Genomic DNA, 288,358 nt, shown 5'->3' with positions numbered 1-288,358 from the left:
CAGAAGAAGTCACATATTTTATGATGGCATGTTTTAGTAATCCAGTGCTGCTCTATGAAATATTAAAAGCAGAGGTATGTTGGTGTTGACTTTGATCAGTGTCGGCCTTGCCTGTCTTCTGCAGCTCTCCTCCTCTGTCAGGCTAGATCAAAGCACACAGCAACACGTGTTTCAGACCAGAGTTTTCCCCCAGAACTCACATTCGCCTTGTTCAGCTTACCTACAACAATGATGACTCCTTAAAATTCAGGGTGCTACGTGGACTTCATTAACTTATTTATCAGCCCGCCTCATGCTGCGTGTCACTCTGTAGAGGAACCACCAGTGCACTCATGTTGACACTGGGACACGAGCTCTGATTTGCAACACCAGTCAATGGACCAGCAGAGATGAGGGATTCCACGCACAGGCAAATTAAGCCATGCATTGTAAGGCAAGCTGTTCTCACAAAGCTGTTTTGTCAGACTGAGAGTCAGACAGGAGGATTTAAATGACACCAGCGCTGCAAAAATAACTCTTTGAACATAAAATAGCTTGCAGTTTTATATTTGCGGGAGAAAAGACTTTCAAACAGGTTTTTAGACATTTCTCTGCAGCACTGACAAAATGACAAAAAAGGCTTTCTCTTCTAAAACTTTATGTTTTGAAACCAGTAAAAATAGATTTACTGATGTTTGCATTGGGAATAAAGATAAACCCAGTAGATATATTGCAGTGTCATAAATTTAAACAGTGTTTCATGCTCATATTTGGAATGTGACAAATCATTATTGCCTGTGCAAAAGCACAACTGTGTTGCACAGGGCTGTAGCCAGGATTTTAGAAATACTCCGGTCATGACTTTGAATTCCCCCAGCAGAACCCACTGAGGAATTACTTTATGTATTTATTTATTTAGCTTGGTGCAAAATGTGACATGAAAAGATGGCATAAATTAGACAAACACAGACAAAAGAAAATGTACAGCACAAAGCCGACACAGTGATACTGAATAAGCACAGATGTAGAGTTACGTATTCAGAGTTATGTGGGCGAAATGTGTGCCATAAGTGTGTGTGTATATGTGAACATGGCCATGATTATGTGGTGGGAAGATATCTTTTACCAACAACCAACCCACCAGTCACTTTTGCTGTACTACTAAATACAAGTTATTTTGACTTAAATATAATTAATTTAGTTTTTAATAACTTATATCCAAATCTCTCAGGGTGCTTAAATTAAAGTTGAATGTCATAAATATTTTGCCTTACCCAGTGTGGAAATTTCTAACTAGCAAATTCTTCTGCTAGTTGGTAGATGATCATTGATTAGCCATTATTTCTGTGTTTGATTATGTTGATATAGAGAGGTACCAGTATACATGGTTGGGCTTGGAAATCTACGCTCCATACAAGTGTAATTAGTTACAAACATTTTAAAGGTATATGTACAAATAAGAAACTACATAGTTTGGGTAAATTGTGAGTTGCAGTTTTCTTTGTCCCCACTGGATATGTTTATTGTTAAGCACAGGTCTCCTTTGAAAAAGAAATGTTCTCAGTGAGACTTCCTGTTTAACTAAAGGATTTAAGAAAAAGCTGTGCATCTGGGGAAACATGGTGTCTTGCATTTAAATATTTACTCAGTGCGTGCGTCACATCTTAGCTGCAGTGAGGCCTTGGAGCAAGCTGATACAGAATAGGATATGGAAAACAGTTTTCTTTAACTTCAAAGGAACTTAAGAGAAAGTGTGAGGGTAACAATCAGATCAGGGTTCAGACTTGGTTGTTCTCTACTATTGATGCGGCAAAGACATGTAATGGCCGCAACCTCAGCCAAGTGGCTCGGCATGTCCGGAGTCTGGGAAGTGATTGAGAGGAACAAGGGTCCCGGGAGACGGAGCTCTAAGTAAGAGCGATTCTCTCCGCTCTCTCAAAGTACGGACCACCATCCCGCTGACCTTCTGCTAGCGTGCGGATGAAATTGGATGATTTCTTGCTGGGGCTGAAGAGGAGTGACAGGTGGCTGTGCTCCCAAGCCTGAAGGAGAGCCGGCCTGCTCAATCCAGTCCCCGACTCCTGCCATCCACTCGCGTGCCCCCTTCCTCTGCTATGATCAGGAAACATCTCACAACATCATCACTTATTTATGGCCGCATATGAAGAGCTATATTTCAATCTCACTGGACATTTGAGATGTTTCAATATATGCATGCGAGTGCTCTAATTTGCAAGCATGATTTAATAAAAATGCAATTATATGTGCCTTGCGAATTCAAGACAGTTCGTCATTTCAAATATAAGTGACACTGATGCTGCACTTCCGGGCATTTTGGTTATTTATGTGTTTATTTCTTTTTGGTAATTACATAGCATGTCTGTCCCGGTGGAGCCTCTGAAATTTGATCAGTTTTACTTGCTAATATTTGAAAGCTCATACAGGTTGTAATGTGGAAAGTCTTCCACAGCATAGTCATGAGCAAGTCTCCTCCAAAGCTAGAATACCAAAGAACTGAGACTCTAATCTGTGATGACATGCTGATATACAGCTTGGAGCTGCTTCATTGACCATGAATGGGAGACTGACTTTGTGTACTCATACAATGTTTGCCTGAAGTTTCACATCTAAGTGAGTTTTATATTGATAGTGCTATATAACTTTCAAAGCAGAAAATGTGCTCCGTTCCCAGGAAAATAATTCTGAAAACTGTCACGGACACGTTTTCCATCATTTGGAATTCATCTCTACGGAGCTGCACATCACTGAAACATCAGAGACACACTTGTGCGCGCATGAACGCAGGGGTGTGTGCATTAACTAACACTAACAGAGACAACCACACACATAAACATACACACAAGCTTTGACAGTGACTCTCATTTTTTCCAGCCAGCCAGACAAGAACAGGAGTCTGTATCCAGGTTGCTGTGGCTTCTCCCGTCTTTGGGGAGATCCAGCCACCTAGGAGGATAAAACACACTAACATGCAAAATGTTTCATCGCTATCATCCTCCCCACCAGGTCATCTGAGGCTGCTAACGCACATGTAACCGTTCTCCTTTTGAGAAAATCATTCTCTGTACAAATGAGTCCTTGAGCATTGTATTTCTTCAAAGGAACATGGTTGAGAGGAACAATGGATTCACCTCTTTCCTCTGTCATCTTTGTTCTTAATTTGCTCAGCATTGTGGGTGTAAACCAGCTCACACTGGTGTTCTATTCACAGACAAAATAAAGAGAAAAAAAATGCTGAAATAATTAATGAATAAAAACCCTCAGGGAGGGCTTTTAAATCTACATAATATCAAACCGTAGCTTTCTCTTTTTTTTAAATAACAAGGCGTATTGGGTTCTATGATGTATTTCTTGCATGCCTAATTACTGAGATATGAATTATCTCTCGTCCTTTGCAATTTAGTAAATAAATCCCAAGGGAGCTCATTTGAAGCAGGAAATAGGCCACATTTCTAAGTGGAGAAACCACCATGTGAACAAAGTTCCATAGGGGAAATATGTAACCAAATCAGTCATGTAATAGAGGAAATCAAAGCACCACGCAACCTTCCTTGTTTACTCAGAGGATGCTAGCTCGCAATTTTTGGTCCGACAGAGAGATAACCAGGCAACAGCCAGCCTCCCCCTTGTCTTCAAAACACATGTAACGCTGGTTGTTTGCAAAGTTAAAAGGGGAGATTAAGATCAATAAAATAACAACATACTCCCTGGTAGAGATCAGTCTAGGTAAGAGAAGGAAGAGTTAGGCTCGCATGTTTGGGTGAATGATGGAGAAGGAAGAAGTCAGAGTATCTGAGAGCAAGACAGTGAGCGCGAGAGAGATTTAAGAAGAGATGGGGGAGTCCAAACAGTGCAGACCTATAGCTCGGTTATTCTTGGTTCTTCTGAGCAGGCAATGGGCAGCCCTGCAGGTACTGCTCTCCCTGGGCTGAGACCACTCCAGACAGACTGCAGTAATTTACATTGACAAAGCTGTCAGAGGAGAGGTGGCCTCCCGCATGGTGATGGATGCTGACCTAGGAGGAAGAAGAGAAAGAGAAGGAGAGGAGAGGAGAGAGTTCAGGAAATGAGCAAAAACCAAAGGCAGACATCTGATTTTTGGTAGTGTAGTATTTGAATAATACTGAGCGCACACACACACACACAGTAATAAGACAGTGAGTAATACAATAAGAGGATTTTCATTTTCTACAAGAGATCAAAAGCACATCTCTACAAGTCCAGAACTTCTTTCCCCATGTATCTCCAAAGGCTATCGATGAAAGCTCCCTGGCACTTACACCCTTACAGCAAAATGCAATATGAGACACACTGGGTTGTATCAATATTTTATGCCTCTGTCTGTCTTTCACATGGGGGTTGGAGAAATAACAAACTAAAGTAACAGAACAGCGAGAGAGGAAGGAAGCGGATAACTTCTTACCCTCCCTACTTTTCCATTCCTACTTCCTGTGGAAAGATGTGCTGACGCTGCATCTCCCGGGGCAGGTGCTGTGCGGTGTCAGGGGGCTCCCGGTGAGCAGCTCCTCACTCCTGTCACCTCTACTAACACCGGCCCTCGTCAGCAGGGGCCGGCCCGAGCTCTGCAGCCTCCCACTCCTCCTGTCACCTGTCCTCACACAGGCCAAGGTGACTTTGTTCCCTCCTGATGGAAAAATGACAGCTACTGCAGCTACAACGTCTGAAAAAGTCAGGGGCCAACCAGTCGGCTTCTCTCTCTGTCCTTTTCTCTCTTTCTGAATGTCTCCTTTGCCCTCCTTCACTCCATCTCTGTTTCTCAATCTTTTTATTCCATACATTATGTCTCTACATTTTCTTTTTATTCAGCTGAAAAGCCAACTAAAATCAATTTTCCTTTCTTTTTTTTTGCACCACACTGATCTGTTTAAACTGTGCAGTGCTTCTCTTAAGGAAATAAGTCAGTAAACGGAGAAATGTATATTTAATATTATCTGTTTTGTTATGTTTTTTCATGGCAGTCAATGCAGTAACTGCATTAGCCAGACAGAAATTTCATTTTAAACCATATTTGCACAAGCAGCGATCTCACTGTTCTGTCATTGTCTGTCAGTGATAGTGATTAACAACCAGACACAGTCTTCAACACGACAGAAAGGTCATTTTTACCTTCAAAAACACATACATGACTTGTTCAGCAGCTTGAATTAATGAATGAGCTGCCAAAGAAAAAGTTATCACCAAGGACAAGTACATTGCTAGCATAGGTTTGCGAGCTAGATAGCTAGTATGCTAATTAGCGGCAGCGTATTAAATACCTTAAAAATATATCTGCCAAAATCAACATTGGATTGTAGAGAGGCTAAAGGGTGTGGTCTTTATTCTTCAATACCACTAAAAAATACTGTCTGTCTTTTAGCTTGTAAGCTAAGACTATCTCCAAGTTTGATTACACTGCCTCTCCATGCCCTTGCTGCCTCAGCTGTCAGTTAAATACAAAGCAAGCTACAGTGGCATTTCTGAAGTATCCCCAAACATCTTTTTATACATACTTTTTTCTCTTAACTTTTTAAAATAACAATACATCAACAATAGTGATTGACATGTAAATTAATAAGAGTAAACTTTTAAAAAACTCTCTTACTCTCTCTTTTCTTTCTGTCCAAATTAAATTTCAATCTCTTTTGTCCCAGCTCCCCTTACATTGCTGTGCTGTCACTATTAGTTGGGCTGATGCAGACCAATATAGATCTCCTTCAATAGGACTCAGCTCAGGGACACTGGGATTTATAGTCTTGCATAATTTGTATTCCAGTAACTTTCATGCAATGAATGACAATTACAGACCATTAGATACATTAATTTCTCCCAGCAACGTGCAATAACAATCCCGCTTCATATATTTACATTTTACTGCTTCTTTAAACTCTAGAATATGCCAGAGGGGATTTTCCACAAGCACTGCTGCCTGAATTATCTCACTTGATATGTTAGCTCTGAATTAGGCATGATACAGGCCTACTGGCTTATGAATCTTTGGAGTAAATATTGAGATTTTCATGTTTAGGGTGATAGTGTTGAAAATGTTTCATTTGAATTACAGATGGCTGTGGGAGCATTGTGGCATGACTGAAGTGAGAGTAATTGGTGAAATGCAGATGACACACAATGCTGCGCGCATTAGTGCTGCAACACATCCTGAAATTGGAGCTGCTTATTTCATTTCTGAATGCTCTTATGCTTGTTGTTTTCGTAGCAGACTGATTTGTCTGCTCTTCTCCTGTTGCACTGTAGATTGCGTCCCCAGCTTTTGAGCAGCTCGCATGAAAAATGTCTGCTGTCAACACAGTGTGTCTCCTGGACAATGGTAGCTGAAATCCTGTTTTGAGCTTCTTTTTTTTTTAATGGGTAGCAGGGACTAAAACCTGATGAAATGGAACAGTTGTGTTGAGTGTACACACACACACACACACACACAAAGGGAGGATAGAGAGAAAAAGAGACTGTGGTGAAAGACAGAAAAGATTTCCGTGTTTTCCATTCCCTTGAGCACTGGAAGGATGTTGTGCTGGGGACTCATGCTGTGATAAAAGGGGAGAAACGAGATATCAAACTATGCTGTCCACCTGCTGTCTTCCTTCGCATTCATCATTAGATGAACCTGTCATATAGGCCTTGCTTCGGTCAATTATCACCATCATCCATTTCCAGCATGAGACAATATATAGTGAGTGGCCATCTGCTGCAATGTAGCCAGAATTATGGGTCACACGTGTGGTTGCTGTCCTGCGGTACAGAAAGCCTCTTGGAAAAAGCCGTAGCTTGAGACAAACTTTGAAGTTTTCAACTCAGAAATAGGAAAGAAATGAATGCATCCGGAGCTCTTTGAATATCATTTAGCACAGGCTGTCACTTGCGCGACATTTATGTAAAATTTAACTCATGTCAGTCCAAACAGTGCTGTTCATTTCTGTCGGAGTGATGGAGAATTCATTTGGACAACATCACCACCCTCTCACACTCTCTACTTCTCACACACGCACACACATGCACGCACTCATGTGATGTACTGTTGTGTGAGCGATATCTCTAACAGTCTCATGTTGACTCATTTAGCATCTGGCGCTGCCACTAGACTACATGCAACCCAGCATGTATAGCCAGTACTGCAAGTTGTCCATATTTCACCTCATTTTCAAAATCATTCACACCATTGCTGATGATGGCAGGTGATGACATCATCATTCAAATATGTGAGGGGAGGCAAACATCTGGTAAAAACGCTCCTTTCCAACTCTTACCGAAAGTGCTGGAGACTTTCATTTACAGATAGCAATTCTGACTCGAAGATGTTATTCGGCAGATATCATTTTCTCGATTTCGAAGCTTTTCTTCTGGTCAGACCCATATCATTTTTCCTCCGGGGCAATAATATAACACTGCTGAAAGATAAACATTATGCTCAACTGTGTCATTTTCTATTTGAACGTGTACACAGCATTTTCAATCTCAGAGGAGTACACATTCAAACCACCAGCTGTGAGAGAGACATTGCTACCTTACCTCTGTTTTTACATCTCATTGTGTTGCTCTTCTGTGAATTCAGTGGCAACTTTTTTTTCCAAAGGATATTTTTCCAAAACAATAGCTTGAAATTAGTTGCATTTCTTATGATTGCTAAGCTGTCTCCAAGGACTTACTCTCTTTTAAAATGGGTGTTCCTTCACTATAACCTCTCTTCAAAAAAAAAATCTGGGAAAAAAATTAATTAGTTTTGGATAACAAACAGAGTTTTCTTTCTTTTTTGTTAATGATGTAAGAGCTGCTCAGACACTGCTATTCTGTGATTTTGAAACTGTAAATTAGAGCATAAGGCCTTTGAAGATTAAACACCAATTCATCTGCCTTGAATTGTTCATTTTCTTCGTAACATAATGGTTATTCTTATAGGTTGCTCTTCATCGCAGCTTTATCATTTATTATGTTCATTATTCCTCAGGATTGATAAGTGCATTTTCTTTCGCTTCTCCCTTTTCTGTCTCATCTGTGGGTTTAAAACCCAGAGCTGGAAATCAAGCTTTCCTTTGTTCGCTGTTCATTTGGAAGGCAGACTTTGCTGGCTTGTCCCTCTAAGCAGTGATATTGTGGAAGCAGCTCATGGCGAGCATCCTCAGAAAAGATATTCTGCTCCGCTTAGCAGGTTCATGAATACTGAGCGGCATTGTAAAGATCAAACAGAGTGAACGTGGTGTTCCGGCATGCGTGGTGGAGAGTGTGGTTGACACTTTGACACCTGCAATTGTGTCGTTATTACCACGCGGTGATGGTCGGGGTAAATGTTTATTGAAATGAAAATCTGCCATGAGCTATTTGCTGTAGTTAGACATTTTGTTATAGTTATGTTCACATTTACATTTTGATGTGAAAGAGAACTTCTTTATTTATCTGTCATCACTGCAAATGTGCTACTATTATAAAAGTCTGTCCAACTGTTCCTCTTGTTTTTTGGCATCCTCTGATATGATATTCTGGGCCTGACTCCTGAGTCACTCCATCTTGGTTTCCTCTGAGCTTTGAATAACTTCCAGATAGGAAGCAGATAAAACCTTATTCCATATTTTTACTCCCCTCTGGTGTGCTGGAGTCAGTAGTCAAAGCCTCCTTTAGAGGGAGCACTGTGGCTGTAATATTTCTTCTTCATAAAAATGGGCCGTTTGAAGCAACCAGCAACAAGAGATGTAAGGGCTCTTGCACCTGTCTGGTGCACTATCCTCGCCTTGCGAATGGCCGTCGCCTCTCGTCGGCCTTCATCTTTGTTTAGAAGCCTTGGGTCTGTTTTGGATAAATGAGGTTCACGACCCTGGCTTTCTGCATCGCCAGGCTCTCACATTGTTTCCTCATGGTCGAGGGGGAGAGGCTGGCACTCAGATGGAAAGCACTCTCAGCAGACGGTTTAGTAATTACACACTGGAAACCAATCAGCCTGAACAGTGCTTCTTAATTAGCAGAACAAAACAATAGTGCATGGATTGGAGGACCCCAGAAGTCACATGCTCCCCCTTCAGGTATCCCACCGAGGTGCACTTTACAGAGGCTTGATCCTCTTTGGCCACTCTTCACCTGCCCTATCAGACCGACAGGCTCCAAGTGATCACAGATGCGTCTCAGCAGGTAAAAAGAGTCGCTGTGTATAGCAGATGAAGGAGCCAGATCCCCACTGGAAGTGGCAGAGATGCACTTTAAAGGTGTGACTGTCTGATAGCTAGAATGGATGAGCATTTGGACCTCTGCTCATGGATGCAAGCAGAAGAGAGGTCACCTAATCCATCCTAATCAAGGCTACACCAGCAACACGCATGGTATTCATTAGTAAACAAGGGAAAGAGCTGCTCCACAACAAACAACCTGGCCATAATTAGCATGTAGAGGATCTTACGGGTGGACAAAGCCTCTGATAGGAGTCAGGACAAACAAACCCTCACTGTGGCAGTGGAATCAAAGCACTGTGTTTAATTCTTGCAATCGAATTTCTTCACATCAGATTACACCGGCTCTAAATCCATACGGTTTGATGAATGCTTCGACTATAAATGGACTGCATTTCTCTTGCACATTTGATATTTACAGGGATATTCATAATGTCTCGTAATGGACTATGTATGCTTGCAATAATTCATCCTGTAACACTACCCAGCCTAAATTACTACCAAGAGAAGACTGTTTCCAATTTCCTGCATGGAAAGATCTTAGATGTCCACAGACTCTTCATAAAGCTTCATAAAATGACAGTAAAAGCATTTTGGATAAAGAAAGAAAAAAGAGAAATATGTAGATAATAAGCTCAGGAGTGAGAGTGTAAGGGAAGGAATTGAGTTGCTGCAGTCTGACATGATGCCAGAGAGTTTTTCTATTCTCTGCTATTAACAGTTAGGCAGAGCAAGCTGGTAATAGTTTCTTCATGTCTATTAATGTCTCTCTCCAGAGCCAGCAGTTACATGCTGTGTCATTAAAGGTCAGAGCAAATTGGATCCTCAAATGAAGACAGTGTGAAGAAAAAGCAGTACTTCTTAATAGCTCGAGTAAGGATGCCAATAAATGCTCTGATTATTATTAATGATTTTTCTCTGTATCGATTTGGCCCTGTCTTGTTGTCGAGGTCTTGGGTGATCTCCCGCCGTCGAACTATAAATGTGAAGTATTCTGCAGAAGCCAAGAACTATTTTACATATGTTTCTTCATATTTTTTTTTTCCACATAAACCTGTAACACTACTGCATACAGTTGTGGCCAGCATTGTTTTTTTGGACTAGGAAAGAATGGAAAAACTAGGGTGAGTTATGTGCATAGTTATAGAATTTTAAAACTAGTACACTACAATTTGAATGACAGTAGGATGTTCCTCAATTCCTGGAGGGCAGTAAATACTTTATTTTCCACTTCTTAATATTAACCACATGCACACTCTGAGAAGATATGATGTGATCTACTTCTAGATTAATATTAATGATGTGAAATATGGATGTGTTTTTCTTCCGTATAAAGACAATACATTTTTAGTGCAGACAAGTGATTAGGAACTGTACAAAAATTACTGTCGTTGAAGTTTATAATCAAGTTTTTGAAAAAGCAAGCTCCTCCTCAGTTATTACTTTTTTGGACCCTCCTCATCCCTTGGGGAAAAACGCAAAAAATCTCTGTAGTCGGTACAATTTGTTTCACCATAAATAGTTAAAAGAGGCGTGACATTTCTGTTACAATTCACACTGTAGTGATGAGGAAACAGCTGCTGGTAAAGATAACATTAAGCACAACATCAGTGTGAATGAATGTATTTGTGTTTCCCACAGCTAACATATTGGTGCTATTAACACAAAGCTATTATCTACTGTTTGTCTGTGTATGTCACAAAAATATCTGTATTTCTATCTGTATCTAGATTATGCTGAAAGTGGTTGTAACAAAAATTCTCTAATTTGCTTACTTTTCTACATTCAGTTGTTCTCTACTGCCATTTATACTCCCTGTACTGCTGATGAAATAGTATTTTAACCATTTACCTGAATCGAATAAATACTAACACATAATTTCTATTTGACCACCACCTTCAAAAGGGACAAAAAAAAAAAACTAAGTTGAGTCGAAGTAAAAACTCTGTTACATAAAAACTGCTAATGGCGTAGGTGGAAATGAATAGAGGAAGCAGAATGAAAGATTAGCAGAGAGGTCTGAATAGATGTTTGGAGACCCAGATAAAGACAAACTTGGTCTGAAGTATCTATAATTTTTTTAAAAGAGAGAATTTTTTTGACAAAAATAGGTCATAATAGCTTATGGGGCTTTATTGCATAATTTACAAAAAAGACATTAGATTTGTTTTTAAATTGCTCTTCCTAAGTTAAAGCTTAAATAGAAATTTGGTGTAAGTGAAATAATAGACTCACTTGTTCTAACAAAAAAATGTAGACTGCCCTCTCTACAGCAAAACCCTCCTCCTTTTCTGACCTCCCCTGCCCCTGTAATAATTTTTCATACAGTCCCTTAATGCTTAAACTGTAGTACAACACGTGATCATCAGTTAATAGCTGTTACATTTCAAAGCAATATTACAGCACAACAAAGCAAGAGATTCGCCACTAAAAGCACTACAATGATTAGTTCAAGGGGCTCTATTTGCCTTTTTCCCAGCTGGTTTCCTGTCATCACTACACCAGCTGCCAGAGAGTCCAATACTTGGTAACGCTCACCGCACCTTTGAGAACAACAAGACAGAAGCACCTTCTCCCCCCCTCCCCATCATTTCTATGCCATATCGACTGCCAAGTTGATATTTCAGTTTCTGTTATGTGACATTTGGCTGACTGAACAGAGGTGTCGAGGACAGCCATCACCACGAGAGGAGGCAGAGTGGGTGGAGGGAGCTAGAAGGAGAAGGAGTAAAAAAAAAAAAAAAAAAAAAAACCACGGAGGAGGAGGAGTGGTGTTGAAAGAGACACAGAGAGAGAACTAACAGACAGTGAGTGAGCTGGAGGGATTGAGGCAAAAGCAGGAAAGGAAGGGAAGAGAGAAAGAACTGTCATATCCACCCTTATCACAGCAGTCTGCAGTTTTCCAAATGTCTCTTTTTAAGTGGTGGTGCTGGGGGGGTGCATATTAACTGTAATGGTGTGTCTTTGTCCAGGCTCCTGCTAGGCCATTCACATCCTGCACATTCTCTGCAGGCGGACACCACCACACACTCAACCAAGCCATGAAGTCACAGCACCAGCTCTACAAATAGACATCCCCTTGTTTCCAAAAGGATTTCTTTTTTAAATTCTTTCCGGAGAGTGGGCTGTGGGAAATTTCTTGCCATGATTTTTGAACAGCAAGCGAGAAGGATAACGAGTAAAGATGATGATGAATACTTTATGCAGCGCCACAGATCAGGCAGGAGTTCGATTTATTCATTTATTAGAGAGAAGGGTTTGGAGACTCCCTTGGCTGGTGTCATGTGTGATCCTTGTAAGTGCAAACCCTTTCGTTAGATAAACTGTCCAGATGTCCCTAGCCTACATTAAGTAGTTCATCTCAAAGCTGTTATACAATGATAACCTTGAAATCTAGCTCGCTGAGAGCTCAATCTGTGGATGCGGTACAAGAAACGTGAGGCACATAAAACCTTGCATCAGACAAATAAGCACAGCCATATACCCAAGTGAAATTCTAATGAAATCCTTAAACAAGATATGTGTTAGATTCTGTAGTGTGCCAGGCAGAAGCACTGACTCACGAGTGTTTGTATAATGTATGCTCGAGGGACGCGTGAATGCTCTTCATGTGTATTCAAGGATTTATATGATTAGTAAGAGCAGAACGTGATTAATACCAGTCTGGGAATGTGTTCTTATCAGAGACATATCACAAGACACACAGTTCTAAATACTAACAGGCCACAAACAAATCAAACTACACATATTGGAAATGCACAGTCAGCCATGTTTCTACAAATGTGATTTCACTGGAAATTATGTGAGGAAGAAATCAATTTCTGCATTGTACATTGTGAGCAGTGGTAACCTGTAGACCTGTCGTGATTCAAGATTATGTGCAGTAATTGAGCAAGTTGTCTAGAATGTTTTCCAGTCTGGCGTCACGCTTTTGGTTGATTTGAGCAAGAAAAATAATATACAAAACCAAAAGCATGTTGTCACTAGCATGAGAAGATCAGTTTCTTAAAGAGCTTGGATTGTGCTTTCTTCTAAATGCATCATGAGTTCTCTTTACAGCTCGGCTTCTTGTCATTGTTTGGAGAATTTTCTTTGAGAGACTGAGAACAGTGCTTGTTTTTGTCGTGGACTTTCATCAGCTTTTCAAAAAAAAAACACACACACACAAAAAAAAAACACTGTAGTTACTTGAAGGCAGCAGGGTTAAGAAGCTAGAGAGAAAACCAAAGTATTTTTACTCAAGTACAAAACCCGAATACAGCAGGGATTCAGTGGAACATTCTGAGCGTTTTAATCTTATCTGTGGTAGGGTATAGTTATTTTTTACTGTAAAAAAAAATGATGTCTGAGTTCACCGTGTGTAATCATTTCATTAAAACTCCAACTTTAACTCAAATTTAAAGTCAATGTTGAAAAAGAGACAGATTTTTTTCTCTTTTTTTTTTTACTTTTCAAATCAGAAAGTACAGTGTTTTGAAAACTGAACCAAACTAACAGAAGACTAATGAATTTTCATCTTTAATAGTTGAAAACATTTAACACATTTTTAAGACTAAAAGTTTCCTCATCAAACCTGTGTATGTTCCCTCTGGAAGATTGAGCACCAACCCTCCTCACATCAGGCTTACGTAAGATTAGGGCTGGATATCATTCAAAAATTTTTACAGGATCCTGAACAATACTTTTTTCAATTCAAATTTTTATCAAATCAATACTAACAAAGAAATTTACATTAAATATTAGGGTACAAATCTTGAGTTTTATTTTTCACTTTTCATTTTTCATTTTTCCACTCAAAGCAGTTTTCTAACATAAAAAATATACAACAAATAATTTTCAGTGAAAAGAACTGTGAGTGCAAAAGAACAAGTGGCGAGTCAGTGTCTAATGCTCACTGCTGCATATTAAGGACTTTTAAATCTTTGTGCAGTTGAACACGGAGCAACTTTCTGCTCTTAAATTGATTCTGTGCATGTTCAAATGCTTCATCAAATTGGTCGTGTTGCCTTAGCAACGATGTCCTTTTTGCAAATATTGCATTGTGCATTATTGGCATCAGTCTTGCTAAAATGGAGACACACTTTTGACCTTGGTCACATTTTATTAACCGCTTCGACACACACACACACACACACACACACGCACAGTGGACTTGACTGCTATGAGACTTTATTTGACACTAGATACAAGAACTGAAAGCTAAGACACTTCAATAAAATCTCAAGGTTTGACCTTATAAAATACAGAAGAAAAGTAAATATGATAGTGACAGGTTGTCCTTGCATATCCCTGCATATTTAATTATTAAGCCTACACTGCACTGAAGGGACCAGGTGTCAACTATCCAAAAACAATATGAACTCAGCACAGGCGACTTGTTGTTCTGACTTATGTTTACCAGGTAGCACTTCTTTCCAGACTGCATCAAAATTCAGCCTCTTTCACCAAGAGGCAGTGAAAAAACACTGAGTGAACTGAGCTGACTGGAAAAATTCACCAGTTTCCCAACACATTAAGTCAGTACAATTCCAATAACTTAAAATGTCAGAAGTTAATTTCACTTCTCCTTTGCGTGATTTAGTCGCCATTTTGAGTATCTTTGTTGCACTGCACAGCCATGCAGGCTTACAGAGAAGTTTGTTAGATAGGCGTCACAGCCAATCACAGCCACTATGTCTGAGCTTGTGCTTGTGTTCCTTTGTTACAGTGTTGTTCAGAGATCAACAAAACTCTATGGACTGAAGATCGAAATCATTAAAGTAGAAGCTGTGTAGAGGTGCAGTGTTAGAGACTTTTAGGAATGGTAGCATTAGTGATTAGCCGTACATGTTTTATGTGTAAAATGTTTTATAGTCCCTGATACATAATGCCCATTATTATAGCTGTATGGGTCTTTAAAAAAGAGCTACTTTGAGATTCTCTGTGAAGGTAGTCCTTGAAGACTACACAGAGAAATCATGTGAATTTGATCTGTCTATTCAACTTACAATTCCTACAAGGCAATACACTGTAGGCTACATGCATGATGTCTCTTATACTATAGTCTGTTGAGTTTTCCACAGATGATGGTAAACTACTGAGGCAATCTGCAGCATAAAAAAGGAATACCACAGTAGTCAGCTATATATTAGAGAGAGCCTTTACAGTGAAGAGAGCTGCACTGTAAAAATGTACATTTTCTATCCCATCCTATCCAACCAGGGAGTGACTAAAGGATGGACAAATGCTAAATGCCTCCTCGAATGTTTATTTCATGGCGGGAGCGAGCGCGATGGCATTAACTCATCTTACAGTAATGTCACGGGGCTAGCACACCACATTATTCACCTTGTTTGCAGAACAGTACACATGTTTAAAAAATTATGTATGTTTTGGTTCAGGAGTAATCTCTCTTTCTCTCAATCTATCCAGCCAACCCACACACAGATAAGCATTTTCCCATTTAAAGGAGACGCATGAGAGAGAAAAAGACAGAGAGAGTGGGTGAGAAAGTGAAACTCAATTTTGGCCATGTTTCAATGCGACAATATTTGTAAGTTTTGAAATTATCTTACATTTAGTGAAGAGCCTATCAAACAATCTCTGAACAATCTCAAACTTTGTTTAACATTGACAGTCTGCTTCAGCCACATTTCTGTTTTTTTTTTCATTTTTTTCCCTATTTGTCTAATTACACTTGTAGTACACTTCTAGTTACCCATTCATACCCACAAGCTGTGGCAGTTTGTGTGTGTGTGTGTTACTCAAACGTTTTGTATTTCAAAAGACATTTCCTCAGAAATTTTGATTCTTTTGTCCACTGTGAAAGCTTTTAAATATTAGATTACACTGTAACTAAATTAAAACCTTTGAACGCCTTTGAAGCCTACATGGGGTAAATACTGGGTGGAGTAACACTGTAGTGCTTTGCTGATACATCAAAGTGGCTATTTATTGATTGTACAAAGTCAAAACCCAGCTGAGCTCATGTCAAGTTATCTATGCAGATTTTTGCACTTAACGATGTTTGCACTGATTGTGATGTAAAATACTGATATACTAAAAAATTCTATTTATAGCAAAAGTGCATCGCCTAATTAACAAAGCCAGTCTGGCTGTAGCGCATAACCTGGTCCTGGAGGTGAGGACATTTCAGGAGTTTGTCTCCACGTCAAATCCTCTTACACTCCGCCACGGCAGAGGGATCCTCCGTGACCCTCTTTGTCATCACCTGACACCTGACTCCAGTAGCTACGCGTCTGTCTGTCGGTCCAGCAGGTACGGTGCGACAGATTAGCATGATCAAGGTCAGTCTGAGTGCGTCGACCTGAGTGAGTTGCAGCAAAGGTGACTGGATGCACCTGCTGGCCCCCCTGCAGATTGATTTAATTAAGGATATGGGTGCACATTTGTTCCTGTGGTATTTTAAAGCCCAAAGGGAGAAGAGAGAGAAGAGAAGAGAGGAGAAGAGAAGCCACACATAATCAAGAGGAGGGTGCAGGGGAATTGATGAATGAGTTTTTAATCTGCATAGAAATAGCTGGGTTACGAAATTGAGCTGTGGTCTTCTCGGCCCGGCCTGATGTATTAGGGCGCTGTGGGATCCTCGTGCAACACACACCTTCACTTTATTAGAATATGTTTGTCCTTCCAACATTGACCTTATTCCCGGCCTTAATTAAATGCTCCCTTAATGACTTCCCTGTCTAAGCATAGCTTTGCTGACTTGTTTGTGCGTGCACACACATGTGCATACATAAGGGTGAATCTGTGCCTCCGTGCCAGATTTTGGAGTAGTGTACATACTGTGTGTTTGTGTATGTGTGGGAGGTGGATAGATGTAGGTGCGTTACGTGTATTTACGGCATGATGATATTTGGCCGTGTGATTATGCGTGTGCCAATATGCGCATCGGTTTGTGTGTGAAAATCCCAGCCCGCACACACCTGCTTGTTCTACAGCCTTATTTCATTAACCTGCATGTGTGTAATTGCATTGCAGTTGAGTTAAGGCTGCAGAAGTCACTGTGGAGACTCTTTATATGAACAACCAAAACCATGTGATTAAAAGGTGGTGTGCAAACCCGGGAGTGCAGGGTGGAGGGAGGCTACTTAATGAGATTTTTAACCCACTAATTTAATAGTCAAAAGTAAACAGTAAAAAGCTGGGGAGAGAGAGAGAGAGAGAGAGAAAACGCTGGAGGCCAGGACGGGAACACGCGCACAATCACTCTTACATTAGCTATGTGCCATTATTCTGCACCACCACCAGACCAATTGAGGATTAGTGCGCCCATGTTTCATTTCTTTCTTTTCCTCGCTGGCCCCTCCCCTCCCTCCCACCTTGCTTTAATCCATCAACCTGAAGACTAATCCTTTTGAACATTCAAAGCAAGAGCCAGCAAGGCTGCAACATGATCAATTACCGACTTTCAGCTGCTGTCTCAGTCTACTATGTCATGCAAACATCGGTACAAACACATTCATTTTGTTGATGCTGCTTTGCTCATTTTTTTCCACCCTTGCTGTCTCTTTGCAATTCCTGCCCACCTCTTCTTTAGCATCTGAAGCATGTTATAATGCTGCGCAACTTTTGCATGAAAAACTTTAACCTGTTTAGCTTGCCAATGGCATACCTTGTGTTATTTTTCAAGGAAAAAAACAACTATGCAGATTCAAAGTTTACCTTGATTCTCCAGAAAACTAAGCCCAATCATTTTTACTTGCTTCCTCTAACAAGCCAAAGACAGTGTAATAATGGCTTGCAATGTGTTTGTCATGATGGTGTAGCTTTATAAAAGGTGCTGATACATTGATTTGGCACTTCTAGCCTTGCTCCCTAACAAACACTCTTGACTCTTTGCACATTCTCTCATTATCCTATCTGGTGAAGGCGCGGGTGTAAGGGGAGGGGATGCAGAGGGTTTGGGGCTCTAGAGTTAATTCCTCTGCTGTGTTACCACTGCCAGACTTTTTTTTCCCTTGCATTGTTTCTCTGTGGCCTACATAATGGCCAGTGTTCTGTTGAAAAGGATCCTGAGGGGGGACTCTAATAACCCAGATAGATAGTGCTGTTACATTTCTATCTCAAGGCACTCTGTCTTTGCCTGCCAGTGCCCAGGTGCCTTACTCATAGCATTCACAGTGCTTCCTCTGCCATGTAAATAGTATCTATCACCTGGAGAACAGGTTGAAGCGTGGAGCTGGGAAGGGGGGGGGCAGCTGAATGAGGGCGAGAGCCAGACTTTTGTCAGATTGCACATAAAGATTGCACTTTACATGTTTGTCAGATGTTAGCTGGTGTGATTATTCATGTTGTGCATTAAGCAGTATGAAAATGATTTTTTAAAGATGTGTCTGTGTGTGTGTGTGAGAGAAGAGAGAGTGGGGGGGGGGGGGGGTACCTTTGTGCGGGCTCAAATGTCACATTCATTGCAAAATATCACATTGATAAAATAAATAAATAAATAAATGGCTTGCTGTTGTCAATGGATGTACTCATGTGGGTGAAATGGACCATGGAATGCATTAAGCCTCTGTCACTCTCCACACTGGTCAGCCATTAAATCCTTTATTTTCTCAAGAAGGAAAGCAGTTTACTAGATACATCCAATTCTGCTGCCTCTTCAGTCATCTTGTCCGACCACAACTGCAACAAAAAAAAAAAAATTAAAAATCATTACTGGCAATATATCATTCATTTACTGGCATTTATGGGATTGATTTTTTTTTAACACAGATAAATCATCATAGAATTCTTCTCACTCAGAAAAAAAATCCACTCATGTAATCCTGTTTTTTAGCTTGTCTTCCTGCCAGTTGTACGCCCAAGTGGTTATATGTGAACACCTGAGTGTGTGTTGACAGTGCTAACCGCAGTGGCAGAGGAAGAACATCCATTGCATGCTGCTGTTTCGGCTTGTGTTTTTTCCCCTTCAGTTTTAAGGGATGGAGGCGTTGTTCTTGAACATTAAGTTGTAAAGTTAGGGCCATCTTCTGAACTCGGCGCTCCATCTGTTAAATCCCACTCTGCAATCAGTCCGACTCATCTGATTCAGGATGGAGCGCTGCACGCCTAATTAGGCTGCCTGGTGAACCATGTGGATAATTTACGTTTGCTGATTTTTGCACTCAGCTTTGTTCACCCAATCTAAAAAAAAAAACAAAAAACAAAAACACAAGAGAACTGTAAATTGCCATTTCAGCATGTAAAGTAATAGTAATAAACCACTGCAGGTGAAAAGTTGATCCAGTTATATTATGGCAATATGGCAAATTAAGGCTCACCTCTAAAACAGTTGAGTTTAGAGAAGACGTCTTTGTCTCAGCAGCCAAGGTATTCTTCAGCATGAGAAAGCACAGGGAATCAGCTGACATTTTTATCATGAGAGGGGAGCAGATTTTAGCTGGATTTTTGGGAAAAACAAGACAAGTTTGATGAGCTGCCACTTTTTCTGGTCCATCAAAGAATATAACACTGTACCACAACCTTGACTGTATGGCCAGAGCTGAGCTGGGTCTGAGCGACAATCTCAAGACGTCTCTGGTGTACAATTACGACAGGACCACAAGGCCTCTGCTGCCTTGGCAGATGATAGAAGGTGACCTGATTAACCTGCAAATTGACATGAAGCATCAAGAGTCTGCCTTGGCATGCCACCTAATATAATCCAGGGGTTAATTAAGCACTTAACACATGAAATTGAATGTAGAACGTGTGTAATAGGATGTTGACCAGGAGGAGAGGGAAGCAGCTCCACACAATAGATGATGGTTGCATCAAAATATTTAGGTGAGATTGATAATCAGAGCAGATCATACATCTAACTGGAGGTAAACCCCAAAAGACGAAATGTGTTCAATTTAGTAAATACATTTAAGCAGGCTTTCAAGGCACCCCACAGCCATTACTGAGCAGATGAAGGTTTCTTTTCTGTTTGGTGTGAGCAATAGTTGAAAATGATGAAACTCTGGGGGCTTTGTCTGGCCTGGCATGACGGATGACTCTGCCGTGAAAATAGGGCATTGTCCCCCACTATCATTTATTATGAGTGTTGGCCAGGTTTGATGGAGGGAGCCCAGGCAGTTGGGAGCGTAGATCATTCATCCAGAATGAGGGGCCGTACCGGGCAGAGATCTGCTCTTTCACCAACAGCAGAAGAGCTCCCTGCAAACCTGGGGCCTGAACATACATGGGGTGACGCTCATGTGGGTGGACTGTAGGAGAGAAAACAGAAGTCATGCTTGACTTCACTGCAGACAAAAATAAGTCCAATTCTCTCCAAAGAAATCAGCCAGCGAATTCTCAGTACAAAGAAAAACTCATGATGGGCTGCATATGTGTTGTATTTTGGTTTTTACTGTCAAAGAAATGTGTCTGCTAGTGTGGCAAAATGTCACACCTCCTCAGAACAGGCGACCCGAAGCTGCTACCACAAACTGTTGATTTTTAAATAGACGCTTGTGTGCTGTTAGCTTCAAATTGTGTGCAAATCTTCGAGCTTGAGCTTCGATTTATAGTTAAGCACACCGATCTGCCAAGGGGATGTGTTGGCTGACTGATTGAGTGAAATAGGGCAAGGTACTCTGTCTGGGATGTCACTCGAGGGTACATTCTGCTAATGTATCCAGCTGTCTATCTCTTAACATATCTCTGAGGAAGAATGGTACTCGGTTAGAGGAATTGCACTACCGATCATCAATCAGGTTTTTTGCACGGCCGACACTGGCCACATTTTCACAAATATTAACAAATAATCTCTTTCAGTTTCTCAACCACACAGAAAAACGAGAGAGAAAACCAACCACAAGGTACTTTTATAACTCATGCCACTGTTGAGGTAAACAGCAAGGATAGAAAAAAATCAGAATCTTTTTTTTTTTTCAGGTTCAGACAGTATGCCATTTGCGGCGCACCTTAATATTTTATTAGGCTGCATGTTTAATGCACAAATCTCGAAATCTGAGCGTTTCTGTCAGTAAAACAATAACCCAGCCATTTGTGATTACATGGAGCCACTCTGCTCCCCGAACAATGCTGAAACTTTCGAAAAGCCTTTTCAGATAACCTGCTGAGAGAGCACAATCCCCGGCAAGCTACAGTAACATCAGAAAGCTCTTTGAATCTGGTTACAAACAAATAACCGGTAATGATGGATCGACTGAGCGAGGCAGCCAATTAACTATAATTAACGCAATCAAAGTGCTCACAGAAAATAGCTATAATGATAACTGTGTGAGCTCTGCAAATTTACATGAAAGTGTATGATTGTGCACGTGCGCAGACATTTGTGTGTGTGCATTTTTTATGTGCAAGTGTGTGTGTGTATGAGGGAAGGGGCACTTAGAGTTCCCAAACACCTTTTCTAATAAATCCCTTTTCATGCACAGACTATCTATTGCCTCTCATTTACATGCATCTCCCAGCCAGACGCGCTTGTTTACTTTAATTCAACAATGGTGCAGTAAGCACTTTGTTACTGGGGAGTGGTGATGGATAGCCAGAGTGACGGACATTTATTAGCACGGCTTTTAGATAGGCCCACGAGTGCTGCTCTTGACAGAAATAATCCTTGTCAATAGGAGAGATTCTGCCCTCTTTGTGCCAACGCCGCCGTGCTGCACTCAAACATCTCACCCGACCTTAAAGTCTGAACCGAATAGTGACAGTTTGGCTCACGCACATCTACTCCAAGACAAAAACATAATGCCGCTGGACTGAATCATTTCATCGATGAGGCTGTCATCATCAGAGAACAACATGTCCATTATTTAAACCTGCATGAGGCAGAACTAGGATGGGAATAGAGTTGTCAGAACTGATATTGTTTAAACTCAAAAAGCCTTTTAAAATCAATTTCCAATCAAAATTAAATGTAGGTGGTTTTCCCAGACGCCCAACTTTGGACGACCTTGTTTTCACTGTTTTAATATCCACACTTATCAACTGTAATGGGATTCCTTATTATAATGAAAATTTAATATGTGATGTGTTTTATGTTCAGTCTATGTATGGCTAAAACATACAGTAGTTTTGTTAATAATTCAAAATGTTCAATAATACAGGAATTACATGCAAGCCTGTGCTATTTAAATCAAACTGCATCACAGTTCATCTTTATTATCTATAGCATTATTCTATTCATTTTTAATAACAATCAGAATCTTTCATCTGTTGAGCTCTATAGATCCCATTGAATTTTGGTGATAACCCTGGGCACAATCCATTAAGATTTTGTGAGACTAACAAATGCAGATAAAACCATGTTCATTGTTGTATTATCTCAAAGTTTTGTTCTCATGCAAAAAGGCAGCTTCAGTTGATTTTTCTGAATAAATTGAGTGGGCAAGTCAGATATTAAACCGCGGCTATCAGCTCAAAGGAAACATATATTTCATCAGATGATTCTATTTCACGTACAGAAAGTAAAAGTAACTTTCTCTTTCTCCCTCAATGTTCCTTGAATCTAAAAGAGGAAAAAAATAGAAGTGGCATGTGAGTGTTAAAGCCTGTGAGAAGCGACTCTCATTGTCAGATAACAGCTTTATTTCATGGCCTGGAATGGCAGATGTACTGTGGGTCACACAATATGCATTTTGATAGCTGTGAGCCATTCTAACTGAGTGACTAGTATGGTATCTGTTCATAAAAAGCTCATCAGTGCTTCATGTTACACTGATCTCAGCTGAAAACAGTAGATCAAGGCTGAAATCAAATCTGGTAATAAGAGGTTGGAGAACATAATATTCTAATTTCATTCTGTTAGACCTCTAATGTTTTTTTTTAAGATAAATATTGACAATGCATGGCAAATTCATCTAAAAATGGGTAAATATTTCTCCTAAACACTAAAATCCTCTTGGACCACCGGTGCCACTCATGGACTAATTAGTCTTCTTCCAGACCATCTTCAGGGTTTGGCGCATGAGAGCTCAGAGGAGAGGTAGCCAGAAACAGCCGGGCAAGACTGCCGCTGGGCATGTGGGGAGGCACACACTGAAAGCACATTGTTAAAAAGTAATTATCCTCTCATATAAACCCAAAGTATGGAAGTACGAGGAGATCCCAAATCGAGGAGAGTGCATAATAAAGGAAGCACATGCAAAAGAAAATCAGACTTCAAGGTAAAATCAGCCTGATAATTTACAACAAACTAAGATGTTGTGCTAGATTCATATAAGCAATAGGGACTTGGTGGGGGGTGGGGGGGCTGTGCAGCACTAAAGGTCAAAGTGCAATTAAAATTAATTTACCTTGACAAAAAGTAATTTAGACATTAGGTTGATAAATGAGTGCTGAATGATTAAGGTAATTAACTAGATATGTTAATTTTCAGTTATCTTTGGTTTGGTTTAAGGAATCAATGATTCCCCTGAGCGATGCTGCAGGCTGTGACTGTCAATCTCGATGTCCAGAGACCTTGTGTAACCACAGCACCGCTGCACACGCATTAGAATGGAAATGTGCTACATTAAATTACACATACCTTAGCCTTTTGCAACCCTGAGTATTGCCCGTGGATTTCAACAGACTGCTAACAACACCATTAAGAAAGAAGGGTTATCCTCGGGGCCTAATACACCAGATTATTAAGGCGCTTCTAAAACTGGGTAGTAACCATATTTTTTTCCCTTTCACATAACATTTTTAAGGGACCAATCAAACAATGCACGATAATGATCATCTCAGGTTGACAGGGCATTGTTTCACGCGTTGTGTATTCACTCCAGGACCTTATTTTTTAAATTTAGTGGGGTCTAAATGACTAAACCTGCGCTAGAGTTAATATTACATATTAACAAGAAGGATATTCTAACTGTTGATTACAGATGAGTACGATGTGTGCTGTATGTATTTCATCCAATAATATGTGCTATTTTAGAAGCTTTAACATGAGTAAAACTAGCTGGGAGAAAGGCTAATAAAGCAAGGGAACAGCCTGCAGGGCAGCTTCAGGAGCGATGGGAGTCCATTATAGAGCCTCCGCAGAGCTCTAACAGGTAACACTGCCAGCCATATGTCAGGTGCTAGTGAATCCACATTTTTGTCTGGATACCCTAATTATAAAATTTCTTCTGGCATAAGGGCCACATGCCATTGCCATGGTGTTGCTATAGAGGCAACACAATGGCAGTGGTATGCTTACCTGTCATAAAGGCTTGAAAAGCACAAGTCCGGGAGCTGCAATGTATGACTGACATTTCAGTATGATGCACAAAAGCCATATACTAAAGTCACAATAGCCAGTAGCCTGATAAAGAATCTGTGACACAAGCCTGGACACTGAGCTGCTGAAAGCCTAAAATCCCAATCTATTGGATTTTTTTATCTGCTGTGGATCAGCCACAACCCCATCATTTTGAAACTCCATCCTTCCTGCCTGCTCAGAATGTTTGAGGACTGTGATTGATCGAATTTGATGGAGTGAGCGCTAAAAGCAACCCTCTGCGTGCATAACCACTTGGGTTCTTTGAGGGACGTGATCCAAGGACAGTTAACTTCACAATCAAGCAGCAAGAAAAGAAATATAAACAAAGCGTCACTCCTTTATCACTCTATAGATTTCTGTCTCTTCTGGTGTAATCCAATCTACATGGATGTTCACCGAACTCTTCTTTCATCTGATTCAAAGACAACATACACTGGGAGACTTTTAAAGGGCAGTATAGAATGCCGAAAGAACCAAAGGGAACCGGCTGGCAAAATAGTGAATCCATGTTATGAATATCTATATGTATTTATACTGTATATACAATATAATGTGTGTGTGTGTGTGTGTGTGTGTGTGTGTGTGTATAGTTATAGACTTCTCTTGCTTTTAAAGGGGCTATTTGTAAATTTTCTTTGTCGTTGAATATGGTTAGAAGAAGTTAGAACGCGCCCTCTTAGCAGTCCTACTACTTCAGGACAGCCTGAATGAACTTTGATGCTGAACTCACAATGTTTCTTCTAGATTGTTGGTATTGCCATGTAGCAATACCAAAATATACAACTAGCCCCTTTAACCCTTTGTTTTAATGCCTATCAGATTGTAGAATCACTTTCCACTCAGCTTTTGACCTCATTCTTATTTGTTCTCCTCACCCTCAACAAGACTGTGACTCATCATGACTGACATTTATTCACCTGTTTAGAGGACTAAATGACAAGAAAGGAAACTGTCATTTATGTTTTAAATATGTTGTATAATGTGGGAGAGGGAGGAAGTTTTAATAACTGTATTTATCAAGGAAATTTAGTGCTCACAATCATGTCCATTCACAAATTATATAACCATATGCAGTGAGAAATGTAAATTCCTTACAATATTATTTAATTAATCTACCTCATGAACATACAGAGACTATGGGGAAAAAGAGAGCCTGGAGGCAAATGACAGAAAGAACTGGAATGTCGGTCGAGAGGCTGAGCTGCCACACAAACACACTCACACGAGCACACGCCTACACACACTTGCGTTACTACACAACATGTAGTACTAGGAGAAAACTTTTATGTTTCTCCCAAGTGCTGCCCTTCCAGAAGGCCTCTGTTTATGTATATGACAGATACCACAGTACATTAAAACTTTTTTTTTTTGGGAACAAAAATGTAATTAACCTTTTTAACAGCAGGGGAAACAGTACACGTGAGAAGAGGCATAGACTTCACAAAACACTCAAAAAATATATCCCTTCAAACAATTCTTTTCATGTCTTGCACAATAAAGTAGATGTAGTTAATTAACGATGTAGCTTATATTGCACCTCTGATAAATAATTTGTGGCAACTATGTTATTACACAGCTTCTCTTCACTACTTCACATCAAGCTTTGAAGCAGAGGCCCCCACAGAGCTTGTTTTAATCTTATTAATCTTATTTGGTATTTGAAATGAACAGATCGATGCAGCTGCCCTCATTGAGAGATAGTGTATCTCAACATGTTGGAGAGCATCCTTATCTCACCGTGCCTCTCAGGCATGAAAATCTTAGGTTCAAATGTTAACATGTACACCTACACAGGTCTTAAAAGTTCGACGCTTACAAATCCTGAAAGGGAAATAGAAATTATCTCAGTGCCCAGGGTGCACAGACAGACAGCGCAGTGGAACAAATGCACTGGTCTCCTGTGCTGTGTGCAGATAACAGAGCCCGGCCTATAGTATCTGCAATACACTGCTCTCTGATAAGATTTCAGTGTGATTACCTCCTATCAGTCACCGATGATCAGCTGTTTGGGCTGTCCAAGCAGACAAAACACATATAATAATCATTTCTGAACCCCGCTGGCTCCTCACAACGTCTTACCTTCAGCAGATCAACTTGCTGCTTTATGGGCGATGAAATTACTGCTGTTGCATCAGTTATGTTGACTTGCTTGGCTGGCAAAGACACTTGCAGGTTTCTAATACAGCACTTATTCAGCTGAGTAGATTAATTTACACATGGATTCCTGCGTAGAATTGCTGAATGGTAAAAAATAACAGATTTTATACAGCATGAGGTAGTTCCCTCACAAAGGTGCGGTTGCAACTTGGTTTCGATCGATTGCAATGTAAAATGGGTATTCAAACATTGATCAAAACAAGTACATTGTTAAACATAAATGAACACACATACACTGCATTTCTAGAAGGAGACTTATCCAGAAGCACATTATCATTTGACCCAATTGGAGTGTTTTTCTGACCTACTTATTGGGTTGATCCTCCAGGGTATGGCCTTTTTGCACTTGTTAAGTGTGTACAATGGCATACTCCTTTGATGTGCAAGTATCGATTGTACTGATACAAGACTCTGGGCTGACCTATAGCATATTGATTCGAGAAAGCTGTCTGCATTCAGCCTCGTCTCCAAGTTGATAAAAACTCATTTTGCAACGAGCTCACAGACTAAACCTGATGCTCAAAGATGCATATGGAAAATTATCTGTGGTAACATTAAACCTCTGCTATATGTCCAGACTCTTAATAGACTCTCATCTGTTATTTTCAGCATGGCATCACTGTTGATGTATTTTCTTTTGTTTTTTTCCCCCTCATTCTGAAGGCTGCCATTGCCATTCCTGACGGGGTTTACAGTGATATTCTGGATTCAAACCTGTCTGTTCATTCAAAGGTCATTAGGTCGTTTCACATCAGTGGGTTATGGAGTTGACAGGGTTCATCTGAGCTGTGTTCTTACAGCCTGAGGGGCCCTGAGTGAGTCCACATCATCTACGAGCAACCAGCAGCCAAAAAACATGCTCACAGCTCGGTGATTTGGTGATAAGTAGGCCGACCGCTGGGCGAAATTCAATTGTTTATGCACACAAGGAAGGAAGATACGGGTGCGGGCATTGCTGGTGCCAAAGTTCAGCATGTGCATCAGATTCCAAATCTGCTTCTACTGTCTGTGGGGAAAGCTAATGTGACAAAATAATTCGATTCAGATGGCAACATTTTGGCAAAGGCGTTGTAAGGCACTTCTAACCTGTTAGAACAAATGAAAAAAAAAAAAAGTGTGCAAACTGCATTAGGAATGAATGAGTAGAGCCTTATAATTTAAAAATTAACTCTCCTAAAAAAAAAAAAATCTGTTTCACTATTATCTGTAAAAATAAATTTGAAAAAAAAAAAAGAAAGACGATTTAAGCAGACTGCCTGCACTTTCAAGTGTATGAAGCACAGTGGGGAGTGGGCATACAGGGTTCAAATTAGAACCTGATGAGAGATTATAATGATGCTGCTCCATGGTTCAGTCCACATCCAGAGGGGCCAAATATCCAATTAAAACAGTCTATCTCTCTCTCTGTCTCTCTCTCTCTCTCTCTCTAGCTCAGTGAGGTAATTACTGGAAACCCTGCATGTAAATTCAATTCAAGATAATACTGCTGGAGAAATGGCTCACAACAGCCCACCAAATGCCAACTCTGCTCTGTGATTGTCATTTTAGTAGATGTAATCCATCACACTTGTGCATTTGATATCACAGATACCACCTTTAACTCTACAATATATGTGGTGATCCCATTCAGATAGTAGATGGTGTTTAATCACAGGTAATTCAAATTTTTGTTGTGCTCCATTAACCCAGCTCATGCAGAGGTTGTAATTTGATGCTAATTGCTACTATGTCCACCATTACCAAAAGTGTATATGTAATTCACGACATGAAAGGTATCAAAACAAGGCCAGACCCGTGGCTGACAGGCAGGGAAAGGGCAGCAGAGCTAAGCTGATTGGTGGTACAACAAGAGTGAGAGCTATGCTTTATTTCCTGACCTTTTGCGGCTTAGCTTTGACGCCCTCTCTCCTCCGTCAGTATCACTGATCAGGAGCACATAGCTGTGTACAGGACAGGTCTCGCAAGCTGGTCCAAATGATCTCAATGTGCTATCTGTCTCTATAATATCCCCAACCCTATGCCCTGCCTTTTCATCTTCACGCTAAGATAATGCATTGGATGTGGCGGAGCAGCCGAGCAGTGGACACTTCCTTTCATGAATATACTGTAGCTGTTACTGTATGTGCTGCAGCAGCAGAATAGGGAAGGGCAGCTTTGCACTTGCAGCGTTTTGTTTGCTGATGATCGTGTGCAGGTAAGTCACAGTGCAAAGAATCCCTGTTTCAATATTCATCTAAATTAATGTGGTCGCATTGCCTCTCATATTGTCTTATTTGTATGAAGCTTGAATGAGTAATTGGTTTCAACTGTTCTTTATGAGGCACATTCACATGTTATTTGCCCTCACATTAATCATTCTAACTCCTCAGGCTCACTCTGTCCAAACAGCATTTCTGTTTAACCAAATGACCTGAAATAACCATACTCATTGGCGGGGGTTAAGATCAGTTTAACCCATGTTTTACACACTATAATTATACTTGACATGGTTTTGTTTAATGATTAGTCTGCAGGGCTGTACCAAATATTGAAATTAAATTGCAAAAGCCTTCCGCTTTAATGATGCACTGAGCCTTCAAGTTGGATGAAACTATCTCCAAGCAGATTTACTTCTGAGGGGGAAGAAACCTAAAAAAAGAAGAAGAAGACCAGTTGAACCGACATCTGAAAGTCTGGCAGAGTTTTTTTTTTTTTTTTTTTTTTTTTTGGATCTGAAAATGGCACAAAACCACCTGCTGAAAGTCAATTAATATAACCCTGACATAGACCAACACAACACAGAGATACAAACAGCAAATTTAAATTCAGGGAACCTGCAGGCATTCAGATAAAGCTGGCGTCAGAAGCTGCACAATTTACCTGCAAATAGAAAAAGTATGGATAAAGACATCCATGTGAGACTTTTTTTTACTTTAGGTAAGGAAGAAGCTGATCTTTATTCAAAATAATTTGAAATCTGACTTCTAGCGAATAACTTCAGTAATACATTCCAGCAAAACTTTTTGGATACAGGATATTTTTTTATGTGGTAGGAACAAAACAGATATAAAAGGGTCTGGCGTTGATAAGGTCATTACATAAATATTCACTGCTAAATGTTTTAATGATGTCTGATAATAATCAATCTCTCATTTTCCCATCGACATCTTAACCTTGCAGTTTGAGCTATTCACTTTCTCACCTAAAGATTTAATGGGTGCCGTTGCCTGTTCATGCAGTGAAAGAGACCAGTCTCTTTGACTGTGTTGCACTTAAATGGCTAGCTGGACAGCAGCATAGGCTGCCTTTCAAGTCTTGATTGCACCCATACAACCCTCACTGTGTTTTCATTGTGTGAAGCCACCATTATAAGAGCAGAGTGCTTGTAATAGGGAGCTATTGTGTCCTTCAGAGGTCATTTCAGTTCCAGAGGAAATGGATTGTAGAGTTGGATCCCAGAAATAACTTTTTAAATTTGATTAAGAATTAGCATATTTGTGATTTTAGCCATCCTCCCTGTGTGCCAGGTAGAGAAACATGTCCGCAGTGTTTTATACTTTTGAGCAGCCTCTTTGAGCCGAAACTCGGCTTCAAAGACGTAACCCTGATGCTTTCAGAGCACTGCCTCTAGGACTTGCCGGATGATCTAACCACATCGGCTAATTGATTCCTACCATGTAAGAGGGAAGGAAAAATGCAGCTATACTCAAATGTCAAATAACATTAGCCTTTAGTGTAGCTGGCCAAATGTACTCAGGGCCTCTGCGGGTATTTATTCTCTTTAAAATGTGTGAATAGAAGATTGGGATTTAGACACCCCCGAGCTCTCTTGTCACAACAGCAAAAAATTTTACACTCTAAACAAATTAAGATGTTTTGCTATACAGTCCATTTGTAGTTTAAGGCAAAAGCTCACAATATGGTACATCTGGGCAGTGATGCTAATATCCTCCAGCTGGACTTCTGTTCAGCTAACAATGTGCGAAACTTTTCAGTCGCTGTAAAAAGGACCTATTTTCCTAAATGAGGCATGTTCCAGAAAGGTCACAGAATCACTGGAGCACAGTGTCGCAGGGCTGAGTTTTCTTACTATATCCACTTTGACAAGTGTTGCTGTCCCATGAGTAACACTTCATGGCATGATGAAGTAACTAAGCAGATTTGCTGTGTGTCTCACTGTCCTGTCCAGCAGACTATGTGAAAAGCCTGTATGCGACATGTGCTCCCTGCTGGGGCCGAGAGGAAAGGCTGTGGATTCACCATGAATTTATGTTGGTCACACATGATGCGCATCAGGGACGAAGCCGGGATCCTATAGATGCTACTGCTGCTTCCTTTGTTGTCAGAAAGCAGCCGATTGGTGATTTTTGATCCTGAAGATACTATAGGTTAGTTTGCAGACCCACATCACATCTAGATTATGATGACCTATGTGCCTGAAAACCCAAAACCAGCTTATACCAACCCTTTAAATGTTTAGTACTTCGATCCCCCCCACCCCCACCCACCCACCCCCGGACCAAACCTGAAGGGTAATGCTGATGTTATCCCTTTTTGGATGCGCTGTCCAGGAGAAAAAGAAAAAAAAAAGGAAGGTGACTACAACGGTGGAAGAGCAGCAGCAGCCACAACTGAGCGGGAGGAGGAAGAAGTGACCTGAACTTTAACAGGATGGAGCCAATTCCCCGAGGAGTAAACATTCAGTAAAAGCTGAGCAGCCCATATCTGTGGAGTAAATGGGCAGTAGAGTGGAGCATGTTCTTCCCTAACAGGGCCAAGGTAGACTGCCAGGGGATCTGAACTTGTAATTCCCTTTCGCTGTTGCTTGACTCATCAGCAAGTGCACTGGCAACTTTTTTTTTTGCCAGAAAATAAGGCCACAACTCAGGTAGGGATATCCATTATCAAGATTAGAGGTATGGCTGTAACACTGTATTAATATGAGAATATAGAAAGCACTTTAGCGCTGGCAACCACGTTCAGTGATATTACCAAGGAGTGCAAGTGAAATTGGACTGAAATAATGTCAGATCCACTTAATATCACTTAAGTGTTGCAGCTAGAGGCTATTTACTGGTAAGTCATACACTTTTATTCATTACCAACTTGGCATTATAGCATTTATAGTTTACCCTTCTTGATATGTTACAGATTTGCTCCACTGAAGCTAAAATAAACTTTTTATTGAGCCACTTGATTCAATATTAAACCACTTTCTTAGGTGTACACTGGGGAGCTTCCTCATTGTTGCTGTTATCTGACACATGTTTTGAGTTATTGCCCAGTGCTAATTCCTCTAAAGAGTGTGAATATAAAGCTGTACACCTCTTGATAATTGCAGTCCTCATAGGGAAGCTGAGGGCAGTCATCTGTGAATGGATGAAGAAATAATGGCATGGTTAAGAGCTGCTGGGGGGAACCAAACACATTTATTTGAGTGAAGTGCCGTGTTTTGAAAGGCCACAAATGATTCAGGGACTTTTCTTATGTATGCCTCTGTTTGACATTCTGGAGGCGAGGTGAGGCGGGTAAAATGTTTTGTTTAAAAATAGTCGTTCATCTGCTTCCGCGGGTTAAATAGAGCCAGTGAAACCAGCAGGATTTGATGTTCTCCACATGTGTAACGGTGGCGCAGAATGCGGGGGTGTCTCTCTGTTTCGGAGCAGGAGAATTTCCACCTGCCTTCTACGTGACACTCTGACAGCGCCAATCCCACCTTATCTGTCCTCTTTTCCTTTGCTTCTTCCCCCACACTCTCACCTTCTTTTTTTTCGCCCCTCACACACACCTTCCCCTTCAATCATCTCTGTCTGTGCCAGTTTCAAAAACCTGCAGTGATAAGCACACTGAATTAAAATGATTCCTTTTTAATTACTTTCCATATTAAGTGCAATGCAGCACATGCATTATATATGTATGTTTCACTCTGCTCTGTATGAGGATTAAACCGTTGTGGATAAACCTTGCCTGAGGGCGAAATACACAAATGCAATTAAATTGATTTTAATGGGAAAAAAAGACACAGTTTCTCACAGTAGACAGTTTTGGAGAAAGAACAAAAAAAAAAAAAAAAAAAAAGAGAAAACAATCCTGTCCTCTATATATGAGAATGTGAAGTTCATTATACTACAAATAATGAGTAAAAAAACAGTCTTCGCTTTAATTAGGGTGAAGCTTGTTTTGTACCTGTACTTACAAGTGTCCTGAAAGGGATAGAATCCAACTGAGAATAGCTATACACTGTGATTGCTCTACAGTTACAGCAGCAACATATGGAAACATTTGGCCATCTTGTTTCATATTTCATTTTATGACAAATTAGCATGCAGGTCATTTTCGCTGTTTCCTCTGAGGAATGAGCCAACTGAGGTACTTAACAAGAATCACCTGTACAGCTTACAGTGTTAACTGTGCATCGGGTTTATGCTGTGTGCTGAATTCTGTTGCTAAATTACGTGTCCTTTATATCCTTAAAGCACAGATCAATAATTTGTCTTTGGCTGTCAAGAGGCTGGCAGACAAATAGATAAGAAAGTAAATGGAACAGAGACCAATTACAGCTGGCAGATCTTATGTCTGTTGAGAGGTCAGTAAGCTCACCTACACACACCTGCCACTCCAGGCCCACGCTACTTCACCTCAGCCAGAGCCGCACATCAAAGGCGTGCTACTTGAACTTGAAACTTGAATTGCTCGTCCTCGATGCGAGAGATGTTTGTGTCTTTCAAAAACCTGAAGGGAAGAGAGTCAGTCCACACATGGGAACCTTAATGACCCACAAGGCATAACATGAGTTTACCCTGTCCTATCTGTCGCGCTCTGTTTAGAGTGCAAAGACACAAAGGGAACCTGATGTGTATAGATTTTCTTTTAATGGTAATAAGACTGTCAGGGGGGCTGTACAGCTTGTGTGAGGATTTGGAGCCACAGACAGCGGTAATTGAAACTGACAGCAGGTTGAGCACAATGACTCTGGATAACAACAATCATAACCCCCATAATCATCACAGCAGCGCTGCATGCACACAAAGTTCTAAGGTAAACAAAATTACCCAGCTGACACCAGCCATCTTATTTCCCCATCCTCGCTGATTGTCTGAGCTTTCCAGGCGCGGGGGCCCTTGAGCTGAGGTGTCATACAGAGGCAAAACCCAAAAGCTCCGTGCCAAGGGCGTAATGTTTTGGAGCCTTTTTGTTAAATCTCCAAACCTCTCACTGCCAGCAGTGCCACACAGGTATTCCTCTAATCTTACAAGTGGGTGTGGAGAGATGCATCATCTATGCTTCTAAGTACAGGGTTTGCTTAATGACAAAAGTTGCTAAATGAATTTGAGTAGACATCATGACTATTTGAAAAAAAAAAAGTTGTTTTTCAACTCAGTGAGACATGAAAGATAAACATAGCTCCTGTCTAAAGGCAGCGTCACACATCAGAATAGGTGACATAAATTGCCATTTATCACAGACATTTAAAAATAAGTGCAATCATATTTGCTATTTGATTTAATGGTGCACAGGATTAAAGGAATTCAGGGCAATACTCTCTTTGAATTTTTATGATCAAATATGCTACTTTATTATTTTTTACTTTTTTCCCCTTACAACAAATGGGGCATAGCCTTGCATAACCTTGGAATTATAAGGATCTATCTGTGATCAGATTGGTTCTGAGATCTTCTGAGATCCCATTTTTTAAAAGGACAGACAGAGCTTGGTAATTCTGAGAACTCATTTTCCACTTGAAATTGTAGAAAATTAAGTTTTTCCTAAGGTGTTATCTGCTGAGGCTTTGCAAAATGGTTTTCTTGGGGAAAAAAAGACACTAGTCTTTGTTATTTTGTTTTAATACACAAAGTTAATGTCTTAATTAACGAAGGGAGTTTTGATATAAAATAGTCAGGCACAAACAACGTTGCAATTATTTATTTAGACACAATACCATTTCGTCACATCAGAACAATACTAAACCCTTCTGTCTCCCCTTGTTGCAATTTCTTCTATTTGCTGTTGGCCCTGTGTCTGCTGTCCTCTTTCTCAGACTTCTCTAGTCCCTTTTCTTCTCCCACATGTACTTCTAATGTTGTTTTTGCCCAGACAAGCTGCATTATCAGCATCAGTCTTGGAGCTCTGAATGTTGTCACTATTTTCAGTGTGTCTCTGCAGTACACAGGTTGCAAGCTAATCACAACACAGTAGAGTTGGCGTCAGATCACAAAAGTGTTTGAGAATTGCAAACCAGGTCTGTGAGCCACATGAAGACAGAGCAGGGTCCCCATATATCCCAGAAACAGTAACACATCTCTGCCCAAGACTTAATGTAATGTTTATGTCAGGTATTAAAAAAAATCCCTAAAGCTAAGTATCCTCTCTTGTTGTTAGCTAGGTGTGAAAACTGTGCTACATTACTCAAATTATTCAACCTGGTTCATGTTACTTAAAGTGCATTTGATGTTAACCTGTTGGAGAAGCTAAGAATTGTGTTAAAACCATGTGAAAGAGATTGAAATATATCTATGGAATAAAACATAAAACATAAAACTTTGTAATGTTATTATTGTTAGTGATTGATTTTAGTAAATTATATGTGTGCGTAAATGCATAACGCTTACATGTATACACAATATATAAAAAGAGAAATGTATATATTTTCCAAGATCATTGTTATGCTACACATAAATATTTGCACTAAGCTGTAATCAGCAGTGGAAAGCAACACCAATATTAACTTGTGTTTTTCTTCTATTTCTGTCACTTCTTCTACTGAAATTAGGATGCTAAGCAGCTAGCCCTGGCCCTTCCCATCGTATAATACCACTTTGTGATAGTGAGTCACTGTAGTGTCCAGCCTGCCCTCAGTGCAACATAAGAGGATGAAGAAGTAGTGTGGCCTAGAGGACATCTAACCACTGAAGCTTTTGGTAAGTAAACAGTTGTTGATGCTAACGCTGGCTATGTAGCAATCAGCAAAACCCTACATATAGCACCTTTAATAGTACACATTGCTGTTTTTGTATTGCACCATATTTTTAAATGTAAATTCATAAAAGTAAAAATAAACCTACACAAACAGTATTAATTCATGATCAGATCTTTAATTGCATGTATAATATACAATGTCATCTGGTTGCACTAATGTTAGTAAATATAGCTGTTATATTTTGGTTCATTCAAAACAAATGCGGTACCATTTCTAAAGAGAAGTCTTTTTACACCAAATTAATTCATGTGAAAGATGTACTGTGTAAAGGAGTCAGTCATGCCTGCCTACCATTATGTCAAATACATACACAGTGCTTATAAGAAGAAAACAATCTTTTTTCCCCCATATTTCACTTTCAATTAATTTCTCGTTTTCATGAAGTCAAAACCTAATTGCATGTGAGCCAGAGCAAACATCTGTCCTCATCATTTTCAATAAGTGCAAGCTGTCAGGCATGTAATCAGAAAATCATGTGCTGTCAGTCATATTCCATCACAGTCAGTGCAGCTCAATTTTTGTCACGATGTGGGTTTTTGAACATTTGATGCTCATTTCCTTGTGTGAGCAGACAGAAAAACTTCCTGACTTCTGTCTCTGGTATCAACAGCTGTTAATGTCCTTGTGGCAATGATGAGAAAAAATGTCAGGGAATTTTATTTATTTATTTATTTATTTTACTGCTCAAGGTCTTTTTATTCAGCCATAATGAAATCTACAACATTTGTTTTTCTAGAGGTATAAAACCCAACAGAAACAACCATTTTGATTTGTGAAGTATTTGTGGATATTACTAGCAACCGTGTTCAGCAGGAAACAAAGTTAGCAGCCTCGCAGCTTGGTGCTGATAGATGAAAGAGGTGGTGAAGTGTTATTATGGCTGGAGTGTACTCAAAGGAATGCAATAGATGGCCACTCTGGGGTCAAGTCTGCTCACAACCATCCCACCCTCCACCCCCCGAAGGGAGAAATCTCCAGCTGAAGCATCACCTGCTTTGATATTGGGATGGTTGGAGAGCTTCAGCCTTTTGCCTCACGCATGCACACACACACACACCAAAGACATGGAGGACTGTGTGCACAGACACATGTAAACACTGCACAGCTTTGCACAAGCATTCATACAGTTATTATGTGTGTGTGCATCATGCAGGTCCTTTTTATTTATTTATTTAAGATAATATAGTCTTAAAATTAGTCTGCTTGTTTTACACAAATAAAATCGCACACATATATGTATGAATGCATACAAATACTAATATAGCAAACATTAATATTCAACACATCAGTGTGCTATGCATTTAATCCACATGATTACTGCAGTACATTATGCAGATGAAGTAAAATTCTGAAGATATGTGACAGTTTTCAAATTACCGGAGTTGGTGAAGTTGTCTGCAGGGCAAAAATCAAGCCAGTAAGTAATCCCAGGTTATTCTAGTTCCTTACCTCTGAGGTTGGTGACAGTCTTCCAGCCCCCAAACACACACCCCTCCCCACCCCCCCACCCAAGATCTGTCTGGCTCTCATTAGCCGGAGCAGGGGTGTAGACAAATGGTGAGAAATGAAATGGATATGCTTTAAAGTCTCTGTAATGGGTTCATGCAATGCCATGAACACAGCTAATTAAGGTCAGGGGAGTTCTCATCACAGGCAGTCTTGCGGTTGTGTATGTTTTTATCAAGGGCATTTATTATGCAGCACGGACGAGGGCTGGGCTGCCTCGCTTCACCAGAGTGAGGAAACGGGTATCACCCTCCCACCCCCACCCCCAGATGTCCAAAATAATTATCATCCACCTACAGTGTTACCAAATTTCTCTGAAAGTTGTTTCGGATTTCCAAGGATGGCTAAGCATCAATCTCTTTATTGTGAAGTTTATATTGCACTAAAACTTTGTCTAAGTAAATCAGAACCTGGACAAGGCTACAGCTTCCACTGAAAAGCAGCTATTGTCCCCAGATAACCTGTGAGCTCATCTGTAATGTGTGTTTGCACAGACAAAGACACTGGCTGTAATTAGTTTAACAAATGGCTCAATGGTCATTTAGGGAAAATGCTCCCTTAAAATGCTTAATAGTTCAGGTGACTAATCGCGCACACTAACAAACATTCAGCGGTACATCTATAATTTCTGATTGCCTGAATAACACGTAGATGAGGCTATAAGACCTGGGCAATTACTGCAGAGGCATTTACAGATTTGGACTCATCTCAACTTTGCTGTTATTAATAAATGTTCCAAAAGTTCACTGTGAAAACAAGAGAGGTTAATGTCATTGCTGTATATGCTGCAGTTATTTACATGACTTAAATAATTGAAAATAGGTTTGAAAAAATAGATACTTGCTGACAGTACAATAAAAATATTGAACTGTACCTCCTAAAAGTTGCAGTTAATGGTAGTGGTGTGTCCAAATGAAAAGCAGTGAGTTAAATCACTTGCGCATAATTTGCACATAAATTGTGATCATTTTACAATCAAGCTAAAGTTAAGATTAATACGCACTTGGCTGTAAGTTAGATGTACTAAATATTTTGACATCCAATTACAAATCTTCCCATCTGGGGTATGAACCTCAGTATACTGTAGCCTGTTACTGTAGCCTGGACAACAAGGATTTTTGGTGGGGTATGTTAATATTTCTTTCTTTCACGGCCACATTGTTGTGTTCCAGTTAGCGAGTTTTGTTTACCATTTACATAATTAAATCAACCCATATCTGGGCTGGTGGAAGACATAATGTGCACAGCTGGAGCTTTTACATCTGTTCAAGTGGAAAGGTGTGAGTTAATGGTTTCACTATGAATTTCTATGGCCCCTTTATGTTCGTACACAGACAAATAAACAGGCAACAGCAAAGCACATTGACCCTAAGTCTTAAAGGAGTAGTGGATGGTGAGAGGTAGATGAAAAGATCAATACCACTCTCATGTCTGTTGGGTAAATATGTAGCTGGAGCCAGGTGCTGCCAGGGGCATGTAATGCTACATAAAACGCAAATTGCTATTTAAAAAGCGAACTATTCCTTTAATGTAGCTTCTCTTTTGATTACATTATACGTGTTATGATATTTCTAGTCATTACACTGTTACTTTCCTTGACAGCAGAATACAGATGATAGCTGGGAAATCTGTACAATAAGAAAGTTACTAATCACATAAGGAAGTTTTCCTAATTATTTGATTGGACTGTTATATTAGAACAAATCCATCCATCTGTTATCTATACCGCTTATCCGTTAAGGGGAGGGCTGGAACCTATCCCAGCTGGCATTAGGTGAAAGGCAGGGTACACCCTGTACAGATCGCCAGTCCATAGCAGGGCCAACATATAGAGACAGACAACCATTCATGCTCACATTCACACCTACGGGCAGTTTAGAGTCGATTAACCTAACCTGTATGTCTTTGGACTGTGGGAAGAGTCCACGCAGGCACAGGGAGAAAATGCAAACTCCACACAGAAAAGCCCCATGCTCAAACCGGGGTTGCTTCTTGCTGAGAGGCAACAGTGCTATCCTCTGCACCACCGTGCCGCCCCACAAAAAAAAAAACATTAAAAGCAGATTTAAAAAACAACACATCATACCATCCTTCTAGATTTGATCAAAAACTTCACTGCTATTATTACACTTATCAGTTTAAAACTGTGATTATCACAGATATAACTCTGTGCTATCTTGTAGCTTTCAGTCTCCTGGTGATAAGTATCAGTGACTTATTTTCATGTTCACAATCAAGGATCGTGTTACTGTCTAATCTCCTGCTCTGAGAGGCAAAGCTAGATGAAGATCTGGGAGATTTTTACTTCCAGACTGTTTTCAAATCAACCATTAAGATCTCCGTCTTCAGTAATCCTTTGAATGTCATTCACTTCTGATTTGTAATACCAGTCTGCGCTCAGAGGTAGCGCAGCAGGAAGTGTTGAGCTCTGTCTGCGCATTAGTTCATTTCCAGTCAGTCATGTGCAGTTCTTAGAGGAGTTATAATGAGGGAAATACAGCATGCACTCATAAATCAGGCAGTATGGTACTGTAGCTGGTGTACAGTAGATTCACATATTATGAATAGCTTAGTGATTTTCCAACTGAACCAACTGAGTCAACACATGAATTAAATATTTTGCTTAGCAATTCTCTTGGTTACAGCAACACTCTGCTACCACAGCACTTTAAAACCTCTTTTTTGTTGAGAAGGTGAAGTTCTTAAAGTCAGCACAGATTCACTCACTCTAGGCACCTAGAAAGTACATTTGTTCTTGAAGGGGATTTGAATTAATCTGACAAGCATCCTGTAAGGGTATTTTTGCATCTTTTTTTTTTTTTTTTTTTTTTTTAACTAAAGCCATGATTAGCTCATAACAGCTGTTGCCATTAAAATGCTTGTAAACTTAAAAGTTCAGTAGATTATCCCATAGTATCTTCAGCAGCTCACCTTGGCAGTTCTCCAAAACAAACATGTATGCATGTGTGCACTCTTATTTATCATTGGAAAACCAACTGCAGATAAATGAACTCCTTATTGTTATTAGTATTGCATATTATTCATTCATGAATATCTTTACAGTCATCACTGTATCCTCAGTAGGGTGGACTCTGGGTTGTTTTAAGAAATGTTTCATTTCTGCTGTATTGGATTATTTCAAATAATTATAAAGAAAAGTTTAACTAGTCAAGTGATGGCTTTGGTTAAACCTGCAGTAACTGATGTTTAGCCACCAGCGGGTAAAGGAAACAAGCTGTGAACACAACACTGACATATTATCACATTTTGATATTAAGTTGATGTGGTGAACTTGTCAGCAAACAGTTGCTTATTTACATAGCCAGTAATTTTGGAGCAATGTTGACATTCAACCATTGGGGTCATGTTTCTGGCCACCTGGCAAATGTAATTCCAATATTCACTATCTTTTAGCTTTGCTTTTGGTCTCTACCAACTCCTGAGAAAAATCTCTCTTTAGCTGCTAAATGCTGCACTGTGTTCACCAGCTAGTTGCTAACTGTGCCTATCTGCTGTTTTGTGCTGAGTAGGTAATGCATGGTGGAGAAGACAACACAGAGTGAACTACCTTAAAGAACATAAGCAGAAATGCTCAGTGGATGGAGCAAAAACTGTCAGTTCTTAAGGTGTGGATACAAATTGTATGTAACCACAAATCAGTCGTCAGTTCAGTGTCAGTGAGGCAATGAAGCGACTCTAGGGCTTAATGATCAGTAATGTGGATAAGATCCTTGGGTCTGTGGGGTTCAGCTTTGCCAAACAGTGGTTCATGTTTGAAATATTAAATAATATAACGGGATTAATTCGAGTTCAGTTTGTGACTTGTGCTTTAACACAACAAACTGTGCTTTGAAGCCTTTGTGGCAATAAAAAGATGAACAGACAAGGTGTAATCAGTTCATGAAAATGCACCGGCACCCAGCAGTTCAAGATTAAATAGATGGAGGGCCGCCCACAGATAATGCCAAAATAAACTTTCCTCTAACAGTACATTGCAGAAAATAGCCAAGAGGAACAGACCAGGGCAGTAAACAAAAGATAAGGAATAAACAAAAATTATCACAATTTCCAACCTGGGGCATAAAAAACATCGGTGCATCAATTTGATGTTGTAGCTGGTAGCTTTGATTAGAAAAGATGGTGAGTTAATTAAAATCAAGCCAATATCAAACTGAACAAATTCAGATGTTTCTTTTCATTGGAATACTGGTATAGATGGCTTTAAAAAGTCACAGTTTTCATCCAAAAATGGTAACAACATTCAACATTAACACATGGTAGAGCAGGTGACTGGATTGTTTTCTGGCTTTTAGCTATGAATAAAGTCTATAACAGTCTAAATCAACTTTAATATATACAGTAGTTCACAATAGAGACTGAACTACATGAGAATATAGTGTAAATTCTACAGGGGTTTACCTTGGGGAAATAGTTTCACATGCAACAGGTGTGTGGCAACCACAGGAATCATGTGAACAAGATTCACAGCTCAGACTTGATTCTAATCAAAGTACTGGCTTGATCTGAAATGTGTTTTTAAATATTACACCAAACTCGTTGGTTGTCTTAACCAATTCATGTCTACCGCCCCAGATCACAACACTAATAATATTTCAAAATGACTACAGAACAGGATGGATTTGTGGTAATGATCCCCCCGTATGTAAATGACCCTTTTTATATCCTCGCATCTCTTTGTTTTTCCGCACACCCCGTGCTCATCAGCAGCAATGACCATGAGACTTCACACAGTGAGGAAAAATCTGGGCATGTTTAGGAACTCCACTGTCAGTGTTGAAAGGTATCTTACCAGGGGGTCTTTCTAATTAAACTGGTGCCCAAACCAAGGCTGTGGGAGACAGTGCATCTGCTATGCAAAGTGGCTAGAAATCCTCCAGCTGCCCATCTGCAAAACTTTTCATCTGTCCTCCATCGAGGGAGATGGTTTGGGAAAATGCCTTTATTTTTCATAATCCCCTCTCTCTCTCTCCTACCTTATCCATATTTCATGAAGAGCTCTGGAGGTATGAAATTGTCTGAAACTAATCCACTACTGGATATTTAGTCCCAGATTAAAATCACTCGCTTCACTGCCTCATAATTCTGTTCCTATTGATTGCCTGGGTCCAAATATAAGTCAAGGATGTACAGAACATTTTTCCCAGGACTCTCTGAAATTGTATCAGCGTGGCTCCTCTGCACTGTATCCATGCAAATGGTGCCATCCACAGTGAGCATGTGTCAGGATTTTTTTTGCACTCACTCAGCACTGTTCATGGTGCGCTTAATGTTTATGTCGCCAAGACATGCTGTAACCCATGATGGCACAAAAGACACATCTGCACACCAAAGCATAATTTAAATAGAACCCAAACAAACCAGAAAACTGTCCCCAGTGATGAAGATAGACAGCTGGAGTCTTTACTGTTATTTAAAGATGGCGAAGGGGATCGTGTGAGTATTATGACATGCTAGTGACACGTAGGGGCAGATCAATCCATTGCTGCCTGAGGTAAAAGTGCAGCACATAAACACAGTGTACATGTCAGTGACAGTGCTATATATATAGAAGCTCAAAATCTATCCATATGCATTTTCCCTGTTACTAATGCTTTGTGTCACTGCCTTCTGGTACAACTGTCACATCAGGAGGCAAATTCAATACAAGCTAACAACAGCGCCACAGCCTGATATCCACACAGACAGATGCATGATAAAAAAGAGAAAACAGGGTGGTGCTCACAAATAAATACAGAACAGCAGAAGTCACTTGCAATGGTTCCTTAAATGGATAAGGCTGTTGTTATTCTATATTTTTGTTATTGTTAAGAAAATAAACCCACTTAAATGTCAGTCTGTTGCTATACTTTTTGACTTCCCTGTCTTCCTTGTAGTACTCATAGCTGAGCTCTAAAAAACAGCTCACCAATGTATGGTGATTTCCTAAAACAGCAGGGAGTTGCAGTTTTTAGGAGATGTTACTCAAACAGGAGGAAATAGTATATTTGTTAGGAACTATTTTTAGCTGCAGAATAATACAAATTTGGTGTTCTAGGGAGTGTTTACAGCAGCAGGATTATTTTTGTGGGATTGAGTCAAAATAAACCACTGTAATGACAAAGCATGTCACACAGAGCCACAGTGTGGTCATTAATGTATTTTTAGTAGTTTTTTGAACATCAACAGAGTGCTGTGGCATAAGTTATATCTGGCACTGGCTAGACATGCAATACTTGTTACCGGGAGCAATTCCTCATTGGTTTGAGTCTTTTTATGGAATTTGTTGACAACATGAAAAAGACAGAATATTGTCAGCCTTATGCTAAGAGTTGACCATAGTCTTGTCGTGATCCAAAAACCTTTAGACACATACATTTATTTGCTGTGGGGGAAAAATGGCAAGGGGAAAAAAGTAGGTCAATATCATATCAAAAATAATCAAACAGCTCTCTAACAGCTTGAAATTGGCTCACTGGCAGTATTTTGTTAGTGGTCTGTTAAATCCAATTTAATTCTGTTGTGCAGTGGTGATAATTGATCATTCTAATTATCACACTCCTCCTGTTATGGTGTGAGAATGGCTGTGCATGATGTGATAACTAGAGGTATTGTTCTAACTCAAAGTACTATTCAAGTTATATTCCAAGCTATACTCCTTGTGAATGCCTGTGTTACTGAAATATCATTAAGAATTGTCTCCTCTTAAATCTGAATGTTTTCATGATGTTTGAGCTGAGCTGGTGGGAGGAAAGAACAGGAGAGTCCACTCAAGGCAAGATGCGGTGGTGGGGGCCCCTTCAGATTAGTGTTGGTGCTGTTTTCCTGCAGGGTGCTCTCCAGCACACTATCCATGAGACTCAGTCGTCACAAAGCTAAAGATGGAGATGTGTTGATGCATGCCTGCCAGAAAATCACAGCCCAACTGTTCAGTGCCAAAAGCCACCCAGGCATGGCAGGTGAGAAACTGAATGAAGCTCTGAGACTCGGCAGGAGAAAGAGGAGGAGGGTGAGGGAGTAATAAGCACCGGTCTGTCACTGAGCCACTGTTCGTTTTTCAAGATGATGTCTGAGGGATATTAAAAAAGATTCTCACAAGAAGTTTGAATTGAAAACATGCACAGCAGAGCAAGAGTTGAATGGAGTGTGATTTCTAAAAACTAGTCCAATATGTTATTTGATCATTCAGCAGACCTTGAAATAATCATTAAAAAAATAATAAAGTATAATAAATGCTGAGTAACATACAAGCTTAAATTGAATTTCTGCAACAACAACAACCAGCAGCTTATCTCTGTCTACATGGAAAAAGTGAAACACTTCAGTGTGCACTTGATTGATTATGGAAATAAGTGCTTGTTTTTCCTGACTCTTTGGTGCAATAATCTGGCTGCAGATTGATCTTCAGCAGGCACTAGCTGGAGTATCATGTCTGGTGTAATAAAAGCCCTCTTGTCTCCAAAGATTATTCCATCTATGAAGAGTCTGGCAAGTAAACAAAGGAACAGGTGGTTGGCTCCGAAAGAGGCAAAGGAATAATACCACATCCATGGTACATGCATCCATGTCTGTTTGTTGTTCTGAGCTACCGAGCTCTCTGACTGCGAGCATGGGCCTAATGACAGTGTTTAGTCATCTCCACAACTTCAAAAGCATCCGGAAGCTTTGACAATTGTGCTGTTACTGTGGTCATAAACTGCTTTTTTTCCTCAGGAAACAGTTGCATGGTCACTCAGCAGCGCCACGTCAATAAAACTTTTTTTGAAGAGTACAATACCCATCTAAAACGTGTAAAGGAATTACTCCACATCTTAGGAAATATACTCTGTGTTGTTGCAGAGTTAGATGAGAAGATCAATACCACTCTCATATGTTCATTGAATATGAAATTAGAGCCTGGAGCCTGTGCAAACACAGCTTGAAAAAAATTCAGTGTATAACCCTCCATAAAACCACAACTTATAGTTTTATAGTTCATTTTTGGGCAGATTAAGCAAGTGGGGTATAACATTTTAACTAGTGAGCTTTAGAGTTGTTGGTAGATGGACTTGTAGCCATGCTAGTGATTCTAGGGATGGTCTGTCAGTCACTCTGACTGCCAGTCAGTCCAGACTGAAATATCTCAACAACGATCATTTAAACTGCTGTGAAATTTCTGTTTGCCTGATAACTTAATTTATAACCAAAAACTGAACTAGAGACATTCACATCAGCCTCAGCTGTACATCGCATTTAGTACTGTTAAATGTTAGCATGCTAACACTAACAACTCACAAACTGAGATGGCATTATGGCTTCACAACAGCATGTTAGCATTGTCACTGTGGGCATGTTAACATGCTGACATCAGTAGTTCGCTTAAAGCAATGCTGCTGCTTAGTAAAATGTCTCAGAGGCACTACTGTAATTATTAGCTACATTTGGATAAAGCCAGGCAATATTCTTCTTTCTCCTGGTCTATTGTGCTAAGCTAAGTGTCTTGTGGCTCTAGGTTCATATTTACCAGACATACAAGAGTGAAGAAAGCAATAATTCCAATATTTCCCAACTATTCGTTTAAAAAAGATGTAAGAATACTATAAATTGCCTAATGTGGACATTTTAAACCCATAAATAAATGTATTGTTGATCGCCTCAGTAGTATTCTACCATACCACTACTGGACACAGTCACAAGACAAGCCAACAAGGAACCATATACTGTTGATATTGTGCTTAATCTGTGTCTAATGATGATATTTAAGCAACACAATCTGAGAAAGAAACATAACTTACTTCTCATATTGGGTCAAGTTTGTGGGTCAACCATTTATATAACTCATAGCAAAATACATCAGAGCCAAAACTCATCTTGTTTGCTGGCAAGCTACTTCACTTTATGCTTATTCATTGTGAAAAAATACTGCAGAGCAGACCTGATTAGACTAAGAGGCATTACAGAGTGTATTTCTTGGCTGTGCTGGTGAAGTCATCTAGTAATGACCAGGCCCAGCTGTAAAAACCCAAATATTCCAGAGGTCCCAAGCTGCTGCAGCACACACAGCACTGAATTCAGATTGGAGAGCAAATCCCAGGAGTTTGTATCCAGTAATATAACTTGGTGTGAAAATGCCTTTGCCATGTTGCAGTAAGCTAGCATATAGCTTGCTATATGTTCTTCCTGAGCCCCAGAAGAGGAATGTTTTTAAGGAGCCCCCCAGTGACGACAGGCTCAAGGCCCTGTGGGGGTCCTGGATTTTTTCTTCTTTTTTTTTTTTTTTTAGGCCAATCATTGTACCTTCATATTGCAAATTCCCCAGACATCTGTGACTCCTCCTGAACCCATACCTTGCAGAAAACATTACACTTCCCCTGCCACCAGATTTCAGGGGAGAGGGGGACTCATCTGAATTTGAAAAACTGTGTCTTGTGAGAACAGAATTCCCAGGTGTGGTGAGCTTGCCCTGGAATTCAAATTTATCAGGTTCCACTCTGAATACAACTTGTATCAAAGAGAGAGTGAGGATCATTTGACAAATGGTGAGAAGATGAGAGAATTCTGTGGAGTTGTAAAATGTCTTTAAAATGTTGTAAAGTCTTTAAAAAAAAATTAAAAAAGAGAAGAAAAGATTGAAACAAGGTCAAAAATCTCTTAGAAAGATTCCTCGACAGCCCCCACCCTCCTTGTTTTCTGCCAAAATTCAGTTTCATTCATACATTCAATACTCCAATAATGAAAGAGAGAAAACTACTCATTGGCCATGACTTTTGTTTCTTTTTGCACATTGTCAGCCTAAATTGACAGTAACGTTAAACACAAAGAAAAACACAAAACCACTAAGCCATAAAACCTCACTTACTTAGGAGCTCTGCAGTAAAAGGTGGCAGCTCTCTATATTGCATTACTACTCTTTCAAATTCCTTTGATAGAAATGTCTGTAGATGCACAAAATAATACATGCCCAGGGAAATTTACCAAGACAGGACTTATACAGAGATAAGTTAAAGGTATTGTCAAAGGACATTTTATGACATATTTTGCCTCAGGACTGTTTGACTTTGAGTTTCTGAAAGGATACTTCTGGTTATTTTCTACCTGTACTTAATGTTGCTATGTTTGTGTGTCATTATATAGGCTATTGTAATATCACTATTTACTCTGATCAAGGCTGATTTTAAACATATTCTAATGAGGTTGGCTATGGACATGAAATGTAAGGTGTTTCAAGCTATAGCAACAGAATCCTTTTCCTGTTTTGTCCGGTAACATGCAATGTGGAAGTTACTAAGTTGAAAAGACACATTTTCAGTGGTTTTAGTGTTCAGTTGTTGGTTGTGTTGGCACCTCTGGGTGTGTACTGGAGAACAGCTCTGCCAACAAACTGGAGGCAAACCTGGATTTTATGTATAACACCAAAAAAACACTATACCATTTGTATCCTAAGATCCATTTTGATTCTTGATGGTGTCATTTTCTTGTTTGCCAACTGGCCTGAATAACATGAGGGAGTGACTGGAAATGAAAACTGGCTCTGTACCGTGGTATCACACGCCAACCCTTCTAAATCAATCCTAATTTATTTATTTTATCAATATGTTGCAAGATGGAGAAGATAAAGAGAGATTACACGTAGCTGAGCACGAGCAGTTGAATTATGCTCTCAGCACAGTTTTTGATCATGACCGATGTGTTACTCCATCATGATCGCGCTGGGCATGAGGCTCACTCACCTGGGCCAGTTGTCGGAGCCACAGCCCACTGTCTCTGTTTGTCTGAATCTTGTGTCCGTCCAGATCGGCCAGGCGGTGGTACAGCGATATCGCAGAGTGTGCAGGAATCCTCCAGATTGTCCAGATGGCCACTCACACTCACTCTGGATGACATAATATCAGGCTGGAATATTTCTAGTGCAGATAGAGTGTATTTAAATTAAACTCTAGGTCATTTTTTTTAGGTCATACTTTTAATCTGATGTTTGAAAATAACGAAGAGATATGAATTTCTAAACTGATGGTTGCTAAAACCTCTGTTCGCCCAGGATTTTGGACTTCAAATCTTGGCCTCAGGCTTATTAAACCCAACTCTGTTGAATATAGTGTGAATCCTTAACCTTCAGTTGAATAAGTCTTGGGTTAAATCTGGGCTTTCTGGAGTCAAGGGTTCAGGTTGGCCCAGGGCTAAGAACTGCAAGAGTCAAAGGCCTTACACAGAGAAAACTCCAAGAGACATTTGAGCTTTCTGAGATTTTGCTACGGATTTGCTGGTTGTCTCTTGTACTTGAGGTAGGAGTCAGAGAATTGTGGTCTGTGGATGGAATCTAGCCCGCCACCAGAATGATGCAGAATGCAGAATGATGTTTGAAATTTTACCTTTTCATAGGCTAAATCAAAAAAGAATTTTACATAAATCTATTAGAAAGTAAAGTCCAATGAAAATGAAGTTAATATATCATCTTGTACTCGTAATCAATTCCTTCATTGGGGAGAGATTCGTGTGAAATGAGTCTGAGCTGCATTTTCCACCAGACTAACAGGTCACACTATGGACAGCTCCTGGTGCTGAAATGAGGTCTATTAAACCTGCCAGCTGAATACCACATGAATAATATAACCACTTCATTAAATAAAGCTATACCGGACCTCTTAACATCAAACACAGTTTTAATTTAACAGTCTTATTTCACCATAGAGAGAACTGTGACAAGATTATACTTATAATCAACAGTTGTGTTAAAAAGGAAATGCAGCAATATAGCTCTGTCCAGCAAGGATAAAACAAAGACATGCTCTTCTGTTCTTTGTCCTTTATAGCTCCTGTTTTCATTATCTACTTTTCAGAAGGACGTGGAATCTTATTTTTAGACGCTGCCTATGACTGAAGCTGAGCTTAACATTAGACCTGGTGATTCGATCACAGGGATCATGTCTGATCCCTCCACATCTGTCAGAACATTATTGTGATGGCTATACTGTACATCTAAGCTGGGCAGCTTCGCAGTGTGGGACTCAATATCAAGGAAAATCCAAAAATCAACTACCAGTCTTAAAAGTCACATTTATTTGAAAATTAAATCAGAGAATATTCAGTCAAACTAAAGACATATCTCCCCTACAGACATGAATGTATGTTGGCCCACCAGTAACAACACAGTCTGCAAATCCTGATTTATTCAGAGGAAACATAATATATATATCAGATCCCAGTTTCAAATTGTAGCATCAGTAGTCTTAGGATAATAATGGTACTATAAAGGAGGACTGCAATTAGTCTTAAAATATCGTTAGAATGGGTAATGAACTTTAGTTTTTTAAAGCCTTGTTACCAGGTTGGGTTTGTTTGTGAATATAAAAAGATACAATTAGAATTATTTAAAATAGAAATATGCACATACTCTCTGCTAATTGATGCAGTCTCTTCATCTGAAATTGCCTGTAATTTATCTAATTCATGTTATAATCAACAGGTTATGCTCAGTATAAATGCCACAGGTTATTTAAAAACTGAATATGAGCCACTTACACTAAAAAAATCAAAATGTCGTAGGCTAGGATATCAGTGGAAATGTCTTCAGTTTGGTTTGGTTACAAACACACACCAGCTTGAATCACATTTCATCCAATGTGCAGTAAACACCTTGCTATGGTAACAGACTAAAGGTTGTCTGTTGCTTTAGTTCAAACTAATTATTGTAGCTTTGTAACATAACTGTCAAAAGTGACACAGCCTGTCTAGATCAACGTTTGCAGTACAAGTTTGTAATAATTAGTGCTAATGTGTTGCCCTGGCAAAATTCCAAAATGTAAGATGATGACATGTAGTTGTACAATGAAAATAATGAAATGGTAACCAGCTGTACCCAAAGGTAAAGTGACACATGCTGTAAGTCACGCTCAAACTCTTTCAGTCAGCGCTGACTGAATATTTAAATTAGCTGCTGTCTGATGTTTGACAGGTGTTAAAACAGAACTATCCTATTATACACACACATACACGATCTTGCTATTCCTGGCTGCTTTGGGGTTAACAGGGTTAATGCAGGACGTGATGACTTGTGTCCTGAAGGGAAAATGAGTTCCTCTGGTGAAATATCACACAGAAAAGCTGAAATGATCAAACGATACTCACCTGACCGTGCGGCATTGCAGCCTGATTTCCAGTAACACGTTTCACATCTTAGCTTAATCAGGTTATTTATTGTAAAGTTGTCACAGCAGTGATGGACAAAACAAATCCTTTAATGTGAGGCATCATGTTGTGAATTCTAGAAAGCAGTTTACCTCTGGGAACTTTCAGTGAGGTGTGCATAACAACCGACTGATGGATGCCTGCCTTTACTGATGGCCTGAAAAAGCTAACCTGAGTTTGTCCTAATGGCACCACGGTCTGATGAATACATATCCAGTAATAGAATGTGTGTGTGTGTGTATGTGTGTGTGTGTACGTGAGATCACATGGCTCATGAGAAATCCTCCATAGGGATAGGTTCCAGCAGATTGGGCTGCCGTTAGGGAAAGCGCCGCCACATCCAAGAATTTAGTTCTGAGCCTCGATTTCCTCTCTGGGCTTGCAGTGGTGTTTGTTTTTCCTAAACATTGTTTACTTTCTGGGGTGTGTGTGTGTGCACATTTGTGTTTATATTAGTTTTTCACAGATCTGAAGCTAAAACTGGGTGCCTGGCAGTAATAAAAATTAAATCCCTGTCGGCTTCCGTTCCATGAAAAATAGATTATCCTTAGAGTGGCTAACTGACAAGGCTTGTGTCAGGTCTTTTTTTATTTCAGGTAGTGGTTGCAGTGACACAACTGTCAGTACCTGCTATAAACAGTATGAATACCATGACCACTGCATAATTCCCTAACTGTAATTAAAATATTTCAGCATCATACCGTTTTGTATGAGGTATTCAGTTGCATTGGAGGATGCTGGTCAATCAGTTAAAGCCAATTAGGTCAAGGTCAGAAGGCCATTTGAGGTTATTTATATATGTGGCTGACATGGAAGTCGTGCCAAGCTCTGTTTATTCACTTTTCCACTTATTTGTTTTTCAAAGGCTCGCCTCCTTCCCTGCACTTAATGCGACTTTCTTCTTTGGCCTCATCAGCAAATATGAAAAAATCAGCCCCGCTGGGTATGAAGTAGGTCAAACTGTTAGTAGTTAATTTGGGCTTGGCTCAGACGGGCTTGAAACAGCACTTATTTTTTCTGTTCACTTAACTCTCTCTCTCTGGATAATAGATGATGCTGTCCATAGCTCTTAATCTTATAGTTTGTGCAATATTCCAAACTTATATTTTTTTGAAAACCATAATTTCATGCTCTTGGTTAATGTGAAGAGCAATTACTTGTGTGTACTGTCTAGTATGATAAAAACACTTTATTCTCTGCATCATTAACTCTAGATGGTGTAATCTGGGATATGAAATGGTGTGTCAGACAGCGAGGGCTTGTTGTCACTGTCATTATGCATGCATTGTTGATGTTGTTTCCAACCAGCCCTGCTGTGTGCGCAGCACATGTCACTCACTTGTCATGGCATTTCAAACTCAATATCCGATCACCTCTACCGCAAGGATGCTTCAATCATGTCTTCTTCTCCGACACTCCACAGACTTCATTCAGTATCTGGAATTTAAAATGCATGATAAGGGAGAGTAAGACACTGGACTTGCACTATGCAAATGTTAAGGGACAGAGAGAACAAGTTAAATAGGTTTTTTAAAAGCTTACAACCACCCAGCCCACGCTTATGCTGACCTCTCTGGCCCCCTCACTGATAACACAGTGGCTTATAGGAGGACTTTACACTCCATCAGTTTGGCAGGTTGATATGGAAAAAGAAAGATAATTGCAATTTTCATGTGTCATGATATACTTGACAAAAACATAATATTGTGTTTGTCTTTCAAAGTGAGAATACATGGAATACAGTTCGTTTTTCATTGGGTGCACCTGCAGGAATGAATGCAAATTTTAACCGCATGAACATTTTTGTACAATCCCAGCCGTCCACCCAGTCCATCAAATAAAGTGACCTCTCTGCCTACACAACTGACATCCCACTGGTTTACATGTTTGAAAAGTCTCCCCACATTATGTCCTGCCCCAACATCATTCTTAAATAGAAAATGTTAAAGCAACATGCCCTGAAAATGTCCTATAGTTAAGGCTTTAAGGTACTAATTTGTGCCAAAACCCTGCAGGCTGCATACACATTTCTATTGCACCTGTAATAAGCTCTATTAGGTTATCTGTACCCAGCTGCAAATAGTTACAGTTAACAATAGTGCCACTTACTGTTTAGCTGGATGGGGCACATGACATGAAACGTCTGATCAACTTGGGTGACAATGTAACATTCAGTTACTGTTATTTATTTTTATTTTTTTCTTAATCAAGCACATAAAACTCCAATGCTATTTAGTAATGAACTCTAATTAAAACATGATATATTATTATAAAGGTAATTAGAGTCATTCAATACAGTTCACTAAAAATAATTTGACTGTGGAGCAAATATTACTTGCTAACTACAATCTTAATTGGACATTCATACATGATATGTAGAGGCCATCTAATCTATATTTCAGTCATCATTCAGTCAACTAATACAGTTAATGTTTTATAGTGTGGTGCACTGCAGATAGACTTAGCTTTTGATTAACAACACCTATTAAAATAATCATAACAATAAGATATTTTTTGTTCTCTAAAATGTATTTCTTGTAAAATATGAGAAAATGGAATCACTGTGAGTCTCTAGAATTAAAGGTCAGACAGGTGAGAGCCTTTGAGGTGATGAATGACCTCACTCAAAGATGATTCAGGAATAAAAAGGCTACAAACCGAGAAGAACCTGAGGCCAGATGAATACAAATAATTCTATTATGTCTTAAGACTGTGAATTAAGACCAAATAGTCTATTTCTCACAGTTTTCAATTCAATTCAATTCAATTCAATTTTATTTATATAGCGCCATATCACAACAAAAGTCATCTCAAGGCACTTTTCATATAGAGCAGGTCTAGACTATACTCTTTAAAATAGGTATTTACAGAGAGAGACCCAACAAATCCCATCTATTGTTAGTGTTTATGTAACACCATTTGGACAGTCTAACATAAATACTGTGCATTCAATCAGACATGTATAACCAAGCCTCACTGGTCAATATGATGGGTTTTTACTTATTATATAACCATATGGCTGAATGACTTAGTGCCCCCTGACATTTAGTGAACTTAAAATGATATTTTTTGGTAGTGTTAATACATTTTCAGTATTAGCTTCTCACAAAATGATTAATAAACATTATTTGGTAAACATTTCATTCAGCCATGTATAAAGGAAAAAAGAACAATAAACCATGATGAAATCAATTAATACAAATCCAGTAGAGTATCTTTTGACATAACATGCAGACAAACATGAACTGTTTTCACTGACACTTGATTGAATCATGGTGATATGCAGCCTACACAATAAAGACTGAATCAGCTCTAAAGTTTGTCAGTTACATTAAAGTCTTAACAGTATTGATGTGATTTATGAGATCCCAAGTTAATGCAGGCAACAAGAATACCACACAGATGGGCTGTAACTTAGACACTAAGTGGCATATATTGGTTTTAATAGACTGAGAATTGTCTCTAACAGTCGAATCCTTTGATTTAGAGCCTTTTACTGCTCCAGGTCTCAGGTGTTGCTTCGCTCACAGTCAACATTACTGGGGATGAATTAGACCTTTATTTCTTTTTTACTTTCACATCAAGGATGAGGCATGAAAAACAGTCACATCTATCTATCTTGTGAAGGTGAAGAGGTGAGGTGTTTCCTCTGACTGTTTTCTAATGTGGAACACTCTGCATTCATGACCATGCTCGTACCGTACCAGTCAAATTGTGAAGCTGCCAATGGTAAGAGCTGGTAACATAGCATGACGCTGTACTGTTGCTATGGTTACCTGTTCAATATTAGAGGCTTACTGATTTAGAGCAGTAAACTGTTGACCAGAAATATGTGTTATATTCCAATATACTGTTATATAGACACTTGGGCACTAATTACAAATAAGGTCTTAAAATACTGCTATTTATATACTGCTAAATGTTTGTTGCTTTTATAAATCCAGAGCAACAATCAGCAGTTATACATGTTAATGGGCAATTAATAAAGCATTCTTATAATAACCCATGTCTTCAACTGTAATGTTATTAAGTGAATTTTGGTCCAGATGCTCTTTACCAAAAGATCAGAGGTCAAACAACCATCTGGAGGAGTGTTCCTGATTACCTAAAGGGCTGAAAAGACAAATCAACTCTCCTGCTGTAAGTGGGATAAGTGCCATCCACAACCTGGCAACCTAAAATATGTTCTTTTCAACATCTTGTACCTGATATATTAAGTATTACTCAATTATTCATTGACCATTAATAAAGCAATTAGATACACATCCTTTACAAAGGTTGTCTTATTGGATAGTGGAACTGAAGCACCTTAGAATACAATGTATCCCAGTACAAAAACCAAGCTACAAGTTTTAATTAAAATCATAGGTTCAACATCAATTTCAAGTTTAATTTTCTCCATACTTTGAAATTAAACCCTTGAAATTCTTAATTTAAAAGAGTAATTGCAATATAATATGAAAAATGTAAAAATTCACTGACATTTGGTTTGGAAACAAATTCAGAGTTAAGATGGTACTATGTTACATAGCAACACACTGAATGCAGCTCTCTCAAAAAGAAGTTTTACAGAGGAAGATTTACTCAAGGACTGTTGTGCATTGTGTTACAGTGCACAGGGTTTTTTTCTTACACAGTCTATGTAGGTGTTTATACTCACAGTAGCCAACCACCTTTATTTGTCATTTGTGTTAATTAGCTTCACGTTGTGGCTGAATTTCCTCAGAACACTGCACTGAAGTGTGGACCTGACACACACCCACACAGACACACACACACACACACACACACACACACACACACAAGGTCTTTGTCTAGCCTGTGTTTGCTCATATGCAGGATAAAATACCACTGTAACTTTTGTCCTGATATGTCATCTCGTCTCATAAATTCCCCCCTGTCCTGTGAAGGGGGCGCAGAGCAGAGGCATGAGGGAGAAAAATGAACTCCATCAGGAAGCTGGATAAAATTTCTCTGACACACACAACCTTGGTCCAGTAAGAATATCTCTGTATCCTGCTGACATGTGATCTTCTGAATCTATTTGGGACAGCTTGTCTCACTGAACTCTAAACAAGTCCTTTCAAGCTGCATCATTCATCAATTTCAGCCCTGTTTGTGGGCTACAGATGATACCCCACGAGCTCGATAGCTGGCAGACATTTAACAATATGTCACACCGGCATTCTCAGACAACCCACACTTAAGGCTTTTACTAATCCAACGCCTCAGGTGTTGAAAACATGAAATGCTTATGGTGTCAAGCAAAGCTGACCACATACTATTGTTACCATGACAACACTTAATCAACATCTATCGCAGGTGAGCATTGCAGAATTGTAATTACCATTCCTGGCTAGTGAGCACGTAACTGCACCAGCAAAGACACACATTTTTATATATTTATTTATTTTTTAGGCTAAATCTGTCTTTGTTTGTGATGATGGTACAGTACTAGTGAAGCACTTTCTTGCTGATGGAGAGGTTCAGCAGATAAATGATGAAAGGGATTTTCTGAGAACCGCTGTTATGGCTCTTTGAACTATTTTTACTGCCTTATTTTCCATGATTGCTGGGAGGTCCGACTTTTCTAAGACAACCTCTCTGCACAGGCTTACAAAAATTGTGTGTCTTTTTTACTTTTGGATGTCGATGTAGTACAGCATGGTAATTGAAAGGCTGGATTTGTTGTCCTACAGTTTTCTGATTCTTTGCATGCTGAAGCTAATCTGATGAGGCCTCCACTTTTATAAACAAAATTGTTTTCATTGTAACAAGGACTAATGAGGGAGGTTATAAAAAAATGACTTGATTTGATGTGCTGTTGTGGATGTTTCCCTACATTTGGAATAAGCACAAAGTAAATTTATCACATTGTGAATCAGAAATTCATTTACATTCTAATTAAACAACGTAACATTTACCTTAATGCATCTATACAGTGACTAGATGGAGCTGGAAAATATTAAGTTTGTTCCAAATTAATGGTAAAAATGTCCCTGGCATTTTTAAAACATTAGTCCCTCTATTTCTGCAGACCTAATTTCTGTCTCTTTCATTATTTTATTTTTGAACTATTTCAGAACTATTTGAGATAAACAACCTAGTGCAACATAAATGAAATGGATTCTTCAGAGCCTGGAGCAAGTCTCTACTTGGCCATGTCATGTTATTTTAATAATATAATTTTGCATGTTTGGGGCTACTCCTCTACTGGTGCTGGATTCAGTGTTAAGTAAAAACAATGGTATATACTGTATATGACAATTTTCTGACACAGTAGCTATTTCAAAGAATTAACACTTGGGTTTTGTTGACATTGCCTTTACCTCCTTATTGTTTGCGGTCACTCTCCACTACTGTATGTGTACTTTTTTCAGATATGTATATATTTTTTTTTCTCCTTTAATTCTTTGACTTAATTAAGACCCAGTTTGTAGAAAAGTGTTGATTGTGACTCTTCACGTTGCTGCAAACTGGACTTGCAGACTTGCTGGCAGTGACAAATTACAGAAGCCATAAAGTATTGTTATTACATAAAATAAGAAAGTAAAATGTTATATGCATGAACACATATATATTCCTTTTGTTTGCTTAAACTTATACAAAGACGTGTACAGTGCTTTACCCAACATATACCAGAGTGGTCTAACGCCAATAACATCATCCAAATAGACTGATTGCATCCACAGAAAAGGGAAAGTATTGCCAAAACAGTCAAGGCACAGAAGTCTTTATTATAGTGGCAACATGACAAGATTAATTTGGCATTTTTTATAATGCACAACACCATATTTATTAAATGCTTTTTATTCTTAACCATCCACTAGAACCCTTGGAATTAAATTTACTAATGCCACACTCATCTTTTTTTCCTGTATAAAATGAGACCAATTTGTCATTGGGAGGAGTGATGTGTAAAAAATACCGTTGACACCAATCACACACATACGGAGTCTATGAAAATCCACAGTATTTAACCAGGTTTTACAATTAGGGTTTAAAAACAAAAGTAATGCATCATTTTCTGTTCTGAAACATGTCATCAGCACAAAACTATGTTTTGTTGTGTTTATCCATTTTCATAAAATTAGGAAAAGTCATGAATTAAGTGATGAGTATTGTTAATGGACACAAACAGAATATGAGGGATTATTCTGCTGGATTTTTTTGTTTATTTGTTTGTTTTCCATTCGCATTTACAAAATTTTCTACTTAGTGTCTTATTGACTTCTAAAAAACAACAAAAAAAAAAGCATCTTGATTTATTTCATTTCCAGTTTAAATTGAATTCGTCATTTAGACCACTTTGTCCTAATGCAGTAACATATGAGGGCATGTAAAAGAGCAGAAATATTATCCCTCATCTAACTCCAGAATTTGCCTTTGAAATGGTTTAATTGGTGAAGCTGCCATCTATTACAGTGACATAGCACAGGACTATGAGAGACTCGCCCCAAGAGAAGGCTCAAGTATTTCCTTTAATGAATGAGGCTGGTAACGTTGATGCCTGTTGACCTGGACCATGTGGTTAAGCTCTTGAGCCGGGGTCAGTGTTTCCAATTTCCATTAATATTCTAATATGAGGTATTTGGTTTGTAATAGGTTGGAGAAACTCATTATCTGAGTTAGAAAATCCACTAGTGTTGGTATTAAGTGGGATGTGAGGCATTTTTAACTTGTAGAATTTATGTGATCATCATCCTGTGATATCATTCAGCATAAATCAATTCATGTATGCACACACATCTGGGAGCTGTGAATACAAACTGTTTAAATAGCTTCTTCAAAATATAAGCTTAGAAAAGACAGGGACCACTATCTATAGGTGCTCTGATTGTGTATGTATGTGTAGATAAGGGAAGTCAGGTAAGCCATCCTTCACCACTATCCTGCATCAAATTCAGGGCTGCAGTGTTTAGAATTGGCTTGATTACTAACGCAGCCATCTGTCATTCTGGCAGGTACAGTGCAGGACTCATGAGTGCAGGCACTCAAAAAGGAATCTGCAGTTGCTTTCTGAAACACATCATCCGTACGCAGTTAATAGCACCTGTAAAACTTGCCACACGGGATAAAAATACTCACCCGGCCTTGAGAAAATCCTACAGTCTGGCTTTTGTTAAAACAGTGCGGCAGTGGCATGTGGTCTGTGTGAAAAAAGGAAGTGATAGAGATTGTTTTACTTAAGAGATCAAATGACTTTAATCTTCACCCCACAAAGAACTAAGCTAAGTAAAAGATAAAACATTTCATTCTTGACTGATACAAATGTAATGTTTATTTAAAGTTTATAAATGCCTCAGTTAAAAGCACAGCTCAAGTCATCTTGACTCAAGTGAAATCTCATCTATTATAGAACCCCTTTTCTATTTTCATTTGAGTGTTTCAATTACACTACATTTATCATATTATAGACAATATTTTGCCTCCCTCTGTGCAGACACTAGTTTTTCAAGTCAGAAACATGACTTCATATTTTCTCTGTGGCGTTTCTTTTAGCCGCTGAGGTTATTTGCTGTAAATGTCACCTGGGAACGCTGAGTGACAAAATAATGACAACCCTTTTTTTTTCTTTTTTTTTCTGAGGCAGAGCAATTTCCCAGAATTGAATGAGCAGGATGTGTGCAGAGTGAACAATATGTGCACTCGCCTTTTCCGATTGGTCTCTGTCAATACCCGTTCTGACGCCTCTCCAAGAATGTGTTCAGACAAATAGATTGGACGTCTCACCACAAACTGACCCTGAGAGGCAAAATAAAGATTTAAACACATACTGTACAGCCGTTGTCCAACCTTGGTCCTCTGTTTGTGTTCAGACTCCAGCTGGATGAAGGCAATCAGGGGCAGAGACGGATCACATTAGGGCAATGTCAAAATACGTTGAACCTGGTTTCTGAGAAAAGCTTTTTTTTTTTTTTCTTCTGGGGTGTAATTGCAGCATAAATTTAACCGAGAGCTTCCTCATACCTACACCTTTAGAAAAATATTAGTTAATTAAAGTGTCATTGAACAGGGAGGGTTGTATGGCAGAAAAATCCATTCATTCCATTAGCATAGTAACTGTATCTATTTGCATGTCAAATGTCAAAGAGAGTATTGAGTTGTAATCTGACAAATATACAAGTCTCTTTTATTCTTGTTATGTGACACTTTAACCAGAGTAGTTTGAATTCCTGTATGAACTCAGTTAATGAAGGTCACTACTCTTGAATTAGAAGCAAAATTCTACATATTTTCCAGTACATTTATGTTATTCTTAGACATGTTCTATCTATCATGTCTCCTATGAACGACATTCTCCCTGGAAATTTTTGGTGGGTTGAGCATGCGCTGGTGAGGGCAGTTGTGTTGTTACATCTCTGGTGTTAATTAAATGGTTTCTTGGATTTGAAAATGAATTTGGAAAGTCACACTCTGGATTTTTCAAAATGTGTAAAATGTTCCAAAATGATTACTGGTGTGAAAGGAGAACACATTACCAGATATCAATGAAGTTCTTAGCAATCTTAGGCTGTTTCTGTAATACTAACATAACTGCAACATACTGTAAAAGCATGTATGTAAACCTCAGGCACATACTGTATTTACCAATCTGCTCCATAGATGCTTATATAAATTTACATTGATTAAAACTTATGTGGTACAAGTTTAGCAATAGTCAGTGGTTACTTCAGTAGAAGTGAAAAAAAAAGGCTACATTATAAGTGATGTTTGAAATGTTACTTAAGTAAAAGTAGATAAGTATTATCAGTATCAAAAGCAAAAGTATTCCTTATGGAGGAAGAATGACCCCTGTCAATGTCATTATATTTTTATATATCAGTAGTTTATCCTCACTGATGCATCACACAGTGTTCAAACATTGTAGCTGGTTGAGAGGGAGCTAAATGTAACTACTTTATATATAGTTGGATTTATGTACATCATATCTGCAATAGATCTGAAATGATAAGCTGACTGACAAGCTGAAAAACTGAACTGAAAAGTGGTGGAAGGTAAATAAGTCAATTTTAATTGTACTACACTTAAATACAGTTTTAAGGTACTTGAGTATTTCCATTTCTGCTCCTCCATTCCTCTAACTGACTACAGTACAGAGGGAAATATTACTCTTTACTGCACTACATTTATTTCAGAATTTTAGTGACTTGTTATTGTGCAGGTTGAAAATACAAACTATGATCTACAAAGAAACTACGATGTATAGATTAGAATAAGACTTAATTGATCTCCCAACAGTATATATTGATATGAAATGTTCCATTCTGCCTAATGAGTACTTTTAGTGCCTTAGATATATTTTGATGCTAATACTTTTACTGAAGAAAAATATTGAATGCAGAATATCTAAGAGGGTTTGAATTACTTTCATCTTAGATGAAGAAGAGAGATGAAACATGTTCAAGTATCTAGTCAAGTCTTGTTGCCCTTGATTCAACCCCTGCTAGATAACCATGACCTGGGTGACTGAGAATCTCCATAGACACTTTTTAACACTGTGCTACTTTTACTAAATCAAATTGTAATGGAAATTCTCATATGATTCATGATAATTGTGATTTATTGATGATTTTGATCACTTGTATTGTGCTTCAGTTGTGAAGGTTTTTAGCACAGAATAAATATTCAGAAGTAAAACTCCTCTCATATTTTTTTTTCCCCAAGATTGATCCTGAGTAATACATTTCAGGTAACATTTTCCTGGGGTTGATACATGGCATTTTGAAACGAAGCTCCTCAAATGTTAAGTGCGGCTAGCCCATGTGTTCCTCCTACGCTGTCAGATCCTGCAGCGGTAGATGAGGTTCTCCTATCACAGTCTCAGAGCAGCACTGGGAAGGACTGACACAAAGGCAGGGAGTCATAAAACATTCAACATCATTCAAAGTCTCCTCTCCCATGCACGCTTAGACAATGTGACATTCAAAACAACAAGAGAATGTCGTCCAGGAAGAATATTTCAGGAAACTCTTTTTTTTTTTTTTTTTTTGAGAATAATGAAATGTAAAAGGGTAAAAAAAAAACTTGTGGGAAAAAATGGTTCGGCTTGACACATTTTTACTGTCACCCATTGTCTGGTGAAGAGGTATATCAAACACACTTACAGTGGCATATTCACATTTCCAAGCTGGTTCCAGTAAAGTCATAATATTATTCTTTGTCAGGCGTACAGGAGTTTGATTTAGTAGGATACTATTTTAAGAGGAAAGAATATTACTGAAACTTTACTGAGCACAGAATAACACCTTATATAGACATAATTACACTCCTAAAGTGTTTGTCTTTCTTAACATTTACAATCAAAATGGGAAACCGAATGCCTTCCTTATGCAAATGAATCTCTGTAGAATTAAAGTCAGCTTAAAATGTGTCATTCATTGAGTTCATTTTTCTTCTTTATTTTATTGTTTTATGAGGTCTTTAAAATGCAAGTGCTCCTTTTTCTTCCTCTCACCTATTAGAGCTCACAGCTGTGAGGCAATTCAGGAAAGAAAAAAAAAATCAGGTTACCATGTGTTGAACTGTTTAAGTGCTAAGCAGCAGGTTTGATGAATTACAAGTCAGTTGGTTCATTTTGCTGACAGAATGCAAATTTATTTATGATCCTGAAACTGGGAGAAAATGAAATCATCATATATTTCCAAACGCTCACACAGTGTTTTAGATTAGGGGAGTCTATTTGGGATGGAAACACATTCTATGAATAAATTGTTTGAATTCCTGTTCGAAACAACTCTCAAACACCGCCTGGGCTTCTTTCAACTATTGAGCTCTTGAACTTACAAAGAATCTGCATTAAAAGGAAATCTTATTTTAGAGGGCACGACAGGACACCCGCTCTTCCTCCAAGTCAGGAGAGTTGTACTTTGAATCAAAAACACAAAATCAACTTTAATTTTTTTTTTTTTTTTTTGGAGTGTCTGCTTTTGATTTATAGTCAAGGAATAAAATGTGGCCCATTTCATATGATTTGCTGGTTATCCCATTTTACATTTTCATCAAATCACATTCTCGGGCCATATCTGTAAAATTGAGAAATCATCAGAGCTGAAGTGGTGGGATATTGGAAGTTCAGCTTCATCAGCAGTCTGTGCTGCTGAAATGAGAGACCTTCAGTAGGATCCTTCACCCCCCTCCACCCTCCCATCTCCTCCCAACCTCCCCTTCACTTTCTTCCTCTCTCCCCATCTCTCGCTCTCATTCGGTTTTGCTCCTCACTCAACTGCACAAGATGTGGTGAGATCACACGGAGGCTATTTTATCTCCACTTGTGTGAAATAATTTAATTAAACAAAGTCACAGCTATGCATAGCATAGCCCAATCATAACATTTTTACTGGTGTATTGAGAGCTACAGTAGATACAGTCATCAGGAGCATAGTAAAAGTGTATGTATTTCCATCACTAAAGTACTGATGATGATGGCTTTTCTAGCACTTACAGATAACGTGTGCTTTAACATCTTATCTATATTCAGTGTCATTTCACAGAGAGTGGATGACTTGGGTCCCACATCCATTATAGTATATTATAGAGACTGAAGGACCCACTGGAGATGCTATGATGTTAAAGTAATACCTTCTGTTCCAACATTGCTGGGATTTGTTTAACTCCTAATTAATTTTCCTAACCCCATATCAATAATATTTAATTAAAATTGATACACTATTGATCATCATACAGTCATTTTTGCATGGTAATTAATAGCTAAAATGCTGTGGCATGCAAATCTGAACCTCAATTTCATTCTCATTGGACTGCATCCTCATAAGTGGTTTGCAATGTAATATGCAATCCGCTGATGGCTTATTAAGATCTTTACAGTCATTTAATCTGAGACTGTGGTCAATTATATCTCTCTGGAGTAGCATTGCAGTTTAATTTGATATAAACAAAACAAGAGGCTGTGAAGCTGTGGTCATGATGGAAGTTGATACACCCTCTCTCTCCACACGTCTGTGCTGGAATGCAGACAGTCAGGGAACAGCACTGCATCCTCCTCAGGGGACCTCCTGTGTTGTTTGTAAACAATAAATAATATTAATTTCATGCTGGACACCTCCGTCGGATCGATGCTCATCGACCAAGGGAATCAGTTGTCTTTATAGGTTGCATATGTTGAGAGTGTAATTGTGCAGTTTATGTAATGACCCGGGAACACACAAGACTGTAACAATCTGTAACATACAAATGAGCCTCATGTTTTCTTAATACTTACCGGTCACCGAGTCATGGTCTCTTTGGATCATAGCTGTTCTGAATAATTCAAGATGATACAAGAGAAATGGTGTTTCTGTCTTTTTTTTTCATGATTGATTGCAGGAGAACGAGCTGCTTCAAGTCTCAGGATATTGTAACTCAAGCCAATGACGGAGAGAAAATTAATTACAACACCGCAAATCGATGAACAACTGAATGTGTCAACTCCCCATAGAGCTGTGATTGTTCATTGTAGTCTGATTGGGGGAGCACAAAGGGGGAGGTTGGAGGGTGGCGGGGGCAGGTGGGGGCAGGATTGCAGGACCCAGAAGAATCAGTGGAAAAGAAAAAGGTCATGGAAGAGGTTGACTCAGCAAACACACATCACAGCAAGAAAACACACTCTAATCATTTCTTCAAAAAACAGCTGAAGCTAAACTCCCTCCCTGTAAGAGAATATTATTCATTTACATATATATATATATATATATATATATATATATATATATATATATCCTCAGATCCTCATTTAAAATGCATGTTGCTTTTTTTTTGGTCAGGAAGAAAAAAAAAAGGCCCATACTGTGAAACTGGAAAAGACACACTCCAGCTTGCTCTGCCTGATAGGACACAGAGCAGATTAGCAGAACGAGGGAGATCATTACGAGCAACCTCACAAGTGACCACGGCTGAGTCATTCTCTTCCATTTAGCTGCTGAGCGCCTGCCTTCCCTCTCCCCTCCTCGCATTCACAGCGGCCGTCAGCATTCGATGGTGAACTATACGGATGTGGAGGTTTTCTGCATGTATGCGTGAGCGTGCATGTGTCTGCGCTTTGTACTGTGTACTGTCATTCTGACTGTGACTTTGACCTTTAGCAATGCTGGATGGAGAGAAGGCTTAATGAGTTTGTATAATAGCTGAGCTCTATCTGAGGAACCATCCATCTACACGAGCCCCATAATTAGCTGGTATAAGACAGTGGTCCAGTTCTGTGCTTTCACTTATTATTCTGCTGACTAGTAGTGTGGGTGTGGAGGAATGGATAAACAAAGACACAAACCCCCCACCCACCCCCATCCCCTCTCTAAAGTGTATTAATAATCGCCTGTCGATTCTGGCAGGCTTGTAAAAGGCATGGCTGAACAGTCTGATAATGACTCCGCACTGACACCCCCAGAAAGTGAGGAAAAAGCTATGTGGAACATAAGTCACAATCCTGGTCTGAGTTTGCTGACAGGCGTGCACTCTCATGGGAGCGCTAATCCTCATGCTTCCTCATCTGTGATTTGCCCGTCACTGATGTACTGCAGGTGACACACACAAACACACACACAAACCTCAAGACAAAGCAGAGGCACATTTAACTGAAACTCAATGACATGCAGATGTGGTCCGTGTGAATCTGCATGCAAAGCACCGATCTGATTCCTATCACACAGGACTGGATGTCATATCCATCATTTTCATACAAGGCAGAAACATATGAAAATCACACTTGCAAGGAAACGGATGAAATAATACCCAGTCTATCGTGCATCGCCAATATGAGATAAATTATGCTTATTCAAAATATGTAAATGTTTGCCTAAGAAAAAGGGGATATAACAGTAGGGCGCGCTCAGGACGCTCCATTCCCAGCGAGCACGCAGAATCCGCTCCTGGTTTTCCTGCTCCGCTCATCGCAGTGTATACCTTCCCTGAGTCCCCAACACTCCAGCATTGCTGTGCAAGCAGATGTTCTTTCTCTGATGCCAATCCTTAACATTTTTTTCGCATTTGGAGAAGGTATACTTTCGCGAGAAGGCTGCAAAGTGACAAGAAACAACAAGAAACTGCCACACTCCTCCTCAGTGAGAGAGAGAGAGACAAGGAGACAGTTGTGAACGGACATCGGGGGCTTTTGGAAAAATACAGTACAGTGAAACCCGCGGCGGCGGCAGCAGCAGCAGCAGCAGCGGCGGCAGAGAGAGCGAGGCAGCACTTTATTTACCACACCTGTGATGCGTTGTTCTGAGCAACGAAGACGCAAGACCGGGATACTGATGGTCCACGCTACGGCAGGAGGATATGTGTTGAGGAAAAGACTTGGGCGTTGTAAAGAGAAAAAAAAAAACAGGCGTTTACTTGTTTCAGAGGACACTCTTTCGGACCTGAAAAAGCTCAGTGTGTCAGTGTTTCTTCTCTGCTCCTTGCCCTTTTTCCTTAAAACTTAGGTGATTAAAAAAACACACACACACACGAAGATGCCCTTACTTCTGGGCCCCTTTGTCCGCTGTAGGTTCAGCGCTACTCTCCTTGTGCTCTGGCTCGTCTTCGCTGGCTTCACCTGCACTGGTGAGTTACAGTGTTTCATTTTATGCTTTTGGTTAATTGTATTGTTGTATTTTTATGTGTCGGGAAAAAACACAGTAAGCATACGCTGAAAGGCTGCACGTGACAAGTTGTTTGCCAACTGGGGTTTTTTTTTTTTATGTTGGCGAAATGCAGCCGCGCGTGACAGAGCACGTTGTTGGCAGTCTGTATTGTTCAGTAATTTGCTAGCACTCATCAATTAGCCTGCACCTTCAAGGTTACACGGGAGAAAGTCTGTCGCTTCTAACATGTCTACCAAGGTTAAAACTTGAGCCGAACGTCAAGTAGCTTTCTCGTGTTCCGTATATATTAATTTGAAGCAGCGCCATGAAGTGTGTAGCATGTATTTTCTCCGTACTGTCGTGACTGTGAGGGAAGTTAGGGCTACACCTGCTTGAAAGGAGTAAGAGCCAACCTGCACTACAGGAGGTTTTTTAACTGACGGGCCCGTGAATAATAAAAGGTAGCGCTCAGTAACATTATCCTGCTTTTATACTGTCACATAAACAACCCTCACTTCATTTTATCCGAGTCTAATTCCAATACAAGCACGATATCACCTCACTAATCATTGTGTTATTAAATCTTTGAGCCGTGGAGCTACGAACAGGACTGGGCAAACCGTATATATTCCTAACCCGTATCCATCCATCTAAACCGGGGAGCTGTGCTGGCTGCAAACAGGATCATTCAACTCCACGTTTCTCTCCGGCCAGGACCCATTCTTGCTGCATTTGCAGTATGGTGACAGCTTTACGGAGTTGGTAGACGACCTACTCGCACTGATGAGTTACATTTTATGATGTAGCCTCTTGGCCAGACACTCCCGATTGCATGCAAATGTGCTTTGATGTACAAAACAATCACCAACAGTGGGGGTGAGCCGAAGTACTCAGACTAGAGATAAGTTCCCCCCCCCAGTAGCAGCAAATAAGCCATTTGTGAGATAGTCTGTAACGTATTTTAAGATTTCCTTTCTGCTCTGCTGTATTTTTAATTTGAAAAATCGAATATCCTCATAGTAATATTATTAATAACAATACTGGTGCAAATGATACCTCAGTTTTTATGACAGAGGTATTTATTGACCCTTAATATTCCAGGTTGTACCGTGCACACCCTGTCATCTAACATTGAAATCTGTGATCTGATTGATGCAAGCAATCGCCCTTTTGCCCGTAATGCACCATTTTAAAACTCAGCATTTAGGCTATTTTTTCTTTACTCATTCTCTCTGATGCCAAATATCATCCTCACAATGCTGCACAGCTGGAAGCTGCTGGTGAGTATCCAAAACAGGAGAATTTCACACATCATTTGCCTTGCGCTTGCTTTCCGAACTGTTAACCTTGCTTTGGACAGAAAGCAAACATGTTAAAGTTGGTGTAATTGTGTCTCTTGCTTCAGGACACTGATATGATGAATTAAGAGGGCTTTTCTCTTGCATTAATTAGTGTATAATTATGAATATATTAGGATTAAATAAACAGTCGTGCTCCAGGGACCTCATACATCAAGCTAAGTAAGTAGCAGTGCGGTGGTATTTACAAGTCATTTTATGATGCATATTGAAACTGATGTATTTTGATAGGGTTGCTGGGTTATATGGGTACCGTGGTGTTTCAGTGGTTGGGTGATGTTGCCTTGCAGCAAGAAGTTACTTGGTGTTTCAGCTCTATGTGGACGTTGTTGCATGTTCTTCCCCTGTGCGTCGGGTTGCCTCCCACAGTCCAAACACCTGCAGCTGTAGGTCGATTTTCAAGGCTCTAAATTCCCATAGGTGTGACACTGTTTGTGTGTTTCTTTGTTTGCACCGTGATAGACTGGCAATGTGGCCGGGATGTTTCCCTGCCTTTCACTCAGTGCATGCTGGGATATGCTCCCAGCCCTCCTGTGACCCTGAATAGTAATGATCCAGTTCAGAAAATAGATAAGTACAGGGTTATAGGTAATGTTTTTCATTCTTTTCTGTTCTCTGTATCACATGTCTGGGCAGACCCTTTCTCTATGTCTCAGTCTGTCACTGTCTATCATGTATTAGGTCAGTGTAAGCATCCTTGTAAGCTCCCATCACAGCTTACAGGCTACTTTTATAGGACAGAGTGAGTTCCAGAAATGGATTGGAAGGTAATTTGGTAGCCAATTCTTTCTACATCAGGGCTGGGACAGTCTCAGCCGAGATCAGTCGAGTTATCCTCTGTCGAGAGGCAAGGTGCTGACTCTGCATTCATCGGTATCAAAAGCCGACTTGTCTTTTTTGCAGGGAAACATAACTCAGTCAGTAATAAAGGTAGGCCTGTCAATCTAGATTTGAGCTAGCTGAGCACTTTCCCTTTCACTGCGTTGTGAGTGATCTGACGGATCGGACAGAGGGGGGTAGGTGTGCTTTCAGCCTCAGGAACAAAGAATTGTACTGCACTGTGTGCACACACAGGATAAAGCAGGACAAGAATTTGCATACATGCATTTCTGCTGCATGTGTTGGGTTTATGTCTGCAGATTTTTCCAGCTCCTGTTGCTTCTGCTGTTTCCCCTTTTATTTAAACTGTTGAATTGTTAAATATTGTAAATCCTTTGTTACTTCCTCAAGAAAAGATCATCAAACGCGCAGCTATCAATGCAGAGAGGATAAAAATCCTGGATTTTTCTTTGTTTTTCCCTGTGCCCAGTGAGAGTGTTGCCAAGCAATTGTTGTCTGGTTCAGCGAGGGACCATGGGATTTGGTATCAGGCACCTTTCTACTTGTGTGAACAGTCACCTCAGAGCAATTACCACGGGGTGTATACCTTGTGATGATGCAAGGAGATGGCCATTAAATGACAACAAGCAGAAATCTATTGCATAATACAGTAATGTGCGACTTCCCATTTCTTAGCCCAGTAATATAAGCAATTCTTTTGCCAGATGTCTCTCATCATTCTAATGTGAATCATCCCAGAGTTGTCTTTTCTCGCACCCAGTTTTGTCTCTCCTCATTGACTCACTAAAGAATGCGATAAGGAGAGCGAAAGCCGGAATTAACATAATTTATTGGGGGAAATTGCCTTCTGGTCAAAGGAATTTAAAACCACTTCGTTTCTGTCCCATAGCTAATGCATGGCAAATGATCACCATGTATTTGCAGGGATATGGTCTTTTACAGGCAAGTGATAATTTACTACCAGAAAGAGTTTTTCTTCCCTCTAGTCATGGGAGATGAATTCAAATGACACAGACAACGGGAAGAATGTTGTACACTGGTGGAGGGTAATTTTAAATAAAGTTATTTATTTTCTCAACTGCTGATACTCACCCAGTAAATTAGCATGATGTAAAAATGCAGAATATATCATGCAAGGAGGCAATTTAGAAAAAAATCAGGGTAAAAAATTGAAATGATATCACTCCTCATGAGTACAAATGCTTGTTATGAATTTAAGGCTGCTTACAGAATTTGAATTGGACAGTATCACAGTGAACAAGAGTTGGAATTGCTTATTTGCAGGACAGAGCTGATCAAACATATGTATTTTTAAAATTCTCTTTCCATCATGTTAATTTGTTTGAATACAGATGAATTAAATGAATCTTCTTCCTGTCCAAGTTTTGCCAAATGTAATTTCTTCAGTTAGAGTTACTGTGATTAATGGAGGCAGAGATAATAGTTCAGCATAAATGAATAAAAGGTAAACAGTGCATGTCAACACAGGTCAGCTTTAAACAACGGAGGCGCACGCTTCATTTCGTGACAAATGCCTGGGCGCCTTATCTTTCAGAAGGCTATGTCCCTATGCTTATCATTTGCAAATGGCAATCTTGAGGAGTAAAGGAAGGACACAGCCGTTACTGAGGACACATGGAGGATGAACCTCGCAGAGGGGAGGAGTTAGGTGTTATTTTCTGCAGTCTGTGCAGAGGCCCTGCAAAGGCACTACATCTCTGTCAAACTCTGCCCTTTTGTTTCAATTACCCTATTTCTATGATTCAGGTCTATGTGAGAGCGCTTAGGGGTTGAAGTTGGGCTGTTTCCCTCCTGAAGTACAGTGCAGCATAGTCACAATCAGTGCTTTTCTATCTAGAAAGCATAGAGCTGACCTTTCACCTCTGATGTGGGATGAGATTACCCTATGTCTCAATGGGAACCTGCACCATAATTCATGGAAGGGCACAGGATCTGACATTGTATCAGCAGTTGGGAGATTTCCCTCAGTCTCTGCTGTTGTGTGTCTGTAGCTACTAACCATCCCATGCCAGTGAAAAGCCTGATATATCCAAAGGCCACCAATGAGAAGTGGGGATGAGCTTGTCCCAAGTCTTTCCCTGATGGGTCTAATCAAATGGTCTTTTCCCTGGGTCATCTCTTTCTCACACACTCCCTCGGTGAGAAAGAACTTACAGTGCTGACCTTGAACCTTGGATGCTATTGTGTTCTCTTGCAGGGGAAAAAAAAACATTTTACCACAGAACATGGGTCATGTGACTGTTGAGGTTGATGTCTGGAAGTGATCATAATGCTGCCAAAAGATGCAGTTTTTTTCCCTCTGAATCTCATGGCCATGATTTTGCTAACTATTGCTGGGAAAACATGTTGGACAGTTGGTGTGTGCTATAGCCTTTGATGCAGTATTTGTGTGAAAATACTTTCTTGTGTTCTTTTATAGTACCAATGATGTGCTGTCTGGCTGCTGACTCTGTACAGTGAGAATTGTGGCATGTTAGGAGATGTTTCCAGGTCCTTCCTGTTCGCCAAGTGATCAATACTCTTCTCCAAATGGTTAATTGGCCATCAGTCACTGTCAGAGGAAGCGCTTAGAAACCCAGAGGTGTCTTGGTGCAGCTCATAATAAGAGAGTGTCCAGTCCTCTGGGCCCTCTCCTGGCCTTTACTTCAGACCAGGTGGTGGCTGGGGAAGGCGGATCTGAATGCAATATGGAGAGCCATAGATTAATAGTTCCTTAGTGAGGCCACCAGGGAGCGATGTGAAAGCCACTTCCACTTCATCATACAGTGGACTGGATGGAAAGTCTGCAGAGCACGTGGTGGGGAAGCAACTTTGAAATGGTGTGAAGGTCATTTCATGTGAGCTGGTATTTGGCATGTCAATTTAATGTCATTGTAAAATCCTTATTTTCTGTCCATTAAAATCTTTTGTGTGTTTTTGTGGCAGGTGAGTTAACTGTATACATCTGTCTGTATGTTGTTGTAATAATATTAAGGAGAGGTGAGCTCATTTCAGTTTTCACAAGGCTGTTTTTCAGTAGCTTGTAGAGTAAAGTTAAGAGATAATGGTACCTTTATCTGCTACTTCAACCTTGAAGAGAAAACACACCTCCAACTGAATGTATGGCTCATTGTTATGCTTACCCCTGTTTAGCGTGGCATGTAAAAGACATAATTAGAAATCACCTAAAGGTACCCAGACAGCCCTGCTGGCGCTTGATTGGCAAGGGTATCTGAGGGAGGTCTGGCTCAGCCTGAGCCAGAATTTGTCATCTTGAAGTGATTTTGTTGACAAGACAGGAGGCACAGTGACCTTTCCTAATTATGTGTATATGTCCAGGCACCGATGCCTTAGGCAAGCAATTCAACTGAGTCAACAGAGCGCTGACTCTGGGAGTACATTCAAGCCCAGACAGCATGTTGTGTGATGTAAGGTTAGAATATGCTGGGTTTAGCAGCAAGCTTGTTAATAATTCAGTATTGATACAACATTACTGATGTCATTTGTGTCACCTTTTGCCTTGTCTCTTTACTTATAGATATATGAAGAAACAAATAGAAAGATCTTTTTGTTGCCTCCATTTTCCACTTGTACATGAAATCATCTCCAAAAATCATTCTGATCATACACGTTGATTCCCACAAAACATAAACCATTTATCATCTACCCTAAATATGTAGCAGTGAGTGAACAGCCTCTCTGATCTATGTAGGTCCCTCTGTTATTGTTTTTCCCAAACAAACCATTTCCCGATGTGAAATGAGGTCTAAACATTACAGATTCAAAGCTTAAAGCTAAGCAGCAGATTTTCTTGGCAAGGCCATCAGGAACACTAGGCTCACGGAAAACACATTCAAGTCCTTACTCCAATAGAATTAATCATGACAAACACAGCTACTGTCGAGGCTAGATGCTTTTCCTTTACAGCATGCCTTGCACTTGATTATGGCTTCTATGGATTTTAATGTCCACTGACAATGCATTCATGTTGAATCAAAGTGCATTTTCATACCTACAGTCTCTTGTCACCAATGTATGAATTTCAAAAGGTGAATACAGCTCTGCTCTGGCATTGTTTTAGTTAATTATCCACTGATTTACAGTCCTGTGTTTCAGGCAGAATTCATATTGAACGTTAAGTGATGAGAGAAAATAGACTCTTACGATGTTACAGCAGGAATGAGGTAGATTTCAGGTTTAAACTGTTGTAGGGCCGACGCCACTTTGGTCTGCAACAACAAATCATAATTGTTCTGTTTAAATTGGTACAAGCACAGGTAGACATCATTGATTACAATAGTAAACATCAATAAGTTGTAATCATTTAATTGCCATACTGTCACAAACAGTACTCTCAAATTTTCTGTAGTCATACCAAGACTTGTACTGTCAAAAGATAACATGCAGAAAAATTAAGGGGTTGATAGAAGAGGGTCCACGTTTGATTACCTGGCTAATTTAAAGTAATCTAAAGCAGCTTTTCCCTGTTTGTTCCTGTTTAAAAATCTTAACACCAGTCAACCCTTGTAAACATACAAAGTTCTCCTCCTCCTCATGATTTCCAGCGGGCTACGTATTGGACTACAGTTAGCACTATTTACTGTATCATTAAATATCCATATTGGGTTTGCTCAGTTAAAAGTTGGCAGGCAACTAAATCCAATATGTACCATTGTCTTGGAGAGAACATCTCGCCATAATCCATTTTAAAAACTGACAGTGGTGAATGTTTGATCAAGCCTGTGGGAGAAACTAGTGAACCAACTGTTGAAATAAAAGATTTGTTGAAATTAAGTGCTGCTCTGTGAAGTGCTGGTACGCCCAGTTTCCCAGAGGCTACCTGTGGTTATATGCTGCTGTAGCAATGTGGCAACATTTTCTCATATATCAAAAGTTGATTTACTAATCAGCACAATTTGAGGGTCTAACTTAAAGATGATAAAAAAGACTCCCTGAAGAGAAAAGTGAATTGAAATTGGGTCTTTGCCAGCAGATAGAGTTTGCTCCATTGTGGAAATGCCTCAGTTGTGTTTAGGTGATCGGAGTATGGGAGTTTGGGAGTTTGGGTAGGCGGTAGGTGATTTTAACTCCTGTTTCAATTCAGTGTTGGTCTTTGGCTCAGGATATGAATGTGGAATAGTTTTGTGTGTGTAAATGTAACTGTCAGCATGCAGGAAGATCTTTCTGGTGACAGCTCATACAAAACATTGCTCATTAGGAAAGACATTCACATGTTGAGACATAGAGTGTCTGCACTTTGTGTCTCATTTATTTTTAATTAAAAAGCTCCGGGCTTGTACACAGTATGTTGATATACCTTTCATTAGTGCACAACAGGTCTTGGGTCTGCTGGGTGCAGTCAATTGACAGATATAAACTGACATCAGCATGAATTCTGGTGTGGGTGGATAGAAGAAGTATTGTAGTTCTTGTTAGTGTTCAAGCTGCCTCTGTCAAGAAGACAGTATGATGTCACCACACTGTAGTACTTCCACTTTGGCCTAACAGATGCTACTTTACCTTAATTGAACACTGAATAATGTGGACTTGATGGTATGCTGTTTATAGACTTGAAAGTGCTTTTACAGGTTATTGATTACAATTTTGCTGTTGCTGCTTTTGGATGTTGGCACTGTTCAACTCCTTCAGTAAAAACAACAAAGCTCAGGTCAGTTTGCTCATTTAATTAATTTGCCCAACATGCAGTTGGGGCGGGCAGACATCTGGTGACCAATAAACAAGAATCTGAGGAGTTATTTGTTCGATGCGGCTGTCATTTAATGAATGTGAGTTGGTGTCCAATTTCAGGCAGTGATTGAATGTTCGCTGGCCTCTGACCGAGCTCAGTTCATATGATATTGTTAACAGCTCCTCTAATGACTTCATCCATCCTTTATTTCTGAGTCACTGTAGCAAATTTTTACTCCCAGTTCAGAACATCCCATCATTCATAAGCTGAAGACACTATAGAGGATTATTCATCTCAATTATTCCAGCTTTGACAATCTAATTGGAGCTGAAAAGTCCATTGGGATACACCAGGTATGTAGCACAGTAAAACAGGCTCATCCATTAGGCTTTAAACACCCTGACAAACTCTTGGCTATAATTGCTTACATTTTGATGTTTGCTGCATGTCTAAACATCTGCACATGCCCTGAACAAGTCCTGTTGGGTGCGGGGTATCACAGAGTCATCCCAAAAGTGGTCACAAATGTTGCCAAATGTCCATCTTCACTTGATCTGACGGTGGTGTTTTTAATCGTGAACACAGAGCAGCATTGTAAGTCACTCTGGATAAGAGCGCCTGCCAAATGTTGTAAATGTAATTGTGATGACAATAGCCAATGGAGTTTACAGTGAGGTGGAGCACACTGAGTCGAGTCTATTTTCCTCTACAGCTGTTTTGATCGGTGTCAAGATGGAGCTCTGTGAAGTCTGCGCTCTTGATGTTAGTGACATGTTAAAAGTCAGCAGGATGCAGTAGTTTTTCCTTCTCATCACATGTGGACATTTTTTGAGTGACTGAGAGTTTGGCGTGTGGAGTTTCAGTTTCAAAGTTCCTCTACTGTGCCCCCAGCTCTACTGTAATCGAAAAATATCATCCTTACTCTGTACAGTCAGAGAGTCAGAGACCACAAGCTGGGAATACAAAAATCCTTCATCTTTACTGAAACCATCTAAACCCACTCTTACACAGTATGTCAGGTCTAAATAAGCACCAGATGTTGGTAATTATGAGCCTTTAGATTTAAATTAACTATGTGCTCCCTTCTGTTTATTTAATGTATTGTCTGCACCATTATCATTAATGTATTTTTAGTATTGCAGTACTTGTAATATCACCCCTGGACTCCCATCTCACAGGGATTTTGATGTGGCATGTTCCTCTGCTCCAGCCCTCATGGCACCAGGGGGCTCCACTGGGCCAGACTGATGTGGTGCAGTATGGGGAAGGAGGGAGGACCAGATCCCCTTAATCTCTACTAGACATGACAACTTCATAAAGGCACATTAATCCACAATGAACAGCCGCTCTCTGGAGGGTTTGGGGGCTTTTTCTTTCTGCTTTAAGAGTGGGAAGCAGTGTCTGACTTACATTGGGCAGCACCACCCTGAAGGTCTGAGGAAGGTGATCCCTCTTCCTCTGTCTTTATCAATGTCTAATGAGGAAACCGAAAGAGAGAAATGAATAAATAAGGCAACTAAAGAGAAAATTGTAGGTTCTGTTTTTCTCCTTTTTGTCTTTTGTTTTTTTTAGGTTGGTCTGAATAGGCCAACCTCGCTGCCTGTTCTAGCATTACTCCCTCCTTCTGCCTTTTAATTTATCACCAGCCTCACCTCTTTACCTCCTATTTTATTTTCGTGCATATCAACATATCAACACACACAGGCACATAAACAGAACACCTACTCTTACCTGTAATTATCAGGCCAGACATTACTGTATATCAGCCTGATTGTTAGACCAAACTGTACTCTTACTGCTTACATTAACATATTTAAACCACTGTAATAATTCTGTGCTTTTGATACCTCTGATATACAGTGTTATGAGTTGTTGTTTTTTTTTTTTTTTTTTAACTTCAAACCTAAATGAAATGAGTATTTGGTGTGACCACACTGCCTTTAAAACAGCACCAGCTCTCCTCTGGCGTTTTTCAAGGTACCTGGCAGGTAGGTTGTTCCAAGCAACTTGGGAGAACTTGCCACAGCTTTCCTGTGGATTTAGGCTTTCTCATGTGATCCCAGACTGACTCCATGATGTTGGGATCAGGGCTCTGTGGGGGCCAGACCGTCTGTTGTTGGACTCCTTGTTCTTCGTTATGCCTCTGGCTGTACATTTGGGCTCATTGTCATGCTGCGGAATGAATTTGTGACCAATCAGATGCTTCCCTGGTGGTACAGCATGATGCATAAGAATCTATATATATCTAGAGTGCATTTGTACATTGCAGGTACATCTGTATGCTTTATATTCCACTGATACAGTAAGAGTACACTGTGCCTTGCTGTGCTCATACTTGAGCAGTCGCCTTCATGCTTTTCACTTAAGAAAAATGTTACTATGTGTTAGACTGTCTGTGACTGAGTAACCTTTCCCATTGTTCCTGCAGTTCTCAGTTGAAATCTCAAGTGTTCTTATGAATCATCTTATTTTCCATCTTTCCCAAGCTGCCGGAACCAGACTCCAGACCATGTCCTTGAATCACCCTCGTAATGTGTGACGAGAAGTGTCACTGTGAGAACTGCGAGGTTTGACAGTCCATGCTTAGCTATTTAAAATCATACTTCTGGTTTTAAAAATTACCCGACTGAAAACTTGGACAGATTGGTTTCAGGCTGAATCATCACAAAGCCAAATGCAATTTGGCTTATTTTCTAATTTCTTGGTCTACAACATACACTGCATATGGCTTTGCTCTGCCATTTTCACTAAAGTAATGATTAAATAATAACTTTTCAGACAGGGACAGATTGTTGTTGAAAATGTCATTGTTAAACTTTTTTCATCCTCCTTTCCATTTTTTTTATCTGTTTTTCTGCAGAAATGTTACACTGTGAAATCCTAAGCTTTTACACACGAGCAGAGTAATCATTTTAAGAAGATCATTTGCTACACAAAAAAAGTCTTTTATCTTTGTGCACTCTGCTACAGAAGTCTTCAAGTCCCTGTCCAGATTTGTAAAAAAGGATTTGTCCCACTCGTGTTCAAAGGATCGAGATGAAATTGTGAAACAAACCAGTCCCATGTATAAAAAAGGACTTCCTAACTTGGATAACATTTCTAAGAACTCACAAAGGCGCTTTTCTCTTGCCTTGGCAGCCCTCAGCTTTCCTTTTATCAAACTTGTCTCACCTTTCAGATTCCATTATATTAATCAACGCCTTAGCTCTCTTCACTCATTAGAGGAGCCTGAGAAGCACACAGATCATTTGGAAATACAATTTTTGTCTACTCTTCTATGTCCGCTTTACCCCTTTACAGTTACAACTTGCCAGTAAAACACATCTCCTGCACTGAGATAAGTAGCTCTCTTTGGTTTAGATTCATGTGTCGACTTTTTTTCCCCCAACATAAACTTGGGCATTATCTGTGCCCATCGTGTGTAACAGGCTGCCATTTTGTGTTAAGCCAGCACTGATGCATAGAGCCTTTCCACAGCTTTGTGGAAACTGCCAGCGCCTAAAGCAAACAGTAGGGCTCAAGGTCCCACAAGTATGTAGCAGCCAAGTAAACCCATTAACTGCCTATAGAGTGGTTTGTGGTATTGTCTCCACGTGATGCCTTCCACAAATGAACCACGAGCTGATTTTACTCTTTGTTTGGCTATGTTGAATAACCAAGGACGAGTCAAGATGACACTTCACCCATTCTGTAACAAATGGCAGAGGAAATAAAATTTGCGATGAAGTAGTTGGAAAAACTTGGAGACTCTGCAGTTGTACTTAATTTACGGTGTAAAAAATAAGTTGTACATTATACAGTAATGCTGGTAAATCACAGCATAAGCATTTCACTTGGAAGATATAATTTGACAAGTCTGCAGCATTTCATTTTGGGGCACTGAGGCATGATACTTTCCTACTCTGAATTCTTCTATCCCTTCTCAACGTATGATGCCCAGCTGTACAAATTATTTGAATCGCCAGAAGGTGTTTGATTTATGCTGAGTCTGAGTTATCAGCTCCAAACAGGCCATGTAGCTTCTCCCTTATCATCCTACCCAGCCGCTTGCAGAATTTCTGCATGTTTTTGAGCTCAGCCCTAAATGTGATGACAATAGTCATGAACAGAACACAAAGACAAAAACTGCCACTTGCAGCAAAATGAGAGCCTCCCCCTCTTGCTTAATTTTTGTGTCGGATTTTCCTGCAGTATGTTTGACAAGAAGGGCTGGCAGCTTTACGCAGTGGCACAACTCAGGCTGTCGTGGGTGCTGCCCACCACGACCCCTGTCACACAATTAGCTCTCTCTGCTTTTCAGATAGCTAGAACAAAGGTGAACTCGGGAAGCTCAGGCTGTATTCAGTCAGAGTGGAGGGGTGTGTGAGACACTCTCATGACTCTAGGGCACTTTCTTGACCAGAGGAGTCGTTGGCTGTCATTAAACATCACTGTCTCCCTCCCCACTAATGGCATCTCCAGATTGTGCTATGAGGAACAAAGGCTGGTTGTATGAGATACTGAGGAAAAAATAGAGCGACCCCATTAGGGCTGCAGGCTGTGGTTTGTGACAGTGGCTGCAGACCTATAGAAGTGTCATGACAGATATGAACCAAGGAACAATTATAGGGTGATGTGCTTGAAGCTAAGCTGCCGGTTCCTTCACCAAAGAGGAGGAAAAAAAGTGTTGAATGAATAGCACGGCAAACACATGCTTGCACACACAGACACACAGACACACACACACACACTCCAGGCCTCTGAGTAATGTACACATACATTCATATGCATGTAACTGTGATAGGCTGTTAAAACTGTTAAAACAAACAATAAGGAGAAAAATCAAATGTTGGTGTTATTTTTCTCTTTCCTTTTTCCCTGTTGTTTTATTCATGAGGTTAAATCCAAAAGGTGAGCATGTTAACAAAACAAAACCGTATGCAGAATAACAACAAAATGAAATGTTATGAAGAATAATTTGTAATTTTCCTGTGGCTATGGAAATAAATAAATTCAATTGACTGAGCTGAATATTTTCCCTGATAATCACTTGCTTCAGAATTAATTTTTATTATATGCAAATTTGCATTATCCTGCCAGTAATCAATCTAAAATGGCACTTTTTTGGTATGACTGCCAACAGTAAAATATGAGTTAAACAGCAGGAGTGTATTGACTTGATCTTCATTCAATCTTGGTTGCTGTCACAGAGTCACTAGGAGGCAAACTAAATAGATAGCATATTTTTCTGGTGTGGGCACTGAAAGGCAGTGTTGAAGCATAGCAGCATTAAGTATGTTTTTAAACTACAGCTGCTAATTATGAATGCATAAACTAAAATGTAATCAAAAGCAGATTTTTGCTATCACAGTGGTCCCCTGTCTTTTTACAAGTAATCCTAATATACAGAATTGTCATTGGCTGTTGGATCCAAAACTAATTGGATTAAAAGACAAGCTCATTTGCCAAAATGTATTTATTACTGTTTATTCTCATTATTTTAAGCAGCACATATAGCCCCGGAGTAACAGCAGAAAAGTGACTGACAGTAAATCTCCATTTTAGCTGTCAGTCTCTGCAGGAAGTGGTTAAACTCAGCATCCTACTCCCTTTGGTAAAGTCTTGCTGTTTTTGTCCAAGGTTGACTCATAAAACATGATGCATTCTCCAGTGTAGTTCCTCTTAGAGAAATGCCATTTCTCAGTTCCTTTTTTATTTTGAGAGGAAATGTTCTTTTTCCACACTGTTAATTTGAGTGTTGGGGAATATTGTGTGCAAAGTCAGAATGTTGAATGTGCCATGTTTCTGCAAAGCATTGCAGGAGTACAAGGGTTGGCATCAGCGTTGTCACACTAAATCTCTGTCTCCATGACACTCGGAGTCAAAACATGAGCCTGGAAATGCAAGCCCTCCCAGTGTCAAGAAATCGTTCTTTCTCTGTGCTGGAGCTGCTAATGATTCTGGCAGAATTAAAAGTATTAAAGAAAGTTGTTAAATAATTTAATGATATCTCATTTAAAAAAGCACTGCAGATATTTAGAACCACAAGATTTGACCTGTTTTTTTTTTCTTCAAAGGCAGAGTGGTATTATCCCTTTACCCTCCCTATTTCCTAGGTCACAGCATGTATGCGGGTCCATGTGTCTAAGTTTCCCTACGGAAGCTGCAGAGTCCCACAGGTTTAGCTGTAATACCCTAGTTAATTCCCCTGCATGTCGGGTTATTGCCATCAAAGCTCCTGTGTCAGTTTATCCTCAGTTCTGGCTTATTCTTTCATTTTTACTGATGGCTTTATTACTCTGTGATACTATGAATGCCCCACCTGTCAATACACACACACACATATTCAGAGATACAAACACAAACATAGAGATGCCGTATGCTCACAGTGGTACTCTACATATTAGGATTTTAGCATCTCATCTGCTCTGTTTTTGCTACTATCCATTTTAGTTGCTATTCTGTGGCTCAGTCTTTCAGTAAAGATTCAAATGCCTCCAAGACAAAAAGTTTTAACTTGTCAGCTCAAACTTGTGTTCATGATATGTTTATAGACAAAATTGTTCACACCGTCCACACCCACATATTTCCCTGTTCTCCATGAACAGTTGGTAGCGCAGCGGTAGAAACTGAGGTTTCTGAGTAAAGATTTTCACCCCAGTTGGCAGAGTTCGTCATAAAGTTTGTGGGTTTAAATAGCAACTGATGCTCAGTTAACCATCTCATTTATAATTTACACAATGTGAGAACAGAAATTCCAATTAAACCAAAGTACTGCACACTCAAGGAATGTAGGATGGGGCTAAATGTTTCTCTAATAGCTTTTGAATTTGAATTAAAAAGTTAAAACACATATTCAGTTTATACAATATGTGTCTACTTCTACATGATACATGTCATGTGGTCTTTATTTGCTTTATTTGATCTTCATTAGTGGGAAAAAAAACAGTTAAATTGGCATTTATAACAGTGCAGTGGTTATTTACATGAACTTCACAACCGCCCCTTTATATAAACACCACCCACCGATAACCGAAAGGAGCAGGCATCACTGATATGACTTCATTAAATAAACCCTTGACCCCTGAGATGCTGGGTTGATCTATTTCCTCTAAGTCCCTTTACTTCACCAGAGAACGGAGATCCCACGCAGAGATTGTGGATGTGCTATCTTCCTATCTTTAATTTAGAAATTCAGGAGGACTGTGCACGGGTAAGATGGTTATCTGCACCCAGTGTCTGTCTTGTCACTTCATGCATGTTAGCTCTGCAAAAGCCTCCTTTGGGACCACATAACTGGCTGCCTTGCCATACTTTAAAATAGCTTTCTTTGTCTGTCCTTTCCCTAATGACCACTGATCGGGGTGATGATGTCGGAGATAATTTCTGAAAATTTCAATCATCATGCTTCCGAGGCCTCCAAGACCAGACATTGGAGAACTAACTAACCAAATAAACGGCTTCAAGGATGGTGAAAAGAATTCAGTGCACTGACATGAGCAGAGCTGTTTTGGAATGAGCTCTTTTTTTTTGCTCTTTCCTCAGAGAGCTGCATGTTTGCATTGCAGCAAAGGGGTGAACACACAGGGGCAGCCAGGAGCAGCTCCCCTGTAGCTGTGTCTTGATCAAGGACACTTCTGCAGGGGTGTTGGTAGATTAAAGCAGAGGCGGTGTCTCTAACCATGAGGCCTCCTCTGCCTCCAGAATTATGTAGGTGGATTAAGGCCTGCATAAATCTGGCCTTGATCAGAATTATGTAGAATGACGTGCTTCTCATTCTCAGCAACTGTGAACTTGAACAGAATGAACTCCTGTCAGTTTACAGAAAAAAAGATGTTTCATAACACAACATGTTTGGATCTGCTGGAAATCCCTTTTTAATGGAATGTCACACACTGTACCCATTATCTTATCAGACCTTGAAAATTACAGCAATTTTTTCGTAATCTGAGTCAGTTATATGCTGCATTATAAACTTGATTGGCCAATTTACTCATTGAATACGGTAATTTATTAGCCTTTTCACAATGCTGATTAATGTCTTTTAAAAAACCCTGGTGTTTTCTGTGCTGTAGAAGACTGTCTGTGGCTACAGTTGATACAAGGTCTGCCTGTCATGATGGAGCATTGACGATGATGTCTCCAGGGCTTTCATCTTTGCTCTTTACATTTGCTTTCCAAGCAATTGAAAGGCAGAGAAAACAGTGCAATTTGTCTAAAAGGAAGCGACTCCGATCGATAGGATTTTCATTACAGTTATGTTTTCATACTGCAGTAGAGGCAGGGTGCGGAGCTCAGATGAATGATGCATTAACGTTTCCATCCCTGCTCCCTCCCGCGTCAGTCCTCTGCTCTTGAGGCCTGTCACTGCGATGATGCGGGAGTGCCGGGATGAGTTTGTGCACAGGGACCCGATTCTCCTCAATGCCACGTCCCCAGTCAACAGCTGTCCGTTTTGTCATTGTAGATTTCAGGCGGTGTCTGGCCTTTGCAGAGGGGGGAATACCAGAAGGCATGATCTTTCTGAGAGCTGCATATTATTGAATTATCCCTCACTCTCTAGTCCCACTTCGAGAAGTGGAGTTAAGCAGCTTACCTGTAGCCCTGGAAAATACATGACAGTAGTGTTCATAGTCCAGCGAGAAGAGAAGTAGCACCCCCAAGAATAAGAGTATTCACATTCAATTCATATTCATTATGCACTTTGTAAGCATCAGGTACTATATGGCCAAAAGAATGTGGACGCTCCTTTTCACATAATAATGTGTATTTTTTTTTATCTGGAGCTGTTTCTGAGTTTTGACCAAGGCCAGAGGTTCCAATTAAATTATAACACTAGAGTATGCTTTAGACCACTGGTCCCTAACCAGAGTTTTCCCTCCCATTGTAAGACCACATCCTAAGCTGAATAGAAAAAAAAACTATACTTTCGAGTATGCTACTCCTCTAGAAAGAAAGTTTGTTGAAATTAGGTTTGAAAAAGTGGGATTCATCTTATATTTGAGAAGCTACCAACGTCTATATTGCAGAAATGTGCCCACAGTGTGAAAGATTACTTCATAGTGCTTACCTCATCAGTTAGCATTTGTTTCACCTTTTCATTTTTCATCTTGCTGTTTTGAGTGTACTGTGGGAAAATGGAAACCTGTGTTTTATAAATATTGTCATGATAATGGTCCAAAATGATGTAAAAAAAAAAAAAAAACATTAGTGAATTTAGTGAAATTTTTCTTTGGAACGCATCCTCACCTGCAGGACCAAATGAATCCAGAAACCTAGGGAAGATCCTGCCAACATTTTTGTCTTGTGACCCCTTAAAGTAAAGCAGTGTGTACTTGTGACCACTTGTCGTTGGTGTTATGTACTGTAGATGGGTTATGAGTTGGCTGAACCAATTTAAATCATTTTTGTAGGCAAAAAGGGTTAAAATTATCCTGTAGTTCACAAGCAAAAGAAAGCAAAAATTTGAATGTCTAAAAACAAATATAATTTTGTTAATGATCTTGTGACCCAAGACATTTATGTTTGTCACAACCCTTTTTTAAGTCCTGACCCCCAGTGTAAAGCCCAGACCTTAACCACTCAGTACACCTTTGGGATGAACTGGAACACTGACTGCTAGTCAGACCTTACTGCCCAACATCAATGACCAAACTCAATTATGCTTTTGTGGCTGAATTGGAGCAAATCCCTGCAGCCAGGTTCCAAAATCTTGTCAAAAATCTCCCCATGAGCTGGAATAGCAGCACATTAATGTCCATGATTTTGGAAGGAAACATTCAACAGCAACATTAAGGTGTAATATTTGGGTGTCCACATACTTTTGGCTATACAGTGTATGTACTACATGGTCTCTCTGTATTTTAATATTATCTTGATAGCCCCAGTTTATTCTTCTTTGTCCCCCACTCATCTCCTGTTTTCATGTCTTAACTTCCACATCATCACATTGCCATTAGCATGTACTGTCACAGCAGGCAGTTTTAAAATAAGACACCGGAGAGGACACTGTGGTAACTCATACACCACACAGGAAATGCTGATCAGCACCCATGATGGCAGAAGGTGTAGGTGTAAACCGCGAGAGCCCGGTCTCTAAATCCAATAAACCTCCCTGTGATACAGCTGTGACAGGTCAGCCAGATAATGCAACACAAAGGGCAAAACAAATCGGGCTTACACAGGGTGCCTATTGCTCATTATGCCCTTGGCAATCACAAAACAAATGACCACAGGCCTACAGATATAACTGATTCAGTCTCTTTGCATATAGTAATTTACATTATCATCATTTATCATGAGGTGTGGCACCTAATATATTGGTTAGTATTTGGTTTGGGTGTTATGCAGGCACATATGAAAACAAGGGGAAATTGCACTCACTCACATCTCAGTTTATGGACCACCACACTGCCTTTGTTGCTGTCAATGCTAGCAAGCAGCAGCTGTGAAAAATTGTCTGGCTTAGAGAGTTTTCTATTTCCTCGTCCTGCTCTTTGCTGCTGTGCATCTGTGCACCAATGGTGTTTTGGGTTTAATTGTATTTTATTATTATTTTTCTCCAGCTGTATGTGTTTAACTATCTAGCCAGTGATTAACAATCAAGCTTTCATCTTGTACTCCTCTGACTTGTGCACATAAAAACTGAAGTGGACTAATTAGGTTGTATTTTCACAGAAAACTGTAGGCTGTAGACTTGAAAGACCATTGAAGCACTTATAAAAATGTATTAATGTCTGTTTTGCTGATCAGTCATAGAAGTGGAATTAGTGTCCGCTTGCTTTACCAAAACTAATGGTTGAGTTGATCATGTTTAGTGACTATAATGACAATAGAGAAATGAATCTCCACATTAAACTGTGTGCAAAAGTGCTGGGGATGTGATGAAGTGGAGGAGGAAACTAAGTAGGGTTCAGTATTGAGAACTTGTTATAAAAACATTGATTTTTGAAAGCAAAGTTTGGACCCACAGAGCTTCTCTCTAAATTACTGGTTATACAGTCATCAACAATCAATGAGTGAAATCGGCATCTGAATTGATTAAACCTAAAGGACACCAAACCCTAACAACAAGCCCAGTGGAAAAAAATCCATCAACAAATATTTTAGGGAAAGAACAGTTGCAGTATTTCCATTAATAGTGGCAAATACTCTGTAGTTCTTGCATGTCACAACCAGACAAATGCAAACATAAAAACGTTCTAATGACACATTTGCAAGGTCAAATAAAAGAACCTTGAGAGTTTTTGAGGCAGGAGTTTGAGTCAGCTGCTCAGCATCATCTCACTATTTCCATTTAGAAGACTTAAATTTAGATTAGTCACGACCGGGGTGGAGCTGAGGTAGCAGCAACAATTACGGGCAAGTGTGGTCACCTGAGAGAACTGCCAAACAGGCAAACGCACCCCAGAATACAGACAGGCTTCCCAGCAGCATCCATGCCCATTCATGCTCTTGTACCTGAGGACTAAATCATTAACCCTTGCAAGAACCCACTTATGATGTAATCTGTGTTAGCATTGTCATGCTGTTAGCTGCAATTTATCTCTTGAGTTCTTGTGTCATGATAGCTAGAGCCATCAATCATCTATCAACTTGTCCAATGCTGAAGATCTTCAGAGATGAGCCATCATGACTCAAGCTGCAATTTTGGGTCAATACGTCAGTCAGTTGATCAGCTAATTGTAAACACTCTGTAGTTCTTGCTTCTCAGTTGTGTGGATTTGATTAATGTCCTTGTCTTATGTTATAGTGAGTACAATGAGTGTTAATCCTGTTTTCTTACAGTGAAAAGGTAATCAACAGTAATTAAAATAATTGTAGCTGCAGCCCTAATCATGATAACAGCAGTGTTTTGTATGTATCCTTGATGACTATTGTTGGACTGTGAGGCTGTCTAATTGTTTGAAAGCATTTAAAACGCACAGTTGACGACTTGAGTGGATAGCTAAAGAAGTAGGGCATTTTCCTATAGCATACATTTTTTGCATTGTACTTCACAGCTGAAAGTGGTTCCTCAGAGGCAATCACTTACCCCTTCCACCTCATATTTTCCCATGTCAATAACTCAAGCAGCTCTCGTCTTCAGTGATTGATCAAAAAGGAGAAACTGCGCTGTGAAAGTGTTGTGATCCACCATTGTCTTCTGAATGGCATCCTCCTCTAATGGGTTGTAGTTCATCAGTGATAGACAGTTCTGTTGCAGTAATCTTTCATCTCTTCCTTCATCTGAAGACAGGTGAAGCGGTAAGCTGATGGAAACACACTTTTTTTTTTTTTTTTTTTTCCCCATTACTGCCTCACGTTGCAGTTTCTCTGCCGCGGCTCATTGCTGGTAGGACATGAACCCAACTTCTATAAGATCCGAGCCGTTTAGTTTATAGGCTCTCGGCTGTTTTTGTCCTTTTCTTGACATCATTTGTCAAATGCTTTGATGAATCTCAACTTTTGTAATTTGTTTTTTCAGTCCTTACCTCTAATATACTGCACCGGTATACTGCAAGTGAAGCCTTTTTGAACAAGTTTCCCTCTCCCTAACACTACAAACACACTCGCAGTGTTCCCGATAAATACTGAAAGCCTGCTGTGGAAGAGATTACACCAAAGTACAGTATGCTAACATTTAATCTGTGATGATTTATGATTCATGTTTATTATTTCCATTGAAGTCCAGTTTTCTTATCATCGTTGTTCTAGAGCAGAAATTTGGCTGTTATTTTTTTCTGATAAGCCTAACTTCTGCATTTCCTTTATATTGCCCTCATCAGTTATTTATTTACTTTTATTGTGGTGACTCATGTCCTCACTGGAGGTAAATGGCAATAAGGGGCATAACCACATTTACAAGGATCCACAGCATAACTCATTTTCAGAGGGGTTACAGGGTTTATTTTGCTTTTCCAGCACGATCTTATCACCGACCGTGTGACTGTTTTCTCTTTTGACCTTATTTGAATTCTGAGATAAGCATCCCTCCAGCAAAAATTGGACCAAATTAGTCTTTTATCTGGTGTGTTTTAAGGGAATGCTTTGTCACCATGCCTGCCTGCTGAATGCACGCTCCTGCAATGTAGATGTGCCCAGCTGCTGGCTTGTCTGATTCGCCCAAATTCCTTTTAGTGACTGTCAATGCTTATTCAGGTCACACAAGTGAACTGACCTCAGTCTGAATGCCGTTAATGCTTTATCAGATCTAACAGAGAAACACCAACAAATCTGTTTTGGTTGAAAGAGATTCCAACACATTACACTGTGAAAACAAACAGTAGGATTTGTTGAAAGAGTGTAAAAGCTTAGTACAGTCCAGCATTACATTATCTCATTTATCCAAATCTGTAAGGAATTTGATTTTTCCTTGGCTGCATGAAATATTCAGAAGCCTGAAATGTATTGAGATTATGAGCTGATGCTCAGTAGGAATGACTTACAGTACATATAATTTAAATTCTCTTAGATGCACAAATAGGGAGTTTCATAGCAATTACGCACATAATCAGAATATATTTTGACATCGCCATGTCTCATTATCAGGGTTGTGAGCAGTATACTTCAGTTTAAATTAGTTCATGAGGTGCATTTCCCTTAATTTAACAACTGTAAATCTTTTGACACAGAAATGTCTGTGCAGTCTTTCATAGAATTATGTCAGAAGTTAATGTGCCAAGAGAAGTGTCAGTTTAAATGTTCGACTTGTTGAATGAAATCAGCTAATTAGTCGACTGACAAAAAAAAGAAAATAACAACTATTTCAATAAATCATTCAATTAAGTCATTTTTTCTAGAAAAGCCAGATACTCGCTGATTTAACTTCTCTTTTATTAGAATCTGCTGTTTTTCTTTATTTTATGTGATAATTAAGTGAATCTCTTTCTCGTTTTAGACTGATAGTTGAAAGAAAGCAATCTGACAATGTCACCTTGGGTTTCATTTTAATCATCACTTTTCATGATTTTATGACATTTTACTGACCAAATGATTAATTGATGAACTGAAAAAATAATGGTGGAGTATTTGATAATGAAAATAATTAGTTAATTAGTTTCAGCCCCAGTTTCCACCCATTATCAGTCATTAGAAGTTTGAATCCAATGTGACATCGTTCCTCTGTCAACAGGCCTGCGACGCTGATGTGAGATGAGCGCGAGGCGAGCCGCCACCTTGTGCCAAGCACTTTCCGAGTTATCTGGTGCTGAGGCATGGAATGAGCAGATAAAACAATTCTAAAGGGGAAATGATTCTGTCCGTAATCAGATTTATTTACGCAGCCCACTGAGGAAGATTGATGTCTTATCTGTAGCTGTGGATTTCAATTCTCTATGCTACGATGCAGATAAACAATCAGTCTGCTGTCTCCAGAGCTTCTTTAATTGTCTGTGTGTGCGTGTTTGTGTGTGTGTGGGTGTGCGCATGCGCATGTGCCTATTAGCGTGTTTTGTCTATCAGCATGTTTTTGACAACTGAGACAGTGATGTTTCAGAATAAAGTCACCATCTCTCCCACCTCGCTCTCCCCCCAGTTTCTTCCATGACTATTTTTCATGGCTGTTAAATGCCAGACATATGCTCTTACATCTTTGTGACTAGCAATTGAAAAGTAGAGCTCAAGCAGAGATCAAACCACTGCTGTTGCTCCTGTCTAGCTGGGAGACATGTTTTTTTCTGGAGAGTGTGAAAGGGAGCGAGCCACCATTTTGGCTGAGGAGACTGTTGGATGTCGAAATCCATGTTGTACTTTTCTTAGAGTTACTTTCGTTCACCATCTTGAGCTTGTGTGCATCTTTGGTTAGAGCTAAATATTAAAATACATCCAATACAGTGACTAAATGATCTGCTAACACAGTTTGTCAGTGAACAGCAGTGGAACCCAGTATATCTGTTCACTAAGGAATGAAGAACTCATTACTTGTATGTAGGCCTATTATTCATGTGGCACATTATGTTAATGACTTTGTGTGCCAGGGAAACAGACTATTTTAGTGTTTTTTACTATCATGTACTTATGTGGGATATAGACACTGAGGTTCAGGGTAGTTTCCATGGTAGCCACTATATTTGATGGCAGTGGCTGCAGTCTGTCGCATTGGGATTTACTATGTTGTATTGGGAATTAGTAGGGGAAAGCTCTCCACATCTTAAAATAGGCCAGTCAAGGAAGGTGTGAAAGCTGAAACTTGGTATTACCTGCACAGACTGTTGCTCAGAGGCAAACAAATTGCGACTCTTTCTTTCTCTCACTCAAAGCCAAAATGTTGATAGACAGCTCTTACATTTTTCTGGAAATAAAAGATTTTGTTACTTGTTATCAAGTTGAATTCTCATTCCTGAGGAATAAATGACAACAGAGCGGTAAGCAAGATCTGAGAAAAGATCACCCCCTCCCTACTTAGACAGCTCGTCTTATTATCTTCCTGAAATGGCAAGGTTACAGTACCTACAGGTGCAGAGGAAGGTGAGTGTGTTAGCTTTTTATCTTTAAACCAGTCAGCCTTAACAGAGAAGCACAGCCACTGAAGTCTCATCAGACTCGGCGAGGAATAAACATTCTCTTATGTACAAGTTTTGCAATTCAGCTGAGCTACTTAGATGGGGAAATGGGAGGAAGTTGAAATATATTAGGTGTGTTTAATGGACCTGGAGAAATACTGGGAAAAACAACCTTGGTTACCTCTGGCATTAATATAAAATTTATGAGAAGGATTTAGGCCGATCTCCTGCAGAGCCTTGAGAAGACGTTGCTTTTGTCAGTCAGCACACGTTTAGCATAAATCTCTCACTTCTCCTTTTTCTGCAACCACCTTGAATCTCCCAGCATTCACTCATTCCTGCTTATGTACTACAGTTGGATTGTCTCCATTTTCTCTTCTGTTGAGGACTCAGAAGTGTTTGGTCAGATAAAAGAAGAACATGTCTGTCTGTTTGACTGACTTTTGAAAAATAACATTTTTATGTAGATGGTCATAGGTCTACTCAGGAGAAGAGAGGAAGAGGAAATGATTTATTTTTACTTGACCTTCTTTGACTTGTGTTTTCTTAATTCATTGCAGCTAGTGATTATTTTTGCCTTGTGTAGATGTTGATAACAGAGCTAATTGCATGAGCCTTTATGTTGTCATTTTGTTTGACATCCTCTCCACATTATGAAAAAGTGCCAGTGTTAGAATACTGCCTTCCCCCCAAAAATCGCCCATTTCATAGAGATTCATTCATTTACATCCTTAATAATTGCTGGCATTATATTAATGTTGGTGTTACTTTTTCCTTTGGCCACTTATTATTAATGACATGTCAGAAATTGGACTTATTGATTGTGACTCATTTGCATTCATATGAAGGCAGTAATAAATTGAGCCATTTTCCTTAGTACAATAGTGAGGCTATCTGCCTGTTAATAGGAGGAACCTTTTTACAGGTGAGGCAACTGTCGTCTGTCTTACTGTGATTCATGAATTTTGTGAATGGACCCTAATGAGCAGCATATTTCAATCAGCTTAAGGATCAGCAGCGGGGGCCCTCTCCTTCTGCTGCTGCTTTTGATGGTAATGGAAATTATCAAGCAAATGGTGTGGTACATTTCCTTTTCTAAAAGTTCACAAAGCCACTTTTTTAGCTATCAAAGAAGAGGTTTTTTTTCAGTGCGATTATCTTTAATGGCCTCTATAAATTAGAGTTAGAGGAAAGCCTTCACATGTGCCCCTGGCTTTTATAGCCATATTTCACTTTGTCAGAAATGTAAAATTTCTGTTATAACACATTGAGCACAGATGAGCATATGTACATCGGCACAATTGATGTTTTGAATTGACACAAAGTGCAATTAAATCAGGAGAATAACACCTCATATACTAAAGAAATGTATTGATTTATTGATGCATCTTTACAGAGCTGTGTCTCCTCTGAATGTGAAAGGACAAGGACAAATCAGATAATATTTAACAGAAATGTGCTGTTTTTTAATGTACTCTGAGCTCAGTGTAGACAACACTTTCACTCCTCAGTGGCCATATATTGCTCATCCCACTCGCTTTATCACCACTAGGTCATTTTATCTAGAGCACAAAATGGCTGCTGTCTGAGGCTTTGTTTGCATACTTCCTGTGCTGTATGCAGTCGTGCTCAATAGGTAGTAAATCCAGCCTCATAAATCAGCGAACCTTCCACGGTTATGAATGTGATCTAACTCAGCCTCTGTGCACAAACATTTACCCAGGTCTTGTGGACCATGATGCTCCTGTCCCAGAGAGACAAACCGGGGCTCGGGACCCTCAGTGGGGTTGCTCTGAGCTGCTGGAACTGGTTCAAGGGTTTGAGTTTAATGCTATTATTAGGACGAGTTATGCTCTACAGACTTCATTTACATGGGCTCTCAAATCTCACACCCGCTAATCCCAGTGTTGAGCTAAAATGTTTTTTATCACCAGGCAGGCTGATATTAATGGGAGGAAATGTAAACATAAATGTTTTTTGTAAAATCTTTCATGAATTCTGAATAAATAGATTCTTCTTCTATCTTGTATTTTTAAAGCCGCCAACTACAGCTACTTCACTTTCAGTATGTTTATCGTATAGCCTCTCTTTAATCAAAATTCATGTATCGCGTACACTAATTTTTAATGTTTACCATCTCCTATAATGCTTTTTTTAATTAGACAAATTGCTTTCAGTCAGTCAGAGAAAGCAAATGGCATAAAACAGAAGTAAAGTTAATTGCTTCAGAATAAAGCCAAGTCTTTTAATTAACCTTTTAATGAAGTCAGTCACATTGAAGTTGAAGGAGATGCATGTCAAGAGCAAATCATCAGGTTGAGAACAAAAAAGAAAAAAAAAAAACAATTTCACGGGCCTCTCAGTATTAAAAGCATTCAGCCACTTCTGTGTAATGCTGTTATTCATTCTGAGCATCGAGCGAACATCGGATAGATGCAGCCATGATTAATTTACATCTGTTAGAGATGGAAAGAACCAACAAACACCAAGGAGGAGCCCTTCTTTTGCACTGAGGAATGGTTTCCTAATGCTTTTTAATGCACATAGGTCAACTGTGTAAAAGAAAATATCATAAATCAGAATTGCCCCCATATATCTTATATTCAGGCCCTCAGGTAAATGCCGTGCATCATAATCTTTTCATGGCTGCACTTTTCGCCTGAGGGATGTTGCCTCCAGAAGTCATATCACCCTGTTTGTAGAATTCACTTCAGGATTTACAGCTCGCAATAACGGTTCACTTCCCTGGTTTGCAAGAAGTGACATTTATATTCAAGACAGTCGTTGATGTAATACGTACAAGGGTACACACAATGACATGAAAAAAGTACAAATACTCAATTATAAGTGTTACCTCATAATATAATACAATAGATTAGTAAGCTGTAGGGCTGCAATTATGAATATTTTCATTATTAATTAGTCTGATTAGTTTCTTGACTTATCAATTAATCATTTGGTCTGTGAAATGTCAGAAAATACTGAAAAATAAGCATCACAGTTAAACTCAAGTTAAACTCAAGATGACTTGTTAATTACTTGTCTGGACCAACACTTTTAAACCTTAAATTACATCACACACAAAGAAAAACAGTTCAGCAATTTCTCAGAACTGAAAAGCTTAAATTAGGAAATGCATTTCTTACATTATTAATTAATCTGACAATTAATTCACTAAAATTCACAAATATACTCAGTTTATTGTACAGTGTTGTTAAACAAACACAGCTGATTGTCACATTGGCTTTATTACTTGAAATTTGACTTTAATAATTACTCACATAGTTACTGATTATTTGTGTGTCAATTCTCATATTGATCAGAGTCTCAACATTTATCTACAGATGTCCCATGTTGTCCTGCATTGACCCTACTGACTGATAGACTGGATGAATGAAAGACTAATGACATGGACAAGCCTGAAACTATAATAACGTCCTTTGATCTTATGTAAAGTGATAATATTAAGTGACTTCAAAGTCAGCAGGTGAATATTCTATATGCTGCCCTGGTCTCTCTGTGGAACCTCCTGAATTCCCAAGAGAAAGAGCAACTGCGTTCTTCAAAAGGTTAAACTTGGTTGCATGGCTCCAACCTTCTGAGTATCTTATCAAATAGTGCATGAACATAATAAATTGAGTCTGGCCCAGGAGGAAAAAGCACACGGGACCTTTCTGTATTATTAAAAAAGTAATTTCTATAATTCACGGGTTAAAGTTTCTAGAGGTTAAAGCGAGTGAAATGAGATTGACTCCACTTTTTCTGCAGATTTCATGGAAGAGCAGTCAGAAGAGACAAAGCCATTGTCAGCCCACGAAATAACCATCTGCTCAATCCAATGGCTGTTTTAGTTGGAATTCAGGGGATGGGAAAACGACACGAAAGCAGAGAGATCCTCTAAGACGTTCAGTTGTGACGCGCTCAGCGTACACCTGTTTCCAGAGGATTGAAGAGAAAATTGTTTCTGGTTTGATATGCTTTGAGATGGTTTTGTCACAATGTTCCTCCAGTGAATTATAGTGTTGTTCAGCAAGATGTTCATTACAAATATTTACTGTTTACTGTAGTTGCATTTTGAGTGATAGGAGTTTATGGAAGGAGGAATTTTACAGTCTTGTGTTGCCAAGTCAAACTTGCCTGATTGGGTCTCCCTGTTTTTTCTTGTCGCCCTTTTCTTTTTTTCCTCCACTGCCTCATCTCAGGAAAAATCCAAGTCTAGCAAAGATATTGTAACATGTGGCCTTCTGGTCAGGATGGTGTATGACTAATTAATTTTAAGGTTAGGCGACAGGTGACATTTTGTCTTAGAAACGAGAAAAGGGCTTGTCAAAATGTGCTACTGTCAGATGATCCAGTTTATGTAATCCACAACACTGTCCCCATCATATAATTTCATGATTCGGTTTTGGTTCCCCAGATACAAGCATCAGTTTCTTTTAATCATCTCTAACAAAATACAGTGTTTAGGCTCAACCAGAAAGCTCCTCATACTGAGGTCAGCTTCAAAAGTTAAAAAGAAAGCAAACTTTTAAGATGCTATTTATGAACTGTGTTCCTCCCTCATGAATATCCCGCAGAGTTCTGTCACAGGCAGATTAAAGACATTGATTCACAATGGAGGAGAAGGGTAAAAATAAATGCATCGCACAATATTAAGTCAGGGGTGGCGCAAGATTCACTGAGCAAGAGCATATTTGCTTTGCTCATCACATCTAGCCTCACTCAATGCCCCCCCCCGTCCCCGTCCCCCAGCCCCCCACAGATGGCTTGATCAGAGGTTTGTCTGGGTGAATGGGTGCACGGGGCAGGTGGATTCAATCAAGCCGTCTAATGGAATGTAAATCTAAAAGGCACCAGGACCCAGGGATCACATCCTGCATTTAGTCATGCCCCTCGCATGGTGGCTAAGTGCAGGTGCACATCAGATGACACCCCAGTGACACGAGGGGGAAGGAAGCGATCATCTGCATGCAGAATTGAACAATTGAGCCAGAGAAACTGGAAGGATGTGAGATCATAGTCAGGGTCATTCAAAGCTGGTGCATGAAAAAAATAGTGTAAAACCTGTGCTACTTCAGTGCACTACTGCCCTCCAAACGGTGGGTTCTTCGTTATTGTACTTGAGGTGAAATGTAATTATCCTCCCTTTGGCATGGAGGCTTCCAGTGATCCAGAGGTGGAAGAAAGCCAGCTCGATGTGGATCAGCCACACAAGCCCCAAGGAAGCCTTTGCCGACTTCAGCCTTTATGTGCTACTGAATATTCCTGCCCACTTCAATACCCCAGGGCTGTATCTGTTTATCTTGCAACACTGATAGCACAGCATTGGAGCGAGTGAGTGCAAGACAGAAAGGATGCCTCTGTGATGTTGAAATGTCTCCTCTGAAATGTCTACATTTAAGGTGGTGTATCTGTGGCACAGAGCACCTAACGTGGCATGGATGGAGTGCTTAGCTGCATAGCTAAGCACACATATCAAATGGGGTAAAAGGCAGAAGCTGAGCCTGCAAGACATTTACAAGATAAATATTACATTCTAGACAAGAACTCTGCATTCCTAAGACGTAGGCGGCACAAAATGTTTTCGTAGTGGCATTTCTGTCAGAAGAATGCCGGAGTCGTTATGCATCTCCACCAGCATGCTGACACGAGTTGTCCTGTTTCTAGAAGAGGAAGATTCGCTATATGGGAGATCTTTAGTTTGACTAAATCTCAGCCACAAAGAAGCGATGGAGAGACATTGTTATCCAGCAACATGTGTCTGTGGATTGTTCCCATTGGACTGTGCTACAAGCTGCTATACTGTGTGTACATCCTCACTTACACTACTGCATTACAAAGCTCAGCTGTTGTTGACATTGACCAGTCACGATGTTGAAACTGAACCTACATAACAAACAAGAAATCAAATGTAATGGTATCTCCACCTGGCCATTTGACTGAGGCCTAATATTTAGAAATGAAAATGAAGTTTGGTATGCTTATCCCACAAAACCAGCCGCTTTGACTTGGTTTGAATATGTAATTTTCTGTCTATCTGCATAAGTGACAAGGATTCAACAAATGCAAACCAAAAAACAGTCTGAACAAATGCCTCCACACACACACACACACACACACACACAACCACACAACCACACACACACTCCTTGAATTCTGTTATGTGGATAATCTATAATTAGCAGGCGCTGATTGCTGAGAAGAGACACCTGTTATCATGTGTGACAGTTCTCTCTCTCTCTCTTGCTATATTATTCAAACAAAACCTCTTTCAAAAATAACATGCCCGTCAAATGCCTTTTCTTCTGTGTACATAAGATTTCACACACTTGAAGTTATAATTGATATATAATTGATAATGATTCTTGTCCAAAGCTTCCATAGAAAGAATCCAAGAACTAATGCATCTTTTTTAGCCCTATGAGTGAGAGTTTTCGACTCTGAGGATATAAGTGTTAATTGCTCACTTCCTTGCTCAGTCAGCTTATATCAAACTTGGTTTGGTGTAGAGTCCTCCAGAGGCTGTTAATGGGGTTGAGACTTTTTAAAATGAGATTCTGAACATTCTCTGGTATAATCTCTTTTCAACTGTATGTACTTGTTAATATTGTAACTGTTACTCTAAAGTGCCTCCACTGGTCAAAAACAACACAGTATACCTTTAAAGGTAATTCGGGAATATTAAGCATACAATATACATAGCAGAAAGACTTTGTCGTTGTCAAGGCTTTGATGAAAGCTGTAGTGTTTTAGTGTTTTAGACTGAACGCTGTCCCTCTTAAGCTCGTTCATTTGTTTTAAGTTAAGTGTGCTGTCTCTCTCTTCTATATGTCAATTAACTGGAGTGTCCACAAATGACCTTGGCCAGCATCCAGCTCCTTAGCTGTCCAGTCAGAGCTGGAACCACGCCAGCCTACTGTGCTTGTTGTTAGACCAGAACCAGGCACAGCGTCAGGTAGGCCGGTCCCAGCACACAGTCTGAGAGCCAGCAGGCTGCCGACAGCCTATGCTAATGTCCATATGTTCACGATTGCACTGGGCTCTGGTCTCCCCTGGACACAGAGCTGCTATTCAGTCATATGTCATTCAGTAGCCATCAAAACTTAGCAGGGCCAACTGGGACTGTGGCAACACCCTGCAGGATATACACGCCCGTCCTTAAAAGGTTTTGAGACTTGTGTTCAGTCTTGAAACTTGAAAGTGTGTATTAAATCAACTAATTTAAGTATGTGATAGTACATGTAGTACTGATCACTGTCCTTTCCTAAGTTATGTATTTTTTTGTTTCACTCATAGTCTCCATTTTCTCCTCTTGTATTTTACTCACTGTGCCAGGCCCACCAACCCCTCAGTTTTCACTCACAGAAGCTAATTTTAGAAAAGTTAATTGCATGTGTGTAGTAGTCTATGTAAAATGCATTCCGAAGACTAAGAAAAGATAATGAGGACCAATGAAAATGTGGTGTGTAACTGGCAGTTTATTCACTGTGCCATGAAAAAGCATGGAGTGTCTGGTCCCACAGCTGCCTCATCCACTTTGTCATTTACTCTCCATGAATTTCTGATGTTGTATGTTTCTTACATTATCGGCAAATGCTCTTAAAGTACGATTCTGCTCTTCATTTATTGAACCATATTTTTATTTTTTTAAGAAAAAAAAAAAGACTATTTCTCAAGCGTCCTGCTTTGATGTCTCTGTAGCTACTTTGTCACAGCAGCCAGACAAATAGAGTTATATTGGAGCTAAATTGATTGCTCTTTGGCTGATTGCTGAGCTATTATGATTTGATACATTTGAGTGTTTCATGTTCCAAGTTATTTAACTGAATGCCTCCTCTTGGTCTTTGTACAACTTTGATACAGATGCAATTTATGATTTGCCAGTTTCTGGCGCAATGATTTTGGAGAGGTAACAAACCTGGATGTGCTTTGAAATGCAAAGAAGTAGTGTGTTTTGTGATGAAGTATTGTGTGTAATTACTCATAAAAGCTACTCAGTTACCGTAATGGTTGTAAATGTGTTTCCTCCACTTCTACTTGTGTGTGAGTGTGTGGGTGTGGGTATATGCACAAATAAGATCACATATGTGCAGCCTGCCACAGGTTGGGTATTAGTGAATAGCCCTCAGGGGAAAAGATTTCATTTCTTGGGGAACGAGCCACATTCCTCTGTTCACATATGGCTTCTCTGTACCTATTACTCCCAGTGGCCCAATCAAACTAGGTTTGCACATTCAGACCAGCAACTTCACAATGTTCGTAGCCTGGCTTGATCTCAGAATCACACACTGATATTCTGTTATTTTTTTTCCATCAGATCAAGCTTATTCCCTCTATACCTCACTCAGTCATGAACCTGTGTCCATAAAGATCACAAACACACCCACACAGTGCCCATCCTCAGGTGATAAATGCCTATCATTGATCTCCATCACAGTGTAACTCAGTGTCCATTGGAGCTGATCCCTCACTGTTATTCTTACGGCAGCAGCCATATGGTTAGCACTTAGTGCCACCTGCCTCTGGTGCTAAGCAGGGGAGATGGGGAATATGATGCCGGGGGGGAGAAAAAGGAATTGGCAGGTTTGGCTGCCATGAGAGCAGGAAATTACAAAGTCTCCAAACTGACTTAATGGACTTCCTCTGGTTTGGCTGTGTAAGGATAGATACGGTACCATGTGAGGGCTTTGGCTGGAACAGAGGCCTTTCAGCAGTGGAATTCAGGTCTGCAGCAACATTAGCAGGGTTGTGTTATTCTCTGTGCCTCTGTGTAACACTGCTGCACGCTACTATTATTTAGTGTACCTTTGGCTCTCATTTATTCCGTCTTTGCCCCTAGCCCTATGAAAAGCAAACAATTATAATACCCTTAAAGTACTGTATAAACACAGAGCACTTAAAAATGAATCATACTTATTTGCACTTCAGCTTTTTAGCATACAATTATTGCTACCAAAGTGCCATCTGGTATAAGAGTCATCACCTATCTTGGAATATTAAATCTCCAGCAGGTGTATTTTTGTTTCTTGTTCAAAAAAAAAAAAAAAAAACATCACAACTGGATTTTTATCTCAAAGCATCAGTCAGCAGAAGATGTGTTGAAAATGCTTTTATTATGTAATCAGATAAGCTCCAGTATAGAAGCATACATTTCCATATCTGTATCCTACCTCCATTTTTTTGTCCCTGTTTTAATGAAGATAAATCTTGCTGTCTGTGTGCACTGAGACTTTTGCTGCAGAATAGGAATATTTATTCTTATGTTTATTTAAGTCTCCTCTCTCTTAACTTCATTCTGTACACTTTCATTGTCAGACTCAGTTATCATTACAGTAACGGTCTGTCTCTGGCTTCCTGACTGTATTAGAACTGGATTTTTTGACCCCCCCCCGTCCCGAAATGTGAGTTAAATCAATACTGGAGGCAGCGAGCTGTCAGTCAAAAGACAATATCACTTCCGATGCATTAGTGTGTGTCAACTCCTTCATTGGTTATCAGCATCATATTGACAAATCACATCTGAAAAGACAATACTGAATGTCAAATCAAAGAAGCTTTCTATTCACAAACAGCTTCCTGGCGGATTCACGGTGAGGGTTCCTCATCAAACGCTGACGTTACTGCAGTAACACTGTGTCATTAAAGCTGCGAATTGCAGGACAATCTCTCTTTTATTCAAATTGAATGATATAAACCAACATCTAATAGGCATCTCTGGAATCTCATGGCCACAGATGTGTGTTACACAGGACAACGCTCAATAGTGTGCAGCAGTAATGAGCAGAGACTCCTGGCCCTCCTAATTGCTTGCCAGGCCTCTGCATGGCTCATCAGAGAGCGACTTAATTGGCCATCACTACCCAGGCAAGCATGAGGCTAAGGCTAGCCCTGTTCCTGCCTGCTCACTTTCACTAAGATGCTTGCAGAATAAGTAAGCAGCTCCATTCATTCTGCATTGCTGCCACTAATGAACACAGTTTAGCCCGGAGGTCTTGATCATTGTGTCGCACTCTATCTTGGTCTTACTGTGTTTGGTGTGTTTGTAAGCGCGGTTTGCTGGTGTTGTTCCAGTGTTTGGTCTTTTTTTGTACTGTTAAGCATCAATGTAATGAAGTGCTTCCTGGTTTTGGTATTGGGGTCTCTAGTGCAAAGCTGACTCGCTGGGAGATAAGTGTCTTCAGCTGCTGGCAATCAATTTATTTGCCCTCTAATGTTGAATACGTGTGTGGAATGAATACTGAAAGACGTGGAATGATAGAAGAGGGAAGAGGAGTTGAAATTGCCGTCTATGTACATTCCTGCTCACACTGAGAAATGATCCTTACAGTGGGACTACACAACTCTTCATGGACCATTACACTGTCCTGAAATATACAATCACACATGAACGCAGAGGAGAGTGAGGAGCCTATTTCAATAGACGGCCAGTTAATGTTAAAACATCAACAACAAAAAAAGGATGCAATTTTTTTTTTTTTTTAATTTTCACATTTGAGCAGTTATACATTGTTACTTTTCCTGATAAGCCAGTGTGAGTTACTGATTACATAAAGATATTGTCTATTGTCTATTGTGTGTTTCATTTCATACAAGTACACCTCAGTGTGGTTTTAGAGGTGAAAGACATTCCTCAACCTGTCCTTGGAAAAGTTGCCCCAACCCTGAAAGAAAAAAGACACCCACACATAATGCAGTATTGATTGGTGCTTAAATCAGTTTGATAACAGCTTTGTCAAATCAGCTCTTTTAACAATCAGATTAGAGCTTTTAGTACAATCGATCGGGGAGGGATTTCAAATCTACAAGATGACAGTTACAGAGGAGCACACAGCTAAAGCCTGGCCACCCATGAAAAGGATCTAGGCTTGCATCCACTGTTCACAATTACTTTTCTTATACAGAGCTGCTACAATACAGAAAGACAATCTGAGAGCAATTGTTTGGAACAGAGAGAATACTGTGAGGAATGATAACCAGCCTCGTGACCTGAGCCGCTGCTGGAGTAACAAACTCCAAAGATATATATATACATATATATATGTGTGTGTGTGTCTGTGTTTTTTTTACTGTAAATCTGCACATCTCTGAACATAACAGTAACATTATTCCACTCTATGTGCTCCCAGACAATAGAGGATGTGCAACAGAGATCACCTTCATCACCTTCGTCAGTTCCCTGTGTGTGTTCCAGAACAAAAACGTGACATCGATTCTCGCTGCTGAATCTGAATTAATGTCATGCAGGCTGACATCCAGATGAAACAAATGCCACCTGAAATGCCACGTACAGTAAACAAGCAGAACCCCACGGCGGTCAAATGATTATAAAATAAAACACACTCCGTGGAGATTAGCACCATTTATACTTAAAACACAAGGTGTTGGTCTGTTGCATCCATTATTTTTGGTGTGCTGGGTTAGCATGCATCTGGGATAAATTAAAAGTGGTTTTATGAGTCACCACATCAGTTGATGAAATGGTGCCAAAGAATGGAGGTATTCTCTGGTAATTGCTGGTATTCTCTATATCCGATGTTGAAAGGTACTCTCTTGAGCTATAATTCTGGTTGCCAAGTCAACGAGAGGCGACTGTGAGACTGCACTAGCTTCTCTCTTGGGTTTCTTAATTGGCTTTGTTATTGCAGACCTGTGCAGGGTGAAGGCAGCGAGAGAGAATCTGGGCTTTGGTATATAAGATACAGAGCTTTCGACTGTGACCCTCCTCCCAGGGGCAGAGTGTTCACAGCTGCTCTCTCTGGAGAAGGTGACCTGGCTTTGGATCCCTCTGTGCTTCTCCCAGAGGACCACTCCACCCTCCCTTCCTCCCCCACCCTCCCTACCTCCCACTGCCACCACCCATCCTCTCCCGCCCCACTCGTTCGCTCTACTCCCCTCAGAGGTCATTTTCTACACCATTGCAGAGTTTTCTCCTCCCATCGCTTTTTCTCCGCACCCATCCGCTTGGCCCAGTGGGGAGTCGCTAATTCTCTCCGCTCTGTAAATTTCCACACTTTTCCGGCGTGGGATGCCAACACCTCTTCAGAGCCTCACTCTGGCATCATCAGCCCCTTCCCACCAACACACACACACGCACATATAAGATAAAATTCTCCACACCACCTCAACCCCACACTCCCTGGGCTTTTAGCGGTGAGAAAACAGGGGTGGCATACGTGACAGTTATAACAGAATAGGCCTGTATTATTTTGGGCCCTGCCACCGAGGCATTTGACATATTTACTAACAGTGATGTTCACTGAGCAATTCTTCTGCTGACCACTCTTTTCAAAAGCTTAACAATAAATGACTCTCTGGCACTAGCAGCGAGCTCTCAGTGAATGATGAAGGAGCATTTATCTGTGTGTGTGTGTGTGTGTGTGGTGTTTGAGTGTAAAAGCGACCAGAAGCACAAAGCGGGTGGTTTACTATGTTAGGGCAACTTAATAACATGTGCAATCAACTCCCTATTGTAAGTTCTTGACCCATTTTTCTCCTACAGCTCATTATCATTAGCAGCCATGAAGCTTCCTTTTCACTGTGTGTATCAATGTGCCTCCTTGTGTATGACACATACATTATATGTAGGCATGAAAAAACAAACCACATAAGATACATTTTTAATACAACTTTGCAACGACATGGACTTCTAAAGAGCTTTCAAGTAGATATTAGTGTACATGTGGCTTGATTATGCAGCATTAGTCTATTTATTACTAGGAAACTGCTTTTGAGCTGTCACAGCTAAGGCTGTCTTGCTCCTTGTAAACACAGCTTTGGAGTCCATTTACGGAATTAAAGTTGCAAATGAGCGCTCTAAGAACAGACCAAGAGAGGGGTGTCAGAAGCAAGATAATCATTTCACCCTATATTAATGCTTCTCGTCGGTTGTATTAAGTGATCCTGATGTCTTGTTCAGAGTTTAAGCTACTCTGCATAATATATAGTTACATTTCAAAGGACAAGTAGTACCAAATTATTCTCCACAGAGGAATGACTTCGTTTATGAAGGATATGTTTAACAAATAATGCAAAATGCGTATGAGAATGAAAACCCCCTAAAGCCACAAATTGTACACAAACACAAATACAAATTTTAAAATTCTCTATGTATTTATATAGAATGTATTAGCCTTAGAGACGCTGCTAGGCAGATTTTTGAAATTTGACAGAACCAGGCTAGCTGTCTCCCTCTGTTTTGACTCTTTATGCTAAGCTAAGCTAATCGCTTGTCTGGCTACATCTACAGACATGACACACAAGCATGAGAGCGGTACCGATCTTTTCACCAACTCTTTACAGGAAAACCAAGAAGTGCATTTCCCAAAATGTCAAACTATTCCTTTAAATACTGCAGCAACAGATTAGAATTCAAATTTAGAGATGATTTTGGTTCAGCTCCAACCCCACATAACTCACCAAAAAGAAAATCTCCATAAAAACTGAAGAAAAGGCTCAGATCACAAAAGTCACAAGTGGTATAAGCTATAATTACTGTACATGCTGATGACAATAAGCTCAGAATGATGGGCACTGGGAGTATGGCTGCAAATGGATGTCAGCACTGATATCCTGCCTCCAGTGAATACTACTGATGTGCATCAACAGTCACATCTGCAGAGCCTGAATACAGCTAGATTTTGGCTGAAAGGCGATGCAGAATTCAGCTGCTTAAGGCTCTTGTTGCAGACTGGTGAAGAATCAGGGCCCATTTTACAAGGTCTTGGTTGTTGACTTGGTGGAGTTTTGGTACAAGCCGACGTGGTTACAAAATATGAAACCTTGTTAAATAGGCAGTAAAGACATTTACATGCTCAAGTGTTTCTAGGTTTTGGTTATTCCTACTTGGTTTACTAAATATCACAAATTTCAGAGTATTCAGTATTTCTTTTTTCCATGTCCTGTATTTTTTCTGTATAATATGGAAAAAATCCTTTTCCTATCAGGTTCCAGCTAGAATTCTCTTTTGTTCTCTATTTCCTCTACTTCCACAGTGGCTTCCTCCTGCCACACCAGTGAAACCAACCACAGAGGTGAAAGCAATCATCTGAAAAGCACTCAGTGAGGCCAGAAACTTGATCATGTTTCAGCTAGGGCACATTCATTACAAATGCAGCATAAGTCTTCATTAATGAGCTGGAAAATGGCAAGTAATCAAATCCCTGCAACGTATGGAAAGAGGAGCTAAGGTAGGACTGATTAGCTGAGTATAGGACAAGAGGAGGGAAGTGGGAAAGGGGGTGTTCTAGGTTTGAGGCCTTGAAGCTTCTGTGTTGAGCTAATCATGACCTCACATTAGCACATTGTAATTCCCTTTTCACAGCTTCTCCAGCACAAGAGAAGCTCTTCCATTAGATGTGCAAACCACTGGATAAGCAACAATAGGCCTGTTGAATAGCTTTCAGAGTGGCACCAAAAATTCCTTCAAATTTCTCGAGCAGTGCTTCACGCAGTTATTTAATGCAACGCTCTTATCCAGAGAATAGCCTTTGTGCCTAGTCCATTGTACGAGGCCGATATTTAGAGCAGGCCAGCCTAAAAATCAATACCCACTGTCACCAGAAGAATGACATGTCTTCACTGAATATGCCAAATAGAACAGGGCTAGATAACAGTTTGAGCCCAATTGTTCCATTAAGAGGGCCAATCGATGTGATTGGTGTAAAGGTTTTGTATTTTACTTCTTAACGTGGAGGCAATGAGTTATGTATAGCTGAAAATATAAGTGAGGTGGTGATTTTCTACATGATTTGTAATATATTAAAAAAAAACAGGGATTGAGATATGTTAATGCAACACCTTTGGTGACTAAAAATGTTGTCAAAAATATAATAATTTCCAGATTTTTCCATGTTGTTGGTCCAATGTTTGACCTAATTAATTTGTTGCATTTAAAGTTGATCCAAAATGTCAAAATCTGCAGTTGTTTCCTTAAAATTTTCATCTTGCACTTTGTTTAAAGTCGATCTTGTTTAAAGTTAATTACAGTTGCTTCATCCTAAATAAAGAGCAATTAGCGAGAGATCAAGTCAAATTTTAAGTGCACTTGAGGCAAAAGTGATTGAACCTTGTTTTGCAACTGTACTAGTCGTACACAGCACTATCATCATGAATAATCAAGGGAATTTTTTACATGGGGTCTGGTAATCTACTCAAATGAGAAATTAAATATTCCATTTGCTTTGAGAGAATCTCCTGCATATATTTGATGTGCAGAAAGTAAATTGGTGCACGCATGCAGCTCCCAGCTGTGTTGTTGTCCATGTCTGCTCAGGGAAATCACAGCAGGAGATCCCATCAACATCACGGTACTAATTTGATTTATGGCATGGTGTATGCTAATGCATTGTTTGAGGGGGGTTCTCAACAAAAAGACAAGAGTGAATATACTTTGTATTTTGAAACAACTCAGGATGGTTAATGCATTTTTAACAGAAATGTGTTCAACAAATGCTACACTCACTTCATCAGCTCATCAGACAGCATCAAAACACTTAATGCATTCCTAATGCTGCAGACTAGCAGGTACGACCGTTCCAGCCTGCAGTAATCACATCTGCAGGGAAGAAGGTTAGTATGCAGAACATGTGAAGACTGATTGCATTCTTATGCAGTGAAGCACATTAGCCAACCTTTGGCTTCCCCTCAGAAACTATTCATATCCCTGTTTTGATTGTCAAATTCATGTCAGGGTTTGTTTTTTTTTTTAAAGCTGAGGCCATTTACTCTCAGTAAGATTCACCTCTTCCTTTTGCCAGAGGCCGCATGGAAAACTGTGAACCCTCAAGGTACTGCTGCCGCCTCCTACATCACACGCTTGTGGGCGTATCCATTGTTTTGTCAATCTAAATACAGATATGCAGTCTTGTTTTCACTGCTGCTGCTGTTGCCTAACACTTACACCTTTTGCAGTTGTTTATCTTTAGAGATACTACTGTGCAACATGTTTCGAGTGACCAAATTTTCCACAAAAGTTAGAGGGTTGGTGCACATGCTGAGATTTACTCCAGCAGTAAAATAATCAATAATATGTCAGCTAAAGTGCACTCTTGGAGTTTAATAATGGTGTTTTTTGCATTAAATTCTTGTTTTTCTGTGGTATTCTCCCATAAATGTCAAGATCAAAGTTCTGGGCTGTGTGTTTTTAATGATACATGGTTTTAATGCACAGTCAAAAGTGGAGCAGGGGAATGAGTCTTTTGAACTTTTAAAGAACTAATTATCTTTTTCTCTGACACTGCACAGTCATTGTTCTTAATAAGCTGTAGTGTGCAGAGGAGATTATTGGCTCTTATATTGTGGCTAAAACAAACATTATCAAATAATTTGTAGCTTCTGTATGGATCATTAGTGAGTAGAAAGTATTACGTGATGTAAAGTACACATATAAAGTAGGTGCAACTGAATCAGTCAGAAACTCATCTCACTCACACAATGACCTTTTTTATAGGTTACCCAAAAAAGGAAAGGAATTACTTTTGTCCCACTTTTAGTTAATCTCATAATTCTTATTTGAACACGTCTATAAATACAGTAGAAGTACACTGAAGTGGATTAGTTATATTTAAACAAAAGATTTAAATTGAACCAAGATCACAACCTTTTATTATTTTGTACATAGTTTGGACATATTTAAAACAAAGTAATGGTGCTGGGCTTTCACTTAACACTTTCACTGAATCAGGCCTGCAGGTTTCATGCTTGGTGAGAAAGTGGAACATATGGAGGTTGGAGGTGAATTTCATTGATATATTAAACATTAACCGTCACCATGCTGCTGTTTTTCACAACCTTCGCATGTTCACCCAAGCGCTTCCCACACCGTCTTTCTCCACGCCATTCGCAATCCCATCATTTCTTGTGCAAGAGTTCACAGCTCCTCACTGAAACTGAAATGGCAAGGGGGCAATGTCACATACTGCACTGAGAGGAAAGCACATCCGGCAAAGCACTGCCACTTTGACTAAACACTGTGGTCACTTGACTTGCTTTTTATCAAACCAGTGCAACATTTAAATGATGCACACATCACAGGAGGTGGTTCGTGTGAAATATGGTGAAGCCAAGTTGTTGCACATTTTATTCGGGGCATTGACTTTGCAGCGGGTAAAGATTGCAACATGAAAGCACGGTCCCTCTGAGTGATCGCACCAATACAAAGGCGCTCTTAGTTCTGTCCTGTCGATAGCGTTGTGCTCGGCAGAGAGATAAGTTCCTTCATGATGGAGCTGCATGCTCTGTGCTGCTCAGGCTCGCTGGGCGGCGGGGATGTTTCAGGACAGAGTCAGTGAGTAATACCGCATGCTGGCTCTCATTGCAGCCGATTACTTATCTATTGATTGAAGCCAGCGTTGTGCAGATGGATGCCTTTGGAGTGTGACAAGTGCTTTAACAACCCCGGAACCTAATGCTCCTTAACGTCACTCTGGGTCCATGTTAAATAATGTCCCATCTCTAAGTCACCAGGAATTCACTCACGGTCAATCCCAGCAACGGAAAAGGAATCCATCTTGATTGGTTGTCTTCAGGCCAAAAGATCTATGGCCGCAATTACATGTAGCCACTCCTCGCTGCAGCTGGTGAGATGTAATAAATAGCATTAAGGACTGTGAAAATCCTTTAAATACACTTTCCTCCTTCTCTTCCTGCTTGACAGTTAGAAAGAGCAATGAATTCCCAGTGATCATTGGAAGCAGCCTGTGAGAAGCAGAACGCTGTTTCTACTGCTTATCACTTTCACTTAAGCTGCTCGGAAGATTCAGTCACACATGCGCTCAGATGTGTACACACACCCACACACACCCCATAACACAGTGCCAAGCTTTTTATTGTTCATACCAGGCAGGGGATAAACCACAGAGCAGTGCAGCACCGGGCTCTTTGTCCTGCTGATGGCTTCTTTCACATAAAAATATACCTCAAGATACCAAGTGTTTTACTCACCGATGTACTCTCACTTCTGGACTTTGGAACTAAATGTTTTCTGTGCTTCTTCCTGTCAGGTTCTGGCACAGGTCCATCACAGCTTCCTAACAAGTAGCTTTAGGCCAGCCAAGTCAATCAGTTGTGTAATCTTGAAATGTTAAAGGCTGACACAGCCGGATGAATGTTTAAGATGAGTCACGTCTCATCTGAAACTTCAGGCTTAATATGTTTTTATACCAAGCTGTAAAGCAGCCTGAAATGGACTGGCAGTCCTAACATTTTATTTGTTAACTTGAGCCATTACCGCCGCTTTGTACCAACAGAGCTTTTATCGAGTTTATTTTTAAGATATCAGCTGAATTTCAGACAAAATCTGGAGAATCCTGCTGCCTGCAGTTTTCATGTTTTGTCTAAGCAAACAAATTATATGTTTTTCTATATTACAGCTCTGGGTTGACCTTTTTCCCTCAGTACGCTGTACACAGATAAATGAAAAGAAGACCCAGTGACAAAGCAAAAGGCGCCATTCACAGGACAAAGTGGCCTAACACTGGTTATCACCGTGGATGTTTTAGCTGCAAAAAAACATTTCCATACCAAGGGTATCCACACCCCAGAACAAGGAGGTTTTTCCACCTTAATCTTTATCTCTCCCTGTCAGCAGCACCACAGCCAGACACCTTACTCTCCAGTCTGCAGCTTCTGTCATTGCTTAATGTGTTTGTCCTTCCTAATGTTTATAATTTGATATCTGACAAAGAAATGTTTTGATTAATTGGAGTCTCTGACAGAAAATAATTTTTGCAATTTCCCATTATTATTATCCCATGTAACATTAGACCAGGCATGTGTTGTAAGTAAAATCATGTTTTCACTTGACCAAGCTGCACCTGACAAAATGTCATTGTATATGAATAATTGTTGTGGATGATTGTTGTGGATGATGTTGTTTTTCATAATGGCTGTTTTCTTTAATGATGAAGATGTCAAATCTGTTGCTCTGTACAAAGTTGTACATTTTTACTGAACTGGCTTTGAGCTGTTAGCCCTTTATTAAATCTTCTAATTCAAGCGTTATTAATTTTCAAACAGTTCTTACAGGGATTCAAAGAAGGAGGATATTTTTTTAATCAAACATCAAAGCGGCTCATTTTCATAGAGCAACCCTTTGGCGTAGAACCCACAATAGGATTTCTGTGTTGGTTCAGGATGTTATTGCTTTCTTGTCTCGTTTTTATTTCTGGCAAGATTACAATTTCTTTCAAACTCTCTCTCACACAATTTTTCCTTGTTGGAGGGTGCTTTCCATTTGCACTTTACCAAAGCGCAGGAACAAACTCCCTCTGAGAGCAACTGATCTTCACTTAACCACAAGCTTGAAAATAGCTGGACACCATGGCCTGTCTATAAAAGAATACAGTGATAACTGAATATCCTGCTGAACTAGACCATTTGCCATCTCCACTCTCTCATTTACCATAGATTCGCCTTGATGATTTCCTGCTGAAAATCAATGATTCACTCACTTTCAGAATAGCAGCTCCTCTGAGGGTGTTGGCTAGGTTCTCCCGGTGGCAATGATTTCAATCAAGAGGCGTGTGAATTCTCAGGCCTTTTGCAACAGAATGGAGCACTCTGTAATAAATTGGACAAATAAGTAATTTCTGTGTAGTAGATGGATTTAAATTGATTCATGTTGCGACCTCTCTGTGCACATGCATTCACGTACTGCACACACACATATGCACAAACACCGTACGGGCACACACGCACATGTACTCTCCAGCAGCTCTGCAGATGCAATTGCTGGCAACATTTTTCCTTTAGTCCAGAATAGTATAAAGCTGAGCCTCTCTGCAGCAGAGTCAGGTGGTGTAATACTAAAGGCTATTCTCACATACATGCAGGCACTTAACGATGTTGACCTTTATCAACTGCAGGCCTCCATTTGCAATACTTGCAGCTCATAGCATCAGAGGGAGAGGAATGAAAGGGAGGAGAGCAACAGAGAGAAAACCAGCAACCTTCAGAGACTGTATGAGAAGGTGGGCTGTGTAAAAGCTGCTGTAAATCTGCCAAAGATGTTGGAGTAGTTTTCTGCAATAGTGCATTGTTTTGCTTGAAATTAATCATCCTAGTAGTGAAGTAAACCCATTATTGTTCACCAAATGTTCTGATTTTTGACATTACATCATATCACATAACTTGATTATAATGAAGTTGCAGCAGTTGTTATCAAAAGGCACTGGCAAAAGTTCAGAATTTAAAGTTTTACTTGTGTTGCCATATTAATCCGCTCATTAGGATTTGACTTTTATTTCTCCTGACTGAACACTGTCATGAGCCTATGTCAGAAAGTATTGGTATTGTTTTTAAGTCAGTGATCTGACATGTTTGTCTAAAGGGCAAGTTTGTATAATTAATTTGACAGCTAAAGGATTGCATGTAATGGTGCTTTAATCCTGCAAAACCACTGCAAAGCGCTGGCTGTTTTAATCCCATATTACTATTCAAATAAGAATGTGTTATCCTGTAGGACTAATCTTCAGTCATAACCAACAACATGTCCTGCATATGTGTCTACTAGCTAAAGCCTGGATGTGTCTTGATTTGGACTGTTGCTTTCATTCCCCGCTGAGATGTCAGAAATCTTACATTATGACAAGCAAATACGTGAATGTGAAGAAGCATTAGCAGTGCACACAGCCTTAACTCTTGAATAGGCTTACTATAAGAATCTAAGGGAGCTCTATATTATGCGGTGTTATAGGTGAAATGAGAGCTGTCCGCGACTCCAGTTTTCACCAATTAGGTCATGCAGTCTTAACAGTGGATCTACTGTAAGCCTGTAGTCCTTGGCCGTGCAGAAATCTTGTTGCAGGCTTGTTTTTTTTTTTCTTTTTTTTTATTAATGGAGGACTTGCTGCTCCTAGCCAGGTGGAAGCGGAGCAGTAATAAATGTGGTCCAATATATCATCCGCAGCACATTACAGGGGAGCTGGGGGTGATTATTCATGCCGGCAGGGGCATGAACAGACCTTTCAGGGGTTCATGGGCTCAAACTTTGAAAAGGGCGTCTCCCTTATCTTTCTCAACAGGGTAGGTAGAGCGTCCTGATGTCTCTGATGTTGTTGGCTCAACTTATCTGGTGGTGAATGCAGAGAAATCCACAAGATCAGACTTTGATAATGTTTTGTTTTTTTTCAGCTGATTACTTGATGAGTCTGGATTGGTTTTTACATGTATCTATCAATGTCCTTTGTTTGTTTTCATGCACTTACTGTAATCATCATTGAATTCTTTAACCTTAATCATCAGTGTCAAACATGGCAGCGTGCAATTTGTAGTGTTTACGTTGTATTGTTAACTCTTCGGACTGTGACCACACAGACTATTCTATTAAGCCTCGCTGAATCTTAAATCCTAGAATTAGCTTCTCAGACGGGTGTAATCAAGACTGCAATTACCGTACTTGCAGTGAATCAACTTTTTTCCCCCCATCAGCCACATTCTCGGACTCAATTAAAGCCAGCACTTCCACAGCCATGCAGTCAGTGGCCAGGGAGATGATGGTATTGTGAGCAGCGGGACGCAGGTTGAAGGTAGATGGGGCGTTATGTTTGGAGCAGCCTGTGTTTACTGTCTGTTTGCGGCCATCAGGGCACACACAGAGACAGATGAGGCACAACAGCTGGCCCTAATGCGTGTTGGGTAGGATCAGCCCGGCCCAGTCACAGCACATCAATAGACCCATACGTTAGCTGACAGGGAGAGCACTAAAATGTGCTCGTCTAGCAGGTGTCATGGGCCCAGCCCCAGCACAGGTGATAGGAAAATAGGCAATCTGTCTTTCCACTGGAGGTGGGGGGTGTCAGGTTGCCACCGGACATCAGAACTCTGATCCTTCACAACAAAGAACAAAAGGGCTGTTTTACACAATGACAAACATTCATAACCTCGACCAGCAACACTTTCCCTCAAATGACTGCAAGGACCAGCCAGGTGGTTCGCTGGGCTGATGTTCAGCCTCAGTGTCGGGCTGGATGTGTCACTTATGATCAGTCCTCATAGTACAGATATTTTGTTTGTGCTGTATGTAGCAATTGGAAATATTTTGGTTTCATTGCTCAATCTCCATATAGCATCAAAGCACCCACCTTTCTTTACCTGGTGTATAATTACGTTCAGTGACAAGCTATAATTTAATCAAAATGGAACAAATAGGAATTTTGTTTTGCACATTGTTGCTAATGTGGGTGTTTTGAAAGTTATAGTGGAAATTAGTCTCACTAAATTAATAAATAAATAAATAAAACCTGTTAACTAGTAGGGGGGAAAAAAGAATCATTGGATCTTTTGAGGTTGTTATTTTTTTAACTACAAATTACCAATATCTTCAAAATTAGTTAAAAAAATAATGATAATAATAATTATTATAATAGCAATAGTCTCCATACTTGCTTGTACTGTTTTACTGGTGCAGCAGCAGATTTAACGCCTTGCGCCATTTACCCTGAAAACTAAATTTATGCAGCTCAGACAGGATAATAACCATAGTACATTTATTACAAATGTGGATTTAATTACAAATCTAGAGCAGCAAAGCACTGAATAGATAATACTGTAGTATTTTTTTTTATCAATGTGGTTTCATCATTAAATTTTAGGTGGAAAAAAAAACGGCTCCTGATAATAAATCTGAGAATGGTGGATACAATCAGCTTTTATCTCCTGAAACATGGTGACAAGTGCTTTAACAATTCAGTCATTTGTCCAGAGGATCTTAGAAACAGTGAAAATAACATGACAGTGCTGTCCGTGAAACATAATTCTGTCTGAAATATCTTTATTTTGCACTTTGTTGTTTCCCTACTCCTCTTTCCTTTGTATTAAACAGCTGCGGTGGCTCATAATTATCCATAGAATCGGCCATTGTTTAAGACAGATGAGTTCAGTGTAGAGCATATCAGGATCAAAATCATTTTATTCAGTATGCACTGTAAAAGCAGGAATTTGTCACGATCACATTAGTCTGCTTCATGGGTAAAAGTAATTACGGGTAAATGAATTGTGTTGGCACAATACATATCACTCCATATCAAACATACAGTATATCTTCCAGTCGGCTATGATAAGACATCATATCATATCAGGGTTATCTGGCTGTACTCATCGCTGAATATCAGAATCTATGGTGTACTGAGTCTCTGTTTTTTGACATTGAGATTTTTTTTTTTTCAAGCAGTGTCTGGCCTTAGCTGCATTAATCACACAATGAGGATGAAAATTTGACAAAACAAATATTCACTGTGATCAATGATTTGTCAAAAATAAGTGATCAAACTTTTGCGAGTTGACTTTTATGTCATAACATTAATAACAATAACAACTGTACATTGGAAATGATATGGAAGATGATTAGTGATTTCAGGGAAAAAAAAACCCCCACCACACATGAGTTTGAGCTGCTCCTGTTAGAGCACAGTTAAAGACTCCTCAGCACCAGGTGTAATAGATTCAAACATTTCTTTTTAGTGTGTACAATAAAATCAATTCATTTGCACTCACTGTAGCTTGCAGCAGCATCTAACCCTGGGGTACAGTCCCTGCTCTCTGTTGTTTCAGTTGTTGCTGTTTTTTTTCCTTGAGTAGTTTTTATCTGGTGCTGTTACTTGCTGATACTTGTTTTAACTTATTGTTACACTTTATTGATTTGTTGCTGGTTCTTAATCCGTTCCTCGTCTGATAAGTCTGTTTTTTAAATGTATTTTTGCCATGTTGCAAACTAGATTTCCATATGGGATCAATGTCATCTCTAGCTTTGTAGCAAATAAGATACAGGTAACTAGATGGTGCAGGAGTTGGTGGAAGGCGTGTGTGTGTGTGTGTGTGTGTGTGTGTGTGTGTGTGTATTTCCCCCTACTCCCAGTCCTGAGTTAGGCTGAGCTGAAGATACTATATCTTAAATGTTTCTAACTAGATACATTATGAGAAACATGATGCAGACGTGATTTTTTTTTTTTAATTAACAAATTCATGGACTGGTCCTTTAAGATGCTTAAAATGCATTCAAACATTTTGTCTGTTTTGGAGACTAAACCTCTTTTACTTAAATTACACAATTTAGATTTCACTGCTACAGTGATACATATGTATATATATTTTCACCTGTCTTCACTCCCTCTCCCTTTAGAGGGACAGGCAGAGGTCCTCCCACATTTTGTCTAATGTGTAGGTAGGCGGTTACCTGGAAGTCAAACTATGTCCTGTTCAACAGGAAGAAGTGTCTCATCATTTAGACAGAAAGTATCTTAAAGTGAAATAAGGTCTGTCTTGCTAAATTTACTATGACTAACATTTCCCCTTTTCAAACCCTGAAACATCATTAGAAGCAAATTCACCAGGTGGTTCCTTCATACACGTCCTGTCAGGGTCGTCACCTGCCTTGCATTTCAAAGCAGTTCCTTAAAAAAACCTTGAATACCACTCCATTATCCAAATGACATTCAAATGCTCTCAGAGTGAGCCTGTAGTTTGAGACTCCCAATTTCCTGGTACTTTTACAGTCAAACAAGAAAAGCCCTAATTGCAGTTTGTCACTAGGACTTCTCTTTTCTATACCCCATATAAGAAAGAACAAGGTGACGCGCTGACTCAGTTTATAAAAAGTGTTCTTATTAATTTAGATAATGATCTCTCTTGCTGTTAAAGCACTTCCCTCTATTTCTCACACTTTTATACGTTGGTCGACAGCTCTGAAAAGATGTCTCCTGCAGACTCATAGCTCGAACTCTATTGGTATATTTTCCTCGAGCAAAGTGCCTCTTTTCAGATATTTATTGCCAGTCACCTAATGCTTTGCTATTGTTCATGCACATTATTGGGTTGGATGTGGAAGCCATTTCTGTCTCTGTAATGTAGACCATGGCCATCAAGGCTCTTTATGGATTTGGGAAAGCAGGGAAGAGAAACCCAGAACAGCTATTGTTGCCATTGTTAAGGGAACTCAGGAAAAAGGTCCTGCCATGCTCAACACGTACGCTATAATAACAAAGTAAACATACTGAATTTGTCCGCATAGTGTTTTTCAGTATTCACAATAGACAGATGACAGATTGAAAGGCACAAGTCTCAATGGGATGATCTCAAGGGCAGCTTGAAGAATTTGTGTATTGCGCATGAGGCTGTAACCTCTCTGCAGATGTGAGCGAAGGGAAAAAAGAAGGTGACCATTGTGTTGATAAATTCAGTTTCCCTCCGCGTCAGTTGAGCCTGCTCCAGCCATTGTGTTAAAGCTCCACTGAAGACTTTACTGTATTGCCAGTGACTTGAAAGCAGTACATTTACTACCGACATAAGAGTACTGAACTGCTGTTCTTCCAGAAAAAGACACGTTTATGGTGATTTTTCAGGTAGATTTTATAGACTGTAGCAGCCAGTAAAACTGATATAACTGTGGGTGGCATCACAGTGCTGCTCTACACCGGTGTACTTACAGTTTGTCTATTTCTAGTTAACTAAATTTTGGAGATGTCATTACATCCTGCCGTTTTTTAAGCATGCTGAACAAAATGATTTTCAGTTTCAGTATGTAGAAAAACAGTCACTGCACAAGTTCAGCACAATACATTTTTTAAATGTCATTTTAGATAACTATACCACTGAAAAATTGAGTTTTAAACATCTTCAGTAAGGTCGCAAGTGGTAGACGTGTATAAAGAGTGCTCTTTTTGTAGACCTAACTTGCCATTTTTACTATGTCTACTGCTCACACGTCACGTTATACACGTTTCAAAAGAGGATTCTTAAAATTATCAAATAAAATTAGATATGAATACAGAGTAGGAAATAAGAAGCAGACTAAAATTACCAGCACCTTCTGTACAATGAGAGCAGTTCCCTCCTTATCAGACGGTGCATGTCTTCAGCCCTTATTTGTGGTGAGGTGTTATTAGCAGCGTAGCGGCGCTGTCCCACCTCATCACATCATCTGTCAGAAGATCATCAGCTGCCGTAACGGCCCAGGAGGAAGATCCCTGTGTGCTGCTTATCTGGTTCAGACACACACAACCTCTTTTCCTCGGGAGAGGGGGAAAGTAAATGAGTACATTTACTCAAGTACTAGTATTGTTTTGATGCACTGGAACTTTGCTGAGTATCTTTATTGCTTGAGAATTTACGGTTTTATTCCATTATCTTTCAAAGAGAATTTTATTCTTGCTCTATTACAACTGTAGTCATTGGTTACTGCACATAATAACATCTTACATGAAACACATATGTTAAAAAAAAAAAACAGATGCTTTGCTAGAGTTGAAGTCATTTAGCAGCATATGTTAGTGATAACAACACCTGCAGCAGCTACCACATTAAAATGCTGCTTACATGTTAAAGTGTAAATAATTTAACATTATGAGGAGGTCCATTGTTCTGAATAAGTACTTTAATTAAATTAATTTATTTTTAATGTAAATGTTTAATGGACTGTGATACTGCTAATTTCACTCAAGTAAAGGTCTTAATGTTTAAGTCTGGTGATATCCTATAATTTTCTTATTGTCAATAAATTCCATGAAAAGCCAACAAAAAACTGATCCTACTAGTATTGTTTTTACGCTGTAGCTTATTCCTCTGTGCCCTGCAGCTCCACTGTTGTCCAAAAACTATTAAAAACACATCAGTGAGCTACAGTGTTACACAGGGTGACATGTTCTTTCATTGGCATGAACATGTTGTTTGTTATGAGTCAATCCCACAAACAACGTTCTAGAACACCAAATGTGTATTAATCCACAGCTGAAAATAGTCCCAAACAATTACGCAGTTTTATTCCTGTTATCCTAACACTGCAGTGCCCAGCTGTTTTAGAAAATGAGAACATCTGCTGGTGACCTGTTTATAAAGATTTACATCTTCACTACAGCTAAGAAAATGTACATCAGAAAGTAATGAGGGATGGACCAACACATTTTTAGCTTTGGGATCTGTTGACAATAACCAAATAATAAAATACTATCAGCCTCACCCCTTAAATACTGTGCTTCCACCACTGGGAAATAAACAGTATATCTGTGACTGTCCAAATTTAATTGCTTCTCCTGCTAATCATAATTGTCTTCAATTTCCATCCAGATTTTCTGCTTTAAACCCACTGACATCCTAGTCATCCTTAAACACTGCCTTTGGTATCTCTTTAGAGAAAATTGATGAGGCAAAATAATACATTTGTTTTCTTAAAACAAAGTGTTAGTAGTTGTGTGTCACAGGTATAGGGAATTACATTGTATAGGCATCAGCAGTAAGTGCCTAAAGTAGCTTAAAGCCCATAACATTACGTGTGATCTGCAGGGATAAGGCAGAACAAGCACCATGCTCAAGTGTGGTACCATCCCCTCCCTTTCCCACCTTTTTATACCAGCTTCAGTGTTGTTAAAGCAAAAAGAAATTAGACAGTCTGGGAGAAAAACCAACAGAAACATCAGCTCCATTTTAAGAAGAGGTTATTTTATTTCATCATTATTGTTATTATTCACCATCCGTTTATAGGGTTGCATGTACCAACGTTGATATTTCATTTCATATCGCTCTTAATGTACATGACTAGGTGAGGAGTCATGCACAGATTACAGGAGTGATTACCAATGCACAGATAAAGGCCAAGTAACATGACTCATGCTCAAAGAGGAGAATATTCATTAAAGTGAGGAGGCTAAGCTGTTGAACCAGCTGCCATCACCGGGATGTTGACGGGACATTATCCGGATCAGTGTTGTTTTTTTTGTTGTTTTTTTGTTTTTTTTTTTGCATTAGCTGGTGTGAATGTTTCATCTGGCTGCTGTCACAAACTCAGGACTTAATTTTATTCACCAAAGTTAGGGCTTTATAAGTCATTTTTGCTTTCATAAATTGGCTATGAAAACTCAAATTCATTTTTTGAGGTAGATAAACCTGAAATGGAGGAGGTGTGTTTTGAGTAATGAAAGCAGTGCTTCTTCCAAAACCGATTTGTATTCATGCATTGCTAAATCACAGACACCAGTGTGTCTTTGCGTTTGGTTGTGATGTCAGGAGGACTGGAGGGAGCTGTGGGGAAAAAATAAATAAATAAAAATGGAGAGAATAATCAGAAAGCTGTTCGGGTTGAAATGAGTTTCCCCCTCTGCTCGCTGCTTCTGCTTCCGACTGATACCCTAAACACACGTAGAGTTCAGATGTGCTTTGCTTTGCTGTGGAGGGAAAGTCATATCAGATAACCAGCCCTGTCTTTCATTTCTAGACAGGTTCACACTTATCTACATAATTCCCAGTTATATTTCTTTTTCAGGTCTGGAACCTCTGGATCTGAGTCTCTGCCACTTGTGAACATGTGACATTGTGGTAAAAGCATTTGTCTTTTGATAATGCTGCTGCCACATGTCTGCATTTCTTACTGTTGCAATATTCATTATTCTCGTCATGTTCATGGATTATAGAGGCTGGAGTTGCCATTTGATGCAACTCTCTGCAATATGGAAGACTACACACATGTTTTCATGGTTCATTAAGTGAGCAAAAACAATCTTTAGTCATGCTAACAGCATGGCTCTAGGAAAGGCAACATGAGAGCGTTGGTCACTCCACCACTTTGGTGAATACTGAAGTATCTCAGTAAATATTGGATGGATTGTCATGAAATTACAGATGTTGCACTGAGATTGAATTCTGATGCCCAAGGACTTTTGGTCAGTTCAAAAATTTGACCAAATACCTGCAGACGTACTAGCAGGTGAACTAAAATAGTCAATATGGTGAACTATTGACTCAGGGGCCCTATTTACAGCTGGTATTGACATGAGATCTGCATCTGTATAAATTATCAGAATAGTGACATCCAATCCAAAGACCTTTTGTTCATGCCGAAAATTAATGGTGGTCAGATGTCAATATGTAAATTAACAGGTAGAACTTGTGAATAACTATGGTGTGTCTCAGGTCAGGGAAAGGAACTGGCTTCAGTTATTTTTAGCTACTTTTGCAAGAGAAGAAGTTGGCGTGCTTGCTTTAGCTAGCAGAAAGAGTGAAGTGTCCTTTCACCTTCAAGATTTGAAGGTTTTGTTGTGTGGAGAATGTGGAGATTGCATTTACACCTCCCTGAGATCTGATCACAATTCAGACCATCACACTCAGCTCACAATGTATTCTGTGTGCATTTACCAGGCAATTAACATGTGTTTTTCCTTTATGCAGATATAGAATATCTTGACACAGATTACACGTTAATGCCAGCTTGGGTTGTTAAAAAAGAATAAAAAAGGCACCTCAATCAGTGAGATTCCCCCTCAGTGTATTTCGCCTATCTTTACAGTGTACTGTAAGTGAGCTCAGTGGCATAGTGTGTCACTGCTGCTGTAAGTGCTGGTGGCTTGTTAAATTGGAAAGTTGGAGCTGGCATTGTGGTACAGTAATTAGAGTTGAACAGGTGATGCTTTATCTCCGCCTTGTTATGGATCATATCTTCATGTTGTGTTCTAATTCTCTGTCTGATGCTGAGGAGCCTCCATGCTCTGTCACACTAATTAGATGGCACGAGTCATCCCCCATTTCTGTCTAAACGGATCGTTACTGGGAGGAGGGTAAATTATGAGACGAGGGAGAGAAAGGAATAGACAGGCTGGGGTGGTTGACAAGTGTCGCAGGGGGCCTCACGTTTACACCGGTTTGTGTCAAAAGCCTTTGGAACAGACTGAATAAGTTTAGGGAGCTTCTGCCGACATCAGCAGTTATATCCTCTCCCTTTGCCGGTTTGTTATTTTGCCAAATTGAGCCTGTTTTGTTGGACGGTAGTGGGGCATGTGCTGTGAGGCTGGTTGAAACAGAACATGGTTTATCTAATTGTGAAGCTCTCAAAGTAACAATGTTTGTAATGTGAGGAATGGGATACGGAGCAAGTTTCATTTCAGCTCTGAATTGCTATTTGTAGTGTTTTGTTCAATTTTTCCAGCATCATAAACAATACAGATCAGTAATAGTGACATTCCATTATTTTAAGGTTTATGGCTCTTGATCATTATGGCAGTCTGCCTCACTTTCTGCAATTGGAATTGCTCCATAGTTGTAAAATGCAGTGTGTGAAACCTCTCATTTTAGCTGTAGGCATATCCTGGTAATTAAAGGATTAACTTGGTAATCTAAATTGTCTCTTGTCTTTTCCTTCCTCCTTCCTCCCATTATTTCCTAACATCCATTTCACATATTTAAGAATGCCTCCTTTTCCTTTCCGTCTGCGCTTCTGCTCTTTCCCATGCCCGCGCTGCCGAGCTCTGTAATCAACTTGCGTCTGGATAACCTCATTTCCGGCTAAGCATAAGGGGACGACAAATCCACGAGCATGTGCGTGCCTTGGATGGCAAAAGACTGGGACTGCGTCTGCCCCTCCTGACAGCTCAGGAGATCTTCAGTTCCTTTGAGGATTGCGTGTAGTTATTAAGTCAAAATGTGTTTAAATCTCTGTGGCTCTTTTGAAAAACATCATGCACTGAACCGCCAAACAGGTGCAGCTTTGAAGAATCTGAGGCATTTACATCCCCAGATTTGCCACAGCAAGGCATTTTGAATCTTCCTCTGAAATGAGCTAAATCTATCATGTGTTTCTCATGTGTGTGCAGGCTTTGCAAAGCTAAATTTTTTTCCTTTACTGAGCTTTGTGAATTTCTCAAAATATTCCGTAACCTCTAGAGATGAGTTTATTTTTAAGAACTTCTGCAGAGGGATGTTTGTAGTTTTTGTGTGAGATTTGTGTGTATTTAGCTGATTTATTTGGCTTAGTCAAAGTGACCTTATACAATAAGAGACTACCAAGCATAAAAAATTCAACTTTGAAAGCTAAGCTTTACAAAGCACAGATGTTATGTGACTTCCTGAATGGTTTTACTTCTGCCTAATATGCTGTTATGAAGGCCAGAAATATGTTTTTGACACAACCACTCAAAGAGGAGCACATTTCAAACTAATAATGCAACTTGATCTTTGCATCCTCTGAGTTTGAATGATATATTTTCAGTTGAAACTAAGCTCTTCATCTCTTGAGGAGATTCTATTTAATATGAGGCCACAATCAAGAGTCAGTTTTTTTATTTTTCACAAAGCAGCAAAATCATTGCATGCTAAACTGTGATGCCCTGCAGTTTGTGATTAAAGGGGGCAGCATATATGTAACTTGAGTAAAATACCCACAGATTTATACATTGAATTATTCATTGCAAGAAACAGAATTTATTGGAGTCACAACCAGTGATTAAACTGTCGATATAGAAAACTGATTGTTTGCGAGGCTGGTTCAGATATGGAACTGGATTATCTGTAGAAACATCTGGAAGTGAATGGGGACAAAGCATCAGCTGTGGCACTTGAGTGATGAATATGGCTATTTTCTCTGAATCTGAAGAGTCTGTCCACACAGTCTTAATGACGCCTGTAAGAACAGGAGCGCAGTTTCTGATCACAGGTCTAATATAACGTAACTGTTTAAATCGGAAAAATAAATTTGTCCCTCGTTCGCTCCCTTGCTGTTATGTACACAAATTTTGACTCCCAGCTGTTGATCTTGTTAAACATCAGTTTGAGCCATTTATTCACACACATTTGCACAAACATGCACATTTGCACAGACAAATATACTCACACACACGCAGCCTGCCTCCCTCCTCTCCCGTCCCTCGCTCGCAGCCCTCAAAATGTCAGCTCTTTTACGTTGACGGGAACTTAAAATGGTCTCATAGGTTTCAAGGCAACTGCGCCTTTCAAGGCGATGCTGTCTTGAAAGGCGAGCTGAAGCGAAGGTGTCGGGGAGTGTCAGCGCTGGTGGCAAAGGTAGACGGCATAAAGTTGCCTCCCTGCATGGACCCCCCTGCTGAGGTGTTGCTTCAAATAGATGACAGGAAAAATTAATAAATAAAAATCAACAAACCGGAATAAGCAGATTGTAAGTTCCTGTTCAAAGGTGTAAGGCTCATTAATGGTGTTGCTGTGCATCACATTTACACAACTAACAGCTCCAACTATTCTTTTGTTGACAAACTGTTTAATGACATAACAAAAAAAAAAATAACTGCACTTAATCATTCAAAATGCTCCCTGTTTGAGTCAAGATGATTTATGTCGCCAGATTTTGATGGCAACTCTCAAAGTTGACAATGTGACCTGAGCCTCGGGAGCACATCTATCAAGGAAATATTCCTCATCAGTGAACGCCGTAGGCAGCGTGTTATTAGTATCCTGAATTAATATATGCACACAGATGTACAGCCCTGCATCAATGTACATGCTTAGTAGCCAATTTTCTATTCATTTAAATGGGAGAAGATTGTAATAACATCACATGTGGCATGTGTGAGAATAATTTACATATTCACCCCCGTCCTCCCAGTCCCCTCCTCTCCTTCTGTCCTTCTCTCCATGATTCTTTTTTTCTTTCCTTTAAGCCTCACTGTATCCTTCCACCACTGATTGAAACGTGTTGTGATGAAGTTTGGGTTGCTATGGGTGCCATCTCTCCTACATGTTTGTTTAATGCATCAGAGCCTTTTTCTATACAAGTGTATTTTCAGTGCAAGTGATTGATTGTTCCCCAGACCAGTCTTAATGGCCAGGGATATTGCATGGAATCTGAGTTTGTTGGTGTTTGAGCATTTTCTGTGTTAACCTGCATTTTTTTGTTCGCATGCATAATTCTGTGTCTCTCATTGATTGAGAGAAAGACAAAACTGCCTATGTGCAGCTTTTCTTTTTTGCATGCTTGCGGGATGTATTTTGTGTACGTGTGCATGTTTAGTTGTTTCAGCTCCATAAATGTGTATGTGTGTGTGTGTATGGAACAGGAGTGTGCATGTGTTTGACAGAGAATGAGTGTGTGTGTTTGTGTGTGTGTGTGGTTGAAGGAGAGCTTATTGGAGCACGGTTGTCTCATAGAAAAATGTATTCTGAATTGCAGACATGTGGAGGAGTAAATATTTGTCATCTGGCGACAAACATACATCACTCAGCCATGCTCCACATTATATATGATGGTAGATGGAGCTTTTTTTCCTTTGTACACATCCCATTTCTACTTCTTTCCCTGTGTTTAATCAGTCCCAGTGCTAATATTGTCAGATGCCTTGTAGAAGATATTCCTAACCATACATGCTCCCACAACCCTAAAGTACATACATATATTTAGAGTGATTACTAAATAAAGACACTCAGCCAGTTTAAAAGCATCAAGAAAACCACTTGAGCAAACCCGAGCACTCTGAAGGAAAACATCAACCAACAAAGTGGCTGTGACAAATTTGATCTGTGCTTTGTTGTTAATGGCAGCTAAAGATGAAATGGTTTAATATTCTGGATAGTAATTTTAATTGAATTAATTTCAGGACAAGGCGCTGATGGTGTCATAAAACACTTGTTATAGCTGCTGTTCATCACTGTGATGTAAATTATGCCCAGTGATTGCTCAATGATGCTTTCCTTTGGGGACATGACGTTGTTTTAAAAAAAAAAAAAAAAAAAAAAAAAAAAAAAATTGTAATTGGCTCCAAAGGGCACACAACGTGTTGGTGCCATGAGGGAGAAACACAAAAGAGGGATATTTTCTCTCCAGCTATGGCTTTTCTCCCCGCTGACATCCTCATACTGTGGAGCATTCAGCGGTTCTGTTCTCCGAGCAGATAATAAGGAGTGAAATTAAAAAATAAATACTTATTTCACAAATGGTGATAACGAAAGTCGACAGTACGTGGCACACTGACACTAGCGGTGGAGAAATGATGAATCATGTGAGGAATTTCATTTCAAAATAAGACCTGGGATTTGTGTGTATACAAAAAAAGATTCCTACTCCTGGAAAGTGACAGAGTAAGTGACATTAAAGTAAAAATCTTTATGAAATATTGAAGATAGATGGTAACAAAAGACATTTACAAAGCTGCAACACTTGTGAAAATCTACTCCTTCGTGGTTTTTAAAATGCAGTGATGAGGACAGATATAGTTACAGTGGTTACAGGAATTGAACTTTTTTTGTAAAAAAAAAAATAAATAAATAAATACAAATAAATAAATATATATAGATTTTTTTTTTTTTTTTTGTCAAGTGTGTTTGACTGCATCCTAACCACTTCATCATCATCTCCTCCCTCATGTGGATGCACTCGGTCCCTGATTTGGGAGTTGATGTGGTCAGCTGGACAGATGAGACATGAGGGTCTGTTTGCAGCAGGAATTCTGCTCTGGACATCATGGCTCAGCACACTGACAGCTGGTGCACCCTTGTTGTATTTGTGTAAGTGTGTGTGTGAGTGTGTGTGCGCGTGCGCATGTGTTTTAGGTCAGTTGAAATGTCTCTCGAGAGAATAGCAGCTGCAGACAAATATCAGGTCGCAACCTGATGCTTTTCTTTTGAAAAGCACAAGAATCAAAAATATTTTCCTCGATTCTTTTTATGGAAACTGAGCAAGAAGCCACACAGTTATATAGTGGTTATTGGGCCCTAGTAACACATCCAGCATGTTGTATCAATTAAATCTTCTTCATTGGCCGAACGATCAACAGGGGAGACATTTAGCGTCCAGTGTTTGTAGTTTGTGTGTGTACAAAATGATCTGGCAGTGGGCTCAGATGCACTTAACAATTAATGGCAGCTTTAGCCAATCACATTCAGTGGAATCTAATGCAGTGCCCATAGTGCTGCTGTATGTCTATTTGATTTGTGCATTGACCCGCAAGAAGTCTGTTAAGTGGCTGATACTCCCCGTGTGTGCGTGGATGTGTGTGTGTGTGTGTGCACGTTGACTTTGAAGTACATTGTGTCGTGACAATAATCTGAGCCAATTTACTACGCATCAGTCCTCCATTATGGGTTTGATATAAAGCAGTGCGTGACTAGAATGCCCTCCCATAAAATGACAATTTATTTCTCTAAAGAAATTACGTGTTTAACCTCATTAACCTAAAGCGCATGTACTAAAATGGAAGACTAACCCCCACCCCTCTTGACACACACAAGAACACGCACACACACAAACACAAATTGGAAACATCATCAAAAGTTGAGAGATCACGTTGAATGTGACCCCTGCAAATGAGAAGCCAGTGGCAAGTTAACAGCATCAGGAGTTCATCAAGCCGTTCTCGCAACTCGTCAGGTGTCTCAGGTGGCTTTGGTTTGGCTCTCTGTTTCAACATCATCTGTCCTCTATGAGATGATTAACCTGGCAGGTGTGAGGTGAGTCTCACCCACTGTTTTAGTGAGCTGTCGTCTTCACTCTGCGGGGAGTACAGAGGGTCAGCCCGGCTGGCTAATAGCTGTGGTCACAAAGCTGGAAGCCGGCCCATTAGAAGAAGCCGCCGTCATTAGGGCCAACACACTTTGAAACACCCTGACCTGCTGGTCCCACACTGTTTATTAGCAAAGTTTTGGCTCTCCGTTAGCGCAATTATACTCACTATTCATGATGAACTCTGGCCTTTTCCCCGACACCATGAGATGAGATACACACACTCACATACATAGTAAATAAATAATGTCAGGCGGGTTGTGTTGTCCTGAATAGAGAGCTGCCATATTAATGACATTTTCCGCTCAGCAAATGTGTTGCAATAATAAAGTGTGCTCGGAAAATGAGGAAAAAGGCAAAGTGTCAGCAAGTGATGTATGTTGCTCATTGGACACAGAACATTTAGTTTTCATTAAGAGTTAAACATGTACACAAAACATTAATGGGGTTCAGCGGCAGCAGCAGTGGCGTGCTTCACTGTATCTCATCCTGATAAATTAGCAACTCAGCACACGGGTAAAAAAAAAAAATGTAGAAGAAAGAGAGACATTAATATAATGTGTAGTGGGGGACGAACTGACAGATAATGTCTTTATCCAAAGATCGGTGTTTATGACGCAACCTAATATTATCCCTGACCCGGGCATCAACGAGTTGCAAGGATGAACAAAAGCTGGGTGAGGGAGGAGAGGAAGCGAGGAGAGAAAGGTCAGTGTGAGTGTTGCCGTTTCATTATGAGCGATGTGGACTCTCGTCCTCTCCCGCTGCACAGGGAGTGATGGAGAAGGTTGTTAATGCCTGGTCTGTCAGCCATATTGGATTCAGGGCAGTAAATTAATATTACACTCCTTTTAAAGGGGTTTTATTTTGGGATTTACTGGTCTCCCCTGAGTGCCGCTGGTGTAAAGAGGTTATTTCCTTGTTTCTACCCCGTTCTCTGTCCTCTTGCTATCTCTCGCACAAGGCTAATATGTTTAGAGAGAGAGAAACTGTGTTCACAGAGGACGGATGCATGTGCTGTAGGCTCTATTGTGTCATTCAGTGTTTGTGTAGAACATTTTTCAACAAGCGTAAAAAGTTTGCTATAAATCAGAAAACTGTCCTCCTGAAGGACAGCTCCTGTATTTCCACACACTAGTTTTGTGTCTTCCCTCTTGTTTCTTCACATCTCCTATACGTCATAAAAGATTGTGGAGGAATAAAAACTGCATCTACTGTATATGTGATGTGATTTTAAGCTAACTGGCTGTCTAGCTGTCAGTCATGTCTAACCTCCCTGACTCTCTCCCTTTCTTGCTTAATGCGGGTAGAGTTAGAGTCCTGGTTGAAGAGCCATATAACACAGTGTGGAGTGGCCTCGTCTCTGAGATGGGATTTATGGCTGCCGGTCCATCAGTAGTGATGTTAAAGGGCTGTGATTAAGAGCTGGAGTAAAGACATGGACTCCACTACCCCTCCGACCCAGCCAAGAGCACACAGGGCCGAGCTCTGTCACTGCCAAGTCTCCTCCATACTGCCCCGTCTCTCTTTTGCACTGTCTGTCCATCTGTCTCTGTCTTCTTCAGCCTTCTTTCATGTGCATACGTATGAGCTGCAATCCACCAAGGACACTGAATCTCTGCATTAGATATTTGGTGTCTGCAGCATTTTCACTCACTCGTCAAACAGTCACAACAGCGAAGCACGAAAGGTTCAGCTCCTGCCTCATGTCAAGTTGAAACCTTGAAAGCTTTTTTTATTTTTTTCATTTTTTTCTATATTTTGGCACCCTCTAAAATCTCTGCTTCTTTTGTTTTTTTTTTATTCTCTGAAGGTTCCGAGCACACCGCCACAGCAACACTCCCCGCCGCCTTCTCGGACCTGTTACCTCACTTCCAGGTGGAGCCGGTGGACGAGTACATTGTGAAGAACAAGCCGGTGACACTGACCTGCCGCTCCACCCCGGCCACGCAGATCTACTTCAAGTGCAATGGCGAGTGGGTTCACCAGGACGACCACTTGATTGAGCGGACGGTCGACCCAGCCACAGGTACACAAAACAAACAGCGTTTCTCATGTAAATAATCAATTACCATTTTATTCTGGCACAAGTTTGGCTCCTTCTGGGCCTTTTTTGAGCTGCGATGAGCCGTATTTTCACCTGTTTTTAGGCTGTTTGCTGCAGATGTGCGCGGCTCCATAGATACATTATGTAAAGTGTTTGCGTGCTGAAACTAAGGTTTGCAATTTGCCAGTGATTACTGTGCTCCATCAGGCTCTTGGCTCATCCTCCAGCCTATTTAGCCTGCCAGTCTCATAATAAGCACATTGGTTTCAGTCTCAGAAATCTTCTCAATCACCTTGGAGACCTGTTTGTTTTTCTCTCTGTTGTGCTGCAATCCCCCGCCTCCGCCATCAGTGTCATAAACATGTATGACACTGATGTGGTGTGATTCAGCAGCGATCTGCAAATTCAAACCACCCATTCACAGCCTGACAGCTGATTGGGAAGGAGAAACGTGGGAATGACAGGTTTTTCTGTGGGAACACACGCACACACACACACACACACACACACATGCAAATGCTCACTCAGATTTGTAGCTATACATAACAACAATAACAACAAAAAAAGCTACCGGACACAACAACTGAGCACAACCCAAAAGACAGACACACCCATCAGCTCCTGCACACATACATGCACAGACACAAAGGGAAGGTGTTCAAAGCAGAAAAATCTGAAGGCTAATTTAAGCAGGATTGTATCAATTCATATGCACACTTTGTCTCTTTGTGTTCAGATAAAGAGCTCACAGTGCTAACGTTTTATCAATCTGGTCCACATGGTTTGGCATTAACATTCAGCAGCACAGCAAATAGAAAAAAAAATGTCTAAAAAATGTCATGGGGTAACTAAGCGCAGATTCCACCTGACACTTCTGTAGGTGAGGGTTTCTGATCTAGTTTAAGAGTGAACACAAATGCTCTCCCATACGGAGGCTTTGATTGGTGTGCATGCTGACTTGTCCTCTCCCACTACTGTTTTTTGTTCTACAAAAAAACAAAAAACAGAATTTTTTTTAAAAAGATTCTCTGCTGCGAGTTACTTTGAGTGATTTAAGCTTCAGTTCTCTGCAGAACAGGAGCTGTTGCCTTGTACTGCAAGAGTTAGAAGAGACTAAAATGTGGCTGTATTTGCGTAGAGTTGAGTTTGTTTCACTGTTCTTTGAACATATTGACTGCCAGCGGAAGAAGAAGAATCGAATACACCCTGCGTCTCGTCTAGAGCTCTTTGTGTCATTTCACAACCTTGCTGTCATTCACATACTGTCTTCAGTTGTTTGACTTGTTTTGACCTTGTGTATTAGGATGCTAGAGTCATCTTGGAGTCAGGCTCTTGTGAATAACGGCAATAAAAAAGTATGAAAAGTTAATTGTAGTTCCTGTTTGGAGAATAGAAAGAAAACACTCAGGGGAGTGCTTGTGGATTTGGATCATTAAGAAGAAATTGTCAGCAAGTCAACACTGATAAAATTTGATCAATTCCCAAAACTATCTTCCTTCTTGTGTTGTTTCATTAACAGTTCTACTCTCACGGTTTCTCACAGTTGTCGAGGGGATGGATGCAAATTAAAAGTGTTACCAATATCAAAAATCCTCTGAGGGGAAAGAAGATTTTTTTGGTTACTGGAATTTTTTTTCGTCACAAATAAATTCAAAGCCTTGATGAACCATGACACATAAGTACATAATTATTACATATATTACTGTCAGTGTATTAACTTGCCCTGAAGTAACTGGTTTACTTTTTCCAGTAAACTGCTTTCTTAAATGCCATGTAAACAAGAAACCTGGTTTCCCCAGGTAGATTAACACTAGTTTCTCTGCCAGAGTAAGACTCTGAAAGAATAATCGTCTTTTTACAAGTACACATGTGCATGAAGATAGACTTTAGATAGGGAAAGCAACAAAGTGACAGGATGAAAGGAGAGAATTACACGCTGTGATTTTTCAACAAATTCCTTCCAAAGTGTGACTGAATTGAATTTAACAGAAAGTAGTCCCCAGAAGTTTAAATAAGTCTGTTTCCACCACTGAGCGTTTGACCATTTTAAAATTTCAGACACATTTGCACTGTGAGGGAAAGCTTCATTCCCTCTACCTGTCACTGCACAGCGTCTTCTCACTAACACATTTTAAATAAGTGAGCCATGCTTCCAGAATAAGGTTAGAGGAAAGTCTGATAACTGCTGTAGAACCAGATTACTCCAGTGCATGTACAAATGCTTAACCTGGTTTCTCTGAGTAACTTGCTTATTGAAGTGCATGTAAGCCTGCTGATTGTGTGACATGTTATTTGCGGCTCTGTATTTTATGCAGCTCACAAACTGGTGACATTGTGGAGTCGACTGCTTAACTTTGGTACAATGAATATGAATTGCGTTTTGTCAATAGCAAGTTTTGTCAAGAACACGATGTGCCCCATAAACCGCAGAGTTTATGGGAACATCACATTACCAATGCAACGTTGCTCTGCCAACATTTAATGATGATGGACCATTTGCCATGTGGTTATGAGCCGTTATAGTCAGCATTTATTTGTCTATGAAATCTGCCGTGCCGGGTGCCATCGAACCCCTGCAGCAGCAAGGGGCTCCGTCTTTACAAACCCTGTGAAGTTCCAAGGCCTCCTCGCAGCTCTCCACATCACTCTGAGGTCCTGCTGCCTTTGATGATGAATGTGTCGTATGTGGGGCTGTGCAGTTGTGAAGGACACGTGGTTGTCCAGAGGTATGGCTGCTCCAAGGTACCCACATCGATCTCTCAAACACTTGTGCTGTTTAATGTCAGTGCTGCCCTGAGGAGTTTACTGATGGCTCCTTCTAATCCCCCTTCCTGCAAGAAACATGTGAGGCGCACACATCCAACTGTGGTGAAGCTGAATGTGTGTGTGTGTGTGCGCGCGCGGTACAGGCTTGTCAGGCTGTCCTCTCACCCTGGTCGTCACAGTCACACTGGACTCTAAACTCATACCTGTTGCCAAGCAACAAGGACTGGTGTCACACCTCAAGCTGCCCGATATCAACACGATGCCTTAAGGAGGGAGGAATGAGGAGTTGGGAGACATGCCCGACTTGACAAAAATTGATTGACAATTTATACTCAGTGTAACAGTGAAAAATCACCCTCTCAAAATAGCCCATAGAAACTTTTAGAGATTTTCTACCTGACTGAGTGATTGTTTCTGCCCATGGTTGGCAGAATCCATGCTAGTTTTCTCCATCAGCAAAAAACAGAGATGTGTTATACACCAATGAGACTAGGCAGCAACAGTCAAAAAGCTTCTGAGATATCAGCCTCAGTTTGACTGCCTGGTTTGTTTAAACTGACTGGGATTCTCATCAAGGATCCTTGTTCCTTTGTTATGTAAATCAAGAGTCAAGCTTTGGATGTCGTTAACGCTCCTAATGCCTCCAATAGTAAAATAATGGAAATGGGATGTAGACACATCACAGTCAAGAGTCACTGCTGGAGATGATGCACACGTTTGTTCTGCTTTCCTTTGTTCAACATGATAATCCTTCAGTCTTTTGATCGATTAATGACCCATCAACAATAAAGCAAACTTACAGAAAGAATGAAATGAGCAGTCCTACAGAAATATAAACATTCTGTAGAAATAGGCTGCTGGTTTGCCACAACATGTGTGAGAGTACTCATGAAAGATAAAAATGGGAAAATGGTGTTGCTGAGCTCCACAAGCATTTCTGAGTTTGTCTAATTACCTCTGCCAAGGACGTGATGTTTTCACCCATGTCTGTCTGTTTGTATGTTTGTTTGTTAGGGAGATTATGCAAAAAGCACCAAACCTATTTGCACCAAACTTGGTGGAGGGATGGAGAATGGGCCAAGGAAGAAGCCATTCAATTTTGGTTAAAGGGGTGCATCCCAGAATTTTTTTTTTTTTTTTTTTTTTTTTTTACAATTTTCCTTAACATTGTGAGAATGAGAGCATTTTTCAACATTTTCATCAGTTCCTCTGGGAATAATGTATAGATATGCATACATATTCATGTTGTCGAGATCTATGAGTTTGTGCAATAGTCAGACATGTAGACCTTGGCTAAAATGCCCCATAACATTAGCAGCCAAGAGAGAGTGCCCAGTTCCTGCAGCAATGATTTGAAATCATATAGAGAAACAAATTTTTGCAGTTTTTGATACAACTACAGAAGGTTACAGGCAGATGGAGCCGAATACATAAAAGCTCTTTTACCGACTTCAGGATGCTTACAGTATCAAAGATGAGGCTGAGTCACAGCCCTAAAATGGAGAAGAATTAAATTTGACCAAGGTGAAAAAAAAAAAAAAACAATTAGTGTTACAGCTCAAAATCTACAGAGCAGATTAGCAATGTTCATTTATTCAGATAGAGCTGAACTAATTACAATATACTGAATATCATCAGATATTTTTTAGGTTGTGTTTTTTTTTTTAACATACTGTTTATATCAAGGTAGATCTCTCTATAATGTCTCTGGATGCAATAAGCTTTTGTGGGTAATGTTACAAATGTTCTTATGGGACTGCTTCAGACTTTTATATGAATTTTGCTTCAATATAAAGAGGCCCCTTAATTTGTTAGGTATTCAGTTCACTGGATTAACTATCAACATATGTAGTTGTTGTAGCACAAAATACTGGCTCGGCAATGTAGAATATAATTTGTTGTCAGTTGTGTCCATGTTGCCCATTCCTTGCTAGAAATGCCAATACAGTTAAGATAAGAATAACGCACGTGATTTTTTCTTACCAAGTAACAGTAATGAATTTCATTATCTGAATGATTCTAAAATGCTACATCTCATAAATTCCTGTGTGTTAGAGAAGCAGTGAGAAACAGATTTTTAGACCTCTGTTCAAAGTCGAACTAGACTGCCTGTCTCCAGATGTTCGCCTGATGACCAATGCACTTCACACTGAGAATGTCAAGGGATTCCCATAGTCCCAGTGACTTCTGTGCATGTTTTCATTACTAAAGGATATCAAATGAGAAAACAAACTGATCTAAGAGAGCAGAGGCTGTAATCAATAATCCCTTCACCTTCATGCGGAAGAACCGAGTTGAAGTAATATCAGAAATGTGGCCATTTCTGATATAAATTGGTCTGGCCCTGCACAGCAGAGGCAATATTCAGCAAACTCCATCCATGTTCACTCCCAGCAGGCTCGGGCAAACGTCAAAGTAACTTGAAGGGTTTAAATTAATAACTGACCCAGGTCTGAAGTGCAGACATGCTTCAGTCGGACTGCTCAGTATTCGGAGCTCAACCAATAGAGAACATGACGTGAGGATAACCATCTCCAGCAGATGTGACCTCTGCCCCCATCAGACAGGTCTGTTTATTGAAACTGATTCTGCACGGCAAAGACAAAAGAGCTGCTCCAGCTGTGTGTACCGCACAGTTACAGTTAGACTCACTGACACCCTTTTGTGTTGTGTGAACACTATGGACTCCCTCCCACACACACACACACAGACACAGACACAGACAGACAGGGCCACTTGTCTCAAAAGCTCCTCTGAACATGGAAAAGGAAAGAGATGTCCCAATTTGTCCTTCCTCTCCTGGTATCAATGTCCGATATCGATCCACCCTAGAGTCTATCGGTTCTCATTACCTGTCCTCAGTAACTTTTCTCAATTGTTATGGCTGTGACTGCTTCCAAAGCCCCAGCCAGCTCTGTGTCTTTCCCAGGTCATCCCTTATAGAACAGGAGAAACGGAGACGTCTGGCGAGTTCCTAATAAAGACATATCCCCTCCGAACAAATCAATGCTGACAGTGTGTTTGCATAGATTAGGAGATTCTCACACACTATGATTTCTCATCAGACACATGATGAGGAGAAGGGAGATTGGCATTTGAGTGGAGGATTGTTGTATGGGCCAGACTGATTTGATTTTGTTTGCATTTCATCTGCCAGAATTGATGGAAACGATTTTGATCCACGCGTCGCATTGTCACCCCTGCAGCAAAACCTCTCAGGTGGAAAATACATGCATTTCACATTCCTATTTCAATAAACCTCCGCAACTACCTCATAAAGATAGGGGGAGATTATATTTTCTTTGTTGATTGAACCGGATGTCGACAAGGCTTCAACAATGAAAACAGAAGATGATGGAAGAAATAATCGAATGCTACACGTGTGCCTTGTACTTAATGAAAGTAGATTTACAGTGGAATTACATACACAATATTAGTAAACTCTTGAATATTCCTTTTTACACAACCCCACATATTATTTCAAACTGCTATAAGGGAATATAACCTCTTGCTTCTACTTTGCTTTTATCAGCATCAGCTCCTGTCCTCTGTCCATCCTTTGAAGTCTAAATACCACATATGACGTAGTCCGTAAATCTTTTAAAACCATCTATCGCTTTCTGAATAGAACTAATAATGTGTTATGGCACCACGGGGCCAACCCCCTACGTCTGCAAGCCAGCTGGGATTCATTTGTATAAAATATGTATTTTCTGATTGACTAGATCCTGGATTGTAATGTGATGACATATTTAATTTCTGATCTAAGGGGGAGATAAGCTAGGCTTAGCTGAAATGATCTGTAACCTTTATTTTAATACCTCAGTACTTATCCATGGTATTATTGCAGCCAATCACCTCTCACACCAGCTTCTGCCCACTCTCCCCTCTCTCTGTCACTGTATTATAATTTTTTATCCTCTCTTTTTTTGGCCTTGTATAGGTCAACATGTACGTAGATAAACACCTTTACCTTCATAGGAGACTTTCAGGAGGTACCATTACATGAATGACATTTAGTAAAATGTGAAAGCAGAGGCAAGCTCACTGTCATATACTTCTTGTCAAAATTCAGGTTAATTCAGGACGGTCTTCCTAATAGCACTGGGGCCACACAAGAGTGATTAAACATGATCTTTAATGGAATATTGAAGAACAGTCCTGCTGCAATTTAAGCAAAACCTGATAGGTCTGCCAGCCAGGATCTAATGAACAGAAGGAAATAAGAGAATCAGGGGGAAGAGGACAATATAGCCCTAAATGAACGAAATGGCCTTGTACCACCTGCTAAGCATCGATCAGTAGCCAAGGGGACTAATTGATAATGCATTATTAGCTGCTACCCCATAATGGGACTTGTATTTCATCCTGTCCTTGATTGCAGGACGGAGGGGGAAGGATTTGGCCATGAAGCACCGAAAAACAGATGGCAAGGTGAATTGTTCCCGTGACACATCTGCCAACGTGTTCTATTAGGCTGCGCAGGCAGGTCAGCCCGGTGCCTGCGTCCGTGAATGTGTGTGTGTGTGTGTGTGTGTGTGGAGTCAGACCTTTCTCAAAGCAAAGCCACGGGTGAGAAGGGAGTCAAAGTGGATTTAATTGAAGCCCGTGTTTGTCTGGCCTTGAGACAACTGCAAGTGTGTTTGGAGCCGCGAGACAAAAGTGATGCAGGCAGAATTAAACACCAACCAGCTGTGCTGATTGATCTCCTCCAATAGACTCATACAAAGGCCGCATCTCTCGGTGTCTCTGACTTTGTGTAAGGCGTATTTTTATTTGGGAAATTTGGAGTACATAGGGTCTGTTCTTTTGAAGGTGGTCTTGACATGTAGGAATAATGAATTTCAAAATTAACTGCAATTAGTGGAACAAAAGTGGGTAAAAAAAATGATAATTACCATTTGTCAAACAACAACGCTGGCGTTCCAATCTCCCACACGCACAGCCTTTGTCCTCCCACCAAAACATATCCAGCGTCAGCCTCGCGCTTTTTTCTTTTCTCTAAAGTAATTTTGCATTTGTCAGTCTCACAAAAGCTGTGCCCTTGCTGGAAGTTGGAATACATTTAGCACTCTTAGTGGTTCTTCTCTCTCACAACAGTTCAAGTTATTTATTTACCACATCTGGTAAAGACAGACATGTTATCAATATAGTCCTTCAGGGCTGCATTTGTAGTTTGTGTGTGGGGTGCATTCAGTGATGCAGCAAAAGCATGTCAAAATCTGTGTGATCATGAATTCATCATATTGAAATAATAATAGATTGCTGGGTCTTTCTGTTACATAGTCTGCAGCATTTTAACTTAGCAGCAGGAATGATAACAGTTTCTAAAGCCTCAAGTGAAGTGCATTTTAAAGTACATTTCCAAAGGCACACAGTGGTCTGTGTACCTTTCTGGAAAGCGGCTTGGTCCTCAGAGCTACATGGAAATATTTGCTCAGATCCGTCTAACCGTAGTTCTAAGCTTTCTGCGCCCTAACCGAGACATCTGAATAAAATGTGGTCTCTGTGCTGCAATGAAATGCAGCACATGCGTTACCCAGGCCACTTGTACTGCCCTTGTGCTGAGCAAATAGAGGCCAAAGTTGCAAATGTGCTTGGATTCCACAATGCACCTCAAAATGTGCTGTTTTAACACGGTGGGATTGAGAGTGGAGCGGAGAGGAGCCGGTAAACTTCCTCCCCGCCTTGTTATTTCAGATTATTTTTCTCATTTTACATTTTTTACTGTAATGTAATTTTATCTTTCAACTTACCTCCACATCCTTCGGAAATGAAAGATGCGAGTGTTATGCTGACAGAGGGAGACAGAGTGGGAGTTTGTGGTGTCAATCAACACCTGCTCTGCTCAAATTCGTTTAAAAATAGTGGAGCTGGGAGGTGTCGTGAGGGAGCTGACAGCTAAATAGTCCATGGAGATTTTTGATAGGCAGAGCAACTCAGTGGCTGACAGTTAATGCTTTGTGTGTTTGGCCCCAAGGAGACTTTCAGTATAGGTATTTTACACACTCCTCCAACAAACATCAGCTCACCGTTCTCCTACTTTTAAACTAGAAGCTGCAGGGTGTCCTGGGTATGGGATAGTGGTGGCACAGTGAAAGGACTATTTTATGCAGTGAGGGAAGAAAAATAGCTTCAATCTTCTCATGAAGTGCTGTGTAAAATATGAAAAGGGGCACAGAAAATTTTCTGTGGAAGTGTCACAAATAAGATGTTAGACGCAGGTAAGATGCAGGCTCCGTAACTAAAGGCACCTAAACCTGTGCAGTCTATACTGTACTTTCAGAATTTGCTGGACGGACTCTGTATATGCAGGCTGCCACACTTCTGGGTCAGGTGGGTGACAGAGTGAAAAACAGCCAGGCAAATCTGTTCCGCCTCATGTTCCAAGGAATAAAAGCCCAAGTCAATCATCAGCATGCCCCTGCCCACATACAACACCCCTGGAATCAGCGTTGTGTGGTCAGCATGTGTCGACCACAAACACACAAAGAAGAAAATGCAGAGACGACGCAGCACGGGTTTGAGGAAACCTTTTCGTGGGAGCAGGGTGTTCAATGAGGCGTGCTGGAAACAACAAGAACAGCAGCTCCTGGTCTGGGAGCCATCAGGAGACTACCTTGAGGATTTTATGCGATTCAAATAAATAATTCATTCGCATTGTTTTTAGACGATGTGTTTGTTTTCTAAAGATGTTTGTTATTTTTTCTTTCTTCTGTCTTTCAAGAGATCTCAGTACAACATGTATTTAAAGGGCAGTCACGGGGCACAGGGAGATTTTCAGTTTTCAATCATTTTAAATTCCAGGACATTTCCAAATATATATTTGATGCATTTAGTGTTAGTTGTGCACTCTCCTCTTGTTACAGTCAGCTCTCCTCTGAGGTAGTTGTGTTAGAAATTTAATGGAGTCACTCTGAGGAAAAAAGACACATATTCATTGTTTACAGCTTCTCAAATGCAATGATTTGCAGCTTTTCTGTGTCTTATATGACACTAAACTGTTTCAGATGCAGTGTAAATTTGTCACCTTGGGCTCCAGGGCATATTTCACAATTTCCTCACATTTTATAGATTGAATCATTAATTGCTTTATCAAGAAAAGAGTCTTCGATGAAAAATGGAAAAATTAGTTGCAGCCCATTTCAAATCTTTGGGATATCACATCTCTGGGCTTTAAATCATCACTTATATTTGCTTTTCCTCTTTTAAGGAATGTCATCATCTCTGCTGCGTCTTTGCATATTATTCCAACACCACCTCTCAACACCTGCTACCTGTGATAGCAAACCAAGATCAGGGGTTCGCTCCGTACTTTCACTCCATTCTCTCAATTTTCAGCGTCAGGTTATTTATAAAGTCCACAATTCTCTGTCTTGCATCTAAACTGTTAATAATTGATACAGTCACATTTCAACAAAGAAATTAATATTTAAAGGCCCAATCCGTGTTCGGTCTACAGCACTTCATCCCCTCATGCACCACATTATAGTTGATTCTGGACTCAACAACATGGTCCAGGTTGGAATGAAGACCATGTTAACTCAACATCATGTGACCACTGGGGCAAGTTTAAAGACTGATGTTGTGAACATTTTATAGGCGTTATCCCTTTAAGCTGTAGCTTCCATTTATTACACTACAGCATATGCTACATATAGATTCTTTTATGGCAGGAAAAAAACATGGGTTTTATTTATATTCTTCATCTTCTACACCGTAGAACTTTTTCATCGTAAAATATAGTTTTATTTTCACCGTTATGTGAGGATACATAGTATGTCCCACCTCAGCTGCTGCTGCTTTCTGCTGGAGAGCCTCTTGTGTGTCATGGTGCGAGGGTGGTAGGTAAGACTTGAGGGTATTACTTTGTCCCACACATCTTCATGAGAGATTGATTTAGAGACACTCAACCGTTCTGTATCTACATCACAGCACAATGTTGACACAGACTATCCAGAGGTTTCTCACGATGCTGCAAGTCTTTTTTTCATGCCAGCCCAACCATGACATTAGAGACTGCTAACATTCATATCATTTCTTAACAAGGTAAAGCAGCTCATGACTTGTAAGGCAGGCAGGCTGCACAGTGTTAAACTAGGTGAATTTTTTAGCAAGGGGAAGAAGTCGAGTTTGAAGTGTAACTGATAGGTACTTGCTAAAATATTCACTCATTCTGAAAGACTGATACTTATTGTGTGCTGTAACCCTTTTTCTATAAATTAATGTGTTTTCACTTAATCACTGAAGGACTGCAAGAAAATATTATCATTTGATATGTAACAGGGGATTTTCCCTACCTGGTACAAGGTGTTTAGACTGATACTATATATATATATATATGTACACACACACACACACACACACACACACACTGTCATCAGGGAGCAATTATGTTTATGTTTATTTTATTTAATAAAGGACAATGTGCATTAATTAACACAAGCACTTTGGTCAATCATGTAAATGTGCCATATGTAGTCACAGAGGCTAATTTGAATCTGCAGTCCTTGGCAGGTTGATAGCATAAAAAACATTAAAAGAAAATATACAAAGGCACATAAGCACAGACAATTAGTAAAGCAATAACTCAACCATATGGCATATAAAATTCATTAAAGAAAACACACATAAGCACACAAGCATAGACAATTAGTATTATTGACTGGATCAGTAATAAATATAAAGAGATGTAAAATGGACAGTTGCTAATGTTGTTAAAGATCGATGCCATTTTAGTGTACCATTTTATTAGAAATAGTGAGTAAACTGGTGCAAATAAAAAAATTGAATTTACCTACAAACTTTATTTAGTATGTTACAATATTAGATACTGCATGTTATTATAAGAGCAAATATAAATTTTAGTATGTCAAAGTGCTTCAGAAATGTGGAAAAATTTTGTTGAGTTTTGTAGAAAGACTTTCGTAGCCTGTGTGTTCCCCCAGGCTGTTTACTGAATGCTGTTTGTTGTTGTGCTGAATATTTACATTCGCCCACACACCTTCATTGGATTACCAAAAAACCTCTGCTTTCTGACTCTGACAACACTGCCGGCCAAAGGCCCAAAAGGGACCAACTGATCATGAGGAGGGAGGGGAAAACCCTAATGCAATTTGTATGGCGCAGAGCACTCTGCAACCAGATGAGAGCCAGGCTGACTTACCTGAAGCAGCTTTCCTTATTTACTTCAGCGCCCAAGGCCATGTCAGACAAGGGGGATAGAAACATGTTAGCCTGAGCAAATTATCACGGCTTTCATGTGGGTAACGTTCTATCAGATCCTCCCACTCTGCAGAATGTAATGGAAGCAGAAGCAAAGTGCTCAAGGCCTTCACCTCCAATGTGTTCTCATTCGAGGTAGGACAAGGTGTGTGTGGGAGATAAAGGAGCTGGGTCCCAGTCACTCCCAGCCTGAAGACTGTGGCATCTAGAACATTCTGCTCTTGCCAATCATCGGGGTCAGGATATTGGATGGAGAGTAATTACAACAAGGGCACTTTGGTAAGGGCACTGTGGTAAATCAGAGCACAGCCTCTGTGTGTGTGTGTGTATATGTATGTGTGTGTCCGTATGCTATTAAGGAAAGGTTAGGCAAACTAATTATGGAGGGACAGTGTAAATAGAAAAATCCATTGCTTTGAATTAATGTCCGTTTGATGCAATCACTGGTGGCTTTTGTATGGTGGCCAGTGAACAGATAGAAATGGCAAATACATAAACAGAAACGCAATTTCGATGTCTGGCATGTGATGTCTGCGCTCGGTGACACAGATAAGCTATTCTGAAGTTTTGTGCATCAATTCATTATCGCGTTCCAAACCTGTGAACACCTGTGCAACTAAAAACACAATTTGAAGCGTCATTTATGTATACTGCACAGTGCATTGTTGTGACATCCTGTGTGCCCTTACCGAGGTGTTGTGTCACTGACAAATATGGCAGTGAAATTTCTTGCAGAGTGAAGATGTCACTCTACTGGAGCATGCAGAGTGTTTGCATCATTATTCTTTATTACCACTGAATCCAAACGATTTTCATTCAAAATCCCATCCCCTCGCACATTTCTGTGCAGATCCGAGGTCTGGAAGGGATCTGCACTTCCCATTAGTAACAGAATTGGAATTTTAAAACAGGCGTGTTTGCTCCATGACTTTCATTAGCGTTTCTTCTGTCCGGCGCCATTTACACTTCTCATCCCCCGCTGTCGAGACGCCACCTAACTCTCCTTGGAGTGGCATTGGGCTGAACCTAGCCGGATTGATTGGAGCGCTACCTGCTCGCCTGTTTGTCAGCCATGAATAATCTGTAACGACATTCAGAGCATCAGCAGGGGCCTTGCAGCGTGCATTCATTGTGGAAAATGGACAGCTCAATCAAAAGAAGCTCTTGAAAAGCTGGCCATAACCAGAGGCAGAGCCTTGACCCAGAATGCCGTCCCACTGACTTGAGTCGCAACCTCACCCAGCATTGCTGAATGGGAGGCCCTACTGCTGCATTCCATGTGAACTCAAGGCTTGTTTTTCCTCCCTCTGCCCCCTCCTGTTCCCGTCGCATTTGCTGTTTAATAGAGCCATGCTTCACCCAGAAGGCCACCTTATCCTTGTTAGGAGACACTTGCCATTCTTAGCTCTCCACGTCAGGTAGCATGGGCCACCCATCACCGCTCTACTTTACATGGTAATGGAAGTCTGAAGACTTGTTGATAAAGCAGGTATGCCCTTGGTTTTGTGACCTGGGGTTAATTTTCTGTTACTTTAAAATGGAAATACTGTGTAAGTTGTTATGAACCTCTTTTAAAACTGACTTCAGGAAGCTGTTTAGTTCCAAAGTTGGGTTTTTTTTTTGGTTGTTTTTTTTTTTTCTTTTGACAACCTGGCTCGGTGTCAGGAGCTCTTTCACGGAGGAGAGGTAAAGTAATTGGTCTGAGGAAGAGCAGATTGTTGGTCTCTTGAAAAGAAGCTCTGGACACTGGTGGTGCTGATGATGACACTGATGCCACCCAGTACAAAGAAGAACCACAGGAGGAAATGAAACACTTAGAACCTGCTTTTGACTGGTTGCCAGGATGTGCAGACAGTGCATTCTTAAAAGCGTTCATCTGTGATGTCTCCCCTCAACCATTGTGAACTCTCTCCCTTGAAATGGTGCATTCCCCTGATGTAGAGTCACCCAACCCTAATCCTCCTATATCCACTGATGAATCCCAGCCACACACACAGTAGGGATGCTGCCTAATTGAATTTCCTTGGTCACAATGAACACACACTCAGGACCTGCAAGTTCCAGTCCTTGCCTTTGATAAGCAAATGACCCCAATGGAATTGAGGTCACAGCCTGCGAAAACAAGAGCGAGGGAGAGAAAAATAAAGTCCCGCACTCAGACAAGCCCAATATCGACTCACCCGGGATTGAGTCCAATGATGTTTACCCTGTGTGTGTTGAGCCCCTCTTGGCTCAGGGGAAGATTCATCCCACACCCACACACACACACATACGCACTCGAGCAGAGAGGGACGTCTGTGCTCTTGTCTCTTGTCACAGAGCGACTTCCTTCCTATTGTTAAGTGTCACTGTTTGAGTGGAGTGCATGTGTAAATAATCTTGCTTTGCCACAGATTAGAATAAAACACAATACAGTAAGTGTTGGTGCGTCCTTTGTGTGTGTGTGTGTTTGTGTGTTTGTGCCAGCGGATCGCAGCTTGTATTGTATTCCATTGCCTGGAGACTTTGCAACAAGCTCCATCATAGAATAGTAAGGTCAGTTAATTCATGAACCCAGCCACTCTGCATCTCCTCCAGTCTTTTTTTATTCCTTCCATTTCATTTGTTAAAACTCAGGAAGTCTTGAGGCAGAACAGTGTGTTTGCTTTAGCATCTCTAAGCGCGAGTCCCAGAGACCACAGATTGGATGCTTTTATAGATTCTCCTTTTTAGATACAGGCTCTGAATGCACGTCTGCCTTGAACAGATTTTTGATCAACAGAACTGTCACAGGACATCATGACAGGGGAATGAGGAGTACATGTCACTCTCACATTTCAAAGTGTCCATATACCTCCCAATTCACTTCTCACAGTTTAAATTCAATTCAATTTCAGTTTACTTACATTAACAGTCAAAAGATCATTAAAATATATTGTGAAGTGATATAGCCGTGTTTGACAGCCCAACCTCATTTACAATAGAAAGAAATGTTTTTCAATCCATGTAAGTCTATGGCTCAGTGGGACAGGAAGTGGTCCAAAGCATCAGAATCAGACTTTATTGCCAAGTAAGCTTGCACATACAAGGAATTTGTCTTGGTATATTGGTGCTAAAGGACAGTTATAGTAAAAGAAAAGAACTATATTTACAAAGAACATAAATATATAGACAGGGAGCATAAATATACATAATTAAAATGTAAAGTGTAGAGTGCAAATTTTTGAAGGTGGCAGTGATTGTCCAGATGTGCGTTAATGTAACGCATAGATGTATGCAGTAGCATGCAGCATGCAGTAGGTGTGGACTATTTATATAGAGTCAATGATCTGCAATGATCCGCTCTTCCTCAGTAAACTGAAAATGAATTCAAGAACTGAATTTGAATTGTGAGAACTGAATGTGAAAGTATACAGGGAGTTGAATTTTCAGTGAGGATCAAATTTTCAGAGCAAATGAATTCAGTTTCATAATATTACATTCAGTTTCAAGTTGGAATTCAGCTCCAAACTAATACATTCAGTTTCAAATTTTGTTATTCACACAAGCAATTCAAATTTGAATATAAATGATTCAAATTCCAGGGACACATATTTGTGGTCATAGGAAGATGGCATGTTGAACAGAAAACAAAGCTGATTTAAGAAGTGAAGGGCACTGATAATGCAACAGGTAACGTAGCATAACCTCATTTACTTTGCATAAAAGCAGCAGTTTACTGTACATAACTTTAGTTGTTGTTGTTTTTTTTTAATTGTTTCAAGGACATTATTGTGTCGATCCCACAGCTGGAAGCAAACCAGCTAATGTAGTAACACAGGAGAAATCTGTTTTCCATCAGTCCGACTCGGTTGGTGGGGTCCATCCAAATCTAGATTCACAACAATATTTTTGTAGTTTCTATATTCTATGTACGTGTAAGATTTTTATGTTATCTCTATAGAAATGCAGACCTGGGTTTTATGTGTAGAGCAACAGCATAAAATGAACTTGTAACAGCAGTTTGGTATGACTGTGTCAATAAAGTGTAGGGCATTTTTAGTTTGTGTGTAAAGCAGTGCTAACTACCAAAAGGACCTGACCACAGTAATTGACATTGGTATGGCTGTGTGTAAATGGTATGCATGTAATGTAAAATGTGCAAGCATGCCTATGTTAGTCTTTATTGTTGTTTGTTAGTCCTTAATTATTCCCATGCAAATGTTACGAGGCTTGAGTATGTGTTCTTTCTAAATATTATGGGTAAGTACAGCTGAGTAAGTTGCCCCATTGCCATCCAATAAAAATAAACACACCAGGGTTCCAGCTGTAAGCTCGGGATTCATACGGTGTAAATCACATAATCGCCCTTTAAAATTTTCACTGTAATTTCACTGAGGCTTGGGATATGAGCTCATTTATGAATGGGTTACAGATCAAACCGAAGGCTGAGGGAGTCGCGTCATGTTTTAATTATCCTTTAACAGGAATGTTAAGTGCACCCTCAGTATCTTGCGGGAAAGGAAGAGTAAATTTCATTTTTAGCTCCTCACACCTTGGAGGCAGTTGAGCATACTATTAGAAATCGATATTGATATAATTGAGTCATAAGTGTCTCAGTGCTCCTTTTTCAGAGAGACACAGCTTTCAGTGAATCGATGGTGTACTTGTCGTATCAGTCATGTTTGAGTGATGTGCATGAAGTTTTGTTTTACTTACAGCCGTCCCCGTGGAATAGACTTTGGAAAACCACAGTAAACAGCAGCCTGTCCAATTATTATTAACTGCTATAAAATTACAGTCCTATTTTGTTCACAAAGTGATGAGATTATTTTGTCCTACTTATTAATTGGAGTGAAATTGGACAGAGTGACTCACAGCAGTGTTACTGGAAGGTGTCAGACACAGAAAGCAGGTAATTATGGAGACAGGAAGAGATAAGGAAACAGAGTGCAATTACCCTGGCAAGCAGAGCTTCAAATTGCTCTTCTTACGATTTCTCACCTCAGGTTGCTATTGTTCATGCTTTGCATCTCCATACTGATCTTTATTCCCTTTACCCTCCAGCTTAAAGAAGGAGGAAGGTTTGCATTAATCAAATGAATTTCTACTGTAAGTAGAGCCATGCAAACTACACTGAATGCGGCTTTTTGCTGAATTTCAAATGTATATATTCAAAAATATTTTTCCAAATGATTTGCATTCAAAAACTGTTATGAGCTCAGTCTAAATCAGGGCCATCAGATGTTTCCATTGTTCTTCACATCCAAGGCTGCCAGGATTTCTCAGAATTTAGTTTCACTTAACTTTCAGGTTTGAGGGCACGCTTCAGACTGATTTTACTCGTTATTCACCATGCACACTGCAACTGTGCTATTATTGGTGCAGTCATGGAGCTTTATATAGAATATATTTCCTTCCCTTTTTTATTAATAACTAACACATAATAAGAAACACACACACATGCAAATATAAGAAATCCCTTGCTAGTGTACAGGATATAAATTGCACACTGCTGCACTGTAAATAAAAGTGTATGTTTAACCAAGAAAAACTCTCCTGCTGCATTAGACTTAATTTCATTATTTTCTCTCGATGCTGTGGCTGACTTCTCGTTAAGATTGTACAAAATGTAACTGCAAGAACAGTTGTAACAATGTGCTTTTGATTGCACAGGTAGGGAATATGAGTGTTGTTCCTGTTGTATAAGGTACATGTTCATGTTTTTACTTCATGTTTCATGGGGAAAGCCAAATGTTGCCACGCTACTGATTTGAAGGAAGACGGAGAGTTTCTTCTGCTCCATTTGTTCATTCTCTGTAGTGCCCATTTTGTTACTTTAGCCATTTGTTTTAGCTTTTAGGTGCTCTCTCAGCCTTTGCCATACACTCTCTGCAGACACACACATACACACACAAAATAATAGAAGAGGTGGACTTCAGAGAGAGAAAGAAAGAGACTAAATGAGGGTGAGTTCTACAAGAATCCAGTCTTGTATTTCAAAAACAATCAAACTTTCTTTTCAGTTTTTGGCAGAATTATAAAAATCTATATAAACATACAAATATCACCTTGTCCTCTTTTTGACTTAGCTCTGAGTGAAGCACATATGAGAGCATGGTTGGTGAAATCTCACAGCACAGGGTGTTGTTGACGCTCTGAGTGGCGCTTCAGGGCTGGATTCACTGCACATGTACTCACATTTACCGTGATCACATATAGCGAAATCTACCGCATTTAGACGCTAATACATGGGGGGAGGGGTGTCTGTTAGTGACCCTCAGAGGTACTTATCGCCGCATGGCTGCTGGCAATGGAGCCTCTTCACTTTCCTCCCTGACAGCTCATGTCACTGCTAGGCCAGCTTGCTCGCACACAGACCCCTGCAAATCCATATGCAGTTTACCCTAAATTGTTTACAGAAAATTCCCCATTTTTGGTTTGATGAATACTCTGTATTAGCGCAAGTGCTTTATGTAATTGCTGTATAGGTTTGATGGCCTGATAGGTACCCCTAGTCAAGTTCAGTCAGCTTCGGTCTGTGGCTGGAAATGATCACTGCAGACAGATCAAGTGTGTGAGGGGAGTGTAAGAGTGTCACAAAGTGCTTTTATGTAAATTGCAGTTGAAGAGCAGCTCTTCATTGAGACTTAAATATATAGCAGTGTATATGCTACTCTGTCAGTCTTGGGGATCTGTCCTCTGTGACTGCAAAATACTCTGAGTACATATGAAAGGTTCTCTCCAAAAAGACCCCAGAGAGAAAAGATTAGACGGTGAGAGAGAGAGAGCTGGATGGAAAACATGGCAATCTCTTCATCAGAGTGAAGAGAAAGTAGGACACATGGTAGGGATCAAGGTCGAGGTTATATATATATAAATATATATATATGAGAGAAAGAGAGAGAGAGAGAGCAAAAATTAATATATAGACCAAAAATTTAAAACCCTGTGGTTGTAATGTTGTGGCTGTAGGTTTTAATGTTGCCCCATATATACATTTACAGGGCAAAGGAAAATGAAATGAAAGATATTCTCTCAAATATCAAAAAAGACAAGACTCTGACAACATTATATTGTGTGGATGGTTTAGCAGAATGGATTTCATCCCAATTTTGTGTGGAGAAGGGTTGTCTTTGCTTTCATCTTGAAAAGCAATAAAGCTATTTTTGCCCTGCGTTCCGGCAGCGTCACTTATATCAACACTGTTGTGGAAAAGCTCTGTATTGTGAACTCTTCCCCCCACCTGAATTTAATAATAGGGAAGCAGGTCGCCTTGAGTATTTTTATTTGTAGAGGGTTTGCTTAGCGCTTCCTTGTTTCTTCCCAACTGTTGCTGTTTTAACGCCTTCCAAATTACACCAAGGATAGCTGTGAGGCTCTCTTCTCATTTTCCTCAGTTAACAAGCACTCTGTTTATATATGATTATTGTTCTCTGCTTGTTTATTCTGCCTGGCTTTTTTAAATTACTTTGCTGTTTTAGTTCAAGGTACAAAACACACTAAAGGATTCAGCTGGGCTCATTTGTTTCCCTTTCCGTTGAGAAATATTTACGGTCATTTCATTTTTTGCTGCCGTCAAGTGAGCTGATGGGGATAAACCTGTGCTCATTCAGCTCCCCCTCATTCACCATTTTGACGGTTATTCCTGTGTTTGCTTTGCAGCGCTGCCAGTCATGCAGGTGACAATTGACATTACTAGACAGCAGGTGGAGAAGATCTTCGGTCTGGATGAGTACTGGTGTCAATGTGTCGCCTGGAGCACCACTGGAACCCAGAAGAGCCAAAAAGCATACATCAGAATTGCTTGTAAGTGCACTTTTAAAATGATCACTGTGTCATTACAAAGGCAAACACTGCCTAACAAGGTGATTACATATGGCATGTCAGTATGTAATAAGAAGATATTAGCAGGGTGATTTTTTTTTTCTTCTTTTTTTCACTTTGGGTGGTTGGGGAGGAACTAAGTTTCATTTAACAATTAGCCCAGAGGCCATAATGATCTGATGCACCACAGTGTATTAATGTGATTACAATGTAGTTAAATCTTCCTCCTATGATTGTACTTAGAAACAGAAAATATCAGACCCCAGCAGGGAGAAACGGAGAGCAATGCATCTGCTTGAAGGCAGTCTGAACACTAAATTTGAGTATTCATGAGCATATTTTTCACTGGATACAGTATATCAGCAATGATCCCTATGAAAGTAACTGGAATAAAAACAGTTTTGAAATTTATTGCTGTGCAGCAATCATAAATCTGTCTGGGGAACACAGACACATCCCTCGCTGCGGCCTCAAAAGCTTTATTAGAGGAAGCCATTTTAGTATTTTAAAGCATTCTGTCTATTAATTCCCACATAAATATGCATTATTCTAGACAGAGCCGAACACAGCACTGTCTCCAAATCTCCAGATGTTTTGAAAACACACATTCATTATCCAACCTTGTTTGAGAGCTGAACAAAGTCAGTTAGATGTAAGATGAGAACACACACGGGCTTCAATAACGATGCACTCGCACCGGTTCACATTCACGACATTCATGTGCACACACAAACACGTTCACATAGATGTTAGCCTTCCAGGACTGTTATATCTCAAGTCTCCTCCAGTCCCATTGTATCCACTTTAATTAAATTGAATGTCGTGAAACTCTCTGCATGTCTTAACGTTTCTCTCTGTATGACTGGTCAGGACAGGCTCAACATCTGTTTAAAGGAATTCACCAGCGGCTCACATCCGCACCCTCATCCCTTTGCGACACAGTAACATGTTGTCAAAACCCGAGGTGAACACATCAAATTTGCGCCAACCCACTACCTATTAGCAGCCTGTCTAGCTCGTCAGATACAAACTGACCTGCATTTATGTTCCCCACAAGAAATAAGCATCGTCAGGTTTACCTGTGTAATTTACAGCCTGGGCTTACAGACAAAAATATAGCAGGACCTGGGACAACAGTAAGAGTATTCAATGAGACGTAATGTGAAGCCCCATACAGTCAGCCAGGCTTGCAGGAGCTCTTGTCCAGGCGCCTCAGGGCTTTGTTTTCATGTGGCTGCTCCAAGCCCTCATACAGATGGAAGCTGGAGGCTGGTGGATGCTGGAGAGAGGAGGATGGGCGGGAGGGGAGGAGTGAGGGGTAATGCAATTGCTTTTGCTTGATGCCGGGCCCCTCTGGCAGCAGACAAGCATCTCTGAACCAGCCAGGCAGCCTGTAATAAGCAACATGGTTGGTGCCACCGATCCCCGTGTGGCTTAGGGGGCCAACTGGAGTGCGACATGCTCAGCGAAGCCATGGGTGGACGTTTCAAGAGCGGAAAATTTTAGAAACATCGCCACGGCCAAGTTTTGTGGATAGAAGTATCTCATTCGTGCCTCGCGAGCTCTTACAAATATCCTAATTGGCTGTGTTTCTTCCACTAGACCTGAGAAAGAACTTTGAGGAGGAGCCACAGGGCAAAGAGGTGGCATTGGACCAGGAGGTGTTACTGCGCTGCCATCCCCCCGAGGGAGTGCCACAAGCTGAGGTGAGACACGGATACAGAAGATATTTATAGGCCCCCCAACTAGCATCCATTTACCCTTTCCTCACCAGGAGGAGGACAAAGAGCAAAAAGTGGTTTAGGATCATCTCCCCAGTGTCTCATCCTGCTCCACCCGGGAACAGACAACCCTGAACGGATAAATTACACCTCTAATTATTCCCTATTATTGATTTATTATCTCTCTTACATCTCTGAGAAGCCATATATCACATCATCTAGTCACATCACTCAGGATAGGGTTGGAGGCTTCACTCCCCGTTTGGCATCTCTAAAGGCCTATCCATAATTAATGGGTCTATTTGCCTCACTCACTCTCTATCTTATTCTCTATCTCTTTGCCATGTCTCCGTGTACTATATCTCTCATACACTCTTGTTCTACTCAAGTCTGTCTGTCTTTCCCTCTCTCCACATCTCTCTGTAGTGTGTGTCTGTGTTTAGAGGACCAGACTGGGGCCAGCTGTTTCACCTCGTCTGCAGCGTCCTCCCAGTCCCTGATAGGCACTAACTGCTCTAATAACAACACAAGAGGAGGTTAGGCCAGCCACTCAGACAGCCCAGAGACCAGGAGCAGCAGACTAGCCAATCACAGCCATACAGTGCAGGGACAGTTTGCGGAGAAATGTGAAGGAAGGTGCCAGCCACAGTTCAGTAGAAAAGAACATCAGAGCAGAAGTCACCACGGGAGAAAACAGGGATAGAGCACAAGAGGAAGAAAGCCCAATTATATGCGGCATCGCAACTGGCAGTAATACCAACAACAATACTGCCGTACCGTAGCTACTCTTGAGACGGTGCAAGGTCAAGTGAGAGCAAGAAAACAAGCAAGCCAATCTGAGAGTACACCAAAAAAAGAATAACATCAGTTTTGGCTTCTGTGAGAGGGCACAGAAACTACACAAAGCATGATCGGTTTTGCTCAAAGACCACCAAGAGCTACACAGATATGCAGCGGCTACAAAATAAAAGTTACAATTCCTCCATAAAAAGAGAATAAATATTCAAGTTAGTTAGCTTCTGTGTATAAATAGATTAATTCCAGTATCAGTATCATACCAAGCTACATTTGTTGTTCTTTTTTCTATACCTCTCTGCTTTTTTGTCCATATAAAAATCTCTCATCCACAGCATGTCCGGTTACTGTAGAACTGCACAGGAGGCGGTAACAGTTTCTATTTAGATGCAGTGAATTTTTCACCACTGAAACATATTTTCAGGTGGAGTGGCAGAGAAACGAGGATGTGATTGACCCAGCGAGTGACCCCAATTTTTTCATCACGACCGACCACAATCTCGTCATCAAAAAAGCCCGGCTGGCGGACACGGGCAACTACACGTGTGTGGCCAAAAACATCGTTGCTCGCCGCAAAAGCACCTCTGCCACGGTCCTAGTCTATGGTAGGTGACAACTTCTTTCAGCAGGTGTCAAAGCTCCGTACACAGAGGCTAATGAGAGGTCTTGGCTCAACGGTTCAGAATACACAAACACAAAAGCAACTCAAATGAATTGTTTTGTTTGCATGTTGTTTCTGTTATCCCATATTTCCACATTAACCTGTTCTCTTGCATGGAAGATACATGGGAGCACTTTTTGTATCAGGAAGTCGTACAGCTGTAATAATGATCTGCAGTGTTACGCATATGTGACATATGGTGACAGCTTGCATAAGTTATAGTTTTCATTCAGCAATGAATTACATCATCATGAATGATAACATAAAGAGATGGTGGTGTATCCACACACACATTAGCACAACTTAAATATTACTGGCAGCCATTCTGCTAAAGCTGGCAGTCTCCGATCTTGGGGCTGCCATCTTCCTCCTCCTCTGTAGTGAATCCAATATGAGAAGAAAAATTGAATTAACAGCAAACTGTAAATAATGACTTGGCTTGATAAGCACACTGACCTTTATTAAAATGCAGAGAGACAGCATATTTTCTATCACAGAGGGTTCCTCTGGTACTGGCACTACTAAAGTTTTGCATATATTATAGCCCAGCTTAATTCTCAACTACATGCAAACAGGAGATGAAAATCACATGGGAACGCGTCATGAAAGCAACTTTGTGCATATAAGAAATCTGGCACAATGTCTGACACTCGGTCTGTTTCTGTTGAGGCTGCCAGAAAAAGAAGATATGATGATGTGCTGTAAAGTCAAACAGCAATTCTTGTTTATTGTCAGCTGAGAAAATACACCATATGCCACAAATATACAGCATTATGTAAACATCTGCATACCTCATCAGCTTTTACACACTTGTTCTGCTATAAAAATGTTTAAATTAAATTTTTTAAAGGTTTTTGTTGAGAATTGTACAGTTTATGCAGTTTTATTACATTCAATTTAATACATGTGAAATACATGTGACAGGGTATGCACTGTATCTATTTCCATCCCTTGTCCGATCAGTGTGTCAGTGGGAATTATTTGCTCAAAATTCAATATCTTATGCATTGCTCATATTGAGGTTGTAGCTACTTGAATATTAATTACCACTTGAGATTGCAGTTACGCTTCCTTTTCAGCCAACAAAAGCTTTCAGTAGAATCTCAGCGGATTTCAGGGTGTAAGATGAATTCAGAATCAGAAAACATGAGCAAGTGTGGAACGTGAGGGGTCATGTATGGAGGGTTTCTGGATCAGCGTATTAAAGAAAACATTATTCTGTTTCCCTTAGTATAAGCAAAAATATGTGTGGGTGAACTTGAGATCTTTTACACCGAACACAACAGATTAGTTTGTATAGTAAATTCAGTAAAAGTACTTCACAAATGCTCAACAATAAAAATCTAACAGAAAGTAAAAAAGATAATTGTATTTTAGATCCTTTTCCTTTTAAGCTTCATTTGTATTTCAGCAAACTGTGCAAACCCTGAAGGGGGTCGAAACGTTTAAAATAGCACTGTATGGCTGTAAATGTAGTTGAAAATTGAGGCATGTGCACTTTCATGGTGAATGGTTTCAAATGAAACGTGTTAATTTGCAGCATGCAGTCAAAACACACATTATCATACACTCCTCCAAGCCTCCAGCATAAAAAAAAAGCGCAATCATTCTTAGTGTTGATTATAATTGATTAGCTTGTTGTTGAAAGACTTGCTCTGCAGATGAAGAAATCTAGAGTTGAAACGACTGTGGAGGCAGGAGCATTTACACTCCTATTGTTTGCTTTTTTTTTGTATTGTCAAACATTCATTTTCACTCTTAGACCCAAGAAATTCTGAACAAATAGCTGGGGTGCTTGCATGTGCAGTTTTATTTTTTGCTGTCACGCTTTGTGCATGACAAAATGACAAATGTATTACTATTGCAGGATTAATTTAGGTTCAACCATAATAGAAGAGGTCTGGTTAAAAAGGAGACCTGTTGCTGCTGTTCGCTTGTGTTTCTCTATAGCTGAAAAGAAAAATTCAGTTAGCTGAGAGCAGCACAGTCCAGTATGCTAGCTGATCTAGCTAGCTGTAGCAAGTCATAATAAGTGCTACTTTTCAAAGGGGGTTCAACAGGGGGCCAGAGATGCATTTTAACAAGGCCTGGCTGGTGTGACTGCACTCGGTGCTAAGAGGTAATCAGGGGCCGAGTTGCCTGGCAATTTACCTCGCCGTGGCGGGCAATCAATCGCATAGAGAGGGCAAGGAAATGATTCAGCCACGACAAGCACAGGAGAGCGTTGGGGGGAAATTAGGAAGGGAGTATGTACAGAGAAGGAACGACAGTGCTGTTCAAGTCAATAAATCAGGAATCTTGCTATCTTGTAAGCTGAGGCAAACACAGTAGATACAGGAAGAAGCTGGTTAGAACTGAATCAGTGTGATTTGATGCAATCACCTGCTGTGATCCAGCTATATCGCACCAATTATGTTCCAATAGATGGTTAAAATTTAGAACATAGGCACTGGCTCTGCAAATTATAGATATTCAGCATGCAGACTTTTTGAACTGCCTGAACTTCTGGTCTCAGATATAAAGTCATTAAATTATACAGTGTTGTTCTCTACAATTCAAAGAATACTTGAGTTTGAAGAATGACATGTAATGGTGTGAAATCAGTGGGGTGTGTGTGAAGGACACAATCTGAATTAATGGAACAACCGTGATATATTATTTTGTAGAGGTGGGTTGGCATTTCCCAAGGAGTAGGTGTTGCTTTTTGTGCATTTCTGACTATGAGCTCTGAGATCTAAATGGCATTTCTTTACAGTGATTACATTCTGACTATATTATGAGTGTACTGTATAAAACATGGTGAAATTTGGAGGGATATTTACAATGTCCACTTTGCAGCAGCTCTGTCATCATCAGAGATGACATCAAAGATGCCAAGCTAGCATGTTATTTTCTGCTCCCTGTTGAAACCATTTTGTTTCCACTGCAGTTGGCTGTAATTCCAACTTGGACACAGGAAGCAGCCCCCCCCCTCCTTTTTTTGCTCTTGCTCTTCCATTAGTTCACCTTGCAGTGCTTGAACCAAACAGAGTAACAGAAGTCACAATTATTCTAGCGCAACACACCTCTTGTCCTTAGTGCATGTCGGGTAATCCTGGCTGCTCTGTCCCTTCATCCATCCGTCCCTCCCTCCCTCCCTCCAACCTCCTTCCGTCCCTCACCCCTCCATCCTCCCCCCACCCCCTTCCCCCTCGTTGCTGGTCTAACAGTCAACGGCGGCTGGTCCACGTGGACCACCTGGTCGTCCTGCAGTGCTGTGTGTGGGCGTGGCTGGCAGAAGAGGAGTCGGAGCTGCACCAATCCCACGCCACTGAATGGAGGCACATCCTGTGAGGGGCAGAACATCCAGAAAAGTGCCTGTGTGGCCACCTGTCCAGGTAACTCCCAGGCAACCCCGTTTGTCCTGTGGCGCTTGGCTTCCTGTGGCTTCCTTTTTGCATTTTTTTGCATCTAGAAGTCATCAATTCATCTTTATGTTGGCTGCCCTTTTGTACCAGCACCTCCAGGTCTTTACTTAGATGTCAGTGCTTCTGTTGTTTCCTGCAATTAGACCGCTTACACAGCAATGTCAGAGCCTATTAGTCCTCATTCTCAAAGTGATTTATTGTTATCACGCTTTGTTCACATATCTCTTTATCTTCTGCGCTGTACGCAGACCCTGCTTTTTATTTGGGAGACCTGTCTGCTTTAAGAGACATGGTCCCAGCCATGGCACTGTGTGAGACCAGCTAGTACATTTGTTATTGTTTGCTGCTCAAGCTATGTAGTAAATATGGGCTATAAAAACCTGAATTATGGCAGCCTGTGTGCCATGTTTACGCGTGAGGAGTTGAGGGCATTTGCCTGGCCGTTCTCCCCTGTGAGAGCGTCAGAGAGGCAGAGTGCCCTGCCTGATACTGAGAAACAAATATCGATCCCTGGTAGCCTGAGATGGAAGTCGAGCTGCTTCATTTGCAGTCCCACATTAGCCCCCTGACAGAGGGAGAGATACCGAGAGAGAGGGAGCAGGATAGGAAAAAGGAGGTGTAAGGTGGAAGCAGGGACGGAGACAGATGGAATCAGATACAGTGTAAGGAAGGCAGGAACAAAGCCCAGAGTGAGAGAGAGAGAGGAGGAAAACTGAGAAAGAAGCAGAGAAAGTGTGTACAGGAGCTGGCTGTTGGCTGCCAGCGGATCAGTCTGTGGACATAAAGCTGGGGCACTGCAGCCATGCTGACCGCAGGAGAAATCTCCCACACTCGGTAAATAGCAGAAAGGGAAATCGAACACCTCTGCCAGTGGCAGCTTCTCCGTGTCTAAAACAGAGGTTATCTTCCTCAGTGAATCACAGTGTTGTGTTACACATCTCCCATGTAAAGACATCACTAGATGTCAAGCGTGAGTGTAAGTAACATGGCCCGCTGGAATACAGCAGGAGGAGGAAGACAAAGGAAACACAGAAATGCATGACACTCTGTCAGGACGCTATCTGGATGGATTTGGAATTATTAACGCTGAAGCAACGAGTAATGGAATTAGAGGGGTGTCCAGGGATGCTTGACATTCCCCCATAGCAAAGCAGGATGCTGACCTCCATGAGCTTAAAGAGATTAATGTCAGTCCAAGCTGCTATTGTTAGACCAAACCCCACCCTCCTCTATCTTTTTCTTGCCCCGCAAGGAGAAAGTGTGTAATTTCAACCCTTAGGGTGCTGTGACAGAAATTGTATTGTGCCCTGTGAACACAGTTTGCAGAGACTTTGAGAGAGAAAGAACTCCTCTTTTTTTTCTCTTGATGAGAGACGCTACAGTCGACGTGACCCCGCTCACACCTCTATCAGTCCTGTTGTTTGGCAACAGAGGGTAGTCTCTGCCTCCTTCTCTCACTCGTTACCTGTCTCAGACAGAACATCAGTGGCACAGACAGCCCCAGCTGTCGGCACCCAGAGAGGGTTCCCCTCAAGGCCAAAGTCCACCACGCCAGAGCCTGGGGATGATGGGCTGTTGTTTCCAATCACAAGTGGCACTGCGGTTCTGTTGTGTACTCACAGACATGCCTCTGAAGTCCCCCAAGATAAACTGACTCCTCCCATCATTTGTCACCCAGCACACACACAGCCTGGCAACGACAACCCCCAAATACATCTGAATCTGCACTTTGATTCATCAAATACATGATTAACACATGTATGAATCATCGGCCTGAATAGAAGCTCTCATATAAGAGTCACGCGCGGTCAGCGAGGGGGAACAGATGAGACCAGCCTAACAGAGATATACTGGAGACATAGTGGATAACAGCGTTAATTATCGCTGTGCATATAGCCTTCACAGGTCTAATCCACTGGATGCACAGTAGATGGTGATTTCAGCCCTTTTTCAGAGGAAAGACACTTGAGAGGAATGAATTACATGGGGAGCAGTTATGCTGCAGATAGACATCATGTTATTTATTTAGACACGGCTGACATTTGGATTCAGAAGTAGTGTTCTTTATTTTTTAAGTCAGCCTTGAGAGGCATTTTTCCTCTACAGTGCCTTTGTTTTTGAGCTGCTTTTTAAAAATTGCATAATTTAATGCTGGTCTTGTTTCAAGAGTTCATTAATTATCCAGACTAAAATTCTTTGTTGATTATTAGCTCTCTAGTGCATTTAACTCACAGCATTAGGTCTCTGAAATGGGTTACAGAAAAATACAACACACACACACACACACACACATATATATATATATATATGTATATATATATATGTTGCTTATTCTGTGTAATTTGCAGTTGCAGTCTGTTTCTTTTTTGTCTAAAACACACTGATGGATTTGCTGTACTCCTCCTTTGGGGGGAAAAAATATGCTGTCAACTGAATGAATATTTGCTGGAAACAAATCAGTTTAAATTTGGAACCGGCAGCATTCAAAGGCTATAATTTCTCTCTGCATTGCCCAGCTAAGTCTATATATATTTCTTGGTGAATGCCGATGGCCATGTGTTGTTCCAAATTTAAAAAGTAGCACGATTCCTTCAGAGTAGTGCTTAGCCATAGCTACAGAGGCATGTTTTCATACTTACTTCATACGAGCTTCCACAGACTGACAGCATCCACACCGGCCTGTTCAGCAACAGAACTCTCCGCATGTCTGTTCATGATGACTCTTGTATCTAAATGTGAGCTCCCACCTCTCATCAGGAAAGTGTGAAGCTAGAGAGTCTCATCTGTATTTTTGTCTAAGTCTCCAAAGTGTTTAATGAGAGTTGGCAGAGACCTGTGCGGCAGATCAGATGGGCTCCATGCTGGGAGAGACACAGGGAGCTGTGGAGGAGGAGGAGGAGGCTGAGGCTAAAGCCTGAGGCTCAGAGCAGAGCAGATCAACGTTTGAGACAGCAAGTAGCCAAGCTATGCAAGAGCTTATCTTCATTTCTCTCTCCTCTCTCTGCCTTCTCCTTTTCCTTTGTCTCCCATCCCATCATATCCCTCGCTCAAGTATCCCACATAATTCTGCAGTCCATCCCTCACCTTTCCATCGACTCTGCCCCGGCGCTGACTTGTGGTCAGAGCCAACAGTCATGGCAAAATGTCAAGTCACGCCAACATTTCTAACAAAGACACACTACCTGGGCCAACAGCAAATAGTTAGTCCCCAGTTTTGGAAGCGACACGATGACACCTGCCCCACACAAATGAATTGAACTGTTGCCTGATGTGTTAGAGAAAAGCAAACAACCTGAGGAGATTTCTAACTCATGTGAATTATTTAAATATTGTACTGATCCCTCAGGCTTGCCAGGGGAGTCATGAGAATTCTACTAGATGGAAAATAAACAGACTCGAGGCTGGTGTATTTGTGCATGTGTACTTGTACGTTGTGTGTTTGTGCATGTACGTGTTGTACACATGCAAGTTAGCACCCATATGTCTGCTGTCTTCACTGCAGGCAAATGTCTAATTCTACTGTGGAAGTAAGCATTTTTGTGGCTCTGGATGTTATCAGAGATTGTTCTGGAGACTACATATTTTATCCATGGAATAAATAAAGGCTGTGGCTAATAAATGTGACAGAAAAACACATTAATTCACTGCGAAAAGACGGTGGCCATCTGGTGACAGCCTTGCATCAGCACTGTTTTTAATCATTTGGTGCCATTTGTTTTGGCTCACCCTCTTCATATCTCATTCTGTCTCATTTTGGTTTGTTCTAGTGGTTTAGTTGACATAAGGGAGTAGACTGTGCTTTATTCAGTTATCAATTACATACTATAGCAAAACCAGAAGGGAAAAAACAGATTTATAACATATAAAATCACAGAAAAAGATTTGGTGATTAATCTCTGTTGCATCATCCCCTTCTGTGGCTAAGCCATCAGCCCCCTCCATGGGTCTGTAGCTGTCTGTGGCTTTTTTTTTTTTTTTTTTCATCTGCCTTTGAACACCAGGATTACAGGTGGTTACTGTGCACACATGTGTGTTGACAGGACAGTGGGAGCACAGGGGTGGCCTGCTGGTCTCAGTGGTACTTGTCTACCTCCTCATGCACCCCTCAAGGACACAGAAACCATGGGTGTCCAATGATCTCGGACTGTGTCCATCAGCAGCCATTGTCGTTTTGAACAGCAGAGCATCAAACAGACCCTCCTACAGACCTGTAAAGAATGGTCGGGTTCCTTTTGCTTCTCCCCTTGACGACATGTCCAAATGGGGGCTTGCCACTGGGCTATTGTATTACCGTCCCTCCTCAGAGACCTGCCTGACCTAAAACCTGTGGTGCTGCATGATTGAAAATCAGCTGTGGTACCTTTTGCAGCAGCACTAACAATCTCTCTCTGGGGATTTGATAAGGAAAACTGTGGCTGTGGATAACAATTTTCTTAGGTGGATTCTGAAAAAGTAAAAGGATGACGTTTGTTTCTGATTTCAGCCTTAAAGTTGAAGAAAAAAAGGAAATCAAGGAAAGTGTCAATTTTCTTGCTTCACTGCATTTATTGTAACTACTTACTATCGCTCCACTTTCTTTTATGCTCTCCAAACATTTCTTTGGTGTCTGCTCCTGTGAAAAGCCTCTTCTGTTTCTGAAATAGTTACAACATATGTGTAGAGCCAGACAGGCCGTCAAGGACTGTTTATGCATCTTCATCTTTCTTTGATTTTCCTCAGCCTCGGGTCGTAGTGCTTGTGTCTCATCCACATTCTTGCGAGCAGCACCCCGTTACCACTCCAATCTCCTTGTTTGAAAATGTTATTTGCATGGCTATTAGTCTTGCTTTGTGGTGCAAAAGAGAAGTAGAATTTCATCACCTCATCAGGGCAGATGTTGATCTCATCTCTTTATTTCACAGTGGTGTGGATAAACTGAGGGGCGACATAATATATTCATTAGGATGTAATTCGCTATTCAATCATTCTCATTCCCAGCCTGGATAATCAGCCCACTGGCCCAGGGATGGGTCCACTCAATGCCAAACAAGGACAATTATCTGATTGGTTCTGCTCTCTCTGCCAAATGGATCTGACTGCAAAGAGGCCCGAGCTGTGTCAGCATCCCACCACACACACACACCACACACACACAGAACCCTCTCACATTCACTAGCAATCATTTTAGGACACACATGGACAAACATGTAGACTTGTGTGGGAGCAGGGTCTAATTCACACACCTGTGCCTCTGGTCTAATAGCCTCACAGTGGCTTTTAGCTGGTTTTCCAATTGGGGACTCGCTCTAAAACCAAATGAAATCATTACTTTGTACAGTTATATAATAATACAGTAGGTGTCCCACCCTTATGTTTTATTAACCAAAGCCTCAGACCTGCAGCAGGTCAGACCTGCTCTCTAGAGGTCATGCCCCCTGCACTCTTTATTGCTAGGATTAATGAGCACTAAGGTTTCCTTGGCCTTAGGTCAGTCAGGAGGAGGGTTGCTGCTGTCATGGAGGTGTGCATGTGTGTGAGAGAGAGAGAGAGAGAGAGAGAGAGAGAGAGAGAGAGAAAAGAGAAAGAAGGAGAGAGAAGCTCTGGTGATACTCATCTGGTCCCGTTCACCCTTACATTTGGGAGAGAGAAAGAGCGAGACAGTGGCGTTTTTCCCCCATGAGAGCTCATTACTGCTCTTTTTCCCCTTAGCTCTATGGCAACCTTCGCCAGGCCTGGCACTGTGTCAGTCTCAATAACACTCCACCCCCCCACCCCCCACCCCCCCAAACCCCGGCCACAATGCCAAATTACCCCCACCTTTGCAAAATGGCCTCCCTTTCTCTGCGTGTGGTAAAGCTGCAGATATTTCTTGCAGCAGGGTGCACTCACAACTATTACCGGCCCATTTCCATTTGTTTCATTTTGCCCATGCTGATGGTGGTATGTTTGAAGTTGCGGTGGAGCTGCAGGTGCAAATGTACATTCATCTCTGCTCAGAGTAATACCACCTGTATTGTGTCTTGCATCCAAATACACTGCAGGTAATGCTTATGTTGCTGCAGTGACGGCTTGTTTGACAAAGAAATCAAACCAAGGCAGATTTGTTTCTTCTAACAAATGTTCACTTTTTGGGGGAGATATTTGTGTGTGCTTGCATGTTTAACAGTCGACTAGAGGGCCAATTTCCCAGGGGTCACGTTCTTCTCCCTGTACAGATTTAGTTTGTTGACAGCTGGGTCTACCAGGCCACAGCACCTTCCACAGCACCCTTGTACCAGTGGGGTTTAGCTTAGTTGCATCTGATTTCCATGTTGAAAATAAACAAAGAAATCAGAATAGAGACAATATGGCTCTCCTCAGCAGTTTTACACGCTTTGGTTTCGCTGTGCATCTGCTGGATTTGAGTGTGTGCAAGTGGATTTGCATGTCTTTATAATGCTTTCCCGACCACGTTTCCATTTTAGAGCGAGTGAATTTGCACAGGATGGCAACAGAGTATTGTACCAGTTGTTCTCATCTCACACGCAAATACACCACTGCTTTTACACCACCGTTGCATCTGAACTTCGCTGTGTCAAGTCTTAACACTTCACGCTGTTTGTAAAAAGAAGTTATAGCTTGTTTTATTGAAACTGTTCAGCATGGTTTCCGATCAATAGTTTTTTTCCCTGTGAACTAAAATACAAGTGTTTGAAGTAAATCTGTTTGAGTTTTTTGCTGCTGTGTGTGTGTGTGTGTTTGTGCTCGCTCACGTTTTTATACTATGTGTCTTTGCAGTGGATGGAGGCTGGAGCGAGTGGAGCAAATGGTCGGCGTGCGGTGCTGACTGTTCGATGTGGAGGAGCAGGGAGTGCACCCAGCCCTCACCTGGCACCGGGGGCAAAGACTGCCAGGGGCTCGACCTCCAATCTCTCAACTGTACCAGCGAGCAGTGCCCACAGAGTGAGTGCACTACCACCCACATACTGTAAACCGTACTCTCACTCTTCAACTCTTCAACAATAGAAAAGATACACTAATACATTTGACCACTTTTCTGCAATGGCATCGGTAGGATGCAGTTAAGTTATATATTTGCTTCCTATAACTGAGCTGATGAGTGGCAAAGGAACATCCTGAAATCAATAGATGTGCTCAAAACAACATTTGAGTGCTGTAGCTAGAAAATACACCAATGAACTATTAAAAAAAAAAGAAGCACTCTCAAGGCCAAAGTGAAAAATTTATTCTGGAATAAAAAACATGATGGTTCAGTCCTGCAGCCTTCATCGGATACAAAAACAAGTAGATCACAAACAGTACATGCAGAATAGGTTTACAAGATTGACATCGATTAGCCCCTGAACTCAGGCAGGAAGGAAAAGAAAAGGCTTCTCCCTTCGTATTTTTGATTATATTTTCCACTTTGGCAAGAGGAGCAAGAGTGTCCTCCTGCTCCTTTTATCAGATCAAATAAATGTTTTATATCTCCTTATGGTGTCAGCTTCCTGTGATAGATGTTCAGCACATTTTACAAAAGGTTCATAAAGGAATGATGTCCATCTCATAAGACACTTGTACCGACAGGAGAATTGTCTGCGGACCACTGCTGGCTCATCCCCGCCTGCGTGACCTTTTTAGACAATCAGTTCTAATTAACACTGGTATGGCACTTGCTGCTAAGATAATATACAATCTTTTCACCTGTGTCTGCACCGTGATGTTCTCTGACCTATTAATAGAGCTGAGAATTAAACCATCTCTCTTCTGATTAAAACACAACCTGCCACATGAAGTGCCTCGGGTCAGATCAGCCGTGAAAACATGGCTGATCATGTGTCGTGATTGGTGTGCGTATATAGGTAGCTGCATAGGCAGTATGCATTCCTTTTTTGTGTAAATCAGCCAGTGCTGTGTTTGCTGCTCCCCATGTGTCATTAATAGGGCATGTGCGTACTGTCAGGATTAGAAACGGCAAAGCTCGTACAGCCCAAGCCGGCAGCTGAGTGGAAAGTGGCACCACAGGGTCCGCTGCCGACCAGATGGACATGAAGGGAGAGCTCTGTCGCTCCCCATAGATATCAAAGACAGAGAGATATTGCAGCTTCCCATCCAGAGATGATGAGTCTCCGGGTGGCGTCTCCTAGAGAAAATATTATAAATAGTGCGCTCTTTGGCTGATCTGCATGGTAAACACAGAGTTTTAATGGGGATTCGGTTGACATGGGCCAGTGAATTAATAAACTGAATTATGCATTTTGCGTTGATTGATGTGATCAGATAGACCGATGCATGGAGAGCGGGGGGCTGAGAGCTACTGTATGTGACTGTCGCATCGTGTATATGTGTTAACACCACATGCGAGTGTGTGTGTCTGCATGTGCGCGTGTCAACCGATAGCCGAGTTTGGCTGGTGCAGTGAACCGGGGAGCTCAGTCAGCCCATCATCAAAGGTCAGCAGCTCCTCCCCAGAGAGGCAAGATATATACACAAAGATGCCAGTCATTGTTCCTCACATGCACACACACACACACACACACACACAGTTAAACACACACACAGAGTCACTCAGTATTTACACTGACAGCGCAGAGCGGAGCGCTGGCCTCTGAAGAATGCCTGTCCCAATCTGTTCCCAGCAGATGTGTTTCCATAGACAATTGCTGTGTGAAGTATTATAATAAGCAAAATAGCAAGATGGTTTTGGCTTGTCAGCAACTGCCATACTTCAACCATGTCTGCAGGCTATTAGCTGAGATGGAAAACTTCCCCCTGAAACAAAAGGCACCCTTCTCTTCTAGTGTAATCGAACAATGCAACTGCAGAGTAAGCCGTAGTTACTCTGCAACAAAACGTCCTCTGTCTGAGGACCTCACAAACATCTCTAATCTCCTCTCATTAGGACAAAAATGGCATACGTCAGATGAGGTTATTGTTTTGGGTATTGTATCCATGAGAATCAAAGTGCAGCAGCAGGCTTTGTGTTGCAGCTCTAAAATAAACAGATCTGACCCGGGCAGGATCATTTTCATAAAGCAAAGCCAAAGATGAAGCAACGCAAAATCTGTGCAGGGAAATAATAAATATGCTGGCAGCACGCCAGAGCCAAAATGGCAGACAGGTGTTAGAGGGCACAAAAAGGATAGTGGGAAAAATAATAGTGCTCGTATTCTCAGGCACAGGAAATTAGGACAACATAAAAACAATTATTTGGCTTAATGTGTGTAATGAAGGTAATGAACTTAATTTGCAGCAGCACCCCGTTTTGAGAGTGTCACAAATGATTGCGCAAAGCCATAAAACTATTAATCTGTCTTTAGTCTGTTTTTGAATTTGGTGGCTAATTTGGTGGCGATGCAGCTGATGTTTTCGTCATGGGTTTGTTTGTCAGAGTGGGGTCACAGGCTGCGTGAAAAATGGCTGAACATTTATTTTGGGCCATATTTCACCCGGCACTCACTGAGGGATGGGACGACTGTATTGTGGAGATAGTAATGGTCACGTTCACTTTGAGAGTTTTAGTAGCCATATTTCCCTGACCTTAAGAACTCCACTGTTATTCATCTTCAGGCGAGTGACTAGGATTGGCCATGGGATGAAATATATTCTCAGGTCTCTTGATAAATGCCCAGGGAAGAGGCGCAGCAGGCTGCAAAGCTTTTATTTATCAATGCGGGAGAGAGAAAGGAGCAGGTAGAGTGAGTTGAGGACTATCAGGTGCAGACATTGTGCTGACTGCCAATGCAGCAAGAGTCCAAACTTCAACGGGAGCCAGGTACATCGCCTCAGAGGAGATGAATTATAAGTCCACACCGGCCCATCTCAAGTCAGAAACTGATCCCTAACCAGCCAGCCCTGGAGCGAGTCTGAGGAGCAGAACTGAAAGCTTAGGGAGAGGGGAACAAACAGAGATTGGCCTGGGGGTCAACTCTGACATCCACAGATTATCCGCAGGCGGGTGTCAATCATGCAGAGGGGTCATGCACAAAGAGAATCAAAAGTTCTTAGCCAGCAATTACGCCAAGTGGAAATGAACGATGGAGTGATGGCTGACAGAGGGGAAGAGAGGGAAATTGGTAGTGTGTGTGAAAAAAGAGGGAGAGAGTGAGAGGGAAGGGCGAGTTAGATGGGGACTAAAGTAAAGCCCATCCAATTATAAAACCTGATTAGCTATGTCAATTAAAGTGTGATGGATGTCCTTTCAATTATTGGCTGGCATCATGAAAATCAATGAGCGGGGTCCAGGAGGAGCTGAGAACAGTTGCTGGTCAGGGTTGCAGCGAGCATGGGGATCGTTTCACTGTGACACCTGGTGGGTCAGATAAAACTTCACTCAGCGATGCTCAGATAAGCCACCAGAGATTACAGGCAGAATAGAGGGAGAGAGGGATGCAGAGGGAGAGGAAGAAAGAGAGAGAGAGGGAGAGTTGTCTGACTGACTGACTTTATTGTCTGGGTGCACGAATGGTGTGTGCTGAGGAAACGGAAGAGTCAAGATACTGGATCTTTGCATCCGAGGTTAGCTTAGGTGCCTTTGGTTTGCCCTTAGAAGTAAACAGCAACTGGCCAATCTAAGGCTATGTTTATCCAATCAGCAGAATCCAGTTGGCCTGTCTTCTCACTGATGGGTGTTGTTTTGTCTTTAGTCAGACTGCACATCTCTCAGTAGACCGCAGCGCTAGAAGTCGAAATATCACAGCCTCGTCTGGCCTTTGACTCACCAAGACAATTGGATTTGGGAACTTTAATGAGAGGTTCAGCCGTAGTCTCTCCCCCTTTTTTGGAGCTCATTGTAGAAGGTGTAAGGTTTAGCCAGGCTGCTTACTGTTAAGCACCTCTATGCTTCCCTGAGGAGGGGGAGACAGAGAAGGAGAGTCAGAGGAGAGCGGCACTGGCTGGTTAATGGGAAAGTTGAGAGGTGGAGGACCAGCGTATGTATCTCTTAAGGCTTTTCCTGTATGTTCTGCGCGGACATGCTATGAAATGTCAGGAGCAAAACAGGCGATCTTGCGTTTATCTTCAACCAGTCATTCACAATTGATTACATGTCAAGATATCCCTGGCATTACTAAGGGCCGCCATAGAGCTTGGCTGCGTATAATCCCGCTACTTAAGGTATCAGATTGTACTGAGATAATCACCCATGAAATAGATTCTGGCATTTCTCTTAAAGACTTGGGTATGTCAGGCGGCTTTGTCCAGAGAAATTGATTTTTCAAGGCAAAAGGAGAAAGCGAGGACAAATGGATGAAAAGAGATGAATAGAGATGAGAATGAGACACAGAGGGAAAGAAAGAAAGAAAGAAAGAAAGAAAGAAAGAACACTTTTATGACCATTTTCTCTTTTCTTCACATTTGACTGTTAGCACTCTGCTAATTTAATTGTGCCATTCCCATGTCACAGATTTACTAACACCAATTAAAACTTGTCAAATCTGTGTTTCCAAGGTTGAGTATGGTTCCCGTCTAGCGGTAGGATTACACAGTGGTAGAAGAACACCGTGACAGTCTGAAGATATTCATCAAAATATGTCGTGTCTAATGATAATCAGGTCGATTTTGACACAAACCTTTTGGACGTGTTATTGCTGCTCATTGCTGAAATGCAAATCATGCATGCTGTCAGCCATAGGCACATGCTGTCTCCCCGTCTCCTGTCTTTCTTTAATTCTAATTTTCGTTCTTGTACGTTTGCTCTTCTCTTCCCGCTTCTGTGCTCCTCCTTTTGTTGTCAGCTCACCACACGCCAGCCCGCAGCACTTTAACCTTTGCTGTTGTTCTCCATCCCTCAAAGCTGCGCCGTTCGATGCGTCCCCTCCTTGACTGTGTTCATCTGACAGCGCTACGCCCCCGTGGCTCCCCGGCACAATGGCCCTCCACAAAGGCCCCAGGAGCATCTTCCACCTCCGCCACCAAATTCCCCCAGCCCGGGGAGACAGCCATAGCAAATCCCATTCTCCTGCAAAACACACACACACACACACACAATACATACAGTACACACAAATGCACATACACATTGATGTTTGTCTGGGCTTAGCTGTCATCTTCATACTGTACTTTTGGGAGAAAGATGCTCCTATGCTTTTGAGAGAGAGAGAGAGACATTCAATAAGAGGTGCTAGAATTTCATAAGCAAATCCTTCATTTTTCCACTGTCTCTCTTGGGGGTGTTGTGTGCTTAGAGAAAGAGAGAAAAAGACGGAGAGAGAGAGAGAGAGAGCGAGAACCTGCTGGCATAAGATATATTTATCCAGTGCAGAAATGAAGTATGGTAACGTTAAAAAAAAGAGCCACAGAAACCAGTTCTTTCTCCTCTTTGACTGTCCACAGGTTGATATTGAAGTTTGACACTTTTAAAGATCAAGACACTTATCTATTATTGCTGATGTTGGCTCTCTTAACTCTACATCCACCACTCAGGGACAAATTCAAGAAATATTTGGTAGGAAGCAAGGAATGTTAACTGACTCTATTAAACAGATCCTCAAGTGAAACTTCTGTGCGAAAGATAAAAGACGCTACAGCGCTTAACATTTAACATCACCATTCAACGCTTAACGGAAGTTTTCAGTCATGATTAATAATTTCTCCTCTGTTATTCTGTTCTCTGTCTTCCCCTCGCAGCTGTGAGTGGGGCCGAGGACGTGGCGCTCTACGTGGGCATGGTGGCGGTGGCCCTGTGCCTGACTCTGCTGCTCATCGTGGTGGTCCTGGTCTACCGGCGCAAGAAGGAGGGCCTGGATGCCGACGTGGCGGACTCCTCCATCCTCACCACTGGCTTCCAGCCCATGGGCATCAAGCCCAGCAAGCCAGGTGTGTGGGCACCGCGGCCACGCAGGCCTCCCCCCCACAGCAGTAGGACACTGTTCTTTGTTCTACCCCTCCTCTGTGCGTCCGTCGGTCTGTCCGTCTGCCCACCATGACCGTGCAGCACTCATCTACATGTACCACTGATCCTTTGTTTGTTTGAGGTTTTGGAGGTGGTGTGAATGTGTTTACAGTGGTTTGTAGTCTAAGCAAGATGTATTATGTTGTGTGTGTGTCTGTGTGTGTTTGTGTGTGCGTCTGCGGGGTGCATGTGCTGTTTATTTGCCTGCCTGACACATTATGTTTCGCCACCACCTCATTGTCAGGAAATGTACCCACTCTGTTTACTGCCTGTGTGGAGCCTCTGAGGTTTACCAGCGAGTAATAGAAATACAACTGTCTGAGTTGGATGGAGATGGGGAACTGGGTTGCAGTGCCTGTGATTTACCGTGAAAAAAAAAAAAAAAGCTTTTATACATTCTGGGTGCTAAGCTGTATCTGAGTTCTGTTTGGAATTGATTGTGTGGTTGCTAAAGAGACAGACAGAGATAGAGAGAGAGCGAGGGGAGGGGAATTGACTGGCTTTGGGTGGAATTTGTGTTTGTGTATTGTCAAGAGTCTGTGTGTGTGAGTGTTCTGTTCTCTGCACCATGTGTCTTTTCCTGTGTTTGTTTCAGTTTTCAGAGTGTGTTGCGACAGCTTTGGAGAGAGTGAGGTCTGTCTCTGTGATGTATGAACCTCCCCCCTCACCCCCACCCTTCCGCATGCCACTCATGGAGATTCACACATTTGCCTTTGTCTGTTTTCCTATTTTTTTTTTTTTATTATTTTAAACAGAGAATTCCCATTTGCTCACCATCCAGCCCGATCTAACCACCACCACCACAAGTTACCAAGGCACCCTGCGCTCTCGCCACGACACCACCGGGAAGTTTTCTATGACTAACGGGCCCCTGCTGGACCCGCTCCCTAACGGCTCGCACACTCTGCACAATGGCAAGCTTAACTCAGACCCCGCTGAGTTTGTGAGCAGGCTGTCCACTCAGAGCTACTTCAAAACGCTGCCCCGCGATGTGGCTAACACCTCCTATGGGACCTTCAACTTTCTGGGAGGGAGGCTGACAATTCCCAACACAGGTGGGTTCCTCATTTAGGTTCATTTAGGTTCATTTCTTTCACACCTGTGGTTCAGTTAAATTGGTTTGGACCAAGAACAAAAAGATATAATGCTGCCTTGAGCCATGAGCTGTAAACATGGACGGACAAGTCATTTATTCATTAGACAATTTTGGCAGGTATCAAAATGGATGTGGGGAAATCAAATGACAGAAGGACATGCAGCACATTGCTGATGTGCAACTTATGTATTGTATGTGAGCTCTTTCCTTCTCTGGTGGTCACCAAGAGATCACCAAGAAAAAATAGACAAATATTGTCAAATGTACAAAAGCTGGACATAAACTGTATAGTTGCTACATTTCACTTATTTTTAATGGGGAACAGCAGTATAGGACCTAAGTCAACACACCTGTTTTAGCTTCTTTTCACTCTGACATATCAGGGGAAATCACCACACACATTATGACAACCAAATGATCTTGCATAAATATCGACTATATATTGATTTTGTACAGATTGTTTGTCTAACAGATGGTTATAGCTTATAGCCTATAATTATGCTAAAATCACATATCCACAATCAGAAAATGCTGTGGTCTCTCTGCTCTGCTTTCACACATGACATCACTTCAAACTTACAGCTCCTGATTCATTTGTGAACAGGCAGTGTGAGCATGAGCCAAAAGGCACCAATGCATCTTGTTTTCTGGGTCCACACCAAATGAACCAAACAAGAAGGTATGAAAGCATACGAGGAGTTCCTGGTCCGTCCTCTACCTGCGCTTCGTTTGTACAGTTCAAAAAAAACATTGAAACAAACATTAAGTCAATTTGCTGACCATCACAATTGGAAGAAATCTGTACAAGCAACATTTGTATTTTTGCAAGATCATCTGGTAACCATGGTAACATGTATGACCATCAGCACATTAGGAAGGCTACACAGTAATAACCCCCACAACAACAGTACAAGACTCTTTTGCCCAGTATTTTATGACATATGAGGTCTACTTGCAATTTCAAATAATAATGCTCACACTCTTTTTGACACCAGAGAAGCCAAAAATAAATAAATGAGGAAAAAGCACATAAAGTGCAGTAAAGTAAAGTGCAGCCTGGACTGGTGTCAGTCCATGTAGCACTAATGATGTTGGTGGATGACAGTCCCCAAAACTGTCCAATCGATGAGTGACCTGCCAGTCCATGATTCTCTCTGTTTACAGCTCTTGGTTCATTTGTGATAAAGAAACAGGAGACAGACCAGAACTAAAAGGCAACAACATGTAATTTTCTCCAGGTCCAGACCAGTTTACTGCTTCCTAATGCAATCTGTAACATACAACAGTTTTATTCAGGTATTATTTCAGTAGATGGCGCATTAGTTAGCAGAAGTCTGTGTTGCGTAAAGACAAGGAGATTTCAGTAATCCTCTGTAAGATGTTCAGTTTGCTGCTATATTTAAAACAAACAAGAAAAGTTCCATTTAAACAGTTTAACATCTGGAGAAATACTGTGGGAACACGTCAGTTTTATTTGTATTGAACATTACATACATTGTCATTGGACCTACATAAAAAAAAGACATTTACTGAAACTTTATTGCACCTGCTTTAATGCCCCTGACTGGACATTAACAAGGAGAATTTATCAGTAACAGCTGAGTCCCATAAACGTCTCACTGTCTTGTTGAAGCTGACCCAGACCATTCAGCCTTTAAATCTGGTGCATGTGGGTTTCTTAATAGGTTTGCACCAGGATAAGACATAAAAGATCGTAAAAGTGTTTCAGTGCTTCATACAAAACAGCTTAGTGCACAGGCTGTATTCCTGTCTGTGATACAAATTAGTTTATTACTGTTGTAAGGAACAAGTTGAGACACCAAAAATGTGCACAGGGCTTGTGATTAAAGTGGATTGTGTGTGAAAGCACTTGTTTATCTCAAAAATTAAATTGGACAAAAAAGCAAGTATCTAAAATGCATGTTTGAGTAAAATGTTTTGTCAATAACCCACATCTGCTTTGCACAGAATGAAGAGTAAAAATAAAAACTACTAACTATAAAATGAAGAGTGTGTGCCAAATATGTCCTACTCTGAAAGATTCCTGGAATAAAACCTAACACAAATTATCCCAATTAGGCCTCTCGCTGAGGACAGAGCTGGTTGAATTTGTAGTTGATGTCCACAAGTGTCAGTTGTGTGCTAAGAGCATAGACAGAGGAATAGAGATGGTCCATTAAAGATTAGTTTTATAAAAGATAAAAGATGTCCACCGTCATTAGTCCCCCTGTTTTGCCTCCCCTTTTCACATTAGCTGAGTACAGAGTTTATATAATTATACTGGAGGACAGTGTTTTCACTTGGCTCGTTGTAGGCTGTCCAGATTAGCTGATGACAGTGCCAGTACGCCAGTATCTTGTGGAAGAAAAGGTCTTTTCTCTTCTCTCTGTGTTTTCCTTGCCATCACTCGCTCTCTCTCCCTCGCTCTCTCTCTTTCTCTTTTCTTTGTCTCTCTTCTGCTCTCTCACTATATTTTATGCACAGATTAACTCAGAGCCATGTAGACTATACCACGCACTGGCACCCATCTTCACATGGGGACACGGAATAAAAAAAAAATAAATCAGCACTTGCATGCATCCATTCAGAGGAGACATACTGTCATTTAGCACAATTTCAGAGCGGGCACATGGAAGACATGCTTTATAGACTCAGACAAGGCTGTGAGCGTTCAGGCACCTTCGCCTTATTCAAACAGATGTTTTTATGGTGAGCAGACCCAGTTTACAATCCACAGACTGTTAAGATTGTGTCACATAGTCACTGTTTGTTCTACATTTTAAATAGGATTCTAAGTGGCTGATTTGGCATGAGAATCACAACACAAATGCCACAACACTCAAACTACCTCAATAGCTCTCTCTATTCTCCAAGGTACATTCCTACACTCTCAAGGAAGTGCAATTTTCCTTGGAGTTGTCTGTTCCATGGTCTCAATTATCTACTTGGTGGCAGACGGAGGACATTTAAACCGTGATGCAGTGTGCGCTTTTGTCTCAGCTAATTGTTGACCGTGGGGACGTGTGCCGCCTCGGCTGCCGGTGCAGAGATTTGCATCTACTGCACCTGACGGAGGCTGCCTCTGACCTTCAGAATGGATTTGTTTTTTGTTTTTGCAGCCATACAGTTTTGTTGAGTGGGCCGGCTTCCTTTGAGAGATGACAAAAGCGTTGTTCAGTCAGAACAAATGAGCCTGTCCCCCCCACCACCCCCCACCCCCCCCCCCCCACCCCCCGACTTCCTGCTTACCCCCCCTCTCTCCCTTTGTTGTTATTTGCATTAGGAATCAGTTTGCTCATTCCTCCGGAGGCCATCCCCAGAGGAAAGATCTATGAGATTTATCTCACTGTTCAGAGGAAGGAAGATTTAAGGTGGGTCTCTTTAACACAGCCTAACTGGCAGTCTTCCCTAGATGCCACTAGGCTGTTTGTTTTGATGCTCTACTGTTCCATTAGGAAAGGCTTAAGAGTCTGTGCCAGTAGGAGGGATGTAAATAAATAACGTAGCCTTTTACCAGGATGTGCACTATTTAAGTTAAATGAATTGTTTGGAAAACACTGTTTATCTGGCTTGCTGCATTCAGTCTCTAAAGGCACAGTCATTGTAGTATGCTATGATTGTGTTGTCTCATTAGTCAGTCATCACAACTTGGTCCAGCCAGTCATTGAGTCCAGCAGTCTTCCATTATTCTCTGTTATAGCTGCTAGATAATTTGCAGAGGTGACAGTGTCATATCCTGCTTACAAGAGACCAGTAAATTCTCACTAATAACACAATGAGTAAAAGCTTTTCATCTCTATTCATTCTCCTCCCTCTCCCCTCTCTCCCTGGTGTAGGTTACCCCTGGCTGGCTGCCAGACCCTGCTCAGCCCCGTTGTGAGTTGTGGCCCTCCGGGGGTGGTCCTGAGCCGGCCGGTTATCCTCAGCATGGACCACTGCTCTGACGCATGCCTCGATAACTGGGCCGTCCGCCTCAAGAAACAGAACTATGAGGGCGCTTGGGAGGTGAGACAGCACTTTAAGTCCACCACAAATCCTCTGTAGGAAGACAAAGTTGCCACCCAGTGAATTTGTAAAGTCTTACTGAACTCAGAGCTCTCTTTGAAAAAGTACAAACCTGCTCAGCACAGACTTGAAACTTACACTGTAAAGCACTCAATTCTGTATAGCTGCATAGTTCTGGCCCAGCACTCATCCACTCCATAGGGTTTAAATTATATTGACCATCAGGTGTTTCCTCATTGGGCTGTAACAAAAGCCTCTCTCCAGCTCAAGAGTTGCTAGGCAACATGTTTCTCAAAACAGAAATTCTCTAAGCAAATTACTGATCCTCAAAGTACTCCTCTGAGTGCTCCTTGACCAGTTTTGACCACTGTTTCCAATTACACAGATCCCTCCCCATTTTTCTGTCCATGAAATTTGAAAGTAACCAGAACTGCCAGACTCCAATAGGATAGAGTTGGAAAGAACCTCTGGTGTCTGCACACACACATAGACACACCCACGCAAACAAACGTGGTTTGAGGCGGTATACCCATCTCAACAATCCAGAGAGATTGGAAAGGGTGCTGGTGGGCTTTGGAGTGTTAGTAGGTCTTCTTTCATGTTCGATATTGTGCATAAATTATTCAGCCTCCCCGTGTGTAGCGGCGGTGGGGTGTCTGTGGGATGGATTGGCCTGTCTGAGGCAGAGGTTAGACCAGCACTTTTAATCATCGGCCGGACCAAATATAGCCCAACAGCCTGACTGCGTGGCCACCAAAGGAAAAAAAAAAAGTGCCAGGTGGACGAGAGAATGAGAGTGGAAGCAAACGCAGAGAGTGTGAAGAGAGGGGAAATTAAAGAAACGAGACAAAGAGGGGGAAAGGCAAAGTGGACAAGCAGGTAATGCAGATGTAGAGGAAAGATTAGAAAGAGTGGGAGATGTGGCTCAGGAGAGAAGAGAAAGACATAAAGAGGCGGTGAAAATGTACATGCAGAAGCAGGAGGAGTAAGAGAAATGAATTGCTCGCAGAGTGAGCACTCAGTGGTGTAACTGAGCCACCTCACTCTCTGCTCCACTTCGAAGACATATTAAGATGATGAAAAAGTGAGACTCCATTGTGGTTGCATAGCAGATGAATTGTGTCAATACTAATTCTATTGATGTAGATGGTGTCTGGTTGAATCGATGCTGGGCATTTGGCAGGCAGAATGCTCTCTTCAGCTTGATTGGCTAATGGGAAGAGTCAGTCAACTGGCATGATGGGATTTTAGAGAAAATGTTGTCACCTTGGGTCCAATTTGTCCCCATCAAATTAACCCAGAGAGCGGTGGAATTATCTCATAAAACTATCCCGCACTGTGATGGGATGGGATATTTTTGCGAGTCTGTCATCTTTATTAGAGATGCAGTTGTGATACAGCACTTCAGCTCTGTAACAAAGCAAGAAAAACATGAGATGTCACTTCTCTGACACGTTTAAATCTGTCTTTTCTTTATCTTTGGCAAATTACAATACCAATTAATTCTTGGTACTGCCTGTTGGCATGTTTTTTTTTCCCTTTTTTAACACTTCACCATCAGACAAGAATGTTGTTTTGCAGATAAATTGGCAAGTTGTTTTCACCTTTCTTAACAAATCTCAAAGGCTGAAGGAAATTCCGGAAATCCCAATAATCCAATATTTACTGCACCTCCACAGTCTTTCCGTTCTCCACAACCATCTATTCCTGCCAGGAATCTATTTGAGTCTCCTTTCATGTCAATTGAGTACCTCGTTCATGCATTATTAAGTAAATTGATGATGTTCTATAGGATGTGTGTCTTTGTATAAGGGAATGCGTGTCTGTATGTCAGTATGAAGTGAGCATACTGCGGTGAAAAGGGAATTTGAAGCAAGAACAAAGTATTCCCTTTTTTTTCCTGATCTAAACGGTTACACAGACACTTATGTAACATTACCTTCAAGACCTTTAGCTTAGATGTTACTTTGTCACACAGCAGGAAGAATAGAGTTTGGGGCCTTGCTGCTGCACCAAAATGCTTCCCTAACAACCCTTTTACGAACACACATACACACATCAGGTACCCAGGCAAACACATTACCCTTACCTCCTACATAAATTGGGTGCTTGACCTTCCATCCACACCTTGTTTTTTTTCCCCTCTCTCTCTCTCTCTCTCTCTCTCTCTCTCTCTCTCTCACTCCCTCTCTCTGTCTCTCTGCCTCACCTCCTCCAGGACGTCCTGCTGATGGGGGAGGAGCTGGTGTCAGAGCCCTATTACTGCCAGCTTGAGGCCGAGACATGCCGGCTGTTCTCCGAGCAGCTGGGCACCTTCGCCCTGGTGGGAGAGTCCCTGCACATGGGCGCTGCCAAGCGCCTGAGGCTGGTGCTCTTCTCCGACGCGTACTGCTCCACACTGGAGTACAACATCAGGGTGTACTGCATGGACGACACGCAGGACGTCTTCAAGGTAAATTGTGACAAATGTAGCGCTGCCTCTTATCCTGTTTGGCTGGCAGTTTCTCAGGCCTGAGATTGCACGGATCGGGTGCTTTCGCATCAGCTGAGTGATAGGTAGACTATTATGTGTAATAGCATTGTCTGTCACATTGGAAGGTTAGCAGGAATCAGTGCAGACATGTAGGAGTTAGGCATAGCCATGGTAAATTGAACAATAGTTCAGGCTTGATTACACCATGTGCAGTTCAAGAATATGTGATTTGTGAAGCTGATGTTCGCCCCCGAGTCTACTGAAACAATGCATATGTCCAGGTTAATCATGGTATGCTGTACAGTCTCTGTGTGTTTTCATGTGCATGCCTACAAAGATGTTTCATTCCTCTCAGTCTGTCAGTGGTTCCGCTTGGCTGCCGTGGGCCAAGAAGTTTCCCATCACTTTGTTCAACAGCATATTTTGCTTCTCTTTTTTTGCTCTCCACATGGACAGAGTATAATCAAGCACTAATGCCTTCCTCCCTCCCCCGAGGACTGCCTCTGAGTAGCCTGTTAAGATTTCATTTGCATGGTTAATTAGTAAATTAAAAGGAGAGCCCGTCCCAATCTTTTCCCAGCAACCCCCGTGCTCTCTCCATCTCTTTCTCTCCCCACCTCTCTCTCCCTCTCCAAGCTGTTCCTCTTCGTCTGACACCACCCACAGCCACAAGTGCCACTTCCCACTCGAGTCCACTTTCGCCGGCTGTAATGGCTGACCCGCTCGCGCTGAGGTTCGCCACCGGCACAATCTATGGATGGCTACGGGACATAAACAATGGAAGGCAGTGGGGGGGCTCGGGCTGAAATTAGCACTCTCACATTCAGGGAGCTGAAGATGAGATGAGAACTGTGCACAGGCTCTAGCTGTAGGGTGGGAATTACTGAAACCTCCGAGCTTACATCTGTCTTTTTGTGGCTCAGTTCTGCCCCTGCTGCTCTCTTTCTCCATTTCTGACAGCTATTGCATGATAGCAGGAGTGCTCAGGGAAATTGCTGGCTGACATTCAACTGTGTTCTAATGTAGGAATGAATGCACAATGTAACATACATGAGGAAAAAACTGTACAGCTGACGTTTGTCCTTTTTTTCTTGTTTACTTGCTATCAAAACAGCTCTAATGATAGGGCTCTCTTTGTATATTCAGATGACCCAGTGATGTTTTGCTGCAGTGTGATTGTTGAAATGACCTTGCGTGTCCTGCGTTAGATGCAGGAAGGCGCTGCTAGTGCACAAAAAACTCTTTCTCTGACTCTGTCTCTCCCTCTAGCTAGCTCTTGTTCTGCTATTCTCCCGCTCTCTTAGCCAGGAAAAGGACATCTGAGCTTGTTGACTCCAGCACTTGTGCTGCCATACTCTGCAGCTCCCTCGACGCCCTTGAGTGCATTAGCTCCCCGTCTCTCACACAACCTGGTCCTGTGGTAAGCCACGGCATCTCCAGGGTTTTGTAGTTTTTAGTGAGTGATTTAGAACGTGGCCCACACTGTTTAGTAATCTCGACTTCACGCTGCTCTTGGTGCTATTATGGAGGGAGCAGTTCATTTAGCAAGTACATTAACCACTTTGAGTGGAGATTAAACTTCCCTGGAGAGGTTCAGACTAATCACTAATCACTATCTTTAAAATGCACCATTTATGATTAGACTTTCACTATGGCCACCGTTAAGTTAATTGTAGTGGTGAAAGAACAGTAGGTGGTACAGTGGAGTAGCATAGCAGCATTTTTTTTCTGTTTGTGCAGATGTACAGTACATCTTCAGCACATGTGAATTTTATGACAGCACTTTCAGCCTGCTAAGGCACTGTGCCTCTTTTTGCAGACGAGAAGTCAACTTTCCATTGCATTAAACAGTCTGTATTTTTGATGGGAGATGAAAAAAACAAAACAGAAAAGGCATTTCTGTCTCTTCTCTGTTGGCTGTTCAGTGGCAGGGAGAACTGGAGGTTTTCTCTGCAGTCCCATCGCTGGCTGTCAGTCTGCTCTGACAAGCCTCCATCAGTGAGACTGACAGATACACACACCCACAAACACAGGCACACATGCATATGCACGCGGTACCATGCAATCTCTTATCTCCCAATTACAGCAGATTAGAACCAATGTTATTGTCTTTGATCCTAAGTGTGCGGGGGCTCTGGGGAAACAGTGACATTTCTGTCTGATGCTTGCCGTATGTTAGCAGGGCTCTGCCGGGACCAATTAAGTTAATATTTAATGTGTGTCCCACTCTTGATGGGCCCAGCCAAGGCTGGCACAGCAGTAGAGGAGACATGATCGGCGTTTGGTAGCGCCCTCACTGTGCTCTCGGTTGTTCCCAGCTAGACCTGTGGGAGAGCATCACTGATGTTCTGCCATCCCACAACTGATTGAAACACCTGCAGTGAACCAGGCCTCCAACTCAGTACAGAGATAGACCTAACACCAACATCTAATTAAACTGGAAGGGTGCCGACAAAGGTGTCTTTTTAGGATAGAAATATGGTGCAGATCCTTTTTTTATATATTTAGCTGTGATATTCAGAATCTGTCAGCTTTTGGGATGAAGGATAAAATACTCGATGTTTTCCACTGAGCATAATCCAACGTTGGAATAGTGAAACAATAACAAAATATTTTGCTGTGTATTGATAGTCCAACTAAATGTTCTTCCTTAACACCCACATGTCTGTTTTGTTAGTGTAGTGTTGTTGCACTGTTGAAAAAAGAATGATTTATAAACCACCCACTTTCTGTCAGATTTATTTTTTACAGATGGTTGAAGTAGTCAGTTTTTCAGTATTGAGGGCTAGATTTTTAGTAATTCTAGATATTGTAATAGAAATCAGTGTGGGAATTGTTTGCCACATTTACAGTATGGCATCAGTCTGTTGATTGGTCCACCACTTTGGTCCCGACTGAATTCTCTCCCCTGACTACTGGATAGGTTGCTATGAATTTTTAGATATCCACGATTCCCAGCAGAGGACTTGTAATAACTTTGGTGATCCTCTAATTTCCTCTCTAGTGCCATCATCAGGTCACAATTTCAATGTGTCCAATAGTTTGATTTATGAACAAATACCTGCAAAACTAGTGACAGTGCCATTAACTTCAGCTACTTTGTTTTTAGTGCTAAGTAGCAAATGTTTGCATGCTTACAGTTAACTGAACATGGTAAACATTATACTAGTGTGCTATTAGAATGTTAGCTTCCAGACAGTAGCATTTAGCCCAGGGTAGTGCTATAGGTATAAAGTATAGCCTGTGACATTTAATGGCCATGAAATTTCCCAAATCCTCAACGTGGGTTCAAATGGTGACAACACGTTTGAGCTAACTCCCTAAGCATTGTATTTCAGACCACAGAATTTACACTTTCATCAATGTTCATGTAACAAGGCCAATACATTTAGCTTTTTTTCTCTTGATTGTAAAAATGTATGTTCCAGTGTTAAATGGCTGTTTAATTGATGTCTCACTGGTTAAATAGTGGATCCTGGATTCTTTTGTACAGCGTTTGACCTCAAGCTATTATTCTTATTTGCATTTAAAAGGACTCGTAAACTCTTTATGTGCTCCCAGGATGACGTTTGCTCACTAGCTCCTGAGCACCAAACTACATTTGAGCAGAAACTTTTTGCTTTGACGTATCAGGGGAGGCCAGCATGTACATAGTGTAATAAAACAAACAGCTTTTGTGATCCCTCCATCAGAATAGTTACTGGCAACGAATTCCAGGAAAAAAAAACAAACAAAAAAAAAAAACAACAGAAGAGCATAGCCCAGTAATTGCTGGCATTAAGTTAAACGAGACAGTCAGCTTTATCACTGTGCCCAGCTGAGAAATTGTTTCCATATTATATTTCTGTGTTCCTGTGTGCTGTTTTCTCCTGTACTGCTCTGTGATTTATCAGGCAGAATGTGCATCTTTTCCCTAGCAAACACAGTCCCCATTTATAACTGAGCAGACAAGTCCCTTCTATTTGTAGTTATTAATCAGAGTTGACTGTAGCGGGCACGGCCACTGGAGCTCAGACTGATAGACTCTCAGTCAGAGAGGAAAAGCCTGTCACATCCTGCTGACAAATACACAGATTTATGGAGCCCACATAGCCTGGCTACTCTCTATAAACAAATGCATTTGCCTGAAAAGAGCAGCTCTGAAAATGGATCTTTCTAAATACATGAGGACACAACATTGCTGTAGAGTGTAGGGGTGAGGATGCGTTTATGAGAATATTAAAGCCAGTATATCGCTCTGTGTTTCAGATGACGTGTAGCTTGACTAATTAACTGATCAAACGCTAGTTATAATCCCTGTCAGAGCCAGTTAAATTAATCAGTTTATTACACACTACACCAGAACAATAGAGGACCACATGTAAGAGCGTGACCTTGCTGTTAGGAGAGAAGAATATTTTAATCTGTAGCTTTGAACCAGTCCAGTTTAGTGTGTGAGTGTGTGTGTGTGTGTGTGTGTGTGTGTATATATATATATATGTATATATATATATAAATGCAGGCCTCTGCTACTACTTTGATTTGTTTAGAGCATGTTTCTCTCCGGTATCCGATGGCTGGCTGTTTTTGTTTGGTGCAGCCACTAACCTCTTTCTGTCAGCACCAGCCCGGAGAGATTAGCTGTGTGAGTGTCTCTTGTTTCCCGGTGGAGCCCGTCCCCAGTCCATCACAGTCCCAGCTGTGGTCCAAGCCGAGAGGATGAGGGGATGGGTGAAGAGAGAGGTGGGGTGGGGGGAGACAGCGAGAGGGAGTGGGAGTTGGGAAGGGGGTTGAAGTCATAGAAAACTGTGGCCATGATTGCAGTAATCCTGTTATCTCTCCTGCTAAAGCTGGCCACTCTAGTGACCTGGAGACACAAATGTTAAGCTGCCTCTGTCTCTCTCTTCTCTCTTGCTCCTGCTCCTGCTCTTTTCACTCCTCCCTGCTCTATCTCACTCTCTTTAGCCAGCCTCATTGAATGTCAGGGGGTGGTCTTGGCTCTGCCCGACTCTAAATTCACAGTCTTCACACACACCACAGGCTATCTCGAATTCCGTCAGAACAAAAGGGGTTTTTCTCCTGCAGTACTTGAACTTCTCGCCCATCTCATGCATCTTAATGCTTCCACAGTTGTTACAGGGTCAGAGTGTCTAAGAGAAACTGCTCTTCTTATCTTCACTGAATGGAAACACAATTTTAGCGGTTCATGATTAATATGTGATTTGATAAACTAATTCAAAACCATGCATTGTTTTCCCTCAGAAAGAGTAAATAATATGGTCAAATTTAGCTTCTCATCTATTAGCCGGCTCACACTGTCATTTGTTAACAGGATAATGGGGCGTAAAGAGGGCCATTATTCTCTCAGTTCGGAACATATGCTGAAATCCTGCGCAAAAACACTCTGACACACACTCTCACAGGCACTCGGGCGCACACAAACAATATACGAGGGAGACAGTGTCATTTGAAAGTGAGGACATGTGCGCACTTTAAAGGGGCGAGTGTATCATCCCATGTTGTGCATTTTCCCCTCAGTAAGCTCAGTGTCCCTGTCAAGCAGCAGGAGTGCAATGTCCTAGACCCTGTTTGATTGTAATCCTGCTGTGTCAGCCTTGAACCTGACAAACTGCTAGACAGGCGAGTTAGTATTCATTCTAGTAGCTAGATGCTGATAATAAGATAATTGGCATTCTGCACTCTTTCTCTTGCTAGCAGGCCTATAGATCTGATGCTATAGGTCAAAGAGCCGATCAAAGTCCACCAGCCCCAATTTGCAATGCTAATAGCCCCTAACAAATAATTGTGCTTAAGAACTGTGTTAAATGAACCTCTCTGGAAGCCCTCATAATGTGTCTTTTGTCTGCGTAAGAGACATAATAGCAGAGGGCTTTTAATTCTGTGGAGAATGCACTGCCCCCTGTTATTAACTCATTAGACCCCGACGCTTTGATTCAGAGCCATTGTCTGACCTCCTCTCTGTGAGCAAGTGGGTTGGGTAACATCACAAGGCTCTGGCATGGCAGTGCCGCAGCTACTCACAAGCAGTCAAATCTCTTTTTTAAATGTTTTGCAGCATTTGGGGTGAGAAAGAATAAACCAATGTAAATGCAGGAATGGAGATGGATAATCACAGGGGGCATAATATTCATGTTAACAAGAAGATAAGCACTAAGCAAACATGTAAATTAGCAATTCGCCAAGCAAACACGGAAATTCAATTCTCAGGCTGAACTCGAAAAGTGCTCATTCAGTGAAGGAGCACATCAAATAACAAAAGCAGGTAGAGATTCCAAACGGATAATTAACAGCTTCCTTTCCATTATAATTGGAATCAGTGCTAGCCCATTCCTGGGAAAGAGGGCAGAAAATTGAATCAGTGTTGTGTGGATAGAAATTACTGCCATTCTCCACCTTAATTAGATGTCTTTGCTGAAATCATACCATGGGCAACCATGCTGGCATGCGGCGTTCAACATATGGCCGCTATCTATACACACATCTCCCTCTTGGAGCCCGTTGTCTTTGAGATATGTCTCCTAGACTCCAAGGCATATTCTGGCTGCCTGTTTTCCCTCTGCTGCCATCTTGTTTCCCTCCTCAGACAGATTAAAAGAACATATCTCATTTCTGAGGTCTTTTCACACCACTAATTTCAGAGGTCTGTTTTTCTCTGCCGTAATATGCTTCACTGTTTGGATTGTGAGGTAGCACATGTGAAAACCATCCAAAGTACCGGGTACTTTAGAACTCATTCTGGACAAAGCATCAGGCTCAAAACGAATTGATAGATCAGAGGAAAGTGCGGCGGATATTATCATCCCATTCCAGATGGTCATTTGGATGGCAACAAATGGTCCACTGAGCAAGTCCCACAGAGATTAAAATATTAAGCATGCATTTACAAATCTCTACTGGCACAAAAACAAAAATGAAATTAAGGAGATTCGCCATGCGAGAACAATGAGCAGTTGACTAATGGCTCGTTCACCGACTTCATCACAACCCAGGTAGCTAGTAGGCCAGAATGGCTGCAGTATTTGCATGCTAATGCAGCTGCTGAAAGCTGGGCATACACACACACACTCTGAAGCAGGGGATCAACCTTGTGGTGACATTAAAGCAATGTGATGACGAGTCGGTCCAGCCCGCCGCGGCCGCATGCAGGGACACTATCTTCCTGTCCGAAGATGTATTGTACCCCTGCCTCATGCTCATGCTGTGTGTGTGTGTGTGTGTGTGTGTATGTGTGAGCAAGCAAGGTTGCGTCAAACGGTTCAAGGTTTGAGGCAGATTTTTTTATAAGTCCCCACCACAGTCCACTTCTTGATGTGTATTCTTTTTATTTCTTCTTGTGTGTGTGTGCAGGCAAATTGTTGTCTCACACCATACAGTTTTGTGTGTGAGTGCTGCACCATAAAAAATGTAAACAGAAAACCTACACAGTTATGGATTGTTTTGCACATTTTCACTTACCCCTGTGCCTGTGATGGTAAATGTGTTTTCTCAGAGCCCTGACGCCTCTCCTCTCCCCTCCCTGCCTCTGTCTCTCTTTCATCAGGAGGTGATGCAGATGGAACGGCAGCTCGGGGGTCGGCTGATTGACGAGCCTCACGTCCTGCTTTTCAAAGACAGCTACCACAACCTGCGCCTGTCCATCCATGACATGCCCCTGGCGCACTGGAGGAGCAAGCTGCTAGCCGGCTACCAGGTGTGTTGGGCAGCCGCGGGGAGGCCTGCAGGGGCAGGGCGTCATTCCAGATCAGAGAAGGAGGCACAGAGATGTAATACAAGTGCCTGGCTGAATCTGTCAAATTTGTGTATCAGCAGTTATAGGGCTGTCTGATGTGTTTGTTTGTAAGCCCAATTTAAAATCCAAGTTGTCTGGACTTATTTTAAATTGGCCGTCCAGAGGAATTAAAGAAGAATATAGTACGTGTTGGCAAAAGCGATGTTACTGAGTAATCAAAAGTTCTTCAGGAGCAACTTTTATTGTTAATGAGTGTTCATGGTCTTGTTGTCTTCTTCGAAAGTTGTTTTAATTTTACTTGGTTCAGAGTTTTAATTAAGTATGTTTTGCTTTGGCTTCAGTTGATCACTTTAAAGATTCACACAAAGGAGTGTTTTTCCGTCTGTTACTGCAGGACTCCTCTGTCCAATAATCTTTCCGTTTTTGGCACTGTGCGCAACTTTAAGTCATTTGTTGGAGTCGAGGGTACCTTTTGGGGGTGTGTGTTTGTGTGTGTGTGCGCACACGCACCCCTGTGGATAGAGTATGTACGTTTCTGTCCAGTCCAGCCTGTGCACAAGGTGTATACGTGTGCATAATGGAGCCTGGGTGTGTGCACCAACCCAGAGCTGCGAGCTGATTGATTATCCTGCTGCCTGCTCCCTCAAAGGGAGCACAGATGAAATATAGAGCAGTATGTAAATATCTGGAACTTCACAACCTGAATCTTGGAACCTCTCCACCTCTACTGCACTGCCCGCACCTGCATGGCCCACTGCACTGCAGCCCAGCGACGGAGACACAAGGGCTGTTCAAAGAGGACTAGAAAATGTTCTGGCTGTAACTATGTAAGCACCAGGCACCAGGGTCCCCAAAGAGAACACACAGGCTCGCGCCAAGCAAGCAGCGGCAGCAACAATGCACCCAGAACAGAGGCTTATTCCTCTGGACTGTGCCTGTTCATTTGGAAGTGTTATTCCCCTCTCAGCAGTGCGGTCAAAAAAGGCCTTTGGTATCCCTGGGGCCCCGTGAAGACTTTTGTGCATTTCACCCAGTTCCCCTCCTGCCGCAAGTCTGCCTGGGTAACAGTGCCCCCGTTTGGTTAGCAGCATGTCCTGCAGCCCCACTTCACTCTCAAACTGAGTTCTTGTCAGCTGTTGAACCAAGGGTGAAGTGAGGAGTTAGTGTGCTCTGGTTTTTAATTTTTTTTTTTTTTTTTTTTCCCTTTTTCAGAGCTGCTTCTCCTGGGATATGCAAATAAGACATGAATATAGAGCAACAGAGAGAAAGATGTGGAAACTGTCACCCTTAAATAAATTCTACCAAACACTTATGGTAGCCATTTGCTAAACAGAAGCTAGTGCTTTACAGTGGTAGTGCTCAAACCTATTATGCATGCATGCATCTCTATGTCATGTGATGTGTTTTAGATTCAAAGTAGCCCTGCCCAGAAATGCACAAACTTAACATAGTGAATCAACTGTATTATTAATATAAGTAACGAATAGAAAATATTTCCCATGCCAGAAATATACTGTGGAGTTTGTCCAGATTTGTTTTACAGGAACAGTTTGTCAACAACAGCACATTATTTCCCTTGAACTTTCCTAAGTCTTGTCAGTCTGCTGCCTCAGATATATTTAGCCAATTTCACTTAATGATGACAGCATATGTCAGCGTAATTAATGATGATTTCAGTATTTCTAGGCAGGTGGTCCTGTTAAGGTGTGTTTCAGACATGCCGTTCTGACTGCGCCGCTGCATTGCCACACGTTTGTGTGTGCTGCGTGTCTCTTCTGCAGGAGATCCCGTTCTACCACATCTGGAACGGTTCCCAGCGGTACCTGCACTGCACGTTCACTCTGGAGCGGCTCAGCCTCAGCACCTGTGAACTCACCTGCCAGCTGTGCGTGTGGCAGGTGGAGGGGGAGGGACAGAGCTTTAGCCTCGACTTTAACATCGCCAAGGTAACGCTGAGCATAACTGCTCGCTCAGAAGCTGCAGCTGATTATGCAGCCACCGTTATTCAGCGTTTTTATATCTTGATGAAGGAAATGTTTATATGCTGGCCAGTTTTCTGAAAGCTGTGCACTCACTCACTCACTCACTCTCTCTCTCTCTTTTTCTGGCTGTCGTTCCATTCCAGGACACCCGAGCCGTGGACTCTGAGTTTCTGTTAATGGACAGTAACGCCACAGCTCTGGCAGGACCCAGCGCCTTTCAGATCCCGTACCTCATCCGGCAGAAGATCTGCAGCAGCTTGGATGCCCCCTGTCCCAACGGAGCCGACTGGAGAATGCTAGCACAAAGACTTAAACTTGAGAGGTAAATACCAACTGTACAATACCAGTACCACCTTATCTGATCACTGATTGTTGGATCACACCGGAACAGGCAGCTTTCACAAAAGCTCTCAAGCAACGCAGCAGAGCCTGATTTATTCAAACCCTCTTGAGAGAAGAGGTTGCACAGTAGTACTGTATATTCACAATACTTACCTACATAGCTTGCTTACAATAATGAATGTGTATTCACATTGATTGTGAAGGGCTATACTATGTATAGGTTAATTTGTAACTATGAAATTCCAGCTATGTTTTTTTTACAAGCAGTGTACAGTGCATCACCACAGTCGGGTGTTTTTCCTAAAGTTCAGGTAAACAAGGTTCTGCCTTGGCAAACTAATCCTTTGACACAGCTAACATTACAGGATTAATGTGGACTTGATGGATACAGCTATCATTTCTGTAAGAAAACATGACCCCCCTCCTTCCTTTTTTTGCCTCAGGAACAGGTAAGCAGCTTAAAGTCTGTAGCTAAACTTGTCCCTGCTACATTCTGCTTAACAGTTGTAATTGGAAAGGTGGCGAGCTAGCTGCCCATCAGCAACAGGAGAAAAAAAAAAAAAAAAAAGATGGAATAGGTTTGGATCTGTGCCGACCCCAGACCAATTCGTTCTCACAGTAACTGTACTTTATCATTGGAGTACCTGTAACAGAGCGGAGCCAGGCATTGATCCCTTATCCTCCAATTTAATTTCTACTTTGTAATGAAATCAAATAGGTACACTTAATTTGTCCAATCAACTTTATTTACCCCAATTAATCACAAATTGAATTGATGCACTACAGGTTTAATTAGCAATGTTTTGCTCAACATAATCAATTCTCATTTAGGACTCAGGAAGGAACAACTGCTCTGCTGTTTGATCTGTCCTTAACAACATGTTTTCCTGAAAAGGCAGCAGCTCCTTGGCACTCTGTCATGCTGTATTTCTGTGTTTGTTTCTGAGTGGGTAAAGTGTTCAGACCGAGCGGAACGGGACCAATCAATAAAACTTAAAAATGCCAAGAACCTTTTATTTGATCTTTTTCTTCCCAAGACCGTGCAAACGGCTGTGTCTGAGCCTTACAAGATAAGCTCGTGTTTCACACAGCGAGGTGAATAAGCGGGGTTGACACGTCGGACGCTAAGCTCTGTCTTTTTTTATCTGAATAATAACACAGAGGTTCATTCCCAGACTTGTTTTTTTTTTTTTTTTTTTTTTGACCAACTCCTCTCTTTGTTGTGCTCTCCTGACGCAGAGGAGAAAGCTGTGGTGCGCTATAAAATCCAATTGACTGAAAATAGCAGAGTGACACTGTGTTCCCTGTTTGTGTGCTGTCAAAGCAGTCACATGTTTATAACCATCACAGAATGCTTCACTAGGCAAACAGAAAACACAAGGAAGTGCTGGACTCTTTCTGACCTTTCCTCAAGGTGAAAAGGACTTCCTGTCTCACCTCCCCCTCCTCCCCACCTGGCAAAAAAAAACACTCACACAGCACAATCTCCCTTTGTGCCACGAGTTTACGCTGTTCTCTCTCTTTTTTTTTTAATGTCATGTGTGCTCTACATAACAGTTAAAGCCCCAGACATTTGGGGAACAGAAAAAGGCCATTAAATCAAACACGCATCTTCGGGTACAGCGGAGATCAGGTCCCACTCAACATCAAATATACAGCTGGCCGGGGCTTCTGCTTTGTTGTCATTGATTGGGTTTGATCGTAAAGGTTCTGCTCCTAAAATGGAAAAGGTCACTTCCGACTTAACTGTGAAAAGTCCATATAGGATTTACTATATGGGATTTAGGGCCAATTTCAAGATCAAATAAAGAGGAATGAGGCTTATGATGTTAAGCTTCAAATGAAAATTGCCAGAGATTGTGTGTTTGATGGCAGTTTGAAGAGCTAGACTGTGTTCTTATACCTTTTATCATTTTTTTACTTAGTGCTCCAACACGGCATATCAGGATGTAGCAATATAACACAATAAAACTTGACATTGACAGAGTTACAAGAAGCAGCAGCACAATAAAATACCGGCTGAAAAGGTTTTCCTAAGACTCTGCCGGTGGAGAGAAAATGAGAGATTGTCCTCTCTGATGTGTGCACATCACTTGATTTAATAAAAATGTCTCATTGTTTCCTCACTGTTATTTTTGTGCTCTCCTCCTCTCTTCTCCTCTCCTCTCCTCTCTTCTCCTCCTCCTCCTCCTCTCCGCAGACACATGAGTTTCTTTGCATCCAAAGCGAGCCCAACCTCTGTGATCCTGGACCTGTGGGAAGCACAGCATTTCCACAGCGGCAACATCAACCAGCTGGCCACGGTCATGGCTGACATTGGCAAACAGGAAGCCATGATTTTCCTGGTCTCTGATGGAGAGTGCTAACCCAGAAAAGGGGGAGAGACTGTGCGTAGAGGAAAAAGTACACAACAACAACAACACACACACACACACACACACACAAAGAAATCGACAATAACCGCAGCAATGGAAAAGCAAAGCTGCCCCAATGCCCCTCTTCTTCACTTTAGAAGGTAGCAGAGGGTTTGTGTAGGATTGAGTCCCTATTTCCCTTCGAACACAATAAAAATCTTTTAATGACAGACCAAATGAGGGAAGAGATAAGAGTTTAGGTGTGTGGGGGAAATGTATTCATGAACTCAGTAAAGAAAATACCCTTTATTTTCCGTCAAAGATTGAAGTTAAATTAGTCCACACCCTGGTTCTACATTAAAGATCACATTAAATTAACTTCATGCCTTTTATATAAATAAGCCATTTGTGGCTAATGAGGAGCAATATGCAAACATAATTACCAACATCCAATATTGCGAATTCAAGGAATAATTTTTTAAGTTATGTATTAAATATGAAGTAAAAGGGATGTGACAAAAGGTGAAAGGTCATTTCAGGTTCAGGCGACATATGCAATTGGCAGGTTCGTTCTCTGACATCATCTCACACCGAACGCATTTTCAACAAGGTCATCAAGGTCTGTGAGCGTCCCTCTCCCCTCCCTCCTATGTGTCGTTATCTGTTTCTTAAAACACTCACACATTCACACAGGCGGCTTGTAGCACATCCTGAATTTGCAGGTTTAAGACAGATTGTATGTCAGAGCCCCAAAAACCTGTCTCATCTTGTTTGTGTGTGTGTGTGTGTTTTTTTTTTTTTTTTGTTTTTTTTTTAAGTCCAGCCGGTATCACTACTGTGAATGTAACATCTTGACATCTTGATTCAGCGAGACGCTTCGCAGCTTTCCTGCTTCTAAATCGATATATGTGGGGTTTGGGTTCTTTGAACTTTTTTTTTTTTAAGGGAGGAGTGAGTAATATCTTCACTAAAGTCATATTTCAGAAGCCATTTCTATTTAAAGCCTGAGAGTTTGATCCTTCCAGTATTTTTCAATCTTCACCCGCTCATTGCTGCTTTTCAAATTCCACAGCTAATGAAGGAGCCATAGGGCCGAAAGGCGTTCCAGCTGCACACGTGTGGATGCTGAATGTCTCATTTCAAACTCAAACTCATTTCTGACGTGACATTTTCCCCTTGATTACATTAATTCGGTTGCAGAGAACATAAAAACATGGCCAAAAGGGTTATTATCCCACATGAATAATGCAGAGCACTTTCCTACAGAAATTCTGACAACAAATTCTTCAAAATCTTCACCAGATTCCTCATGGGGAAAGAGTCATTGTGCAGCTTTGTTTTTATAATTCATAAAGCAATGTTGGAGGGAATTCTATATTTGCTGTGTGGCAAAATAGTATTTCCACATCAGAGAAATGCCTGTCTCTCAGAGAAAGTTTCGAGTGGCTTATTCATACTGTCACGCCTCTACTCACAAAAGATGCTATGAGAGGGTTTTTTTTTCTGTTTTTATTATTTCTAACCAACAAGGCAAAAATAATCCAGCACATTCATGCAACAAACCATAAACTGCAACGACACATTTGCTTATTTTTATATTTTGCTGCTTTGCTTTGTTTTTTTTAAATTATTAATGGATCTGTCAATTCAGGCAGCATAAACATAGAGTATCTTTAAAGTCCACTGATTCAGTAATTATACTAAGATATCAGCCATCCCAAATTAGCCATAGTTCTCTCTCCGTCTGCCTCAGGGTTGCATGTGAAGTTTGTCTGTTAAAAGTTGTAAAGAGAGCCCTTCTCATTAACCCCCTCTTACTCAATCAGCTAGCACAGCCCATCCCACCAGCTCCTGTGGCTTCAACCTTTAACACTGACTGGAGCCTCATTTATGATTGTCTGATATTTGGAATGTACATTTTTTGTTTCTGTGTAGTGGGGGGGGGTCTGTCTTTCTTTCTTTTGTTTTTATATGGCATCTCAGCAACCTGTCAACTCCTTCAGCTTCTCTTTCATCACAATGAACACGCCTCCTCTTGACCAACAACACTTTTTACTGTATTATTTGACGTAGATGCCATGAAATGAAATTTAACCCTTTTTTTAATTAATATTACCAAACCCTTGAATCAAGCCCCTTTCAGATAAAATGGTAATACCACCTTAAATGAATCTTTTCATGTTGAAATGGATCATCGTCACATGTAATATGTAAATAGTTTTTCTATACCAGCCGTGTGCTGTCACTTTGCATACTGTATATCAGCAGAATTGGTAACCAAAGTTTTATGAATATCATTTGAGGCCACTACATCCTCATATTGTATCCATTCAAATATTGTTTGAGCGTTGTTTTACTTGCAGCTAGTGTAGAATAAGTCAGAGTTGCTGTCTCTTCTTAACTGCGGACTTCAAGTCCAAATCATTACTTTAATCTCATTTCTTCGCTTTTGTCTTTGAGGCAAATTAATGCTGTTTGTTCAAGCAGTAATATGTGTCAGTTTATTTTATCACTTTGTAAAGAAATGTAAATTATATTTTACTATAAAGCCAAAAAAAAAAGACACTTAACTGGCGCAGCATTTGTCAAGTCTAAACCGTGACGTGTTTGCCTATATACTGTTCTTTGGCGATCTAGCAGTGAAGACTTTTTGCAGTGTTAAGGGTTTAGAGACTGTTTTACAGGAGTTTCTATACATATTTTGTTCGTCCTTACATTGCATTCGTCTGATAATTTCTCTAATTGTAAGCATTTAAATACAAGGCGGAAACGGTCACTAATGCTTAGTGAATCACTACACTGGGACTGTGCGGAGGCTAATGGGAGAAAGAGGACATCAGTTTTTCTCGGACACTGACAAGCCAGTGTTGACGCAGCATGTTCAGATGAGCCATGGCAGTTGTACAGTCAGACTGTGTGTGAAATTTTATCACCCCTGTCATTGTCTTGGATGTGTTGTCTAAGCATATTTCAGTAAAGTAATTCACCAGCTGCCACGATGTTCAGCATCTATCTTCACATCTAACTTGTCCAACAAATCTTAACAAATCTGCAATTACTGTGTGTGTGATGAATACAGTTCCCTTCATGATGATGAAGTCTAGGCCTGATCGTTCTGTGTAAGACTCGTGTCAGTAACATACATGCTCTGTTCAAGGGTTTATAATTTCACCCTTGCGTTAAGGGGGGTGGGGGGTACAACTGTACTTTTTGTGTCACTCATTACTATTCAGTGTCAAGGACGTGTGCGTGTTTGTGAGTGTGTATGTGTGTGAGAGTGAAAGACTGGGTGTGTGCATACCTCCCTGTCACTCTGACTGAACTGTTTTTTTTTTCTTTTTTGAACTAAGAACAATAGACTTCTGTACTTGTGAATGGTTTTTCTATTTAGTTCCTTGATTCAATGTTCCTTGCCTTTCTGCAAGTCAAAAATGCTGTATTTATTACATGCCACAGCGCTTATGCAATTGTATAATCCTTTTTTTTTTTCGTTTGTTTGTTTGTTTGTTTTTTAACCTTTTGTGTTCCTTATCGTCAATGTAAATTGTTGTCAAAACTTTTGTGGCAATGGAAAAACTTCTGCTAAGGGAGATTTTCTGTACTTTTTGGACAATGATATGGATTTGTGGGTAGAATTTTGGAAATTCGTTTCTAAGTGCTTTCAAGTATTTACTTGGCCTTATGTATATATATCTATCTATGACATTTCAGAAAGGTATGTATAGTAATTCAACCTGAAATTGTTGTAAATAAATTATATATTGTTAAATCAAGGACTGGATCTTTTGCTTGAAAGATTAAATTTACTTTTTTTTTTTAGAGTAGTAGTACTAAATGTTAAGAAATACCATCAAGCTTCAAATGCTCAACATCACTCTGAATAGTTCGACATCTTGGGAAATGTACTTGTTCACTATTTGGCTAAGAGCTAGATGAAAATATCGATGCCACTCCTTTAACAGCCTGAGCTTGCTCAGTAGTTCATCTGACCTGAATAGGGACATGTGGTTGTGGTACTGTACGTGGTCACAAGACCGCTTTATCACATGGCCAACATATAGAGACAAACAACCATTCACCTACAGGCAACTAACCCACTCTGCATGTCTTTGGGAGGAAGCCGTGGGGAATCCACAGAGGCAAACTCCACGCAGAAAAGCCCCGGGGTGAACCAGGGTTTGAACCCTCTTGTTGTGAGGCAACAGTGCTAACCACTGTGCCCCTGTGCCACGCTGAGTTCACAATATTTTAATCAAAAATATGTCCTTCCAAGGTAAAGAAAGAACCTCCATGCTCAAAAAAATGATTTTAATTGTATAGTGTCAATGGACTGAGGTAAAACTATTTCCTGTTTCTCAATCAGATGGCATAAATTAGATTATTTTGTTCAGATTTTTTAATCCTATGATCCCTTGGGGGTTCCCAGTCCCCAGGCTGGGAACCACTGAGCTCAAGCCAGAAGGCTGTTAGCCAAGTTTCCCCATAAAGAACAGAAACAGGGAGGATCCTTTTGGCCCTCTCCAAAGGTTGAAAATTCACCCACCAGCACCACTAAAGCTCACTAACAAACACATTACATCATGCTGCTTGTTTTAAAAAAAATTCTGTTCAACAGTCACAGACTGTTGCTTCAGTGCAGGGTCTCCACTGGTTGCATGTACAAGATTCTCAGTAATTCCATTAAGTACAATCCTAATCCTCTGTTTGTTAAAAGATCAAATAAATGACATAGCCTGTGTTGGTGAGCTTTACAAGTCTCTGTAAATGTATTTTAATATTTTGGACAGACGTAGGCTAGTTGTTTCCCCCTGCTTCCAGCTTTTATGCTAACAGCCTCCTGAGCCACTACATCCCATCTAGCCAGAGATCATATATCAGACTACTGTAGTGATTGAATAGTGACTAATGTAAACATGTCTACAAGTTAAGTGAATTATTTCTTCCTACATCTGTGTAAAGCTTGATTTTTAATAAGGCACTTATTGTACTCACAACACTGAGCCAAAAAAAGTAAATTGTCCTGTTGTTGGGGAGCAGGTGTTACTAAGAGCAAAGACGACCAAAACATCAGTCGACAGAAAATCTTACAGATGGGTTCACCTCCAAAAAACACTTCAACCCAGGATGTTCAGTCACAGCACATGGCATTACTAAATTATTTTATTTGAAACGTCCAGCAACTATAAAAACATCACTTACAGGCCCATTCTGAAGCAATATAAATACATAATAAACGATGGCTTGAAAGTACTCTAAGGAATAATCACAATATCATAGTAAGAAGAGGGACACAAACACCGTAAGATTTTTTTTCCCCTTACATTAAAATGTCCAATAAATGATGATCATTTCAACGCCGTGTGAAACATTAAAAAACATTAAAAGCCCCTTTCTCCATCACCCACATGTGCGACCTTTAAAATTGGATCAATTCGTGGATTACTGCATAACTCAAAAATTACAGTTATTACCTGCAGTGTGAGCTCTGATTCGCCAGAGCTTAAGTGATAAGTTAAGCAGTTGGTGCTTCTGTGGAGAGGTCCAGTCAAGCAGAAATGGGACACCTCACCCCCACCTCCCCTCTCTCTGCTCAACTAGACCCCCATTATGTTAATAGGCACTGCGGCGAGAGAGGGTGAGTGGGCCAGGGTCCTGAATGGGGCCACCACTTCTCCACACTTAGCGCGGGAGTAGTGATGGATCATTACTGCAATATGTGACATCGTTAGAGGCTCAATGACTCCTCCAACTTGAAAGATACTGACTTGATCTTACTTCAGACTGAACAAGGACAAGATTAGTGGAGTCATGAGGATTTTTCACTAACTACAATCAAAGCTAGATCTTTTAACGTCCAATCTATCAACAACTTAAAAGTCAACAAGTTAGTGACATGATATGAAATAATTCCTTGACTACTTCCAGTTACACAACTCAGCATTCAGTATTACAGGCAGTAACATTTGAACTGTCCTAACAGCACGGTGTAGTAACAGTACGCGAAGGTAGCGTTAAGCCTCAAACGCAGGAGCAAAGTCGGCAGGATAGAAAAATTGACCGAGTTTAACTAGGTGTGTGGTTTGCAAAGAGGAGATGTAGAATGTGTACAAGGGTGCCCGGAGGGTGGAGAGGGTGGAGAGGGGGTAAGGAGGAGGGAGAGACAGAGACAGCAAGAGAGAGAGAGAGAGAGAGAGAGAGAGAGAGAGAGAGAGAGACAAGTGTTCCTTCCTCTGAAGATGAAGCTCGATCTCTCACACTGGAGCAAAAGCGTGGCCTTTGCACAGGGGCTTATCCTTCTTCGAGTAGAACGTCTTCCCCTCCAGGTTGATTTGGCAGAGCTTTAAAGATGAAAGGAGACAGACAGACAGAGACAGACAGATTTGGAAACCAGGGCAGAGTAGATATCAGACCTCAACGTTTCCGGGGTTGAATTTACAGAGCTTTTTTTTTACTGGCCAGAACAGGCGCATATTATTTACTTGACAGCATTTACTTTCAGTTTTCTTCAGAAAATGAGAGCGAGATGGAGGAGGCGATAGGCTGCAGGTGACAGGTTACAGGAAAGAGACAGAAGCGGGGTGGGGTGGGATAAAGAAGCTAAGGGGTCCAGAGATGGAAGGCAGATTGTTCAGGTGGCATTGTGCTGGGACAGCCAGAAAAGATGGGGGCAAGGAGAGCCCCACAGGGAGCCGTATCAATCAAAATGACTTACAGCACAGACGAAGCACGTATCGTGCCAGCTGTAGCCCAAGGCCTCCAGGAACCGATCCCCGGCATCAATCTTAAAGTCACAGCCGTGGCATTTGGTGCCAAACATCTTCTCATAGTCTGTGAGAGAGAGAGAGAGAACGGTGATGGAGAGGAGAGGTGGTGAGCGGCAGAGATATGTGAAATAACCACCAGAATAAAATAATAACAGATTCAAAAGAGCTTTGATCATCCTCAAGATTGGGTCAAGCATCCTCCTTGGCCTCCACAATCACCATATGTAAACATCGCTCAACACTTTCAGGACGTTCTGGAGGACCAAGTGTGAAATAGGTTTTCACCTCTTTCATCTTTTAAAAGAACTGGAGGCTTTTCCTCATGAAGATGAGCAATATCCCACTACACACACACACACACACACACACACACACACACACACACACACACACACACACACACTTAAGAACTTGAATGACGGCAGTAACGATGGATGAAGCTGTTCTGCCGAACGTCAGCTCTTCTCCACATTGCACGTTTGATACTTTTGCTGTTTGCGTTATTTTGTCCACCTACTGTACACAAGTGCCTTTTCCAGAGTGTGAGGGTAGGATTAGGACGAGGGAGAAATTGCTCCAGATACTTAACTGGATTTGCCAGTCTCTTTCATCACAGGGGGACTCTGGGGAAAGTGTCAGGTTATAATGCTGCTTCTCAAGAGTGAGTGGGTGAGAGCGGCACAATCCCGGAAAGATGCTGAGGCAGCAGAATGTTTATCAGAGCTAAAGGCATTAGTCAGAGTATGAGTACTCAGGTTCTGGCTCTGCCTCTGATAAAGCAACAATCCACATCGCAGACCCGGTAGTGAGCGAGAAGCACACTGGCCCGCTAAATCATTTACAGCATAATAGAAGAGCACACACCATTCATAAAATCCAGTAGAGAAATGTATGAAGTAAACTGGAGCTAAATAGATTACAGCAGATGAAAACATCACACTTTATGATTGACTGTGGTACGCACCAAGAGATTCATGATGTAGGCCCATGCCAAACCCCACAGCAATAACACAACAATGCTGTTTGTTTTACAAATAGTTTGATTAAGAAAAAAAAAATGAAAATGACTCAAGCAAAACTGGAGAGGGGGCCCCAGCAGCGAGGTATTTTTTTCATAAGAAGCAAGTTTATCACAAAATGAACCCTGTAAAACCTCTAAATCATCCAGTAGCTGCATTCTTCTGGTTTTGTTCCCCAGCCTCTGTTACAGTACGCAGCCTGCGCTGCACTGTACTTAGCTACAGCATCCATTTAAAGTAAAAAGACGTGACATTTTTCATCAAACAAGCTCAATCACAGACTTAATGCAGTGCGGCGGGATGTCAGTTCCCCCTCTGTTCGTTCATGCACTTTGGGGCACAGTGCAGATTTAGGATAAATATGTAAGACTGGATCCATGTGTACAGTTACAGGGGGTCTTACCCTTGGTTGAGATGCCAGTGGAACTAATCAATCTTCACACTCAGACCTCTGAACTCGTTTTTCCTCCGCTAGTTTTTCATATTCTGCCTGCCTTTAATTTAGGTTCAGAATTTGATTCTTTTATTAAAACCACTGTTTCTGTGCGTGTCACTGTCTGTTCTGCCACTGCTGCTGCTGCTGTTGTTGCTAACCACCGAGTTTTTCTTCAATTCTTCCTCCAGAAACCACATAAATATGATGTTCCCTTTTATTTGCAGCAGATGATTTTTCACCATGGTGATTCCTTCATCTCTTTTATGAGGCCCCGAGAATGTGTGACAGGAAACATTTGTATTATTAAGTATGAATGAGAGAGAGAGAGAAACCTTGAGTGAGAGCACATTCAAATAAAAACATTAGGAGCAGACTGAGACATGGTTATTGTTTTTTAACAATACTAATTATTGTTACAATATCCTGATGTCTTTTCATTGTTATTATTACTGGTGTTATTGTAGCATTTGACAGTTTGCGGGTTCTTAGTGTATTTTGAAAGGACAGTTTGAAGAGACTTTAATTTAATTTAGAGGCACATCTTACCCCATGCTCATGAAAGCAGCAGATATGGGTAAAAATAATTCATGTTTTTGTGCCTTTAATAAGTGAAACTGTTAAACTACTCTACCAGCCACCACAGAGGGCACACGGTACATTGCTATTTTTCTTTTTAAATAGTTTTCTCTCATTTTTGTACAAGAAAAAGTGTCTTTCTTATTTAGACTGCTCAAGTTAGTATGTATGCTTTTCAGAGCAGTATACGGTATGTTAACTGCAACAGTTCGAGTTCGAGTTTCTCACCTCTCTCACAGTAGGGTTCGCCCTCCTCCATGTAAAAAGCTTGGTTCCTAATAGGAGTCTTGCAGGCCGCACACTTGAAACACTGAACATGGTAGGTCATCTTCAGGGCGTGCATGATTTCCTGGTAAGAGGAGAAAAGGTTGTATTTCTTTTTTATTCTCAGCTCAGCCGTTGTTGAGTGTCAGTCCTCCTCAAGTGTAAAATCTCTCTTTCCTGTTTCTACTTTTGTCTTTGATGGACACAACAAAAGCAGAGCTCTTACCCCAGTGATCTTCTTTTTGCACTTGGCGCAGTTAGGAGCATATCGGTTATCGTGGCACTTGGTGCAGTAGACAGACCCCCTCTCCTCGAAGAAGCCCCCCTCGTCCAGGACCGCCTTACACTGCGAACACGTGAACTCCTCCGGGTGCCAAGAACGCCCCAGCGCTACCAGGTACCGACCCCTGGAAACACATCAAATCTGCTAAATGGTTTTCTTTTTTAACAGGGGAGACACAGCTGGAGGCATCTTTTTAACTCTAATGACGACTTTGTTGCTGTATTTGTTGGAAAATAAAACTTCTGACTGGAAGAAGAACTAAGTCCGTTATCTGTGATATGTGTGAAATGAGATTTAAATTATTTCAGTCAGCATAATGCTTGTCTCTAGTGATAACAAGATGTCTTCAAACTGTGTTAATTATGCTGACTGACTTAATTTGCTGCAGACAGTCAGTCAGTCATTGTGTATATTAACTGTCTTCAGTGATGTGTCATTTCTCTAACAGGAGCAAACACTGAGAATGTTTTATTCTGGTAAAATTCATCAGTCAAACTGTCAGTGTGGGTAGGAGTTGTGCAGTCTCACCTGATGATTTTGTTGCAGGCGCCGCACACTGGGGTCCTCCCGCTGTCCTCGGGCGCCTGCTGAGCCGCCTGCAGGATGGAGCTGCGGTTCTGCATGGGCGTGGGCTGGGCCGGCTGCTGGTGCTGGGTTACGACGGTGCTGGTCTTGTCCGGGCGATAGCGGTCAGCGAAATTAGGGTCGGTGACCCACGGTGGTCGGCAGGAGGGACCTGAACTGCCTGCTGCCACAGCTGCAGTCTTGGAACCTGAGCCAAACAAAACAGGATGATTTGTTTTGCAATTATGACACTTAGAAAAATTTGGCTATGACTTATGAATAATTTCACAAAGGGGGGGATGACGCTTTTATGTAATATACATGCTCCCTCCAGATGTCTGTTGTGACAGTTTTGCATGTCATGTTGTTAGTGCTGGTGCTCACTTATTGACACTTCATAAGAATCTATTAGCACAACCTCCACTGGATGCTGCTGGGGTTCTTTTTATGCATCAGCAGGAGCAGAAACTCACCATCTGGTTTATCTGCTGCCTGGGCCTTGGCAGGTGAGGGAGTTGGCTCAAGGCTGTGGGGAGAAAATGACTAATTAGAAAAAAGATACACATCTCTCACACATACCTCTCAGTAACCATGGTTACTACTCAATGAATGAACATCATGTTGGATATCTGCAGCCATGGCTGTCTCCATTACGTTGTGCCGCAGATTACCTTCTGCGTGAATGATCATACGCATCATCATCATTAATATTAATCAGAATCAACGGGGTAGCACAGTGTTCTCACCTGTTGTGGCAAGACAAACTGGTTTAGTGCAGGAAACTCAGCCGAATCTTAAAGAAAATACACTGCAAAGGAACATTTGTGTCTGCAATCAATTTTATATAATTCTACAAGCCTGTTGAGACAGAATCAATCATGTAATTCAAATAATCAGTGCTGAACTACAGGTACCACAGCGTGCATTCAATAAAGACATTTTAGCACCCACCATCAAAATGGTTCAAGAGCTGCTACTCTAATGAGGGCAATAAGAAACCTGCACATCCTTTTGGATTGATTGACGTCACTCACAGGCAAAGTTGGGGAAGGAGAAACTCATCAGACGCGCTACGCTGTCAGATTTGGTTGCAGAGGAGTTTTCGCTTCAAGCCGGCATGTGCAGAAGTGTTGAAATAAAGAGTTGTTTCTACATTTCAAAGTTCTGTTACCCGCAGCAAGCGTCACTATATTCAGAAAATCTTCAAACCATGACTGAGGCGGAAAAAACAACTTCTGAGCCAAGACAGTGAGCTCTGGAGACGTCTTATCTCGGGAAAAAAATATAACACTGCCTCAGGCATCGATCATGTTTACATCATCAACTGTGCCATGTACAATACACTAATGAAAGATGATGAAATCATTTCTCATTTGCAAAGAAAAAGAGGGAAGATGTGAAATGAATTACCCTGCTACAGCCTTGTTCTATAGCATTGCCTGTATCAGGTTAAATCTGCCTATCAATTATACTCCTTATGTATTCACACAACTAAACACGAGAAGTTACAGAGGCAGGAGAAGTTACAGAAATACAGCTGGGAGCTATCTAGCAAGCAGAAGAATAAAAAAAAAAAAAACAGCCTGCTATTTTCCAAACAGCATACTCTGAATAATAAAGGACATTAAATCCCTTTGCAATAGCAATAAGATGGCTTGCAGGGCTGGTGACAGAGAGAGGAAGTTAAATCTTTCTAAATTAAGGTAGGTAAGACCCCACCCCCCACTACCTGGAGGTTTTTGGAGAGAAAATGCAGCAAAACAGAGTGTAAGGGAGAAAGGAGTCTGGGTGAGAGGGATCTCTGGCAGCCGGGTCAAACAAAGGACAGAACAAACTTGTTTCAGCCTCTTTGACTCACAGACCCTGGGTCAGCTGCCCTCCACCCCAAGCACTGGCGAGCCTGCCTTCTGGGAGCCCACCTAACAACTCACAGAACAACATCCTGGTCAACACTGCTGCACCCGGCTACACTCCCTTGCCATTTTCCATGCTGCCCCTACATGACAACAGGCCAGCCACACTGGCTTCTCCCAGACCTTTGAGAGGTCTGTTTGGCTGCACCTCACTCTGCTGAAGGTTGCAGGTGCAAATTGGAGTACATCCCACCTGGAGCAGCCTGGATCATGTTTTCTTGACATTTTCACTGCTTTCAACATCCCCCTCCCCCTGTTCAGCTCAGCGAGAGGCTCAGTGTGATGCAGGTGCACAATTCCTGCATCACAGACTCTGCAGACAGGAGGGTGTTTTTGCCTTTGACACAGAGTTTTGGACATGCTGCAGAGCAGCACCCCATGGAACATTTCCTTGACATTTCCTGTTCACTCTTTACACCTTTGATTTCAGATTCACCTATGTTTTTGTTTTTTGTTATTGTTTTTTTTGTGTGTGTGTGTGTGTTGCTTTTTTTTCTTGGCTTCCTGTCCTGTGGGATGCATCGAACTGAGCAATGAGGAAAACAGAGGAGTCTGCTCAACACCCGGCAGAGAGAGGAGCAGGTTTTGATTTCAGATGGAGCAAGAAGCCACTGACATATGTCACCCTCCACAGTGAGGAGGTAAAGGTGATGCAGCTCTACAGGAACCTGAATGTGACAACCGGTAAAATGTCAAACAATGGTGGCACACGTCTCAGAGAGCAGAGAGACCGCCTGCATTTCTACACACTGCTCAGGTTTTTTAATTAACAAGCTCTTTCTGTCAGTCCATGTTCCTCATTATTTACAAGGCACATAATGTACAGATGACTACAGTTCTGCAAATGATGTATAGGGGCTGTAATTTTTAAAAAATTTCTTTATTTTTTGTTAGACAAACATTATTCGTTTCTCATTATCCTGTTATTGTTATTGCTGAGAATTTGCCACATATCAGTGATGGCTGACTGCTGCCAGTTAATGTGACATTAAATGCATGATGAGGCTCTCCTGTATTTTCATATTTTTGATACATTTATTCCTATTGCTATTTGGGAATATTACCAATTATCATTTCATTAACAACGGGAGCATTATAGCCTGATCTTAATTTCTATTTTTAACACTTATTTATTTCAACAACATATATAACAACTTTTCTAGTCGAGTCAAACTATGTCAGGCAGAGCATTTCTCATTGTCTATGTTGGTGTCAGTTTTCACCTGCCAAGTTTCTGTTGACATATTTCTATCACAAACCATTAGGCAACATCCGCTTATAACTAGCAGCCATCCCGCATTTTCCTCCTGGCCACCACCTGGCAAAAGTACATTTTGTACTTTGTCCACAGACGAGTTTGTGAATAGTTTGCAGCTGTCTCTTTGCCTAAAGGTTATTTCTTTTCAAACATCTAAATAAGAGAAGTAGCTGACCATGAGAACTACTATGTGCAACTTACATCTCTCTCTCTCTCTCTCTCTGATAAAGACCATTATACTGCAGTAGCTCCTCAGCTGACCTGTACATATGATAATAATGGTCTTTTCATTAGGTTTTAAATACTCTTGAACATTTTTATTTTAGGCAATTACAACAGACTAAAGGCTGTGTTTCCTCACTGTGCACCTTTGCACATTAAGAATGTGTACTACTTCATGTGTTTATGCTCATTTGTTGTTTTTATGCCCGACTACGCAACAATTTTCTCTCAGAGGCAATAAAAGTAAACTCTGAACCCTGATCTTTGAGAAGATGCCCCATTAATTCAGAGCTGCATAAGTACTGAGGAAAACCCTGCTTCTACATAATCACTTTTGCTCAGTGCAGCAGGTAAATAGCTGTGACTCAGCAAAAGAAAGAGGAGAAACAAGACTTGGATATCAAGAGGTGCATCTTTCTATCTTTTTAAGCTTCAATAGTGATTAAACAAGAAGAGAAGAAACAAAGAAGAAAGGGCAGAGAAGCAAGAGTTGCTTTTTTCAGAGGTTTTATATTTTTGATGACAGCAGAAAAAAAGTACAGATTTATCTTCCTTTTCTTTCCTAATGGATGGAGAAGCCTACAATATGAGGGGATCAGAAATGAAAACTCTAAAAGGATGAAGAACTCAATAAATGCAAACAGGCAGAGAGAGAGAGAGAGAGAGAGAGAGAGAGAGAGAGAGAGACAGAGACCGATCAAAGGAGGGTCTGAACTTCACAATCAAAGAATAACGAACAGAAAGGCGCTTCCCACTGCTGAGACCCCCCCTTCCCACCTTCTCACTCGTTTACTCCAAGTAACGCAGTGTCAAATGGAAAATAGGGCTACAGACACAGTGGTCCACAGTGTTGTCAACAATCATCAAGTCAGAAATTCAGAGGGAGATCTTACACTTAGGCTCAGTATGCAAGGTTCCACTTTGGGCTTTGTCATCTAGGCTACATTTCGTCTATTTTTGGTTTGCTTTTATTCCCCAAACTTCTTTTTTTTCACCCCTGTCTGTGTCTGAGGAGTGAAATTTTGTTAACTGCCATTGGACGGTCGGCTATCTTCGTCGTCTTTGTCACGTAGTCGTTGCGGTGTGGCTATCGCTAGAAGGCTCTGGCTGGGCTCTGCATCCCCGTGGCATCTAGGATGTCGCTCAGGATTTGATATTGAGGGCGCGAGCAGACCTGTCGTGGTGCCAATCCCTCAGACGGGCATAGCGGGGGCTCTGAATCTCAGTGAGGAACTTTTCCCTGACCGCAAGCAAACAAGAGATATGAAACAGAGATAGACAGGAAGGAAACAGATTGTAGGGGAGAGAATAAATAAATAAAGAGCATGAGTGAGCAGAAAGTGGGGTGAAGTGCACAAAAAGGTGACAAAGTAGCAAAGGAGGAATGAAAAAGGTGAAACAGCATAGATGGAAAAACAGACAGGACAGTTTTGGAAGGTAAATTATGGTGGAAAAAAAGTGAATTTTAGGACTAGTTTGATAGTTAGGGGAGTAACACTTATTTGCTTTCTTGCCAAGAGTTACATGAGAAGACTGACTCGCATATCTGTTTGTACTTGGCTAAAATAATTAGCTGTTGGCTGGAGCGTCATATTTAACAAAGATTGGAAACAGCTAGCCTGGCTCTGTCCAAAGGTAACAAAAATCTGCCTACCAGCACCTCTACAGCTCCATAATTTACACATTATATCTTGTTTGTGTAATCTGACGGAAAACCGAAGTGTAAAAATGATACATTGTGGTTTTACAGGGGATTACGTAGTTTGTTGTTTCTTGGAGGGATGGGAGACACAATTTGTTCCAGGAATTTAATGCACCCTGAGGAATGTCAGCGGATTTTGTTAGAGACAGAGCCAGGCTAGCTGTTTCAAGTCTTTATGCTAAGATAACTAACTGCTGGCTCCAGCTACGTGTTCATCATGAAAGACCTGAGAGTGGTGTCATCTAACTCTCAGCAAGAAAGCAAATGAGCAAAAATGCCAAATTTCTGTTACAAGCAATTAGTAAATTATGCCATCAAGCAGATTCTTCTTCTAATGATACAAAGTATGTACAAATCACACCACAAATGCCAGTGTAGCAATATTTCAAGAGCAACAATCATATACCTAAAGGAGGTTTAGAAGTCGAGATATTCATCTAAATAATTGCCAAACTGAAGCTTCCACACACGAGTGCACAAACACTTGTGACTGTTCAAATCAACGGCACTCGACCTTTTACCTGGACCTCTTCATGGTTTCATCATCTGGGTCCTGCACTGAGAGATCCAGGAGAGACACACACGTCAGCACGCCTTACTGAAAAAGTCGACACACACCTGCTGCTGCCTTTTGACAGACAAATAGCCAGTTGAGCACATGGCAAGTAAAGATACACATTATATTAAATGGGGCCTCTGCTGTGATGATCAACATGTAGTTGTGCGGTTGATTTATCAGACTGGTTACAGTCGTGAAAAAAAGTGCACCGCTGTCACCGAAAACGGCGTCCACCTGACAGTTGAGGACCCTCTCTACAGTTGAAAAATGGACACCCGTGTCACTCACTCTGCTGTCATTCTCACTGATAGCCACTATGATCACATCAGATCAACTGTTCAGTCATAGACCTCCCTCTCCTCCTCCTCCTACACCTCCCTCTCTGTTGGCTCACTCCTCAGGCCTCAGTCCTGACTTACTGAAGTCGGTGCCTGTGAGCTGGGCCAGGATGCGGAAGGAGCGGGACTGGGTGGTGCCGGTGCGGGGCTGCCAGTCCTCGGTGTCCTCAATCAGCCTCTTCTTGCTGCGGTCGTTGGGGATAAAGCATGGCAGGTTCTCCACCCTGAGGCCGTGCCTGCACGCACACACACCCAGCAGCAGCACACGGCAGGCTCCGGTTAACACAATCCCATCATGGGACTACCCACTCACACCAACCCAGCTAATCAGGCAACCTTGAAAATGGAGGACATCCTGAACAGATCATGCAATACTTAAGAGTAATGCTCAGTATAACAGTCACACAATAAGCGAGCTAATGGATACCCATTGTTAAGATTTCTCAAGGGCACACTGTAGACTCATAAATTTCCACATTAGAAATTGTATTTATAACTGTCACTAGAATCAATGGGAGAAAGGCTGTCAGACTACAGCACCTAACCTTGTTTGTAGAGGAATTTTACTACATATTAAAGTTGGCAGTGCAAAAGGCAAATGCTTTTCATTTCAAACATACTTTTTTCCAACACAGTTGCAGGTCAACTGCAGCATGCATTTATCAAAAAGCAAGTAGAGGATGAAAGATGAATGGTTATTAATGACCTGACATCTTTGTTCTGTAAAACCAATCTTTGAACAAGAGCATCAACACTCTTCTGTCGTCACTATGAGCGCAGCCATAATAACCTACTAAGCCGACAAACCAGCCTGCATGCAGCTGCCCCTTACTTGGACTGTAGGTACATATCGTCAAAGTAAGTAGCTTCACCCCTGTAGAATAGACCAAAGATCAAACAAAGATAGACTGTATGAAATTAACAGATGAAAGACAAAGACAGAGGATAGAGCAGAACTAAATAATTGAATGTAGATTTTATTTTATTAGACATAATGCTATGAAATGGATTCTAATAGCAGTGGTTCCCAACCTGAGGGTAGACCCACAAAGCTACACACTGCTTTGTTTAAGAGGTCACAAGACAAAATGGTTGAGAAACACTGTGATAAAAAATGGTAATGAATGTATATGAGTGTGAATGACAATTTAAAGGGCAAACAAGCAATTATTATTTTGTACTGGACTGTAAATAAAAAAAGAAATATACTAACTTGTCAAGAGTTTCCATCTGCGGAGTTAAAAGGCAGGAGGAAAACAAAAAAGAGAGGAAAAGGGTCAGAGTCCAGCTTAAAGGGTTAAAGGAGAAACACAACATGTCAACACATGACAGAGGTTTTATACGAGAGACCAAAAATACTGCAGGATGCAAAAACATGCAAGAGGTGACACGAGACATGCTGTTATTGTCAACAGGCTCCGTGAGAAAGACGCCATTGTTTTCCTGTCAAATCATCTATTGTCAGCCTGACCCAAAACAACTCCCGAGATTTGGCACAAAACCTTTGCCGTTCCGCTTCTCTCGCCCATGTGCACAAATTCTTTTCAGCGTTATGTAAATGCCTGCACATTTGCCAAAAAACCCTCTTGGCTAATTTCTGTGTCCCTGCAGTTAGTCTAATTTTTCTTGTGCTCTGATACCCCATCAACAACCAAACGCCACATCAGTGACTCATTATGATGCCAGTATACGCTCTGCACAAACAACATCATGCAAAACCTGTTTCAATACGACAGGCCTGGACACATTAAAACTGTTTATTGTCTGAAGAAATCCAACAATGTCCTCATCAAACTGGGCTGACACTTGCAATTAGGCTCTATTCTTTTCAAAGATGGCCGGAGGAATGTGTTGGGGCCATCTGCATAGAAACTTCACTAACATGTGAAGCCTCTCTAGAGAAAGCAAGTAAGGTTGCTTAAATAATCCAGCACCAGGGCAGTAAAGGCTGTGTGAGAACTCAGCAGAATTTATGAGTGAGGCTAAATTCAGCAATAGACTACATCTCACCAATGGCTGCAGTCAGACCACTATCATGACCCAAATTACAGGAAACAGACTGGCCTGTTCTTGAAGACCATTTCTTGCCATACTGCCAATTTCAGGATCATTTAAAATATATCTGGATCCATTCCTGGAATCCTTGTAAAACCCGAAAAACTGAGTGAATAAAAACTGGAGAATACTGACATTTATCTTTTTGTAATTATAGCAGTGAGAGTTCAGGTCATGGGAATGTTAACTTCACTTTAATACACAGCAGAAAATGATTACAGCTTTAAAAACAATCAGCCTTGAAACCAAGTTACTATGAAGGAGGAACCTCTACAGAGGTGTCAAAGATTCACTTTGCCAACACAACAAATGTTTCCTTAAGGGACTGCACTTGAGTGGGGCTCTTTCTCTCAGAGCTGGTAAGACATCATTTCAACTTTTGACCCATGGTTAAACACAGTAAAAAAGGCGCACCATTATCGAGATTTTCCATCACTGTAACCGGTTGCACAGCTCTGTAATTTCTGCTGTGTGGTGAATGCAGGCAGATTCAAAGAATAAAATTGTTTCTGTGAGATCACCACTAAAGTTCATTATGTTAAAGCATTTATTATATGGCTCTATTTTTAATGCAAAAGCAGAAACATATAATTAAATCTATCATTGGAAGTATGACTTTTGACTTTATGTAGTAGCTTTATATGAAGAGAAATCGAAGTCACTAAGCAAACACCACAACAAACAATACACCCCTTAAAAGCTGAGAAATACTTTCAGTCCAAAGTTTGGTGCAGAGTAAGTTGGAAAGTATTTTCAAGGACTTGAAAATCCATTCTGCCATTTATAAAAGACACAGGTAATAATCCCAACCAGTAAATAACAAATCTGTTGAAATAAAATATAAGTTCTGAAAAGGTAGATTGTTTTGCAAGAAATTATATGTCCCTCAAAGACTGTGTGTTCTAATTTGTATGATGCTTTGTTAGAAAACTTAAAAGTCTCACTTTTTAGTTTGTTTCTCTCTCCCTCTTTCTCACATAGTCATAAAATGGGAATATGAGGATGATAGGAACAAAAAAAAGTAAGAGTAAGATGGAGAAGAAATCTATATCTACAAAAATAAATCATAACATCTGCAGCGGCCAAAAAACACGAACACGCCCAGAGAAAAAATAACAGATTTTACAAGACCATAAAACTGTGAGTGATTATTGACACATTCTTTACTAATCTCTGTAAAAACAGTTTTTGTCATACAATAAATTCCACCCGAGAGGTCTTTCAGCTGGAGGACGCTGGCTTGAACTGCATATGTCAGCTAAATATTCCCTGTTTTGTTAACAAAGTGTTTGCTTTCATCAGTCTGAGCCAAAATATGATGAAGGACGACAGGATCACTTGGGTCTGTTTTGACAAAGGGTTTGACAACATCCTCCTTTTTCTGCTGAAATTATTCTATGGCTATCTATTATGACACTCTCTACTATATAATGGCAGGTTACTGTTATTGCTGGTGTGTTTACCAACAGCATAAGTTTAAACAAAAATCATCATATGCTTGCCATCTTGTGTGTTAAATAGATGGCAGACTGTGGAATAATTAAGTTGATCTCAGCAGTGAGTCAGCATATATTTGTTATGTTCATATTTTTAAATCTGTGACATCATGTTGGCAATATACTGCAGTAGTGATTGAGGTAAAGTCTTAACATAATGCGGTTTGGAAATCCCAGAGGAGTTATTTTCTCTTTAGTGTAAAACCAGAATAATGAGACGTCAAAAAAACCATTAAAACCACATCAGTCACATTGTGGCTCCAGCAGTAATAGTGTTTCTTTATCCACCTACCCATTCTGTGGCTGCTGCATACTGGCACGGCCCTGTGAGCGTGGAGTGTTAAGTTTAGGCGAGTAGGCAACAGGTTTAATAGCAGGTCCTGAGTTGGCACTACCACCACCTGCTGTAAATGGCCTCGCCATCTTGTTAATGGTTGTGCTGGGGGCAAAGGAGTACTTTGGTTGAACAGAAGCCGGAGCAAGCGAGTCCTAAGAGGGTGTGGAAGAGGGAGACAATGCGGTACAGTGCACAACAACATGCAGTTAGACATTTCTGACACAGTAAAAGTTCCTTCTGCTGTTGCACAATCCCAAGCTTTATATTAAGAAAGCTTCCAGTGCAGCCCAATATTTTCTTTCATAGCAAATGATTTCTCTATGCTGCTGGAGCAGCTCTGTCAAAGCCTGCAGGCTTTTCTCTGCACACGGAAGAAGTGCTTAAGAAGTGTGAACACAGGCATTTTATTTGTGTTGGCAGTCAGCCAAGGACTGGCCACAGTAATCTGCCACTGCCAGTAAAATGAAAATGCTCAAAGTGAGAAATTGTCATATTTGACTGACATGTCTCACTAATGAGATTCCTTACTGAGCATTATGCATGGACTGCAAAAGAACACCTACTAAAATGGAACATTGACTTTGTGTGTGTATTATGTTCCAGCTGCTTTCCTAAAACAGCGTGCAGCACAAAGCAGTTCATGACACCACTGTGCTATTCAAACTGTAATCAGCTGGGCAAGCAGCTCTTGAGAGGTTTGACAGTGAAACTTAAATGTATAAGTATTTCTCTGGCACCAGGGATTGTGCAAGGCATTACAAAATAAGACTACAAGGAATTTCAAAGGAAAGATTCACAACACTCCATCCAGCAAACATCTCATTTAGCAACTCACTGATGCTTTGCTAATGCACAGTGCATGGACTCTGTGAGAGCTTGACAGGTGACTCAGGTGAATTAGATGAATTTAAACACAAAGTGACATAACACACTGTTGAGGCCAGTTGTGAACACTGATTAAAGGAAGTTTCAGATTCAATCAGTGTCACTGTAGTCCGGCAGCAGACCATGCCAAAGCATCCAACTGCTCATACAGGGGTGAGCTCAGTGTTTCAGACAAATATTGACTTACCTTCTGGTCTCCACCCGCTTTGAAAGCTCTGTGGAAAGAAAAGATGGCAAGAGTAATTAAAACATTGTTCAAAAATTACGGTCTGAATGATGCAATTTCCAAATCACAAAAGTTTGTAGTGAGAGGAAAAGTTGTGTTTGATACAGCCATATTCCAATGTGTTTTATATTACATAAACTCAACAACTGAATGAGTATATTTTAAAAACATTATTACAATTCATTGTTACTAATACTGCAAAACCATCCCTGAAATATGACTACACAATCATGTTTTGCTATTGTTATTCATTGTACTCAATTTAAATTACAATGACCAGTGATAAATAAGTTTGACTACTGTGTTACTCATGGTGAAATATCAACCTCATATTTCACAAAGACTAATAGCAGGACTCAAAACAGTGACAAAAAGCAACACTCTACTTACATGCTTTAATTGCTTTGACAGGGAGATTCAGGAACTTTGTTTGAGGTACTTTTATGAGGGGTAATGCAAACAAGTAATCAGATGGGTTTTAAACAAGTCCACTTTAACCCACGTATCTAAACCATTCATAGACGTAAGAATGTAAGAAAATCCACTCAAAACATCCAATATAATTATCCATTGCATCAAAAAACTGCATGAACATGACTCATGTGCGATATAGACAACATCTACTGTTGGATGGCGGATGTTTACTGACAGTTTGGGTCATATCATCACCTTTGTTTTCATATCTAAACATGTGGTTTAGATAATTGGGTTAAACTGGACGTGTTTACTAAAACTGCTTATGTTTGCATGCCCCATGGACTCCACTGTCTCAAGTCCCTGTCCGCCCATATCTCAGCAATTAAGCTAAACAGCAAGATGGTACAAGTGATAGAAATGATGAAAGAAACCCAGAATCCAATTGTAATAATCATTGAAGTTTGTTCTGCTGTGGTAATATAAACAACAAAAACCTCAGTACTTTTCATGTAGACTTGTACTGTCCTCAGATTCACCCTCCCGCCAGCTAAGAATACTGCAAGAGGGACAATGTTGTAGACGTCTTAACTCTAATCCTGGGATTCACATTGCTGCTGTGCCTTTGCTGACTGGAGCAACACAGTGGATAGTTCATTAAATTATCTGCACACGTTAAACATGGAGGCGCCCAGCTTTACAAAGCTGGTGGCTCCTAAAATAACTAAACACAAACCACCACCATTACCTGACCGTAGTTTGCCTGTTGTAACCCTGTTGTAGCTACACAAAGCTACAACAGGGTTAAACAAGAATGAACCAGCCCTGCAGCCACCCTCATTGTTTCAGAGCACAATCACACACAAAACAATGGGCACTGCTTCCTGTGTCAATAAGGAATGAATAAGTGCTCATGTCAATGCCTGGTCAACCACAGAGTGACATTAAATAAAGGACGACAGCAGGGCTGAACAGACACAGAGAGGAGTGAGGGCAAAGCATACTGACATGTCTGTGCATGTCACATTTATGGGAAGACGAATCAATGTGACATTCATGGGGCTTCATAGCGCCTTAACCCACAATTTGATGAGCCACACTCAGGGATATAAGGAATGTGTATAATGGCTGTTTCTGCATTTTTTGGGCAAACTGAACTCAAATAAACAAACATGGAAGTAATTAAGTCACTGCCTCATGGAATAAGTTGCTTGGACAGAGTCTGACCTGCGCTGAAACTGAATATGAGCAGTATGAGATCATTTCCTGCCTCATTTCATGGGTCATTTATTTTACATGATGCATGCTCGGTTTTCAAGCTGATGTCAGATAAAAAGTGAAGTTTCTCCACAGACTAAAAAACTCCCATGATACTGTTATCAACATCGCTCACATCACCAACATACTCCAACCACAACCCTCCAGGCCAGCCACTAGCAGTGAAACACTGAAACACGAACCTAGTGTGTCACTGTAGATGCTACATTATCCTCTTTCTTTGAAGCTGAAAATCTATTGCCCGTCTCTTTTTGATTTCACTCCTTCTAAAAGGTTCTGGATAAAGCCAAAATCTTCCCCCATAAAAGACATGAGATGATCATTGGTGTTGAACAAAATGAGGCACTAAACCAAACAATAGGCCATATCTCATCACCGTGCAGCTGTCCTCCTCTCTTGACATGAAAGAAACCATGGATGGCAGCCAAGATACAAATAAATAAAACTGACAATAGCTCCACTCTGAGAAGTGTTTCAGGGAAACAATATTTGCTTGTCTTACAATATAACAACAATAGGAGAGGGCGAGATGAAGAGGGGAGACTGGGGGATTCATGGGAAAGGAGTCAGAGTGGAAGAATGTGAAATGTTTACTGTAGCTGGACTCCACAAGGAGATGAGAAATAGAGTAGGCAAAACCACAGAGAGCAGGAAAAGTATAGCTGCTGTTAAGTAAACATGCTCTCTTATTACAGGTCTAACAAGATATTACACCAGTCACGGTGTGTTAAAGGTAAAGGAAGAAAGCCATTCTCTCATTATGATGATTTATGACTAGTGTTTTAAAAAGGCACAGTAACAATAATCTTTATCATTAATTTTCTGTTCTGTGAACAGACCCTGTTAGACAGACAGGGGGCACATCTGCCTCATGTATGACAACTGACTAACCCTCATCTCTCCCTCTACATGACGTCACCTTTCTTGATCCTTCTCCCTTCACCACAAAGCCAAACAGATTCTCACAGTCTCTCTTTTCTAATTCTTCTCCTTGCCTTTTCCCTCTCACTCTCAAACTCAAGCCCTCTCTCTCTTTCCCTCTCTCTCCCTCTCCCTCACGCTCCTTTTAAGGCATTTGGTAGGTCGAAAGCATAGTGTGTAACCTCTATGTGCTGGAAATAAAAAATACATGCAACATCAGCAAAGTGTCTTGTTGGCTTTATGGAAAAAAGGGAATTACAGCTCTTTGCTAACAAAGAGACTGATCTTTGATAATATCTCAACCAGCTCCAGTGACTCTTGTCGTAATAACCTGCTGCAGTATTTAGTAACATTAAACTACATATTACACACAAGATTACAGTGACATTATATAAGTAACATTTTCTGTATTCTGCTCCCCCTCCACCCACCTTTCCCTCTCTTCTTATTCATCTCTCCTCTTTCATGCTTTCTCTCCTCTCACCATCCTCAAGCTGTTCTATTCAAACAACACTGACAAAGTAGCTTTATGTTAAAGCAGCAACTAACAACTGCTTTTTATTACAGATAAATCTGCTGATTATTTTGTCAGTAAATTGATTTATAATTTTGTTTATAATATCTCACAAGCCTAAGGTCTTTAAATGTCTTGTTCTGTCCAACTAACAGTACAAAAGCCAAATATATTCAGTTTACTTTCATGTGTGACTAAGAAAGTCATTTAATCTTCACATTTGACAAGTCGGCTAATGTTTGGCATTTAAATGACTAAAAAGATTATTCAATTATAGCTTTGGCGACCTCTTGTCTCCCAGTCTCATGTTGCAAAAACAGCAATAAAAATGTTGTAAAAGGAAAACATGAACCGATAGACCCAACCATGCTGTATGAATTTAAGAGAGGAAGAGAGGCTGGTATATTGCAAACAACATGCAGCACGTCTAAGACTGTTCATTTATGTTCTGGCTCTGCTTTCATCTGGAAGGTAATACAAATGACCTGCGGCTGCTCTGACTCAACAAACTAAGTGAACAAAGATGATTTGTCAGAACTTAACAGCTGATTCTCTTGGCAGGCAACAACAAATTGAACTAGATGTGAAAATAGCTGTGTTACAGCTGTGATCACAACCTCTACACTTATGAGTATCACAGAATCAAAATGAGTCCCATGACGGCAGCGTGGCTCATCTTTATTACTTAGCAAGTCAATACCTTCTCATTTTCCGAATGCTTCAGGCTCTTGAATGGTTACATTCCATCTTTCTTTGTGAGGGGAATCTTTTCCTCATAATTAAGCTCTTGATGAAACATTCTGGCTTGTCGTCTATGGAGATACTTTATCGGTCAGGAATTTCTGGCAGCGGTTACATGAGCAGGTATGAAAGCTGCCTGTACAAAGCTTATCAAATTAAAATAACTCAGGCAAAATTTGAAAAATAGATTTTCCTGGCTCACACTTAACAAGCATTTTTCTAATGTCATTATGAAGCTGAGGCGTAATGTACGGTGCCCATGGCTGCTATGAAAATGGTATTTCAACCCAACAAAGGCCAGTGTATCTACCTGAGAGCAGTTGGCTTACAGACTATTCACTGCTGCTTTTGCTTCTTGTGGATGAAAAGGGCAGAATATTGCTAAGATACTAAGCTAGGAAGAATTCAGAGAGTGTGTAGCTCTGCCAATATCACACAATCCCCTTGTTACTTCAATAAATTATCACGTCGATAGGTTTTTAACCTTCATCTATATTTGAACTAGCATCAAAATACATACAGTGATAAAAGACAATAATGAATTTTGAAGAATACCTACATCATGGCAACATTTGTACAAAGGTTAATTGTGCAAAATTTCATGTGGGTCAGACTCATGACCACCAACTTACAGCCATTAAAAACTGCACCACCTATAAATAAAATGAAATCATTTTTTGCAGGATCACTCTGTCTTCTGAATGTGGACGAAACTACGAAATGCACTACAGTTTGTCTCAACCAGGCTTTGCCAACAGCATGTTATAAATATAAAAACCTAAAAATAGACCTAAATATGCTTAGCACTGTACCAGTTCAGTGAAGATTGGATAGATTTCTATAAGGAAAAAACAAACTGCAGTCTGCAAAAAAATTGAACTCTATGTGGGTTGAAATGGACAAGAACTTTATGCAAAGATATAAGTCAGGTTTCTTCGATGCCTCAGTTCAGGATTAATGAGCAAAAGCATTACGTGCTTTATAAATGACCATATGGTAGTGCTATCTGTACCGAAAACCTAATTAATTCTCTTTTGGCTCATGGACTAACTCCAAATTCCACTAAAATCTGTTCACTAGTTTCTGAAATATCCTGCTAACTACAGCATTAGACAAAGAGACAAACAGGATCAAAAATATAACCTCCCTGGCAGAAATAATTACTTTTTTGACAGCATCTACTAGAGGGGTTGTCACTTATGAGTAAAATTAAAATTGGAGCCAAGTCCAAATCTAAAACTAACTCAAGCCTTACTTACTTACTTACTTACTTACATTATTAGTAAAATAATGGAATGAGTGTGATGATAACTTAAAATGTATTTTGCAGCCATCTGTCTTGCTGGGCCAAAATTCAAGGACATTCTGCTATCTCATTTTTTTTCCCCCAAAGTAAGGATAAAGGAGGATATGTGTTTTCTGGTGATTTATGCTGCTGACCGAGATAAAATAGAGGGCGAGTGATAGTGGAGCAGGTTTGTTGCATCATGCTCTGCCAGGCAACTTACTTGCTGAGGGTGAGGGTGAGGGAGTCTGTTGCTGCTCTGATCTTGTTTTGTGCCTCCACATGGGTCATGTCCTCTGCATTGGAGTCACAGATGGACACCACCCAGTCTCCCACCCCAACGCCGGCCTGAGCCGCCTTACCACCTGGGGTCAGCTGGAGGAAAAGAAAACACGGGGACAGAAACCAGACAGAGGTTAGAGGAATATGTTGAAAGGTTTTCGCAGAGGAACACAGGGTGGAAGAAAACAAAATGTGATCTAAGGAGAAGGTCCAAGGGCCAAAGTACAACTTTATTAACTGTAAAAAAAAAAAAAAACACACAGCAGATGATTATTTAATATTATATGAACACAACAACTCTGCAGTATTTGTAGTCATCTTGTATCTTGTTCTCTCAAAGATGATTTGAAATGATAAAAAAAAAAAATCTCAAAACACAATGTACATTTTTAAAGCTTTGCTCCATTTCACTTTTGTTTGTTTTCCTAGTTAATATGTCATGTATCAAAAAGAAAATATTTTCAAAACCAGTGTTACAAACTTGGTCTTGTTGGCTTGACTTTGCTGCACTGTCTGTTAACAACACTTAATCAACTCAGGGAGTCTGTGTGTCTGGGTCTGACAAGCCAGTCGAGATATTTCACTCAACACTACCAGGAACAGGCATTATGGGTCATCATGATGTCATCAGTCATCAGCATATGATTTACTGCAGATGTGACTTCAGACTGTGAGAGGAACTTCTGAGAGCTCAAGACACAGACCATATGTTTCAAATAGTTATCATCATCATTTACTAGAACAACCCATCCCTTTTTTCTTTTCCCGTCCAGACAGGTAAGTCATTGACCAATTTCACTGACAAAAGCATGACATCATCCTCTCGGGGTGACACGCAGACATACTGAGTCAGAGCAAAGGAGGTTGGAGTCTTGTTACAAACAGGAAGAACCTGCCATAGTCTGTATAGGAAGTAATGGTTTTCTACATGTGCACATACTACCGTGTCTGACATGTCCTCTAAAACCACTAAATATACACAGTGCCGATGCCAAATCGTGTTTAGTAAGGGCTTAGTCAGCTTGGCCATGCGGCTTAATGAAACTCGAGACTTGTGTCAAATTCTCAGATAACTGGAGTACAAAGTGTTCGGCATCAGATAAGGGAGCGGGTGCCAGGCTTTCTGGCAAAAAAAAACCTATTAGGATTACTCTCTGATGTCATGGATCCCTGCAAATGTTAGCTCATCAAAAGCTCAGTGGTTCAATCAATAGCTTTCTGCCATGTTCAGCTAAGCTATCACACTTGCCGCTTTGATTCTGCACATTAAACATAAACACTTGTGTGAGCTGGGAGGTGATATGCTCTGGAAAATGATGACAGTTCAGGCTGAAGAACTACTCTGTACCCCACAAAGACAACAAAGTTAGAGCCTGCCTTGAATCAAAACACGGCTAAAGCTAAAAATAGGGAGAAATGCATTCCTGAGAGGCAATCCAAGCTACACTTATTTTATAGCCAAGTTCAAACATCACTTTAATTGCCTTTGATTTGCACTCACTGAAAGCAATTAGAGGGGTTAGAAATAATTTCTCCAGTTTAGAAAGAACTTCAAAGAGTTTGAACAGCTTACACTGGAGAAAAACAACTATGACATGGACACATGTGACATATTCTGAAGAGGGGCACAGCCTGGCGTAATGCCACTGAGGCTCACTACAGAGAGCTGCAGCCTCATTTTTACTACTATGCTGGCTAGTAAAACTTGAGCACCTCGTCATTTTACGAAAATACAACAATTATTTTGTTAGCTTTAAACGACAACATGTCTCATTAGTTTAAGCCACAGAAGCGCTGTCAAAGCCTCTAGGGAGCTGTAGTTGTTAAATGCTAACACAATAAACAGTCTTTAATCTTTGTTAAAATTAAGGAGGTGAAATATTACTACCCAGTACAGTGATAGATATCTATGCAACATAGAATATGGACAGAATTTATTTTATTTTTTTTTTTAAAGCTCTTCATGGGAGTTACATTTAGCAATAAAGGAATTAAAGGAAAACAATGAATAAAAACATAGTTGGAACAATGATCAAGATGTTTCCATACGAGGGGGACATAATGCAAATCAGTTTGTATGGAGTCACTAGATCTAAACCCACTGAACACATATGGGAGAATTTCAAGCAACGTGTTTGACAGTGATCTATGGCACTATCATCAAAAATAATAAATGAGGGAAAATCTTTTTAAAGAATGGTTTTATCTCCCCAGTGGAGTTTCAGAGACTTGGAAAATCTATGCAAAGGAGCAGTGAAGTTGTTCTGGAGGTTAATGGTGGCCTAACACTCACTTATATTTTACCAGTATTGTCAACCTGTAAGTGTAAGGGGAGAAAAAGATTAAAGAGGAGAACATATGAGGCCATAAAGACTGCAGATTGTATATGTACGTACATGTGTGTGTGTGAGATGAGTTACTGATGGACACAGACACCTGTGCTCCTGGCTCAGGTTCAGAGTGCAGCTGCTCCCTCACTTGAGAAGGCAGCAGTTAAAGTTGCTGTGCTCAGACCTTCGGTTGGTAGGGGGCGGACGGAAACCCTACACCCCCCCAGCAGTTTGTCAATACGTCGAAGGACAGTGGAAAACATGTTCTTGAATGCAATGCAATGCACTGCACTGTGCCTCACAACAACCAGGGATCTAACATGTTGGTGCAGCCGTGATGTACGATAACATCATGTAGCAGCGATAACACAATGATGGCATTTTGATATGGTCAGCGCCCCTGATGCACATAACAAACGAGAAGCAGGCTCATCTTGTCATAAATTATTTTGTGCAAATATGACTGGAGCTCATCTCACACCAATGGTATGACATTTGTACGACTAAAGGTATTCACAACTACGGGATTAGCTCAGTAGCCTGTTTCAAAGCTTTTTGGCAGAGCACAGAGCTGATCTGGTGAGCTATCATATTTCAAAGAATTAACCAACCTTTCAAAATCCAACATCTTGAATTCACTTCTGAAGTGCTTCCCTTGACTGACCCTACAGGTGAGCCAGGGCCTCATACTTGCTCTCAGCTGGCTACTCTTGTTTTGGGTTGAACTAATAATGCCCTAAAGTTTATCTACAGCTGTGGATATACTGGCCATGTAACTCTGCACCAGCTCAATTTTATTCTTTCCACAGCTATTTGGGGGCCGAGAGACAGTCTGTCCTTACATCACTCACACAGCACAGCTGATGCAAAGCCATAAATATCCCTCTGAGAAATGGAAAACCAAACCTGCAAGTATGTGGTCGCCCCGTAATGACTGCAGTGGAACACCTAGCACTAACTCACCTTAAAACACTGCTGCACTGATCACAACATAAGACATTCACATCCAATGAGCCACAGAAGAAATGCCCCCTGCGGGCAATCTATCACCAAAGTACTGAATTATTAATCCACCCCCTCTAACAAGGCCTCTTTTTCCTGAGTTTGTGTGTGTGAGTTGGGGGTGGGGTGTTTAAAAGTATACCAGTGATAAAGCAACAGATGGCCTACAAGTCAGAGACACACACTGAGACACACAAATACAAGACTGGATGACACATCCAGCTGTGGTGGTGGAGAGACATCCACATATCTCCCCACTCGCTTATTGACATGACATCATCTGTAATTTCCTCCCAACATTTGATTTCAGTGGCGTGGCATGTGTTTGTCGATGGAAACCAGATGGTGCTCAGGAAGCTTGGTTATAGTATCATAATGTTTATGGAATCACAGTGGCACGAGATCTGGGGCAGATATATGGAGAAACTCCTCAAAGGAGTTTCAGGGCTGCCCCAGACTGCGGCAGACTCAACTGAAACAGCAATGAAACAGCGTTATGATGACATCTTGCTTCCTAAATTTTATGCCTTTCCTGTTTAAACAGGATGTTGCTGCAAACATGTGGAGGAGAGAGATATAATTTTACTTAAGAAAAGGGTAAAGGGAGTGTGGGCAGTTTCTGGAGGCTGGATCAAACTCGCAACAACTCAACTGACTGCCTCAAGATTATCAGAGGTCAGCTTTCATATGCTCGTATGGCTGAGGGCTGACTGGATGTTTACCCTATGTTTGACCCATCTGAGATGACTGCAAGAGGATAATCATTTCGCAGACATTCAACTATAGTTCTATAAACTAGTACTACCATGATCACAGAAATACACAGAATTACAACTAACACATAAAGTTACTTAAAGCTTGAGTTTTTTTGATAATTACTTGGTTAAAGGGACACTTTGCTGATGATTTTACACATGAAGATCTGTTTACATTTCATGGGTAGTCCTACTTATTTTCTGAAAAAACAAAACAAAACAAAACAGAGAACTTTGTCAAGTCTGAAAAAATAACCCTGATAATGTTATCAAATTATCTCAGCTAAGGTTTTGAAACTACAAATTCAAAACAAAAAGCTTGAGATGCAAACTGAAGGCATGGGAAAGACGTGGTCTTTTACCAGGGAGGGAGGGTGTGGCAGAAAGTCAAGCTGCGTTATGGGAAATGTAGGATCCAGTGTTTTAGAGCTCAAGTCTTACTACTTAGGACCAGAAGTGATGATATCTCAGCCACAACACCACAGAAATGCAATGCTAAGTTGCAGGAGTGCCCCTTTAAACAAAACTTAAATGCCAGTGACGATAAACTCCCAATCCTAATAGAAATGTCTATTCACCAGAGCAAAGCAGCATCTGGTCCATGTTCAAACAAGGTAGAGATGGTGCTTGTGAAGCACTGTGTATTTACATGCATGGCTGTGACCACTCTCATTGTGTCAGTTTGAAAGACATATAATGACATTAAAATTAAACAGAGAAACTAACTGCTTTTTTTGTATTTTTCTTTCTCCTTAATGGGATGCTAAAGGGTCAAGGGTACTTAACAGGTTAAACATTTTTAAACATCTACTAAAAGTAAAATGAATAAAAGAAAATAGCTTTTTTACCTAAAGAGTTGGACATTGATACTACAAAAGGTCAAATAAAAGTTATCAACATATTTTTTCAGTTGATAAATGGGTGTATCCATGTTATGCTAGGTCAAAAAGTTATTTTTCCTTTCTCAGTGACTTAACAGTTTGTCTTGGCATGGCCTCCGTTCCTCTGATCTCACTGGAAAAGTATTCTAGTGGGACTGGGGGAGTCCATCATATGGATGAGAAAAGTGAGTGCTGAAGACATATTAGACACACAGAGGAGACAAGAGGATTGTCTGTTGGCAGCGACAGGGTGGATACAAGAAAAATCTCAGGAATGCTGAGAAAGCATGGCTTTCCAGGCTCGCAGACAGAGGAGGAAGGAAACATGCGCATTTTAGTCCATAGTCCATAGAAACCCATCTACTAACTCTCACACACGCACACACACACACACGCATACACATTCAAGGTAACAAATTGCAGACCCACAATTGTCCAAATCAATACAAGATGATCAAAATCTCCTTTTACAAGGTTAATGATTAAATATGAAGTTATTGATAGTGTCACAATCTCCCAGAGTAAGACCAAAGTCAAATTTACTAAATAACAATGAGCACTAAATAAATCAAATCTCACGCAATACTAATTGTCATCTAAAAACACTTCAATGCATTGATCTTTCAGCAGTTATCACTTGTGATCTTTTTGCCTCACAGCGTTTTACTGAAGCTTTTGTCCTGTCACTCCACATGTTCTTCACTGTGAAATCGCTTTTAGCTGACTGTCTGGGTTGAGATACTTATCTCATCAGCTACAAGCCAGTAAAGCAAGACCACCTACTAAATTCATCCAGTGAAAGCCCAGTGAGTGCAGGCCTGACTTTTCTTCCTGTTACTGAGGGGATACTGTATATCTTTTGAGGTTTATATCCCCTTGTTGGGCTGTTTTCATCCTCTGCGTCTGTGTGATTCATTGTCCAGTCTTTTATGACAATGGCGAGGAGGGACAACAGTTCCTGAGAGGTGAAGAGAGAAAACCTGTCACATCTTTATAACTCCTGCACCCTGAGGCGTGCAGGGACTGCTAGAGCAAGCCACAAAGATATTAGCCACTAACCAGCTGTTAAGGCACAAATCATAGAAATACTGTTGTTGTTTTTGGGGGGTTTGTTTGTCTTTTCAGATTGGGAGTGATTATCAATCTTACACCAAACTGCTTAGACTAACCTGGGTCTAACAAAATTTATAAAGAGGCTGGTGGAGAATGGATTTGCACTAGTGTAAATGTAAGCCATATTTCTCTCAGTGACTGAAATAAAAATCAGCACATGTAATGTACCTCGATTGTAGAAAAACCGGCCTCCTGCACCGGATGATTATTCAAGATAATTCAACAACAGCTACTGACTCACCCACTGACATGCAACCCACTGTACACCTTGCCCGTCTAGACTGAAATTCCTGTAAGTCAACTTCTATATATCCCACCAGAAATCCCTGTTTTGTTTTGGGCCATTCGTCAAATGAGGTTTTAACATCTGTTTGGTCTTTTATGGGTAGAAGAAAATGCTTCCTGTCATGAATCCAAGGGGAACATTGTGTTTCTGACTGCAGTGCCTGCCAGAGAGCAGAGCATATACAAGGCATGTACTGACAAGGCTGGTGATAACTGCTGCCCTCACCACAGGATTACACACACCTCAGCGCAATACTACTTACAACACACTGCACTACTCTGTACAAACTAATCAAAGTGAATCAAAGCACAAAGTAGTGCATCATTTGATTGCTGCTTTTCATCTTGATGTTCTATTAAAACTATGTGACTTTTTGGTAACAACAAAGAAATAAAGAACAGAGAGCACTGGTAAAGCACAATATTTATCACACAGTGTTAATCAAGTGTGTGAAAGACAGAGTATGTGGGATGACCTTGTCGGGCTAAGACCAAGACTAACCCATATATAATTACCTATTAACACCCAATTATCTTTGAAATAGGAAACTGCACATATTTAACGGAAGTGATGAATTAATAAATATAAATCAGTCTAACATTTATAGATCACTCCAGCCTCTAAGGTAGCAATATAACAATGCCAATGGAGAATGACTGCATAATAAAATGCCAGATCTATGTGCGCAATAGCTGGCAGCGATGTTGGAATGATTTTATGTGTGCGCATGCGTGTGTGTGACTGCAAGTGTAAGACCGTGTGTTCGTCAGGCAAAGCAGCACTGCACTTATAAGGCCTGGAAAGTGGTTGCTGCTTTCTTCAATAGCAACAGCAGTTTATAGAGTATTTCAAATTTTAGTCCAGTGAAGAAGTAATGACCTAACATGGAGATTATACAGCACTGCGAGACAAATGACAGCATCGCATCCTTGTGACCAGTGAATGCTGTGTATGCAGAGGTGCTACATGTTAAGACTGGCCTTTGCACCATAAAATGGGAGTGATATGAAAATGAACACCACAGTCTGCAGATGAAATCCTTTACCATGCAAATCTAACAAATGATGAAATGCATACGCTCAGATGGGGTCATTAGGTGGTGACTTGTATTGAACACTCTGAACAGGCTCTTGTGAACATGCCAAGGCTTTTACATAGAAGCTTGTAGGAAGATAAATGACTTTACAGAAAGATCTTCAAAGCAAAGACCACAGATGCAGAGAGGTACAAATTGACTCCAATGACAAACAGTTTCTTACCCTGGACACGGTGAGGGGCATGCTGAAGTCCTTGCCACCCTGCAGCCTGAAGCCCCACGGCGCTGGGCCGCTGAGGGTTACGGAGTATACGTTCATAGCCTTGAGGAAGAGAGAGGGGGAAACGGTGTCTTAATTAGGCCGAAAAGCCCGGAAAAGGTTTCCAAGGCCAAACATCCTTTTGTTCATCCAAGCAGCCAAGCTGCTGGTTGTCTGCATTCACCTCCAACATAAACACACACGTTCCACACAGAAACTGACTGAGTACATGAGGTTAATGAAAAAGTTCTGTTAATAATCATATCGAATTAATTAGTTAAATGTGTCTTTTGGTCGAAAAAAATAAATTTCACTCTGAATTTGGATAATTGCATGGTTTATAAGTCAGTAAATACTAGCTGTGCAGCTGAGACACAACATTCTAACATTTATCAACACACAAACAGGGTGTCATCTCTTGCGTCATAACGTGAGAGGAGTATTTACACAGAGGCACAGCTTAGAGTGTACCAAACTATACTACCATGCAAATGAGAACCATAGAAAACATGAGCATCATAAATCACCTGGACAATAAGACAGCAGTGACATTCAACAATCATCTTCTTTCCTTCAGGCAACTCATCGTATTCAATTCATAATTCAGTCATTAAACTGAGTTATAATCAAACACAAGCGCACTTTCCCAAAGCATGCAAACTTGATTTTTTAAAATATTTTGCATACTTATTTCAGCTGTGAAACCATGAAAACAGTGTAAAACAAATGTCACCAGAGCTGCTTATTGACAGTGGATGGCATGGCACTAAATAACCAGGTAATTTTAAGAACCAAAAGCAACTTGAGACGCAGGGCTATGTCATTTGCTCTTACTTGCTCTTACAGCTGTACCACTGACCTCTGTACCTTCACCCTCACTCTTGCCCTCGCTCCCCCCCAATCTCTCAACCCTGCCAGGTGTCATTGCCCTTCACGACGCACACAGCTAGCTAGCCAAGAGGCCACCACAGAAAAACCTACCTTGTCCTAAAGGGCTGGCCGCTAGCCCAAACCTGGGAGAAAGCTAGAGAGTCAGTAAGCTAGGGCAAGCAGATTCTCTCTCTGTTGGCAAACCCTACCCCCCGACACTGTCTGTGACACAGGCAAGCCCTAGCCTCTCCTCACTCCTCAGAGGCTATATAAGGAATGTAAAACTACACCAAACTATTTCAGCCCAACACCCACATGAGTCACAGAGGGAGAGGGGGGTAGAGGAGGACGGAGAGAAGTAACGTCAACTACCCCTATATTCTGGCAAAAGCCTACTGCATAAAAGTCAGTGGATTTTTTTTTTTTTAAGTGCATTTGAGAAGCAGCAGACAGCCACAACTTAAGTGAAGCCTACAGACCTCTACATTCCTTCTGGAGGGCATGAAACACAGTACAACTGAACCAGCAATTATATTATATTAACATCAAGTTCTTAAAGCAACAGAGGAACTCGTGTACAGGGAAAGTGTAAACTAAGACAGGGGTGTGGTTATAACTTATATATTTAAAAAAAAAAAAAAAAAAAAAAAAAAAACAGGTTCCTGTCTAAAATACAATAAAGCAGCCAGCCAAGCACCCAAAATAATCCCATCCATAAAACTTGCAAATCTGCTAATTTAATGTGATCTCTTTAAAGTACTTTTATTTCTTTTCGCTTTTTATTGTCAGAGCACTTTTGCAAACACTTTCTAGATCATATAAACAGTAAATTAGTTTACTGTCACTTTTCTCACATTATACCTCCAATAGAGAAGTCCGGGAGACAAGAAAAACAATTACGAGACAGACTGCCTGAGACAATAAATGGAAAAACTCACAGCAGCAACAGGTAATGGAGGTCAGATTCCACTTGTGATAATAGTTAGTGGTAATATTAGTCGGTCTGAACAGATTATAATGAGACAGTGGAGGTAACAGCATGAGTGGATGCATTTCTGTGAATCAAAAATACTGTTACTATTAACTCGGTTGAAAAATCGTTTAATCGATTAAACCAATAAATATGCTCAGTGGTCAGTGATAAGGTTACTCATTGAAGTGACGTTGTCCCTGTTTATGGTATTGCTATTTATAATCTCCTATGGTGTCTCTACACGATTTCTATAGGAACTTATACCTCCAATGGGAGTGCTGAATATCTTCAAATACACGGAATTACACGCTTATTTCTTTTTTGGCTAACATGCTACACAATTATGAGCTTATGGGGTTTACTTTTAAATGATTTCAATGTGTCCAAGACAATAATTTGAAACAGGTAATTAAAGGTTTCTCTGGGAACACTGAAGACTGGTACAGCAACGCAGACTTTGACATTTTTACACTCACAATAGAGGAGGAAGCAGGGACAAGGGACAAGAAAACTGAACAAACTCTCGGCTCTACCAAAGTAGTTTGCACCGCTTCAGCCCGATATGGGTTCAGAGTAGCCCAGCCAAAACCATAATCTGCACACAACACAGCCCATTCAATATCTCAGGCTGTGAAAAAAGTTGGCTTTAAAAAGTTACACAACGCACAAAGGAATGCATTCAAGATGTTTGAAGAAAATGAATTAGCTTACCTCCTGTCCCTCCTTCTGTTCGCCAGACATCACGAGTCAGTCTACCGGATAAGAAAGTCAATCGGTAAGCAGGCTAACTTTCGGACTTCCTTAAAGCGGACGTCAGGAAGCCACCGTGGATCCCCTTGGTGAACAGCGGGATCATTCCCTCAAATTCTTTTTAGCAGGACTCGTCTGAAACGTCAGAAGTCACATGGGCCGCTGCTTCATTTCATACTCCGGCTATAAAACCAGAGGAGGCCGTGCTTTACATCTCAGCTGTTAAATCATCCACTGCTCGTCTGTGGCAGTCACAATGACTGACAAAATAAAGAAAAGAAATTACGTTTTCTTTCTTTCTTTTTTTTTTTTTTTGGAAAGAAAAGCGGCAACACATCATAACACAAAGTAGCTAAACTAATAAATATTTTTCTACAACAATTTTAGTTTTAACAGAACATCAGTCTCAGTCAGGTCCCACAATCATAGCAGATATTAGTTAAAACTGATCAATAATTGGGCACGGGTGTGTGTAAAGCAATTGATATGACAAATTAGAGAGATGTTTTAAACTTTAGAGATAGCAAAAAAGAGAGACACCAATATGCCAACATAACACAATAAAATTCAACAGCACCACAAGCCAAACCCTACCTTAAAGTTGGATCTATACACTTCAAGTGGTCTCAGACTCTTGGACCCCACTCTTTGTACACCTCCTTAATATCAGTGAGAAATATAGATACTAACTTTAATAGATACATACATATGATACATTTTAATCCACCATCTGACAGCTAGTTACTGTTACAGAGCATATAATGAGTTTTAAAAATGGTTGCATTGTTATGGACTAAACTTAAGTTTGTACTTAATAAGTTGTACAAAACAGCTCCAACCACTACCAGCTATATTGCCAAATTGGTAAGTAACACTCATCTAATACAGTTTTGATGCTTATGTTCATGTTGCTAATAATTTTACTAAGGTATGATTTTGGATGCACGACTCTTATTTGTAATGGAGTATTTTTACTCTGTGTTATGGCAACTTTTATTTAGGTAAAGGTCTGAATACATCTTTACTGTTGACAGACAGGCTAAAGATATATAATGAATTTTATCAAGTAAAAGTGGTTCTTACTTTCTGCTCTGTAAGAAAAATACAAAAATATATTTTTATTTCAATCAATTACTTTTTACTCTTTAAAAAAGAAACTTACTTCAATTGTTTGCTGAGCTGCATTTCATGAATATGTGCTATTGTGTTATCAGTAGTAGCTAGTAGAAGTAGAAGTAGTGGTAGCACAAGATGAAACTCACTTTGAAAATCACTTTTAGATGTTGCTGTAGTAAGACTTTTGATCAAATACATCTCAGTGCTTACTGATAAGAGAGATACAGCAGAGGACCAGCAGATGGAGACACACTGCAACAAAAGGGAAATGGTACCCTCAGGGTGCTGCCCTGCTTCATCATCACCGCTGTGGCTGAACAAGTGAAGAAATCATGAATCATCAGTGAAGGCCTGAAGTCGAAGATTAGATTGTATATTACAGATCATTTACTTGCTGGTGCTGTTGCCCACAGTAGTCTGTTTGGAATAGCGAATATTGGTGTAAAACATTTAAGTTGTTTAAATTTACGTTGCAAAGCTGGTGGCCTGATTTCTGGAGCTTTGACATTAGCTAGCTAAACCTACCAGGCTCAGTAAAACTTGTAAACACTTTTGTGAAAAATGGCTGACAACGGAGCCCACCAGGCTGAAGAGGACCCAGCCGCAGCTTTCCTGGCTCAACAGGAGAGTGAGATAGCAGGGATAGAGAACGACGGCGAAGGGTTTGGGGCGCTGGAGGGAGCGGACAGCCACCAGCCGACTGAGGCGCAGTCGGCCAACTATGGCAAGTTTGTGACTGAGCTAACGTCAGCTTCAGCTAGCAAGAAAAGCAGCTAACTAAAGCTGGCTAATGTGCCTACCGGTACTTGGACTGTACTGGTGGGAGTTAGAGAACAATAACCCTATCTCTATATGTTAGCAACAGCATCACTAATTGATACAGTCATGTAGCACAGCCAATCTACACTGTCTAATCTGCTCTTTTACAGTTAAACTAATGCAACGTTAGCCTTGCTGTTAGCTAGCGTAGCTGACGGCAGTGCGTTTGTTTGCACGCACGTTAGTAAACGTTAGTGAAGCACACCATCCTGACGTTGTAACCGTAGAGATTTCAAACTATGTAACTATCATCTTAACAAGACTGACTACAACCACAGTAATGTTTAGCACACAGTGTTTAACTTTAGTAGTAGTTAATGGGCTAAATGACACTGGCTAGCTGTTAACACTTTACCGGAATATCCTGTCTTGTTAACTGACAAAGCTACACGCATCACATCAGTGCCCAAACAGGTGCTGCTGCATTTCTGAAGCTGTAACGTTTAAGATAAAGCAACACTGACAAAGGCTTGTGTTAAGACTAAGTCAGCCAACATAGGTTAGTCAGATGATGAGGAATACTAGTTAGCTGGAAAACTCCTTGTCCATCTTAACATTAAACTTTGTTTCCTTACCACAATGTTAGACGGTTTCGGGGACGAGTCTGCCACAGTGAATGGGGATATGTTTCAGGTGAGCTTAACCTGTTTGTTAAATCACAGTAAGTCTATCTGTGTGTGTGTGTGTGGTGTGTGTGTGTGTGTATGTTCAGATTTATTCAGAGCTCAATCTAGTAATGTCATTTACTTTATTCTATTATTCTCTTTATTTTTGTATGATCATCCTTGCATGTTATGTTGTGATGGATTTACCCATTATTTTTTTTAATTGTTAGTAATGGGGTACATATTTCATGTTTTCCTAAAGGAATCCAATGGCCCAACAGACAACTATGCAGCCATTGCCCAGGTGGATATTCAGAGACAGGAGCCAGAGAGTTTACGCAAGTGGAGGGAGGAGCAGAAGACACGCCTTGAAGCATTAGGTGAGCAAAGATATTTCATTGGGCTATTCATCGTATTTTAGGCACTTCCCGCTGTGCAGCTGTAATGAGTCACTGCGATTTTGTCCTTTTGTTATGTATCTTTGACCAAGGATAAGTAAGTATACCTCATTATGTCACACTTGCATCTAACAATATGGCACTTCTCTCCTCTGTTTTTCCTCTGTTCTCTGCTGTTACATCCTAAGACTCAGGCATCCAAGGCAGCAGAGGCAGAATGGAGAGAGAAAGCCAAAAAGGAGCTAGAGGACTGGCATGTGCACCAGAATGAACAGATGGAAAAGAACAAGGCCAACAACAGGTTAGCATCTGACATGCCCCTTGTTAACATGCAGGAAAGTAACAGTTGGTTTATCATTATGATGTGATGAGGCTGTGATCACCACATGAACACATTCTACTCAGTTTAACACCTCCAAGTGTTGTATTGACAGATTGCATTTTTTCTCAGTAGAAATAATTCAAAATTTAGTTTTTACTGCACATGTCAAGTCAGATGCACTGTGTACCTACAGAACCACTATGTGAATAAGAATCATATTAGGTGTGACTTTTGTAAACTGAATATCTAATGAGTGATGTAGACACTTGAAGCATTTGTGTTCGACCTTGCGCACCAACAGAGAAAATGTTGGAGTGATTCCTGTAGAAATGTTAAAGCATTGAAAATATTGCTGATCAAATTTGCTTATGTCCTGTATAAAGACAGTCTGTTCTCGACTTTAAGATTGTTCATTTACTCTGGTCTCAGTCAGTGTTCTACATTATTCTTGAAAAAAAATGCAGCATTTTCCTTTTTCTTGACCGAGCTAACCCGTTCTTCTCTCACACTTTCCAACAGACTCTGTCCAAGTCTGGCACGGTATCACTTTGTATCTGTGCTCTAGTTTTGGCCAGTTTCTTCCTCTGTGTCTGTGGAAGCACTGAGAGACAATCCTCTGATGAGACATTAGTCTAGAACTCTGTGTCCGGTCAAAAATGTCTGGAAAACAAAACAGGAAGCTTGCTAGCTTGAAGGAATGCAAACAGCAGAAAGCAAATGTCACAGTCCTCATCCATGCGAACACCAAAGTATGTGCAATAGTGAATTACAGTAGTGCAGACTGTAATTAGTCTCAGACCAGTTTAAACTTTAAGCATTTTCATTTGCACCTCATAGGAACTGTTTCTCAGTCGCTTACATAATCATTTTAATGCGGACCCTAACTTTTCTCTGCCTGTTGTTTGACACTGAAACTGTTCTCCTTTCTCCTTCTTTTTCCTGCTTTCTTGGCCTTGCCTGCGTACTAGGATTGCTGACAAGGCTTTCTACAAACAGCCCAACTCTGATGTTATAGGCTTTGTGTAGGTTTAGAATTCTTATGCTTTTTAATGTTGTATGCCCTACCCCATAAATTACCGCTAGTTGATTTTCACCTGATGCATGCCCCAAGACTAAAATTACCAGTCTGTTTTTAATGTGGTATTTCTTGCATTTTTATTATTTGATTGCTACACAGGCCATAGGCTCTAATACATATTAAGTATGTCTTCAACAAAGTGTATGATTGGTTTAAAGAAATGCATGAACAGGTGCTTATTCATGTGATTGATCTTTGTGGTTGAGCACCATGTTTGGCTCAGACAGGGTTTGCTGTTGTGGAAACTGTTCTGAAATCCCTGCACTACTGCATCTCATTCATATCCTTCCCTGGTCTTCCCTCCCACCCGCAGAGCATCAGAGGAGGCTTTCCTGGCAGAGACCGACGGCGACAGCCCAGGATCTGAATGGGAGAGAGTAGCCCGTCTCTGTGACTTCAATCCCAAAACCAACAAACAGGCAAAGGATGTTTCTCGAATGCGTTCTGTCCTCATCTCCCTCAAACAGACCCCTCTAGTTCGCTAGAGTTCGCCTTGTCGGTTTTAACCTCTCGTCACATCAGAAGAGTTTGTACGCCCTTTTCCATAAAATTCCTGGTATGTTTATAACCTTTGAAAAACTTCCCGCCTTTCTTTGATGCCTGAGATAATATACTTAACCTCACTCTCTTGTGAGAAGATGAAGGACTGCTCTATTGCTACGACATCCTTTAGCTGGTCAGTTTTATCACTGCTACATATAAGAAAATATTGTTACTGTAAGTTAAGCATTATCCCCCCCCCTTTAACTTATAACTTGTTATTGGGTCAACTTTATTGCATGCCTCTGCCAATATTTTGGATGCACAATTTTTAGTTGTTTTTATAAATTAGCATTATGGTCAATGTCAAACACTTACTTATTGAGCACTGTTACGGATTAGATTGTAACCACTTATGCCTCATTCTGAACACAAATTCTTCATTCACGTTTGTTGTATTATATCCCTACCGTATTTAAAGTAGCTTGCATATTTTTCTCTTTCACGTACATGAGCTTGTGGCCTTTTTAATCTCGCTCTTACTCCAGTTTTGAGTATTTAGCCTGGATGAATTTCCTCTTCAATTAGGCAAAATTTCAGGAAAAAAAAAAAAAAAAAAATCACAACCAAAGATTTCTGCCATCATCTTAAATTTTCAGAGTTCACACGATTAACGGCTTGTGCGATTTCTCATTTCACTGGTTTTCTCAGCAAACGTTTTATGCATCATTTTATGTTACACTAAAATGCATTCTATATTTTTAAAACAGCAATCAACAAGGTGTCAGTTTCAACAGTAATGTCTGCACATTGTTTCACATGTTGCCTATTTGGACATTATGAATACTGAAAAAGTGAATGTTAAAAGGGAACTGGAAAATAAAAACAGTGGAGTACGATCACCCTAAATTAATTTGTCCTTAAATATTTACCAAGAGTTAAGACTGTTGCCATTAAAATACCCTTGAGATTATCACTTAAATCCCAGTTTGTCCAGCCGATGTGTGAGGAGCTAAAATGATATACTCTCAGACACACACTCCTGAAGGCTGTGAGACTGGCATGATTGAGGGATTTATACACAATTTTTAGCACTCAGATGTGTTTGCAGGTACACAGCAGCTAATTCTGTGTCTAATCTTATCCTACAAAGGCATGATTCAGACTTATATTGTCACGATACAAGTGTCCCACCTAACTGGCCACCAAAATGCCTCTGCACAGGTAAAGTGATTTCACAAAGTGCTGTTCAGTTCCTAATACACCATCTGGAGCCCTCCCCACTCAGTGATTTCCATGTTATTAAAGTCAGAGTTTAAGGTGGACATTGAGACTGGGTCAGTCTTTGTCTGAATTTCTCCTCATTTCCATCTACTCACCCCAGCCATTAATATAAAAACTGTGTTCACAATAAACGTCCCTGGTGATTTTTTAAATAACTTGTTTAATAAAGGTTGTATAAGAAATTGATGTCCCCTGAATACCGTTGTGAGTGTCATGTTTTATCTCAAATACACACAGGACACCAGATTCCAAGTTAAGATTTATATGAGAGGACATGTAGGTGTAGATCATTTCAGTGACAACACATGGAACATTTAAAATGTAACCTTGAAGATCAAGAAGCAAGATTTTTTTATTTATTTATTAGCTCTTTGCCTCGGTTCTATTGTAGCACAATCAAAGAAAAATTCAGCTTGCGTTCTTAGTCTTTTTTTTGTTTTTGTTTTTTTTTTTTTTAACCACCATGAGCAAGTTTTCAAACAGCAATAAATAGTGTTGGCCGCTGAAAATGCTGTATTACTCATTCACAGTAAGATCAGTTCAATATCAAGTTAAATCTGCTCTGATTCCCAGCGGCACGGTGGTTAAGTTGAATTGGCGATGGCAGAGGTGTTGGATCAGTGAATCTTCACTGCTTGGATTTCAGAGCTGTGGTAAGGACACCAACCAAAAGGGCCACAACAGTGAAGCCTTGAGCGATGATACGTCCCCTCATGAACAGCTGGGACTGCTTGCTTTTCCCTTGTTGGAAGGTGCGAAGACCATACGTCAGCGCTCCTGCAGTTGCCAAACAACCTGAAGGACAAACAGCAAATCACATCTTATCACCAGGATGTAACAGAACAATAGTACAGGTACCGGACAGGTTGACTATGAGCATAGATAAGGTAAAAGTGGTGAGCACATGACTAATGTCACATACAACAGGAAGATGAAAGCTTTGATACAACAAAGGCGTACTACGACACTTCTTTACCAGGATCACACTTTTATAAATAAAAATAAATGATGACAGTGCAGCATGAGCTGTCAAGTCTTAACATTAAAGGGTAATTCACCTCCACTCAGTGTAATAGCTTACAGCACAGGTTTCAGAGATGGTTGAGAAAATAGTTCTTATGATTTGGATTGACTTCTTTTCACAGAATATATGAGAGGGTCAAACGACACAAAAACAAATCTAACTCGGCTTCGTCTAAAATTTGAGCAAGTCATCCATCAACACTCATGACAACAAAGTGACTGGCAGGGGACTGACAGGGGAATGCTGACAAATACACAGGTTGGCTGCTGTTGCCTAACATAGTTACTGCTTCCTACCACCCTCAGCTGAGAGTGGTAAATTTTCAAATGCCGTCGTACAGTAAGATATCACTGATTTGATCAAACAGCAGAATAAAGGACACGCTGTACCGTCTCGATGCTGCACTTGAGTAACTTCACGCTTCCCTGCGGCTTGTGTAACTCACCTATGGGGACGAATGGGTTCTCCTTGGTTTTTCTCGTTAATTTTTCTTTGAATGTCTCATCATGATTCCTCTGCAAAGCATCGAAGCCATCTATTATCGGCGGCCCAGTCATAGGTCCCGGCGGCGGTATTTTAGGCGTTTGTTGTTCTGGGACCGCTGGTGTCGCAGCTGTAGCCATACTGGTTACCTCTAAATACGAAACCCTGTGACCTGAGGAACTGAAGAAGTGCACTTCCGCTTACGCTTCACAATAAAAGTCCTGATACTTTAAATAATAATGAAAGCTGGGAGTGTCCTTGGCATTACTGTGTATCTCCTCCTGGCGTCTGTTGCCTGCTATGAATACACTGTGCACAACACACACAATAATGGCGATGTAATGTCTAATATATGTTTTCAAATGTGTTGATTTGTGTGGACTGTGATGCTTATTGCATGTTTTGTTTAAAAACATACATACATATCCATTTGGCCCCTGACCCCAGGAAGACTAGCTGTGATCTAGGGCATTGCTAACGGGGATCCTAACAAATTATAAAACAATAACAAAAACAATAAAAGCAAACACTACTCAAATACACTAGTTTAAAGCATTAAAGTGAAGTACTCTATAAAACAAATTTTCTACATTACAATCCCAAAATATAAGAACTTAAATATAGTGTTAGACACTATACTTCTGTGGTAACTGTCCCAAATATAAGAACTACCTAAATTCTGAATATAACATAGCCCTACTACCCCTCTGTCCAGTCAGCATTTTCCTCCATGGTACCTTCAGTGAATGCAGTAGTAAAATAAAATGGGGCCTACAGGCTCTGCTATGAACCTGTACAACTACACAAATTCAATAAATGTTCCAAGAAAATCATTACTTTAAGGCACTGAGGTCTACCATGTTCTAGCACCACATTTTATTTGATCATGGAGTATTTGCTATAGACAGGAAAATTACCAATAGTATTGTAACAGTATTAAGAGCCAGAGGGTTTCAGCAGTGATCCCCGCTCTTACCACTGAGTTGCAGTATTGTGTAAAATTCAGTGTTCCAACCACTACTGAATTAAAAACTGATAAACAGTAATGTTGTATTTTACATTGGACACAGTTTTGCCTCTAATTGCACAATAAAAGACGGCACTTCAGTTTGGTCTAAGGTCAGACTGCAACAACATAAGTATCCTGTTGAAGTATCATTGGGCATGACTGCATCTAATAAAAATCTGACTGTACTTTAGTTTGAGACTATAAAGATAGATCTCAAGATTACACAAAGACTCCAGCTGTGAAAAAAGGAGCCAAAAATGACAGTTTCATTAAATGAAATGTGTTTTAGTCAGGAAAACAAGAAAATAAGTAAAACAGCACACAGTTACTTTTCAATCTTTTTATTGAATATTAAGGTAAATATTTCACATTAATACAGGCTACATAAAGTAGAGCCACTATACGACATGAAATTTACTCTCATTTTAACCCTTTTTAGTATGTAAACAATTATACATGTATTTACCACTCTAAAAGGTTCTGATTTCTCTTTCTCTTTAGGTAATCATCATCTAGTTCTGGGCCAAGTTTAAATAGCTACTTCATGTTGAGCCCCCTGCAGCCCAAGAACGGTGTATGTGGGTTTAAGTCAAAATCGCTAAACTACGCAGAGAATGGATCCTGTTGAACAGGTGATCGCGCATGTTTGTTTGCATCATCGGGACACTGATAACAGCTCTCGCCCAAATTTCCTCTTTCCTTGTCTGAGATAGGCACATCAAAGAATTGTGTCGAGACAACTTCCAATTCTTCAACCTCTGCTCTGCACTCTCAGGTCTATACTAAAGTTAACATGTTGAACAGTTTTTCTTTTTTCTTTGTCTCATTCGGTCGTATTCGTCAATTGGTATTTCATGTTTGCGCTGTGGGTCATGCTGTGTGCGTTTGATTGCTGTGGACGCCGTCTAATTGACGTGGTTCAGGTGCACATTGCCCACATGAGGTGCCCAGGTACCAGGCCACACCTGAAGGAGAGAGGATCCATAAGGGGAGTATGTTAGGACAAATGTAGTCAAATATTATATCTGACTGATGGCAGAAATACAAGCCTGACTGTTAAACATATGATTAGACAGAATGGGTGTAATGAAAAGAACCTTACCTGCTGTTGCGGGTCCGAGTTATCTGCATTGTTTGGGACCACTTTGATGATGGGGCTCCACGCAGGGTCACCAGCGTGCAAACCATTGTACATCGGTCCCCCTGGCCCCTCTGCCATGGGAGGATGAGGAGGCAGCATGGTTCCTCCATACATCGACATAGGCATCCCCTGAACAGACAACAACAGGTCACTGGTAAAACATGTGCACACAAGAGGAACAGAGGTTAAATCATCTATTGAGCCATGGCTTTGTGTTACCTTTGGGAAGTCCATGTAACTGTTGGGCAAATGCTGAGGCTGGTGGTAGTTGTTAGCAGGGTTTGCGATGCCTGTGTCATCTTGCTCCATGGGCTGGTGCTGAGAGAAGGCCGACTGCTCTGCCTGAAGCTGAGGGTGCATCATGTGGCTGCTCATCAGGGGCTGGGACCAACCAGACATTGCCTCTGTACCAAGACACATAAGGGGTTACAGCTTTAATCACAGCTTATCACAGTTGCACAGACTTAAATGTGGCTTTGGTTGTTTTAAGTCACACATCTACAATTACTGCATACACCATTTCCCCAGTTGTCTTAATTGTACGAAACAAAAAAGGAACACAGAACACCAAAACAAAATTTGCTCTTACCCGAAGCACTGCCAACACCAAATGACCAAATGCCCCCCTGTCCAACAGATGCCGTGTAGCTGGTGGTGAGGAGAGGTGGGTTGACCGAACCCGTCTGCCTGATCCTGGCCAGCCGCTCTGTGCCGATGGGTGGGGGGACCTTCCGGTCCTGCTGCGAGGAGCTGCCTGGCTTAGGCTGGGGAGGAGGGGCCACAGCTGAGGTGGAAAGGGCAGACGATGACACTGTAGAGGGAGGTGGGACAGGAGATTCACCTGGGGGAGAAGAGACAATATAGGAAGAAAAAGTTAGGACCAGATCAGATTTACTCATCTGAAATTATTGAATTACTGACAGAAACAGATACATCTGCACTACCTGGTTTACAAAGGAAAGAAAATAAGCCAATAAAATGCCATTTCCTAATTTAAAGAAGGTTACAGGAAAAACAAGCTGATAAGAAAAGATCAGCTACAAAACAGCTTTTTTAAATGTGCAAATAGATCATTTAAGACAGTTTGACCCCAGTACCTGATGTGGATGCACTCCATGGGTGAGGGGAAAAGTGCTGTCTGCTGAAGGAGGGCGTGCCAACCGCTGTATGACCGTGCAGATACACAGGGCTGCCAGAGATACTGGTGGCATAGCTGGTCAAAGCTGTGGGTGCAGACAAGTGAAAAGACAGTTCATTATAGAATACAATTTACTTCCAAATATCACCTTACCAGTAAATACTTACATGAAGACATATCTCTACCTTGCAACCTTTTCTCACATGTAATGATTTATTATATTTGATTATATTTATGTTCAGATTTTAAATATATTCTACTGTTAGACACATTTTGAAGCTGTTATTTTAGTCTGATTCCTCTAAAAAAAAAAACTGATTTATAATCTCAAAGAGATTCACACAGAAAAACAGTCGTACCGATGGGGCTATTGACCATCCTCTGAGAGGCAGAGCGGTAACCAGGGGCTTTGGAGCTGTCTGGAGGAGGTGGGGGCATCATGTTCTCCATTTGGCCCATGCTCATGTAGGCTGGTGGAGCTGAGTACGACTGCTCTGGAGGTGAGCGGGCAGGCAGATGGCATGCACCCCAGACCTGATTGTTTCCAACCTGCAAGACAAGCACAACAACATTATAATCACTGGGTGCATAACTGATCTTACGTGATAGCAAAAAAGGAACTATAGCCTTTGTACTGTTTAATGTTTTGTAATGTTGTTCATTTATTAAACCTCATTTTATGTCATTTTAGGTGATTACATAAGAATAGTGACTAGTCAAAGAAAGATGGCAGGCTAATGTTTATAATATAAAAGTTATTTTAATTTACCTGGCTGTTGTTATCAAAGATGCTGCTGAAGTTGAAGAGGCCTGCAGGACCAAAGTTAGGAGGTATCTGCTGAGGCTTGCCTGCACTGGCCACATGCTGCATCTGGGAACCGTTCAACATCCCAAGGTTAGCAGAGACCTGAAGGGAGCCTGGAGCCTGGGCTTGAGCTTGGGTCTGGGCTTGTGGAGGCAGACTTGTGGGCTGGGACGTCTGGTTTTGGGTCTGTTTTGGGGGTTCTTGCTGAGCGTTGAAGGGCACGAACACGGATTGTTGTTGCTGCTGCTGCTGCTGTTGTTGTTGTGTCTGCTGCTGTTGCTGCTGTTCAGAAGGGGAATAGTAAGGCCCTGATGGCTGCATACGATGGGAGACTCGGGGCGCAGGGGCTGAGAAATGGGGTACAGTGTTGTTGGGATGTGCAACATTGTGTGACAGGACAGGAGGAGGTGCTGAGGGGAGGTGGGAGCTGGGCTGTGGGTTGAGGAGGGGTGGTGGAGCCTCTGTGGACGGTACAGAGGAGGGAGGAGGAGGTAACTGCTGTCGAGGCTCTGGCTTGGGAGGTAAAGCCATGGCAGGGGCAGTGAAACCCACAGAGTTGATGTTCTCACTGACAGTAACAGGCTGGCTCTCCACAGGTAGAGAGGGCTTGTCTTTTCCAGGAGGAGCAACAGCACTCGGCTCTGTTTTAGTTGGCTGGATGGGGGGCTGTGAGATAGGTCCGACTGGCTGCTGAGGGGTGTTAGCGGTAGTTGTAGTGGAACTGTGATGTGCAGGAGAACCTGTGCCTCGTACTACATTTGTGCCACTAGTTGCTGTGGCAGCAGCGGACACAGGGGTGACACCAGCAGGCTTGGGGTCAGGAGCGAAGAGCTGTTTTCTGACAGAGGAAGGAGTGGGTACACTTGGCTGGGGGTTGTACGGGGTAGGATTAGGGGTATGAGGTGAGGCTGCAGCGGTAGATGTGTTAGGAGCACTGGTGGTGGTGGTGTTGGTGGTCGAGACTGGGGCTCCTGAGCTGGCTGTGTTGCTGTGCTCACTGTGGGTCGAGTTGGGTCTGGCCTGACCTCCAGTGCTGGTGGTTCCTCCATTGTGTTTGGGGGAGCTGTTAGCACTGCCGGGACTCACAGGACGCACAGGGAAGGGTCCCCAGGTGCTGGCTGCGGGAGAGAAGGTACCACCAAACTGGGCCATAGGTAGACGAGGGTGTCTGATCTGGTGCATGGTCTGAGCAGCCAGTAAAGCCAGCTGTGGGTGGGCGTATGCCAGGGGCAAAGACACAGGGAAAGGCTGTCTGACGTTTGACGACAGCCCCTTCCCAATCTTTCCCCCCGCCTGAGAGGAGGATGAAGATGAGGATGAGGAGGGCTGGAACGAGACGCCCGTGGAGGTGACTAGTGAGCTCAGGGCCTTTGGTCCAGTGGTTGAACCGCTGGTGGCCCCTGTGGTACTGGGGAAGGAAGCTGAGGTTGTTTTAGAGCCTGGGGCTCTGATGTGATTCCTCGGGATAAGATCCTCAAGCTCTTTGGCTGGGTCTTGGATTAGAGCATTGATCAGCTGAACTGCATACCTTGTAGACTCCGTCCCTCCTCTGAAACAACAGAGCAGACTTTAGTCAGACTACGTTCTCGTATCAAATTGTATAACAACTAAATAGTGATGACATAATTAAGTCTTATTAAGTTTTGTGAAAGACCAAACTGCCCCCTCCAGAGCACAGGTGGTTTGGAGCACCTATAGTTATTAAACCCACTGTTGTTGTGTTCAGTTTGAGGTCTACTATTGCTGCTGCCTGACTACTGTCTTGTTCTTTTCTAACTTTAATGTCTTGGTGAAATGTAAATGACTTGAGCTATGTAATAGCAATAGCAAATGTGAGTGTTTAGTGTTGACATTAAAAAAAATGACCAAGATGCAGGGACCACATCCTCCAACGGCTACACACTAAACATTTTCATTGGCTCCAAGACAAGCACAACAGTAACACCTCTGTATCCTGTGTCCAAGCCTGATCATTTTATGCAGGCATGTGATTTGGTTATATTGTCTCCCTGCAGTGCTCGCCTTCAGCAGTTTTAGCATATATGGCCCTGATATGGCGAGGTCATCATATGTAATGCCAAAATTATTATAATATCTGATAATATTGAGCTGAGAGGATAGAAAATAATATTGTTAAGTTTATAGTATAAGTTTATCTACATTGAACACTGTGTCCACTCAGACAAGCTGGACTACTGCATTGCTGGACTGGCCATTAGAAATGAATGAGATTATCTGATAGGGGGCTTACAAACTTCATGCATTAAACTCCAGCTGCATTGGTGTTTACAGTCCACCAGAGGGCATTAGTTTTACCTTATGGTGATCATCCTCTCTCCGTTCTTGTCCTTCTGTTTGTCCACGTCAATGTGAGCTCCTGTCACGTCCTGGATGGCTGTGATATTGCAGCCCCCTCGGCCCATGATCCGGGACACAACAGAGGCTGGCACAGATAGCTTCTTTGATCTTCAAAAGAAGCAGTCATAGGTCAGTTTTTTATGTGTTTACATGTACCAGCCTATACTAACTCTGGTAATGGTAATTTACATTTGCTGATACATAATTCATAAAACGACAAATGCAAATTTACTAGCTCGCCATGTAAATAAGTATATGCTTGGACTGACAGCTCTATGCAGACACAAAAATGTCTCTTACAAATGTGTGCACACATAGTAGAATGTGTGTGTAAGAACTCAGGAAAAGCATGTAATGTAAAAGGCTATTATTAAATAAACTGACCTTCTGACCACCTCCTTCCAACCCTCTTCTCTCTTCTGGCCTCTCTTGGGACTTGTGAGGCTGAGCTTACTGTTGGGCGAGGTAACGGGAAGAGCCATGGTCTTGAATGGAGAGGGCAAGGAGTTGGAGGTGGAGTCGTTTGTGTCTGGAGCTCTGTGACAAAACACGCAAAAATGAGCTTCGGTTGGATCACAATAATGAAGGTATAATCTGTTATTTCTTGTCTTGACACCTAGGAAACGTTTTGATATAAGCTGGAGGATGAAGTGAAAATATATGTCTCAACAAAACGAACTGCAAATAGTTCACACATAAAAATAGCACTTAAAAGCTCAGCTTGTTCTCCCTAGATGAACAGCTACACAAACACACACAGTCCATGACAGATGATAAATGTGCTCTGCTCCATCAGGGACTCACTTTTGCGTTGGTTTTGAGATGGAGACTGTGACCTTGTTGTCCAACTTGCCGTCACTCTGCGGCTGAGGACAGTGTCTCTTCTCTGGGCCGGGCAGGAGGGCCTGGGCTGCTCCTGAGGAGGGGGCTGAGGAGGAGGAGGAGGAGGAAGAGGAGGAGGAGGAGGAGGCGGAGGAGGTGAGGTCAGGGAGGTAGTTGAGCTCCTGACTCTTGCCCCCGCTGCTGCTGCTCTCACTGGCACAGTCGGTGCTATCCAAGGGGTCAGAATCGCTGTTGCCACCCGTCACTCCCCCACCCCCACCCCGTGGCTCACCGTGGATCTTGTTCTTGTCAGCCTTGTGCTGTGCTAGTGCAACCTAAAAAGAAAAAGCACAGATGTCACCAGAATGTTCTTTTTTTGTCCGTCATGGTGCTTGTCCAACGCAATGCAGAGCATCAGGATTATCAAATCTACAAAGCATGAATCAGCAAGGGAAAACACAAGGTTGTTGTGCTCACCTGAGGATCCTGTAATATGATGGGTTCGTTGGGCGAGGAGTCCTTTGTCTTGTTCTTTTTGTTCTTGCGATTGGTGCTCGGGGTAGTGGCCACACTAGCTCGCTTCTTACCAAAAGCTGTAGTGAAAGTGGTGGAGGTGGCAGATATACCAATGGTGGTGGTGGTGGTTGCACTGGGAGGCTCAATGGGAACCTCTGTTTCTAAGGGGGGGGGGGGGGTGTTGAAAGTGAGACAGGAAAAGTTACCAACCACTTGATTCTAAAAGAACATAAGTGCAGGTATTAGCAAAGTCCAGCTCTCTCAGGAGAAAAATCCATAAAAAGTTACCTTCAGCCGAATCCTCCTTCTGCTCCTGCATCTCAGAGGACTCCTCCTTGATTTTCTGCCCCTCCTCTTCCTCCTGCTTCCTCTTCTGCTCCTCCTTCTTCTTCTTGCGTTTCTCCTTACGCTTCTCACGCTTGGCCGCCAGAGCCTGCTTCTTGCTCTCCTCTCGGGACTGATACACAGAAAACAGAGCCAGTGTAAAAAGGCACGTTTGTCCTTACCCTTGCAGTGTATTCAGAAAGCAATGACCTCCACATGCAGTGTGCACGCGTATCTGATATTACCTTCTCCAAGTCTAGCTCCTTAAGGAGAATGCTAGCGTTCTTGTTGGCCTCGGCTGCCTGCTGGTCTTTGGCTTTGACGATGGTCTCCATGCACTGGTGGCACTTCTTCAAAAGCTCCTGCAGCAAAAAGGGAACAGCTGGAGTTAGAGCTCTGCTAACATCTTCATCACATTTGTCAATACCAATAGATGTAGCACACTAATGACTGAAAAGGAAATCAATACTTACCTTGTCAGCAATCGTGGCGATGTATCTCATGCACTCAATGTCTGAAGGGAATTGGTTGACTTCCTTCACAAGATACTGCACCACCTTCACATGACCCTGAAATGTTAAGTTAAATGGTTAGTAAACAGAGGATTGCCAAAGTGTAGCATGACAGTCACAACCACAAGTTTGGTAAACACTGCCAACCTTGCGAAAAGCTGCCATGAGTGGGGTTATCTTGCGGTTGTCGGCTGCATCCACATCAGCACTGGCATGGACCAAGAGCTGGACCACGTCAAAATGGCCGCCGTTTGCCGCCAGCCACAGAGGAGTGTTCCCTTTCTTGTTTCGTACATCAATATGGGCACCCCTGCAAAGACAGGAAGAAAGGCTGCCTTTAGAAATGCACCTGACAGGGTTGAGACAGGATGAATACACTGGCAACAGACTGAATTTATTACCAACATTTGATTAAAATCACCAAAATAATTGTGCTTGAAAAAAGGACAGTTGGGGACAATTAGTACTTGGGATAAAACCAGAAACACAAAGTATTGGCTAACACTAAAAGCTAACTCACTCAACAACAGACACAACTGAGGATTATCTCATTATGGAAAAAAAATAGAACAGCAAGAGTACTCACCTGTTGATGAGCAGCTCACAAAACTTGTAGTGGCCCTTGTCGGCAGCAATGGTAAGGGCAGTGTCTCGGGATGAGGGGACAGGGGGAGCATTGACATCGGCACCTTTATCCAGCAGCACTCGGCCCACCTCTGCATAACCTCCTGAGGCTGCCTCCATCAGAGGAGTGAGACCAGTCTGCATGAAGTGAGGAATCAGTTATCAAGATGGCCAGCAGATACAGCACCAAAAAATAGGGATCAAAATATTGATTGCATTTATTATGTGGCAGAGAGCACATTATGTTTTCTCCAATGTTTACTAAATATGCTTAATAGGGATTCATATAATAGATGGGTCATCTCAGCTACAGAATCACAGGTTCAGTCAGTGTAGGCCTGCAAAGATACAAATTAATATCAGTTCTGGAAGGTGGAAGTTCCCTCACCTTAGCACGATGCTCTACATTGGCCTTGCGATCTAGCAGCAGACTGACAACCTCCGCCCGTCCCTGGAAGCAGGCTAAGGTCAGAGCTGTGTTTCTGTTGGTCTCAATCTGGGCATTGATGTCCGAGCCCATATCTAGCAACAGCTTCACTGCTGGTACATGACCATTCATAGCTGCCAGCATAAGTGGAGAGATTCCCAGCTTACTGCCAGTCCTGAGGGAAAAAAGTAAAGAAATAAACACTTTAGAGAGCATTATTCTAAATAAAACATATAATCCTTAAATGTGCACTAATATCTTATAATATTTAACTTTTATTTTAAGATTTGTCTGTTTCAGTAAAAGTTATCATTTTACTGCAATTTAGCTACTTAACATGTACTTTCACTTTTTTTTCAGTAGATGCTATAAAACTGTGTTTTTGAAGTTACGTCCTTACGGTTTCCTCACTCCTCATTTATAACAGGGTAATCACTGTGTTATTACTTTAGGGTGCGGCACATGTTACAGAGAGGTTGTATCTGTTTGACACTGTGTTGTTGACGTGTCCGAAGAAGAAATCCAAAGTTCAACCTCATTCACTTTCAGGAACTAAAACAACAACGTTACATTTAGATTAAGGAGAATAATTCTGTCCTGAGAATGAGGCTGACATTGGTGGACACATTTTGCTAATACCAAAGGGCCAAAATGAATACTGAGGTTCTTGTCGTTCACCTGGAGTTAATCTCAGCTCCAGCATTGAGGAGTATTTTGATGATGTTGACGTAACCCCCAGAAGCAGCAAGGCTAAGGGGCGTGTAGTCTGAAACATTGCGGTGTTCCTTATTGGCTCCCCGAAGCAGCAGCAACTCAACAACCTGTCCAACACAGTTACACAACATAGTTGAAGCTGGGAAAAATGAACAGGAATCTTTTACTGTGAAGGTAAACTCAAATAGAATGTGTTTACCTCCTGGCGTCCCCCAGAGCAGGCCAGGGAGAGGGGTGTGTCTTTGGTTCTCTCTGACTGAGCCTCAATGTCACCCCCTTTGTCCAGGAGTACCTCCACCACTCCTACATGGCCAGCAGTGGCAGCCAGGATCAGAGGGGTGAAACCTGTGGAAATATTACAGTTAGTTGATTACCTGAGATATAAAAAGTCCCATTATTAATCAAATCTGATTCACACCACTCTATTGTTCATGATACCACTGAAAGACCTTTTCATAAGCCCATTTTCTTATCGCACTTTAATACCTTTTTTGTCCCGGTGCTCAATGTTGGCTCCCCGTGCAATGAGAACAGACACAAGCTCCTCATGTCCACCTGCACATGCCAGCGTCAGCGCTGTGTCATGGTTACTCTCCGTCTGTGGGGGAAAACATCTCTCAGCAAGGTAGGGGACTTTGTGCATACATGTACTCAAATATATTGTTAATTTTAAGATCTCTGTCATGTCAAATTGGCATTATGGCTTACATGTGCATCTATGTCAACAGAGGGATAGAGGGGCAGGACTGAAGGGGGTGAGGCGATGTTTGCAGGCGTCTGTGTGGGTGGCTGGGACAGGAGTGTGGGTGAGGTTGTAGTGTTCGGCATGGGTACGCGGTTGCTCACAGCTGCAACAGGAAACAATGAAAAAAGTTATACATGTACATACAGGTTAGGGATTTACCAGACACTTACATCCAATGAGAGTCAACAACAATCTCAAATCAACAACAAAAAGCAATGCACTTACCTGCCATGATGTCATCCAGCGTGTCTGTGAGCGTCTGTGCAGGTGTAGCTACCATGAGCCCATCTGGGGCCTGCTGAGGTATCATTCCTGGGCCTAACCCAGCCAACTGTTGACCCTGGCCCTGCTGCTGTTGGCCCAGCATCTGCTGACCCACCAGTACCCTCTGCAGCTCCGGGCTGGTACTTCCCGGGTAGTCTGTGGGGTTGTAGTCTGGCAGGGGTTGGATGGGGACGAAGGCAGCCTGAAGAGGCGGAGGAGGCGGTTGGGGCTGAGCCTGTGGCGAAGGGGGCAGAGGAGGCTGCTGTGGTGGTTGTGGTCCGTCCCTGTAGAGGATTGTACCCACCTGCGGAAGCTTGGGGTAATCTTCCTCCTCGCCATCTGCCTCGTCCTCCGAACCCTCCTCTTCGTCGTCGTCTTCCTCTTCCTGAAAATGTACAGAAAACACCTTAAGTCTCTGGGATCATCATAGTGTTAGGAGTCAAAACTAACATTACAAAAATAAATTACATTTAAAAAGAAATTACTGAGAGTTTTACCTCTTCTCCTTCCTCTCCTGGCTGCTCCTCTTGCTCCCCATCTTTGTTGGCCTCTTCATCCGTATCGGAGCTGGTGTGTATTTGGGCACCTGGTGTGGCGGGAAGGGGCCCCAGGGCAGATGTCGTACTTCCAGGCCCCGGGCCCTGGCCCTGTCCACTCTCCTGCTCCTCCTTTAAGCCCTTCGCCTCCATGTACTCTTTGGTGAACTGTTGCTGTGTTTTCAGCTGCAGCTGGCGCTCCACCTTCTGCAACTCCTTCAAGATTTTCTTCTTCTTCTGCACCTAAACAGGCAACAGCCACATCTTAGTTTGACCAACTTAACTTCCGAGACTGCATTTAGCGTGCACAATAACAAGTGTGAATTTGCTCTTAGGGTAATATCCATCTTACTTAAGATTTGAAATAAGGAGTAGAGCTTAATTGGATGATGGATTATACCTGCTCCTCCCGGCTCTTCTTCAGCTCCTCAATCTTGTCTTTGGTGAGCGGCTCCCCCTGAATGAGCTCTAGTGACTGAAGCTGGGCCTTCTCGATAGCACTGATTCTCTGACCCAGCTCGTTCAGCTTTCCCTCCGTCTCCTCCACAATGCACTCTAGAGGCTGGCACAAGTGGAAGGGCGGCAGAGGCTCTGCTTCAGGCCCCCGGCCAACTGACGTGGGGACACCTGGCTGAAGGGCTGCCTGTCTCTGTTTGGACACGCCTGGATTTGAGCAACAGAGATCGAAGAGTTTGAGGATTAGGATGGGCTGAAAATAAAATGTCATATAGCTGGAGAAGCCAAATAGCTTTGTGAGGTTTGCAACTCCATTTCCTGAGTACACTAACTGGGTGACAGGACTTGTAGCACTGTTTACCTTTGCTGGAGATGGGTGGGGGTGTGGCGATGTTTGATGGGGCTCGGTCAGGCTCCTGAGGGGGCACTACCATGGCGAGAGCTTGGATTGGGACACGAGGTACCTGTTGTGGCAGAGGACATGTTAAGTTAAAGCAACAAAAAACTATTTGACTTTTTCTCATACTAAAAACATGTAGGATTTGCCATGGGAACATAAATCAAACATGTGATTTATTGCTGTATTTACCTGAGAGGCATCTTGCGAGGGGGGAGTGAGCTGTGAAAGGTCAGGGGCTGGGACAGACAGGATGTTGTTGGGGTAGTCCAACAAGTAGGACACCACATTGGTGTGGCCACCTTTAGCAGCTTCTATCAACATGGTTGAACCATCCTACAAAGAGCAAACATAATAATTTAAATGATGTGTTATTGTTACCCACAAAAGGACAGGCATAAATATTCTAACTGGTCTGATCTATATCCAGTGTGCGTGTATTACTTTGAGTCTGTGTGTAGGATCCGCCCCATGTGCCAGCAGCAACTCCACCACAGCCAGATGTCCTCCAGCGCAGGCCAGAGACACCACTGTGTGATCATTGTTGGCAGTAGCTCTGTTCACATTAGCACCTGGATAAGAGAGTGAGGAGGGGAAACAAATTAACTCACTGTGTATGAGATGTGACTTTAATTATTCTATTCACAAAGGCAAACCTCTAAGGCCTCTAACCAAAATTAATTACAGAAATCATATATACAAACAAGTATCCATTATTAGAATGGGTGAGTCAATAAACATTTTTCTCTAGGAAAATTTCTGTGACTAAATTCACCAAAACAAGTACTGAACTAAGTAACAATTATCAATTCATGTGTTACTGGTGTCACAAAAAAGTGCATCAGTGCACAATACACTGAAATAAAGTGGAGAAAAATCCTTATTCCTTCTTCCTTAACTTTTTTTTTAGCACTTTCATATTGATCAGTCTATGAGTGTTAATTCTTCCAGGATGAAATGTTTTCCTGTCAACTTGTTGAAATCAGTAAATACCTCATTTCAAATATCTTTTAAAGCTTTCTCTCTTCATGTAATTATATCAACATTACTTATGTATTTGTACTAAATAACCTATTATTTCCAAAACTGCCTCTGCCTGGATTGGAGAGCAGCTTAACATATTTGCCCTCACAGTGTTGCCATATACAAGCAATGGTGTCAAATTTACCAAAACCAAAACAACATAACTGAGGTATACTAGACACAAAGAATGGGTGCACTAAAAGTACAAAAAAAGCAACCAAAGAAATCTGACGCAGTTACACTGTACAAAAACAGAGAATAAGTCCACATCCCCATGAAATCCAGGTCCGGGTAGAGACAGATAAAAGTCTAGTAAATATTAAAATTCACTGAACTTAAGTCACAAATCTGCTGTATCAACAACTACATCTTGAAAAGAATGAAGTGGATTTAGGATTAAACCTACAATAATTTCCAGAAAAAGTACATTTTAATTGGTACTGCTGAACAGGTTATCAATAACACACCTTTGCTGATAAGGAACTGCACTGTACAGAGATGTCCTGCCCTTGCTGCCTTCATTAAGGGCGTCCGCCCCCCTTCAGACTCGTGTTCCTTAATGACAAAGATGAAGATGTGTTAGTTAAAGCTTAGTTGAGACTTTAAGTACAGTATGAGTTGTATTCATCCAGAAAAAAAATAATTCTGTTCAATTTCATCAATTCATATTATATATTTCATACAGACTCAGATTACAATACATATCTGTTTTGGTTTTGGTGTTATCTAAACCTATGTATAATAAAAGGCAAAAAACCATGACTGACAAAGAGGATTTAAGAGTATGTCATACCAAGTTGGCTCCAGCCTGCAGCAGCACATCTGCAACATCAGTGTGTCCGTTCTCACATGCATACGTCAACGCTGTGTCGCCTGTTGCCGTGGTGGCATGAACGTTTGCCCCTGAGTGATAAATCCAAAAGTTTAGGATTATTAGCACAGAGGCATAACTATGACATATAAATTGCAGCTAAGCATACTCTTTGTCTCTTCGCTCTCCTAGATCTGCAGCTCCTTGCCTTCATATTTTTTGCTCACCTGCAGCCAGTAGGTATTTGACCAACTCCAGATGGCCCTCCTGTGCAGCCTCCATTAGAGGAGTAGAGCAGCCTAGCTCAATGTCAGCCCCCGCCTTGATGAGGAAGTCAGCTACTTCCAAGAAGCCTCCACAACATGCTAGAGTCAAAGCTGTCTCCTGTGTCTCTTCTGTCTGGGCATTGATGTTAGCACCTGGACAACAGAGCAAGAATAGTCATTGCTTTGGTTTCAAAAAGGGCAAATCACAGATAAATCAACAGACCAAAATCACGTTGGTATTACTTTACAGACATCTTGGTTTTAGTGTTTCTTCTAAAAGCAGACAAATACTAAGAGAGGGCAGATCACAGGCAAACAAATCCAAACAAGTGTCAACAATTCACTGGAATGGCATTTGACTCTGAGTTTCCATTTCCCAGATGTAGGAGAAAAGCTTGTTTACCTTGAGCCAGCAGCAGCGCTACCATTTCCTCATGGCCTTCTCTAGCTGCCTCCATCAGGGGGGTGTAGCCCTCATCATTAACCTGGACACAAACAGAAACAGCAGCAGCAGATAAGAAAGAGTATGGGTGAGTATGACTCATGGCAAGATTACTGTGTGGTGTAGAACTCTGTCTGTCTTTTGTGTCTGCGTACTCTCACTGAGGATGGAAACTTTCAACCTGCTGGTTGTTTGACACTGGCATCCAAGTCGACATCTTAGAGGAAGATCGCAGAGAAAGAAAAAAGACCCACTAAAACCTGAAGCTGTCATTTGGCCTGACATTTTGTGAACTCACTCCCAGCTAAATGTGTTTTTTCTTTATTAACCTTTAAATAATGGCAATGAAATATTGCTAAATAATTGTCAGTTTTTCCTGCTTACTCTCTTGCTCTACCTTGGGGTTTCTTTAAATGATTAGCCATGTAGTTGGTTTCATAAATGTCATTTGAATGTCAATAACAAATTAAATTCCCATTTCCTATCGCAGAAAAACTTAACACTTTTATCTTAACTCTGATATCTATCTATACATAGAGACCCAGGCAGGGGCAATATGACTGTCAAGAATTTTAAGACTTTTCTTAACAGAAAAACCTCAACTAGTACACTAGTAGGGGTGAAACCAAAAACTGGTTTACAGCTACACAATTCATATTTTTAAGACAGCTCTGGAAAGACAACTGAGAATTTCATCCTGTCCTGTATTTTATGGTCTCTCCCAAACTTGTGTTGGTATTTAAGCATCTGGCTTTTTACACACCTCCTCCAAGTTGGCTCCTCTCTCTATGAGCAAGGCTGCCAGCTCCACGTGTCCTCCACAGGCTGCGAGGGTAAGGGGCGACTCAAAGGAATCAGCTGGCATGTTGACCTGAGCACCGCTGTCCAACAGCAGCCGTGCTACCTCCACATGGCCGTCCTGGGACAGCGAGACACACAAAGAATGTAGAGATAAGCACCTGAATACATTCATGGGATCATGTTGCAGCAAAGCTCAAATACAATCAAACTACATGAGGTTGAGAACACCATGAAACTCTGAACTAGCACTGGGTGAGGCAGTTGAAAGACGATCATGGGACATGACTGTTAACAGATTGTTCTTGACATATTTACTGAGACACATTCACTTTTTGCCCACATAGAAGTACATGACATTGTACTGTGCAGAGAGCTTTGTCAAAACGCTTCAGAGTGAGGATACTGAGGGTTTGCAGCTCTTATTGTGAATTGGATCTAATGTTGAATCGGTAAGCTGACAGTGATACAAAAGGCAGTCCATGGATGTACAATGTAAATTTATAAATGACAATTTGAATTATGTTGGTTACTAAATTTGAACAAGAACTAAGTTGTGAGATAAAAATAAAGTTAGAATTGCTAAATTGCTGTCTGTCAATAGAATCAGTCATCTGGTGTTCTAAAACAAGCGACTCGATCCTGAGAAGAAAATATTCAGGTAATGGTTTGGTTTGGTTTGGGTCAGATGCTCACCATGCACGCCTCCATCAATGCTGTGTGCATCTCATCTGTTTTATGTTCCTGATCTGCTCCAGCCTCCAACAGAAAACGCACCATATCCAAATGACCTGCAGCAGACAAACAAAAATCCATTTTCTAAACCTTTTATTGCTGTTAACAGAGAATTAGTAAAGAGCATATAAAGGCAGAGAGACTAATCAAGGTAATCAAGAGGACAGACTGTATTTGCATTCTGACCTTTGTAGCAGGCGAGCGTGAGAGCACTCTCCTTGAACTCATTGGAGTGTGTGTTGATGCCGGCGCCATATTCCAAGAGAACCCTGGCCACCTCTACGTGGCCAGCACTGGCTGCCTCCATCAGAGGTGTGTGTCCGTTCTCGTTGTGGTCCTCAATGTTAGCACCCTCTTTCAGCAGCACCTTCACCACGTCCACGAAGCCACCAGCACATGCGTACGTCAGAGCTGTGTTGCCTGAGAGAACGCAGAGACATTAATCGGACTGCAAAACACGGAGGGGGAAGGAAATAATCCTAATTGTAGAGAAACACAGGGGGGTTTTACCTGTGGAGGACTGTGCATTAACATCTGCCCCATGGACCAGAAGTAGTTTGACGATGTCTACATAACCTCCACTGGCAGCAGCCATAAGTGGCGTTATGTCGCCTTTGATGCCCCGGTCCTCCACATTGGCATGCATGGCCAACAAAACCTACAGATGAAAGATGTAATGATGAGGTTAAGAAATGTGCATGGAGGTTTCTCATCGGTGGTAAATTTCTCATCACCAGTGATACATCATGATTTTATCTTTGCTTCAAAGACAGGTTATTTCAGGGTACAGATAATACACACTGCAAGCATGTAAATCACAATTATGCTAAAATCACATCCCGTTCCACCCTTCCTTTCACATACCTGTGCAAGTTCATAGTAGCCAGCTGAGCAGGCGAGGCACAGCAGGCTCTCCCCTTCCTCTGTGTGTTCGTTGACGCTCCGTCCCTCATCCAACAATTTGCGCACAGCGTTGACATCCCCATCTGAGCACGCCTCTGCTAAACTACGGCTGAAAATAACCAGACTGCTACAATTACTGCCACTGTGACAGGTGAACACACATACGCCTGACAATCATGCATTCACTTTGAAGGAGCAGACACACACACACACACGCAGACATACTGTATATGCACCTCAGTTTTGAGAGAGGTAAGAATGATTAAGTTAGTGTGTGTGGATTCATCTATCTGCATATGAAACTGTGCACAAGATAAACTGGCATATGCCAGTGTCAGTACGGGCGAGATACATACTTGTCGGCTTGGCCGGCGTTGAGTGTGTTTTCAGCTCTCATACGCGTCAGGGCTGCTGCAGCCTCATCCAGGGCACAGCTCACAGATGACGTCAGTCGCCGTAGCACCTCGGGGTCTGCAAAAGCTTTACCATCGGCAGTGGACAGTTTACCGATGCCTGCCGGACACCAAAAGGGCAGAGGTGCATAGGGCAAGGCAAACCACAGGGGGAGCACAACCACACCAGACCAGATGAAGAAGCAAGTCCAGTCCAGCCAATCCAATCCAGGGTTAGTAGCAGCATACACAAGGAGGAAGAAGGGGGGAAAAAAAAAAAAAAATCACACACAGACACAGAAAACACACACAAGCATTTGTTAATATGGCGTAATATCTTCACTACTTTCAATACACCATCTATTATCCTTAATTCCTACATTTTTGCCAGTGACTGGGTCAAATGGTGAGGTACAAAACAATGTTCACTGGGCTACTGTGGGACTGTCCAGGTAAGATCAGATCTGTAACCAAAACTAGAATGAATACAGTGAGGGCGGTAATGTTAGTCGTATGTACTAGTAGACATAGATTCAGGCTGTTAATGGTAGAAGAGAAAAAGTTCTCATCCTGTGTGAATTATAGATGGGTAAGAGGCAGTGAATGTGAGGGAAACAGAAACTAGAGACAGTGGTCAGCAAGGGAGAAAAGCACAACTGGGAAGAAAACAAAATGCCATATGAGAAAAAAATGTGTTTGTGTGTGTGTTTGTCATGGAAGAGAAGAGAGAGCCAAAGAGGAGAACAAGAGTGAAGAGCAAGCAAGGAGGGAAAAAAAACAGCTTTTGCTAATGACCTACATTGAAAGATCTTTTTCAGAAGACAGAACAAGGCTCATTTCCCAACCAATGAAACCATTCAAGTGTGTGTCTGCGTGTGTGTGGTAGCATACATTTTAAGGGCATGTGTAAAAATGAAGCCAAGAGAGAAGAAAAAAAGTGTTGGCTTTGAACTTTTCAGCCTCAACCTCAACCCATCCATTAGCCAGACAGAAGTGAACTCTAGTCCTTGTGGTCCTCCTGTGTTTTCACCACTAGGCCTGCGACTCGAGCTAAACTTAGTACGGCTCTCAGACGGGGATTTCGCAATGGTCCCCGAGGCAGAGGGAAACAAGAGGTCGAGGAAGTTGATCATTAATGTTTTACTGTATCATGTTTATCTCAGAGAACGCAAAAGGTTCACCGAACCAAAACAGAAGCACTGTAAATAACTCTGATGAAAACAAAGAAACCAGCTGAGGGTTATGTATATTTTTTAATCTATCTACTGGTAAACTAGGGTTAGAGCTGCAGCTGTGAATCACACTTAAAACAAAAACAACTTTCTGACTTTCACCTATTTAGGTTTAACTCTTTCTTACGTGAGCGAAATGGACATTGTGCTCTTATTGAGGTCAAGACAAGTTAGAGTACAAATAGATATTTTTGTTGTGTTTCGACTGAAACTAGTTACTGGCTAGCCACTGAGCTGCCTACACCCACTGTACCACCAACACACTATGCAATCTGACATTTTTATCCAAGTTGCTAATTAAAATTTCAGCCGACGTTTGTTTGAGAACAGCCAACGCAAAACTGCAAGCCAGTCAACACTCAAGCTCACTGACTTACTGAACAAAGACAACTCTCATCTGATATTTTAATATTTATTAATCGACTTATAGGGAGCTTGTATATAGCTTATAGTACAAACTTATCAGGAATAAATTGTTTTGTTTTTTTACAACTGGGTTTTCAATTCTAGCCTTTGATAAAAGGGCCACATAGTGTCCCGAGCTCCTGGTTGAGAGCTGCCTCAGCCAATTCCATTACAGCACATAGGTGTTTGGATACATGGAGTAAAATCCAAATCCAAGATGAAAGGGATATACAGTGTGTTTACCCATAACCACCTGCTCTCACACAGCTCTGCCAAAACTCTGCTTGACTTGTTTACACAAACAACATGATCTTCTATCAAGTGTCAAAATAAAATGTATTAGTGCATGAATAGAATATAGAATGTATTTTATATATCTAATGATTATTCAAAACATACAAGTGGCATTCCCACTGATATTAAGACATTTATATGCATCTTATGCAGTAATAACAACTAGATTAAAGTAGTAGCTGTGCTGACATGGGTCACATTGACTTGACACCTAATGCAGTAAATTATTTGTTTGATATTCAGGTTAATATTCACCAAAGTGTACGCTACAGAAAACACTTTATTGGTTCCACAGATATGGAGACATAAAATGGGTGAATCTGTTGTCCTTCGTCGCCAGTTTGTTTTCTGTAGCAGCTGGCTGTTATTTGTACATAGGGAGACCACATTGCATCCAGATCACCCCATGACCTTTCTGACAAATGTGCAGTAAATGAAATCAGACCAGGACACATACCACACTCTGATAGATCAACTTAGTTTTGTCGCAGAAACCTTTTCATAAATTGGCAGTGGCTGGTGTCACAAGTGGCATACATAGTGTCCCCATACTACAGTGTAATTGAAAACCCTCTCTATCGTTTCAGAGGGAACTTGCTGCATTCTGAGTAAGATGTAGCAATGTCAGTGTTGGTGATCTTTAGCTAATGAGTTGCTGTATTTTGTGATGTTTATTATAATCAGCAGAGTGACTTTTTAGTAGAGTGACTTTTAACATGGATGTGTAATGTGTTAACATCAATTAGTCTGAAAGCTTTGTTCATTTTGTTACCACTGAGGAAAACACATCCCCTTACTAAAGATGAGAAATGTTTCTCAACTGCTTCACTGCTGAAATGTACAGGTCAAATGATGAATGTTAACAGCCAGACAACATACTGACCACGTTGTTTCAGCTCTATCTATAGGCTCTACAGTTCAACTATAGTTCAGAGCCGCACATCTTAAAAATACTAGCCAGTGTCATATGAAATCTGCATGAGAATTCTCACTTTTTTCTTTTGCTTCTGATTTACTATTTTTGTCCATTTGGCTTTTCTTTTGTTAATTACTTTTGGGACCATCAAAGATTTTTGTATGTCTGGCTGCTTTGTACTTCATGTCTGTTTTTTTTTAATGTTATTCTGCTTTATTAACCAGGACTCCCTTTGCAACAGAGGACCTCCATTGAACTTGTCTGCTTAAATAAAGATTAAATTCAATAACTTAAAACAGATAGTATAGATAACTTGTAGTTTTCTCATTCTTTTTTTTTTTTAAACGATAGAACAGTGAGAGAGAGACAGGACACAGGGAGAGGGTAGAGGAGTGACATGCAGCAAGGGTCCAATCAGATCATGAGTCGAACCGGGGTTCAGCACTCAGGCCCATGCGGTACGTGCCACTGTGGCCATGGGGGTGCCCCAGTTTTCTCATTCTTATACCCTTGTCTATTATTTTTTACTAAATCAGACGTCATTTGGTTTTTACTATATTTTGTCTTCCCCTTCGTTGTCTTTTAAAAGTCAAGTATCTCTGCTGCATGGTGTCTGGTCAATGAGGAAAGCTGGGAATACTGGAGTTCAGTTAGAGTCGAGTTAAATTAGTGTTTGACCCCGGTTCGATTCTGGTTTCGACAGAGGAGCCACATTTGCAGAAGACATACAATGCAACTGCCAAGACATGAGTACAGGTAGGAATATAAATCTTATTAATCTTCGGCTGATATGGTAACAACCTAATCTGTCTACGAGCAACTGCATCATGACAGAATGCCCACATGATTTGATTTCCCAGCACAGAGTGACAATGAATTTCCAAACATAAAATGTGAGGGTTTAGGCTCTAAAAGTACCCTGTGGAGTAATTACTGTAAACAGTTTTGTTTACATTCAACGATTGTAAAAATAATTGTTTGTACCCTTAAGGTCTCGGAAACATTTCCAATGTATTTCCTAACTTTTGCATTTCTTCTTTTCTAATGTTTTCAAACCTGTATGGCTTCTTATGGATAGCAGACTTCCCTTTTGCCTGTCTAGCCACACTACTAACCTTTACAGCACAAACAACAACTGTTGATATATTATGTCACATTTTCAAGCAGCAGACATGTGTATCATGTCACCAACATGCTTGTGGCACTGATAGAACACTATATACACCAACGATTTAGATGTGAATCACAGCAATGTTTTACAGCACCACTATTGTTCACAAACTCTACAGGGAGTTGTATTGTAATGTCTGACACACATTACAATAGAAAATGTCTATCAAGGGGCAAAAAGTTCATCATCATGGTGCAGTGAATGGTGGCGTTCAGCAGAGAACACAGATGGTGATGGAAGTAGGACTGTGAGGATCACAGAGAAAAGAACTTGCAGGGAACGGCCCATTTTCATATGCACACCTGCTCAATCGTTGCAGAAAGCAACATAATCACTGGATTGATAATAGTTACACAAAAACCTGGGTGGCACAGACCAGGCTGCTATTAAGATTTTTTACTTACGTACCAATTACCAACCTGGTCACAAGGGTTGCTCTGATATTTACTATAAACAATACCATATTTTCCCATCTACATTATAGAGCTGCATGATGCCCACTTAGCATAAACTAGGCTTGCATTTAAATCAGTGAAGTCTGTTCAATTTAGGAGAAATAGGTCTGATAGGTAATAATCTAAAAAATCCAACTCTACATCACAGCCTTCCTTGAATAATTTTCTGTGATCTCTTCTAATGACCTGTCGTAGATATCTACAAAGGGTGTCCTTAAACTTTTAGGCCAGAGGGTTTGGACAGCCTCTCTTCATCATTCTGGACAATGACGCAGTAACTACAAAGTGCCAAAGTTCTGCTTTAATATCAAGGTGTTTACATCCACAACTGTGTGCTGACTTTAGCTCTTTCCATGCATCATCTCCCAAATTTATGTGCCAAATGTGTCAAAAAGTATTAGAAAATTAAAACGATCCCAAACAAAGTCACCATATTAAACATATTTGGTTGTAAATCTTTAGCACTAAAGAACTGCCTAAAGTCTACAGCCCAGAGACATCATCAGACCCTTTCATCTTCCCTGGTGATGGTCCTGACAGGCCTGGTATTTGGCTACTTTGTTCATGCTGGGAATGAACAGAGGCTGCCCAAATCTTCCTGCCACAATCATTAAGACACAGACACTCCTCTCTCTGCTGATATCTCACAAAAACACTTCAGGACACCTCACAAATCTAATGAAAGAACATCAAGGGTATTATTATTATTGTTATTGTTATTATTATTATTGTGCAGGCTAAAGACATTAAGCAAATAAATAATGTGAGGTGCCACCTCTTTTGTTCTGACTAGTCAGGGAGAAAGGGGAATAGAATGAGATTAGCCATTAGCCGTTCAACACAGGCTCTCTGCATGCTGTGGAAGCTCAAGCGCGTTGAGGTGTTAATCTGCCCGGTAATGTTCATAAGCCCAAACGAGGCCAGGACACCCAGCCCTAATGGATTAATCTACACAGCCCTTCTTACACCTAGATTACAGTTTCTAATCAAACTAATTTACCCAAATCACTTTCAAACTATGTGCTGATATGACACTTGCAGAACCTGCAGGCTCTTTTTATTGCCATTTCAGCTTTAGGCTATATACAAATCAAGACCTCTCCAGCTGCTGTTAGGACTGGAAATGCCATAGAAGGAAAAAAGCTGAGGCAAAAAGATGTGATTTTACTCATTCAAAACTACTGTATGTTAAAGTACAAATTAGACTGGCTGAGGCAAAATAGGTGTGGCCGAAATGAGGTACTGGTCAATGACTAATTAACGCGTGTCAAGTCTTGTAAAGCTGAATTAACCCAAGAAGGGTTGGATCGAGGGCAACTGGACTTGGTTGCAGATACTTGAAGACGTAGCTGAAGCTGAACTGAGTTCAGACAAAGCAGTCATACCTGCAGCTTCCAGTAGAGCTTCAAGTCGGGCCTGTGTCTCTGGATCAACAGTCCTTAAATCTACTCCATCTGTGGCGCTGGACAAAAGTAACTCTGACGCTGTCTTCATAATGGGGTTATCCAGGTCCTCCTGGTCCAAGATGAATGACTCCACCTGGAAGTAATAGAGGAACGAGGGTAAAAGAGGAAGCATTAGCTCTTTGACAGCTATTTTCACATTAGTTTATGATGGACTGCTTTTTGTTACATATAGAACTTGATCAGTATTTGTAAGACAGAATAACTCATGAGAAAATGTGAAATACCTATGTGAAAACACTATGTTGCTTAATACATCACATATTAATTCTATTATTCTGTACAGGAGAGGCCCCACACATACAAATACAACACCTATAAAAAGCCCAGGCATGCTGCCCTTGTTTATTTACAGTTTCTTTCAATAGAAGGGAGGCAAAAAAAAGGAGCACAGGGATAAGAGTCAAAGCACAGGAAGTGCTATGGCCAGGAATTACAACTCAGGCACACATGGAGAGATTCAGCTGAGAGTCAGCTGCCCAAGTACAGCACCACAGTCTCATACCTGCGCTTTGGTCCTGTTGGCTACCATGTATTACAGTCTGTATTACAAACATTTTATTCTTCCAGGAAAAAACCCAAGTGAGTCAACATAATAAATATAAACTCTGCTGACACAACAAACAATGCTTTATTCACTTCTGAGTGTAGGTGGTTTTTGTAAATGTTACTAAAGGCCCATCAATATATTTACCATGTAAATTATAGTTATATTTATATGTAAATAAAGTGTGGAACTTACAGATTAAACTAAAAAAATGACTTTTTTTTCATCTAATCACATATAGAAAAATAGAGGCATGTTTTACTCTGCTCTTTATATAATTTATAATGTAAACAATATAAAAACAAAACAAAATGTTAAATGTCGACAAACGCACCATTGGAAAAGAAATTTAGATCGACTTGCTTATATTTAGTCTAATTCAGAGTAACAGCTGGTTCAATTTCTCAGTTTCAAATTTTAGTAGTTGAGACTTTTTATATTTTAAATTGCACAATGTATCAATTGTAGCAAAACTTTAGAGTAAACTTTTAACACCTCTTAGATTCCTGTCTTTAGGTCAAACTTTGTTATGGGAAAGTGTTTCTATAGGCACCTTAGTGTACTGACCTCTGTTTACAGAGTTAATAAAAATAAACATCAATATATTACATACACCGATGACAGATTCACACAACTCCAAGTGGCTTTGTGCAATTGTAACAAACAGTCAATCATTTATCCTGTAAAGTAGACCAGGTATATTCATTAGCTATACTGAGAATGACACATATAACAGACTTTAAAGTTAACTTGTGCAAGCGGCCAAACTGGATGAGGGTGAGATTTTAAAATAATGAAAAGATTTAGAATAAATTACAAATTATTGTTACTGAACAGTTTGCAAAACAAGCTCTGACAAAAACTGATTAAAGGAACATATTTTGTCCACGTCCATCCATAAGCTGCTGCAGGCTTTTAGGGCCTGGCCTGGAAAGAGCAAATGTTGTGAGAGAGTCAGCATTCAGCAATGTGGAGGAATTCAGCTATACGATAGTTACACAGAGCACAACAACCCCATGGGGGATGTAGTTCTATGAAGGCCTTTATAATCAACAATGGACATCAGTCTTCACTATTAATGAACTACAGTTCCCAGAGTGTTGGTATCCAGAGAGCTGGAAAGGCCTAGAATGGCATCTGCTTAATCCTGGGGCTCAGATTTTAGCTACTGCCCAGAGCAGCGAGTTCTCCACTGGAGTAAAACACCACAACAAATGCTCCCTTTCAGGCTTACATAGCAGACTGGGTGAGTGGAGAAACATGACACGGAGGCCATACACTTGCAACGCGACTCAATTAAACTGCCTGAGATGTAATTGTCAAACTTGATATTTTCTTCCTCCGCTACTACACAGCTGATGCTCAGACAGAAATGGCCAGGCTGTACTGACATTGGTATCAGCTGACATCCTTACTTGTCTGGCTGTCTTGGCTGTAGTTTGTTTCAGACAGATACCTCAGGTCAGATATTAGTGAAGTAGAACAGAAAAGGCTCAACAGGTAATATGCACTGCTCTCCACACCCACAACTCTCTGATGATAGTGTTTCTAACTAAAATAGCGCATCAGCTTTTAGATGACAATGAATATTACTTTGCCATGAAAATGCCATTTAACTGAGACCTTTGGCAGGTGTGTGCAAATCAAATATTTGCCATCTAGCAGTCTGAGAAGTTTCACTCCTGTGTCTGCTTCCACCATATGATAGGGTAAACTAAATTACATGACAAGTCTTTAAACTGACAACTAACATTAGGCAACACATGCTGCAAAAGTGGTTTGGTCATGACATGACATTTGGTGAGTCTGACTTATAACCTTTAGATTATTTTGCAAAATCCCCCAAGGTGTGGTTCTTTCACATTCTCATTTAAGGAGGTGACGCAGAAAATTTGTGCTGTGGAGACAAATAATTGGTTTAATATTTGTATCTATCGGAGTTGATATAAAACATGTCTACGGTGTGTTTAGCTGAGATGAGGAGATGCCATCACACCTGTCCCCCCGTGTGTGACTGCCAGCACATGGAAAGTTGGACACCTCTCAACATGAACTCTAGCTGCTCTCAATTGTGACAACGCAAATCAAGTTGACACAGTGGTGGTGGCTATCTGACCGAGAGAGGCAAAGGATGACAAAAAACAACTGGTTTATTTGTCAACACCGACTGTCGAAAATTCGAGTAGTTCCGCGAGGAAAAGCATAATCTGCACGTAACGAAAAGTTAGCCGAGGGACGATCGGAGTTAATTTACATGATTTGGAAAAGTGACGTAATTGCACCAGAACTACGAAATGGCAGATAGTTAGCCAGCCGTGTACGTCCGTGGGTTTACGGGCATCTCCATTTGCTGTGGCTGGAAAGCTGTTGGGAGAGCTGCAAACTTGTGATGGGTGTTGCGAGACGACAGCACCGAACGAGGCCGTCGTCGCTTCCACCCGAACTAGGCCGTAGTCACAGCCTGCGCTGCATAAATAAAACATTTCAGCCGGTTAGCGTCAACAACTGGCTGTGTCTCACCAAACATTATCGACATCAAACACTCCATGGCCTCCTGAGCTGACAATAGGTGTTATTCCATTAAAGTGCTGGCTTATTTTACGTAATTTCAGCGGCCTGGGAGGGGGTGGTTGCCAACTGCGAGCTAATTCGCTAGCTAGCAGCCAGCTCGCGCTAGGAGAGGAATGTTGCCTAGCTCTCTGGTTAGGCTTCGCTAACTAGCTTAGCTTAGCGTAGCTACCTCTGAAACCTCGTCTTCGTCGCTGCCGGATCCTGGACCCGAGGAGAGGACGGCCGCGGCCGCTAGTTTGAAATCCAGTCTTTCTGCAGCAGGCCCGCCTGGTTCGCCGTACAAACGTACTTTCTTTCCACCTACACCAATCCCAATGCCCCCTAGTCCGACTCCTCCTGGTGTCGCTCCTACCCCCATCCCTGCCACTGGGGAGCGAGGAGTCACCGAGTCAATCTCGTCCTCGAAGCCGTCCGTCAGCATTGCCGTCCCGGCTACTGCATCCTGCATACTTATGTTCACGATACGTGTGTTAACGAGCTAGCTGTTGACTTAAACGTCCGTCCAGGCTCTTTCTTTTAGGATATTTGCGTGATTTTACTTCAGGGAATCCAGAAACTCTCCCGAAGCGAGGGTTGAGGAGGATCTCTTTCCCCCAGCCATTAACTTTCTAACAACCTAACCCGATACGCACTGTTTCTCAGAAAGACCGCCTCTGTAGAGAATCCTGATAATCCTATTGGTTTAGCGGGTAAAAGCTCTGTTTTCAATTGGTCAAAGTTAATGCTTGTCAAACATGAGACCGCAACGTCATGTTAGGTTTACCAATATCACGAGGCTGAACGAACGTCAAGACATGACATGGTAGGCCAACTTAACTGGTAGCTAGCTCTACTAGTTCATGTAAACTCTTACTGGAAGATCACATAATCAGAGGGACTGCTGTGAGAGAATATTGGTACCTGCTGTGCATGTTAATCACTTATTTAATGTGATTTAAAATGGCATAATAATAACTGATCTTCACAAATTACATATACTGCAACTTATTGCTTTACTGTGTAAAAGAGCAATATTATTGAAATTAGCAGAAAAACAAGTATATTTTATAGAATTAATGGCATGAGACAAAACATGAGAAGAAAGCAAAAATAAAAATAAAAAAGATGCAACTAGATTATAATCAACTTTCATTTAAATTAACCGCTTCATATGTACATGGATATTTTACTGAAATAAGTACCACAGTCCTATGATGTCCTTTAACCTATTGCCTTAGCAACTTAGGTAGAAAACGCACAAGAAAACACAAGAAAAACACACATTTGTTTCATCATTGACTTCACCCACAAAAATCAAGAACTTAATTTTCAAACCATGGAGGCATAGACATGTAATTGAAGTGGCTCAGTGGTGCAAAAATGAATCTTAAGCTTTACCTGGACCTCAACAAATGTTTTGTTTGAACTTTTCTGAATCGTCACTGACTTCATGCACCAGTCCACCATGAACCAAGACATCAATTAGTCCTGAGTAACAACTGCCTCACTCAACAAAGCTCCTAGAATGCCTTTACTTTTTATATGTAATTATTGCTTATATCTTTTAATCAGGTAAGAAAAGAATGTCTGTGCTAAAAGAGGTGAAATAAAACTCAACATATCTACACAAAAAAGATGGCTACTGCTTTTTGCAGTGAACTTATGCTCAGTTTGACCATCTTTAAAGTTATGATGTGTGTGACCATCCCTGTTCTTTTTTCTTTTTTTTTTATCATTGTTTTCTTTAAATTCACATTAATACATAAATGGAGGTTTAATTTCATCCATAACTTAAGTAATAACCAGCAATACTGCAATATAACAATATTCAATAAGAAATCCTGTACTTTTAAGTTTACTAATGTAAATGTACACATGCATTACCTTAAGTGTACCTTAGAATCAAAAGTAAATTGTTCCTTATAACTGTATCAGAATGTGAAATTATTGATTTATTTATTATTATGACCAAGCAGTACTTAACTATTTGGGATGGTGTATGCAGGTTTAATTATATACTCTTGCAGAAATTTAGTATACATGAATGTATGTATCATATTTTATGGATTTGTCCATGTAAGCCATCAGAAAAATGTACAACATTTCCCTCAAACATTATGTGTATTAGTCATATATAGGAGAAGCACAAAATAAAAACTCTCAAGTAAAGTACCAGAACTAAAAAACTGTACAGTACTTGAGTTAATGTAATTAGTTACTTGCTTCCTCTTAGAGATACACATTCATTCCTGGAGCCTGGTCAATTATTGTGTCCTGCTATTTGCCACTACACAGCAGAATGATATAAAGTGATTTGCTAAAGGGCATGTCTGAAGTTGCTGAGTTAAGGAAAACTTGTCCTGTCAAAATCCATACAGAGGGTTCACTGATTTCAACAAGTGATATATATCTGGCTTGCTTTTATTACTTTTGGATGGGCTCTACACAGCATCTTGGATTAGCTGATTGCAAATGCTGCTTGTTCACTTGTCCTGCCCTAATTTTAAAGTGCTGATTTCAGTCTCTGTAGTCATCAAAACCAACAGCCAGAGTTTGTGGTTTACTCTGGTCTCAAAAATATACATAAATAAGCTTATGTTAACTAGGTTACTGTTACACACAATGGTCACAAAAAAAGAAATACCTATTGTAATTTGCTGCAGAGTGATTTGTCTCATTAAATGAGCTTTAATGTTTTGAGTTCGCTTTTATAGGCATGAGCTTTGTTTGCTCTCGTTGTTAATTGCCTCGTATGACATATATATTCTCTACCTTAAGACAAGCTGAAAATCTAGTTACTGACCATAGTAAACAGGTTACATGGGTTTATAGGCCAGCAGATGCCGCCGGGCCGCCCAGGGCCTTGGGCAGCAACGTCATCATTTTTGGGCGTGGATGCAGACCGGACGGAGGCGCTTGGCAATTCAGCTGGGGTTGCCAGGTCTGTACAAAAAACCCACACTTTCTGTGAATTTTAGGATATTACAGGGTATGTAGCAGAGAGATCTGGGGATTTCGATACAATAAAAAATACAACAAGATATAAATATTTGTTACAAGCGTGTTTAAAATATTTGGCCATGTTGAATAACGTGTTTGTGCAGTAGTTTGGGACAGCGGCTATTATTCAGCGCGTCATTTTGTTGTTCCTTAAAGGGGGATGGTTGGGGAGTTCTGGCAACTCGGCGCAAGGTTTCAGCTGCATCACGCAGGTCTGGTCATACATATTCCGGCGTGTTGTATCTACGCTTCTTTCAGGTAATTTGATTAACACAGCCGTCGCTTAGCCAGCCTTGTTAAAACACAATGCAAAGTTTGCTTAGGTTAACAGTATAATATAACTACCGGTATGTATACCAGATCTATTATACTAACGTCGCCGTTAGTTAGTGAATGCTAGTTTAAGCTAACAGCTAATAACATGGCGCAGGCTGAGAGGGCCGCTTTTGTTCTTGTGTCTGGGTGCGGTGGCGAGCGCGCTGAAGGCCACGCTCCCTGACTAGAATAAACGAGTCCATAAATTATTACTTCATCGTGTGTCTTCTGCGAGCTTTTAAAACATTTATCGAAACGCATCAACGCCAGAAATATCGTTGAATGAAACGAGGTAACGTTAACGCTACACATTGTTGTGTCGCTAGCTGGGAGCTACTCCGGGTTCGCGCTTTTTGTGAAATGGTCGCCTCAGACTTCTTGTTTGGAAGACTTGTGAATAAGTTAGTGGTGACAATTGCCTGTGCTTTATGTTTTCAGACTGCAACTGTAGTTGCTGCAGGAACAAGCCACAACATTGAGGTTTTTCATTTGGTTCTTACCGGTTGGCGTTATCAAACGGCCTCAAGATGGCGCTGCTAACGGATTCACATTAACCTAACGTTAGTTCCATGCTGCACACTCCAAAGACGACTGTGATCACCCAGAACCCTGGCCCTTTTTCATTTTGTAGAAAAGATGTAGACGTATTCCAGTGTTCTAGTCATAGCTAGTAATAACCTGGCCACTTTGACCTGCAGCTGTGTAGGAGAAAACTGAGATATCAGTAAGTTCCACAAATGTAGGTCATTGATTTCCCTTTAGGATGAAAATTACAGTGTTTCGGGGATTTACGTGGAGACGCAGTGTGCCAGTGTCTCAGAATTTGCTTGTGAAGATCAGTGTAAAGCAACACAGATCATCACAGGAACAAGTGCTTGTGAAAAGCCAACACAAAGGCATTAATATGAATATGAATGTTTGAATACTGAATTAGAGAAACTACAGAAATGTAAAAACTCACCAATGGTGTTATATTTTTCCTCAGGGATTGTGACCAGTCATGGCTGATGAGGGATATGTAGTACGCATCAGGGGTCTCCCTTGGTCCTGCTCAGTGGATGAAGTACAGAGGTTTTTCTCAGGTAGGTTTTTATAAATGGATAATTATTGTTTTAGCCGTTTAAGGAAATACTTTAGCAATTGAAGTTAGCAGAAATTTGCTAATGATACATTTCAAATGCAGACTGCAAAATCATCAACAATGGAGGCGGCATCCACTTCACCTACACAAGAGAGGGTCGTCCCAGCGGAGAGGCATTTGTCGAGTTGGAGACAGAAGAGGACCTGAAGATTGCAGTGAAGAAAGACAGAGAAACTATGGGTCACAGATATGTGGAGGGTATGTACAACTGCTTAGAGATAATGACTCATTTTTAATAGGAGCTATTATTGTCTCAGCTTCAGGCTGTGATAACTGATTGTGTTGCGTCGTGTGATACAGTTTTTAAATCCAACAACGTGGAGATGGACTGGGTCATGAAACACACTGGTCCAAACTGTCCAGAAACGGCAGGAGATGGGCTCGTCCGGCTCCGAGGCCTTCCCTTTGGCTGCAGCAAAGAGGAGATAGTACAGTTTTTCTCAGGTAAGAAAAGCTCTCGTTCACTGTCTAATTGTGAACTTCCTTAAAGTAATAATGATAATTTAAACTTTTTGTTTGTTTGTTTGTTTTTCCATCTTCCTTTTCTTGTTTCCTTTCGCTTACGGACACTGACTAATTCTTGCATCTGATTTGCAGAGAAGCCAATATTGGAAAATGATAATTACCTACTGTGTATTGTTATATAATAGAATAATAAAATGATTTATATTCTTAGATTGGTGATCAGTGAGGAAATGACGCTGGAAAAGGAAGTCAGTTAAAATTTAAATGGAGAAATTACTTGAATACTTGATGTTTTGTTCAAGGGCAGGAATCTGTTATGCAAACACCCTTTCCTATCTTTGCCCATCATATCCATCTTGAGCCCACTCATCACTTTTCCTTTAATTGGGTCCGATGTTGCAAACCAGTTTCGTTACATTTTAAGTTGTCTATGCCTAACGGTAACTTACTAATGACGGAATGGGTCCCACTCATCACTGATATGAAAGTCTCCTACCCAAGTGTCATTGTTTCTTTTTCCCATTTCCTTACACCCTTGTCCTTTTAATACATTTATCTTTATATATCGCAGATGCCAAATGTTAGATCAGTACCTAATGGGCGAACAGTAATTTAACTCATGTCACCCACCAGGATCTTGTTCTCTCTCTTCATCAACACACCAATACTAGCCTGATGTCCCACACAGTGATGCCCTTTTCCATATTCTTCCTCTATCCTCTCATTTCTATTTTACCCCAAAAAAACAGTAAATGTAAGTCCTTGAAATGGCCAGTCACTGGTTAAAAATTAAACTGGTATGTGTGATGATGTATAGAGTTTTCCATAAGTTTTCTATCTCTCTCTTTAGAGAAAGTTCTCTCTGTGATTGGGCATGTGATTTAATATGTCCCCTGCTGGGGTTATCTGTCCTTGGGTTGAAGGGTTGGAAATCGTGCCAAATGGGATAACATTGCCGGTGGACATCCAGGGGAGGAGTACGGGGGAGGCCTTCGTGCAGTTTGCTTCACAGGATATAGCTGAAAAGGCTCTAAAGAAACACAAGGAAAGAATAGGGCACAGGTGGGGATGGTTGGTTGGTTGGCTGGATAAGTTGCTTTTCTTATGGTGTGCACCTTCAACATCTGAACCAAATACAAAACTGTCACCATATTAATCTTGGCCTATTCAAGCATATTTGTTGTAATTCTCTCAAACACATACACTAATTTCCAAGTTAGAACCAACAATGCTTCACATTCACAATGTTCAATGGGAAAATTAGTGCTTTGGCACCATTCAAAAAATAAGAGATGCATCCTGAATTGGAGTACACGCTTAATTTTCAGAACAAATGGTGTCTTAGCATTAAACACGAGTCCAGGCTAATAAATGGTAAGGAATCTCCCTGGTGGTAAAATCAGAGGGCCACTGTACACAAGGATCTGGAGCCCACTGTTACAGGTAATGCTTAGAGTGGGTTGCAGAAGGGCTGGAGCCCCCTCTGTCCCTCTAAAATCAGGACAATGGCTGTCATGGCAAGGACACAGGACGCTCTATTACAATACACTGAATCAGATCTGTAAATCACTTCAGGTAACCATAAGAAAAGTGTGAACGTCATTAAGGCCCTTATGAATTTGGACAGCTTCCTTTTTTCAACTGAGTTGTTAAGTTGTTCTTTGAATCTATTTCTTAACAACTAGCATTAAGTACTCAAAGATATTACTACCAATGGACTACACCATGACAGCATCTACATAGCCCAGTTTCATCAGTATTGAGCAAATGCAGTCTTGGTCCATTCCCCATGCCCTCACTGTGGTATCTCTATGCTCTTAGGTACATTGAGATCTTCAAGAGTAGCCGCGCCGAGGTGCGGACCCATTACGAACCCCAGCGGAAACCCATGGGCATGCAGAGACCTGGCCCCTATGACCGGCCCTCTGGTGGTCGCGGCTACAACATGATGGGCCGAGGGGGATCTTATGACAGAATGCGTCGTGGAGGCTACGGAGGAGGTGGGTTTCAAGTGGACGGCGGAACAACTGAATTAGCTGATTTAGCGATATTAGCATGTGCAGCCGTTTTAATTAATCGCCCTATGTCCCCTCATGCTAACACTGCACAAAAGAAATAAGATTAGGGTGTAAAGTACTCATAAGACCTTGTGTTAATCTTCATGATGTATATTCAGGTGTATCAGATGGACGGTATGGAGACGGTGGGTCTTCCTTCCAGAGCACAACAGGCCACTGTGTCCACATGAGGGGCCTGCCATACAGAGCCACAGAGACAGACATTTACAATGTAAGACAGTGCAATCACTGCAGATTATCTACAAAACAGCTGGACTGCTGATTTCCAGTTTAGTCTGTGTGTATTGCAGATGTACATTAACGTAGCATGAGTTAATCTGTCCTTGTGTTTCTATTTCTTAGTTCTTCTCACCATTGAATCCAGTGCGGGTCCACATCGAGATCGGCCCAGACGGTAGGGTAACCGGGGAGGCAGATGTAGAGTTTGCAACGCACGAGGACGCCGTGGCAGCCATGTCCAAAGACAAAGCAAACATGCGTGAGTTTAAAATAAGTTACTTGACTCCTTCCACTGCAGAGATATGTTTGTAACAATGTTCATGGTCTCCCTCTCTCTCTGACCCTCAGAGCACCGCTATGTGGAGTTGTTTTTGAACTCGACAGCAGGTGGCAGTAACGGCGCGTATGGCAGCCAGATGATGGGTGGCATGGGTGAGTACTGGAGGTCTTTAGACTGGTGGTCTCTTGTTTTTCTGGATAAAAATCCTTGCATACAGACACAGAAAGGTAGTGTTGTTGTCAGACAAGCAAGGGCTTTACAAAAACAGGCACCAGCACACAACAGAATAATAACACCTCAAGTGTATTTTATACTACTTCGATGTCCACTTACACCTGATGTGATTTGTCCTCTCCACAGGGAACCAGTCGTCTTACAGCGGTGGCCAGCTGAGCTCAGGGTACTCTGGTGGATACAGCAGCCAAGGAAACATGGGCGGCTACAGTGACTATAGTGAGTGTCAGCTCTGTTACAATAGGTCTCTATTACACCCACCCTAAACTACAACCTTTCCTCCTCCCAAGGCTCTTGATTGATGCACTGAAGTATTGATATGCAACACAGCTGTGCTTCATAACAGGCTAAAAACTTGGGCAGGGTTTTGAAACTTGAAGGACAGAAATGCAGCAAGTTGTTTTTCTGTGTATGACTCCATGATGAACTTCTCGGTCCTATAGTATGTATTCTCTCTCTCTTGTTAGGTAACCAGGGCGGAATGGGAAGCAGTTACTACGGCGGCGGTGGAGGAGGAGGAAGCAGAGGCTCTATGAATGGACTGGGTGGGGGATGGGGAATGTAATTTTTTTTCTCCCCCTTAATTTGATGTGTTTTTTTAACTCAGCATTTTGCTGGAAGGACTGGAAACGCAAGTCTCACCTATTAAACATAGGGTAGGGTCAGGTGAGGTTGTTTTGAAAATACTCAGTGGTAGGGTTTGTATTTTTTTTTTTCTTTTTTAAGTGGATGATCTTCAGAAAGAAGTGAGGTCATCTGGTATCACAAGAAGTATGTCAGAAGTGCCGTTTGTCTTCCCCATTCCTCACAGATTTCACACATCACAGAAAATGTGCTTTAAAGTTTCGATACCAGGAAGTGTGCCATTTTTGTGTTATTGTTCTCCAAACACCTGGCTGATCCTTAAGGTTAACTCATACTTTGCTGGTGGCTTTAACATAATTTTCAATGTCTGAGTGCATGAACAAAAAGTCAGAAAGTGTCTGGTATCTTCTGATGTTAAGACCTTGTTTCATCTTTTACATAGTGTTTAGCCTTTTTTTTTTTTATTTCCAGTAAAAACGTTAATCTGAATTTCAGACTTCACATGGTCAGAGCATGTTTTGTTTTCTTATGGTGTGACTGTTGATAGAGCAGTTTTTCTGGGCGAGGGGTGTATCAACGGCAAGTGAATTTCAAATCTGACATGAAGGTTTCTACAGCTTCAAATGCTATTTGTATTTCCTGTGCACAAAGTGAATAAAAACTAGTCTGGAATATCGAATTCAAACAGGCGTTGCAAAACAGGAGGCTTTATTCGTTTATCAAATAGCTAGATAAAAAAAACTTTTGGTCACCATTCCCAAATTAATTAAGAAAATGGCTTTGTAGCAGTTGATGCAATCCACAAAACCCTGTTATTATACATTCTAAAATAGTTAGATTTGTTAACATTCTACAGTCATTTACACAATTTTGCATGTGTCCAGCAGTGGGGCCATAGCTGTAAAAATTGTTAGAGTAGATGCATGACAAGTTGAACAATATCTGAGTTAAGTACATGTTCTCAAACCAGATACACAAATGATTTTCATCAAAAGCTGAAAACCAACAGTAAACTTGATGAGATCTTAACATAATCCACTTCCACTGTGTGAAAACTACACATTAAAATGATTAGTTTATGAAGTGAGTACCAAATTGTCAAACTGATGTTACTCCAGCCCAAAGAAACAGTGATCACATAAATAACTAAAAACTATATCACCCTCTGAGCAAAGTCCTCTTAACGAACAGTCTTCATAAACTACATTAGCTCATCCCATCAGTGTTAAAAGGTGGCCCCTTATTTAATACAGATACAGACTAATGTTCCTGAATTTCAGGTAACAGTGGAAATGGAACACCAAATCACATTTCCCTAAGATTTGATGACATTTTCTTTAAACGTGTAGTTAAAAAAAATCAGTGGATGAGCATGTGCAGTGTGTTTAGTAGAAAGCTCTTGTAGAAACATTTAAGCTCTGTTAGGTGTTTTGTCAGGAACCTGTGGAGGAGCTTCTCTGCAGCAGTAGGGAGTGGCACATGTCACACACCCGTACAGGCCGAGGGTAGGAGGGTAAGGCCAGTTCATTGCTGGAGCAACTGTTGCAGTAGATGTCCCCACAGTTTCTGCAGTGGTGCTGCAAACACAAATGCTTGTTTAAATCACTGTGGTGATCCATACTAAAGAAGTATAAAATGAAACATGAAAAAAGGCTACCTACCTTTCTGCGTGAGATGGAGAACTCCTTCTGGCATTGTTTGCATTGAGTGGCTTCATCATCTTTCAGCCAAGCATGGCCCTGATGGAAGCAAAGGACATATAAAGATGTGGTTTCTCATGAAGTTTTACAGCATTAATTACTGGTAGTACACCATTCACAACTCCTCCACATCTTACCTTCAGGGCTTTGTTGACCTCTTTGAAGTCTTCCATCTTGAGTTTAGACCTTTGACGAACATGAATGCAACATAAAATAAATACCTCAACATGACATGGTATTTATCATTAACATTCAAGAAGTCAAAAGTACTGACTGGCTGAGATGTAGTCCCATCTCCTGCAGAGCCTGTTCCTGCTGTTCACATGTCTGCTGCAGCTGCTGTTTCTCCAGCTTCAAATCCTGCAGCTCCTGCACCAGCAATACAGGGAGCAAGCAGCATAACATCACAACACTGTACAGGATTCTTAAGTATGTGCACACCACCCTAGAAAAACCTAAACAGGCTATTCAGGCTGTTGCACCATTTGAACTACAGCAGCTTCATGGCTGCTGTACAGAAAGGAAACACTCAAACTGCAGTATTTAATGAAATGAGTGAACAGGTTTGAGATGAAACCCCAGAGTTAGCGCTTTTGTCCGTGGTTATTTTTTTTCCCCTCTGTCTGGCAGTTACAAATATGTCCTCACTTCATTTCTGAAAATCAAACCGCCACACACACTGATGACTTCTACATGGGGAATTTAGAAACTACAATATTTTCATCATTTCAAAAGAAGTTACCCCAACCCTGACGTGTGTGATACTGACCGTGTGCAGGCCCTGCAGTTGCTGCAGTTGTGTGCGGAGCTCGATGCTGTTGTCCTGTTCCCTCTGGAGAGCTTTTTGCAGACTTTGTCTCTGTTCCCTCTCAGCGCGCAGCTCGTTCTCCAGACCAAGTCTGTGCACAGAAAAGGACATGGTGACTCCTCAGTTGATTATAAAGGCAAATTGAAAGGCTTTAGTGAAGTAAAAACTATGCTGTTATCCTATAAAATGTTTAATTTACACTGGAAACAGCAACTAACATTTTCTCAGATGCAGATACTGACAGTGAGTTAGTACTGGACTCTCACTAATTCTGATTTTTCTAAACATATACATATTGTTTTCATGTAAATACTTGACCCTTGCAACACTTTACAGGTGTCACTGTGAACTCAAGATGTGAAGGAGCCGTAAGTGTAATCAGTGGACCTTGAAAGGGAAATTCCTTTCCACTAACACAACCACTTAATAGGAAACTTTTCTTCTACAGTTGAGATGGTATGGAAAGTTACTTGTTACACTTGGGGCTTGAAGTTTCACTGATTTTTAAATGAACCTAAGTAGAGTTCAGACACTTCTAAGAAGAGCTACTTATATGCTAGTCTGGTATTAACTCATGCCCTCCAAATTAGCACAATGTTTAAAATCTTCTCTTGAGCATTGCTTCATGGATTGGCTTTTCTGTGTTCCTTTAATTTTGCCATTTATTCCAAGTGCAGGTCTTTATTTAGTTTTTTTCCCCCCAACTGTGTGCTTCTTAACCTTAGTGTATCCAGGTCAGTCAGCTGTTTTTGCAAAGCCTCCACTTTTCCTTCCAGCTCCACCCTCATGTCTTTGTCTGACTGGTCGCTCTGTTTGCGCTCCTGCTCTGAGTTCTGTAGTCTGTGATACACAAAAGACCAAAAAGAAGAGTATCGTTTAAAGAAATGTTTTTTTCTTTTTTAAAAAGAATAAACGTATACCTGTGCAACACATACCTCTGCTCTAGCTCCATCATAACTTTCTCCATGTCATTCATCTTCTGCTCAAGCTGCACGGCCTCCGCCTGCTTTTTTTCTGCCTCTCGTTGTGAGTCCTTAAGAACCACATGAGTTTATAAATATGCGTTCTGTCTGAGTGGACATGCACGAGAAAGAACAAGTGTATCCTCGTGTGTCTACCTGAGCTTTGTGGAACATTTGCAGGTTAAGAGTCTTGACTTGGTCGAGCTGGAGGCGCAGGGCTGCCAGCGTGTCCTGTTTCTCGTGCGTGTCCTTCTCCAGCAACTTCATCGCCACCTCCATCTCCTGCTTTAACCCCACCTGCAGCTCCAACTCACGCTCCAGCTCCTAATGTCACGAATTGCCAGCACACAAAAAGGCATGAGTCATATTCAGCTCTAGAGTCAAAACAGTACATCAAACACTAGACATAATGAAGTCTCTGTTAGTAAGACACTGGTCAACACAGCGGCCAGAGATCACACCCCTTCTGTTTAATTATGTACTGACAATAGAATATGAGGACTAATTTGTACTTCATGTTAGACAATCCTCACACCCAATAAGGAACTTCAGTCTTTACCGCATCCTCCAAAGGATCAACACAGAGCAGCTCAGTCATTTTTTACTACCATGTGCATGTTATATTCTAGTCCTCTAGCCTGTCAATGTCAGACCTGGCGAATGTGCTTTTCCTCCTTGTACTGCTTCCACACCACATTGTACATCTCATCCAGGCCCTGTCGAGTCTGTTTGTACGTCTCCAGCTCCACCTGGCTGTCCTGAAGGGCTGCCTGGAAAACAAAACACACACCACGCAGTCAGTTTGTGTATTTTTCAGGGTTTTTCAGGGTTTAGTTGCAGTTACTTTTCTGACCTCTTCCTTTTTCTGGCTTGACTGCAAGATTGACTCATTCTCTTTTCTCAGCTGTTCCTGTTCTTCCCTCAGAGAGTTGATTCTGTCTGTCGCTGCCGTCAGCTGTGAGGAAGAGAAAAACACACAGACTCAGTCAGTCAGGTGAAACACACCCAGTGCGCACACAGGCGCTGCATTTACAACAACCACACAACTGTTCACACACTCAGTTCTTCTGACCTCTTCTACAAGTTTGCTGTTGGTCTTCTCTAGAGAGTCCATCTTAGCCTGAAGGTCAGTAACGGTGCCGCTTAGGTGACGATTTAACTCCTCAATGTAGTGCTTCTGATCTAATATGGCTGTCATCTTGGCATCACTAAAAGAGAATAAGACAGTTAAGGGGCTGAGTGTGCATTAGGTTTGTTTGGAATCTGGTGATTATGATGCCAGGGACTAAAACTGAAAGAAGAGGTTGAAAATATATGAAGAAAGAGCAGGTGAGATGTTGAATCCATCTGAAAGCGGGCACTCACTCTTTTGGAGTCTCACTGTTGGCAGGATCTTTCAGGTACAGGGAGAAATCAATGACTCCCACCTAAATGGGAAAGAGAAACTGATCAATATAGATCCATGGCTCCCAAAGAGTACATGAGGTGTGTGACTGTAGGCCCTCAAATCCTGTCAGCACTCACCTGAGAATCAAGATCCTCCCCTTTAATACAAAGGTTTGCATCAATTACGTTGAGGCCCACCAGCAGTCCCCCCATCACTGCCCCCTCCTCCTCCATCATCAACGCTCCAGAGTCATAAAACTCACTAGGAGATTGGAAAAGTGATGTGGAAGGGGAAAAAAATAAACTGTTAAGTTTGGTAGATGACTGCAGTATAAAGTTTCTGCAGCTGAACCCACATAACTAACCTCAGGAGGTCCTTGCGGTCCAGCAAAGTTTTCATATAGTCGGCTACTTTCTTCTGCATGAGCGCCAAGTGCAGCCAAGCCCTTGCTCTTCCCAGACCAGTCCTGACAGAGAACATAAACACCAATTATCAAACAGGCTTTAAGCACACATTTCATTGTGGGTTGACTCAAAATGGGGTGTGCAGTAGCATACTTAATGCCAGGCAGGTCTCTGGCACTTGTGGCAATGTTAACGGACTCTGGGCACAACTTCTCAACCAGTTCCAGAGGTCCCCATATGGACTTGTTCTGACTAATGAAGGATTTCTTGGCTGAAAAAAATGAAAACACAGAAGTAATTTCTGCACGCTCTTACTCTGATATCACTTATGTTCATATTACAGCTTCATTGACTCACCTTTCAAGCCATGTTTGAGGCAATGCTCCAGCACAACAAAAAACTGCTGCAGAGGAGGATACTCTGAGTCCAGCGTCCTGCCCAGACTCAAGGAGGACTGAATTAATACTTTGATGCTCAGCTTCATCATGCTGAGGAGGTTGGATCTCTCTATTGCCATGGGGTCTTTGGGGGGTACAACTGTAAAGGATGCAATATAAAGAGAGAGCACGGACATTGGTCAAATAGATAGAGGCTTAGTAGAGATATCGTGCAAGCTTGTGACCATAAAATGCAGAATTAACAACCAAAGTGTTGAGTAATACCGCGTGACCTTGTGCACGGTCATCAACTCGTAAAATCAAGATTTTGCTCATGAAATCATGTGCCCTGACAACTGACAATTAGCTGCGCTAAGTCTAAGAGGAAGTTACAGACAGGGACCCTGGCTGCAGTGTCTTAAAACTTAAGATTCATTGGAAAGTGTCAGTTTGAATGACAACGGCTAAAAACGGTCACAGCCTACCTGGAAGCTTTGTGGAGGTGCTACCGAGATCATTTTCAGGCTCCTTCTCTGTCGGGGAGCTCACAGCGGATCCTTGTGAGGGCTTTCTCGGGGCAGCGGCGTAGCTCACCCCGCTGCTAATCGTCTCCGTGGCCTTGCGAGCCAGAGACAGGATAGGAGCCGACCAGGAGTTCTCTGGCGCCGCCGGAGCCGACTTCTCCGTCCGTCCCTCTCCGTCCCCGTCCCCGGACTCGCCGTCGGTCGCGGGTTCCGAAACTTCGGGCTCGTTTTGCTGTTGTTTTGCTTCGCCATCCTCAACAGCTGTGTTTACTTCCCCTGCCTCGTCGGCCATGTTTGCCCCCCCCTCCCCTCTCCCCGAGTATTCACGTGACCAGACCAGGGCAATCGGAGCAATCACGCGCGCTCTGAGAACTTTTTTCTTCTTCTTTGAATTTTTTGTTGGACATTAAATTAGTTCATGAGTGCATTACCGCCACCCACTGTACTGAGAGATTTTTTTGGTTTTTCTTTCTTAAATCAAGCTGAGTTCTCAATTTAAGATTTAATTTAGGATTTGTCCGATCTCACTTAACTTCACATAGAACACAGCTGAAGCACATGTGCTATTTTTTTTAGTGACATCATTTCAGTGATGCTTTATTAGATATTAGTTCAAAAAGTCTGATTGTTTGGTATCATTTTTAGCAAGGTGTCATTTTCTCCCATTTAATCTCAGAACTGAATGATTGGATTATTACTGATGCTATCAATAAATTGAGTAGTGACTCGAGGCCACTCCTTTTACAGCTCCAACAAAGTCCCTCTGGTCAAAAGTCCTGTAAGACCCAATAAAAGATCAAAACCTCTCAGTGCGACGAGTGTAATCTACCATTCAGTGTAAGAGTCCACCTGTAGACCAACGTTGTAGTTCCTACTTTCACCACGTGGTGGCGCAAACAAGCTGTGTATTATTTTTTCCTGTCCACCCTCTTCTAAGGTGCTTTTATTGTATCATAAGAAATTCATCAGTCCAGTTTAGACCATGCTGTTATTATTTCTCTGTACTACTGATTGTTACAGCCATTTTTCATTTTTAAAAGACGCTACTTTAAATTTGTGTGAGGGCTACTTTATAGAGCCACTGCAGTGCTGTGCTGCATGTGTGTGTGTGTGTGTGTGTGTAAGGATCTGGATTAAACAATATGAGTCCCTGGAGCCTCGTCTACACTTCTAACATGAGTGAATAAATTTTGGATTTTGGAAGTACTTGCAACTCGTAGAAATTGAAGAAAAGACAGACCTCTTACGTTGTGAGAACAAAGTATTTATTTATTCTATTTTTACCATATCATATTTGCTTTTTATTATATTTTATTTCCTAAAAATGTTTCCAATTTCTGCGTTTTATGTGACTTGGCAGCTGTAACACCTCAATTTCCCATTGGGATCAAAAAAGTAGTTCTCTATCTATCTATCTATCTATCTATCTATCTATCTATCTATCTATCTATCTATCTATCTATCTATTATCTGTCTATTATCTGTCTATTATCTCTCTATCCGTGTGACAGACTCCTTTGGAAATCCTCAGAAATTAAAAAGTGCAAGTGATTGAATCTGATAAGCAAAGAAAAAGTAGGCTGTAGCTACTGTTGGTTTTTAGAAACGAGAGCCAGTGTTTTGAAAGATAAGAGTAATACAAGTAGATCAGAGAAGAGGATGGGACCAATAGGTCAGGCATTAAGAAACACCAGACATTATAAAAAGACGATATAAAAAGCACATTATATTTAAGGGTGGGAAAAATCACAACTCCCACATATTCAGTGCCTCAAAAACGCTTACCACCATCATGACCACCAGAGTATTTTTTTAAATGTCATTTAAACTTCCCCTGACTGTAGCTCCACACCCAAGTCATAGATAATGAACAAACCACCAACTACTGCAGTAGCCTAATTAATGGCTGTATTATACTAATATTTTTATAATTTTATAAGTCCACACATTGTACTGTGCAAGTCTGCGTCTCCTCTCACATCCTCTCTCTCTCTCTCTCTCTCTCACACACACACACACACACACACACACACACACATAGCCGCAGCAGTCAGTTCAGTCAGACTGTGAGCAAGCTGTGTAGGCGTGGTGAAGTGCGGAGGGCCATAAATACCGCGGTGCCTCTGTCCGGACGCTCTTTCCCTCCGCTCCTCTCAGGCTCCAACGATAGAGACCCGCCTGCCTTCTGAAGCAACTCGAAGAGGTCGCAAACAGGCGGAATTCATTCATACAAACACATCGAGAAAAAAAAAAGCGAAAAAAGAAGGAATATTTAGGAACCGGAACAAGTGGAAGGAATACAACTTATAGATCCTCATTTATTTTTTTTTTCTACTTTTTTTCCTCCAAACTAAAAGTCCCTGGAAGTTTTGACATCATGAGGATTTTCAGTGTTGTGCTCCTGCTGGTTCACGCCTTGGGTAAGTTTCATGTTAAGATAACAAGTGTGTGTCTTTGTTGAGTTGGCTTGTTATATTTGATACTTGCTCTCCATGAATACCTGTGTGACACCGTCTCCTCGTGGCTATTGGTGTGAACCCTCTCGAGCAGGACCGAGCTATATAACATGTCTTGTAAACTTCATAACCTTTAAGGCAACGGTTTTCATGATGCCAGGCTATTCAGGAGCTAATGGGGTCATCTCTCTATTTTAGAGCATGCTTTATGTAACTGGATACATTTATTTTTAACTCATATTCTTGCCTGACATTAGCTAACTGTCTGTCCATGCATTTTGTGTGTGTGTGTATGAGACACAGAGGGTATATGCCAACTTTTATTTCCACAAATCTAAACTGCTCCACTGAGGGAGGACCTGCTGGCAAGTTTCCACTCTGCTGGAGTGCTCCTGAGCAAGGCAGACCAACCCCCCCCCATGCTCTGCATCTGTGCCACATTTCCTAACTGGGATTGATGGGATAGCACTAAAACCCCCCCAAAAAAAATTCGCCTGAGGCTTTCTTGTGCACAACATGTTTCAACTTGCCCGAAGAGGTCCGCCCACCTTGGCACACTAACCTGTGTTCACTGATTGTCCCCTAGAGGAAGAGTTTCTGAGGTGTTCTGGAGGTCTGATCTGTTAAAGATTGTATCAGAACCAAATATACATGCAGATTATAACACGTTTAACACTCTTATTCTTTCCTACAGTGGTGTCCAGACTGGCCAGCGGTGCAGCAGTCGACAGGTATGAGAGCGACAGGCAGCGGCACACAGCCGTCATCAACTTCATGGACACAACCAAAGACAGGAAGGCAGAGGATGAGAGCACAGGCGTGGGTGCGACAACAGTGGAGTATGGACAGGAGGGCGAGGAGGAGGAGGAGGAGTATGATGACGAATACTACGATGAAGACGAGTATGAAGATGGCATGTCTGGAGACTATGAGATGGAGCTGCCACGAGGTAAGACGATTTATCACCACTGTTGTAAATCAGTTTTTAAATGGTACCTTGAAAAAAAGACAATGAAATGTAATGACAATGTGTTTTTTGGTTTCAGTCGCCATGTCGAGCAAACCCAAAGACCCGTCTGCCATCCTGGAGACAGAAAGCACTGAGGGAAAGAGGAGGAGGGGAAAGGGAAGGAAGAGGGTGAAGGGAAAGGGAAAGAAGAGGAATCCTTGCCTGAAGAAGTATAAGGATTTCTGCATCCATGGCACCTGCCAGTACCTGAGGGACATCCGCGCCCCATCCTGCGTGTAAGTATTAGCTCTCTGCGCCGCTCCTCCTATTCAAGAACCTGACCACCCGCTGAATTATTAAACTCTCAACCGATTCCCTCTCCGTCCCGTTCCGTGTGCAGGTGCCTCCCCAATTACTCAGGCGAAAGGTGCGAGTTCATCACGCTGCCCGTGCAGTCCCCCGAGGGCTACAACCGGACCACAGCCCTGGCCGTGGTGGCGGTGGTGCTGTCGTCCGTCTGCCTCACCATCATAGGCCTTTTATTAATGCTCAGGTGAGTTAAAACACACATAGACATACACACATGCAAACACACCCTCCCAACCATGCACATGCAGATGAAGGGTTTTTCTAGAGACTTGGCCTATAATGAGGTATAGGCACAGAAAATAGTCTGAACAAGCTCCTTTTCTTTTGTGTATTGCAGGTTTCACAAGCGGGGAGCGTATGATGTAGAGAATGAAGAGAAGGTCAAACTAGGGTTAGCGTCCAACCACTGAAGAGACAAAGAGGGGTGAGTAGAGACGAGCAGGGCCACAAACACATACACTGACAAATGTTTTTTTTCCATCTTCTTTTACCGCCTGAATGAAATGAGGTTTTGCTCACTGGCTCTGTTTCCGTCTCCACACTAGGCAAAGATGCAGAAATTCTACCTCAAAATAGAAAAAGAGAAGTGAACCACGAAAGGAGGTCCTACAGGAGGAAGGAACGTACATAAAGAAAGGAAACAGAGGGTGTTGTCTTTGCGTTGATCCTCTGCTGGACGTTCACATGAACGTATTCCTGTAGACCTCAGAAGTAAACGGGCCGTCTGATACTGGAATACAAAAAAGGCCCAGGTGAGGATGGAGCGGAGACGTGACAAGCATGAGGTGATGAACACGAGGGAATGAGGAGGAGGAGAAGGAGGAGGAGAGGAAGAAGGGACAAGTCTAGACTCTGTGCTGCTTCTTGACTGTGTGAAAAGAAAAGTCGTCTCGGACTGAACTGAACAAGAAAAGTTTTTTTTTTAACAACAAGAGCTCAACCTGGATTTTTTTTCCCTGCACAAGTCCATCTTTTTTTTTTGTGTACAGTAAACGGTATATTTATAATTCTAATTTATTTATTTAAGCTAACTGTATTTATAGAGATTTTTAACCACCTTCAGTAGTTTTTCAAATACTGATGTTACAGTTGTTTTTATATTTCTTATTGGACAATATTTATTTATGAAACAGAAAAAGCAAACAATGCAGAAGCTCCTGAAGATATTAAGTATTTCATGAAAAGAGATATGATGCATAAATATCTGATTTCTGGCTTTAATTTTGGCACTCAGTAGATGATCAATAGCACTGTGATTAAAAAATTGATCATTGAATAGACATGATTTTTTATTTTTTTTTTTAATGATTCAGGGTGGTTTCAATGAAAGCAACACTTTTCAGGAACGCCCTGCTCACACTCACACAGTTACACACATTCACGCCTGGAAACTGCCCAGTACAACCAGTTTGTATTTGTCAGAAGCTCCACTGTAGCAGGTGGGGGTTCAGGGCCTTGCTCAAAAGCATGTCAGCGATGGTAATGAGAGAGGCAGCAAGCCCTGCTCTTTCACTCTTTCCCCACCCAAATGTATCCTGCAGGTTCGGGGATCTTTAGGCCGCATGAGGCTTTAGTGTTATGAGTCAGTGTAACGACATTATGATGCAGTTCACCGGTTGCGTATTGATCATAGGCAACATAAAAACTGTGCACTCAGCATCTGTATCGCTATGAAACCTTTAAAAGGGAGTCAAATATAAAATGCACTGTAGCAAGAATTTGGTATAAATACATTGTACTGTCATGTTGTCTTATCATCATTATAGCGAAGAAACTCCCTCGGATCCGAGTTAAGCTGATAAAGCAAAAAAAAAAAAAAAAAAAAAAAAAAAAAGTGAATTAAAGTGTTCCACCCTTTCAAATCCTGTCCTGCAGTTTTGAAGTGATTCTTATTTATGTGATTTTTTTTCAGAGCAAAATAATAATAAAAAAAGAGATTATCAGAATTTTTGACTCTTATCCTTCATTACATCTCAGTGTAGAAATGAATACCTGATTGTCACACCCTGTTCTTGGCTTTAATAGAAGTCTCAGATGTTAAACTGAAACGTCAGTTAAGTAAGGTCAGGTTTATTTTCGCTCTTTGGTTCACTTCCTGAGTCAGGGCCACACATTAATGTGATATTTTAAAATGGCCTGTCTGGATCATGATCATGAACACCCGTGTGTTCTTTTGGCCAATTATAGTAAACATAATATTTTTATTTCCTGTCTCTGACATGAGAGCGACCACTTATAACCAAAGCACCTGTATCCTGACCATTGATGCTGTTATGTTCAGCGTGTAAATATTTTTAGTGAGAGCCTTCCTAGTTTATTATGTTTAAATTTGGTTATCCGTATAATCTGTGTTAAGTCAGTAGAAGCACTAAATCACTAATCTTTTACTAATTGTACAGTTGAACAAATGGCTCTTGCTAAATTTATGTTTCTCAGAGGACTTTCTCACTGGAGCTAATGTTGAACAAAGACATTATCAGTTCCATGTGTTGACGTATCATCAGTGTCACTGACAGATCAATCATACTGAGTGCGGTCAGGACTCGCTTACCGCTGTGTATGTACTGAGCCACGGGGAACAGATGTGCGGTGTACAGGCAAGGGAACACCTGATGTTCAGCCACAGCACATCATGCCACAGCACCACACACCATTACTCACACAGCCAACAGATGTCATGTTCAAAGACGCACCACCAACTCCAACATCTGAGACCTAGACCAGCCCTGAATGCCGCAGAGTTCAGAGAGACCACATACGGCAAATACTAGCAGGATGCAACAATGCTGTCATGTATGCCGCACGCAGGTTTAATGTGGATAGGATAGTCAAAAGGCCCAGCTGGGCTCAAAGGCAGGCTGAGACCCAGCCAAATGTTAGTCACCCCTTGAAGTCACCTCCTACACGGATGTTGTTACACCAGCACTGTATGTGCATGTGTGTGTGTATGTGTGTGTGTGTGAGTGGGAATGTGGTAGAGTAATGCCTTGGTGCTGTGTCTGTGTGGGTTACAGGGGTTAACCGAACCATTACAAGCAAAAATCCACAGCAAAACAGCCGTGTTTACATGTTTGCTATGGGATCGTTTTCAACACTGTTTGTGGGTTTGATTCCCATACTTTCTATATATACTGAATAAACAAGATACTGTTGGACTCCTATGTTCACACTGGGGGGATGGTAGTTAAAGACAGATGTTGAGCTGAACCATAAGGGTGTGGTACCTGATTCAGGACTCAGCACTCCTTACACCATTTGTTGAGTAACTGAAATACAGCAGTTGAGCTTTTTACTTTCTCACAAAAAGCAATCCATTCATACATGCTCATATGTGTTTTTGCTCAGTTTGCACTTTTAGATAGATGTGACTCACTCTGTCTTGGATATATTCAATGGAGTTTAAATTACTTTTTTTGTCTATCAAAGGGTGATGTGAGACAAGCAGGTTGCAATCATAAGAATTTACTCACATGTTTGAAAACATTGTAAAAATACTGAATATTATAGAATATTAAAAGAAATCCATATACCTCCTGGTTTGGGAGACTTGATTTTCTCTGATAAACAGAAGGATCAAGTGTTCCCTTATAGACTGAGGAAATTCTCATTCTTTTTAAGAGAAGCATTAGCATTGCACCTCCGAGAGAGTTCTGAGAGAGACTGTGTGTATTATGCTAGCAGTACCCAATATAACTTGGAGAGGTTAGTCTTAAGCAGAGATGAAGAGCAGGTGCCAGAGGTCTTCTCAGCTCATGTCTTTCTAACTCCATGCTCCCTGATTTTTTGCATTTTCACACTTGTGGTTTTCAATTTAAATTGACACTGACTCACATTACGTCAGTTCAGACTGTTTAAATCCACCTAGCCTACTGTACAGCAGTGCTCTCCAAGACCTCTAAACAGACTGTGTAAAAAACAGTTCCTCCTCTTTTAGCTAAATAAAAAACTGGGTTATCTGAAAATACACAGTGACAAAACTGAACACAGACCTGTTTTTATTAATTTGTGAAGATGTTGTTTTGGAGACACATGGTGCTCAGGGGACAGCAACAATATGCTGATGACTAGAGTTTCTCAGTTACAAATAATTGCAGGCCCAGCTAATTTTTGTCTCTGTGTTTGTCACTGGATTTCATATGCAATAGCCTACATATGAATGTGTATATGTGTATAAAAGCAAACACATGTGTAGGTGTGTTTGTGTGTGTGACAGGAGTTAGTCATTTACAGTAGTGGAGCCACCTAATCCTGGCCTCTCAATGTCAAGTAGCAGAGCACACAGAAATAGTGTCGTGCAGTCATGCTCACATAGCTGCTATTCCCGGGGCTGATGGCTACCAAAGAGCCAGAACGCTGAGAGAGAAGGGAGTTTGCAGGACCCTGGTGGACCACAGCCAGGACATAATGTCCGGTATGGTGGCCCATCACCAGGCACCAACGCTGCACCACTCCTGAATTTACCTTGTAGGGTCACAGTAACAGCTCTGCAGAATCCCCATATGTCCCTCGTCCTCGCCTTCTGAGTGTTCTTGAATGTTCCTAGAGAGACTCAAAGAGGATATATCCACACCTCAGAAGGCATTTCCTTGCAGGTTGGCCAAAATTACTTGGAAGTGGCAGAATTCATTGTGTGCCACACTGTCGTGGGAATTGCCGGTGAACCAAGATAATTATTGTTTTTGGTACATTTTTGTCATCAGTTGTTTACATCCAGGTGTACTCACAGAAATTAATGCTAATAATAGTATAATAGTATTTTGTGATAATATTTTAAAGATAGAAGTTTTAGGAAACTACACATAATGTATGTTGAAGGTTGTTTGCTTTATATTGATCGCCAAATTAAAGCCTATACAGCAGAATAACCTACTTTACTGATTACAGAGACTGTATCTGTGCAGTATGTGGGTGTGCTGATAATGTTGCATAGTTTTAGCCATTTAATATTACTCTCTAAAGCTTTTAAGAAAAGATTTAAATCCATTAGCAAAGTAAACCACTCTGTCTTGATTCATTGCCAAATGACTTGAGTAATCAGATGCAATAGCGGTTGCATTGGATTGAATCAGTGTGAGTTTGTTGTGAAAGGTGCTTCCTGCCCCGCTGAGGAGCAACAATGGGTAGTTTCCACACTGATATGGAAGTGCGCACACCAACAGTTGGTAATATAATCATTCTCTAACCGGATATCATCAACAGGAACATGTTATTACCTGAAATTAATGAGTGTGTGTTTGTCAGAGTCTGCTTCAGATGTAAAAATATGCAATTTGCTGTCCCGCCAAAATCAGATGTGCATACATGCGTGTGTTTGATGCTGGCACAAACATATTTCCCAGGCTGCCCCTTTAAAGTTGAAATGAAGCGGCAGCACAGACTCGGTGTGCCACTCAGGCCTGATTGATGAGGTGATGACAGCAACGCAGCCATTGTCGCATGACAAAAAGAGGCTGCGATGGATCAGTGAGTTGTACACAGTCTGTGTTGCCCCGTTTACACGGTGTGGACAGTCGAAGAGGACGAGACGAGGGCGAGGAGGATGACAGGAATGAAGAGAGGGAGTGAGAGATAAGGTCGACACAGTAACATGAGAAGGGGAGTGAGAGATAAAGAGAGAAGGATAGAGAATGGGTCAAGGTGAGAACTTCTACTTAGAAGGGTGCTGACTTGTCTTCGCCTGCGTGTGGATAAAACAGATTAAGGAGCTAGAGGAGCGGCGTCTCTCTGTCACTGCCTATCATAGCTCTCACTCTTCCTACTCTGGCCCTTTACTTTGATTTGCCCTTCACTTCCTGTGAGCTAGCCTGTTTATTCTTTATTCCTGTCTCTCGCACATCCCTGTCCCCTCCTCCATTTCCTCATCCTTTTCTTGTTCTTTTTCTTCCTCTTCCTTTAATTTCTGAAAGACACATGTGCTCAGAGGCAGTCTTACCATTTGGCAAAGACAAACAACTGCCTCAATTCCCTGCAGCCAGGGCAGCCCACAAAATCAGAAATATTAAGTAATGAAAGCTCATTTTTAATTAATTTAAACAATATTTTCTTACTGACCAACACCCATCATTTGTTAGATGAAAAACTGGTCATTCTTGACTCATGCCTACCCGCTCCACTACTTCATCAAACTCAACTACTTCTCTTAACCGCAAACATATTTTTTTTTACCACTATACCAACAGCTACAAGGGAAATAAAAATATTGCTGCTGACAAAGTCATGGCTGCCTTTGTAAGGTGGTGAGAACACCATACTACATGAGTATTAAACATTTCTCAATAAGAGGAGAAAGCTGCAATGTTCTACATCTACATTATAACTACACCATCAAAGTAACAGTTTGACATTTTGGGAAATGCATTTATTTGTTTTCTTGCCAAGATACCACACTTATGTTTGTGCATTAACTATGGAGTGAGAACCAGTAGTCAGTTAATTTAGCTTAGCACAACCACTTGGGAGACAGCTTTATAGCATTGATAGCTGTTTACTCTCTTTAGAAGAAATGCTGTGAATTCAGCATCAAACTTCATTCCTTCATCTGACAAGATAAAGGAATGAAGTAAAGCCGGTGGGAAGCAACGCCAACGTTAACTCTTGTTTTGTTTCTATTTTTATTACTTCTTTTCTTTGCCACCCAGTGTGGTTCCTTGCCAGGAGTGGGTGGTGGTGGTGGTGATAATGGTTGCTTGTTTACTGTTTCATTTTCAGCATGATTGACAAGAGGTTAGAAGATACTCTCTGGGAAGCACCACTTCTTCATCATGTTGGACTATGAGCAGACTTGACACTACAGTGACTCACTGTCACCTCTTGAGGAAAAAAGTGGTATTACAAAGTGGGGCGAGCCCGGGGCTAGCTGGTTAGTTTGCTAACTTCAGTAGTTATTTTTGCAACACAATACATTGATGTCTTGGCATAATGGCAAAACTGTTACTTCTTCACACGCTGTTGATAATTGATTTTTGAACATTTTAAACTAAATTACTCACGTGTAGCGCCTTTAAATCTCATAAGATACATTCTGTCTTGTTTTTGTAACTTTAGAATGAGCCAGGTTAGCTGTTTCTTAATGCTTCCAGTGTTTATGCATAAACACTGGAAGCATTACGAAACTGCTTAATTAGCTTCAGTGGTTGTAACTATAGTGACACCTGTCTTTCATAAACGAATGTCCCATAATTTACATAAAAATATAAATAAAGACAGTGAACAATCAGGTTGAACGTTGTACTGTCTCCTATGTGCAAGCACTGTTCACTGAAATTTTCTTTTGTTTGGGTGCTAACAAAAACTACTGTCTTGCATTTGCTTTACAAAACACAAATAATGGCTGTTGGTGAAAAAATGCCAGTCATAAATGTTGCAGTATCACAAATGTGGTTCAATATTATTTAAACCCTATGGATTATATCTTAAAGGTAAGACAGACTGAAAATGGTCAGGTTCACTGTGTGCTCAGGGCCTCCAAATGATCAAGTCTGCCCCTGTCCAACACTGCTGCTTTCTATGTTAGTAGTGTTGAAAAAGCAGCTCTGCTGAGTCCTGCCCCTCTCCACTTGCTTCTGATGCCAGCAGGAGTTGGGCAGGGATACCAGTAGATTCCCCTCTGCTGATGTCACCCTGCTGGACAGACACTTGTTATGTATCATGGTCACACTATTAAATTCTCACTGAGGTCTATTTAGGCCCCAAGGAGGCTGATGGTGGCATCACATTACTTACTGGGTAAGAGGAGAAGGGAGAGGGAGAGACAGAGAAGGAGAGGGGTTGGGTTAAGAAGGGACAAGGGAAGGAGGCAGGAAGAAAGGAAGGAAGTGAAGAAGAGGGGAGTGAAGCGAAAGCAAGGGAATTAGCTGGATGTAATTGACCATTCCCCCACCACACTACCACACACACACACGTTGAACAACAAAATAACTCACACAAACAACAGCATGCCAGCAAACAGACAGGAAGACTGGATGACTACATGCTTGACTCATCTGTTTTCTCTACCCCTTACAGTATGCCCTGCGGTTCTCTGAAATAAAACAGAAACTCCTCCCATATCCGCCCAGCGTGTGTGAATGTGTATGTATGTGTGTGTGCAGAAGCAGGAGCCTAATGGTGGTTTTAGAGGATCAACCCAACGCGTGCTGGCCAGTTGAGCTGGCTGACACCACAGCTTATGACAAAGGAGAGGCAGACGGATGTCAGAGCAGACGGCAGCAGGCTCTGATTACTTCAAGGAGTGGGCTCCAGGCATTCCTCCTCACTGTGTTCCACTTTGTGGTTGACTGTTGTTGAAACTGTAAAAACACCTCAGCCCCCACCGCCACCTCTCACCCCCAAGGCAAACATTTTAAGCAATATTTATTGTTCCAGTTTGATCTTGAAAGCATTGTTAGGAAAGAGTAGAGGGATTTCCCTGGTGGAGACATACCTAAGATATTTGTATTTGATATACTGACAGGGGAGGCAGCTCCCTGTCCCTTCAAAGAATCACTAAAATAAGAATGGTCCTTTCTATCTCACAATTTGTTAGATATAATCACAGAACACTGATTTGATTGTTCAATAATACAATTCCAGACAAGCAGACAAATGCAGGAATGCTGTTTTATAGTGAGAAGACTTTGTGATGGTGACAGGAGCTTAGTGGTTATCACGGCTGCCTACACTGTGCCTGATATCTGACCCTTGTGCTTTCTGAGTGGAGTGTGTTTGTCCCCGTGCATGGGTTTCCAGTGGCTGCTTCGGTTTCATTTTGTGGTTAAAAGACATGAAGCTAAGGCCAACTAATATTTTAAAAAGAAAACAAACACAAAAAACCCTTTGAGTCTAGACCAATGCTTTCAGCTTCATGGGGCTGTACTTAAGCTAAGCAATGCTTTAAGATAAATGCTATAAAGTCTATTAAAAAAATAAATATAAAATAAATAAAAATAAAATGAAGATGAGGCTGAAGGGAATGTCACTAGGTTTTAAGGGGCTATTTGTGAATTTTCTCTGCTGCTGAATGTGGTCTCTTGCCAGTAGCGGGTGGTGTTGATGGTCGCTTGCCAAGAGCTTCAACCATCATTGCATTTACAATAAAAGAGGTTAGAATATGGTCTTATACTTCTTCAGGGCAGACTGGACATTACAGTGAGTTGCTATCGGAAAGTGATGAGACAGGCCAGCTGGGCTGGGGCTAGCTGCCTAGCATGCTAAAACATTACAAAACATTGCAGTTGCATTCCACCACATGAGTAAAGTGATGAAGTTTGATGCCGAGCCCACAGCATTTCTGCTAGACTAGCAAGTAAACTGCTATTAATACTAAAGTCAGCTATGTAGTGATAGCAAAACGTACAAATGGCTTCTTTAAGTATTGGGAAAGTTTTAATTTTGACCTTATGAAAAATCAGGGGATCACTAAAATAGTTACAGTTCATCTGGAAGGTGGCAAAAATGTCTGTACCAAATGTCATGGCAATCCATCCAACAGATGTAGGGACAGTTCACTAAAAACCTCAAATGGCAACCTGCTTGTAGCTTAGAAAAAGTCAGGTGTAGAAAGAGTGTGTGGAGAAGTCAAGGACCACCAGGGTTGTAGGGACTGGGAGCCATGAGTGTCTGTACTAAAACGTACGCCAATCCATTCAATAGTTGCTGAGATATTTCAGTCTACACCAAAGTGGCAGACCAGTCTGAATGTGTTGGCCTGTACAGCCCCCTGATAGACTGGCAAGGTGTCCAGGGTGTTACTCTGCCTTCTGCTCAGTGTATGGTGGAACACCCATGACCAAGACCTGGAAAATTAAAGAAAAAAATGGAATGATTTTCCCTCTTTTGAATTTCTTCATTCATCTGCATTCATCTCTCTGACTTCCCAACAAATTTACATTCTCCCCTGTGAGGCCGCCTAAGCAGCCCACAGGCTATTAGTGGGGTCCGTGACCTCAGCAAGACTTTCCCCTCTGCTGCTCTCCATCTATCTGTCCACCCACTGTTACTCTGTGTGTTCCCTCTCTCCTGCCGCAGCCTCGAGACAGTGTGGGAGCTGTTCAGAGAGCAGGAATGCAGAGGGAGCGCTCAGAACTCAGCTGCTGAAGGAGAGAAGAGGGAGGAGAGGAAGGCAGGAGAGGGGGATTTTTCCTTGGATGAGGTCATGGATGATGGCTTCTCTCAGAGCGAGAGCTGAGCTCGTGGCAGACGCGCCCCTGACCTCCCTCTGCCAGCACACACACACACACACACACACACACACACACTCATACACTCAGAGGGAGAAAGGGCTGAGCCTGTGGAAGCACTTGGTCGACAGTGAGATGACATCTAGTTTTCATCTCTGCCCATTACACCACAGCTAATCTCCCGGTCCAGATTGCTCTTTCTTTATCAACACACCACACACGACAGACAGCTTTGCACAAGGCAGTGAAGTCAAGTCCCAGCAGGCCACTTTAGTGGACCCAGCCATGTGAAAAGCCCTGCTAAAATCTGCCCTATTACTGGCTGAGAGATGGAAGCGATTAGTAACACACTACAATTAGCGTGCTCAGCAACACATATCCTCTGACACAGCTGATTCAACGGCAATATTGTCTCATCTTGAGGAGTGATCTGATTCTGTATCAGTGTGCTGATTGAGTGAGAAGTCCAGGTTAGTAGCAACTGTCGAGACGGCAGGATGATGATGGTTATTATTGTGATTACTCAGCCCCTTTTCCTCCCCATATGTGAGTCACAGAGACAGACGCTCTGTGGCTTTGTGCCTCGGTGTGAAAAATATCTCTCCTTCCCCGAGCCCCTTTCCCCAGCGTGGATTTCGGGAATGTGACATACCACCAAAGCTTTGTCGGGGGACAATAGGGCCCCCATCTGAATGTGACACATCCCCTGTGGGAGCACTTGTTGTTTTTATACGTCCCCTGATCCTCCCCCTGTGAGCTGAATTAGCTGGAGTCACTCTTACAACCCAACCCAAACTCTCACAGTCCCAGTGTAGATGAACTTTGACTATAGTATCTCTGAACACTACCTTTGACACCAGTGTTAGAAATCTAACAGCCCTGACACATCAAGCGAACAGCTGACTGTCGGGCGATGTTTGGCAGTTTGTTGAGAGCCTGTGGCTGACCATTGCCCGCAGGTTTTACAGTGTGTATGTCACTGTTCAGCAGTCTATTATTGGCTGCCATTTAGCTGAGTAAGCATGATTAATTGGTGGCACAGGTGACTGAAGGAGCTCTCCAGGTGAGGATTCAGGAGCTGCAGTCGTCATTTTCTATGGTACATGACTGCAATGCGACTGGGAGCAGTGTGACATAGCATTAGGCCTGGGATTTGCTTGGGATCCAGGAAAAAGGGAATGATCAGTGTTTTTTTAAATTTTTTTTTAAGTTTAGGTATACACAATTTCACAAAAAGAAAAAACTGCTGATATAATTAAGACAGAATAATAACTGGTTCATCAGAAGTTATGTTTTTACCAGCTTTTGAAGTTCCGCAGAAATAGAGATCATTATTTTAGTTTGTGGAATTATTCTTTTGTACAACTATTGTCTCAGGACAATCAAGTTAAATGCTGCTTGTCACAAAATCACATATTGTTGGAGACAGTATTAAGTTGCCTAACACTCAGTGTGGATGTGTTGCCACACTCACAGCAACAAGCAGGAAGTGAAAGAGTTTTGTGGGATTTTTTTGCTTCCACCAAGTTCTCCTTCTGGCACATCAGTGATTTCACCCCTTTAATCCAGTTTGTCTTTATGTTTTCCTGCTAACTCTCTCCCCTCTGGCTGTAAGACCACTGGTTTTTATCGGTTTTCCAAGCATAAGATGACACAGCTTACACAAATTCACAGTGGAATAATAATGGTAGGTTTGTTTGTTTTTCCTGTTTTATTTTATCTAACATACCAGCAGGATGTATGTACATGCCCATCTGTTGGCTGTATGCTCTTCTTTCACAGTGTGTTCAAGTGCAACTTAAACAGAAGACGTGACCCATAAGAGGGCTACTCAAAGCATTTGTTAGGTCAACCTTTGTTGTGTTGGTTCTTTGAGGCTGGATTGTGTGTCAGGGCTCTAAGTGAAATTTAACCCCTGAAACCTCATTGTCAGCTTGGATGACGTGTCAGTGGTTCAACAAGGTTTAGGGTCTTTGAACTGCATTGAATGCTTCTTTTAGACTGTAATTGGCATCTCCAGGGCTGATAGAGATCACTAGAACAGATCAGGAGTTTCAGGTCGCCCTTGAAACCACACAGATTGTGTGTGTTTGTTTTGTTAGAGCTATTTTTGTATGTAACTTACAGAACTGTCACCTCTGGAATTCAATCACAGTTTCCTCACCTGTTTTCATTTTCACTCGCACACATACACACACATACAAGTTGCCTCCCCATAAGGCCTCAGTACTCTGTTCTAAGACAGTGGTGTGATTGTTTGAGACTGCAGGTGTGTTTGTAACTCAGGGAGTTGCCTTACACTAATTACAGACTCTTCACTGACATCTTTATTGTCACTGAATTCCGCCCCTCCTCAAACACTCCCTCCATATCTCTGTGCTGTTTTTTTCTTCTTGACCTAACATTCAGGTCAGGAGCTGCTGAGCGATTATATGTCAGCTCTGCAGAAGCCAGAGAAGGAAATGAGTTGGTCAAACCACGCAGCAGCACTATGACTGACCACAACATCCTCCTGCTTCTGTGCTCTTTAACAGCACCCCCACCCCCCTTCCTCTCTGCTTTCCTCCAACTTACGTCCATCCCAGTGGGGTATTGCCTCACCCCCTCGTCCACCAACAAAGACCCCACATCAAACAGAGTCACGGGCTGCCAGGAAGTGACATCACCACATCATAAGTCTTTGTTTAAGAGGCTTGGATCACTATGGACTCACTTCAAACCCTGCTGGGCCCCTGGTCAGAAGAGTGGTTGTTACAGAGTGAGTAGGTACTGGCTACTGTCCAGGGCTGACATTCCTGTCACTCCTGTGTGAGTGTGTGAGTGGGACCTCATTATAGCACCTTATATAGAAAAAACATGGAGGATACACCAGCAGTAGTGCATCGAGTGGACTTACCAATGGTGGAATTTTTTTTTTCCCCTCCTACTACTGACCACTGAATCAAACATCATCCTGTAGAGTCAGTGCCAGCCTTTGCCTTCCATCTCTATAGTTACTGAAAGCAATGCCAAGCAGGGAAAACAACATCATAAAAGAAAATTGCTGTTGCGTTTTACAGTCATTATTGGATT

The 288,358-nt window shown here is 41.2% G+C and overlaps 8 protein-coding genes across 22 annotated transcripts; 4 read left to right on the top strand and 4 right to left on the bottom strand.

Annotated features, from left to right (window-relative positions):
- The first annotated feature begins 64,982 nt into the window (after nucleotides 1–64,982).
- On the top strand, nucleotides 64,983–187,569 carry unc5a (unc-5 netrin receptor A). Of its 4 annotated transcripts, none has more exons than XM_018675597.2 (16): nucleotides 64,983–65,668; nucleotides 126,065–126,280; nucleotides 145,913–146,056; nucleotides 147,677–147,780; nucleotides 149,015–149,195; nucleotides 152,461–152,628; nucleotides 159,415–159,579; nucleotides 165,244–165,432; nucleotides 166,264–166,563; nucleotides 169,888–169,975; nucleotides 170,441–170,609; nucleotides 172,828–173,061; nucleotides 180,623–180,772; nucleotides 182,593–182,757; nucleotides 182,937–183,115; nucleotides 185,336–187,569. In XM_018675597.2, exons 1-16 carry the CDS (start codon nucleotides 65,578–65,580, stop codon nucleotides 185,499–185,501), a joined length of 2,709 nt encoding a protein of 902 aa, XP_018531113.1. In that variant the 5' UTR covers nucleotides 64,983–65,577; the 3' UTR covers nucleotides 185,502–187,569. The 4 variants fall into 4 exon arrangements, with proteins under 4 accessions (XP_018531113.1, XP_018531112.1, XP_018531115.1 ...); XM_018675596.2 differs by having other exon boundaries at nucleotides 165,244–165,474; XM_018675599.2 differs by lacking the exon at nucleotides 152,461–152,628.
- A 3,047-nt stretch (nucleotides 187,570–190,616) lies between these two features.
- Nucleotides 190,617–222,243, bottom strand: pdlim7 (PDZ and LIM domain 7). 2 transcript variants are annotated; one of them, XM_018675602.2, is made up of 11 exons: nucleotides 222,038–222,243; nucleotides 219,448–219,546; nucleotides 211,763–211,914; nucleotides 206,348–206,375; nucleotides 205,231–205,427; nucleotides 195,869–195,921; nucleotides 195,360–195,603; nucleotides 194,775–194,955; nucleotides 194,513–194,633; nucleotides 192,202–192,317; nucleotides 190,617–191,827 (listed from the first exon to the last, which is right to left on the bottom strand). In XM_018675602.2, the coding sequence occupies exons 1-11, from the start codon at nucleotides 222,065–222,067 to the stop codon at nucleotides 191,741–191,743; spliced, it is 1,308 nt and encodes a 435-aa protein (XP_018531118.1). In that variant the 5' UTR covers nucleotides 222,068–222,243; the 3' UTR covers nucleotides 190,617–191,740. The 2 variants fall into 2 exon arrangements, with proteins under 2 accessions (XP_018531118.1, XP_050928171.1); XM_051072214.1 differs by lacking the exon at nucleotides 222,038–222,243 and adding an exon at nucleotides 220,465–220,626.
- A 1,210-nt stretch (nucleotides 222,244–223,453) lies between these two features.
- Nucleotides 223,454–228,375, top strand: cltb (clathrin, light chain B). Its single transcript, XM_051072595.1, has 5 exons — nucleotides 223,454–223,916; nucleotides 224,598–224,644; nucleotides 224,879–225,028; nucleotides 225,119–225,315; nucleotides 226,728–228,375. The coding sequence occupies exons 1-5, from the start codon at nucleotides 223,754–223,756 to the stop codon at nucleotides 226,897–226,899; spliced, it is 729 nt and encodes a 242-aa protein (XP_050928552.1). The 5' UTR covers nucleotides 223,454–223,753; the 3' UTR covers nucleotides 226,900–228,375.
- Nucleotides 228,376–228,424: 49 nt separating this feature from the next.
- On the bottom strand, nucleotides 228,425–229,874 carry higd2a (HIG1 hypoxia inducible domain family, member 2A). Its single transcript, XM_018675603.2, has 2 exons — nucleotides 229,648–229,874; nucleotides 228,425–228,973 (listed from the first exon to the last, which is right to left on the bottom strand). Exons 1-2 carry the CDS (start codon nucleotides 229,823–229,825, stop codon nucleotides 228,807–228,809), a joined length of 345 nt encoding a protein of 114 aa, XP_018531119.1. The 5' UTR covers nucleotides 229,826–229,874; the 3' UTR covers nucleotides 228,425–228,806.
- Nucleotides 229,875–231,019: 1,145 nt separating this feature from the next.
- ankhd1 (ankyrin repeat and KH domain containing 1) lies at nucleotides 231,020–257,526 on the bottom strand. 8 transcript variants are annotated; one of them, XM_051072213.1, is made up of 40 exons: nucleotides 257,067–257,525; nucleotides 253,702–253,855; nucleotides 247,808–247,964; nucleotides 247,413–247,575; nucleotides 247,059–247,206; nucleotides 246,735–246,968; nucleotides 246,512–246,604; nucleotides 245,779–245,942; nucleotides 244,977–245,058; nucleotides 244,535–244,726; nucleotides 244,290–244,399; nucleotides 243,964–244,051; nucleotides 242,918–243,045; nucleotides 242,666–242,809; nucleotides 242,438–242,540; nucleotides 242,021–242,283; nucleotides 241,582–241,863; nucleotides 241,046–241,469; nucleotides 240,784–240,923; nucleotides 240,562–240,673; nucleotides 240,275–240,420; nucleotides 240,040–240,182; nucleotides 239,323–239,536; nucleotides 238,897–239,072; nucleotides 238,458–238,620; nucleotides 238,272–238,367; nucleotides 238,044–238,160; nucleotides 237,763–237,931; nucleotides 237,436–237,635; nucleotides 237,251–237,293; nucleotides 236,941–237,064; nucleotides 236,521–236,673; nucleotides 236,095–236,244; nucleotides 233,743–235,327; nucleotides 233,333–233,522; nucleotides 232,933–233,058; nucleotides 232,425–232,676; nucleotides 232,055–232,239; nucleotides 231,797–231,964; nucleotides 231,020–231,659 (listed from the first exon to the last, which is right to left on the bottom strand). In XM_051072213.1, the coding sequence occupies exons 1-40, from the start codon at nucleotides 257,343–257,345 to the stop codon at nucleotides 231,600–231,602; spliced, it is 7,920 nt and encodes a 2,639-aa protein (XP_050928170.1). In that variant the 5' UTR covers nucleotides 257,346–257,525; the 3' UTR covers nucleotides 231,020–231,599. The 8 variants fall into 8 exon arrangements, with proteins under 8 accessions (XP_050928170.1, XP_050928168.1, XP_018531106.1 ...); XM_051072211.1 differs by having other exon boundaries at nucleotides 236,941–237,293; nucleotides 247,808–247,931; nucleotides 257,067–257,526; XM_018675590.2 differs by having other exon boundaries at nucleotides 236,941–237,293; nucleotides 245,779–245,934; nucleotides 246,510–246,604.
- Nucleotides 257,527–260,024: 2,498 nt separating this feature from the next.
- Nucleotides 260,025–265,878, top strand: hnrnph1 (heterogeneous nuclear ribonucleoprotein H1). 4 transcript variants are annotated; one of them, XM_018675585.2, is made up of 11 exons: nucleotides 260,025–260,134; nucleotides 261,177–261,273; nucleotides 261,375–261,530; nucleotides 261,633–261,776; nucleotides 262,721–262,859; nucleotides 263,619–263,797; nucleotides 263,974–264,086; nucleotides 264,218–264,353; nucleotides 264,443–264,526; nucleotides 264,735–264,827; nucleotides 265,076–265,878. In XM_018675585.2, the coding sequence occupies exons 2-11, from the start codon at nucleotides 261,192–261,194 to the stop codon at nucleotides 265,171–265,173; spliced, it is 1,224 nt and encodes a 407-aa protein (XP_018531101.1). In that variant the 5' UTR covers nucleotides 260,025–260,134; nucleotides 261,177–261,191; the 3' UTR covers nucleotides 265,174–265,878. The 4 variants fall into 4 exon arrangements, with proteins under 4 accessions (XP_018531101.1, XP_018531104.1, XP_018531103.1 ...); XM_018675588.2 differs by having other exon boundaries at nucleotides 265,072–265,878; XM_018675587.2 differs by lacking the exon at nucleotides 260,025–260,134 and adding an exon at nucleotides 260,203–260,223.
- Nucleotides 265,873–271,686, bottom strand: rufy1 (RUN and FYVE domain containing 1). The gene is made up of 17 exons (XM_018675584.2): nucleotides 271,317–271,686; nucleotides 270,812–270,991; nucleotides 270,608–270,725; nucleotides 270,415–270,516; nucleotides 270,188–270,311; nucleotides 270,029–270,090; nucleotides 269,736–269,871; nucleotides 269,517–269,618; nucleotides 269,317–269,433; nucleotides 268,820–268,987; nucleotides 268,637–268,734; nucleotides 268,422–268,541; nucleotides 267,663–267,792; nucleotides 267,168–267,262; nucleotides 267,031–267,079; nucleotides 266,855–266,932; nucleotides 265,873–266,770 (listed from the first exon to the last, which is right to left on the bottom strand). Exons 1-17 carry the CDS (start codon nucleotides 271,645–271,647, stop codon nucleotides 266,627–266,629), a joined length of 2,154 nt encoding a protein of 717 aa, XP_018531100.1. The 5' UTR covers nucleotides 271,648–271,686; the 3' UTR covers nucleotides 265,873–266,626.
- A 1,790-nt stretch (nucleotides 271,687–273,476) lies between these two features.
- On the top strand, nucleotides 273,477–277,075 carry hbegfa (heparin-binding EGF-like growth factor a). The gene is made up of 6 exons (XM_018675582.2): nucleotides 273,477–273,775; nucleotides 274,506–274,760; nucleotides 274,858–275,056; nucleotides 275,161–275,313; nucleotides 275,467–275,553; nucleotides 275,675–277,075. The coding sequence occupies exons 1-5, from the start codon at nucleotides 273,733–273,735 to the stop codon at nucleotides 275,537–275,539; spliced, it is 723 nt and encodes a 240-aa protein (XP_018531098.1). The 5' UTR covers nucleotides 273,477–273,732; the 3' UTR covers nucleotides 275,540–275,553; nucleotides 275,675–277,075.
- The last annotated feature ends 11,283 nt before the right edge of the window (nucleotides 277,076–288,358 follow it).

Source organism: Lates calcarifer, linkage group LG8, assembly GCF_001640805.2.
Source record: "Lates calcarifer isolate ASB-BC8 linkage group LG8, TLL_Latcal_v3, whole genome shotgun sequence".
Lineage (NCBI taxonomy): Eukaryota > Metazoa > Chordata > Actinopteri > Centropomidae > Lates > Lates calcarifer.
Note: the sequence above shows the minus strand (reverse complement) of the source record. Positions and strands in the feature narration are given on the sequence as shown.

Coding starts and splice junctions, on each gene's coding strand:
- rufy1 (XM_018675584.2), bottom strand. CDS start 271,647: ATGGCCGACGAGGCAGGGGAAGTAAACACAGCTGTTGAGGATGGCGAA. Junction 269,619..269,735: donor ACAGCAAACTTGTAGAAGAG/GTCAGAAGAACT, acceptor TCTTCCTCACAG/CTGACGGCAGCGACAGACAG. Junction 267,080..267,167: donor ATGGGACTACATCTCAGCCA/GTCAGTACTTTT, acceptor TGTTCGTCAAAG/GTCTAAACTCAAGATGGAAG.
- hnrnph1 (XM_018675585.2), top strand. CDS start 261,192: ATGGCTGATGAGGGATATGTAGTACGCATCAGGGGTCTCCCTTGGTCC. Junction 264,354..264,442: donor CAAAGACAAAGCAAACATGC/GTGAGTTTAAAA, acceptor TCTGACCCTCAG/AGCACCGCTATGTGGAGTTG. Junction 264,828..265,075: donor GGGCGGCTACAGTGACTATA/GTGAGTGTCAGC, acceptor CTCTCTTGTTAG/GTAACCAGGGCGGAATGGGA.
- ankhd1 (XM_051072209.1), bottom strand. CDS start 257,345: ATGCAGGATGCAGTAGCCGGGACGGCAATGCTGACGGACGGCTTCGAG. Junction 247,576..247,807: donor AACGCCGGCCAAGCCGACAA/GTATGTATCTCG, acceptor TAATTGTAGCAG/TCTGGTTATTTTCAGCCGTA. Junction 236,245..236,520: donor TGGAAGGAGGTGGTCAGAAG/GTCAGTTTATTT, acceptor CTTCTTTTGAAG/ATCAAAGAAGCTATCTGTGC.
- cltb (XM_051072595.1), top strand. CDS start 223,754: ATGGCTGACAACGGAGCCCACCAGGCTGAAGAGGACCCAGCCGCAGCT. Junction 223,917..224,597: donor GGCGCAGTCGGCCAACTATG/GCAAGTTTGTGA, acceptor CCACAATGTTAG/ACGGTTTCGGGGACGAGTCT. Junction 224,645..224,878: donor TGAATGGGGATATGTTTCAG/GTGAGCTTAACC, acceptor GTTTTCCTAAAG/GAATCCAATGGCCCAACAGA.
- hbegfa (XM_018675582.2), top strand. CDS start 273,733: ATGAGGATTTTCAGTGTTGTGCTCCTGCTGGTTCACGCCTTGG. Junction 273,776..274,505: donor CCTGCTGGTTCACGCCTTGG/GTAAGTTTCATG, acceptor TCTTTCCTACAG/TGGTGTCCAGACTGGCCAGC. Junction 274,761..274,857: donor TGAGATGGAGCTGCCACGAG/GTAAGACGATTT, acceptor TTTTGGTTTCAG/TCGCCATGTCGAGCAAACCC.
- unc5a (XM_018675596.2), top strand. CDS start 65,578: ATGCCCTTACTTCTGGGCCCCTTTGTCCGCTGTAGGTTCAGCGCTACT. Junction 159,580..165,243: donor CAGCGAGCAGTGCCCACAGA/GTGAGTGCACTA, acceptor TTCCCCTCGCAG/CTGTGAGTGGGGCCGAGGAC. Junction 170,610..172,827: donor ACTATGAGGGCGCTTGGGAG/GTGAGACAGCAC, acceptor CACCTCCTCCAG/GACGTCCTGCTGATGGGGGA.
- pdlim7 (XM_018675602.2), bottom strand. CDS start 222,067: ATGTCTGGCGAACAGAAGGAGGGACAGGAG. Junction 211,915..219,447: donor TGCCCCTCACCGTGTCCAGG/GTAAGAAACTGT, acceptor CTTTTCCTCCAG/CTGACCCCAGGTGGTAAGGC. Junction 194,634..194,774: donor GCAAAAAGAAGATCACTGGG/GTAAGAGCTCTG, acceptor TCCTCTTACCAG/GAAATCATGCACGCCCTGAA.
- higd2a (XM_018675603.2), bottom strand. CDS start 229,825: ATGGCTACAGCTGCGACACCAGCGGTCCCAGAACAACAAACGCCTAAA. Junction 228,974..229,647: donor GAACCCATTCGTCCCCATAG/GTGAGTTACACA, acceptor TTTGTCCTTCAG/GTTGTTTGGCAACTGCAGGA.